General features: G+C 38.2%; 24 protein-coding genes and 6 long non-coding RNA genes across 38 annotated transcripts in view; 16 read left to right on the forward strand and 14 right to left on the reverse strand.

The window, feature by feature from the left end:
- The first annotated feature begins 100,999 nt into the window (after positions 1–100,999).
- On the forward strand, positions 101,000–105,347 carry LOC141646592 (protein DETOXIFICATION 42). 2 transcript variants are annotated; one of them, XM_074454464.1, is made up of 13 exons: positions 101,000–101,475; positions 102,150–102,271; positions 102,459–102,659; positions 102,746–102,930; positions 103,027–103,162; positions 103,237–103,333; positions 103,435–103,535; positions 103,625–103,788; positions 103,908–103,979; positions 104,233–104,349; positions 104,476–104,571; positions 104,755–104,876; positions 105,087–105,347. In XM_074454464.1, the coding sequence occupies exons 1-13, from the start codon at positions 101,399–101,401 to the stop codon at positions 105,127–105,129; spliced, it is 1,533 nt and encodes a 510-aa protein (XP_074310565.1). In that variant the 5' UTR covers positions 101,000–101,398; the 3' UTR covers positions 105,130–105,347. The 2 variants fall into 2 exon arrangements, with proteins under 2 accessions (XP_074310565.1, XP_074310566.1); XM_074454465.1 differs by lacking the exon at positions 101,000–101,475 and adding an exon at positions 101,827–102,001 and having other exon boundaries at positions 102,073–102,271.
- A 1,105-nt stretch (positions 105,348–106,452) lies between these two features.
- LOC141646580 (putative pentatricopeptide repeat-containing protein At1g26500) lies at positions 106,453–111,427 on the forward strand. Of its 2 annotated transcripts, XR_012545578.1 has the most exons (4): positions 106,485–106,678; positions 107,643–109,307; positions 109,720–109,946; positions 110,838–111,427. XR_012545578.1 is itself a non-coding variant. In XM_074454454.1 (2 exons), exon 2 carries the CDS (start codon positions 107,654–107,656, stop codon positions 109,169–109,171), a length of 1,518 nt encoding a protein of 505 aa, XP_074310555.1. In that variant the 5' UTR covers positions 106,453–106,678; positions 107,643–107,653; the 3' UTR covers positions 109,172–109,591. The 2 variants fall into 2 exon arrangements, 1 of the variants encoding a protein (XP_074310555.1); XM_074454454.1 differs by lacking the exons at positions 109,720–109,946; positions 110,838–111,427 and having other exon boundaries at positions 106,453–106,678; positions 107,643–109,591.
- LOC141646581 (uncharacterized) lies at positions 109,497–111,156 on the reverse strand. Its single transcript, XR_012545579.1, has 3 exons — positions 111,026–111,156; positions 110,079–110,870; positions 109,497–109,752 (listed from the first exon to the last, which is right to left on the reverse strand). It is a non-coding gene; the product is annotated as an uncharacterized LOC141646581 (long non-coding RNA).
- Positions 111,428–114,243: 2,816 nt separating the features above from the next.
- Positions 114,244–117,806, reverse strand: LOC141646593 (zinc finger CCCH domain-containing protein 24). 2 transcript variants are annotated; one of them, XM_074454468.1, is made up of 3 exons: positions 117,135–117,806; positions 114,648–116,667; positions 114,244–114,443 (listed from the first exon to the last, which is right to left on the reverse strand). In XM_074454468.1, exon 2 carries the CDS (start codon positions 116,589–116,591, stop codon positions 114,651–114,653), a length of 1,941 nt encoding a protein of 646 aa, XP_074310569.1. In that variant the 5' UTR covers positions 116,592–116,667; positions 117,135–117,806; the 3' UTR covers positions 114,244–114,443; positions 114,648–114,650. The 2 variants fall into 2 exon arrangements, with proteins under 2 accessions (XP_074310569.1, XP_074310567.1); XM_074454466.1 differs by having other exon boundaries at positions 114,244–116,667.
- Positions 117,807–120,259: 2,453 nt separating this feature from the next.
- On the reverse strand, positions 120,260–126,043 carry LOC141646594 (uncharacterized). The gene is made up of 3 exons (XM_074454469.1): positions 125,887–126,043; positions 124,069–124,851; positions 120,260–120,747 (listed from the first exon to the last, which is right to left on the reverse strand). The coding sequence occupies exons 1-3, from the start codon at positions 125,904–125,906 to the stop codon at positions 120,438–120,440; spliced, it is 1,113 nt and encodes a 370-aa protein (XP_074310570.1). The 5' UTR covers positions 125,907–126,043; the 3' UTR covers positions 120,260–120,437.
- A 1,096-nt stretch (positions 126,044–127,139) lies between these two features.
- LOC141646595 (chaperonin-like RbcX protein 2, chloroplastic) lies at positions 127,140–130,481 on the forward strand. The gene is made up of 5 exons (XM_074454470.1): positions 127,140–128,035; positions 129,058–129,149; positions 129,593–129,650; positions 129,993–130,058; positions 130,154–130,481. The coding sequence occupies exons 1-5, from the start codon at positions 127,739–127,741 to the stop codon at positions 130,274–130,276; spliced, it is 636 nt and encodes a 211-aa protein (XP_074310571.1). The 5' UTR covers positions 127,140–127,738; the 3' UTR covers positions 130,277–130,481.
- A 519-nt stretch (positions 130,482–131,000) lies between these two features.
- Positions 131,001–131,983, forward strand: LOC141646596 (uncharacterized). Its single transcript, XR_012545583.1, has 2 exons — positions 131,001–131,306; positions 131,405–131,983. It is a non-coding gene; the product is annotated as an uncharacterized LOC141646596 (long non-coding RNA).
- Positions 131,984–136,578: 4,595 nt separating this feature from the next.
- On the reverse strand, positions 136,579–141,829 carry LOC141646582 (translocation protein SEC62). The gene is made up of 5 exons (XM_074454455.1): positions 141,597–141,829; positions 139,235–139,549; positions 138,086–138,287; positions 137,223–137,451; positions 136,579–137,024 (listed from the first exon to the last, which is right to left on the reverse strand). Exons 1-5 carry the CDS (start codon positions 141,681–141,683, stop codon positions 136,784–136,786), a joined length of 1,074 nt encoding a protein of 357 aa, XP_074310556.1. The 5' UTR covers positions 141,684–141,829; the 3' UTR covers positions 136,579–136,783.
- Positions 141,830–143,576: 1,747 nt separating this feature from the next.
- On the forward strand, positions 143,577–144,349 carry LOC141646584 (uncharacterized). Its single transcript, XR_012545581.1, has 2 exons — positions 143,577–143,920; positions 143,997–144,349. It is a non-coding gene; the product is annotated as an uncharacterized LOC141646584 (long non-coding RNA).
- On the reverse strand, positions 144,272–147,675 carry LOC141646583 (uncharacterized). Its single transcript, XM_074454457.1, has 5 exons — positions 146,999–147,675; positions 145,658–145,972; positions 145,403–145,570; positions 144,982–145,200; positions 144,272–144,840 (listed from the first exon to the last, which is right to left on the reverse strand). Exons 1-5 carry the CDS (start codon positions 147,413–147,415, stop codon positions 144,427–144,429), a joined length of 1,533 nt encoding a protein of 510 aa, XP_074310558.1. The 5' UTR covers positions 147,416–147,675; the 3' UTR covers positions 144,272–144,426.
- A 4,886-nt stretch (positions 147,676–152,561) lies between these two features.
- Positions 152,562–157,877, reverse strand: LOC141646585 (sulfite reductase 1 [ferredoxin], chloroplastic-like). The gene is made up of 8 exons (XM_074454458.1): positions 157,530–157,877; positions 155,963–156,745; positions 155,458–155,754; positions 155,127–155,324; positions 153,923–154,057; positions 153,672–153,788; positions 153,381–153,539; positions 152,562–152,991 (listed from the first exon to the last, which is right to left on the reverse strand). Exons 1-8 carry the CDS (start codon positions 157,695–157,697, stop codon positions 152,782–152,784), a joined length of 2,067 nt encoding a protein of 688 aa, XP_074310559.1. The 5' UTR covers positions 157,698–157,877; the 3' UTR covers positions 152,562–152,781.
- Positions 157,878–159,205: 1,328 nt separating this feature from the next.
- Positions 159,206–164,486, reverse strand: LOC141646586 (protein OBERON 4-like). Of its 2 annotated transcripts, none has more exons than XM_074454460.1 (3): positions 164,332–164,486; positions 160,777–164,179; positions 159,206–160,040 (listed from the first exon to the last, which is right to left on the reverse strand). In XM_074454460.1, the coding sequence occupies exons 2-3, from the start codon at positions 164,177–164,179 to the stop codon at positions 159,463–159,465; spliced, it is 3,981 nt and encodes a 1,326-aa protein (XP_074310561.1). In that variant the 5' UTR covers positions 164,332–164,486; the 3' UTR covers positions 159,206–159,462. The 2 variants fall into 2 exon arrangements, with proteins under 2 accessions (XP_074310561.1, XP_074310560.1); XM_074454459.1 differs by having other exon boundaries at positions 164,316–164,474.
- A 6,063-nt stretch (positions 164,487–170,549) lies between these two features.
- LOC141646506 (uncharacterized) lies at positions 170,550–172,769 on the forward strand. The gene has a single exon (XM_074454377.1). The coding sequence runs from the start codon at positions 170,550–170,552 to the stop codon at positions 172,767–172,769; it is 2,220 nt and encodes a 739-aa protein (XP_074310478.1).
- Positions 172,770–174,980: 2,211 nt separating this feature from the next.
- On the forward strand, positions 174,981–182,081 carry LOC141646587 (DNA (cytosine-5)-methyltransferase CMT3-like). The gene is made up of 19 exons (XM_074454461.1): positions 174,981–175,453; positions 176,550–176,575; positions 176,694–176,793; positions 178,127–178,234; positions 178,337–178,456; positions 178,574–178,673; positions 178,758–178,954; positions 179,048–179,113; positions 179,206–179,466; positions 179,579–179,637; positions 179,720–179,786; positions 179,878–180,207; positions 180,296–180,364; positions 180,461–180,547; positions 180,669–180,756; positions 180,830–180,936; positions 181,023–181,127; positions 181,252–181,295; positions 181,384–182,081. Exons 1-19 carry the CDS (start codon positions 175,091–175,093, stop codon positions 181,730–181,732), a joined length of 2,646 nt encoding a protein of 881 aa, XP_074310562.1. The 5' UTR covers positions 174,981–175,090; the 3' UTR covers positions 181,733–182,081.
- A 257-nt stretch (positions 182,082–182,338) lies between these two features.
- LOC141646588 (phenylacetaldehyde reductase-like) lies at positions 182,339–184,778 on the reverse strand. Its single transcript, XM_074454462.1, has 6 exons — positions 184,464–184,778; positions 183,915–184,084; positions 183,626–183,820; positions 183,238–183,400; positions 182,933–183,119; positions 182,339–182,820 (listed from the first exon to the last, which is right to left on the reverse strand). Exons 1-6 carry the CDS (start codon positions 184,588–184,590, stop codon positions 182,655–182,657), a joined length of 1,008 nt encoding a protein of 335 aa, XP_074310563.1. The 5' UTR covers positions 184,591–184,778; the 3' UTR covers positions 182,339–182,654.
- A 752-nt stretch (positions 184,779–185,530) lies between these two features.
- LOC141646589 (uncharacterized) lies at positions 185,531–187,207 on the reverse strand. The gene is made up of 3 exons (XR_012545582.1): positions 187,100–187,207; positions 185,805–185,941; positions 185,531–185,632 (listed from the first exon to the last, which is right to left on the reverse strand). It is a non-coding gene; the product is annotated as an uncharacterized LOC141646589 (long non-coding RNA).
- Positions 187,208–188,360: 1,153 nt separating this feature from the next.
- Positions 188,361–190,905, forward strand: LOC141646591 (protein TRAUCO). The gene is made up of 2 exons (XM_074454463.1): positions 188,361–189,680; positions 190,416–190,905. The coding sequence occupies exons 1-2, from the start codon at positions 188,666–188,668 to the stop codon at positions 190,679–190,681; spliced, it is 1,281 nt and encodes a 426-aa protein (XP_074310564.1). The 5' UTR covers positions 188,361–188,665; the 3' UTR covers positions 190,682–190,905.
- Positions 190,906–193,835: 2,930 nt separating this feature from the next.
- Positions 193,836–195,874, forward strand: LOC141645804 (F-box protein At3g07870-like). Its single transcript, XM_074453996.1, has one exon. The coding sequence runs from the start codon at positions 193,982–193,984 to the stop codon at positions 195,092–195,094; it is 1,113 nt and encodes a 370-aa protein (XP_074310097.1). The 5' UTR covers positions 193,836–193,981; the 3' UTR covers positions 195,095–195,874.
- Positions 195,875–197,238: 1,364 nt separating this feature from the next.
- On the forward strand, positions 197,239–199,011 carry LOC141646597 (large ribosomal subunit protein uL2-like). The gene is made up of 2 exons (XM_074454471.1): positions 197,239–197,745; positions 198,571–199,011. The coding sequence occupies exons 1-2, from the start codon at positions 197,306–197,308 to the stop codon at positions 198,902–198,904; spliced, it is 774 nt and encodes a 257-aa protein (XP_074310572.1). The 5' UTR covers positions 197,239–197,305; the 3' UTR covers positions 198,905–199,011.
- A 1,740-nt stretch (positions 199,012–200,751) lies between these two features.
- Positions 200,752–204,272, forward strand: LOC141646598 (uncharacterized). Its single transcript, XR_012545584.1, has 2 exons — positions 200,752–201,201; positions 203,763–204,272. It is a non-coding gene; the product is annotated as an uncharacterized LOC141646598 (long non-coding RNA).
- Positions 204,273–211,849: 7,577 nt separating this feature from the next.
- LOC141646599 (zinc finger CCCH domain-containing protein 53-like) lies at positions 211,850–216,347 on the forward strand. Of its 3 annotated transcripts, none has more exons than XM_074454472.1 (9): positions 211,850–212,930; positions 213,514–213,681; positions 213,792–213,971; positions 214,405–214,496; positions 214,633–214,854; positions 214,943–215,081; positions 215,352–215,531; positions 215,612–215,678; positions 215,890–216,347. In XM_074454472.1, the coding sequence occupies exons 1-8, from the start codon at positions 212,086–212,088 to the stop codon at positions 215,643–215,645; spliced, it is 1,860 nt and encodes a 619-aa protein (XP_074310573.1). In that variant the 5' UTR covers positions 211,850–212,085; the 3' UTR covers positions 215,646–215,678; positions 215,890–216,347. The 3 variants fall into 3 exon arrangements, with proteins under 3 accessions (XP_074310573.1, XP_074310574.1, XP_074310575.1); XM_074454473.1 differs by having other exon boundaries at positions 211,940–212,930; positions 214,952–215,081; XM_074454474.1 differs by having other exon boundaries at positions 211,974–212,930; positions 214,970–215,081.
- Positions 216,348–223,176: 6,829 nt separating this feature from the next.
- Positions 223,177–224,385, forward strand: LOC141646601 (uncharacterized). The gene is made up of 2 exons (XR_012545585.1): positions 223,177–223,649; positions 223,983–224,385. It is a non-coding gene; the product is annotated as an uncharacterized LOC141646601 (long non-coding RNA).
- A 124-nt stretch (positions 224,386–224,509) lies between these two features.
- LOC141646602 (pentatricopeptide repeat-containing protein At1g74630) lies at positions 224,510–227,291 on the forward strand. The gene is made up of 2 exons (XM_074454475.1): positions 224,510–226,637; positions 227,199–227,291. Exon 1 carries the CDS (start codon positions 224,671–224,673, stop codon positions 226,603–226,605), a length of 1,935 nt encoding a protein of 644 aa, XP_074310576.1. The 5' UTR covers positions 224,510–224,670; the 3' UTR covers positions 226,606–226,637; positions 227,199–227,291.
- On the reverse strand, positions 226,953–229,060 carry LOC141646604 (glucan endo-1,3-beta-glucosidase-like). The gene is made up of 2 exons (XM_074454480.1): positions 228,934–229,060; positions 226,953–228,104 (listed from the first exon to the last, which is right to left on the reverse strand). The coding sequence occupies exons 1-2, from the start codon at positions 229,031–229,033 to the stop codon at positions 227,107–227,109; spliced, it is 1,098 nt and encodes a 365-aa protein (XP_074310581.1). The 5' UTR covers positions 229,034–229,060; the 3' UTR covers positions 226,953–227,106.
- Positions 229,061–230,521: 1,461 nt separating this feature from the next.
- On the reverse strand, positions 230,522–232,709 carry LOC141646605 (glucan endo-1,3-beta-glucosidase-like). The gene is made up of 2 exons (XM_074454481.1): positions 232,411–232,709; positions 230,522–231,657 (listed from the first exon to the last, which is right to left on the reverse strand). Exons 1-2 carry the CDS (start codon positions 232,553–232,555, stop codon positions 230,714–230,716), a joined length of 1,089 nt encoding a protein of 362 aa, XP_074310582.1. The 5' UTR covers positions 232,556–232,709; the 3' UTR covers positions 230,522–230,713.
- Positions 232,710–233,592: 883 nt separating this feature from the next.
- Positions 233,593–238,576, reverse strand: LOC141646603 (glucan endo-1,3-beta-glucosidase-like). Of its 3 annotated transcripts, none has more exons than XM_074454478.1 (2): positions 238,334–238,499; positions 233,593–234,662 (listed from the first exon to the last, which is right to left on the reverse strand). In XM_074454478.1, exons 1-2 carry the CDS (start codon positions 238,425–238,427, stop codon positions 233,710–233,712), a joined length of 1,047 nt encoding a protein of 348 aa, XP_074310579.1. In that variant the 5' UTR covers positions 238,428–238,499; the 3' UTR covers positions 233,593–233,709. The 3 variants fall into 3 exon arrangements, with proteins under 3 accessions (XP_074310579.1, XP_074310580.1, XP_074310577.1); XM_074454479.1 differs by lacking the exon at positions 238,334–238,499 and adding an exon at positions 235,294–235,522; XM_074454476.1 differs by lacking the exon at positions 233,593–234,662 and adding an exon at positions 236,265–237,455 and having other exon boundaries at positions 238,334–238,576.
- A 6,971-nt stretch (positions 238,577–245,547) lies between these two features.
- On the reverse strand, positions 245,548–248,255 carry LOC141646606 (glucan endo-1,3-beta-glucosidase-like). The gene is made up of 2 exons (XM_074454482.1): positions 247,989–248,255; positions 245,548–246,750 (listed from the first exon to the last, which is right to left on the reverse strand). Exons 1-2 carry the CDS (start codon positions 248,080–248,082, stop codon positions 245,741–245,743), a joined length of 1,104 nt encoding a protein of 367 aa, XP_074310583.1. The 5' UTR covers positions 248,083–248,255; the 3' UTR covers positions 245,548–245,740.
- A 13,780-nt stretch (positions 248,256–262,035) lies between these two features.
- On the reverse strand, positions 262,036–263,531 carry LOC141646507 (glucan endo-1,3-beta-glucosidase-like). Its single transcript, XM_074454378.1, has 2 exons — positions 263,450–263,531; positions 262,036–263,012 (listed from the first exon to the last, which is right to left on the reverse strand). The coding sequence occupies exons 1-2, from the start codon at positions 263,529–263,531 to the stop codon at positions 262,036–262,038; spliced, it is 1,059 nt and encodes a 352-aa protein (XP_074310479.1).
- A 6,098-nt stretch (positions 263,532–269,629) lies between these two features.
- On the forward strand, positions 269,630–277,512 carry LOC141646612 (lysine histidine transporter 1-like). Its single transcript, XM_074454489.1, has 8 exons — positions 269,630–270,012; positions 274,073–274,236; positions 274,598–274,993; positions 275,529–275,922; positions 276,212–276,317; positions 276,403–276,494; positions 277,064–277,132; positions 277,229–277,512. Exons 1-8 carry the CDS (start codon positions 269,965–269,967, stop codon positions 277,325–277,327), a joined length of 1,368 nt encoding a protein of 455 aa, XP_074310590.1. The 5' UTR covers positions 269,630–269,964; the 3' UTR covers positions 277,328–277,512.
- A 7,238-nt stretch (positions 277,513–284,750) lies between these two features.
- Positions 284,751–285,004, forward strand: part of LOC141646607 (hexokinase-3-like) — a 5,839-nt gene continuing 5,585 nt past the window's right edge. Inside the window, exon 1 of the mRNA XM_074454483.1 lies at positions 284,751–285,004. This exon is cut by the window's right edge and continues 621 nt beyond it. The gene's annotated coding sequence lies outside the window, so the exon portion shown is untranslated.

Below are 285,004 nucleotides of genomic sequence, written 5' to 3' on the forward strand. Positions count from 1 at the left end.
TGATTTTTAATTGCTAAACCCGAACTACTTTTAACCGTGCTCAATTTCTAACTAGCTTTGACCTGCTTATGATTTCGTTGTCAAGAGTTTAATATTATATTTTCAGGAATTTGACTTCCTTTTTAATTTAGAAATGAAACCTTTATTTCTATTTTGACCCTTGCAAAAGAAAATTTGAGTGAATTGCCTTTTCTTTTGATTTTGACGTTGATCGGATGTTAGAACTCGTTATTTGAAACGTTTAATAACTTGTTCTACGCTTGTCGGCGAATGATTTTTGCTTTAAATTTGTCTTTGACTTGGAAAGTTAGCGTTCTTGTGTGCACGACAAGAGCAATTTCGTTCCATGGATGAGACTTATACTTTTGAAAACTCTTCATTTATGTTTTTGAAAGTATTTTGATTTTCGATTTATACAAATGATTTGCTTTTGACCATATCTTCGATTTGGAATGTGATGTTCTTGAATGCGCGCGACGAGCATTTTCGTTCCTTTGATGAGAATTTGGTTATGTCGGAAAATTTTATTTGGGATCTTTGAAAGGATTTCGATTCTTACGATAAGTAACGTTTTGATGTTTTGTTTACCGATTTCAAAATTTCGGTTTTATTTTTATATCACTTTCCCTTTCTATTTTCAAGTTTCGAGGACGAAACTTTTTAAAAGTTGGGGTGATTGTAACACCCGCGAATTTTCCATTTTGGCAAATATAATTTAATTAACCGTTCTATTGTCTTATTTATATTTTAATTATTTAATTTAATTAATTTCATTATTAAACATGATTTTTTATAAATATTATATTTTTAAAGCTTAAGTTATACAAAATAAATATTTTGGTCGGACAATAATAATAATAATAATAATAATATTTCCCGTCTTGAGTTGTAGTGGGCTTGAGACGTCATTTCTAGTAGAAACCGACTCAATTTGAGTTGTTGGGCTTGTTACAACTTATGGGCCTTTTCTCCTTCTCTTTTATTTTCATAAAACCCTCACCTAACACCTCACAACTTCATCTCCCTCATTATTTTTCTGAAATTCTCCTCTCAACACACCATTAACACTCATCTCCCTCTCAACCCTAAAAACTTCATATCTTGCTCAATTCTTATCCAAACTAAGTGATTTTCGCGTCTATCTCTTCCTCTCATCGCCCTCCTTCTTTCTAGGTAAGAAAAGATCCGACTTTCCTCCATTATTGGGGCTGTCGAGCCAATTTCTCTATGGTACCCTTTTTCTAGTTTTGATTCTTAGTCTTATTTTGTGTTTTCTTATGTTTAGGAGAAAGTTTAGTTGACCCGGAAGTGGATTCTTGCTTGTGAGACGATTACAATAGAGATTAAGAGCTAAAAGGTAACGATGTTGGGTTACTCGACTTTATGTCAAAATTGTGTGATTTGTGTAGTATTAGACTCATATGATTGTTAAATTTGGTGTCTTTCATGACTTATGATGAATTGTTGTCGATTAGAATGCTTGTATGACATTTCTCACATGTTTGATGGCAAGTTCCATGCTTTATTGTCTTTGATCCGTATTGGTTGAATTTCATGCTCAAATATGTTGTTTTTCCGAGTTAGAATCATGCTAGGATACGTAAACAATTGATGGGAAACGATTTTTGTTGGTTTCAAATGGTTTAGAAGTGTTTTGCATTGAATCCGCGTATTTGTAGTCCCAGTAGGGTGACCGTGGCCCGGTCTCTTGACCGGTACTGGGAGATTCTGTAAGTTTTGGACATATTTTAGTAAGCTGTAGTCCCAGTAGGGTGACCGGTGGCCGGTCTCTTGACCATTTGGGAGTACACCGAGGATTTTAGGTGATTTTGAGTTTGTGTATTCCCAGTAGGGGTGACCGGCAGTAGGGTGACAGGTGGGAGTACATGAAGGTTTTATGTGTTTTTGGAAATTTGTTGTATTCAGTAGGGTGTGCAGCAAGTCGGGTGACCGGCTGGGAGTGCACTAAAGGTTTTTTCTGAGTTTTTGAAATTTGGCTGTAGTCCCAGCCGGGTGACCGGCGGCCGGTCTACTGACCGGCTGGGAGCGCACTGTAAGTTTTATTAAACTTCTTATTTTGGCATGTTGTCCCAGCCGGTGGCCCGGCGGCCGGTACCCCTCCCGGCTGGGAGTCCCCTGTGTGTTCCTTTTCACTTGTAACCTCTAATGATCAATGGTTTATGCATGTATCTTCTTCCTTATCGGTAATTGGTTAATTTAAAACTTATTGACGTTATAATCATGCAACTATTGTTACTCGTATTTGTGACCGGAGTGTGACGGTTTACATTGTGTGACTACTCGACATTCCTCATTTATTTGCCCTCGGACATTGGGTCACGATTAGGTGCCATTGTTTCCGAGTTGGGCTATCTTCCTTCCGCCTCTTCGGACCTTGGGGTACGGCTAGGTACCATTGTTCCGATTTGGGGTTACTCGACCTTGGGGCACGGCTAGGTGTCATGGATCGAGTCTTGGATACGATTTGGGATTGTATGTCGAATCGGGTGTCGTCCATCCCGAGAGTCTGGCCAGATTTAGACTAGGACCGTATTATGATCGTCGTCCTACCGGGAGGTTGGAGTCTAGGGGTTTGTCTTGTTTTGAGTCAATCCTTTGTAAATGTCTTGCTTGTTACGGTCATTGGTGTGTTCTTATATACGAGAGTGCACGTCTTCTATGATTGTTTGTGAGAGTCTTGGTCCTATCGGATACTAGTGGTGAGATGCAAGCCCCTAGTTGCGATATGATCGCCGGGATTGATGTTCCCATCCGTTCTTATGGTGAGATGTAAGCCATAAGTATGAATGTGACATTAGTAGCCACGTCCTGTGCTATGGTTGTTAAGAGGTTTTCAAAGGAATGGCTATTGGTTTCCATCCATGTATTTCCTATTCAATTGATCCGTTGTTTACCTTCTTCATATGATTCGGTGCCTAATCTCATATCCATGTTTTGGGTTACCTTGAATGCATGTCTAATATAATGTACCATGCCTATCTCATTAAGAATGCAATATGCCTATCTCGTTATGACTATCGTTACATTCCCTTGTCCATATTATTCAAGTATGATGCATGATCAATATGTTTAATTAAGTTCTTGCTTATGTGCATTTTGACATATTGTGGTGGGAGAACCCGAGTTACTCCCCACCGATTGTGGCGTTCATGTTTACATGGATGACAGGTTTGTGATGCAGATTATGGGGAAGACGTGTGAGCTAGCGAGAACGTTGACCCTTGGACCTTAGTTATAGGTTGTTTAGACTCACCTATCGTTAGACCTGTGTTTATTCGTGGGATATCTTTTCCCCAACGCACTTGTTTTAAATTGTAAAACTTAATTATCTTTCTTTTCATTTTTGTTTGATCGCTTATGGTGGATTTCGCACTTCAAGCTTTTAAAAAGGTTTTAAAAACCTCGTATTTTCCGCTTTTATTTTGATGCCCTATCGAGGGGTGTCACACTCAAACTTTGCGTGGCCGCTTTATCTGACCCGAGTAACTTTCTATATGATTTCCGGAGAATTTTATTCCGGGACCTCGGAATCCCGAAAAACCGTGTATTATACACTTGAATTTCGTAGCCGTTCGAGGAAGGTCGAGGAACTGTTTCATTTTTTCTCTGTTTTTGTTTTTCATTCACGCGTCCGAGCTCATTTCAGGAATCAACCTGTTCGATTTCAGAAATCAACCTGTTCAATTTCAGCCTCAAATAACGAGCTTTAACACATTTTTCAAGATAATCCGAGTTTCGGCGAATGCTGGTTTGTGGCACACAGGCACCCCCAAATGTATTCCGTTGGTGCTCAAACTTTGCATGGCCGCTTTATCCTGACCCGAGGAACTTTCTATGTGATTTCCGGAGAATTTTATTCCGGGACCCCGGAATCCCGAAAAACCGTGTATTATACACTTCAATTTGTAGTTCGGAAGGTCGTGCGGAACTGTTTCTTTTTCTCCCTGTTTTTCAATCACGCGTCCGAGCTCATTTCAGGAATCAACCTGTTCGATTTCAGGAATCAACCTGTTCAATTTCAGCCTCAAATAATGAGCTTTAACACATTTTTCACGATAATCCGAGTTTCGGCGAATGCTGGTTTTTGGCACACATGCACCCCCAAATATCTTCCGTTGCTGCTCAAACTTTGCGTGGCCGCATTATCTGACCCGAGGAACTTTCTATGTTATTTCCGGAGACTTTTATTCCGGGACCCCGGAATCCTGAAAAACCGTGTATTACACTTCAATTTCAGCCGTTCGGAAGGTCGTACCGGAACCTGTTTCTTTTTCTCCCTATTTTTCAATCACGCGTCCGAGCTCATTTTAGGAATCAACATGTTCGATTTCAAGGATCAACCTGTTCGATTTCGGCCTCAAATAACGAGGTTTAACACATTTTTCACGATAATCTGAGTTTCGGCGAATGCTGGTTTGTGGCACACCGGCACCCCCAAATGTCTTCCGTTGGTGCTCAAACTTTGCGTGACTGCTTTATCTGCCCTGAGGAACTTTCTATGTGATTTCCGGAGAATTTTGTTCCGGGCCCTGGAATCCCGACAAACCGTGTATTATACACTTCAATTTCAGCCGTTCGGAAGGTCGTACCGGAACCTGTTTCTTTTTCTCCCTGTTTTTCAATCACGCGTCTGAGCTCATTTCAGGAATCAACCTGTTCGATTTCAGGAATCAACCTGTTCGATTTCAGCCTCAAATAACGAGCTTTAACAAATTTTCACGATAATCCGAGTTTCAGCGAATGCTGATTTGTGGCACACCGGCACCCCCAAATGTCTTCCGTTGGTGCTCAAACTTTACGTGACCGCTTTATCTGACCCGAGGAACTTTCTATGTGATTTCCGGAGAATTTTATTCCGGGACCCCGGAATCCCGAAAAACCGTGTATTATACACTTCAATTTCAGCCGTTCGGAAGGTAAACTAGGAACTGTTTCTTTTTCTCCCTGTTTTTCAATCACGCGTCTGAGCTCATTTCAAGAATCAACTGTTCGATATCAGGAATCAACTTTGTTCGATTTCAGCCTCAAATAACGAGCTTTAACACATTTTTCACGATAATCGAGTTTAGTGAATCTTGATTTGTGGCACACAGGCACCCCCAAATGTATTACGTTCTTTGCTCAAACTTTGCGTGGCCGCATTATCGACCCGAGGAACTTTCTATGTTATTTCCGGAGACTTTTATTAGGGACCGGAATCTGAAAAACCGTGTATTACACTTCAATTTCACCGTTCGGAAGGTCGTCAGGAACTGTTTCTTTTTCTCCTATTTTTCAATCACGCGTCCGAGCTCATTTCAGGAATCAACCTGTTCGATTTCAGGAATCAACTTTGTTCGATTTCGGCCTCAAATAACGAGGTTTAACACATTTTCACGATAATCGAGTTTGGCGAATCTTTGGTTTGTGGCACACCGGCACCCTCAAATGTCTTCCGTTGGTGCTCAAACTTTGCGTGACCGCTTTATCTGCCCCGAGGAACTTTCTATGTGATTTCCGAAGAATTTTATTCCGGGACCCCGGAATCCCGAAAAAACGTGTATTATACACTTCTTTTCACCGTTCGGAAGGTCGTCACGGAACGTGTTTCTTTTACGCCCTGTTTTTCAATCACGCGTCCGAGCTCATTTCAGGAATCAACCTGTTCGATTTCAGGAATCAACCTATTCGATTTGAGCCTCAAATAACGAGCTTTAACACATTTTTCACGATAATTCGAGTTTCGGCGAATCTTTGGTTTGTGGCACACCGGCACCCCTAAATGTCTTCCGTTGGTGCTCAAACTTTGCGTGGCCGCTTTATCCGACCCGAGGACCTTTCTATGTGATTTCCGGAGAATTTTATTCGGGACCGGAATCCCGAAAACCGTGTATTATACACTTCAATTTCAGCCGTTCGGAAGGTCGTGCGGAACTGTTTCTTTTTCTCCTGTTTTTCAATCACGCGTCCGAGCTCATTTTAGGAATCAACTTGTTCAATTTCAGCCTCAAATAACGAGCTTTAACACATTTTTCACGATAATCCGAGTTTCGGCGAATCTTTGGTTTGTGTCACAGGCACCCCCAAATGTCTTCCGTTGGTGCACAAACTTTGCGTGGCCGCTTTATCTGAACCGAGGAACTTTCTATGTTATTTCCGGAGACTTTTATGCCGGGACCCCGGAATCCCGAAAAACCGTGTATTATACACTTCAATTTGGTACCGTTCGGAAGGTAAATGCAGGAACTGTTTCTTTTTCTCCTTATTTTTCAATCACGCGTCCGAACTCATTTCGGGAATCAACCTGTTCGATTTCAGGAATCAACTTTGTTCGATTTCGTCCTCAAATAACGAGCTTTAACACTTTTTTCACGATAATCCGAGTTTCGGCGAATGCTGGTTTGTGGCACACCGACACCCCCAAATGTCTTCCGTTGGTGCTCAAACTTTGCGTGGCCGCTTTATCTGCCCCGAGGAACTTTCTATGTGATTTCCGGAGAATTTTATTCCGGGACTCCGGAATCCCGAAAAATCGTGCATTATACACTTCAATTTGGCCGTTCGGAAGGTCGTACCGAAACCTGTTTCTTTTTCGCCTTGTTTTTCAATCACGCGTCCGAGCTCATTTCAGGAATCAACCTGTTCAATTTCAGTCCCAAATAACGAGCTTTAACACATTTTTCACGATAATCCGAGTTTCGGCGAATGCTGGTTTGTGGCACACCGGCACCCCCAAATGTCATCCGTTGGTGCTCAAACTTTGCGTGGCCGCTTTATCTGACCAGAGGATTTTTCTATGTGATTTCCGGAGAATTTTGTTCCGGGACCCTGGAATTCCGAAAAACCGTGTATTATATACTTTAATTTCAGCCGTTCGGAAGGTCGTACCGGAACCTGTTTCTTTTTCTCCCAGTTTTTCAATCACGCGTCCGAGCTCATTTCAGGAATCAACCTGTTCAATTTCAGGAATCAACCTGTTCAATTTCAGCCTCAAATAACGAGCTTTAACACATTTTTCACGATAATCCGAGTTTCGGCGAATGCTGATTTGTGGCACACCGGCACCCCCAAATGTCTTCCGTTGGTGCTCAAACTCTGCGTGGCCGCATTATCTGACCCGAGGACCTTTCTATGTGATTTCCGGAGAATTTTATTCCGGGACCACGGAATCCTGAAAAACCGTGTATTATACACTTCAATTTGGTAGTTCGGAAGGTCGACACAGGAACCTGTTTCTTTTTCTCCCTGTTTTTCAATCACGCGTCGGAGCTCATTTTAGGAATCAACCTGTTCGATTTCAGGAATCAACCTGTTCAATTTCAGCCTCAAATAACGAGCTTTAACACATTTTTCACGATAATCCGAGTTTCGGCGAATGCTGGTTTGTGGCACACAGGCACCCCCAAATGTCTCCCGTTGGTGCTCAAACTTTGCGTGGCCGCTTTATCTGACACGAGGAACTTTCTATGTGATTTCCGGAGAATTTTATTCCGGGACCCCGAAATCCCGAAAAACCGTGTATTGTACACTTCAATTTCAGCCGTTCGGAAGGTCGTACAGAACCTGTTTCTTTTTCTCCTTTTTTCAATCACGCGTCCGAGCTCATTTCAGGAATCAACTGTTCGATTTCAGGAATCAACTTTGTTCAATTTCGGCCTCAAATAACGAGCTTTAACACATTTTTCACGATAATCCGAGTTTCGGCGAATGCTGGTTTGTGGCACACCGGCACCCCCAAATGTCATCCGTTGGTGCTCAAACTTTGCGTGCCGCTTTATCTGACCCGAGGAAATTTCTATGTGATTTCCGGAGAATTTTGTTCCGGGACCCTGGAATCCCGAAAAACCGTGTATTATACACTTCAATTTCGGTAGTTCGGAAGGTCGTCAGGAACTGTTTCTTTTCTCTCCTGTTTTTCAATCACGCGTCCGAGCTCATTTCAGGAATCAACTTGTTCGATTTCAGGAATCAACCTGTTCGATTTCGGCCTCAAATAACGAGCTTTAACACATTTTTCACGATAATCCGAGTTTCGGCGAATCCTGGTTTGTGGCACACCGGCACCCCCAAATGTCTTCCGTTGGTGCTCAAACTTTGCGTGACCGCTTTATACGCCCGAGGAACTTTCTATGTGATTTCGAAGAATTTTATTCCGGGACCGGAATCCCGAAAAACCGTGTATTATACACTTCAATTTGTAGTTCGAAGGTCGTACCGAAACGTGTTTCTTTTACGCCCTGTTTTTCAATCACGCGTCCGAGCTCATTTCAGGAATCAACCTGTTCGATTTCAGGAATCAACCTATTCGATTTCAGCCTCAAATAACGAGCTTTAACACATTTTTCACGATAATTCGAGTTTCGGCGAATGCTGGTTTGTGGCACACCGGCACCCCTAAATGTCTTCCGTTGGTGCTCAAACTTTGCGTGGCCGCTTTATCTGAGCCGAGGACCTTTCTATGTGATTTCCGGAGAATTTTATTCCGGAATCCCGAAAAACCGTGTATTATACACTTCAATTTGACCGTTCGGAAGGTCGTCAGGAACCTGTTTCTTTTTCTCCTGTTTTTTCAATCACGCGTCCGAGCTCATTTTAGGAATCAACCTGTTCAATTTCAGCCTCAAATAACGAGTTTTAACACATTTTTCACGATAATCCGAGTTTCGGCGAATGCTGGTTTGTGTCACACAGGCACCCCTAAATGTCTTCCGTTGGTGCACAAACTTTGCGTGGCCGCTTTATCTGAACCGAGGAACTTTCTATGTTATTTCCGGAGACTTTTATGCCGGGACCCCGGAATCCCGAAAAACCGTGTATTATACACTTCAATTTCACGTTCGGAAGGTAAAATCGGAACTGTTTCTTTTTCTCCTTATTTTTCAATCACGCGTCCGAACTCATTTCAGGAATCAACCTGTTCGATTTCAGGAATCAACCTGTTCGATTTCGCCCTCAAATAACGAGCTTTAACACTTTTTTCACGATAATCCGAGTTTCGGCGAATGCTGGTTTGTGGCACACCGACACCCCCAAATGTCTTCCGTTGGTGCTCAAACTTTGCGTGGCCGCTTTATCTGCCCCGAGGAACTTTCTATGTGATTTCCGGAGAATTTTATTCCGGGACTCCGGAATCCCGAAAAATCGTGCATTATACACTTCAATTTCAGCCGTTCAGAAGGTCGTACCGAAACCTGTTTCTTTTTCGCCTTGTTTTTCAATCACGCGTCCGAGCTCATTTCAGGAATCAACCTGTTCAATTTCAGTCCCAAATAACGAGCTTTAACACATTTTTCACGATAATCCGAGTTTCGGCGAATGCTGGTTTGTGGCACACCGGCACCCCCAAATGTCATCCGTTGGTGCTCAAACTTTGCGTGGCCGCTTATCTCGACCGGAGGATTTTTCTATGTGATTTCCGGAGAATTTTGTTCGGGACCCCGGAATTCAGAAAAACCGTGTATATATATTTACTTTAATTTCAGCCGTTCGGAAGGTCGTACCGGAACCTGTTTCTTTTTCTCCCAGTTTTTCAATCACGCGTCCGAGCTCATTTCAGGAATCAACCTGTTCAATTTCAGGAATCAACCTGTTCAATTTCAGCCTCAAATAACGAGCTTTAACACATTTTTCACGATAATCCGAGTTTGGCGAATCTTTGATTTGTGGCACACCGGCACCCCCAAATGTCTTCCGTTGGTGCTCAAACTCTGCGTGGCCGCATTATCTGACCCGAGGAACTTTCTATGTGATTTCCGGAGAATGTTATTCCGGGACCACGGAATCCTGAAAAACCGTGTATTATACACTTCAATTTCGGCCGTTCGGAAGGTCGTAACCGGAACTGTTTTTTTTCTCCTGTTTTTCAATCACGCGTCGGAGCTCATTTTAGGAATCAACCTGTTCAATTTCAGCCTCAAATAACGAGCTTTAACACATTTTTCACGATAATCCGAGTTTCGGCGAATGCTGGTTTGTGGCACACCGGCACCCCCAAATGTCTCCCGTTGGTGCTCAAACTTTGCGTGGCCGCTTTATCTGACACGAGGAACTTTCTATGTGATTTCCGGAGAATTTTATTCCGGGACCCCGAAATCCCGAAAAACCGTGTATTATACACTTCAATTTCAGCCGTTCGGAAGGTCGTACCGGAACCTGTTTCTTTTTCTCCCTTTTTTTCAATCACGCGTCCGAGCTCATTTCAGGAATCAACTTGTTCGATTTCAGGAATCAACCTGTTCAATTTCGGCCTCAAATAACGAGCTTTAACACATTTTTCACGATAATCCGAGTTTCGGCGAATGCTGGTTTGTGGCACACCGGCACCCCCAAATGTCATCCGTTGGTGCTCAAACTTTGCGTGCCGCTTTATCTGACCCGAGGAAATTTCTATGTGATTTCCGGAGAATTTTGTTCCGGGACCCTGGAATCCCGAAAAACCGTGTATTATACACTTCAATTTTGTAGTTCGGAAGGTCGACGAACGGAACTGTTTCTTTTTCTCCCTGTTTTTCAATCACGCGTCCGAGCTCATTTCAGGAATCAACTTGTTCGATTTCAGGAATCAACCTGTTCGATTTCGGCCTCAAATAACGAGCTTTAACACATTTTTCACGATAATCCGAGTTTCGGCGAATCCTGGTTTGTGGCACACCGGCACCCCCAAATGTCTTCCGTTGGTGCTCAAACTTTGCGTGACCGCTTTATCTGCCCCGAGGAACTTTCTATGTGATTTCCGAAGAATTTTATTCCGGGACCCCGGAATCCCGAAAAACCGTGTATTATACACTTCAATTTCAGCCGTTCAGAAGGTCGTACCGGAACGTGTTTCTTTTACGCCCTGTTTTTCAATCACGCGTCCGAGCTCATTTCAGGAATCAACCTGTTCGATTTCAGGAATCAACCTATTCGATTTCAGCCTCAAATAACGAGCTTTAACACATTTTTCACGATAATTCGAGTTTCGGCAAATGCTGGTTTGTGGCACACCGGCACCCCTAAATGTCTTCCGTTGGTGCTCAAACTTTGCGTGGCCGCTTTATCTGAGCCGAGGACCTTTCTATGTGATTTCCGGAGAATTTTATTCCGGGACCCCGGAATCCCGAAAAACCGTGTATTATACACTTCAATTTCAGCCGTTCGGAAGGTCGACGGAACTGTTTCTTTTTCTCCTGTTTTTCAATCACGCGTCCGAGCTCATTTTAGGAATCAACCTGTTCAATTTCAGCCTCAAATAACGAGCTTTAACACATTTTTCACGATAATCCGAGTTTCGGCGAATGCTGGTTTGTGTCACACAGGCACCCCCAAATGTCTTCCGTTGGTGCACAAACTTTGCGTGGCCGCTTTATCTGAACCGAGGAACTTTCTATGTTATTTCCGGAGACTTTTATGCCGGGACCCCGGAATCCCGAAAAACCGTGTATTATACACTTCAATTTTGGTAGTTCGGAAGGTCGTGCAGGAACTCGTTTCTTTTTCTCCTTATTTTTCAATCACGCGTCCGAACTCATTTCAGGAATCAACCTGTTCGATTTCAGGAATCAACCTGTTCGATTTCGCCCTCAAATAACGAGCTTTAACACTTTTTTCACGATAATCCGAGTTTCGGCGAATGCTGGTTTGTGGCACACCGACACCCCCAAATGTCTTCCGTTGGTGCTCAAACTTTGCGTGGCCGCTTTATCTGCCCCGAGGAACTTTCTATGTGATTTCCGGAGAATTTTATTCCGGGACTCCGGAATCCCGAAAAATCGTGCATTATACACTTCAATTTCAGCCGTTCAGAAGGTCGTACCGAAACCTGTTTCTTTTTCGCCTTGTTTTTCAATCACGCGTCCGAGCTCATTTCAGGAATCAACCTGTTCAATTTCAGTCCCAAATAACGAGCTTTAACACATTTTTCACGATAATCCGAGTTTCGGCGAATGCTGGTTTGTGGCACACCGGCACCCCCAAATGTCATCCGTTGGTGCTCAAACTTTGCGTGGCCGCTTTATCTGACCAGAGGATTTTTCTATGTGATTTCCGGAGAATTTTGTTCCGGGACCCTGGAATTCCGAAAAACCGTGTATTATACACTTCAATTTCGGCCGTTCGGAAGGTAAATCTAGGAACTGTTTCTTTTTCTCCCAGTTTTTCAATCACGCGTCCGAGCTCATTTCAGGAATCAACCTGTTCAATTTCAGGAATCAACCTGTTCAATTTCAGCCTCAAATAACGAGCTTTAACACATTTTTCACGATAATCCGAGTTTCGGCGAATGCTGGTTTGTGGCACACCGGCACCCCCAAATGTCTTCCGTTGGTGCTCAAACTCTGCGTGGCCGCATTATCTGACCCGAGGACCTTTCTATGTGATTTCCGGAGAATTTTATTAGGGACCACGGAATCTGAAAAACCGTGTATTATACACTTCAATTCAAACCGTTCGGAAGGTCGTCACAGGAACTGTTTCATTTTCTCCTGTTTTTCAATCACGCGTCGGAGCTCATTTTAGGAATCAACCTGTTTAATTTCAGCCTCAAATAACGAGCTTTAACACATTTTTCACGATAATCCGAGTTTCGGCGAATGCTGGTTTGTGGCACACAGGCACCCCCCAAATGTCTCCGTTGGTGCTCAAACTTTGCGTGGCCGCTTTATCCGACACGAGGAACTTTCTATGTGATTTCCGGAGAATTTTATTCCGGGACCCCGAAATCCCGAAAAACCGTGTATTGTACACTTCAATTTGACCGTTCGGAAGGACGTACGTAACTGTTTCTTTTTCTCCTTTTTTTCAATCACGCGTCCGAGCTCATTTCGGGAATCAATCTTCGATTTGGGAATCAACCTGTTCAATTTCGGCCTCAAATAACGAGCTTTAACACATTTTTCACGATAATCCGAGTTTCGGCGAATTTGGTTTTGGCACACCGGCACCCCAAATGTCATCCGTTGGTGCTCAAACTTTGCGTGGCCGCTTTATCGACCCGAGGAACTTTCTATGTGATTTAGGAGAATTTTGTTCCGGGACCACGGAATCCCGAAAAATCGTGTATTATACACTTCAATTTCGGTAGTTCGGAAGGTCGTACCGGAACCTGTTTCTTTTTCTCCCTGTTTTTCAATCACGCGTCCGAGCTCATTTCAGGAATCAACTTGTTCGATTTCAGGAATCAACCTGTTCGATTTCGGCCTCAAATAACGAGCTTTAACACATTTTTCACGATAATCCGAATTTGGCGAATCTGGTTTGTGGCACACCGGCACCCCCAAATGTCTTCCGTTGGTGCTCAAACTTTGCGTGACCGCTTTATCTGCCCCGAGGAACTTTCTATGTGATTTCCGAAGAATTTTATTCCGGGACCCCGGAATCCCGAAAAACCGTGTATTATACACTTCAATTTCAGCCGTTCAGAAGGTCGTACCGGAACGTGTTTCTTTTACGCCCTGTTTTTCAATCACGCGTCCGAGCTCATTTCAGGAATCAACCTGTTCGATTTCAGGAATCAACCTATTCGATTTCAGCCTCAAATAACGAGCTTTAACACATTTTTCACGATAATTCGAGTTTCGGCGAATGCTGGTTTGTGGCACACCGGCACCCCTAAATGTCTTCCGTTGGTGCTCAAACTTTGCGTGGCCGCTTTATCTGACCCGAGGACCTTTCTATGTGATTTCCGGAGAATTTTATTCCGGGACCCCGGAATCCCGAAAAACCGTGTATTATACACTTCAATTTCAGCCGTTCGGAAGGTCGACGGAACTGTTTCTTTTTCTCCTGTTTTTCAATCACGCGTCCGAGCTCATTTTAGGAATCAACCTGTTCAATTTCAGCCTCAAATAACGAGCTTTAACACATTTTTCACGATAATCCGAGTTTCGGCGAATGCTGGTTTGTGTCACACAGGCACCCCCAAATGTCTTCCGTTGGTGCTCAAACTTTGCGTGGCCGCTTTATCTGAACCGAGGAACTTTCTATGTTATTTCCGGAGACTTTTATGCCGGGACCCCGGAATCCCGAAAAACCGTGTATTATACACTTCAATTTCTGCCGTTCGGAAGGTCGTACCGGAACCTGTTTCTTTTTCTCCTTATTTTTCAATCACGCGTCCGAACTCATTTCAGGAATCAACCTGTTCGATTTCAGGAATCAACCTGTTCGATTTCGCCCTCAAATAACGAGCTTTAACACTTTTTTCACGATAATCCGAGTTTGGCGAATCTTTGGTTTGTGGCACACCGACACCCCCAAATGTCTTCCGTTGGTGCTCAAACTTTGCGTGGCCGCTTTATCTGCCCCGAGGAACTTTCTATGTGATTTCCGGAGAATTTTATTCCGGGACTCCGGAATCCCGAAAAATCGTGCATTATACACTTCAATTTCAGCCGTTCAGAAGGTCGTACCGAAACCTGTTTCTTTTTCGCCTTGTTTTTCAATCACGCGTCCGAGCTCATTTCAGGAATCAACTTTGTTCGATTTCAGTCCCAAATAACGAGCTTTAACACATTTTTCACGATAATCCGAGTTTCGCGAATCTTTGGTTTGTGGCACTCCGGCACCCCCAAATGTCATCCGTTGGTGCTCAAACTTTGCGTGGCCGCTTTATCGACAGAGGATTTTTCTATGTGATTTCCGGAGAATTTTGTTAGGGACCCGGAATTCGAAAAACCGTGTATTATATACTTTAATTTCACCGTTCGGAAGGTCGTCAGGAACTCGTTTCTTTTTCTCCCAGTTTTTCAATCACGCGTCCGAGCTCATTTCGGGAATCAACCTGTTCGATTTCAGGAATCAACCTGTTCAATTTCAGCCTCAAATAACGAGCTTTAACACATTTTTCACGATAATCCGAGTTTCGGCGAATGCTGGTTTGTGGCACACCGGCACCCCCAAATGTCTTCCGTTGGTGCTCAAACTCTGCGTGGCCGCATTATCTGACCCGAGGAACTTTCTATGTGATTTCCGGAGAATTTTATTCCGGGACCACGGAATCCTGAAAAACCGTGTATTATACACTTCAATTTCAGCCGTTCGGAAGGTCGTACCGGAACCTGTTTCTTTTTCTCCCTGTTTTTCAATCACGCGTCGGAGCTCATTTTAGGAATCAACCTGTTTAATTTCAGCCTCAAATAACGAGCTTTAACACATTTTTCACGATAATCCGAGTTTCGGCGAATGCTGGTTTGTGGCACACAGGCACCCCCAAATGTCTCCCGTTGGTGCTCAAACTTTGCGTGGCCGCTTTATCTGACACGAGGAACTTTCTATGTGATTTCCGGAGAATTTTATTCCGGGACCCCGAAATCCCGAAAAACCGTGTATTGTACACTTCAATTTCAGCCGTTCGGAAGGTCGTACCAGAACCTGTTTCTTTTTCTCCCTTTTTTTCAATCACGCGTCCGAGCTCATTTCAGGAATCAATCTGTTCGATTTCAGGAATCAACCTGTTCAATTTCGGCCTCAAATAACGAGCTTTAACACATTTTTCACGATAATCCGAGTTTCGGCGAATGCTGGTTTGTGGCACACCGGCACCCCCAAATGTCATCCGTTGGTGCTCAAACTTTGCGTGCCGCTTTATCTGACCCGAGGAAATTTCTATGTGATTTCCGGAGAATTTTGTTCCGGGACCCTGGAATCCCGAAAAATCGTGTATTATACACTTCAATTTCAGCCGTTCGGAAGGTCGTACCGGAACCTGTTTCTTTTTCTCCCTGTTTTTCAATCACGCGTCCGAGCTCATTTCAGGAATCAACTTGTTCGATTTCAGGAATCAACCTGTTCGATTTCGGCCTCAAATAACGAGCTTTAACACATTTTTCACGATAATCCGAATTTCGGCGAATCCTGGTTTGTGGCACACCGGCACCCCCAAATGTCTTCCGTTGGTGCTCAAACTTTGCGTGACCGCTTTATCTGCCCCGAGGAACTTTCTATGTGATTTCCGAAAAATTTTATTCCGGGACCCCGGAATCCCGAAAAACCGTGTATTATACACTTCAATTTCAGCCGTTCAGAAGGTCGTACCGGAACGTGTTTCTTTTACGCCCTGTTTTTCAATCACGCGTCCGAGCTCATTTCAGGAATCAACCTGTTCGATTTCAGGAATCAACCTATTCGATTTCAGCCTCAAATAACGAGCTTTAACACATTTTTCACGATAATTCGAGTTTCGGCGAATGCTGGTTTGTGGCACACCGGCACCCCTAAATGTCTTCCGTTGGTGCTCAAACTTTGCGTGGCCGCTTTATCTGAGCCGAGGACCTTTCTATGTGATTTCCGGAGAATTTTATTCCGGGACCCCGGAATCCCGAAAAACCGTGTATTATACACTTCAATTTCAGCCGTTCGGAAGGTCGTACCGGAACCTGTTTCTTTTTCTCCCTGTTTTTCAATCACGCGTCCGAGCTCATTTTAGGAATCAACCTGTTCAATTTCAGCCTCAAATAACGAGCTTTAACACATTTTTCACGATAATCCGAGTTTCGGCGAATGCTGGTTTGTGTCACACAGGCACCCCCAAATGTCTTCCGTTGGTGCACAAACTTTGCGTGGCCGCTTTATCTGAACCGAGGAACTTTCTATGTTATTTCCGGAGACTTTTATGCCGGGACCCCGGAATCCCGAAAAACCGTGTATTATACACTTCAATTTCAGCCGTTCGGAAGGTCGTACCGGAACCTGTTTCTTTTTCTCCTTATTTTTCAATCACGCGTCCGAACTCATTTCAGGAATCAACCTGTTCGATTTCAGGAATCAACCTGTTCGATTTCGCCCTCAAATAACGAGCTTTAACACTTTTTTCACGATAATCCGAGTTTCGGCGAATGCTGGTTTGTGGCACACCGACACCCCCAAATGTCTTCCGTTGGTGCTCAAACTTTGCGTGGCCGCTTTATCTGCCCCGAGGAACTTTCTATGTGATTTCCGGAGAATTTTATTAGGGACTCAGGAATCCCGAAAAATCGTGCATTATACACTTCAATTTCGGCCGTTCGGAAGGTCGTATCGAAACCTGTTCTTTTTCGCCTTGTTTTTCAATCACGCGTCCGAGCTCATTTCAGGAATCAACCTGTTCAATTTCAGTCCCAAATAACGAGCTTTAACACATTTTTCACGATAATCCGAGTTTCGGCGAATGCTGGTTTGTGGCACTCCGGCACCCCCAAATGTCATCCGTTGGTGCTCAAACTTTGCGTGGCCGCTTTATCTGACCAGAGGATTTGTCTATGTGATTTCCGGAGAATTTTGTTAGGGACCCCGGAATTCGAAAAACCGTGTATTATATACTTTAATTTCAGCCGTTCGGAAGGTCGTACCGGAACCTGTTTCTTTTTCTCCCAGTTTTTCAATCACGCGTCCGAGCTCATTTCAGGAATCAACCTGTTCAATTTCAGGAATCAACCTGTTCAATTTCAGCCTCAAATAACGAGCTTTAACACATTTTTCACGATAATCCGAGTTTCGGCGAATGCTGATTTGTGGCACACCGGCACCCCCAAATGTCTTCCGTTGGTGCTCAAACTCTGCGTGGCCGCATTATCTGACCCGAGGAACTTTCTATGTGATTTCCGGAGAATTTTATTCCGGGACCACGGAATCCTGAAAAACCGTGTATTATACACTTCAATTTCAGCCGTTCGGAAGGTAAAAGGAACTGTTTCTTTTTTTCTCCTGTTTTTCAATCACGCGTCGGAGCTCATTTTAGGAATCAACTTTGTTTAATTTCAGCCTCAAATAACGAGCTTTAACACATTTTTCACGATAATCCGAGTTTCGGCGAATGCTGGTTTGTGGCACACAGGCACCCCCAAATGTCTCCCGTTGGTGCTCAAACTTTGCGTGGCCGCTTTATCTGACACGAGGAACTTTCTATGTGATTTCCGGAGAATTTTATTCCGGGACCCCGAAATCCCGAAAAACCGTGTATTGTACACTTCAATTTCAGCCGTTCGGAAGGTCGTACCAGAACCTGTTTCTTTTTCTCCCTTTTTTTCAATCACGCGTCCGAGCTCATTTCAGGAATCAATCTGTTCGATTTCAGGAATCAACCTGTTCAATTTCGGCCTCAAATAACGAGCTTTAACACATTTTTCACGATAATCCGAGTTTCGGCGAATCTTTGGTTCAGGGCACACCGGCACCCCAAATGTCATCCGTTGGTGCTCAAACTTTGCGTGGCCGCTTTATCGACCCGAGGAACTTTCTATGTGATTTTCGGAGAATTTTGTTAGGGACCCGGAATCCCGAAAAATCGTGTATTATACACTTCAATTTGGTAGTTCGGAAGGTCGTAGGAACTGTTTCTTTTTCTCCTGTTTTTCAATCACGCGTCCGAGCTCATTTCAGGAATCAACTTGTTCGATTTCAGGAATCAACCTGTTCGATTTCGGCCTCAAATAACGAGCTTTAACACATTTTTCACGATAATCCGAGTTTCGGCGAATCCTGGTTTGTGGCACACCGGCACCCCCAAATGTCTTCCGTTGGTGCTCAAACTTTGCGTGACCGCTTTATCTGACCCGAGGAACTTTCTATGTGATTTCCGAAGAATTTTTTTCGGGACCCCGGAATCCCGAAAAACCGTGTATTATACACTTCAATTTCAGCCGTTCGGAAGGTCGTACCGGAACGTGTTTCTTTTTCGCCCTGTTTTTCAATCACGCGTCCGAGCTCATTTCAGAAATCAACCTGTTCGATTTCAGGAATCAACCTATTCGATTTCAGCCTCAAATAACGAGCTTTAACACATTTTTCACGATAATTCGAGTTTCGGCGAATGCTGGTTTGTGGCACACCGGCACCCCTAAATGTCTTCCGTTGGTGCTCAAACTTTGCGTGGCCGCTTTATCTGAGCCGAGGACCTTTCTATGTGATTTCCGGAGAATTTTATTCCGGAATCCCGAAAAACCGTGTATTATACACTTCAATTTCAGCCGTTCGGAAGGTCGTACCGGAACCTGTTTCTTTTTCTCCCTGTTTTTCAATCACGCGTCCGAGCTCATTTTAGGAATCAACCTGTTCAATTTCAGCCTCAAATAACGAGCTTTAACACATTTTTCACGATAATCCGAGTTTCGGCGAATGCTGGTTTGTGTCACACAGGCACCCCCAAATGTCTTCCGTTGGTGCACAAACTTTGCGTGGCCGCTTTATCTGAACCGAGGAACTTTCTATGTTATTTCCGGAGACTTTTATGCCGGGACCCCGGAATCCCGAAAAACCGTGTATTATACACTTCAATTTCAGCCGTTCGGAAGGTCGTACCGGAACCTGTTTCTTTTTCTCCTTATTTTTCAATCACGCGTCCGAACTCATTTCAGGAATCAACCTGTTCGATTTCAGGAATCAACCTGTTCGATTTCGCCCTCAAATAACGAGCTTTAACACTTTTTTCACGATAATCCGAGTTTGGCGAATCTTTGGTTTGTGGCACACCGACACCCCCAAATGTCTTCCGTTGGTGCTCAAACTTTGCGTGGCCGCTTTATCTGCCCCGAGGAACTTTCTATGTGATTTCCGGAGAATTTTATTCCGGGACTCCGGAATCCCGAAAAATCGTGCATTATACACTTCAATTTCAGCCGTTCGGAAGGTCGTCATGCGAAACTGTTTCTTTTTCGCCTTGTTTTTCAATCACGCGTCCGAGCTCATTTCAGGAATCAACCTGTTCAATTTGAGCCCCAAATAACGAGCTTTAACACATTTTTCACGATAATCCGAGTTTCGGCGAATCTTTGGTTTCAGGCACACCGGCACCCCCAAATGTCATCCGTTGGTGCTCAAACTTTGCGTGGCCGCTTTATCTGACCAGAGGATTTTTCTATGTGATTTCCGGAGAATTTTGTTCCGGGACCCTGGAATTCCGAAAAACCGTGTATTATATACTTTAATTTCAGCCGTTCGGAAGGTCGTACCGGAACCTGTTTCTTTTTCTCCCAGTTTTTCAATCACGCGTCCGAGCTCATTTCAGGAATCAACCTGTTCAATTTCAGGAATCAACCTGTTCAATTTCAGCCTCAAATAACGAGTTTTAACACATTTTTCACGATAATCCGAGTTTCGGCGAATGCTGATTTGTGGCACACCGGCACCCCCAAATGTCTTCCGTTGGTGCTCAAACTCTGCGTGGCCGCATTATCTGACCCGAGGAACTTTCTATGTGATTTCCGGAGAATTTTATTCCGGGACCACGGAATCCTGAAAAACCGTGTATTATACACTTCAATTTCAGCCGTTCGGAAGGTCGTACCGGAACCTGTTTCTTTTTCTCCCTGTTTTTCAATCACGCGTCGGAGCTCATTTTAGGAATCAACCTGTTCGATTTCAGGAATCAACCTGTTCAATTTCAACCTCAAATAACGAGCTTTAACACATTTTTCACGAAAATCCGAGTTTCGGCGAATGCTGGTTTGTGGCACACAGGCACCCCCAAATGTCTCCCGTTGGTGCTCAAACTTTGCGTGGCCGCTTTATCTGACACGAGGAACTTTCTATGTGATTTCCGGAGAATTTTATTCCGGGACCCCGGAATCCCGAAAAACCGTGTATTATACACTTCAATTTCAGCCGTTCGGAAGGTCGTACCAGAACCTGTTTCTTTTTCTCCCTTTTTTTCAATCACGCGTCCGAGCTCATTTCAGGAATCAATCTGTTCGATTTCAGGAACCAACCTGTTCAATTTCGGCCTCAAATAACGAGCTTTAACACATTTTTCACGATAATCCGAGTTTCGGCGAATGCTGGTTTGTGGCACACCGGCACCCACAAATGTCATCCGTTGGTGCTCAAACTTTGCGTGGCCGCTTTATCTGACCCGAGGAAATTTCTATGTGATTTCCGGAGAATTTTGTTCCGGGACCCTGGAATCCCGAAAAACCGTGTATTATACACTTCAATTCGGTAGTTCGGAAGGTCGATGGAACTGTTTCTTTTTCTCCCTGTTTTTCAATCACGCGTCCGAGCTTATTTCAGGAATTAATATGTTCGATTTCAGGAATCAATTTGTTCGATTTCAGCCTCAAATAACGAGCTTTAACACATTTTTCACGATAATCCGAGTTTCGGCGAATGCTGGTTTGTGGCACACCGGCACCCCCAAATGTCTTCCGTTGGTGCTCAAACTTTGCGTGTCCGCTTTATGTGACCCGAGGACCTTTCTATATGATTTCCGGAGAATTTTATTCCGGTACCCCGGAATCCCGAAAAACCGTGTATTATACACTTCAATTTCAGCCGTTCGGAAGGTCGTACCGGAACCTGTTTCTTTTTCTCCCTTTTTTCAATCACGCGTCCGAGCTCATTTTAGGAATCAACCTGTTCGATTTCAGGAATCAACCTGTTCAATTTCAGCCTCAAATAACGAGTTTTATTACATTTTTCACGATAATCCGAGTTTCGGCGAATGCTGGTTTGTGGCACACAGGCACCCCCAAATGTCTTCCGTCGCTGCTCAAACTATGCGTGGCCGCATTATCTGACCCGAGGAACTTTCTATGTTATTTCCGGAGACTTTTATTCCGGGACCATGGAATCCCGAAAAACCGTGTATTATACACTTCAATTTCAGCCGTTCGGAAGGTCGTACCGGAACCTGTTTCTTTTTCTCCCTATTTTTCAATCACGCGTCCGAGTTCATTTCAGGAATCAACCTGTTCGATTTCAGGAATCAACCTGTTCGATTTCGGCCTCAAATAACGAGCTTTAACACATTTTTCACGATAATCCGAGTTTCGGCGAATGCTGGTTTGTGGCACACCGGCACCCCCAAATGTCTTCCGTTGGTGCTCAAACTCTGCGTGGCCGCATTATCTGACCCGAGGACCTTTCTATGTGATTTTCGGAGAATTTTATTCCGGGATCCCGGAATCCTGAAAAACCGTGTATTATACACTTCAATTTCAGCCGTTCGGAAGGTCGTACCGGAACCTGTTTCTTTTTCTCCCTGTTTTTCAATCACGTGTCGGAGCTCATTTTAGGAATCAACCTGTTCGATTTCAGGAATCAACCTGTTCAAGTTCAGCCTCAAATAACGAGCTTTAACACATTTTTCACGATAATCCGAGTTTCGGCGAATGCTGGTTTGTGGCACACCGGCACCCCCAAATGTCTCCGTTGGTGCTCAAACTTTGCGTGGCCGCTTTATCTGACCCGAGGAACTTTCTATGTGATTTCCGGAGAATTTTGTTCCGGGACCCCGGAATCCCGAAAAACCGTGTATTATACACTTCAATTTCGGTAGTTCGGAAGGTAAATCGGAACCTGTTTCTTTTTCTCCCTTTTTTTCAATCACGCGTCCGAGCTCATTTCAGGAATTAATATGTTCGATTTCAGGAATCAACCTGTTCGATTTCAGCCTCAAATAACGAGCTTTAACACATTTTTCACGATAATCCGAGTTTCGGCGAATGCTGGTTTGTGGCACACAGGCACTCCAAAATGTCTTCCGTTGGTGCTCAAACTTTGCGTGGCCGCTTTATCTGACCCGAGGAACTATCTATGTTATTTCCGGAGACTTTTATTCCGGGACCCCGGAATCCCGAAAAACCGTGTATTATACACTTCAATTTCAGCCGTTCGGAAGGTCGAACCGGAACTGTTTCTTTTTCTACCTATTGTTCAATCACGCGTCCGAGCTCATTTCAGGAATCAACCTGTTCGATTTCAGGAATCAACCTGTTCGATTTCGGCCTCAAATAACGAGCTTTAACACATTTTTCACGATAATCCGAGTTTCGGCGAATGCTGGTTTGTGGCACACCGGCACCCCCAAATGTCTTCCGTTGGTGCTCAAACTTTGCGTGGCCGCTTTATCTGCCCCGAGAAACTTTCTATGTGATTTCCGGAGAATTTTATTCCGAGACTCCGGAATCCCGAAAAACCCTGCATTATACACTTCAATTTCAGCCGTTCAGAAGGTCGTACTGAAACCTGTTTCTTTTTCGCCCTGTTTTTCAATCACGCGTCCGAGCTCATTTCAGGAATCAATCTGTCTTTGATTTGGGAAGTAAGCGTTCTTGTGTGCACGACAAGAGCAATTTCGTTCCATGAATAAGACTTATACTTTTGAAAACTCTTCATTAATGTTTTTGAAAGTATTTTGATTCTCGATTTATACAAATGATTTGCTTTTGACCATATCTTTGATTTGGGATGTGATGTTCTTGAATGCGCAACGAGAGCACTTCTGTTCCTTTGATGAGAATCTGGTTCTGTCGGAAAATTTTATTTGAATCTTTTGAAAGAATTTTAATTCTTACAATGAGTAACCTTTTAATGTTTGGTTGCCGATTTCAAAAAGTCCAGTTTTACTTTTTATAACCTTTCATTTCTACTTTCAAGTTTCGAGGACGAAACTTTTTAAAAGGTGGGGTGATTGTAACACCCGCGAATTTCCCATTTTTAGCATTTATAATTTAATTAACCGTTCTATTGTTTTATTTATATTTTAAAGTATTTAATTTAATTAATTTAATTAATTTCGTTTTAAACATAAATTTTATAAAAGTTACATTTTTACAAGCTTGTTTATATAAAAATAAATATATTAAGTCGGAGAGTAATAATAGTGAGAATAATAATAATAATATTTTCGTCTTAAGTTATAGACACATTTCCGTCTAGCAAAGATCGTCGCTTTTCTCTTATAAAGCTATTTCAATTCAGACCAACCCGATTCCGACAACACATCACTCTCACCCACCCTCTTACACTCTACTTTTAAATAATTCTTTTATTATTATTATTATTATTATTATTATTATTATTATTATTATTATTATTATTATTATTGTTATTATTATTGTTATTGTTATTGTTATTGTTATTGTTATTGTTATTGTTATTGTTATTGTTATTGTTATTGTTATTGTTATTGTTATTGTTATTGTTATTGTTATTGTTATTGTTATTGTTATTGTTATTGTTATTGTTATTGTTATTGTTATTGTTATTGTTATTGTTATTGTTATTGTTATTGTTATTGTTATTGTTATTGTTATTGTTATTGTTATTGTTATTGTTATTGTTATTGTTATTGTTATTGTTATTGTTATTGTTATTGTTATTGTTATTGTACTGCCCCGTCACTTTCCCATTCATCCCCCTTTTCTTCTTTTGTGTATAACTTACAGCAACAACAAACAAAAGAGGCCAAATCCGCCATTTTTGCCGAGCCTCAAACCCCATTTTCTCTTCCGTTTCTCAACCAAATTCGATAAATTTTGCACCAATAGCTTCCTCTTCTCGCCCTCCTTCTTTGTATGTAAGAAAGAGCCAAACTTTCGTCCTATTTCAGAACGACCGTCTTACAAGGGATTCGGATTTTGGTCTAATTTCTTCCATTTTTGGGTTTAAGGTCATCCTTGGGCGATTCCTCGGTCGTTTAGGAGAGCAAAAAGGTAACGGTGATAGGTTACTCGACAAAATGTCGAAATTCCATCTTATATGTCGATTTATGTGCTCTTGTTGATAAAGTTTGATCCTTTTATGTTTTTCTCATTTGTTTGATAATTTCCGTCTCAAAATAATGTTTGAACTAGGTTGTTTTTATGTGCTCTTCATTTAGTCTAGTTTGGAACCATGAATGTGTTTTTTTTCGAGTGCTGAAATTGAGTAGTCTTAGGATGGTATTGTGCAGTATATTAGGACTGTTTTTGAGTCCGCTTTGCAGGTACTTTGGGACATTTTTGGGACTGTTAAAATGTGTTGAGCAGTCGTTTTAGGATTTGTTTTAATTGGGACAGTTTTGCTGTGTTTTTCGGGGCCGTTTTTAGTCGGAAAGTGGATTGTTCTTGAGTCACTTTGTGCAGGTCGTTCATGGTTGTTCATGGACTGTTTTGGGATGCCTTACTCGGAGTTTTGGGACTGTTTTAACGCGATGGAGTAAGCTATTTGGGTGCTGTTATGGGCCTGCTGTAAGACGGAATCTGCAGTGTCCTTAGGTGCGATACGGTCTGTTCTTGGGCAGCTGTGAGGGATAGCTTTGTGTAAGTTGTCGGGACTGTTTATAGGTTGTTCTGGAGGCGTTTTTGCAGGGCATTCGAGATTGTTTTTAGTCGTGAAAATGGTACCTCGTTGGGACCGGTTTTGGTGCTTAAAAATGCAGGTTGTGAGACGATTACATGTTGAGTTTAGGGGACTAGTTGTTTGCATTTCTGGGACTGTTATGGCGCATCTTAAGTAGCTGTATTGGTCGATACATATATACTATTTCAGGACTGTTTTGAGTCAACTTTGCAGGCACTTCGGGACAGTTTTGGGGACGGGTTGTATGCGTGTCTAGGACTGTTTTAGGACAAGAATAGGGCGTGTTTGGGCACAAATCTGTGCTGTTTGGGACTGCTCTCAGACGAGAAAAAATAGCGTTGTAGGTGCTGTGCACGGTTGCTTTAGCAACCTATTTTGACGATGTTTGCAACCTGAGCAGAAGCTAGCAGTGGCCTGGGCAGTGGCCTGGCCATGGCCTGCCTGGCCTAGGCAGTGGTCTGTCTGGCCTAGGCAGTGGCTAAGGCTGGGCGGTTGTGGCCCTAGTCACGTGTAGAGGTATGGCCATGGTTGAGCCGTGGCCTAGCCTCGTGTTGCGTGCCTTATCGAGTCGGTTTATATTCGTGTTTGATTTATTTAATTCCCGTCTCATGCTCTATATAACTTAGCTCGTTAAATATCGTTCGTTCATATATTTTTCTCACATTAATCATAAATGTGAAATTTATTATTTATTCAAGTCAAAACTTGATGAAATGCCTTACTTACCTATAATATGAATTTTTAATCCGTTCATTCTCATTTATTTATCGTATCTCAAATGTGAGTGAATTATTCTACTTATCTAATTAAATTGAGTCATTTATAATTGGATGCTTGTTTTGCTTATTATAAATGGTTCATCTCCGTTTGTTTACATTTTTATTCAAGTGACAAATATTGAAGAAATGGGTTACTTATTCATATTCATGATTATGATTTGGCATGAAATGTCTCACTTGGATTATCATCGGTTCATTACATGTAGTAGTCTCTTTCCAAGTTGATTCGTATCGCTTGGTTGAGTCGTATTCGTTTGATAATACCTTTATGTTATACCGTATTGCTTGACTTATCTTTACGCCTCTTTCGGACTGTCCTGCCGATTGTGGGTTTAGCTCATATCTTCCGCCTCTTTCGAACTGTCCTGCCAATTGTGGGTTCTCGATTTCTGATCTGTCTTCGAGTCTTGGATGCGGACCGTTCTGCCGCATGTCGAATCGGGAACTCATCTTTGTCCCGAGAGTCGGCGATTTAGACTAGGACCGAGTCTTGGGAGTACCATTGTCGTCCTACCAGGGGAATTATACATTTATATATGAGTAGTAAAGGTCTTGCTTGGTTATAGATATTGGTATTTGTCTTTCTTGTGTTGTTTGTCTTGGTCCTATCGGATACTAGGGTGAGCTGTAAGCCCTCTAGTTGCGATATGATCGTCGGGATTGATGTTCCCATCCGTTCTTATGGTGAGATGCAAGCCATAAGTATGAATGTGACATTAGTAGCCACGTCCCGTACAATGTTTGCTAAGAGGTTTTCCAAATGATGGCTACAGTTTCTATTCTTGTAATTTGCATTGATTGATCCCTACTTAACTGTTTCACATGAATAATGCGTCCCCATTATGCTAATATTGATCTATCATTTTCCATCGCATTTAATTGGCATGTTTAAATATATAAACTTGATGTTCATATCTTTTGTACGTATATTACATGATTCATCTAATTGAGTTCTTTGTTGTGTTCATTTTGACATTTTGTGGCTGGGAGAACCTTGAGTTACTCCCCACTGACTGTGGCGTTCATGTTTACATGAATGACAGGTATTAGTTGGTGCATCTATGGGGTGAAGACATGTGTGAGCTAGCGAGCACCTTGGCCTTGTAGTCGGTTTATTAGGATTACTTAGACTCACCTTTTTATTGTATTGTCATTCGAGGGATATATTTTCCCTCACCTTGACTATCACGTTTGTATAATTTTAAATCTTTTTTTCCGCATTATTTATTTATGTTTTAGATTTTAATGAACCAGCGCTTTAAATTTTAAAAGTTTCAAAAATCTCCTACTTTCCGCTTAAATTTATAAGTTATGTATTCCGCGTTATCGCGGGGTGTCACAGTTGGTATCAGAGCCTATGTTGCTCCCGACGCACACACGTGCACCCCAAATTTAAATGTGAACTTGACCTTGAATAATGAATGAGAGATGGGTAGAAATAAGGACCTAAATTGGTAGTCTCTTTGTGTATGTTTCGTGGCAGGTTCTAACATGTTTGTTGATTGTCACTTATTTTTGTACCCTTGGATCAATGACCGTGAGCTTACCCGCATTGAGATCAAGACTTGGTGCCTGTTGCCGAAGATTGAAGATTTGTTCAAGCTTTGAAGAATGCTTTTTTTCTTCCTCGAAGATGTTCCTTATTCTTTGTGTATCTGGCCTTATTCTTTACCTCTTGGTGCCTATCCTTCTTCTAAACTCTCTTTTCTTCTTCCTTGGAAGTTACTCTTGTACTCTCTCAACTTGTCCTTTGTTCCTTGCTTATCCTCCCTTAACGCCTTTTTTATAGTTCTCTTTCTTTTGTGAGATATTAATTTTGGTTGGATAATTTGGCCTTGTGGAGTTTGTTTGTGGTTGACCTGTAACCCTTGGTTTTGAGAGGCCGTGATGTTAGAAAGACTAGGTAGTGTGATGTGACATGCTTAGTAATTCTTATACCTAGTTCCTTGATAAAGTGAGTATAGTTGATTGGTGGATTCATTGTGTTATGTGTGAGTTGCCTATGGTACTTAGGTTATAAAACTTGGCCTTGTTGTTATTACTTGGAAATTTGAGTTGAGCTCGAGGTTAGCATAGTCGGTATACTTTGTGAGTGTTGCGATGGTTACATATTAACCTTGTTAGGTGAGAGTTGCAGCTAGTTTTGAAATCTCATTTGGGTATCCACTTTGTGGTAATGAGGATTAGTCACCAGTGTTCTTGAGACGTGATTATAAGTTGAGATCGATATACGTTGAGTTGAGATGAGTTAGATGTTTTGGGTGGTTGTGTCGTGATTTGGAGATTGTCACCATCTATGCTTTAGGTTTCGAGAGTATATCAAGATATCTTTGGGATGATAGATTGTGCAAAAGAACTTTTGAATTTGGATTTTTGATTGATGGTTTACCATTTTGAGAAACTCATAGTTGACACTAGCTGGATATGGGTATTGCGTTGTTAGGAGCTTTGACCTTGACCTCGTGGAGGTGGTTAATAGATGTGTGAGGATTTGGAGTGGTGAAAACACACTTATTGTGAAGTACCTTGTTTCATGGAATGACTTAGGATGAAGTAACATAAGTATTTTGAGGAAATCCTTTAGGGTGTTGTGGTTATAAGTTTTGTTGTTAGGAAGTTTTTGGAACCTTTTAGGATGATGTTCTTGTTTGAGATTTGAGTACTTAGCGTTTCCTTATTGTCTAATCTCCTTTCTTCTTGGACCATAAGCGTTACCGTTCATACCCCTTTTCCTCGCTTCATCATGCTCCTCCCTTAAATTTGATGTTAGTGACCTATAAAAACTCTATCTTTTACATCCTTGTAGATTTGACTTCAACTCTTACCCTAGGAAGTTCATCATAGCTCTTTTGTTAGTTAAGTTTGGATCCTCTTAGCATACTTTGTTTTTATGATATCTAAGTTCTTTTTATTTCGTACAATTCCTAAACATTTCAAGCTACCAGTTTTGATTCGGTGTTAAAAGCTTATGTTCTTTTGCAAAACCTTACCTATTTTAAAGATTTGGAAATGAAAATCTGATTTAGATCCCTACTTGCTCTTTGAATATAAACTTAATTATCATGATTTTAATTGCTAAACCCGAGGTTTCTTTAAATTTTATCCAATTTCTGTTAACTTTGATCTATTTATGATTTCTTTGTCAAAGTTTAATATTACAATTTTAAATTTGACTCCTTTTGAGTTTAAAAGTGGAACCTTTATTTCTATTTTGGCTTTTGCAAAAGAAAAGTTGAATGAATTACCTTTTCCTTTTGGTTTTAACGTTGATAGGACGTTAGAACTCGTTATTGGAGTCGTTGATAACTTGTTCTACGCTTGTCGGCGAATGATTTTTGTTTTAAATCTGTCTTTGATTTGGGAAGTTAGCGTTCTTGTGTGCACGACAAGAGCAATTTCGTTCCATGAATAAGACTTATACTTTTGAAAACTCTTCATTAATGTTTTTGAAAGTATTTTGATTCTCGATTTATACAAATGATTTGCTTTTGACCATATCTTTGATTTGGGATGTGATGTTCTTGAATGCGCAACGAGAGCACTTCTGTTCCTTTGATGAGAATCTGGTTCTGTCGGAAAATTTTATTTGAATCTTTTGAAAGAATTTTAATTCTTACAATGAGTAACCTTTTAATGTTTGGTTGCCGATTTCAAAAAGTCCAGTTTTACTTTTTATAACCTTTCATTTCTACTTTCAAGTTTCGAGGACGAAACTTTTTAAAAGGTGGGGTGATTGTAACACCCGCGAATTTCCCATTTTAGCATTTATAATTTAATTAACCGTTCTATTGTTTTATTTATATTTTAAAGTATTTAATTTAATTAATTTAATTAATTTCGTTTTAAACATAAATTTTATAAAAGTTACATTTTTACAAGCTTGTTTATATAAAAATAAATATATTAAGTCGGAGAGTAATAATAGTGAGAATAATAATAATAATATTTTCGTCTTAAGTTATAGACACATTTCCGTCTAGCAAAGATCGTCGCTTTTCTCTTATAAAGCTATTTCAATTCAGACCAACCCGATTCCGACAACACATCACTCTCACCCACCCTCTTACACTCTACTTTTAAATAATTCTTTTATTATTATTATTATTATTATTATTATTATTATTATTATTATTATTATTATTATTATTATTATTATTATTATTATTATTATTATTATTATTATTATTATTATTATTATTATTATTATTATTATTATTATTATTATTATTATTATTATTATTATTATTATTATTATTATTATTATTATTATTATTATTATTATTATTATTATTATTATTATTATTATTATTATTATTATTATTATTATTATTATTATTATTATTATTATTATTATTATTATTATTATTATTATTATTATTATTATTATTATTATTATTATTATTATTATTATTGTACTACCCCGTCACTTTCCCATTCATCCCCCTTTTCTTCTTTTGTGTATAACTTACAGCAACAACAAACAAAAGAGACAAATCCGCCATTTTTGCCGAGCCTCAAACCCCATTTTCTCTTCCGTTTCTCAACCAAATTCGATAAATTTTTCACCAATAGCTTCCTCTTCTCGCCCTCCTTCTTTGTATGTAATAAAGAGCCAAACTTTCGTCCTATTTCAGAACGGCCGTCTTACAAGGGATTCGGATTTTGGTCTAATTTCTTCCATTTTTGGGTTTAAGGTCATCCTTGGGCGATTCCTCGGTCGTTTAGGAGAGCAAAAAGGTAACGGTGATAGGTTACTCGACAAAATGTCGAAATTCCATCTTATATGTCGATTTATGTGCTCTTGTTGATAAAGTTTGATCCTTTTATGTTTTTCTCATTTGTTTGATAATTTCCGTCTCAAAATAATGTTTGAACTAGGTTGTTTTTATGTGCTCTTCATTTAGTCTAGTTTGGAACCATGAATGTGTTTTTTTTCGAGTGCTGAAATTGAGTAGTCTTAGGATGGTATTGTGCAGTATATTAGGACTGTTTTTGAGTCCGCTTTGCAGGTACTTTGGGACATTTTTGGGACTGTTAAAATGTGTTGAGCAGGCTGTTTTTGGACTGTTTTATTTGGGACAGTTTTGCTGTGTTTTTCGGGGCCGTTTTTAGTCGGAAAGTGGATTGTTCTTGAGTCACTTTGTGCAGGTCGTTCATGGTTGTTCATGGACTATTTTGGGATGCCTTACTCGGAGTTTTGGGACTGTTTTAACGCGATGGAGTAAGCTATTTGGGTGCTGTTATGGGCCTGCTGTAAGACGGAATCTGCAGTGTCCTTAGGTGCGATACGGTCTGTTCTTGGGCAGCTGTGAGGGATAGCTTTGTGTAAGTTGTCGGAATTTGTTTTTAGGTTGTTGGAGGCGTTTTGCGGGGCATTCGAGATTGTTTTTAGTCGTGAAAATGGTACCTCGTTGGGACCGTTTTTGGTGCTTAAAAATGCAGGTTGTGAGACGATTACATGTTGAGTTTAGGGGACTAGTTGTTTGCATTTCTGGGACTGTTATGGCGCATCTTAAGTAGCTGTATTGGTCGATACATATATACTATTTCAGGACTGTTTTGAGTCAACTTTGCAGGCACTTCGGGACAGTTTTGGGGACGGGTTGTATGCGTGTCTAGGACTGTTTTAAGACAAGAATAGGGCGTGTTTGGGTACTGTTTTTGGGCACAAATCTGTGCTGTTTGGGACTGCTCTCAGACGAGAAAAAATAGCGTTGTAGGTGCTGTGCACGGTTGCTTTAGCAACCTATTTTGACGATGTTTGCAACCTGAGCAGAAGCTAGCAGTGGCCTGGGCAGTGGCCTGGCCATGGCCTGCCTGGCCTAGGCAGTGGTGTGTCTGGCCTATGCAGTGGCTAAGGCTGGGCGGTTGTGGCCCTAGTCACGGGTAGAGGTATGGCCATGGTTGAGCCGTGGCCTAGCCTCGTGTTGCGTGCCTTATCGAGTCGGTTTATATTCGTGTTTGATTTATTTAATTCCCGTCTCATGCTCTATATAACTTAGCTCGTTAAATATCGTCCGTTCATATATTTTTCTCACATTAATCATAAATGTGAAATTTATTATTTATTCAAGTCAAAACTTGATGAAACGCCTTACTTACCTATAATATGAATTTTTAATCCGTTCATTCTCATTTATTTATCGTATCTCAAATGTGAGTGAATTATTCTACTTATCTAATTAAATTGAGTCATTTATAATTGGATGCTTGTTTTGCTTATTATAAATGGTTCATCTCCGTTTGTTTACATTTTTATTCAAGTGACAAATATTGAAGAAATGGGTTACTTATTCATATTCATGATTATGATTTGGCATGAAATGTCTCACTTGGATTATCATCGGTTCATTACATGTAGTAGTCTCTTTCCAAGTTGATTCGTATCGCTTGGTTGAGTCGTATTCGTTTGATAATGCCTTTATGCTATACCGTATTGCTTGACTTATCTTTACGCCTCTTTCGGATCGTCTCCGCCGATTGTGGGTTTAGCTCATATCTTCCGCCTCTCTCGGACTGTCCTGCCGATTGTGGGTTCTCGATTTCCGATCTGTCTTCGAGTCTTGGATGCGGACCGTTCTGCCGCATGTCGAATCGGGAACTGTACTGTCCCGAGAGTCAGGCCAGATTTAGACTAGGACTGAGTCTTGGGAGTACCATTGTCGTCCTACCAGGGGAATTATACATTTATATATGAGTAGTAAAGGTCTTGCTTGGTTATAGATATTGGTATTTGTCTTTCTTGTGTTGTTTGTCTTGGTCCTATCGGATACTAGGGGTGAGCTATAAGCCCTCTAGTTGCGATATGATTGTCGGGATTGATGTTCCCATCCGTTCTTATGTTGAGATGCAAGCCATAAGTATGAATGTGACATTAGTAGCCACGTCCCGTACAATGTTTGCTAAGAGGTTTTCCAAATGATGGCTACAGTTTCTATTCTTGTAATTTGCATTGATTGATCCCTACTTAACTGTTTCACATGAATAATGCGTCCCCATTATGCTAATATTGATCTATCATTTTCCATCGCATTTAATTGGCATGTTTAAATATATAAACTTGATGTTCATATCTTTTGTACGTATATTACATGATTCATCTAATTGAGTTCTTTGTTGTGTTCATTTTGACATTTTGTGGCTGGGAGAACCTTGAGTTACTCCCCACTGACTGTGGCGTTCATGTTTACATGAATGACAGGTATTAGTTGGTGCATCTATGGGGTGAAGACATGTGTGAGCTAGCGAGCACCTTGGCCTTGTAGTCGGTTTATTAGGATTACTTAGACTCACCTTTTTATTGTATTGTCATTCGAGGGATATATTTTCCCTCACCTTGACTATCACGTTTGTATAATTTTAAATCTTTTTTTCCGCATTAGTTATTTATGTTTTAAATTTAAATGAACCAGCGCTTTAAATTTTAAAAGTATTAAAAATCTCCTACTTTCCGTTAAATTTATAAGTTATGTATTCCGCGTTATCGCGGGGTGTCACATGATTTGTGGCACACCGGCACCCCCAAATGTCTTCCGTTGGTGCTCAAACTTTGCGTGGCCGCTTTATTTGACCCGAGGACCTTTCTATGTGATTTCCGGAGAATTTTATTCCGGGACCCCGGAATCCCGAAAAACCGTGTATTATACACTTCAATTTCAGCCGTTCGGAAGGTCGTACCGGAACCTGTTTCTTTTTCTCCCTCTTTTCAATCACGCGTCCGAGCTCGTTTTAGGAATCAACCTGTTCGATTTCAGGAATCAACCTGTTCAATTTCAGCCTCAAATAACGAGCTTAAACACATTTTTCACGATAATTCGAGTTTCGGCGAATGCTGGTTTGTGGCACACAGGCACCCCCAAATATCTTCTGTTGGTGCTCAAACTTTGCGTGGCCGCTTTATCTGACCCGAGGAACTTTCTATGTGATTTCCTGAGAATTTTATTCCGGGACTCCGGAATCCCGAAAAACCGTGCATTATACACTTCAATTTCAGCCGTTCAGAAGGTCGCATCAAACTGTTTCTTTTTTCGCCTGTTTTTCAATCACGCGTCCGAGCTCATTTCAGGAATCAACCTGTTCGATTTCAGGAATCAACCTGTTCGATTTCAGCCTCAAATAACGAGCTTTAACACATTTTTCACGATAATCTGAGTTTCGGCGAATGCTGGTTTGTGGCACACCGGCACCCCCAAATGTCTTCCGTTGGTGCTCAAACTTTGCGTGACCGCTTTATTTGCCCTGAGGAACTTTCTATGTGATTTCCGGAAAATTTTATTCCGGGACCCCGGAATCCCGAAAAACCGTGTATTATACACTTCAATTTCAGCCGTTCAGAAGGTCGTACCGGAACCTGTTTCTTTTTCGCCCTGTTTTTCAATCACTAGTCCGGGCTCATTTCAGGAATCAACCTGTTCAATTTCAGCCTCAAATAACGAGCTTTAACACATTTTTCACGATAATCCGAGTTTCGGCGAATGCTGGTTTGTGGCACACCGGCACCCCCAAATGTCTTCCGTTGGTCCTCAAACTTTGCGTGGCCGCTTTATCTGACCCGAGGACCTTTCTATGTGATTTCCGGAGAATTTTATTCCGGGACCCCGGAATCTCGAAAAACCGTGTATTATACACTTCAATTTCAGCCGTTCGGAAGGTCGTAGGAACCCGTTTCTTTTTCTCCCGTTTTTCAATCACGCGTCCGAGCTCATTTCAGGAATCAACTGTTCGATTTCAGGAATCAACCTGTTCGATTTCACCTCAAATAACGAGCTTTAACACATTTTTCACGATAACACGAGTTTCGGCGAATCTTTGGTTTGTGGCACACCGGCACCCCAAATGTCTTCCGTTGGTGCTCAAACTTTGCGTGACCGCTTTATCTGACCCGAGGAACTTTCTATGTGATTTCGGAAAATTTTATTAGGGACCGGAATCCCGAAAAACCGTGTATTATACACTTCAATTTCAATCGTTCGGAAGGTCGCACTGGGAACTGTTTCTTTTTCGCCTGTTTTTCAATCACTAGTCCGGGCTCATTTCAGAATCAACTGTTCAATTTCACCTCAAATAACGAGCTTTAACACATTTTTCACGATAATCCGAGTTTCGGCGAATGCTGGTTTGTGGCACACCGGCACCCCCAATTTTCTTCCGTTGGTCCTCAAACATTGCGTGGCCGCTTTATCTGACCCGAGTACCTCTCTATGTGATTTCCGGAGAATTTTATTCCGGGACCCCGGAATCCCGAAAAACCGTGTATTATACACTTCAATTTCAGCCGTTCGGAAGGTCGTACCGGAACCTGTTTCTTTTTCTCCATGTTTTTCAATCACGCGTCTGAGCTCATTTCAGGAATCAACCTGTTCGATATCAGGAATCAACCTGTTCGATTTCAGCCTCAAATAACGAGCTTTAACACATTTTTCACGATAATCCGAGTTTCAGCAAATGCTGATTTGTGGCACACCGGAACCCCAAATGTCTTCCGTTGGTGCTCAAACTTTGCGTGGCCGCTTTATCTGACCCGAGGAACTTTCTATATGATTTCCGGAGAATTTTATTCCGGGACCTCGGAATCCCGAAAAACCGTGTATTATACACTTCAATTTAAGCCGTTCGGAAGGTCGTATCGGAACCTGTTTCTTTTTCTCCCTGTTTTTCAATCACGCGTCCGAGCTCATTTCAGGAATCAACCTGTTCGATTTCAGGAATCAACCTGTTCAATTTCAGCCTCAAATAACGAGCTTTAACACATTTTTCACGATAATCCGAGTTTCGACGAATGCTGGTTTGTGGCACACAGGTACCCCCAAATGTCTTCCGTTGGTGCTCAACCTTTGCATGGCCGCTTTATCTGACCCGAGGAACTTTCTATGTTATTTCCGGAGACTTTTACTCCGGGACCCCGAAATCCCGAAAAACCGTGTTTCTGTTTCAGCCGTTCGGAAGGTCATACCGGAACCTGTTTCTTTTTCTCCCTATTTTTCAATCACGCGTCCGAGCTTATTTCAGGAATCAACCTGTTCGATTTCAGGAATCAACCAGTTCGATTTCGGCCTCAAATAACGAGCTTTAACACATTTTTCACGATAATCCCAGTTTCAGCGAATGCTTATTTGTGGCACATCGGCACCCCCAAATGTCTTCCGTTGGTGCTCAAACTTTGCGTGGCCGCTTTATCTGACCCGAGGAACTTTCTATATGATTTCCGTAGAATTTTATTCCGGGATCTCGGAATCCTGAAAAACCGTGTATTATACACTTCAATGTAAGCCGTTCGGAAGGTCGTACCGGAACCTGTTTCTTTTTCTCCCTGTTTTTCAATCACGCGTTCGAGCTCATTTCAGGAATCAACCTGTTCGATTTCAGGAATCAACCTGTTCAATTTCAGCCTCAAATAACGAGCTTTAACACATTTTTCACGATAATCCGAGTTTCGGCGAATGCTGGTTTGTGGCACACAGGCACCCCCAAATGTCTTCCGTTGGTGCTCAAACTTTGCATGGCCGCTTTATCTGACCCGAGGAACTTTCTATGTTATTTCCGGAGACTTTTACTCCGGGACCCCGAAATCCCGAAAAACCGTGTTTCTGTTTCAGCCGTTCAGAAGGTCATACCGGAACCTGTTTCTTTTTCTCCCTATTTTTCAATCACGCGTCCGAGCTCATTTCAGGAATCAACCTGTTCGATTTCAGGAATCAACCTGTTCGATTTCGGCCTCAAATAACGAGCTTTAACACATTTTTCACGATAATCCGAGTTTCGGCGAATGCTGGTTTGTGGCACACCGGCACTCCCAAATGTCTTCCGTTGGTGCTCAAACTTTGCGTGACCGCTTTATCTGCCCTGAGGAACTTTCTATGTGATTTCCGGAGAATTTTATTCCGGGACCCGGAATCCCGAAAAACCGTGTATTATACACTTCAATTTCAGCCGTTCAGAAGGTCGTACCGGAACCTGTTTCTTTTTCGCCCTGTTTTTCAATCACGCGTCCGAGCTCATTTCAGGAATCAACCTGTTCGATTTCAGGAATCAACCTGTTCGATTTCGGCCTCAAATAACGAGCTTTAACACATTTTTCACGATAATCTAAGTTTCGACGAATGCTGGTTTGTGGCACACCGGCACCCCCAAATGTCTTCCGTTGGTGCTCAAACTTTGCGTGGCCGTTTTATCTGACCCGAGGAACTTTCTATGTTATTTCCGGAGACTTTTATTCCGGGACCCCGGAATCCCGAAAAACCGTGTATTATACACTTCAATTTCAGCCGTTCGGAAGGTCGTACCGGAACCTGTTTCTTTTTCTCCCTATTTTTCAATCACGCGTCCGAGCTCATTTCAGGAAGCAACCTGTTCGATTTCAGGAATCAACCTGTTCGATTTCGGCCTCAAATAACGAGCTTTAACACATTTTTCACGATAATCCGAGTTTCGGCGAATGCTGGTTTGTGGCACACCGGCACCCCCAAATGTCTTCCGTTGGTGCTCAAACTTTGCGTGGCCGCTTTATCTGCCCCGAGAAACTTTCTATGTGATTTCCGGAGAATTTTATTCCGGGACTCCGGAATCCCGAAAAACCGTGCATTATACACTTCAATTTCAGCCGTTCAGAAGGTCGTACCGAAACTTGTTTCTTTTTCGCCCTGTTTTTCAATCACGCGTCCGAGCTCATTTCAGGAATTAACCTGTTCAATTTCAGCCTCAAATAACGAGCTTTAACACATTTTTCACGATAATCCGAGTTTCGGCGAATCTTTGGTTTCAGGCACACCGCACCCCCAAATGTCATCCGTTGGTGCTCAAACTTTGCGTGGCGGCTTTATCTGACCCGAGGAACTTTCTATGTGATTTCCGGAGAATTTTGTTCCGGGACCCTGGAATCCCGAAAAACCGTGTATTTATACACTTCAATTTCAGTCGTTCGGAAGGTCGTACCGGAACCTGTTTCTTTTTTCCCTGTTTTTCAATCACGCGTCCGAGCTCATTTCAGGAATCAACCTGTTCAATTTGAGCCTCAAATAACGAGCTTTAACACACTTTTCACGATAATCCGAGTTTTGGCGAATCTTTGGTTTTGGCACACCGGCACCCTCAAATGTCATCCGTTGGTGCTCAAAATTTGCGTGGCCGCTTTATCTGACCCGAGGAACTTTCTATGTAATTTCCGGAGAATTTTGTTCCGGGACCCTGGAATCCCGAAAAACCGTGTATTTATACACTTCAATTTGATCGTTCGGAAGGTCGTAAACAGGAACCCGTTTCTTTTTCTCCTGTTTTTCAATCACGCGTCCGAGCTCATTTCAGGAATCAACCTGTTCAATTTCAGCCTTAAATAACGAGCTTTAACACATTTTTCACGATAATCCGAGTTTCGGCGAATCTTTGGTTTTCAGGGCACACCAAGCACCCCCAAATGTCTTCCGTTGGTGCTCAAAATCTGCGTGGCCGCATTATCTGACCCGAGGACCTTTCTATGTGATTTCCGGAGAATTTTATTCCGGGACCCCGGAATCCCGAAAAACCGTGTATTATACACTTCAATTTGCCGTTGGAAGGTCGTCACGGAACCTGTTTCTTTTTCTCCTTTTTTTCAATCACGCGTCCGAGCTCATTTTAGGAATCAACCTGTTCGATTTCAGGAATCAACCTGTTCAATTTAAGCCTCAAATAACGAGCTTTAACACATTTTTCACGATAATCCGAGTTTCGGCGAATCTTTGGTTTGTGGCACCACAGGCACCCCCAAATGTCTTCCGTTGGTGCTCAAACTTTGCGTGGCCGTTTTATCGACCGAGGAACTTTCTATGTTATTTCCGGAGACTTTTATTAGGGACCCCGGAATCCCGAAAAACCGTGTATTATACACTTCAATTTCAGCCGTTCGGAAGGTCGTACCGGAACCTGTTTCTTTTTCTCCCTATTTTTCAATCACGCGTCCGAGCTCATTTCAGGAAGCAACCTGTTCGATTTCAGGAATCAACCTGTTCGATTTCGGCCTCAAATAACGAGCTTTAACACATTTTTCACGATAATCCGAGTTTCGGCGAATGCTGGTTTGTGGCACACCGGCACCCCCAAATGTCTTCCGTTGGTGCTCAAACTTTGCGTGGCCGCTTTATCTGCCCCGAGAAACTTTCTATGTGATTTCCGGAGAATTTTATTAGGGACTCAGGAATCCCGAAAAACCGTGCATTATACACTTCAATTTCAGCCGTTCAGAAGGTCGTACCGAAACCTGTTTGTTTTTCGCCCTGTTTTTCAATCACGCGTCCGAGCTCATTTCAGGAATCAACCTGTTCAATTTCAGCCTTAAATAACGAGCTTTAACACATTTTTCACGATAATCCGAGTTTCGGCGAATGCTGGTTTGTGGCACACCGGCACCCCCAAATGTCTTCCGTTGGTGCTCAAAATCTGCGTGGCCGCATTATCTGACCCGAGGAACTTTCTATGTGATTTCCGGAGAATTTTGTTCCGGGACCCCGGAATCCGGAAAAACCGTGTATTATACACTTCAATTTCAGCCGTTCGGAAGGTCGTACCGGAACCTGTTTCTTTTTCTCCCTGTTTTTCAATCACGCATCCGAGCTCATTTCAGGAATCAACCTGTTCGATTTCAGGAATCAACCTGTTCAATTTCAGCCTCAAATAACGAGCTTTAACACATTTTTCACGATAATCCGAGTTTCGGCGAATGCTGGTTTGTGGCACACAGGCACCCCCAAATGTCTTCCGTTGGTGCTCAAACTTTGCGTGGCCGTTTTATCTGACCCGAGGAACTTTCTATGTTATTTCCGGAGACTTTTATTCCGGGACCCCGAAATCCCGAAAAACCGTGTATTATACACTTCAATTTCAGCCGTTCGGAAGGTCGTACCGGAACCTGTTTCTTTTTCTCCCTATTTTTCAATCACGCGTCCGAGCTCATTTCAGGAAGCAACCTGTTCGATTTCAGGAATCAACCTGTTCGATTTCGGCCTCAAATAACGAGCTTTAACACATTTTTCACGATAATCCGAGTTTCGGCGAATGCTGGTTTGTGGCACACCGGCACCCCCAAATGTCTTCCGTTGGTGCTCAAACTTTGCGTGGCCGCTTTATCTGCCCCGAGAAACTTTCTATGTGATTTCCGGAGAATTTTATTCCGGGACTCCGGAATCCCGAAAAACCGTGCATTATACACTTCAATTTCAGCCGTTCAGAAGGTCGTACCGAAACCTGTTTGTTTTTCGCCCTGTTTTTCAATCACGCGTCCGAGCTCATTTCAGGAATCAACCTGTTCAATTTCAGCCTCAAATAACGAGCTTTAACACATTTTTCACGATAATCCGAGTTTCGGCGAATGCGTGTTTGTGGTACACCGGCACCCCCAAATGTCATCCGTTGGTGCTCAAACTTTGCGTGGCCGCTTTATCTGACCCGAGGAACTTTCTATGTGATTTCCGGAGAATTTTTTTCCGGGACCCTGGAATCCCGAAAAACCGTGTATTTATACACTTCATTTTCAGCCGTTCGGAAGGTCGTACCGGAACCTGTTCCTTTTTCTCCCTGTTTTTCAATCACGCATCCGAGCTCATTTCAGGAATCAACCTGTTCGATTTCAAGAATCAACCTGTTCAATTTCAGCCTCAAATAACGAGCTTTAACACATTTTTCACGATAATCCGAGTTTCGGCGAATGCTGGTTTGTGGCACACAGGCACCCCCAAATGTCTTCCGTTGGTGCTCAAACTTTGCGTGGCCGTTTTATCTGACCCGAGGAACTTTCTACGTTATTTCCGGTGACTTTTATTCCGGGACCCCGGAATCTCGAAAAACCGTGTATTATACACTTCAATTTCAGTCGTTCGGAAGGTCGTACCGAAACCTGTTTCTTTTTCTCCCTATTTTTCAATCACGCGTCCGAGCTCATTTCAGGAATCAACCTGTTCGATTTCAGGAATAAACCTGTTCGATTTCAACCTCAAATAACTAGCTTTAACACATTTTTCACGATAATCCGAGTTTCGGCGAATGCTGGTTTGTGGCACACAGGCACCCCCAAATGTCATCCCTTGGTGCTCAAACTTTGCGTGGCCGCTTTATCTGACTCGAGGACCTTTCTATGTGATTTCCGGAGAATTTTATTCCGGGGCCCCGGAATCCTGAAAAACCGTGTATTATGCACTTCAATTTTCAAGTTCGGAAGGTAAATCGGAACCTGTTTCTTTTTCTCCCTGTTTTTCAATCATGCGTCCGAGCTCATTTTAGGAATCAACCTGTTCGATTTCAGAAATCAATCTGTTCAATTTCAGCCTCAAATAACGAGTTTTAACACATTTTTCACGATAATCCGAGTTTCGTCGAATGCTGGTTTGTGGCACACAGGCACCCCCAAATGTCTTCCGTTGGTGCTCAAACTTTGCGTGGCCGCTTTATCTGACCCGAGGGACTTTCTACGTTATTTCCGTAGACTTTTATTCCGGGACCCCGGAATCCCGAAAAACCGTGTATTATACACTTCAATTTCAGCCGTTCGGAAGTTCGTACCGGAACCTGTTTCTTTTTCTCCCTATTTTTCAATCACGCGTCCGAGCTCATTTCAGGAATCAACCTGTTCGATTTCAGGAATCAACCTGTTCGATTTCGGCCTCAAATAACGAGTTTTAACACATTTTTCACGATAATCCGAGTTTCGGCGAATGCTGGTTTGTGGCACACAGGCACCCCCAAATGTCATCCGTTGGTGCTCAAACTTTGCGTGGCCGCTTTATCTGACCCGAGGAACTTTCTATGTGATTTCCGGAGAATTTTGTTCCGGGACCCTGGAATCCCGAAAAACCGTGTATTTATACACTTCATTTTCAGCCGTTCGGAAGGTCGTACCGGAACCTGTTCCTTTTTCTCCCTGTTTTTCAATCACGCTTCCGAGCTCATTTCAGGAATCAACCTGTTCGATTTCAGGAATCAACCTGTTCAATTTCAGCCTCAAATAACGAGCTTTAACACATTTTTCACGATAATCCGAGTTTCGGCGAATGCTGGTTTGTGGCACACCGGCACCCCCAAATGTCTTCCGTTGGTGCTCAAACTTTGCATGGCCGCTTTATCTGACCCGAGGAACTTTCTATGTTATTTCCGGAGACTTTTCCTCCGGGACCCCGAAATCCCGAAAAACCGTGTTTCTGTTTCAGCGGTTCGGAAGGTCATACCGGAACCTGTTTCTTTTTCTCCCTATTTTTCAATCACGCGTCCGAGCTCATTTCAGGAATCAACCTGTTCGATTTCAGGAATCAACCTGTTCGATTTCGGCCTCAAATAACGAGCTTTAACACATTTTTCACGATAATCCGAGTTTCGGCGAATGCTGGTTTGTGGCACACCGGCACTCCCAAATGTCTTCCGTTGGTGCTCAAACTTTGCGTGACCGCTTTATCTGACCCGAGGAACTTTCTATGTGATTTCCGGAGAATTTTATTCCGGAAGGAATCCCGAAAAACCGTGTATTATATAAACACTTCAATTTCAACCGTTCGTAAGGTCGCATCGAAACTCGTTTGTTTTTCGCCCTGTTTTTCAATCACGCGTCCGAGCTCATTTCAGGAATCAACCTGTTCAATTTCAGCCTCAAATAACGAGCTTTAACACATTTTTCACGATAATCCGAGTTTTGCGAATCTTTGGTTTTGGCACACAGCACCCCCAAATGTCATCCGTTGGTGCTCAAACTTTGCGTGGCCGCTTTATCTGAACCGAGGAACTTTCTATGTGATTTCCGGAGAATTTTGTTCCGGGACCCTGGAATCCCGAAAAACCGTGTATTTATACACTTCATTTTCAGCCGTTCGGAAGGTCGTACCGGAACCTGTTCCTTTTTCTCCCTGTTTTTCAATCACGCTTCCGAGCTCATTTCAGGAATCAACCTGTTCGATTTCAGGAATCAACCTGTTCAATTTCAGCCTCAAATAACGAGCTTTAACACATTTTTCACGATAATCCGAGTTTCGGCGAATGCTGGTTTGTGGTACACCGGCACCCCCAAATGTCATCCGTTGGTGCTCAAACTTTGCGTGGCCGCTTTATCTGACCCGAGGAACTTTCTATGTGATTTCCGGAGAATTTTGTTCCGGGACCCCGGAATCCCGAAAAACCGTGTATTTATACACTTCATTTTCACCGTTCGGAAGGTCGTTACCGGAACCTGTTCCTTTTTCTCCCTGTTTTTCAATCACGCTTCCGAGCTCATTTCAGGAATCAACCTGTTCGATTTCAGGAATCAACCTGTTCAATTTCAGCCTCAAATAACGAGCTTTAACACACTTTTCACGATAATCCGAGTTTTGCGAATGCTGGTTTGTGGCACACCGGCACCCCCAAATGTCTTCCGTTGGTGCTCAAACTTTGCGTGGCCGCTTTATGTGACCCGAGGACCTTTCTATGTGATTTCCGGAGAATTTTATTCCAGGACCCCGGAATCCCGAAAAACCGTGTATTATACACTTCAATTTCAGCCGTTCGGAAGGTCGATCGAGGAACTGTTTCTTTTTCTCCTGTTTTTCAATCACGCGTCCGAGCTCATTTTAGGAATCAACCTGTTCGATTTCAGGAATCAATCTGTTCAATTTCAGCCTCAAATAACGAGCTTTAACACATTTTTCACGATAATCCGAGTTTCGGCGAATGCTAGTTTGTGGCACACCGGCACCCCCAAATGTCTTCCGTTGGTGCTCAAACTTTGCGTGGCCGCTTTATCTGAACCGAGGAACTTTCTATGTTATTTCCGGAGACTTTTATTCCGGGACCATGGAATCCCGAAAAACCGTGTATTATACACTTCAATTTCGGCCGTTCGGAAGGTCGTACGGAACTGTTTCTTTTTCTCCCTATTGTTCAATCACGCATCCGAGCTCATTTCAGGAATCAACCTGTTCGATTTCAGGAATCAACCTGTTCGATTTCGGCCTCAAATAACGAGCTTTAACATATTTTTCACGATAATCCGAGTTTCGACGAATGCTGGTTTGTGGCACACCATCACCCCCAAATGTCTTCCGTTGGTGCTCAAACTTTGCGTGGCCGCTTTATCTGCCCCGAGAAACTTTCTATGTGATTTCTGGAGAATTTTATTCGGGACTCAGGAATCCCGAAAAACCGTGCATTATACACTTCAATTTGACCGTTCGTAAGGTCGTACTCGAAACTTTGTTTGTTTTTCGCCCTGTTTTTCAATCACGCGTCCGAGCTCATTTCAGGAATCAACCTGTTCAATTTCAGCCTCAAATAACGAGCTTTAACACATTTTTCACGATAATCCGAGTTTCGGCGAATGCTGGTTTGTGGTACACCGGCACCCCCAAATGTCATCCGTTGGTGCTCAAACTTTGCGTGGCCGCTTTATCTGACCCGAGGAACTTTCTATGTGATTTCCGGAGAATTTTGTTCCGGGACCCTGGAATCCCGAAAAACCGTGTATTATATACACTTCATTTTCACTGTTCGGAAGGTCGTCGACGGAACTGTTCCTTTTTCTCCCTGTTTTTCAATCACGCTTCCGAGCTCATTTCAGGAATCAACCTGTTCGATTTCAGGAATCAACCTGTTCAATTTCAGCCTCAAATAACGAGCTTTAACACATTTTTCACGATAATCCGAGTTTCGGCGAATGCTGGTTTGTGGCACACCGGCACCCCCAAATGTCTTCCGTTGGTGCTCAAACTTTGCGTGGCCGCTTTATGTGACCCGAGGACCTTTCTATGTGATTTCCGGAGAATTTTATTCCAGGACCCCGGAATCCCGAAAAACCGTGTATTATACACTTCAATTTCAGCCGTTCGGAAGGTCGTACCGGAACCTGTTTCTTTTTCTCCCTGTTTTTCAATCACGCGTCCGAGCTCATTTTAGGAATCAACCTGTTCGATTTCAGGAATCAATCTGTTCAATTTCAGCCTCAAATAACGAGCTTTAACACATTTTTCACGATAATCCGAGTTTCGGCGAATGCTAGTTTGTGGCACACAGGCACCCCCAAATGTCTTCCGTTGGTGCTCAAACTTTGCGTGGCCGCTTTATCTGAACCGAGGAACTTTCTATGTTATTTCCGGAGACTTTTATTCCGGGACCCCGGAATCCCGAAAAACCGTGTATTATACACTTCAATTTCAGCCGTTCGGAAGGTCGTACCGGAACCTGTTTCTTTTTCTCCCTATTGTTCAATCACGCATCCGAGCTCATTTCAGGAATCAACCTGTTCGATTTCAGGAATCAACCTGTTCGATTTCGGCCTCAAATAACGAGCTTTAACATATTTTTCACGATAATCCGAGTTTCGACGAATGCTGGTTTGTGGCACACCATCACCCCCAAATGTCTTCCGTTGGTGCTCAAACTTTGCGTGGCCGCTTTATCTGCCCCGAGAAACTTTCTATGTGATTTCCGGAGAATTTTATTCGGGACTCGAATCCCGAAAAACCGTGCATTATACACTTCAATTTCAGCCGTTCAGAAGGTCGTACCGAAACCTGTTTGTTTTTCGCCCTGTTTTTCAATCACGCGTCCGAGCTCATTTCAGGAATCAACCTGTTCAATTTCAGCCTCAAATAACGAGCTTTAACACATTTTTCACGATAATCCGAGTTTCGGCGAATGCTGGTTTGTGGTACACCGGCACCCCCAAATGTCATCCGTTGGTGCTCAAACTTTGCGTGGCCGCTTTATCTGACCCGAGGAACTTTCTATGTGATTTCCGGAGAATTTTGTTCCGGGACCCTGGAATCCCGAAAAACCGTGTATTTATACACTTCATTTTCAGCCGTTCGGAAGGTCGTACCGGAACCTGTTCCTTTTTCTCCCTGTTTTTCAATCACGCTTCCGAGCTCATTTCAGGAATCAACCTGTTCGATTTCAGGAATCAACCTGTTCAATTTCAGCCTCAAATAACGAGCTTTAACACATTTTTCACGATAATCCGAGTTTCGGCGAATCTTTGGGCACACCAAGCACCCCCAAATGTCTTCCGTTGGTGCTCAAACTTTGCGTGGCCGCTTTATGTGACCCGAGGACCTTTCTATGTGATTTCCGGAGAATTTTATTCCAGGACCCCGGAATCCCGAAAAACCGTGTATTATACACTTCAATTTCAGCCGTTCGGAAGGTAAATCGGAACCTGTTTCTTTTTCTCCCTGTTTTTCAATCACGCGTCCGAGCTCATTTTAGGAATCAACCTGTTCGATTTCAGGAATCAATCTGTTCAATTTCAGCCTCAAATAACGAGCTTTAACACATTTTTCACGATAATCCGAGTTTCGGCGAATGCTAGTTTGTGGCACACCGGCACCCCCAAATGTCTTCCGTTGGTGCTCAAACTTTGCGTGGCCGCTTTATCTGACCCGAGGAACTTTCTATGTTATTTCCGGAGACTTTTATTCCGGGACCCCGGAATCCTGAAAAACCGTGTATTATACACTTCAATTTCGGCCGTTCGGAAGGTAAATCGGAACTGTTTCTTTTTCTCCCTATTGTTCAATCACGCATCCGAGCTCATTTCAGGAATCAACCTGTTCGATTTCAGGAATCAACCTGTTCGATTTCGGCCTCAAATAACGAGCTTTAACATATTTTTCACGATAATCCGAGTTTCGACGAATGCTGGTTTGTGGCACACCATCACCCCCAAATGTCTTCCGTTGGTGCTCAAACTTTGCGTGGCCGCTTTATCTGCCCCGAGAAACTTTCTATGTGATTTCCGGAGAATTTTATTCCGGGACTCCGGAATCCCGAAAAACCGTGCATTATACACTTCAATTTCAGCCGTTCAGAAGGTCGTACCGAAACCTTTTTCTTTTTCGCCCTGTTTTTCAATCACGCGTCCGAGCTCATTTCAGGAATCAACCTGTTCAATTTCAGCCTCAAATAACGAGCTTTAACACATTTTTCACGATAATCCGAGTTTCGGCGAATGCTGGTTTGTGGCACACAGGCACCCCCAAATGTCTTCCGTTGGTGCTCAAACTTTGCGTGGCCGCTTTATCTAACCCGAGGAACTTTCTATGTTATTTCCGGAGACTTTTATTCCGGGACCCCGGAATCTCGAAAAACCGTGTATTATACACTTCAATTTCAGTCGTTCGGAAGGTCGTACCGAAACCTGTTTCTTTTTCTCCCTATTTTTCAATCACGCGTCCGAGCTCATTTCAGGAATCAACCTGTTCGATTTCAGGAATCAACCTGTTCGATTTCAACCTCAAATAACGAGCTTTAACACATTTTTCACGATAATCCGAGTTTCGGCGAATGCTGGTTTGTGGCACACAGGCACCCCCAAATGTCATCCCTTGGTGCTCAAACTTTGCGTGGCCGCTTTATCTGACGCGAGGACCTTTCTATGTGATTTCCGGAGAATTTTATTCCGGGGCCCCGGAATCCTGAAAAACCGTGTATTATGCACTTCAATTTCAGCCGTTCGGAAGGTCGTACCGGAACCTGTTTCTTTTTCTCCCTGTTTTTCAATCATGCGTCCGAGCTCATTTTAGGAATCAACCTGTTCGATTTCAGAAATAAACCTGTTCAATTTCAGCCTCAAATAACGAGCTTTAACACATTTTTCACGATAATCCGAGTTTCGGCGAATCTTTGGTTTCAGGCACACAGCACCCCCAAATGTCTTCCGTTGGTGCTCAAACTTTGCGTGGCCGCTTTATCGACCCGAGGGACTATCTACGTTATTTCCGTAGACTTTTATTCGGGACCGGAATCCCGAAAAACCGTGTATTATACACTTCAATTTACCGTTCGGAAGTTAAACCGGAACTGTTTCTTTTTCTCCCTATTTTTCAATCACGCGTCCGAGCTCATTTCAGGAATCAACCTGTTCGATTTCAGGAATCAACCTGTTCGATTTCGTCCTCAAATAACGAGCATTAACACATTTTTCACGATAATCCGAGTTTCGACGAATGCTGGTTTGTGGCACACCGGCACTCCCAAATGTCTTCCGTTGGTGCTCAAACTTTGCGTGGCCGCTTTATCTGCCCCGAGAAACTTTCTATGTGGTTTCCGGAGAATTTTATTCCGGGACTCCGGAATCCCGAAAAACCGTGCATTATACACTTCAATTTCAGCCGTTCAGAAGGTCGTACCGAAACCTGTTTTTTTTTCGCCCTGTTTTTCAATCACGCGTCCGAGCTCATTTCAGGAATCAACCTGTTCAATTTCAGCCTCAAATAACGAGCTTTAACACATTTTTCATGATAATCCGAGTTTCGGCGAATGCTGGTTTGCGGCACACCGGCACCCCCAAATGTCATCCGTTGGTGCTCAAACTTTGCGTGGCCGCTTTATCTGACCCGAGAACTTTCTATGTGATTTCCGTAGAATTTTGTTCCGGGACCCTGGAATCCCGAAAAACCGTGTATTATACACTTCAATTTCAGCCGTTCGGAAGGTCGTGACAGGAACTGTTTCTTTTTTCTCCTGTTTTTCAATCACGCGTCCGAGCTCATTTCAGGAATCAACCTGTTCGGTTTCAGGAATCAACCTGTTCAATTTCAGCCTCAAATAACGAGCTTTAACACATTTTTCACGATAATCCGAGTTTCGACGAATGCTGGTTTGTGGCACACAGGCACCCCCAAATGTCTTCCTTTGGTGCTCAAACTTTGCGTGGCCGCTTTATCTGACCCGAGGAACTTTCTATGTTATTTCCGGAGACTTTTATTAGGGACCGGAATCTCAAAACCGTGTATTATACACTTCAATTTCAGTCGTTCGGAAGGTCGTACCGAAACCTGTTTCTTTTTCTCCCTATTTTTCAATCACGCGTCCGAGCTCATTTCAGGAATCAGCCTGTTCGATTTCAGCCTCAAATAACGAGCTTTAACACATTTTTCACGATAATCCGAGTTTCGGCGAATGCTGGTTTGTGGCACACAGGCACCCCCAAATGTCATCCCTTGGTGCTCAAACCTTGCGTGGCCGCTTTATCTGACTCGAGGACCTTTCTATGTGATTTCCGGAGAATTTTATTATGGGGCCCCGGAATCCTGAAAAACCGTGTATTATTATACTTCAATTTCAGCCGTTCGGAAGGTCGTACCGGAACCTGTTTCTTTTTCTCCCTGTTTTTCAATCACGCGTCCGAGCTCATTTTAGGAATCAACCTGTTCGATTTCAGGAATCAACCTGTTCAATTTCAGCCTCAAATAACGAGCTTTAACACATTTTTCACGATAATCCGAGTTTCGGCGAATCTTTGGTTTCAGGGCACACCGGCACCCCCAAATGTCATCCGTTGGTGCTCAAACTTTGCGAGGCCGCTTTATCTGACCTGAGGAACTTTCTATGTGATTTCCGGAGAATTTTGTTCCAGGACCCCGGAATCCCGAAAAACCGTGTATTATACACTTCAATTTCAACCGTTCGGAAGGTCGACTCGGAACTGTTTCTTTTTCTCCTGTTTTTCAATCACGCGTCCGAGCTCATTTCAGGAATCAACCTGTTCGATTTCAGAAATCAACTGTTCGATTTGACCTCGAATAACGAGCTTTAACACATTTTTCACGATAATCCGAATTTGGCGAATCTTTGGTTTGTCAGGCACACCGGCACCCTCAAATGTCTTTCGTTGGTGCTCAAACTTTGCGTGGCCGCTTTATCTGACCCGAGGAACTTTATATGTGATTTCCGGAGAATTTTATTCCGGAACCCCGTAATCCCGAAAAACCGTGTATTATACACTTCAATTTCAGCCGTTCGGAAGGTCGTACCGGAACCTATTTCTTTTTCTCCTTGTTTTTCAATCACGCGTCCGAGCTCATTTCAGGAATCAACCTGTTCGATTTCGGGATCAACTTTGTTCGATTTGACCTCAAATAACGAGCTTTAACACATTTTTCACGATAATCCGAGTTTCGGCGAATGCTGATTTGTGGCACACAGGCACCCCCAAATGTCTTCCGTTGATGCTCAAACTTTGTGTGGCCGCTTTATCTGACCCGAGGAACTTTCTATGTGATTTCCGGAGAATTTTATTCCGGGACCCCGGAATCCCGAAAAACCGTGTATTATACACTTCAATTTCAACCGTTCGGAAGGTCGTACCGGAACCTGTTTCTTTTTCTCCCTATTTTTCAATCACGCGTCCGAGCTCATTTCAGGAATCAACCTGTTCGATTTCAGGAATCAACCTGTTCGATTTCGGCCTCAAATAACGAGCTTTAACACATTTTTCACAATAATCCAGTTTCAAATGAATCTTTGGTTTTGCACACCGGCACCCCCAAATGTCTTCCGTTGGTGCTCAAACTTTGCGTGGCCGCTTTATCTGAACCGAGGACCTTTCTATGTGATTTCCGGAGAATTTTAATCCGGGACCCCGGAATCCAGAAAAACCGTGTATTATACACTTCAATTTCAGCCGTTCGGAAGGTCGTGCGTAACTGTTTCTTTTTCTCCTGTTTTTCAATCATGCGTCCGAGCTCATTTCAGGAATCAACCTGTTCGGTTTCAGGAATCAACTGTTCAATTTCAAACCTCAAATAACGAGCTTTAACACATTTTTCACGATAATCCGAGTTTCGACGAATGCTGGTTTGTGGCACACAGGCACCCCCAAATGTCTTCCTTTGGTGCTCAAACATTGCGTGGCCGCTTTATCTGACCCGAGGACCTTTCTATGTGATTTCCGGAGAATTTTATTCCGGGACCCCGGAATCCCGAAAAACCGTGTATTATACACTTCAATTTCAGCCGTTCGGAAGGTCGTACCGGAACCTGTTTTTTTTTTCTCCCTGTTTTTCAATCACGCGTCTGAGCTCATTTCAGGAATCAACCTGTTCGATTTCAGGAATCAACCTGTTCAATTTCAGCCTCAAATAACGAGCTTTAACACATTTTTCACGATAATCCGAGTTTCGGCGAATGCTATTTTGTGGCACACCGGCACCCCCAAATGTCATCCGTTGGTGCTCAAACTTTGCGAGGCTGCTTTATCTGACCTAAGGAACTTTCTATGTGATTTCCGGAGAATTTTGTTCCGGGACCCCGGAATCCCGAAAAACCGTGTATTATACACTTCAATTTCAGCCGTTCGGAAGGTCGTACCGGACCCTGTTTCTTTTTCTCCCTGTTTTTCAATCACGCGTCTGAGCTCATTTCAGGAATTAACCTGTTCGATTTCAGAAATCAACCTGTTCAATTTCAGCCTCAAATAACGAGCTTTAACACATTTTTCACGATAATCCGAGTTTCGGCGAATGCTGGTTTGTGGCACACCGGCACCCCCAAATGTCTTCCGTTGGTGCTCAAACTTTGCGTGGCCGCTTTATCTGACCCGAGGACCTTTCTATGTGATTTCCGGAGAATTTTATTCCGGACTCGGAATCCAGAAAAACCGTGTATTATACACTTCAATTTCACCTGTTCGGAAGGTCGTCAGGGACTGTTTTTTTTTTTTTTCTCCCTGTTTTTCAATCACGCGTCTGAGCTCATTTCAGGAATCAACCTGTTCGATTTCAGGAATCAACCTGTTCGATTTCAGCCTCAAATAACGAGCTTTAACACATTTTTCACGATAATCCGAGTTTCGGCGAATGCTAGTTTGTGGCACACCGGCACCCCCAAATGTCATCCGTTGGTGCTCAAACTTTGCGAGGCCGCTTTATCTGACCTAAGGAACTTTCTATGTGATTTCCGGAGAATTTTGTTCCGGGACCTCGGAATCCCGAAAAACCGTGTATTATACACTTCAATTTTAACCGTTCGGAAGGTCGTACCGGAACCTGTTTCTTTTTCTCCCTGTTTTTCAATCACGCATCTGAGCTCATTTTAGGAATCAACCTGTTCGATTTCAGAAATCAACCTGTTCGATTTCAGCCTCGAATAACGAGCTTTAACACATTTTTCACGATAATCCGAGTTTCGGCGAATGCTGGTTTGTGGCACACAGGCACCCTAAAATGTCTTTCGTTTGTGCTCAAACTTTGCGTGGCCGCTTTATCTGACCCGAGGAACTTTATATGTGATTTCCGGAGAATTTTATTCCGGAACCCCGGAATCCCCAAAAACCGTGTATTATACATTTCAATTTCAGCCGTTCGGAAGGTCGTACCGGAACCTATTTCTTTTTTTCCTTGTTTTTCAATCACGCGTCCGAGCTCATTTCAGGAATTAACCTGTTCGATTTCAGGGATCAACCTGTTCGATTTCAGCTTCAAATAACGAGCTTTAACACATTTTTCACGATAATCCGAGTTTCGGCGAATGCTGATTTGTGTCACACAGGCACCCCCAAATGTCTTCCGTTGGTGCTCAAACTTTGTGTGGCCGCTTTATCTGACCCGAGGAACTTTCTATGTGATTTCCGGAGAATTTTATTCCGGGACCCGGGAATCCCGAAAAACCGTGTATTATACACTTCAATTTCAGCCGTTCGGAAGGTCGTACCGGAACCTGTTTCTTTTTCTCCCTATTTTTCAATCACGCGTCCGAGCTCATTTCAGGAATCAACCTGTTCGATTTCGGCCTCAAATAACGAGCTTTAACACATTTTTCACAATAATCCGAGTTTCAGCGAATCTTTGGTTTTCAGGCACACCAAGCACCCCCAAATGTCTTCCGTTGGTGCTCAAACTTTGCGTGGCCGCTTTATCTGAACCGAGGACCTTTCTATGTGATTTCCGGAGAATTTTATTCGGGACCCCGGAATCGTAAAAACCGTGTATTATACACTTCAATTTCGGTAGTTCGGAAGGTCGTACTTAACTGTTTCTTTTTCTCCTGTTTTTCAATCACGCGTCCGAGCTCATTTCAGGAATCAACCTGTTCGATTTCAGGAATCATCCTGTTCGATTTCAGCCTCAAATAACGAGCTTTAACACATTTTTCACGATAATCCGAGTTTCGGCGAATGCTGGTTTGTGGCACACCGGCACCCCCAAATGTCTTCCGTTGGTGCTCAAACTTTGCGTGGCCGCTTTATCTGACCCGATGACCTTTCTATGTGATTTCCGGAGAATTTTATTCCGGGACCTCGGAATCCCGAAAAACCGTGTATTATACACACTTCAATTTCAAATAGTTCGGAAGGTCGATCGGAACCTCGTTTTTTTTTCTCCCTGTTTTTCAATCACGCGTCTGCGCTCATTTCAGGAATCAACCTGTTCGATTTCAGGAATCAATCTGTTCGATTTCAGCCTCAAATGACGCGCTTTAACACATTTTTCACGATAATCCGAGTTTTAGCGAATGCTGATTTGTGGCACACGGCACCCCCAAATGTCTTCCGTTGGTGCTCAAACTTTGCGTGGCCGCTTTATCTGACCCGAGGAACTTTCTATGTGATTTCCAGAGAATTTTATTTCGGGACCCCGGAATCCCGAAAAACCGTGTATTATACACTTCAATTTCAACCGTTCGGAAGGTCTTTCCGGAACCTGTTTCTTTTTCTCCCTGTTTTTCAATCACGCGTCTGAGCTCATTTCAGGAATCAACCTGTTCGATTTCAGAAATCAACTGTTCGATTTCAGCCTCGAATAACGAGCTTTAACACATTTTTCACGATAATCCGAGTTTCGGCGAATGCTGTTTTGTGGCACACCGGCACCCTAAAATGTCTTTCGTTGGTGCTCAAACTTTGCGTGGCCGCTTTATCTGACCCGAGGAACTTTATATGTGATTTCCGGAGAATTTTATTCCGGAACCCCGGAATCCCGAAAAACCGTGTATTATACACTTCAATTTCAGCCGTTCGGAAGGTCGTATCGGAACCTATTTCTTTTTTTCCTTGTTTTTCAATCACGCGTCCGAGCTCATTTCAGGAATCAACCTGTTCGATTTCTGGGATCAACTTGTTCGATTTCAGCCTCAAATAACGAGCTTTAACACATTTTTCACGATAATCCGAGTTTCGGCGAATGCTGATTTGTGTCACACAGGCACCCCCAAATGTCTTCCGTTGGTGCTCAAACTTTGTGTGGCCGCTTTATCTGACTCGAGGAACTTTCTATGTGATTTCCGGAGAATTTTATTCCGGGACCCCGGAATCCCGAAAAACCGTGTATTATACACTTCAATTTCAGCCGTTCGGAAGGTCGTACCGGAACCTGTTTCTTTTTCTCCCTATTTTTCAATCACGCGTCCGAGCTCATTTCAGGAATCAACATGTTCGATTTCGGCCTCAAATAACGAGCTTTAACACATTTTTCACAATAATCCGAGTTTCAGCCGAATCTTTGGTTTTTGGCACACCAAGCACCCCCAAATGTCTTCCGTTGGTGCTCAAACTTTGCGTGGCCGCTTTATCTGACCCGGGGACCTTTCTATGTGATTTCCGGAGAATTTTCCGGGACCCCGGAATCCCGAAAAACCGTGTATTATACACTTCAATTTCAGCCGTTCGGAAGGTCGTACCGGAACCTGTTTTTTTTTCTCCCTGTTTTTCAATCACGCGTCTGAGCTTATTTCAGAATCAACCTTTGTTCGATTTCAGGAATCAACTGTTCGATTTCAGCCTCAAATAACGAGCTTTAACACATTTTTCACGATAATCCGAGTTTTAGCGAATGCTGATTTGTGGCACACGGCACCCCCAAATGTCTTCCGTTGGTGCTCAAACTTTGCGTGGCCGCTTTATCTGACCCGAGGAACTTTCTATGTGATTTCCGGAGAATTTTATTCCGGGACCCCGGAATCCCGAAAAACCGTGTATTATATACACTTCAATTTTAGCCGTTCGGAAAGTCGTACCGGAACCTGTTTCTTTTTCTCCCTATTTTTCAATCACGCGTCCGAGCTCATTTCAGGAATCAACCTGTTCGATTTCAGGAATCAACCTGTTCGATTTCGGCCTCAAATAACGAGCTTTAACACATTTTTCACAATAATCCGAGTTTCAGCGAATGCTGGTTTGTGGCACACCGGCACCCCCAAATGTCTTCCGTTGGTGCTCAAACTTTGCGTGGCCGCTTTATCTGAACCGAGGACCTTTCTATGTGATTTCCGGAGAATTTTATTCCAGGACCCCGGAATCCAGAAAAACCATGTATTATACACTTCAATTTGACCTAGTTCGGAAGGTCGTACTTAACTGTTTCTTTTTCTCCTTGTTTTTCAATCACGCGTCCGAGCTCATTTCAGGAATCAACCTGTTCGATTTCAGGAATCATCCTGTTCGATTTCAGCCTCAAATAACGAGCTTTAACACATTTTTCACGATAATCCGAGTTTCGGCGAATGCTGGTTTGTGGCACACCGGCACCCCCAAATGTCTTCCGTTGGTGCTCAAACTTTGCGTGGCCGCTTTATCTGACCCGAGGACCTTTCTATGTGATTTCCGGAGAATTTTATTCCGGGACCCCGGAATCCCGAAAAACCGTGTATTATACACTTCAATTTCAGCCGTTCGGAAGGTCATACCGGAACCTGTTTTTTTTTTCTCCCTGTTTTTCAATCACGCGTCTGAGCTCATTTCACGAATCAACCTGTTCGATTTCAGGAATCAATCTGTTCGATTTCAGCATCAAATGACGCGCTTTAACACATTTTTCACGATAATCCGAGTTTTAGCGAATGCTGATTTGTGGCACACGGCACCCCCAAATGTCTTCCGTTGGTGCTCAAACTTTGCGTGGCCGCTTTATCTGACCCGAGAAATTTTCTATGTGATTTCCGGAGAATTTTATTTCGGGACCCCGGAATCCCGAAAAACCGTGTATTATACACTTCAATTTCAGCCGTTCGGAAGGTCGTACCGGAACCTGTTTTTTTTTTTCTCCCTGTTTTTCAATCACGCGTCTGAGCTCATTTCAGGAATCAACCTGTTCGATTTCAGGAATCAATCTGTTCGATTTCAGCCTCAAATAATGCGCTTTAACACATTTTTCACGATAATCCGAGTTTTAACGAATGCTGGTTTGTGGCACACCGGCATCCTAAAATGTCTTTCGTTGGTGCTCAAACTTTGCGTGGCCGCTTTATCTGACCCGAGGAACTTTATATGTGATTTCCGAAGAATTTTATTCCGGAACCCCGGAGTCCCGAAAAACCGTGTATTATACACTTCAATTTCAGCCGTTCGGAAGGTCGTACCGGAACCTATTTCTTTTTTTCCTTGTTTTTCAATCACGCGTCCGAGCTCATTTCAGGAATCAACCTGTTCGATTTCAGGGATAAACTTGTTCGATTTCAGCCTCAAATAACGAGCTTTAACACATTTTTCACGTTAATTCGAGTTTCGGCGAATGCTGATTTGTGTCACACTGTCACCCCCAAATGTCTTCCGTTGGTGATCAAACTTTGTGTGGCCGCTTTATCTGACCCGAGGAACTTTCTATGTGATTTCCGGAGAATTTTATTCCGGGACCCGGGAATCCCGAAAAACCGTGTATTATACACTTCAATTTCAGCCGTTCGGAAGGTCGTACCGGAACCTGTTTATTTTTCTCCCTATTTTTCAATCACGCGTCCGAGCTCATTTCAGGAATCAACCTGTTCGATTTCGGCCTCAAATAACGAGCTTTAACACATTTTTCACAATAATCCGAGTTTCAAATGAATGAATCTTTGTTTTGGCACACAAGCACCCCCAAATGTCTTCCGTTGGTGCTCAAACTTTGCGTGGCCGCTTTATCTGAACCGAGGACCTGTCTATGTGATTTCCGGAGAATTTTATTCCGGGACCCCGGAATCCAGAAAAACCGTGTATTATACACTTCAATTTCAGTCGTTCGGAAGGTCGTACCAGAACCTGTTTCTTTTTCTCCCTGTTTTTCAATCACGCGTCCGAGCTCATTTCAGGAATCAACTGTGGGGTAATATCCGTATAAGACCCTTTAAATTTAAGGATTATAACGTAAATTTAACATGTGAAATATGGTCATAAACGAAATACAATAGAAAAACGATAAAGATTAAGAATCAACCTCGGGTCCTTTGATGTGCGGCGTAAAGAACAGAAATCAACAGAGATTTCCTCCTAATCGTTGCACCCAAGACCGTCTGAGACTATGCCCTTGTGCTAGAAATGCTCTCTAATTGACTTGCAATATCGAGAGAGCTATTGTGAGGTTATTCGATGTGAGATCGAGGTTTTTCAGAGAAAAATGCTCTTCAAAACCCTAATTTTCATGTAAAAATGAATGCTTAGGTCAAAAGGAGAGGGAGCCTCTCCTTTTGTTGCCTCGGTCCGCGGGTCTCATGGAGGAGGGAGTGGGATTTCCACTTTCTCCTCATTATTAACTCGTGGTCCGATCAATTCCGCTAAAAATGTATATGACGGGTTTTATTATAAACTGTCATCGGTTATCGGTTATTAATACATCGACTAATAACACGGATTAGTCTAAATATTAATACATGTCCGACAAAGACAATATTGTATAATTAATTCAATATACATTAATTAAATATAATCGTTTATATTTAATTTACGAATTAACTGTTTAATTCGCCTTAGCCCATATTATTTAATCCGTATTAAATAATTGTATCAACATCGCGTTTGACTAATTACTAGTCAATAACTCCGACTAACTGGTTAGTCATAATTGGCATCAACATGACTGTATTTTCATACTGTCATATCTCTCAAACGTATCTTATAGGTGTGACTTTTAGGGACCAGTTGATCACCGCCATCTGTATGACAATAACGTCAAACTTATCTAGCAAGCCAACCGTTATTGATAAACGTGGATCAACTGATTATGATACAAAAGTATACCCTTTGATCCTTTTAGAGATTTATAAGTCCTTGCACAAACTGTAAAGGACACCAGCCCCAACAAGCTCCCACTTGTCCGTACAAGTGTATGTGCAATGACGTTATCCGCACTAACTGGAGGACACAGCTCCAACAAACTCCCACTTGTCCGTACAAGTGTATGTGCGATAACCGATTCTCATATTCATTTAAATTTTCTCCCACTCAATGTAAAACAATTTGCAGATCCGGATCCGCAAAGGTCGTATTTTACAATCGATCTGTATCTAGAGTGGTTTCCCCGACTAGAGAGTAACTTAACTGATAAAACGAATCTGCATTCGAGCATGGCCATGCATTTCAGTTACAGCTCCTCGAGTGGCCCTGAGAAATATCGAGTACCTGATAAAGGCTGAATATTTCCTTCAACTCGAACTCCTTCCGATCTAAGCACAGCATGAAATGACCAGAAACAATCTACTTGGCCCCCTGTTACGGATGACCGTGAGAAAGAAACCAAAGTCACCCAAAATCTGTCGTAGTCTCAAGAGACAGTCGATAGTCAAAAGAATCGACTCTTAGGATCACCATGGAGGTCCTATCCACGACCGGGCACCGAATGTTGTAAAACATTTAGGACTCCACGTTGATGTCACAATTGTGTCCTACGAGATATCCGTATAAATCGCCTCTGTGATTGGTCAGTCAACCTGTTGACTTATGGCTCGTTGAACCCACCATCAACCAACGTCACAAAATAATTACCTTGAGTTATCAGCTCACGTGGGTAATTAAGGACCATAAAATATAATGTTTGTTCAGTTCACTTTGTGGTGTTCAAAATTTGTCGTACAAATCCACATGAAAAACAAAATATATAAAATATCAAAACGATGATGTCGTATAGAGTACAAAGGAGAATGAATCTAATCCATAAAAGAGTACTACAACTTAGGAACACGTTTAATTCCCATGGAATTAACATGCCCTTCATGCTTATCTTGTCGTAATGGTTTAGTGAGAGGATCTGCTATGTTATCATCTGTAGCAATCTTTTCTATCACTACTTCCTTTTGCTCCACGTAATCTCGGATTAGATGAGCTTTCCGTTGTACATGTCTAGACTTGTTGCTAGACTTTGGCTCCTTAGCTTGGAAGATGGCACCTCTATTGTCGCAATAGATGGTGATCGGGTCATTCGAACTAGGCACTACAGATAGTCCATGTAAGAATTGACGCATCCATATCGCTTCCTTTGTAGCTTCAGACGCGGCATAGTACTCGGACTCAGTCGTAGAATCTGTTGTAACAGTTTGTTTGGAACTCTTCCGGTGATGCAGCGCCATTAAGAGTAAAACGAATCCGCATCGAGATTTCGAGTCATCACGATCCGTTTGGAAGCTAGCATCTGCACAGAGGTTGCGCATAGCTTTTGTTCGCCTCCATAAGTCAATGCCCAATCTTTAGTCCTCCGTAGGTACTTAAGAATGTTCTTGATAGCCATCCAATGTGATTCACCGGATCTTTGTTGGAATCGACTTGTCATACTCAATGCATATGCCACGTCCGGACGTGTGCATATCATGGCATACATGATTGATCCTATAGCCGAGGCATAAGGAATCCGTGTCATGCGCTCTTTCTCTTCCGGTGTCTCTGGTGACTGAGACTTGCTCAAATGCACCCCTGGAGCCATAGGAAGAAACCCCTTCTTGGAGTTAGTCATGCTGAATCTCTCTAGGACTTTGTCTATGTAAGACTCCTGGCTGAGAGATAACATCCGTCGTGATCTATCTCGATAGATACGGATGCCTAGAATTCTTTGTCCCTCTCCCAGATCTTTCATCTAGAAATGGTTTTTCAACCATACTTTCACCGAAGTTAAGAGAGGTATGTCATTCCCAATCAGGAGTATGTCATCGACATACAATATTAGGAAGACAATCTTGCTCCCACTCGACTTGATATAAAGACATGGTTCCTCGACCGATCGAGTAAATCCATTTTCTTTAATCACTTGGTCGAAGCGATGATTCCAACTCCGAGATGCTTGCTTAAGTCCATAAATGGAACGCTTAAGCTTGCACACTTTCTTAGGATTTTGTGGATCGATGAAACCTTCGGGTTGTACCATGTACAACTCTTCCTCCAAAAAACCGTTTAAGAAGGCGGTTTTCACATCCATTTGCCAAATTTCATAGTCATGAAAAGCGGCAATCGCTAAGATAATCCGAATGGAACGCAACATGACTACGGGTGCAAAAATTTCATCGTAGTGCAAACCTGGCACTTGGGTGAAACCTTTAGCAACTAGTCGTGCTTTATAGATATCTTGTTGACCTTCCACAGAATGTTTTATCTTGTAAAGCCATTTGCATTGAAGGGGACGAACCTTAGCAGGTAAGTCAACGAGATCCCATACGTTGTTCTCATACATAGAGTCCATCTCGGATTGCATGGCCTCAAGCCATAGCTTTGAGTCAGAACTAGTCATAGCACCTTTATAGGTTGCGGGTTCACTACTCGTTAAGAGTAGAACGTCATCTATGTCATGTTCCTCGACCATACCAATGTATCTGTCCGGAGGAATAGAGACTCTTCCCGACCTCCTAGGTTCCTCAGGAATATTAACCGCAGCTGGGATTGAAGGAATTTGTTCCTCCAATGGTTGCTCGGTATTTGGTTCTGGAATCTCCGACAGGTCGAAGGTTCTATCACTCTTTGCATTCTCGAGAAATTCCTTCTCTAAGAATGTCGCACTAGCCGCAACAAAAACACGTTGTTCGGTTGGCGAATAGAAGTAATGACCAAGTGTTCCTTTAGGATAACCTATAAAGTATGTCTTGACCGATCGCGGGCCGAGCTTATCCTCGTGTCTCCACTTGACATAAGCCTCGCAGCCCCAAACCCGTATAAAGGGCAAGTTAGGGACCGTTCCCTTCCATAGTTCATATGGAGTCTTGTCAACAGCTTTAGACGGACTTCGGTTAAGTATTAGAGCGGCTGACAAAAGAGCATAACCCCACAATGAGTCGGGCAACACGGTGTGACTCATCATGGATCGAACCATATCAAGTAGTGTTCGATTTCTCCGTTCGGACACACCATTCAATTGAGGTGTTCAGGTGGAGTTACCCGTAGGGCAATCCCACGATCCTTTAGGTGTTGATCAAACTCATGAGAAAGATACTCGCCACCACGATCCGAACGCAGTGTTTTAATCTTTCTACCCAATAGGTTCATGTACCCTATTGGTATTCCTTGAATTTCTCAAAGGATTCACTTTTGTGCTTCATTAAGTAGACATAGCCATATCTACTTAAATCGTCCGTGAAAGTGATGAAATACCTATAGCCTTCTCGTGCGGTGATTGACATAGGACCACATACATCCGTGTGTATGAGCCCTAATAGGTCAGCAGTGCGCATTCCAACACCTTTGAAGGAAATTCGAGTCATCTTACCGATGAGACATGATTCACACGTGCCAAATGATTGAAAATCAAAGGCCGAGATAGCTCCATTCTTTATGAGCTGTTTTACGCGTTTCTCATTAATGTGTCCCATACGGCAGTGCCATAGATACGTTTGATCTTTGTCACCAACCTTTAACTTTTTATTCATTACGTGTAATATTTCGGTGGTCTGATCTAAAACATAAATTCCGTTCATGGAAACTGCCTTGCCATAAATCATATCGTGTAAAGAGAAAATGCAAGTATTGTTCTCTATTACAAATGAAAAACCAAGTTTGTCAAGTGCGTAAACCGAAATAATGTTTTTCGAAAGATGGTACATAATAGCAGTTATATAAAAATAACTCAAATCCGCTAGGAAGCTGGATCACGTATGTTCCCCTTGAGACGGCAGCCACTCGTGCTCCATTCCCAACACGCAGGTCCACCTCACCCTTTACGAGGGGTTCGATGTTTCGGAGCCCCTGCGCATGATTACACAGATGAGAACCACAACCAGTATCAAGTACCCAAGTTCCGTAACTTGCGTGGTTAATCTCAATCATATGAATAAAAGTAGAAGGAGAAGACATACCAACAGGTTTAACACGACCTGCCTTTAACTCCTCATGATAAACAGGACATGTACGCCTCCAATGCCCAGTCTTGTGGCAATGATGGCATTCCATGTTTTCATTCTTGCTCTTTGTCGCGCCTGATGAGGTGCTCGACTCACCAGGCCCACTCTTACCTGAACCCGACTTCTTAAACTTCGGTTTGCCTACTGCTAGGCCTGGCTGAACTTTGCCCTTACCCTTGCCCTTGTTTGACACAACGAGAACATCTTGTTTCATGCTCCCACTGAACTTCATGTCCTTCTCGGTCTGTACGAGAAGGAGTGCGATTCATGGGGACTTTTATTCAAATCATTCATATAGTAATTCGCTCTAAATTGCGAAAAACCATCGTGGAGTGAATGAAGCATGCGGTCAATCACGATGTTCTCGCTGATTTTACAATCAAGCGTCTCCAGTTTCTCGACATTCTCAATCATCCTGAGAATGTGTGGGCTAACCGGTTGGCCTTTCGAGTCTCGCATCAAAGAAGCGAGTGGTATGCTCATAGGTCACGATTCTCGGTGCTTTCGAGAATTCCTTGGTGAGCGTGGTGAAAATCTTGTTTGCACCTTGGGCTATGAAGCGTTTCTGCAAATTGGGTTCCATTGCAAAAATGAGTACGTTTTTAATCGCACCCGCTTCCAAGGCGAAATCGTTATACTTGTCGATCTCGTTAATTCCGGCCCGTGGGACCGGGTTTGACGGCATGGGCTCAGCAGAAATCTGAGCTTCCGTCGCCAGCAGCGGCAGCATTCCGTAATCTTTGCCTCCCGGTCCGCGAAGTTTGATCCATCATTCTTGATCGCGTTGATCGATTCATCCGATTCATGAAGATCCGAAGCCGGGACTCACGGTCCAATGTGGCACTTGGCATTGGGTCGTTCAAGTGACAGACCATATTGTTATTTGCGGTTTAAGTGAACGTGATCTACACTTTGAAAAAGAAAGAAAACACAAAACGAAATAAGCAACTCATCGAGGTGATTTAAGTCTATTAAAATTTATTTTAATCGTGTAGACTCATTGCACTTGTATAATTGATCTCCCTCAAGAATAATACAAGTGATCCCAAGACTCAATTTCCGTAAATTGATAAGCCAACTGTTTAGCTAGTTCTTCCGTAAAAACTCTTGGTCGATAGATTTCCGTAAATCCTATCTATAGTCCACCATGATTACAGGATCGTACGAGTGACCATAGTGTTGAGATAAAATAAGTCAATCGGTTCCAACTTACCCGACGTAGAATGGGTCATATTATGCCTACCGACGAAGAAGGGATTCATTGGAGTTTGACCTATAAAGACCGTTCTCAATTTTTGTTTATACGAGGAAGATCCCATCAACTAAGTTTCAATTCATTTTAAGTGAACGAATAACTAGCAACTGCGTGAATGAATTAATTTAGATGATGGCTTAAATCGTGTGACATGAGAATGTCAAAGAAAACTAACTCGTGACCTCTATATGTGTCAGTTTTCATGCAATTATTAGGTGGTTTGGTTTTTAGGCGGAATATGATGCATACTATCGTTACGATAAAATAAATAAATGAATGCGATACGTAAATAAAAATTCCTAGTGTGGCCTATCCTAGTAAAAAGAACATAATACAACTTTGGAATCCACCGTTGGACCCGAAAAGCTTGTCTTGATGTTCCATCTTTGTCCATGTAGCGGGAGTGAGCATCCGGTCTCCTTCTTTAGTCTTCTCAAAATTACAATTAAAATTTACAAAATATAAACCTATTTACATTCTAAATAAAAAACTGTAATTAAAAGAAATAAAAGGAGATACGAGATCTCAAAATACAACCAAGACCGTGTTCCATCATTACGGTAACACGTTCTACTAAGGCCACACTAAGTTACAACCGTTTGCAAAAATAAATAAATACGTAATTAAAAGCATTCAAATTAAACAAGAACGATAAATAAAATGCATCAACTAAAATAAATTTATTCGTGACATAATTCCGTAATTATGTTAAATTATCCAAACCACCTTTTAACGATTAAAATTTATGTGATGAAACTGCTTCTATCAGTTTAATTTTAATCTATTACAATCCGTTACTTTAAATACGCTTTAAAATAACTCAATGGTACGTGTGTGAACCGTTTCACAATCATAGCGAGTGTACAATATCCGTATAAAGTACATATTAAGGCCAAAAGAAAATTTAAAACAAAAAGAATAAATTTTCAAAGCTGCCAGAACAAAAATCCCTCGATCCAGGGACACAAGTTCTCGATCGAGGAAGAAAAGTGCTCGATCGAATGAAGCTGCCATTCGATCGAGGGGTTTGCCAATCAGAAGGTGCTCGATCGACTAAACACGAGGTCGATCGAGGACCTTTATCAGCAAAACTGTTCGATCGAGTACGAGGAGGTCTCGATCGAGCAGTCAGGGTTTTAAAAGTGGTCGATCGAGTACAGCAAGGACTCGATCGAGTAAAAACAAGACAGAATAGCACTCGATCGAGTAGAAATACGGTCGATCGAATGCAAACATGGCTGAAAACTGTAAAACCTTCGTGAAAACGATTTGATATAACAAAACAATTTCAAATTTGATCAAAACCGCATCAAAACAATTCTACAATTGTCAAAATTTAACATATTGCTATAATCTCCGTATAAAATAACAATATGCAAAATACCAAATTGAAAACAGAAACAAAACAGCCGTGTAAAACATGTGACGGCACGGTTTTCAAGACAAAAAAAATTAGCCGTGTAAAAAAAACAAATTACCAGCCGTGTAGATTTTGTACAATAACAAGATCGTTTCAAATCGATTTATGAAAAATCACAATGAAAATTTACGTGGCCTCGCTCTGATACCACTTGTGGGGTAATATCCGTATAAGACCCTTTAAATTTAAGGATTATAACGTAAATTTAACATGTGAAATATGGTCATAAACGAAATACAATAGAAAAACGATAAAGATTAAGAATCAACCTCGGGTCCTTTGATGTGCGGCGTAAAGAACAAAAATCAACAGAGATTTCCTTCTAATCGTTGCACCCATGACCGTCTGAGACTATGCCCTTGTGCTAGAAATGCTCTCTAATTGACTTGCAATATCGAGAGAGCTATTGTGAGGTTATTCGATGTGAGATCGAGGTTTTTCAGAGAAAAATGCTCTTCAAAACCCTAATTTTCATGTAAAAATGAATGCTTAGGTCAAAAGGAGAGGGAGCCTCTCCTTTTGTTGCCTCGGTCCGCGGGTCTCATGGAGGAGGGAGTGGTATTTCCACTTTCTCCTCATTATTAACTCGTGGTCCGATCAATTCCGCTAAAAATGTATATGACGGGTTTTATTATAAACTGTCATCGGTTATCGGTTATTAATACATCGACTAATAACACGGATTAGTCTAAATATTAATACATGTCCGACAAAGACAATATTGTATAATTAATTCAATATACATTAATTAAATATAATCGTTTATATTTAATTTACGAATTAACTGTTTAATTCGCCTTAGCCCATATTATTTAATCCGTATTAAATAATTGTATCAACATCGCGTTTGACTAATTACTAGTCAATAACTCCGACTAACTGGTTAGTCATAATTGGCATCAACATGACTGTATTTTCATACTGTCATATCTCTCAAACGTATCTTATAGGTGTGACTTTTAGGGACCAGTTGATCACCGCCATCTGTATGACAATAACGTCAAACTTATCTAGCAAGCCAACCGTTATTGATAAACGTGGATCAACTGATTATGATACAAAAGTATACCCTTTGATCCTTTTAGAGATTTATAAGTCCTTGCACAAACTGTAAAGGACACCAGCCCCAACATCAACCTGTTCGATTTCAGGAATCATCCTGTTCGATTTCAGCCTCAAATAACGAGCTTTAACACATTTTTCACGATAATCCGAGTTTCGGCGAATGCTGGTTTGTGGCACACCGGCACCCCCAAATGTCTTCCGTTGGTGCTCAAACTTTGCGTGGCCGCTTTATCTGACCCGAGGAATTTTCTATGTTATTTCCGGAGACTTTCATTCCGGGACCCCGAAATCCCGAAAAACCGTGTATTATACACTTCAATTTTAGTCGTTCGGAAGGTCGTACCGGAACCTGTTTCTTTTTCTCCCTATTTTTCAATCACGCGTCCGAGCTCATTTCAGGAATCAACCTGTTCGATTTCAGTAATCAACCTGTTCGATTTCGGCCTCAAATAACGAGCTTTAACACATTTTTCACGATAATCCGAGTTTCGGCGAATGCTGGTTTGTGGCACACCGGCACCCCCAAATGTCTTCCGTTGGTACTCAAACTTTGCGTGACCGCTTTATCTGCCCTGAGAAACTTTCTATGTGATTTCCGGAGAATTTTATTCCGGGACCCCGAAATACCGAAAAACCGTGTATTATACACTTCAATTTCAGCCGTTCCGAAGGTCGTACAGGAACCTGTTTCTTTTTCGCCCTGTTTTTCAATCACGCGTCCGAGCTCATTTCAGGAATCAACCTGTTCGATTTCAGCCTCAAATAACGAGCTTTAACACATTTTTCACGATAATCCGAGTTTCGGCGAATGCTGGTTTGTGGCACACCGGCACCCCCAAATGTCTTCCATTGGTGCTTAAACTTTGCGTGGCCGCTTTATCTGACCCGAGGAGCTTTCTATGTGATTTCCGGAGAATTTTATTCCGGGACCCCGGAATCCCGAAAAACCGTGTATTATACACTTCAATTTCAGCCGTTCGGAAGGTCGTACCAGAACCTGTTTTTCAATCACGCGTCCGAGCTCATTTCAGGAATCAACCTGTTCGATTTCAGGAATCATCCTGTTCGATTTCAGCCTCAAATAACGAGCATTAACACATTTTTCACGATAATCCGAGTTTCGGCGAATGCTGGTTTGTGGCACACAGGCACCCCCAAATGTCTTCCGTTGGTGCTCAAACTTTGCGTGGCCGCTTCATCTGACCCGAGAAACTTTCTATATGATTTCCGGAGAATTTTATTCCGGGACTCCGGAATCCCGAAAAACCGTGTATTATACACTTCAATTTCAAATTAGTTCGGAAGGTAAATCAGGAACCTGTTTCTTTTTCTCCCTGTTTTTCAATCACGCGTCCGAGCTCATTTCAGGAATCAACCTGTTCGATTTCAGGAATCAACCTTTTCAATTTCAGCCTCAAATAACGAGCTTTAACACATTTTTCACGATAATCCGAGTTTCGGCGAATGCTGGTTTGTGGCACACCGGCACCCCAAATGTCTTCCGTTGGTGCTCAAACTTTGCGTGGCCGCATTATCTCACCCGAGGAACTTTCTATGTGATTTCCGGAGACTTTTATTCCGGGACCCCGAATCCCGAAAAACGTGTATTATACACTTCAATTTCACCGTTCGGAAGGTCGATCGGAACCTTTCTTTTTCTCCCTATTTTTCAATCACGCGTCCGAGCTCATTTCAGGAATCAACCTGTTCAATTTCAGCCTCAAATAACGAGCTTTAACACATTTTTCACGATAATCCGAGTTTCGGCGAATGCTGGTTTGTGGCACACAGGCACCCCCAAATGTCTTCCGTTGGTGCTCAAACTTTGAATGGCCGCTTTATCTGACCCGAGGAACTTTCTATGTTATTTCCGGAGACTTTTATTCCGGGACCCCGGAATCCCGAAAAACAGTGTATTATACACTTCAATTTCAGCCGTTCGGAAGGTCGTACCGGAACCTGTTTCTTTTTCTCCCTATTTTTCAATCACGAGTCCGAGCTCATTTCAGAAATCAACCTGTTCGATTTCAGGAATCAACCTGTTCGATTTCAGCCTCAAATAACGAGATTTAACACATTTTTCACGATAATCCGAGTTTCGGCGAATGCTGGTTTGTGGCACACCGGCACCCCCAAATGTCTTCCGTTGGTGCTCAAACTTTGCGTGGCCGCATTATCTGACCCGAGGAACTTTCTATGTTATTTCCGGAGACTTTTATTCGGAACCCGAATCCCAGAAAAACCGTGTATTATACACTTCAATTTCGGCCGTTCGGAAGGTCGTACTTAACCTGTTTCTTTTTCTCCCTATTTTTCAATCACGCGCCCGAGCTCATTTTAGGAATCAACCTGTTCGATTTCAGGAATCAACCTGGTTCAATTTTTCACCTCAAATAACGAGATTTAACACATTTTTCACGATAATCCGAGTTTCGGCGAATGCTGGTTTGTGGCACACAGGCACCCCCAAATGTCTTTCGTTGTTGCTCAAACTTTGCGTGGCAGCTTTATCTGACCCGTGGAACTTTCTATGTTATTTCCGGAGACTTTTATTCGGGACCGGAATCCCAAAAACCGTGTATTATACACTTCAATTTCAAATTGTTCGGAAGGTCGTGACTAGGAACTGTTTCTTTTTCTCCCTATTTTTCAATCACGCGTCCGAGCTCATTTTCAGAATCAACTGTTCGATTTCAGGAATCAACCTGTTCGATTTCAGGAATCAACCTGTTCGATTTTGGCCTCAAATAAAGAGCTTTAACACATTTTTCACGATAATCCGAGTTTCGGCGAATGCTGGTTTGTGGCACCCCGACACCCCCAAATGTCTTCCGTTGGTACTCAAACTTTGCGTGACCGCTTTATCTGCCCTCAGGAACTTTCTATGTGATTTCCGGAGAATTTTATTCCGGGACCCCGGAATACCGAAAAACCGTGTGTTATACACTTCAATTTCAGCCGTTCAGAAGGTCGTACCGGAACCTGTTTCTTTTTCGCCCTGTTTTTCAATCACGCGTCCGAGCATATTTCAGGAATCAACCTGTTCGATTTCAGGTATCAACCTGTTCGATTTCAGCCTCAAATAACGAGCTTTAACACATTTTTCACGATAATACGAGTTTCGCGAATCTTTGGTTTTGGCACACCGGCACCCCCAAATGTCTTCCGTTGGTGCTAAAACTTTGCGTGGCCGCTTTATCTGACCCGAGGAGCTTTCTATGTGATTTCCGGAGAATTTTATTCCGGGACCCCGGAATCCCGAAAAACCGTGTATTATACACTTCAATTTCAGCCGTTCGGAAGGTCGTACCAGAACCTGTTTTTCAATCACGCGTCCGAGCTCATTTCAGGAATCAACCTGTTCGATTTCAGGAATCAACCTTTTCAATTTCAGCCTCAAATAACGAGCTTTAACACATTTTTCACGATAATCCGAGTTTCGGCGAATGCTGGTTTGTGGCACACAAGCACCCCCAAATGTCTTCCGTTGGTGCTCAAACTTTGCGTGGCCGCATTATCTGACCCGAGTAACTTTCTATGTTATTTCCGGAGACTTTTATTCCGGAACTCCGGAATCCCGAAAAACCGTGCATTATACACTTCAATTTCAGCCGTTCACAAGGTCGTACCGAAACCTGTTTCTTTTTCACCCTGTTTTTCAATCACGCGTCCGAGCTCATTTCAGGAATCAACCTGTTCAATTTCAGCCTCAAATAACGAGCTTTAACACATTTTTCACGATAATCCGAGTTTCGGCGAATGCTGGTTTGTGGCACACAAGCACCCCCAAATGTCTTCCGTTGGTGCTCAAACTTTGCGTGGCCACATTATCTGACCCGAGGAACTTTCTATGTTATTTCCGGAGACTTTTATTCCGGGACCCAGGAATCCCGAAAAACCGTGTATTATACACTTCAATTTCAGCCGTTCGGAAGGTCGTACCAGAACCTGTTTCTTTTTCTCCCTATTTTTCAATCACGCGCCCGAGCTCATTTTAGGAATCAACCTGTTCGATTTCAGGAATCAACCTGATCAATTTCAGCCTCAAATAACGAGATTTAACACATTTTTCACGATAATCCGAGTTTCGGCGAATGCTGGTTTGTGGCACACAGGCACCCCCAAATGTCTTCCGTTGCTGCTCAAACTTTGCGTGGCAGCTTTATCTGACCCGTGGAACTTTCTACGTTATTTCCGGAGACTTTTATTCCGGGACCCCGGAATCCCAAAAAACCGTGTATTATACACTTCAATTTCAGCCGTTCGGAAGGTCGTACCGGAACCTGTTTCTTTTTCTCTCTATTTTTCAATCACGCGTCCGAGCTCATTTCAGGAATCAACCTGTTCGATTTCAGGAATCAACCTGTTCGATTTCAGGAATCAACCTGTTCGATTTTGGCCTCAAATAACGAGCTTTAACACATTTTTCACGATAATCCGAGTTTCGGCGAATCCTTGGTTTGTGGCACCCCGACACCCCAAATGTCTTCCGTTGGTGCTCAAACTTTGCGTGACCGCTTTATCTCGCCCTCGGGAACTTTCTATGTGATTTCCGGAGAATTTTATTAGGGACCGGAATACCAAAAAACCGTGTATTATACACTTCAATTGTAGTTTCAAACTGCTCGTAAGGTCGCACGGAACTGTTTCTTTTTCGCCCTGTTTTTCAATCACGCGTCCGAGCTCATTTCAGGAATCAACCTGTTCGATTTCAGGAATCAACCTGTTCGATTTCAGCCTCAAATAACGAGCTTTAACACATTTTTCACGATAATACGAGTTTCGGCGAATGCTGGTTTGTGGCACACCGGCACCCTCAAATGGCTTCCGTTGGTGCTAAAACTTTGCGTGGCCGCTTTATCTGACCCGAGGAGCTTTCTATGTGATTTCCGGAGAATTTTATTCCGGGACCCCGGAATCCCGAAAAACCGTGTATTATACACTTCAATTTCAGCCGTTCGGAAGGTCGTACCAGAACCTGTTTTTCAATCACGCGTCCGAGCTCATTTCAGGAATCAACCTGTTCGATTTCAGGAATCAACCTGTTCGATTTCAGCCTCAAATAAAGAGCTTTAACACATTTTTCACGATAATCCGAGTTTCGGCGAATGCTGGTTTGTGGCACACAAGCACCCCCAAATGTCTTCCGTTGGTGCTCAAACTTTGCGTGGCCGCATTATCTGACCCGAGTAACTTTCTATGTTATTTCCGGAGACTTTTATTCCGGGACTCCGGAATCCCGAAAAACCGTGCATTATACACTTCAATTTCAGCCGTTCACAAGGTCGCATCAAAACTGTTTCTTTTTCACCCTGTTTTTCAATCACGCGTCCGAGCTCATTTCAGGAATCAACCTGTTCAATTTAAGCCTCAAATAACGAGCTTTAACACATTTTTCACGATAATCCGAGTTTGGCGAATCTTTGGTTTTGGCACACAGGCACCCCCAAATGTCTTCCGTTGGTGCTCAAACTTTGCGTGGCCGCTTTATCTGACCCGAGGAACTTTCTATGTTATTTCCGGAGACTTTTATTCCGGGACCCCGGAATCCCGAAAAACAGTGTATTATACACTTCAATTTCAGCCGTTCGGAAGGTCGTACCGGAACCTGTTTCTTTTTCTCCCTATTTTTCAATCACGAGTCCGAGCTCATTTCAGAAATCAACCTGTTCAATTTGACCTCAAATAACGAGCTTTAACACATTTTTCACGATAATCCGAGTTTCGGCGAATCTTTGGTTTCAGGCACACAGGCACCCCCAAATGTCTTCCGTTGGTGCTCAAACTTTGAATGGCCGCTTATATCGACCCGAGGAACTTTCTATGTTATTTTAGGAGACTTTTATTAGGGACCCGGAATCCCAAAAAAAGCAGTGTATTATACACTTCAATTTTGCCGTTCGGAAGGTCGTACCGGAACCTGTTTCTTTTTCTCCCTATTTTTCAATCACGAGTCCGAGCTCATTTCAGAAATCAACCTGTTCGATTTCAGGAATCAACCTGTTCGATTTCAGCCTCAAATAACGAGATTTAACACATTTTTCACGATAATTCGAGTTTCGGCGAATGCTGGTTTGTGGCACACAGGCACCCCCAAATGTCTTCCGTTGGTGCTCAAACTTTGCGTGGCCGCATTATCTGACCCGAGGAACTTTCTATGTTATTTCCGGAGACTTTTATTCCGGAACCCCGGAATCCCGAAAAACCGTGTATTATACACTTCAATTTCAGCCGTTCGGAAGGTCGTACCAGAACCTGTTTCTTTTTCTCCCTATTTTTCAATCACGCGCCCGAGCTCATTTTAGGAATCAACCTGTTCGATTTCAGGAATCAACCTGGTTCAATTTCAGCCTCAAATAACGAGATTTAACACATTTTTCACGATAATCCGAGTTTCGGCGAATGCTGGTTTGTGGCACACAGGCACCCCCAAATGTCTTCCGTTGTTGCTCAAACTTTGCGTGGCAGCTTTATCTGACCCGTGGAACTTTCTATGTTATTTCCGGAGACTTTTATTCCGGGACCCCGGAATCCCAAAAAACCGTGTATTATACACTTCAATTTCAGCCGTTCGGAAGGTCGTACCGGAACCTGTTTCTTTTTCTCCCTATTTTTCAATCACGCGTCCGAGCTCATTTCAGGAATCAACCTGTTCGATTTCAGGAATCAACCTGTTCGATTTCAGGAATCAACCTGTTCGATTTTGGCCTCAAATAAAGAGCTTTAACACATTTTTCACGATAATCCGAGTTTCGGCGAATGCTGGTTTGTGGCACCCCGACACCCCCAAATGTCTTCCGTTGGTACTCAAACTTTGCGTGACCGCTTTATCTGCCCTCAGGAACTTTCTATGTGATTTCCGGAGAATTTTATTCCGGGACCCCGGAATACCGAAAAACCGTGTGTTATACACTTCAATTTCACTGCGTTCGTAAGGTCGCACGGAACTGTTTCTTTTTCGCCCTGTTTTTCAATCACGCGTCCGAGCATATTTCAGGAATCAACCTGTTCGATTTCAGGTATCAACCTGTTCGATTTCAGCCTCAAATAACGAGCTTTAACACATTTTTCACGATAATACGAGTTTCGGCGAATGCTGGTTTGTGGCACACCGGCACCCCCAAATGTCTTCCGTTGGTGCTAAAACTTTGCGTGGCCGCTTTATCTGACCCGAGGAGCTTTCTATGTGATTTCCGGAGAATTTTATTCGGGACCGGAATCCCGAAAAACCGTGTATTATACACTTCAATTTCAGCCGTTCGGAAGGTCGTACCAGAACCTGTTTTTCAATCACGCGTCCGAGCTCATTTCAGGAATCAACCTGTTCGATTTCAGGAATCAACCTTTTCAATTTCAGCCTCAAATAACGAGCTTTAACACATTTTTCACGATAATCCGAGTTTCGCGAATCTTTGGTTTCAGGCACACAAGCACCCCCAAATGTCTTCCGTTGGTGCTCAAACTTTGCGTGGCCGCATTATCTGACCCGAGTAACTTTCTATGTTATTTCCGGAGACTTTTATTAGGAACTCCTAATCCCGAAAAACCGTGCATTATACACTTCAATTTGCCGTTCACAAGGTCGCATCAAACCTGTTTCTTTTTCACCCTGTTTTTCAATCACGCGTCCGAGCTCATTTCAGGAATCAACCTGTTCAATTTCAGCCTCAAATAACGAGCTTTAACACATTTTTCACGATAATCCGAGTTTCGGCGAATGCTGGTTTGTGGCACACAAGCACCCCCAAATGTCTTCCGTTGGTGCTCAAACTTTGCGTGGCCACATTATCTGACCCGAGGAACTTTCTATGTTATTTCCGGAGACTTTTATTCGGGACCGTGAATCCCGAAAAACCGTGTATTATACACTTCAATTTCAAATTGTTCGGAAGGTCGTTAACCTGTTTCTTTTTCTCCCTATTTTTCAATCACGCGCCCGAGCTCATTTTAGGAATCAACCTGTTCGATTTCAGGAATCAACCTGATCAATTTCAGCCTCAAATAACGAGATTTAACACATTTTTCACGATAATCCGAGTTTCGGCGAATGCTGGTTTGTGGCACACAGGCACCCCCAAATGTCTTCCGTTGCTGCTCAAACTTTGCGTGGCAGCTTTATCTGACCCGTGGAACTTTCTACGTTATTTCCGGAGACTTTTATTCCGGGACCCCGGAATCCCAAAAAACCGTGTATTATACACTTCAATTTCAGCCGTTCGGAAGGTCGTACCGGAACCTGTTTCTTTTTCTCTCTATTTTTCAATCACGCGTCCGAGCTCATTTCAGGAATCAACCTGTTCGATTTCAGGAATCAACCTGTTCGATTTCAGGAATCAACCTGTTCGATTTTGGCCTCAAATAACGAGCTTTAACACATTTTTCACGATAATCCGAGTTTCGGCGAATGCTGGTTTGTGGCACCCCGACACCCCCAAATGTCTTCCGTTGGTACTCAAACTTTGCGTGACCGCTTTATCTGCCCTCAGGAACTTTCTATGTGATTTCCGGAGAATTTTATTCCGGGACCCCGGAATACCGAAAAACCGTGTATTATACACTTCAATTTCAATTTAGTTCGGAAGGTCGACTAGGAACCTGTTTCTTTTTCGCCCTTTTTCAATCACGCGTCCGAGCTCATTTCAGAATCAACCTGTTCGATTTCAGGAATCAACTTGTTCGATTTCACCTCAAATAACGAGCTTTAACACATTTTTCACGATAATACGAGTTTCGGCGAATGCTGGTTTGTGGCACACCGGCACCCTCAAATGGCTTCCGTTGGTGCTAAAACTTTGCGTGGCCGCTTTATCTGACCCGAGGAGCTTTCTATGTGATTTCCGGAGAATTTTATTCCGGGACCCCGGAATCCCGAAAAACCGTGTATTATACACTTCAATTTCAGCCGTTCGGAAGGTCGTACCAGAACCTGTTTTTCAATCACGCGTCCGAGCTCATTTCAGGAATCAACCTGTTCGATTTCAGGAATCAACCTTTTCAATTTCAGCCTCAAATAAAGAGCTTTAACACATTTTTCACGATAATCCGAGTTTCGGCGAATGCTGGTTTGTGGCACACAAGCACCCCCAAATGTCTTCCGTTGGTGCTCAAACTTTGCGTGGCCGCATTATCTGACCCGAGTAACTTTCTATGTTATTTCCGGAGACTTTTATTCCGGGACTCCGGAATCCCGAAAAACCGTGCATTATACACTTCAATTTCAGCCGTTCACAAGGTCGTACCGAAACCTGTTTCTTTTTCACCCTGTTTTTCAATCACGCGTCCGAGCTCATTTCAGGAATCAACCTGTTCAATTTAAGCCTCAAATAACGAGCTTTAACACATTTTTCACGATAATCCGAGTTTCGGCGAATGCTGGTTTGTGGCACACAAGCACCCCCAAATGTCTTCCGTTGGTGCTCAAACTTTGCGTGGCCGCATTATCTGACCCGAGGAACTTTCTATGTTATTTCCGGAGACTTTTATTCCGGGACCCCCGAATCCCGAAAAACCGTGTATTATACACTTCAATTTCAGCCGTTCGGAAGGTCGTACCGGAACCTGTTTCTTTTTCTCCCTATTTTTCAATCACGCGTCCGAGCTCATTTCAGGAATCAACCTGTTCAATTTCAGCCTCAAATAACGAGCTTTAACACATTTTTCACGATAATCCGAGTTTCGGCGAATGCTGGTTTGTGGCACACAGGCACCCCCAAATGTCTTCCGTTGGTGCTCAAACTTTGAATGGCCGCTTTATCTGACCCGAGGAACTTTCTATGTTATTTCCGGAGACTTTTATTCGGGACCGGAATCCCAAAAAAAAGTGTATTATACACTTCAATTTCAGCCGTTCGGAAGGTCGTACCGGAACCTGTTTCTTTTTCTCCCTATTTTTCAATCACGAGTCCGAGCTCATTTCAGAAATCAACCTGTTCGATTTCAGGAATCAACCTGTTCGATTTCAGCCTCAAATAACGAGATTTAACACATTTTTCACGATAATTCGAGTTTCGGCGAATGCTGGTTTGTGGCACACAGGCACCCCCAAATGTCTTCCGTTGGTGCTCAAACTTTGCGTGGCCGCATTATCTGACCCGAGGAACTTTCTATGTTATTTCCGGAGACTTTTATTCGGAACCCCGGAATCCCGAAAAACCGTGTATTATACACTTCAATTTCAGCCGTTCGGAAGGTCGTACCAGAACCTGTTTCTTTTTCTCCCTATTTTTCAATCACGCGCCCGAGCTCATTTTAGGAATCAACCTGTTCGATTTCAGGAATCAACCTGGTTCAATTTCAGCCTCAAATAACGAGATTTAACACATTTTTCACGATAATCCGAGTTTCGGCGAATGCTGGTTTGTGGCACACAGGCACCCCCAAATGTCTTCCGTTGTTGCTCAAACTTTGCGTGGCAGCTTTATCTGACCCGTGGAACTTTCTATGTTATTTCCGGAGACTTTTATTCCGGGACCCCGGAATCCCAAAAAACCGTGTATTATACACTTCAATTTCAGCCGTTCGGAAGGTCGTACCGGAACCTGTTTCTTTTTCTCCCTATTTTTCAATCACGCGTCCGAGCTCATTTCAGGAATCAACCTGTTCGATTTCAGGAATCAACCTGTTCGATTTCAGGAATCAACCTGTTCGATTTTGGCCTCAAATAAAGAGCTTTAACACATTTTTCACGATAATCCGAGTTTCGGCGAATGCTGGTTTGTGGCACCCCGACACCCCCAAATGTCTTCCGTTGGTACTCAAACTTTGCGTGACCGCTTTATCTGCCCTCAGGAACTTTCTATGTGATTTCCGGAGAATTTTATTCCGGAATACCGAAAAACCGTGTATTATATACACTTCAATTTCACCGTTCGAAGGTCGTCATCGGAACTGTTTCTTTTTCGCCCTGTTTTTCAATCACGCGTCCGAGCATATTTCAGGAATCAACCTGTTCGATTTCAGGTATCAACCTGTTCGATTTCAGCCTCAAATAACGAGCTTTAACACATTTTTCACGATAATACGAGTTTCGCGAATCTTTGGTTTGTGGCACACCGGCACCCCCAAATGTCTTCCGTTGGTGCTAAAACTTTGCGTGGCCGCTTTATCTGACCCGAGGAGCTTTCTATGTGATTTCCGGAGAATTTTATTCCGGGACCCCGGAATCCCGAAAAACCGTGTATTATACACTTCAATTTCAGCCGTTCGGAAGGTCGTACCAGAACCTGTTTTTCAATCACGCGTCCGAGCTCATTTCAGGAATCAACCTGTTCGATTTCAGGAATCAACCTTTTCAATTTCAGCCTCAAATAACGAGCTTTAACACATTTTTCACGATAATCCGAGTTTGGCGAATCTTTGGTTTGTCAGGCACACAAGCACCCCCAAATGTCTTCCGTTGGTGCTCAAACTTTGCGTGGCCGCATTATCTGACCCGAGTAACTTTCTATGTTATTTTTAGGAGACTTTTATTAGGAACTCAAGAATCCCGAAAAACCGTGCATTATACACTTCAATTTCAGCCGTTCACAAGGTCGTACCGAAACCTGTTTCTTTTTCACCCTGTTTTTCAATCACGCGTCCGAGCTCATTTCAGGAATCAACCTGTTCAATTTCAGCCTCAAATAACGAGCTTTAACACATTTTTCACGATAATCCGAGTTTCGGCGAATGCTGGTTTGTGGCACACCGGCACCCCAAATGTCTTCCGTTGGTGCTCAAACTTTGCGTGGCCACATTATCTGACCCGAGGAACTTTCTATGTTATTTCCGGAGACTTTTATTCCGGGACCCAGGAATCCCGAAAAACCGTGTATTATACACTTCAATTTCAGCCGTTCGGAAGGTCGTACCATAACCTGTTTCTTTTTCTCCCTATTTTTCAATCACGCGCCCGAGCTCATTTTAGGAATCAACTGTTCGATTTCGGGAATCAACCTGATCAATTTCAGCCTCAAATAACGAGATTTAACACATTTTTCACGATAATCCGAGTTTCGGCGAATGCTGGTTTGTGGCACACAGGCACCCCCAAATGTCTTCCGTTGCTGCTCAAACTTTGCGTGGCAGCTTTATCTGACCCGTGGAACTTTCTACGTTATTTCCGGAGACTTTTATTCGGGACCGGAATCCCAAAAAACCGTGTATTATACACTTCAATTTCAGCCGTTCGGAAGGTCGTACCGGACCCTGTTTCTTTTTCTCTCTATTTTTCAATCACGCGTCCGAGCTCATTTCAGGAATCAACCTGTTCGATTTCAGGAATCAACCTGTTCGATTTCAGGAATCAACCTGTTCGATTTCGGCCTCAAATAACGAGCTTTAACACATTTTTCACGATAATCCGAGTTTCGGCGAATGCTGGTTTGTGGCACACCGGCACCCCCAAATGTCTTCCGTTGGTACTCAAACTTTGCGTGACCGCTTTATCTGCCCTCGGGAACTTTCTATGTGATTTCGGAGAATTTTATTCGGGACCCCGAATACCGAAAAAAACCGTGTATTATACACTTCAATTTCACCGTTCGAAGGTCGCACGGAACCTGTTTCTTTTTCGCCCTGTTTTTCAATCACGCGTCCGAGCTCATTTCAGGAATCAACCTGTTCGATTTCAGGAATCAACCTGTTCGATTTCAGCCTCAAATAACGAGCTTTAACACATTTTTCACGATAATACGAGTTTCGGCGAATGCTGGTTTGTGGCACACCGGCACCCTCAAATGGCTTCCGTTGGTGCTAAAACTTTGCGTGGCCGCTTTATCTGACTCGAGGAGCTTTCTATGTGATTTCCGGAGAATTTTATTCCGGGACCCCGGAATCCCGAAAAACCGTGTATTATACACTTCAATTTCAGCCGTTCGGAAGGTCGTACCAGAACCTGTTTTTCAATCACGCGTCCGAGCTCATTTCAGGAATCAACCTGTTCGATTTCAGGAATCAACCTTTTCAATTTCAGCCTCAAATAAAGAGCTTTAACACATTTTTCACGATAATCCGAGTTTCGGCGAATGCTGGTTTGTGGCACACAAGCACCCCCAAATGTCTTCCGTTGGTGCTCAAACTTTGCGTGGCCGCATTATCTGACCCGAGTAACTTTCTATGTTATTTCCGGAGACTTTTATTCCGGGACTCCGGAATCCCGAAAAACCGTGCATTATAACACTTCAATTTCAGCCGTTCACAAGGTCGTACCGAAACCTGTTTCTTTTTCACCCTGTTTTTCAATCACGCGTCCGAGCTCATTTCAGGAATCAACCTGTTCAATTTAAGCCTCAAATAACGAGCTTTAACACATTTTTCACGATAATCCGAGTTTCGGCGAATGCTGGTTTGTGGCACACAAGCACCCCCAAATGTCTTCCGTTGGTGCTCAAACTTTGCGTGGCCGCATTATCTGACCCGAGGAACTTTCTATGTTATTTCCGGAGACTTTTATTCCGGGACCCAGGAATCCCGAAAAACCGTGTATTATACACTTCAATTTCAGCCGTTCGGAAGGTCGTACCAGAACCTGTTTCTTTTTCTCCCTATTTTTCAATCACGCGCCCGAGCTCATTTTAGGAATCAACCTGTTCGATTTCAGGAATCAACCTGTTCAATTTCAGCCTCAAATAACGAGATTTAACACATTTTTCACGATAATCCGAGTTTCGGCGAATGCTGGTTTGTGGCACACAGGCACCCCCAAATGTCTTCCGTTGCTGCTCAAACTTTGCGTGGCAGCTTTATCTGACCCGTGGAACTTTCTAAGTTATTTCCGGAGACTTTTATTCCGGGATCCCGGAATCCCAAAAAACCGTGTATTATACACTTCAATTTCAGCCGTTCGGAAGGTCGTACCGGAACCTGTTTCTTTTTCTCCCTATTTTTCAATCACGAGTCCGAGCTCATTTCAGGAATCAACCTGTTCGATTTCGGCCTCAAATAACGAGCTTTAACACATTATTCACGATAATCCGAGTTTCGCCGAATGCTGGTTTGTAGCACACCGGCACCTCCAAATATCTTCCGTTGGTGCTCAAACTTTGCGTGGCCGCTTTATCTGCCCCGAGAAACTTTCTATGTGATTTCTGGAGAATTTTATTCCGGGACTCCGGAATCCCGAAAAACCGTGCATTATACACTTCAATTTCAGCCGTTCAGAAGGTCGTACCGAAACCTATTTCTTTTTCACCCTGTTTTTCAATAACGTGTCCGAGCTCATTTCAGGAATCAACCTGTTCAATTTCAGCCTCAAATAACGAGCTTTAACACATTTTTCACGATAATCCGAGTTTCGGCGAATCTTTGGTTTCAGGCACACCGGCACCCCAAATGTCTTCCGTTGGTGCTCAAACTTTGCGTGACCGCTTTATCTCGCCCTCGGGAACTTTCTATGTGATTTCCGGAGAATTTTATTCCGGGACCCCGGAATACCGAAAAACCGTGTATTATACACTTCAATTTCAGCCGTTCAGAAGGTCGTACCGGAACCTGTTTCTTTTTCGCCTTGTTTTTCAATCACGCATCCGACCTCATTTCAGGAATCAACCTGTTCGATTTCAGGAATCAACCTGTTCGATTTCAGCCTCAAATAACGAGCTTTAACACATTTTTCACGATAATACGAGTTTCGGCGAATGCTGGTTTGTGGCACACCGGCACCCCCAAATGTCTTCCGTTGGTGCTAAAACTTTGCGTGGCCGCTTCATCTGACCCGAGGAGCTTTTTATGTGATTTCCGGAGAATTTTATTCTGGGACCCCGGAATCCCGAAAAACCGTGTATTATACACTTCAATTTCAGCCGTTCGGAAGGTCGTACCGGAACCTGTTTCTTTTTCTCCCTATTTTTCAATCACGAGTCCGAGCTCATTTCAGGAATCAACCTGTTCGATTTCGGCCTCAAATAACGAGCTTTAACACATTTTTCACGATAATCCGAGTTTCGCCGAATGCTGGTTTGTAGCACACAGGCACCTCCAAATATCTTCCGTTGGTGCTCAAACTTTGCGTGGCCGCTTTATCTGCCCCGAGAAACTTTCTATGTGATTTCTGGAGAATTTTATTCCGGGACTCCGGAATCCCGAAAAACCGTGATACACTTCAATTTCAGCCGTTCAGAAGGTCGTACCGAAACCTATTTCTTTTTCACCCTGTTTTTCAATCACGTGTCCGAGCTCATTTCAGGAATCAACCTGTTCAATTTCAGCCTCAAATAACGAGCTTTAACACATTTTTCACGATAATCCGAGTTTCGGCGAATGCTGGTTTGTGGCACACCGGCACCCCCAAATGTCTTCCGTTGGTGCTCAAACTTTGCGTGGCCGCTTTATCTGACCCGAGGAACTTTCTATGTTATTTCCGGAGACTTTTACTCCGGGACCCCGGAATCCCGAAAAACCGTGTATTATACACTTCAATTTCAGCCGTTCGGAAGGTCGTACCGGAACCTGTTTCTTTTTCTCCATGTTTTTCAATCACGCGTCCGAGCTCATTTTAGGAATCAACCTGTTCGATTTCAGGAATCAACCTGCTAAATTTCAGCCTCAAATAACGAGCTTTAACACATTTTTCACGATAATCCGAGTTTCGGCGAATGCTGGTTTGCGGCACACCGGCACCCCCAAATGTCATCCGTTGGTGCTCAAACTTTGCTTGGCCGCTTTATCTGACCCAAGGTACTTTCTATGTGATTTCCGGAGAATTTTGTTCCGGGCCCCTGGAATATCGAAAAACCGTGTATTTATACACTTCAATTTCAGCCGTTCAGAAGGTCGTACCGGAACCTGTTTCTTTTTCTCCCTGTTTTTCAATCACGCGTCCGAGCTCATTTCAGGAATCAACCTGTTCGATTTCAGGAATCAACCTGTTCAATTTCAGCCTCAAATAACGAGCTTTAACACATTTTTCACGATAATCCGAGTTTTTGAATCTTTGGTTTGTGGCACACTGCAGGCACCCCAAATGTCTTCCGTTGGTGCTCAAACTTTGGGTGGCCGCATTATCTGACCCGAGGAACTTTCTATGTTATTTCCGGAGACTTTTATTCGGAACCTGAATCCCGAAAAACCGTGTATTATACACTTCAATTTTATCCGTTCGGAAGGTCGTAGTAACCTGTTTCATTTTCTCCCTATTTTTCAATCACGCGTCCGAGCTCATTTTAGGAATCAACCTGTTCGATTTCAGGAATCAACCTGTTCAATTTCAGCCTCAAATAACGAGATTTAACACATTTTTCACGATAATCCGAGTTTCGGCGAATGCTGGTTTGTGGCACACAGGCACTCCCAAATGTCTTCCGTTGGTGCTCAAACTTTGCGTGGCCGCTTTATCTGACCCGAGGAACTTTCTATGTTATTTCCGGAGACTTTTATTCGGGACCGGAATCCGAAAAAACAGTGTATTATACACTTCAATTTCAGCCGTTCGGAAGGTCGTACCGGAACCTGTTTCTTTTTCTCCCTATTTTTCAATCACGAGTCCGACCTCATTTCAGAAATCAACCTGTTCGATTTCAGGAATCAACCTGTTCGATTTCAGCCTCAAATAACGAGATTTAACACATTTTTCACGATAATCCGAGTTTCGGCGAATGCTGGTTTGTGGCACACAGGCACCCCCAAATGTCTTCCGTTGGTGCTCAAACTTTGCGTGGCCGCATTATCTGACCCGAGGAACTTTCTATGTTATTTCCGGAGACTTTTATTCCGGAACCCCGGAATCCCGAAAAACCGTGTATTATACACTTCAATTTAAGCCGTTGGGAAGGTCGTACCAGAACCTGTTTCTTTTTCTCCCTATTTTTCAATCACGCGCCCGAGCTCATTTTAGGAATCAACCTGTTCGATTTCAGGAATCAACTGTTCAATTTCAGCCTCAAATAACGAGATTTAACACATTTTTCACGATAATCCGAGTTTCGGCGAATGCTGGTTTGTGGCACACAGGCACCCCCAAATGTCTTCCGTTGGTGCTCAAACTTTGCGTGGCAGCTTTATCTGACCCGTGGAACTTTCTATGTTATTTCCGGAGACTTTTATTAGGGACCCCGGAATCCCAAAAACCGTGTATTATACACTTCAATTTCAGCCGTTCGGAAGGTCGTACCGGAACCTGTTTCTTTTTCTCCCTATTTTTCAATCACGAGTCCGAGCTCATTTCAGGAATCAACCTATTCGATTTCGGCCTCAAATAACGAGCTTTAACACATTTTTCACGATAATTCGAGTTTCGGCGAATGCTGGTTTGAAGCACACCGGCACCTCCAAATATCTTCCGTTGGTGCTCAAACTTTGCGTGGCCGCTTTATCTGCCCTGAGGAACTTTATATGTGATTTCCGGAGAATTTTATTCCGGGACCCCGGAATCCCGAAAAACCGTGTATTATACACTTCAATTTCAGCCGTTCGGAAGGTAAAATGGGAACCTGTTTCTTTTTCTCCATGTTTTTCAATCACGCGTCCGAGCTCATTTTAGGAATCAACCTGTTCGATTTCAGGAATCAACCTGTTCGATTTCAGCCTCAAATAACGAGCTTTAACACATTTTTCACGATAATCCGAGTTTCGGCGAATGCTGGTTTGAAGCACACCGGCACCTCCAAATATCTTCCGTTGGTGCTCAAACTTTGCGTGGCCGCTTTATCTGCCCCGAGAAACTTTCTATGTGATTTCTGGAGAATTTTATTCCGGTACTCGGAATCCCAAAAACCGTGCATTATACACTTCAATTTCGGCCCGTTCGGAAGGTAAATGCAGGAACTGTTTCTTTTTCTCCATGTTTTTCAATCACGCGTCCGAGCTCATTTCAGAAATCAACCTGTTCGATTTCAGGAATCAACCTGTTCGATTTCAGCCTCAAATAACGAGCTTTAACACATTTTTCACGATAATCCGAGTTTCGGCGAATGCTGGTTTGAAGCACACCGGCACCTCCAAATATCTTCCGTTGGTGCTCAAACTTTGCGTGGCCGCTTTATCTGCCCCGAGAAACTTTCTATGTGATTTCTGGAGAATTTTATTCCGGTACTCCGGAATCCCGAAAAACCGTGCATTATACACTTCAATTTCAGCCGTTCGGAAGGTCGTACCGGAACCTGTTTCTTTTTCTCCCTATTTTTCAATCACGAGTCCGAGCTCATTTCAGAAATCAACCTGTTCGATTTCAGGAATCAACCTGTTCGATTTCAGCCTCAAATAACGAGCTTTAACACATTTTTCACGATAATCCGAGTTTCGGCGAATGCTGGTTTGAAGCACACCGGCACCTCCAAATATCTTCCGTTGGTGCTCAAACTTTGCGTGGCCGCTTTATCTGCCCCGTGAAACTTTCTATGTGATTTCTGGAGAATTTTATTCGGTACTCGGAATCCGAAAAACCGTGCATTATACACTTCAATTTCAGCCGTTCGGAAGGTCATACCGGAACCTGTTTTTTTTTCTCCATGTTTTTCAATCACGCGTCCGAGCTCATTTTAGGAATCAACCTGTTCGATTTCAGTAATCAACCTGTTAAATTTCAGCCTCAAATAACGAGCTTTAACACATTTTTCACGATAATCCGAGTTTCGGCGAATCTTTGGTTTCAGGGCACACCGGCACCCCCAAATGTCATCCGTTGGTGCTCAAACTTTGCGTGGCCGCTTTATCTGACACGAGGAACTTTCTATGTGATTTCCGGAGAATTTTGTTCCGGGACCCTAGAATCCTGAAAAACCGTGTATACACTTCAATTTCAAACGTTCGGAAGGTCGTACCGGAACCTGTTTCTTTTTCTCCCTGTTTTTCAATCACGCGTCCGAGCTCATTTTAGGAATCAACCTGTTCGATTTCAGGAATGAACCTGTTCAATTTCAAACCTCAAATAACGAGATTTAACACATTTTTCACGATAATCCGAGTTTCGGCGAATCTTGGTTTGTGGCACACCGGCACTCCCAAATGTCTTCCGTTGGTGCTCAAACTTTGCGTGGCCGCTTTTTTTTCGACCCGAGGAACATTCTATGTTATTTCCGTAGACTTTTATTAGGGACCGGAATCCCGAAAAACAGTGTATTATACACTTCAATTTCAGCCGTTCGGAAAGTCGTACCGGAACCTGTTTCTTTTTCTCCCTATTTTTCAATCACGAGTCCGAGCTCATTTTAGGAATCAACCTGTTCGATTTCAGCCTCAAATAACGAGATTTAACACATTTTTCACGATAATCCGAGTTTCGGCGAATGCTGGTTTGTGGCACACCGCACCCCAAATGTCTTCCGTTGGTGCTCAAACTTTGCGTGGCCGCTTTATCTCGACCCGAGGAACTTTCTATGTTATTTCCGGAGACTTTTATTCGGGACCGGAATCCCGAAAAACCGTGCATTATACACTTCAATTTCAGCCGTTCGGAAGGTCGTACCGGAACCTGTTTCTTTTTCTCCATGTTTTTCAATCACGCGTCCGAGCTCATTTCAGAAATCAACCTGTTCGATTTCAGGAATCAACCTGTTCGATTTCAGCCTCAAATAACGAGCTTTAACACATTTTTCACGATAATCCGAGTTTCGGCGAATGCTGGTTTGAAGCACACCGGCACCTCCAAATATCTTCCGTTGGTGCTCAAACTTTGCGTGGCCGCTTTATCCGCCCCCGAGAAACTTTCTATGTGATTTTGGAGAATTTTATTCCGGTACTCCGGAATCCCGAAAAACCGTGCATTATACACTTCAATTTCAGCCGTTCGGAAGGTCGTACCGGAACCTGTTTCTTTTTCTCCCTATTTTTCAATCACGAGTCCGAGCTCATTTCAGAAATCAACCTGTTCGATTTCAGGAATCAACCTGTTCGATTTCAGCCTCAAATAACGAGCTTTAACACAGTTTTCACGATAATCCGAGTTTCGGCGAATGCTGGTTTGAAGCACACCGGCACCTCCAAATATCTTCCGTTGGTGCTCAAACTTTGCGTGGCCGCTTTATCTGCCCCGAGAAACTTTCTATGTGATTTCTGGAGAATTTTATTCCGGTACTCCGGAATCCCGAAAAACCGTGCATTATACACTTCAATTTCAGCCGTTCGGAAGGTCGTACCGGAACCTGTTTTTTTTTCTCCATGTTTTTCAATCACGCGTCCGAGCTCATTTTAGGAATCAACCTGTTCGATTTCAGTAATCAACCTGTTAAATTTCAGCCTCAAATAACGAGCTTTAACACATTTTTCACGATAATCCGAGTTTCGGCGAATGCTGGTTTGTGGCACACCGGCACCCCCAAATGCCATCCGTTGGTGCTCAAACTTTGCGTGGCCGCTTTATCTGACACGAGGAACTTTCTATGTGATTTCTGGAGAATTTTGTTCCGGGACCCTAGAATCCTGAAAAACCGTGTATACACTTCAATTTCAAACGTTCGGAAGGTCGTACCGGAACCTGTTTCTTTTTCTCCCTGTTTTTCAATCACGCGTCCGAGCTCATTTTAGGAATCAACCTGTTGGATTTCAGGAATGAACCTGTTCAATTTCAGCCTCAAATAACGAGATTTAACACATTTTTCACGATAATCCGAGTTTCGGCGAATGCTGGTTTGTGGCACACAGGCACTCCCAAATGTCTTCCGTTGGTGCTCAAACTTTGCGTGGCCGCTTTTTCTGACCCGAGGAACATTCTATGTTATTTCCGTAGACTTTTATTCCGGGACCCCGGAATCCCGAAAAACAGTGTATTATACACTTCAATTTCAGCCGTTCGGAAAGTCGTACCGGAACCTGTTTCTTTTTCTCCCTATTTTTCAATCACGAGTCCGAGCTCATTTTAGGAATCAACCTGTTCGATTTCAGCCTCAAATAACGAGATTTAACACATTTTTCACGATAATCCGAGTTTCGGCGAATGCTGGTTTGTGGCACACCGGCACCCCCAAATGTCTTCCGTTGGTGCTCAAACTTTGCGTGGCCGCTTTATCTGACCCGAGGAACTTTCTATGTTATTTCCGTAGACTTTTATTCCGGGACCCCGGAATCCCGAAAAACCGTGTATTATACACTTCAATTTCAGCCGTTCGGAAGGTCGTACCGGAACCTGTTTCTTTTTCTCCATGTTTTTCAATCACGCGTCCGAGCTCATTTTAGGAATCAACCTGTTCGATTTGAGGAATCAACCTGCTAAATTTCAGCCTCAAATAACGAGCTTTAACACATTTTTCACGATAATCCGAGTTTCGGCGAATTCTGGTTTGTGGCACACCGGCACCCCCAAATGTCATCCGTTGGTGCTCAAACTTTGCGTGGCCGCTTTATCTGACCCGAGGTACTTTCTATGTAATTTCCGGAGAATTTTGTTTCGGGCCCCTGGAATATCGAATAACCGTGTATTTATACACTTCAATTTCAGCCGTTCGGAAGGTCGTACCGGAACCTGTTTCTTTTTCTCCCTGTTTTTCAATCACGCGTCCGAGCTCATTTCAGGAATCAACCTGTTCGATTTCAGGAATCAACCTGTTCAATTTCAGCCTCAAATAACGAGATTTAACACATTTTTCACGATAATCCGAGTTTCGGCGAATGCTGGTTTGTGGCACACATGCACTCCCAAATGTCTTCCGTTGGTGCTCAAACTTTGCATGGCCGCATTATCTGACCCGAGGAACTTTCTATGTTATTTCCGGAGACTTTTATTCCGGAACCCCGGAATCCCGAAAAACCGTGTATTATACACTTCAATTTCAGCCGTTCGGAAGGTCGTACCAGAATCTGTTTCTTTTTCTCCCTATTTTTCAATCACGCGTCCGAGCTCATTTTAGGAATCAACCTGTTCGATTTCAGGAATTAACCTGTTCAATTTCAGCCTCAAATAACGAGATTTAACACATTTTTCACGATAATCCGAGTTTCGGCGAATGCTGGTTTGTGGCACACAGGCACTCCCAAATGTCTTCCGTTGGTGCTCAAACTTTGCGTGGCCGCTTTATCTGACCCGAGGAACTTTTTATGTTATTTCCGGAGACTTTTATTCCGGGACCCCGGAATCCCGAAAAACTGTGTATTATACACTTCAATTTGTACTGTTCGGAAGGTCGCAGGAACTGTTTCTTTTTCTCCCTATTTTTCAATCACGAGTCCGAGCTCATTTCAGAAATCAACCTGTTCGATTTCAGGAATCAACCTGTTCGATTTCAGCCTCAAATAACGAGCTTTAACACATTTTTCACGATAATCCGAGTTTCGGCGAATACTGGTTTGAAGCACACCGGCACCTCCAAATATCTTCCGTTGGTGCTCAAACTTTGCGTGGCCGCTTTATCTGCCCCGTGAAACTTTCTATGTGATTTCTGGAGAATTTTATTCCGGTACTCCGGAATCCCGAAAAACCGTGCATTATACACTTCAATTTCAGCCGTTCGGAAGGTCGTACCGGAACCTGTTTCTTTTTCTCCATGTTTTTCAATCACGCGTCCGAGCTCATTTTAGGAATCAACCTGTTCGATTTCAGGAATCAACCTGTTCAATTTCAGCTTCAAATAACGAGCTTTAACTCATTTTTCACGATAATCCGAGTTTCGGCGAATGCTGGTTTGTGGCACACCGGCACCCCCAAATGTCATCCGTTGGTGCTCAAACTTTGCGTGGCCGCTTTATCTGACCCGAGGACTTTTCTATGTGATTTCCGGAGAAATTTATTCTGGGACCCCGGAATCCTGAAAAACCGTGTATTATACACTTCAATTTCAGCCGTTCGGAAGGTCGTACCGGAACCTGTTTCTTTTTCTCCCTATTTTTCAATCACGCGTCCGAGCTCATTTTAGGAATCAACCTGTTCGATTTCAGGAATCAACCTGTTCAATTTCAGCCTCAAATAACGAGATTTAACACATTTTTCACGATAATCCGAGTTTCGGCGAATGCTGGTTTGTGGCACACAGGCACCCCCACATGTCTTCCGTTGGTGCTCAAACTTTGCGTGGCCGCTTTATCTGACCCGATGAAATTTCTAGGTTATTTCCGGAGACTTTTATTCCGGGACCCCGGAATCCCGAAAAACCGTGTATTATAACTTCAATTTCAGCCGTTCGGAAGGTAAATCGGAACTGTTTCTTTTTCTCCCTATTTTTCAATCACGCGTCCGAGCTCATTTCAGGAATCAACCTGTTCGATTTCAGGAATCAACCTGTTCGATTTCGGCCTCAAATAACGAGCTTTAACACATTTTTCACGATAATCCGAGTTTCGGCGAATGCTGGTTTGTGGCACACCGGCACCCCCAAATGTCTTCCGTTGGTGCTCAAACTTTGCGTGGCCGCTTTATCTCGCCCGAGAAACTTTCTATGTGATTTCGGAGAATTTTATTAGGGACTCAGGAATCCCGAAAAACCGTGCATTATACACTTCAATTTCAGCCGTTCAGAAGGTCGTACCGAAACCTGTTTCTTTTTCGCCCTGTTTTTCAATCACGCGTCCGAGCTCATTTCAGGAATCAACCTGTTCAATTTCAGCCTCAAATAACGAGCTTTAACACACTTTTCACGATAATCCGAGTTTCGGCGAATCTTTGGTTTGTACACCAAGCACCCCAAATGTCATCCGTTGGTGCTCAAACTTTGTGTGGCCGCTTTATCTGACCCGAGGAACATTTTATGTGATTTCCGGAGAATTTTGTTCCGGGACCCTGGAATCCCGAAAAACCGTGTATTACACTTCAATTTCAGCCGTTCGGAAGGTCGTACCGGAACCTGTTTCTTTTTCTCCCTGTTTTTCAATCACGCGTCCGAGCTCATTTTAGGAATCAACCTGTTCGATTTCAGGAATCAACCTGTTCAACTTCAGCCTCAAATAACGAGCTTTAACACATTTTTCACGATAATCCGAGTTTCGGCGAATGCTGGTTTGTGGCACACCGGCACCCCCAAATGTCATCCGTTGGTGCTCAAACTTTGCGTGGCCGCTTTATCTGACCCAAGGACCTTTCTATGTGATTTCCGGAGAATTTTATTCCGGGACCCCGTAATCCTGAAAAACCGTGTATTATACACTTCAATTTCAGCCGTTCGGAAGGTCGTACCGGAACCTGTTTCTTTTTCTCCCTATTTTTCAATCACGCGTCCGAGCTCATTTTAGGAATCAACCTGTTCGATTTCAGGAATCAACCTGTTCAATTTCAGCCTCAAATAACGAGCTTTAACACATTTTTCACGATAATCCGAGTTTCGGCGAATGCTGGTTTGTGGCACACCGGCACTCCCAAATGTCTTCCGTTGGTGCTCAAACTTTGCGTGGCCGCTTTATCTGACCCGAGGAACTTTCTATGTTATTTCCGGAGACTTTTGTTCCGGGACCCCGGAATCCCGAAAAACCGTGTATTACACTTCAATTTCAGCCGTTCGGAAGGTAAATCGGAACTGTTTCTTTTTCTCCCTATTTTTCAATCACGAGTCCGAGCTCATTTCAGAAATCAACCTGTTCGATTTCAGGAATCAACCTGTTCGATTTCAGCCTCAAATAACGAGCTTTAACACATTTTTCACGATAATCCGAGTTTCGGCGAATGCTGGTTTGAAGCACACCGGCACCTCCAAATATCTTCCGTTGGTGCTCAAACTTTGCGTGGCCGCTTATATCGCCCGAGAAACTTTCTATGTGATTTGGAGAATTTTATTCGGTACTCAGGAATCAAAACCGTGCATTATACACTTCAATTTCGGTAGTTCGGAAGGTCGTCTAGGAACCTGTTTCTTTTTCTCCCTATTTTTCAATCACGAGCCCGAGCTCATTTCAGAAATCAACCTGTTCGATTTCAAGAATCAACCTGTTCGATTTCAGCCTCAAATAACGAGCTTTAACACATTTTTCACGATAATCCGAGTTTGGCGAATCTTTGGTTTGAAGCACACCAAGCACTTCCAAATATCTTCCGTTGGTGCTCAAACTTTGCGTGGCCGCTTATCTCGCCCGAGAAACTTTCTATATGATTTACGGAGAATTTTATTCGGTACTCGGAATCCCAGAAAAACCGTGCATTATACACTTCAATTTGATAGTTCGGAAGGTAAACAGGAACCTGTTCCTTTTTCTCCCTATTTTTCAATCACGCGTCGAAGCTCATTTGAGAAATCAACCTGTTCGATTTGGGAATCAACTTTGTTCGATTTCGGCCTCAAATAACGAGCTTTAACACATTTTTCACGATAATCCGAGTTTCGGCGAATGCTGGTTTGAAGCACACCGGCACCTTTAAATATCTTCCGTTGGTGCTCAAAATTTGCGTGGCCGCTTTATCTGCCCCGAGAAACTTTCTATGTGATTTCTGGAGAATTTTATTCCGGTACTCGGAATCCGAAAAACCGTGCATTATACACTTCAATTTCGGCCGTTCGGAAGGTCGTAGCGGAACCTGTTTCTTTTTCTCCATGTTTTTCAATCACGCGTCCGAGCTCATTTTAGGAATCAACCTGTTCGATTTCAGGAATCAACCTGTTCAATTTCAGCCTCAAATAACGAGCTTTAACTCATTTTTCACGATAATCCGAGTTTCGGCGAATCTTTGGTTTGGCACACCGGCACCCCAAATGTCATCCGTTGGTGCTCAAACTTTGCGTGGCCGCTTTATCGACCGAGGACTTTTCTATGTGATTTCCGGAGAAATTTATTCGGGACCCGGAATCTGAAAAACCGTGTATTATACACTTCAATTTCGGTAGTTCGGAAGGTAAATCGGAACCTGTTTCTTTTTCTCCCTATTTTTCAATCACGCGTCCGAGCTCATTTTAGGAATCAACCTGTTCGATTTCAGGAATCAACCTGTTCAATTTCAGCCTCAAATAACGAGATTTAACACATTTTTCACGATAATCCGAGTTTCGGCGAATGCTGGTTTGTGGCACACCGGCACCCCCAAATGTCTTCCGTTGGTGCTCAAACTTTGCGTGGCCGCTTTATCTGACCCGAGGAACTTTCTAGGTTATTTCCGGAGACTTTTATTCCGGGACCCCGGAATCCCGAAAAACCGTGTATTATAACTTCAATTTCAGCCGTTCGGAAGGTCGTACCGGAACCTGTTTCTTTTTCTCCCTATTTTTCAATCACGCGTCCGAGCTCATTTCAGGAATCAACCTGTTCGATTTCAGGAATCAACCTGTTCGATTTCGGCCTCAAATAACGAGCTTTAACACATTTTTCACGATAATCCGAGTTTCGGCGAATGCTGGTTTGTGGCACACCGGCACCCCAAAATGTCTTCCGTTGGTGCTAAAACTTTGCGTGGCCGCTTTATCTGCCCCGAGGAACTTTCTATGTGATTTCCGGAGAATTTTATTCCGGGACTCCGGAATCCCGAAAAACCGTGCATTATACACTTCAATTTCAGCCGTTCAGAAGGTCGTACCGAAACCTGTTTCTTTTTCGCCCTGTTTTTCAATCACGCGTCCGAGCTCATTTCAGGAATCAACCTGTTCAATTTCAGCCTCAAATAAAGAGCTTTAACACACTTTTCACGATAATCCGAGTTTCGGCGAATGCTGGTTTGTGGCACACCGGCACCCCCAAATGTCATCCGTTGGTGCTCAAACTTTGTGTGGCCGCTTTATCTGACCCGAGGAACTTTTTATGTGATTTCCGGAGAATTTTGTTCCGGGACCCTCGAATCCCGAAAAACCGTGTATTACACTTCAATTTCAGCCGTTCGGAAGGTCGTACCGGAACCTGTTTCTTTTTCTCCCTGTTTTTCAATCACGCGTCCGAGCTCATTTTAGGAATCAACCTGTTCGATTTCAGGAATCAACCTGTTCAACTTCAGCCTCAAATAACGAGCTTTAACACATTTTTCACGATAATCCGAGTTTCGGCGAATCTTTGGTTTGTGGCACACGGCACCCCAAATGTCATCCGTTGGTGCTCAAACTTTGCGTGGCCGCTTTATCTGACCCAAGGACCTTTCTATGTGATTTCCGGAGAATTTTATTCCGGGACCCCGTAATCCTGAAAAACCGTGTATTATACACTTCAATTTCAGCCGTTCGGAAGGTCGTACCGGAACCTGTTTCTTTTTCTCCCTATTTTTCAATCACGCGTCCGAGCTCATTTTAGGAATCAACCTGTTCGATTTCAGGAATCAACCTGTTCAATTTCAGCCTCAAATAACGAGATTTAACACATTTTTTACGATAATCCGAGTTTCGGCGAATGCTGGTTTGTGGCACACAGGCACTCCCAAATGTCTTCCGTTGGTGCTCAAACTTTGCGTGGCCGCTTTATCTGACCCGAGGAACTTTCTATGTTATTTCCGGAAACTTTTATTTAGGGACCGGAATCCAAAAAGCAGTGTATTATACACTTCAATTTTGACCGTTCGGAAGGTCGACGGAACCTGTTTCTTTTTCTCCCTATTTTTCAATCACGCGTCCGAGCTCATTTCGGAAATCAACCTGTTCGATTTCAGGAATCAACTGTTCGATTTCAGCCTAAATAACGAGCTTTAACACATTTTTCACGATAATCCGAGTTTGGCGAATCTTTGGTTTGAAGCACACCAAGCACTTCCAAATATCTTCCGTTGGTGCTCAAACTTTGCGTGGCCGCTTTATCTGACCCGAGGAACTTTCTATGTGATTTCCGGAGAATTTTATTCCGGTACTCCGGAATCCCGAAAAACCGTGTATTATACACTTCAATTTCAGCCGTTCGGAAAGGTCGTACCGGAACCTGTTTATTTTTCTCCCTGTTTTTCAATCACGCGTCCGAGCTCATTTTTAAATCAACCTGTTCGATTTCAGGAATCAACCTGTTCGATTTCAGCCTCAAATAACGAGCTTTAACACATTTTTCACGATAATCCAAGTTTCGGCGAATGCTGGTTTGAAGCAAACCGGCACCTTTAAATATCTTCCGTTGGTGCTCAAAATTTGCGTGGCCGCTTTATCTGCCCCGAGAAACTTTCTATGTGATTTCTGGAGAATTTTATTCCGGTACTCCGGAATCCCGAAAAACCGTGCATTATACACTTCAATTTCAGCCGTTCGGAAGGTCGTACCGGAACCTGTTTCTTTTTCTCCATGTTTTTCAATCACGCGTCCGAGCTCATTTTAGGAATCAACCTGTTCGATTTCAGGAATCAACCTGTTCAATTTCAGCCTCAAATAACGAGCTTTAACTCATTTTTCACGATAATCCGAGTTTCGGCGAATCTTTGGTTTTGGCACACCGGCACCCCAAATGTCATCCGTTGGTGCTCAAACTTTGCGTGGCCGCTTATATCGACCCGAGGACTTTTCTATGTGATTTCCGGAGAAATTTATTCGGGACCCGGAATCTCAAAACCGTGTATTATACACTTCAATTTCAATTAGTTCGGAAGGTCGACAGGAACTGTTTCTTTTTCTCCCTATTTTTCAATCACGCGTCCGAGCTCATTTCAGGAATCAACCTGTTCGATTTCAGGAATCAACTTGTTCGATTTCAGCCTCAAATAACGAGATTTAACACATTTTTCACGATAATCCGAGTTTCGGCGAATGCTGGTTTGTGGCACACCGGCACCCCAAATGTCTTCCGTTGGTGCTCAAACTTTGCGTGGCCGCTTTATCTGACCCGAGGAACTTTCTATGTTATTTCCGGAGACTTTTATTCGGGACCGGAATCCGAAAAGCAGTGTATTATACACTTCAATTTTACTGTTCGGAAGGTAAATGCAGGAACCTGTTTCTTTTTCTCCCTATTTTTCAATCACGCGTCCGAGCTCATTTCAGGAATCAACCTGTTCGATTTCAGGAATCAACCTGTTCGATTTCGGCCTCAAATAACGAGCTTTAACACATTTTTCACGATAATCCGAGTTTTGGCGAATCTTTGGTTTCAGGCACACCGGCACCCCCAAATGTCATCCGTTGGTGCTCAAACTTTGCATGGCCGCTTTATCTGACCCGAGGAACTTTCTAGGTTATTTCCGGAGACTTTTATTCGGGACCGGAATCCCGAAAAACCGTGTATTATAACTTCAATTTCAGCCGTTCGGAAGGTCGTACCGGAACCTGTTTCTTTTTCTCCCTATTTTTCAATCACGCGTCCGAGCTCATTTCAGGAATCAACCTGTTCGATTTCAGGAATCAACCTGTTCGATTTCGGCCTCAAATAACGAGCTTTAATACATTTTTCACGATAATCCGAGTTTCGGCGAATCTTTGGTTTTCAGGCACACCGGCACCCCCAAATGTCTTCCGTTGGTGCTAAAACTTTGCGTGGCCGCTTTATCTGCCCCGAGGAACTTTCTATGTGATTTCCGGAGAATTTTATTCAGGGACTCCGGAATCCCGAAAAACCGTGCATTATACACTTCAATTTGGCCGTTCGTAAGGTCATCAAACTGTTTCTTTTTTTCGCTGTTTTTCAATCACGCGTCCGAGCTCATTTCAGGAATCAACCTGTTCAATTTCAGCCTCAAATAACGAGCTTTAACACACTTTTCACGATAATCCGAGTTTTGCGAATCTTTGGTTTTCAGGCACACCGGCACCCCCAAATGTCATCCGTTGGTGCTCAAACTTTGTGTGGCCGCTTTATCTGACCCGAGGAACTTTTTATGTGATTTCCGGAGAATTTTGTTCCGGGACCCTCGAATCCCGAAAAACCGTGTATTATACACTTCAATTTCAGCCGTTCGGAAGGTCGCAGGAAACTGTTTCTTTTTCTCCTGTTTTTCAATCACGCGTCCGAGCTCATTTTAGGAATCAACCTGTTCGATTTCAGGAATCAACCTGTTCAACTTCAGCCTCAAATAACGAGCTTTAACACATTTTTCACGATAATCCGAGTTTCGGCGAATCTTGGTTTGTGGCACACCAGCACCCCCAAATGTCATCCGTTGGTGCTCAAACTTTGCGTGGCCGCTTATCTCGACCCAAGGACCTTTCTATGTGATTTCGGAGAATTTTATTCGGGACCCCGTAATCTGAAAAACCGTGTATTATACACTTCAATTTCGGCCGTTCGGAAGGTCGTGACGGAACTGTTTCTTTTCTCCCTATTTTTCAATCACGCGTCCGAGCTCATTTTAGGAATCAACCTGTTCGATTTCAGGAATCAACTTGTTCGATTTCAGCCTCAAATAACGAGATTTAACACATTTTTAACGATAATCCGAGTTTGGCGAATCTTTGGTTTGTGGCACACAGGCACTCCCAAATGTCTTCCGTTGGTGCTCAAACTTTGCGTGGCCGCTTTATCTGACCCGAGGAACTTTCTATGTTATTTCCGGAAACTTTTATTAGGGACCTTGAATCCCGAAAAAAAAGCGAGTGTATTATACACTTCAATTTCACCGTTCGGAAGGTAAATCAGGAAACTGTTTCTTTTTCTCCCTATTTTTCAATCACGAGTCCGAGCTCATTTCAGAAATCAACCTGTTCGATTTCAGGAATCAACTTTGTTCGATTTGACCTCAAATAACGAGCTTTAACACATTTTTCACGATAATCCGAGTTTTGAATCTTGGTTTGAAGCACACCAAGCACTTCCAAATATCTTCCGTTGGTGCTCAAACTTTGCGTGGCCGCTTTATCTGCCCGAGGAACTTTCTATGTGATTTCCGGAGAATTTTATTCCGGGACCCCGAATCCCGAAAAACCGTGTATTATACACTTCAATTTGAGTAGTTCGGAAGGTAAATCAGGAACCTGTTTCTTTTTCTCCATGTTTTTCAATCACGCGTCCGAGCTCATTTTAGGAATCAACCTGTTCGATTTCAGGAATCAACCTGTTCAATTTCAGCCTCAAATAACGAGCTTTAACACATTTTTCACGATAATCCGAGTTTCGGCGAATGCTGGTTTGTGGCACACCGGCACCCCCAAATGTCATCCGTTGGTGCTCAAACTTTGCGTGGCCGCTTTATCTGACCCGAGGACTTTTCTATGTGATTTCCGGAGAAATTTATTCTGGGACCCCGGAATCCTGAAAAACCGTGTATTATACACTTCAATTTCAGCCGTTCGGAAGGTCGTACCGGAACCTGTTTCTTTTTCTCCCTATTTTTCAATCACGCGTCCGAGCTCATTTTAGGAATCAACCTGTTCGATTTCAGGAATCAACCTGTTCAATTTCAGCCTCAAATAACGAGATTTAACACATTTTTCACGATAATCCGAGTTTCGGCGAATGCTGGTTTGTGGCACACCGGCACCCCCAAATGTCTTCCGTTGGTGCTCAAACTTTGCGTGGCCGCTTTATCTGACCCGAGGAACTTTCTATGTTATTTCCGGAGAATTTTGTTCCGGGACCGGAATCCGAAAAACTTGATGTATTATACACTTCAATTTTTAGTAGTTCGGAAGGTCGATCAGGAACCTGTTTCTTTTTCTCCTATTTTTCAATCACGCGTCCGAGCTCATTTCAGGAATCAACCTGTTCGATTTCAGGAATCAACCTGTTCGATTTCGGCCTCAAATAATGAGCTTTAACACATTTTTCACGATAATCCGAGTTTCGGCGAATCTTTGGTTCAGGCACACCGGCACCCCCAAATGTCATCCGTTGGTGCTCAAACTTTGCATGGCCGCTTTATCTGACCCGAGGAACTTTCTAGGTTATTTCCGGAGACTTTTATTCGGGACCCTAATCCCGAAAAACCGTGTATTATAACTTCAATTTGGTAGTTCGGAAGGTCGACAGGAACTGTTTCTTTTTCTCCCTATTTTTCAATCACGCGTCCGAGCTCATTTCAGGAATCAACCTGTTCGATTTCAGGAATCAACCTGTTCGATTTCGGCCTCAAATAACGAGCTTTAATACATTTTTCACGATAATCCGAGTTTCGGCGAATGCTGGTTTGTGGCACACCGGCACCCCCAAATGTCTTCCGTTGGTGCTAAAACTTTGCGTGGCCGCTTTATCTCGCCCGAGGAACTTTCTATGTGATTTCCGGAGAATTTTATTAGGGACTTAGAATCCCGAAAAACCGTGCATTATACACTTCAATTTCGGTACCGTTCGGAAGGTCGCATCGAAACCTGTTTCTTTTTCGCCCTGTTTTTCAATCACGCGTCCGAGCTCATTTCAGGAATCAACCTGTTCAATTTCAGCCTCAAATAACGAGCTTTAACACATTTTTCACGATAATCCGAGTTTGGCGAATCTTTGGCTCAGGCACACCGGCACCCCAAATGTCATCCGTTGGTGCTCAAACTTTGCGTGGCCGCTTTATCGACCCGAGGAACTTTTTATGTGATTTCCGGAGAATTTTGTTCGGGACCCTGGAATCCCGAAAAACCGTGTATTATACACTTCAATTTGACCGTTCGGAAGGTAAATCAGGAACCTGTTTCTTTTTCTCCCTATTTTTCAATCACGCGTCCGAGCTCATTTCAGAAATCAACCTGTTCGATTTCAGGAATCAACCTGTTCGATTTCAGCCTCAAATAACGAGCTTTAACACATTTTTCACGATAATCCAAGTTTCGGCGAATGCTGGTTTGAAGCACACCGGCACCTTTAAATATCTTCCGTTGGTGCTCAAAATTTGCGTGGCCGCTTTATCTGCCCCGAGAAACTTTCTATGTGATTTCTGGAGAATTTTATTCCGGTACTCCGGAATCCCGAAAAACCGTGCATTATACACTTCAATTTCAGCCGTTCGGAAGGTCGTACCGGAACCTGTTTCTTTTTCTCCATGTTTTTCAATCACGCGTCCGAGCTCATTTTAGGAATCAACCTGTTCGATTTCAGGAATCAACCTGTTCAATTTCAGCCTCAAATAACGAGCTTTAACTCATTTTTCACGATAATCCGAGTTTCGGCGAATGCTGGTTTGTGGCACACCGGCACCCCCAAATGTCATCCGTTGGTGCTCAAACTTTGCGTGGCCGCTTTATCTGACCCGAGGACTTTTCTATGTGATTTCCGGAGAAATTTATTCTGGGACCCCGGAATCCTGAAAAACCGTGTATTATACACTTCAATTTTCAAGTTCGGAAGGTCGTACCGGAACTGTTTCTTTTTCTCCCTATTTTTCAATCACGCGTCCGAGCTCATTTTAGGAATCAACCTGTTCGATTTCAGGAATCAACCTGTTCAATTTCAGCCTCAAATAACGAGATTTAACACATTTTTCACGATAATCCGAGTTTCGGCGAATGCTGGTTTGTGGCACACAGGCACCCCCAAATGTCTTCCGTTGGTGCTCAAACTTTGCGTGGCCGCTTTTATCGACCCGAGGAACTTTCTATGTTATTTCCGGAGACTTTTATTCCGGGACTTTAATCCCGAAAAACATGTATTATACACTTCAATTTTCCGTTCGGAAGGTAAATCTAGGAACCTGTTTCTTTTTCTCCCTATTTTTCAATCACGCGTCCGAGCTCATTTCAGGAATCAACCTGTTCGATTTCAGGAATCAACCTGTTCGATTTCGGCCTCAAATAACGAGCTTTAACACATTTTTCACGATAATCCGAGTTTCGGCGAATGCTGGTTTGTGGCACACCGGCACCCCCAAATGTCATCCGTTGGTGCTCAAACTTTGCGTGGCCGCTTTATCTGACCCAAGGACCTTTCTATGTGATTTCCGGAGAATTTTATTCCGGGACCCCGTAATCCTGAAAAAACGTGTATTATACACTTCAATTTGAGTCGTTCGGGAGGTCGTACCGGACCCTGTTTCTTTTTCTTCCGTTTTTCAATCGCGCGTCCGAGTACATTTCAGGAATTAACCTATTCGATTTCAGCCTCAATCAACGAGCATTAATACATTTTTTGCGATTATCCGAGGTTCGACGAATGCTGGTTTATGGCATACCGGCACCCCAAAATGTCTTCCGTTGGTACTCAAATTTTGCGTGGCCGCTTTATCTGACCCGAGGAACTTTCTATGTGATTTTCGGAGAATTTTGTTCCGGGACCCTGGTAGGTGATGGTGAGGCGAGGATGTGAGCACGGTGGTTGTAGCTGTGGTGGCAGATTTGTGTAGAGCCTGATTGTACGGCTGGTATTGGTGCTCGATTCCGAGGTGAGTGGTGGTGATTGGTACTAGGTTGCTACTTGGTGAATTAGGCGAGAAGGCAGAGAATGGACCATGGTGGTTTCATTTCGCGCTCGGGTTTTGGCGTCGGGTTCGCTGCATCAAAACGGGGGAGCAGCATGACGGTGCTCAAAATGGTATGAAGGAGCATAGGTGGTCTGCTCGTGGTGGTTTCGGGGTTGCTCGGTGGCGGCGGCTTGGCATCTCGGTGGCTAAAATGGTCATATATGAAGGTTGAGGGAAATATGAGAGCATAATTAATTAATAATAAGGGTTTTTGGGTCATTTCATGTCATTTTTGGCCGGAAAGTGTAAGTTGGTACTGATAATAGATCGGAGTTAATATTCTGGTACTGTTTACAAATTAATTTTTATGTTGGTACCATTTATAAAAAAAAGGTCCTTATATTGGTATTATTTATCAATTTACACTACTTTAATACAATTAGATAATTAACTAATATGATAGCAACACTCATGTGAGCAGTAAAAGCAACCATAATAGCAATGAGAGTAGTGAAAGTCATACTAGCAGCAACGGGAGTAATGAAATTAACAATAGTAAATGCGGGAGTAGTGAAAGAAAAAATAATGACGGCGGGAGAAGTGAAAGTAATAGTAGTCACAACACATATAATGAAAGTAGCTGTAGAAACAACGGAGAGCATATGAAAAATTAGCCAACAATTCGATTTTAGAAAAATATTAATTTATTTAAATATATGAGTTTGATAAAACTAACGGGTTAACCGTAAAAAATGGCATCAGTAGTTAAAGAAACAACAGTAACTGAATGAGTAGTGAACGTAATAATATTATCAGGGGATGTAGTGAAAGTAATAATTTTAACAGCGGGAGTGACGAACGTGTCTCATAATTTGTTGATTAATTTTACTTCTCATCATAATTTAAATATATAAATTGTAAATATATATGTGTTAACCATATTTAGCGAATCATATTTCATAAAGAAATATAATTTAAATGGTAAATAAAGGTAGCCCGAGCGTAGCCGAGCATCAAACCTAGTTTGTATAATAGTTGAGGCGTTTTATGAGTTACGACTCAGATTTAAAATCGACTACCATATTACTTTATACGGGTAATTGAGAAAGACACCCAACAACGTTACGTACCTTTCCTAACTGACTAAACAAATTCCATACATTTAATTCATTCACTATTTTCTTCTTTTCGCAACGACCTATAAACTTGTACTAGCTACATTCTAGTATTGGGAAGTTGAAATGCAAGGTCATTATTCATTATTCATTAAGTACTCAATGACAGTGATATTAACCAAACTTTAACCTCATAAATTTCCTAATAATATATGGTGTATGTATGTTTCTGTATAGTGTAATGTAACCACTAACCTGATTTTCAATAGTTTTAATTCTCATCTCAATTGTATTAAGGCAAGGAACCTAACTTTTCCTTCTTTCAATTATTCTTTGATTCTTGTTTTTGAGTAAAGTTTGGCACTTGTTTTTTTTTCCCTTTCTTATGAAACAAAAATACCCAATTCAATGATTTATCATAAACATAACTGCGAATGTCATAGTAGTTGTTTCGAGTGATCAGATATATACAGTATGTATCATATATGAGGTCATAAGTCCAACTACGTGTTGTTGCGTTAGTAAGCGGATTTTAAACTCTACTTTTTAGCATATATTCCTTCGTTCTCCTTTTCCAGTCAATTGTTTATGTTTTCCTTTTTAAGTGTTTTAGTAGTAATTTCTTTCTGTTTCTTTTGCAAGGTTACTTTTTTACTTTTTGCATTTTGAACATATATTTGTCTCTTTTTTTATTAAAATGTGTCAAAAGCAAACGTAAAAAATCGATCAGGAGGAGGAAATACTTGAATGGACCAAAACAAAAGTTCTCTCCACGTATACTTCATTCGGTTGATGATGGTCTTTTGTAGGTGGGACTTGGGAGTATGTGGATTATATTAGTGAAAAAGATTAAAAGTTGAGCAAATTTAATTAGTGGTCTTGCATGAAGGATGTGAGTATCATACAAGACTCGCAACAGTTACAAGTAACATCCCCAAAAACAAGAAATCCAAAAGGATACATATATTAAATAGTGTATAATAAAACAAGAAGAAAAGAAAAACAAGGAAAGTTCAAGTTATAGTAGTATTAAGGAGCATGGCAGAAGAAGATGGGTTCTGCTTCTCACCCACTAAGAGAAAAATTCCTCTTTTCATCTTCTTCAAAAATGTCAGGTATCATCATCTCTTCATCTTTTTTTTCTTTTCTAGTGTGAAGTATCTGTCTTTAGATGCAAACGCAATTTTCATCTTCGGTCATTCAGAAACAGCATCTTTGTAACCCCTTTATATTACCCTGCGGCAGCTATTGAGGCACTGGGATAATGTTGTTATTGTGTCTCTATTTTAGTCTTCAATCATGGAGTGTACATCATGAATTTGTCAAGGCCTAAGATGTGATCATGCATGTTAAAACTATCTATGTTGGTTGTTTTTGCATGTTATATGATTAGCCTTATGATTTTGTTTGTTTCCATGGCCTTATTTTGTTGTATAAATTGTGGTAGAAGTAACACATGCATGGTTGATGAGGATGAAGATGCTAGTGGACCCCTAATTTGTTTTTGCATGGAAACTTATCTGAGATGGTCTTATGCTCTTATATTTATGATACAATCAGTTACTAAACAAGTAATTGGGTTGATTTCATACATGAGATCGTCTCATATACGATCGAGTTACTAGAATACTACTTCTTGGAGTATTATTTTCCAGGGAAAAGTTGCTAGTTTTTTGGGATTAAGGCTCTGATGTTGTTGGAAAAGTTACTAGTTATTATTTATGGACTGAAGCTCAATTTTTGGCGGTGTTGTCTTGGCTCATTTAATGGTATGATAATTATTAATTAGGTGTATGTTCAAGCTGGATGAGCTTGGTGTGGAAATAGCTCAAATTGCATTTCCAGCTGCATTAGCTTTGACTGCAGACCCCATTGCTTCTTTGGTTGACACAGCATTCATCGGTCGAATAGGTAACTTTGCTATTTCCATCTGAATCCCCTTTTCTCATCAATCTATTTTTAAGACCTCCTTAGAGCGTAGTGTACTCCGTGCATGGGTAAGCTTCAAAGGATTCTGAGTTATGTGTTCAATTTGGAGCTTTGAAAACGGTTGTTGATTTTTAATAGTCACTGATCATGGTTCATGTTATATTCACAGGGCCGATTGAACTTGCAGCTGTGGGGGTTTCCATAGCTCTGTTCAACCAAGTATCTCGGATTGCTATATTTCCCCTCGTGAGTGTCACAACTTCTTTTGTGGCAGAGGAAGATGCAGTGGCTGAAATGAGCTCCGAAGGTGTAATGCTTGAATCCACCTTAAGTAATGATAGTGAAGCCAAGGAACTAATACTCCAATCAAGTATGTCATATCTGCATACATATGTACCATCATCTTGTCTATTTCCTAAACGAGTCTCAACATCGGACCATGTGTTCTCCTCTCAGATTGTACCGAGAGTTTTTCAAAGTCCACAAACTCAAGCAGCTTAAGTGAGAATTCCACGCCTCAAAGAAGACATATACCATCTGCTTCATCAGCATTGGTTATTGGTGCCATTCTCGGTCTAATCCAAGCAATTTTCTTGATTTCCTTGGCAAAACCGTTATTGAACTTCATGGGAGTGAAAAGTGTACGTCTTTTGTTTTTCAGAGGGACTTCCTAATTCTATATTTCGATAAAATCCCAACATGGCTATTTACCCTTCTTACAACTAATTTATGAGCAGGACTCTCCTATGCTACAGCCAGCCAAAAGATACTTGACGTTAAGGTCACTGGGTGCCCCGGCTGTTCTTCTCTCTTTAGCAATGCAAGGAGTTTTTCGTGGTTTTAAGGACACTAAAACTCCTCTGTATGCCACTGGTAAGTCTTTTATCATACCCAAAGTAAATGTTTTCTGCACTGACTAATCCTGACATAAACTCATTGATATTCAGTGGCAGGAGATGTTACTAACATTATCCTCGACCCAATTTTTATGTTTGTGTTCCGATGGGGTGTTAGTGGTGCAGCAATCGCCCACGTTATATCTCAGTAAGTTCACATGTCTGTTCTTGTAGCTTTGCATTTTGCTTGTTTTATAGCCGCATGCAGTCGTAAAACATTTATATGATAAATTGAGTTTATGAATGCAGGTACCTAATTTCAATCATATTGTTCTGGAGACTAATTCACCTAGTAGACCTAATACCCCCAACCCTCAAACACCTGCAATTTAGTCGGTTTCTTCAAAACGGTAAGAAATCTTCTTTATTTAGTCGATAATATGTACTATAATATGTACTGTGCTCGGTAAAAAATGATGCCATGGGTCTATTGAAACAGGTTTTCTTCTGCTGATGAGGGTCATAGCGGTGACATTCTGTGTGACCTTGTCTGCTTCTATGGCAGCACGCTTAGGTCCCACACCGATGGCTGCCTTTCAGATCTGTTTGCAAGTTTGGTTGGCAACCTCTCTTCTTGCTGATGGCCTAGCTGTTGCAGGACAGGTCTCGACTTCCATCCATTCTACATTTTTCTTTTATTGGAGAACAAATCGCCTATTGTATCTTATTATAGGCTTAGCAATTTCTTGGTATAACCTTTGTAAATTTCTCCTACTTTGTAGGCCATACTTGCAAATGCATTTGCAAAGAATGATTTTGAGAGAGCGACATCCACCGCCTCCAGAGTATTGCAGGCATGTTTATCATTTCACCCTCATTTAATAAGTTTCATGTAAAACCATCCTACAGTAACTGTAAGACGAGGTTTTTCGTCTCTTTGGTGTGAGTTTTCAATCTGAGAACTTTGAAGCTCGCACCCTAGTCTGAACCTTTGAAACCTCACCCTTTCTGACTGTAAGTTGTAGTAAAAGGTTTTCCTGCAAAGTATTATTTCACCTGCTTGTCAGAAATGTTATCAGCTGATTGATTCATGCACTACATTTTCAGCTAGGCTTCGCACTCGGGTTGTTCCTGTCATTCATGTTAGGGACTGGACTGAACTTTGCAGCAAAGTTATTTACTACAGACGTCAATGTCTTGCGCCTAATTAGCATAGGCGTTCCGGTACTAATTACTTCACCAGGGTTCAACTTTTTGTTCCATTCTCTTTTTCAAAAAAAAAAAAAGAGTGTGTTCTGTTCATGTTTAATACTCTATTTGTTAACAAAGAAACTGTTTTTCTGTCTACAGTTTGTGGCTCTTACTCAACCCATCAACGCTTTGGCATTTGTTTTCGATGGCATCAACTTTGGCGCCTCAGATTTTGCTTATTCAGCTCTCTCCATGGTATTAAAACTTCCATTATGTCTTTTTGTCAAATCCATGAAGGTTATAGGCTCACCGCTGCAATTTGAATCTGTGTTTATGAAGACCAAGTTTTCAATCGAGATTTAATGCCATGGTTACTTGGTTAGATCAATGGTCCCGGAGTGTCCCATTTGAATAATTTTCACATTATGCAATTTGCAGGTTATGGTGGCTGTCGTGAGTATCTTGTGCCTGTTTCTTCTTTCATCCTTTTACGGATTTATTGGAATTTGGATGGCTCTAACTATTTACATGAGTCTCCGTGCATTCGCTGGCTTTTGGAGGTAAATCAAAGTTCCATTTCAATTCTCGTATAAGATTGTATGCCTATAACAGAGAAAAAACCGTCCTACATTCAGACTAATAATATAACAGATTAACATTTCAAAAAAAAAAAAAAAATATAACAGATTAACAGCTAACTTTGTACCATAATCTAATAGTTGAGGCAGTTCCGAGTTTTGGTAATGACTAATGAGGTTGTTTTGGTGCAGGATTGGGACAGGAACAGGCCCTTGGAGCTTCCTTCGAAAATGAGTCGTCGCATTTGCCTGCTTAGTACACTTAGCTATAAACCTCAAGAAGGGGTTGTAAAGGAGTAGAATCACAATTACTACTAGTACTTTGTCAAGGATTACAGACTTTGTTACTTGATTCTTGATGGTTGTACTAATTTTACACCTCAAAATACTCGTTGGCCCTGTTTTTTTTTTTTTTTTACTTAATTTTAGCTCATTTCAGTTCAGTTCAGTTCAGTTTCATTCAATTTAGTTCAGTTCACTTCAACTTCATTAAGTGCAGTGCAGTTCAGACATTTAAGTCCAAAAGAACATAGCCGTTATCAACAAATATAAACAACTTATTGATATAAGTGATAACGTTAAATTAAACGTTATATAAATATATAACCCAAATTACCAATGATTGACCTAGAAAACTCACTATTGGTCAAATAGTATGTCTTTCTTAAGATCACTTAATGTCGGTTTCAAAAACATCTCTCTAATGCTAATAAATCCTCATTACTAACCGAGTATGAGGTTTGTCTTTGGATCCAGTTCACGTTCATAAGTCACAACTCACAACCCATCTTAAATTAGAATCGATATGGGATAAATTGATACGAATTTTACTCGAGAGAATAAAACTCGTATGAGTGCAGCGGAAACAAAGAAAGAACAAACAAGATCCGCACGTACTAGGTACGACCCGATCTGATTTGTAAGGATATTTGTTTCGATTTATGTAAATAAATCGAACCAATGGGATATTTGCTATTGTTAGACCTATAACAATAATAATGGGGATAGGCAATGTTAAACTACACCGATAGTCTAACAAAGAGATTAACGCTCTACACCGATAGAGTTAATCGGGTTTTTCACAAGACGACGCTTGAGATCAACCTTTCGAAATTGTAGACACAACTTCTATGTTTTACTTGAAAATACTCAAATAAAAACAATGGTTTTGTTAGGAATCTTAACTTGATTGATAAAACTTCTGAATGAATAAAATTGCCAACAACAAAGACTATAAATAGCCTCTAAAGACCAACGTCTTTGGACCACTCCAAAAGACAACTAATGATAGACTTAATAGCTAATTAAGACCATTAATCTTGGACAAATTAAGGCCCTCTAAATGCAGAATTAAAACTACAAATGAATGGTAATAAACACCCAACTAAATGAGGCATTAATACTCTTTTATTGACTCAAAAGAAATTTGTATCTTGAAGGCCTTGGAATAACTACTCCTTTAGACGGATCCAATGCATGACAATAAGCAAACGAAACGAGCCTTCGACTTTAATCGCATCATAAATAGTTTTTGCCACATACTAGGATGTTCTAACTTTGCAAACTTCAAACTCGATCAACTCACTTATTAGCTACGAAATATAATACCGACACGAAATCCAAACCCAATCCAATATCAATCGGAACTAAAAACCCAAAACAACCAAAAACTCCTCCACCAGTCTCTTCTCTCTCTCTATATATACGTCCGCTACAATGAATTGTGCTCCAACCAACACAGTGGCCGCCATGCTGTGATCTCATACGCCACCCCATTATAAAAGGTATTATGATGATTCAGCCATTTTACTCTCCCTGTCTCGATCATTTGTTTACTTTGATTAGAATTTCCCTCCCAATACATATAAAAGGTAAACGAATGACTGAGACGGAAAAAGATACATGCTTTGTTAGTTCAATTGCTGGAACAAGTGATGAAGACTATCTTTGTTTGCTTATTACAAATACAATCGTATGATTTTCAATGTTTTATGCATAATTATACTTGGTATTTGCTGTGGAAGTTGCCTTAGCCTTAGCAGTTTACCTCTGTCGCCCGCTTTGTGATGGCAGTATTTCAGTCGTTATATATTTCCATGTATAAAGATTATTAAATATTGCTGTCCACTGTTCGTCCATTGTTTTACTTTGATGTTCAAAGGATGTCTTTTTGCCACTATATGAGCTACTCCCTCCGTCTCAATCATTTATTTACCTTTTATGTTCATTGGAAAGGGTATTTTAATTAAGGGTAAACAAATGATTGGGACGGAGGGAGTATTTTATTGTACTGGAACCCGGAGCTGCCTTGAAAACCCCGTAACATGATATCATACTCCTTTTTTTATTGTCTCGTTGATTTTGTTTGATGTGTAGTCTTGTTGGTGTATTGATATCTTTGGTTGATGCTTTGCAAGGAGTGTCTCTAATTATTGAATAGCAGAACGCTTGAATATACTTCGTATACCTTATGATTATGTTAGTTTTCCTCTTAAAATTCTTCACATTATTGTTCACTGAACATTTTTTTGTCTGTTTAGCCCTCCTGAACTTACAATAATCGGCAAAGATACGAACTTTCTTCAATATTTGGATTTTGGATATACTTTTCTGCTTTTTCTTGTATCTACCCCTCTCTCTTTGATGCGGTTTTTGTAGTTACTATATTGTAGCATGAGAAGTCGTAGTCTGTGTTTAACTCTTTTCGTCTTTAAAAAACTACCTTGTATTTTCTTTCTAATTGTGCAGGTGAGAATGAGATGAATTCCAGAAGAATAATTTCAAGGCCACTAACCAACCTTTTCACACGCTCGCAAATTGTGAAATCATTTTGCACAGCACTCAATCTTGCATCACATGACCCGCCTAGCCCGGTAGAACCAGCCCATCTTCTCCGTGTTTGCACAATCCTTTACCAACAACAGAATGCTCCCATTGCAAAGCTTGAAACCCACCTTCTCAAAACAGAATTCAGCTACAACCGTGAATTTTTCCTACAGGTCTGCAACAAGTTCCCATATTCATGGCGACCTGTGTACCACTTTTACAAATTTACCTTGAACCAACCAGGGTTCACCCACACTCCTGTCACCTTAAACAAGATGCTTGATGTGATTTGTAAGGCAAGGAATATTGACCTCCTTTGGCAAGTGTTACTCGAAATGACTGAGCAAAAAGTTGCAAACGACAAGACTTTTAGGATTGCTCTCAAAGCATTGGCTGCTGCTAGGGAACTGAAGAAATGCGTGGAGTATTTTCACTTGATGAATTCTCATGGGTATAGTTATAGTTTGGATACTTTGAATAAAGTCGTTGAGACACTTTGTAGAGAGAAGCTTGTTGATGAGGCTAAACATATTGTGATGAAGTTGAAGGGTTGGATTAAGCCGGATGGGGTTACTTATGGGCATTTAATTTGTGGGTTTTGTGATGTTGGAGAGATGATCGAGGCTTCAAAGATATGGAATTTGATGACGGATGAAGGCTTTGAAGCTGATGTAAATGTTATAAATACGATGATGGAGAGGTTTTTTAAAGATAATCAGTTTAGTCAAGGATTGAGACTCTTTCAAACAATGAGGGTGAAGAGGATGGAGGAATTGGGGCTTACCACGTATAACATTGTGATTGGATGGATGTGCAAAAGGGGTAAGCTTACTCAGGCTCAAGTCGTGTTTGAGGAAATGCAAAAGAGAGGGATTCAAGCAGATAATACAACCTTGGCATCTATAATATATGGACTTGTGTGCAAGAACCAATTACGAGAGGCATATTTGATGGTTAAAAATATTGACAAACCAGACATAAGTGTATATCATGCCTTGATTAAGGGTCTTCTGAAATTAAGGAAGGTAAGGGACGCCACGGAAGTATTTCGGGAGATGATAAGAAAAGGCTGTGAACCTATTATGCATACCTATATAATGTTGTTGCAAGGACATATGGGGAAGAGGGGAAGGAAGGGAAACGATCCTCTTGTCAATTTTGACTCAATATTTGTCGGAGGTATGGTTAAAGCTGGAAAATCTCTTGAAGCCACTAAATATTCAGAGAGAGCACTGAAAAGAGGGCTTGAGGTCCCAAGGTTTGACTATAACAAATTTTTGCAGTTACACTCGAATGAGGAAGGTGTTGTGATGTTTGAAGAAGTTGGGAAGAAATTGAGGGAAGTTGGGTTATTTGACTTGGCCGATATATTTGTTCGATATGGGGAGAAAATGGCTACTAGGGATAGAAGAAGAAGTAGAGATGCACCGGAAGAGCTACCAATGGCATGATGCCGTGCTTATTCTGTTTAAGCACATCCATCTGCTTTGCTGCTTGGTTTGCTGTTAAATCCCGACACTGCTGCGTAAAATCCTTGCATTCTTTTACATCTCATGAAGCCATCAGTCACCCTTTTAACGTTTTGAGGTACCGTGTTGACTATCCATATGTACTATTTTATTTAAAGCAGGTACAGCAGAGAAACATGGAGCGGGTTTCGAAGTGTAGTCAACTAATTACTAATGTTTGGTCTGTTTGCCTACTGCAAAAATTTGTTCTCATCGGCATAATAATATGTGCTTTGTCATGCAAATTACTGGCTTATTAATCCATACATAACTGCAGAACTTGGATGTAACTTACTTCTCAAAATATTGTACATTACACACATATTTGGCATATGAAATGTTGGCTATTTTGAATTTTTGATACATATGAAATTTGAGGTATTTTGAATTTTAATACTCCAGAGTAGTTTTTGTATGAAATATAATCTCCGTCTTTTAGCCATTTTGATGAGGACCTCTATTTGGGATTGGTGTTGATATCTGTGGAACAGGTCCTTCTCTTAACTTTCGGTGCCATGGACTCTCTGGGATCAAGAAAAAGAGGAAGATACAGAGCTTCGAGAAGTTAGTCTTGCTTTTCAGTGCTCCATATCATGATATGTTTGGACGTGGGCGTGCGGGCATGCGCACGTATGCAGCGCGTGTCTGTGTGTATATTCTCAGATTCGACCCGAAGTCCTCGTCATAGGTGGGACACGGGAGCCTAAAAGCCACTAAGGTAATAATGTGATGATTTTAAATCTGCTCTGATGGTCCACTTTTAAGTTGGTGGTGACTGGTGTCACAGTGACTAGAAACATGTAGACGAAAATTTTAGAAAAGGATAGAAAACTGAGGAATAAAACATTACCTTCAGAAGTTGCTCCACCAAACAATGGAAGTTGGAGGGTTAACAAAACCAGAACCAACAACTTGAGGATGATGTTACGGAGCTTGTGCGTAGGTTTCATTCTGGTTTTTTATCGTAGGATGGGATTGTTCTTGACTCGCATTGATATGACTATATAAGGCATTGAGCAAGGGTTGTGGCTCATTAAAATACTAGCGTTTTTAACGTAACTAACAAGCTTGAACAAGTCTTTAGAAACTTCAAATCTTTGACTGAAGACTTGAAGAAAAGTGATTGATGGTCTGATGGATGAAGGAAAATGAAACGTTCTGTTTTTGGTTTCAAAAAAAAGGAGACATTCTTCATTTCTTTGTATACAATGTGTTGAGTGTTGTCTATCTTTTTTCTCGATTTGACAATCTCCTTTCAACAATCTAAGGAGAAAAACTTGGAGTGGAGGGCTCGGGAGCTGACTGAACTAATGTTCGCTCCTTTGCCAACTGCATACATGGAAGAAATTTTTGTTGTCATCTGCACAAGAGTGTTTACCTGTTCACTGTTTTCATGTAGATTACTAGCTTATTATTCAACACATAACTGCAGAATTACTTCTCTGTATATTGTTCATTACACATATATAATCTTTAATCTTTGTGATACATATGAACCTTGAGCTATTTTTATACTCCAGAGTAGTTTTTGTATGAAATCTAATCTCTGTCTTTTAGCCATGTTGACTAGGACTTATATTTGGCATTGGTGTTGATATTCGTGGATCAGGTCCTGCTCTTAACTTCCGGTGCCATGTACTCTCTGGGATCAAGAAAAAGAGGAAGAAACAGACATTAGCCTGTGTGCGCACGAGCGCATTTGACCCCAAGTCCTCGTCATAGGTGGGACTCGGAAGCCAAGAAGCCACTAAGGTAATAATGTAGTAATGATGGAAGAAAAAAAGGAAAAAACATCACCTTGAGAAGTTGCTCCTGCAAACAATGGAAGTTGGAGGGCTAACAAAACCAAAACCAGCAAGTTGAGGATGATGTTATGGAGCTCGTGCGCAGGCTTCATTCTGTTTTTTGGTCATAGAATGGGATTGTTCTTACGAGTCATACGACTATATAAGGATATGAGCAAGGGTTATGCCTCATTAAAATAACTAGTGTTTTTGACATAACTAACAAGCTTGAACAATTCTTTTACAAATTTCAAACCTTTGACTAAAGACTTGAAGAAGAGTGATTGATGAATGAAAATGAATGCAACATCTACACGTTGTAACTAAGGAAAACGAAACATTTTGTTTTTTTGGTTAAAAAAATCATGACATTCTTCATTTCTTTGTATATAATGTGTGTTGACTGTTGACCATCTCTTTTCTCAATTTGACATTCTTCTCCTTTCAACAATCTCATTCTCATCTCATACCGAAAATTTTAATTTAGTTTCTTTGGGTGTTTTACCAAAAAAAAAATATTGGTTGTGTTACTATTATATCAGATGATGCTGGATTTATCGTTTTTAACTCGTATTGTTTTCCTCCGTGGTACCCTAATTTTCTTTAAATTCTCGGTGTCGGAGGGAGCATAGTCTGTTTTCAGTGGCCTACAATAGTTGTTCTGTAACTCTTTGAGAGCATTGTAAAATCCAAGTAGCACATCAAAGGTGGTTGACTGGTTGGGCCAACTACTAACAAATCAATCATACATCATGTAGTACTCGTACTCCCACCTGTTAGGGGACCGTTACGTTACCTTTCGTTACAGACAAATAGTTTATATCATTCAGATTTCATTCATTTAAGGAGACCTCAGTTGCATCGTTTTTGTCAGTTGGATTCATCTTAGGGGACTTCAAACATGTGGTGCTTGTTTGTTGAGGGAAAGTTGTCTTACAAAACATGTCCTATGGAAAGGTAAGTTACTCCGTATTTGTTAAGACGGACTTAAAAGAAATACGTAAATTATTTACTAGGACAGATAGAATATAAATAGGAGTTTTTATTTGGATTTCTAATAGCTAATAAAATGTGAAAATGGGATAAAGGATCTACTCTCGAGATATAGCGAAAAGATGGTTGGTATATGCATAAAAGAGCAAGAATTGAAATGGGTTTTTAAATGTCAAAATATTGAGATCATATAATGGAAACCTTCAAGCTTAATCAACCGCATGATATAGACCTAGCTTCCTTGTTATAGGCAGAATGTTTCATCATAACAATAAACCACTTGAATATAATAGTTGGTCTCCTCTAAGACGGTTATATCCGTTTTAAGTATAAAACGGTTCAAATACTACTCTATAGTTTATACAGATATAGTTGATAAAATTAAAGTTTATCATTTTCTAGACCTTCTGCTTTTTGTTTCATCAATCTATTTGACCCGTTTAAAACGTAGATAGTCGTCTTAAACATGAATTTGCGTGAATCCAATTAGAGTAAACTATAGCTTTCATTACACTAAAATAACGAATAATGAACTAACCCCACCATATTAAATAACTATAATTCCCCACCATAACAAAAGCCACCAAAATTCAATGACATATTTATATAATAATAATTATTTCATCCATCAAAATCGCATCCAAAAGTTGATGGATCAGTTCCCCATTAATAAATAAATAAATAATTTTTTTTAATTAATTAATAATGTAAATGAAGGTTCCACTGGATGAGCATAATGAGTTAAAGATGATTATCTTAAGGCGTGGATGAAGCATGCATTATCAGTTTCATTACAAAGTGAGTAATAAAGTAATAAGCATATAATATGCTCCACTCCTTAAAAGAAGCCAACCATATTTGGCTTATGTGTCCTATGCCGTCTAAGTTTTCTCAAAAGACATGATATGTCCAAACACCATTACCTTAATCACAAATTCTCATTGAAGACTGACACTATCCGTCACAAGCTAAAGACGGATAGTGTCCCTCTCACAAAATATAAATGGATAGTGCAAGTGGGGGAAATGGATACCCCCACTTGCCCTCCCACTTGCATTTTGTGAGAGGACCACTATTCGTCTTCAGCTTGTGACGGATAGTGGCCGTCTTCAATGAGACGGACTGTACCTTAATAAGCCTATAAGATATTATGATGGCTTTCATGTTTTTATGCTACCTATATTCATTTTCCACTCAAATCCAAACTAAATCGTATGGTGCATAAAAAAAACGCACCTCTCTAATCCTAACTTTTATCATTGCAAAAGTTTTAGATGTGTGTAAATACAATCATGTTAAAATTTGTAGGAGTAGCTTTATTGTTCACATATCGCCTATTTAGACTTGACAAATCAGGTCATTTCGGATTAGGTCCCTTTGAGTCATTTCATGTCAAAATTTTACCCCAACCAAGTCATTCTGGTTCTATCAGACCCCTTCGAACATGTCACTTCGAGTCTATCGGGTCGAGTTCAGGTCACACTTTTCTGGTCATTTAGAGTCTCGAGTCAGCCTTATCGAGTCGAGTCATGAAGACAAAGGTAAGAAGAGTCCTAAGAAAAAAAATCGAAAAGTATAAGGGCCTAGAATCTAGATCACGATGCCTATCGGCGTGGCCCATCGAAAGCTATATGGTCATTTTCTTTCCATCCTCTCTTGTCTTGAAAGTTCAAACCATCATCTACCATTGAAGTCCACATCTAACACTACAATGCTTTCATGAATCATGACAATTGAAGAAACTAGAGAAAGCAACAAAAAAAAAAAGCAAGAAAATTGAATCTAATACCAAACACATCCAAAACCAAAAGATAAACTAAAAAATAAAATGAGCATAAATTCCACAAATCAAAATTCTACATTTCTACTCCAACAAGGACCATATTGTCCGTTTGTGATAATGTTCCATCGACCAATCACTTTCCATATACCCTACAATAATTCACATATGCAGAAAAACGTCGTCGTTGCATCAACCTACATTGCTCCGTTTTCCACACACTGTCCAAATTTCATTAAAGCTCGTAATGTTACCGGGTTTAAATCCCGTCAGCATCATACAATACTACTCTTTAACTTAATTTACCGAAAAAGTAATGACCTTAAAAATCATGCAATCAAATTGAACTAGTTAATCGTTCACAAGACCGTATTAAATGAAAGACGGGTCCAAAAATATATCCCCAGCATTCTAATGTTCATACTTAAAAGGGTATTAGGGGTTGCTTAAGCGATCCGTTTCAACAAGTCGGTACACACTAAAATAAAATGAAGCCATGAAGGCAATGGATTTTCAGTTCTTCAAATACCTCAAAAGTACAAATTGAAATGATACTAAACATTAAATGCAAAAAAATTAGCAAAAAAGAATTGCCTAGCTGTGTAAAGATGCTTGCAATCTTCCAAGCTAGGTTCCCCTTATCCTATCTTTTTGGCTTCTGTAAAGATAACAAAATATTAATAATAAATAATCAAATAATATTGGGATGTAAAAAAAAAATTGATGAAGACTTTTATTCTCCATCTCCCTCCTACTGTTGTTACCGTCTCGGAAATCTGATCACTAAGCTGTAATATCATCTTGAAAACTTGCATTTTCATCAAATTACTGAACAACTAGTTGGAAGATCCACAAGCTGAACCTGTTAATTAGAATTTGAGGCATCTCCACAGTGGTTTGAACCCGAGACTGCATTATTCCAATCATCTTTATTTTCGGAAGGTGGATCCTTCACCAGTGACTGCACCCAAGAAAGATCAGGCTCCTCGCTGTTGTGTCCCATGGTATTTGACCGCTTTAACCGATTTAACTCATCTCCGTTAGCTGACCAATCAGGTTGTCCATTGGTTGACTCCCACATAGACCACGGCCCCCCAGGAGAACCTGACATCCCACCACTTTCTGGAATCAGATCCCGGGGTAGACTAGAACTCAGATCACGTGCACTCAAACTACGCATGTGGTTCTCACGTAGAGCGAGTGCAGCCAGCCTGGCGTTCAGCGGAGATTGTGGGTCCATTCCTCGAGGTGACATCATACCAGGCGAAGACGGACCGAATGGAGCCTGCATCAACGGATGGTCCACAGATTTGGGTGAGAAAACCTTGGTATTTATAGGTGACAGCATGCGTTGTTGCATCTGGAAATGATTCATCACGGCCGACTTGTGAGACGGTGAAAACATAGATGCAGTCCCTCCAAGAGGGTCAGAATACCGAGGTGACGACATCTCAGAGGCAAAAAGCTCATCTAAGTTTGCCGACCCAAGATTCTGCGACCTAGCAAAGGGTGAATTGAACATGAAATCCTCTGCAGCATGGATGTCCCTAGCATTCAGAGAAGATCTCAGGCGGCTAGCTTGGATATTGTTGGCCTGAATATTGCTTCCTGGAAGATGCAAGGTTGGAATGTTTTGTTGTTGCCAACCGGAGGATGAATGGGCCATCCCGTTCCCAGAAGGCGACATTGGAGGTGTGAATGGGTTAGGTGACATGGCAGATGGTGCTGATGGAGATCCTGGGAACATGTTGAGGGCGGCTGCCATGTCCATAACAGCAGCAGCAGAAGCCATAGCCCTAGGAGACGGGACAGCAGACCCTGTGGACACATACAAAGGCCTAAGCTCCTCAGGTCTATGTGCAAAGAAGCAAACCCGACGATTACAAGACGTGCCATCCTTGCATAACCTGGTCCGGTATTGTGCCGGGTGCAACCAACACTCAAACACGCCGTGAGCATACTCACACATATCCGCCCGCCTGCATGAACCCTTGCGGAACTCAGGGCAAGGGACACAGCTGTAATGATACTTCCGTGGGTCCCGTCTCCGAGCATTTTCCCCAGGGTGTACGAAAGGGCACTCGGTCCAGTCATGGGAGTAAGCCCGTGAACAAGGCCGGACTTTGAATGAGTACATCCGAAATTCATCAGTCGAGTACACACTGTTCTTTATATCAGGAAGGGATGGATCAAAGGGATATTCCTTCTTTTCAGACACAGCAGGTCCACCATTGGTGTCATTAGTCTCCAAGTCCGAAGGCTTGCCTTCTGAATGATTCGGGATAGTCAATGGAGTAAGCTTCAACCCATTAGCCAACACTCTCAAATCTTTCTGTTCATCCGAATGATCATCATAACAAAGCATATCTTCGAGTTTCACTCGACATTCTTGTTGATTTGGAGCGACATTAATCACATCAAAAGGCCGTCTCCCTTTTGCATCACAAAGATTAACATCAGCACCATTCGCAACAAGTAACTTAACTGCATCAACAGATCCACCAGAAGCAGCACAATGAAGGGCAGTACTCTTATCAGCACCGAAACAGCTATTTACATTCGCCTTTGATAGCGAAAGTATAACTTTCATCACATCCAAACTTCCATACATGGCCGCGACCATTAACGGTGTCCTATACTCCAAAACCATACCCTTACCACTAACCTGACGGCCATACCATAAGCCAACCTCATTAACTGCATCAGGGTTTAGCTCAATGTATTCTTTAAACCCTTCCACATCATTATCAGCCACAAACTCAAGCACACGAGAAAACGACACCTTGGTTTCACTAGGATCCTCCATTTTACATCCAACAATGAAAAACCGAAACTCGCTTCGTTTTTATGCAATACACAAGGTTCAGTTACCAATAATCAATCTGTATAATACAGGAAAACCAATCCTATAATCAGACTTATATCTCTGAGATTCAAATCAAAGATCATCAATATATACCATGTTGGTCAAAGGTATAGCACAATAAGAAACAACATAATATGCTACTGCATGTAATCAAAACCAAGCAGAAATAATCTACTTCCCTAAAAAAAGTTAAATAATACAGAAAAGGAAGTAAATTTATATATGAAAGAATCCAAGATTTTTATTACATGATTAAAATATTTACACCATTTCTTGTTTAAGAACCGATTAAAATAGCGGTTAAATAAAAGAAGGTTGTGACTTGTGAGAGGTCTTAAGTTAAGACTGTCTTAAGCAAGACGGACTGAAATATATATTAACATATGAGAAGAAAGCAGACATTAATCAACTAAAAACAAGAAAAATCACAAAAGATACACAATAAAACTGATCATTTAATTAACAAAGTTCAGAAATGCTCACCGATTTCTGCAGATGAACATGGGTTGAAGAAGAAACTTAGTATACATCTTCTGTGTTATTAAAAACACCAATAAATATCAAGAAATTAGGCATAAAAGAACACCCAAAGTTTACAGCTTTTTTATTACCTAATAAAAATGACCCACTTCAAAAAATCAATAAAAAATCAGAAATCAGCAGAAATAATTCAATGAACAGCCGAAGTTTACAACCTTCTTGGTAATGGACCAAAACCCACTTCAGAAATCAGCAAAAAAATGCAAAAAAAAAAAACACCCAAAGTTTACAACTTTCTTGATACCAATAAAAATGGACCAAAACCCACTTCAGAAAATCAATAAAAAAAAATCAAAAATCAACAGAAAAACTGCGAAAAACACCCAAAGTTTACAACTTTTTGATGACCCAACAAAAATGGACCAAAACCCACTTCAGAAAACCTCATATTAATCACCATTTCACCTTCTTTTTACATTAATTAAACACTAAATAACTTATTAATAGTGTAGTTTTAAGAGTAAAGATTAGATATTAATGAACACATTAATCAGTAATACTATTAATATTATTATTATTTTTTATTTATATTAGTGATAATATTATGTATGCAAGTTTGAGAGTGAAGATGAAATGGTGCAGAGATCAGAAAGAGAAGTTGAAAGATCTAATGTTGAGAGAGTGGGGTTAAAGATATAGAGAGAGGGGGAACAGGGAAACCGGGAGAAACGGTAAGTGGTAATGGGGTAAGTGATTGTCGGACAAAGGGTTTGGTGACCGGATGAATCGGTTAACGGTTTTTAATTGGAAAAAATGTGGACTTCAGTGTGATATTTTAAGTGGATTGAATTTTATCCTTTGGTGTCCGAATGAAGTGAAGAAGAATTGAGTCCTCATATTGGGCCTAGAATCTAGAATTTTCACAATTTTTAGTCAATTTTGGTCATTTTTTAATCAATTAACTCAATTTGTTAGACTTTAGCTTTTGCTAATGAAATTGTGTGGTTTGTTTGAAATAAAATGAAAATTGAAAAAGATAGATGAATTATTAAAGTGGGTTGGTTTTAAATAACTCCTCTTATGTTGAATAGTTCGTTTTGAGTTTGCTGTTAATTTAAGGTTAATGTTGATTATTCTGTTAGTTTTTAAATGATATGTTGCCTGCTCTTTGAGTAACAGACAAACGTATCTCGAACACAAGTGTGCATAAATGGAAGTTGAAAGAACATGCATTGTTAAAGTGGGTTGGTTTTGAATGTCATGGTAGACCTGTTTTGAATGTTGTATAGTGTATTTTGAGTTGACTCTTATTTAAGTTTAACGGTTACTCTGTATTAATTAACTATATTTTAGATGATAGGTTATCTCTTCTTTCTATTGGCATACGAAAATATCTTGAATATAAACGTGCATTCATGATTGGCAGCTTCTAACCAAGCACATCTATCGGTTTTTCGTCCTCTTTGTCATGCCAATTTATATGACCAATCTAGTAACTCTGTTCGATTCGGAATATTCTTTATGATTGTAGACTTGTCGAATCTAAAGGTCTCCTAGTCCAATGTTTAAGATGAGAAAACTTCAAGACTTGAGCAAAAACCTGCAGACAATCAGAGAACATGTTAACATGGAGGATGATGCGAGAGAGCACTCACTCCAAGGCCTCCATAATAGCCAAAGCTTCCGCTTGTTCAGCATTCTCAGCGCTTCCTTTAGTACAAAATTCAGACACAACATCATTATCAGACATGATACATCCACCAAACCCACCAGCAAGCTCCTTAGACCACGCAGCATCCACATAGATATGAGAATGAGAACAACTTAGAGAACTCTGAATTAAAGGGAAGGATACTCCTTTCCTAAGGTTAGTCAAGTCTTTTTCCAAAGGTGTTTGGAAAGCTACAGTCCCCGATTTCCAATCTTCAGCAGAAAGAACCAAGTTAAGGGAATCTTGATATAATAAGATAACACCAATAGGGGAGCACTCAGTATTTTCAAAGACCTTTCTACACCTTATCACCCAAGTAGTCCAAATACAAAAAGGAAAGACAAGCCTTTTGTTTATTATTAGCCTTAAACATAACAGAAAGCCAAAAATAAATATTGTTGTCAGTTTAATACTCCGTATGTATTATTCAACATTAGTCCTTATGTTTTATCGGTTTTTTGGGAGGCTTCTCGCTTTTGCTAATAGATAAGTAAATATTTTTTCTTAAATGGTTATTTTTTTTCACATTTTAAAGAAAATGAAAGCCAAAAATAAAATAAAATAAATATCTAAGACATGTTTGTTTTAAATGTCTGTTCAAGTTAGTAACTCATTCTGAATTGGTTTTTTAATGTCGATTGTTTAGATAGCTTTTAGATGATACGTTATCTGCTATTTCTAGTAAAAGATAAAAGTATCTTGTACAAAAGCGTGCATAATTGATTAACAACTTCTAACCAACCACAACTGTTCAGTTTATCTCTTCATCATTGCGACAATTTTTATAATCAATTTAGTAACTCTTTTGGATTTGCGGTATTCTTTATGGTTGTGGAGCTCAAAAGTCTCTTAAGGACCTTAACCCCTAATAATCTAATATTAATCGGTCTTCCACAATTAAGTTTAAATAATGGGGAAATTAGGACCTAATTCTGTAAAAAAAAAAAAAAATTAATTTATGATATTGAACCATTTGAGTTATAAATTGAACGTACATGGAGCATTCTCTCCGTTCTATCAATTTCACTACATTATTCGTAATCCCTCCAATATTTGGTCAAAACTCAAATTTAGTGAAAATTGAGGTGATACTGTGAATCTGTGATATAGATAAGAATGCTATGAGCGTGTAATAATTATACTTTTTTTTTTTTTTACAGTTGCCAGAAAAAAAGGATCTAATGGAGGGAGTAACTTAAATGAAAACATAATAATTGTGATTTTGGCAAACTTTGATGGATTTTTCTTACCTTTCTAAAAAGGGTTCTAAAAATAAGTTTCATAAAAGTGTTTTTTTTTTTTTGCAATGAAGTTCCATGAAAGTAATACATGGACAAAAGGCATAAATTACAGCCTTATTTATTTAGAAACGAAGAGTCTGATCACAAAAAAACTAATGTCTAATTTGCAAAATCCATGCACAAAAGGTTGCTCAAATATACCAGTACAGAACAAAGGAGTCCGAAAGAGGCCGGATTGCAAATTAAAAGTCCCAAGAAAATCTAATACATGGACAAAAGGTTGCTCAATTCTATCGGTACAGGAAACAATTCTATAGAAACCAGAAACCTCAAAAAAAAATTAACACAACAGATTCATCGTCCTTTGGCGAGGGCCTCAGCGAGCTCTTCCTGTGACGAGGCAAAGAGCTCTATGTAACGGCTTCCGAGGGTTTTCCTGTCCTTTTCCATGGCAGCCTCGGAATCCTCAACACTAGCAAACTCGACGAATGCCTCACCAGTCGGCCTTCCGTTCGAATTGAATGTAATATGGATCGAATCTTCTGCTAACACAAATCCATTGAAGAACTCCGTCACATCCTCCTTTGTGGCTGAAAAGGGCAGCCCCCTCAATTTTAAGATTCCCGTATGTTTCACAGGCTCATTCACATCGTCTTCATTTGACCTGCAAAAATAGATTATCAGACATGATGACATTAAAAAGTACTGTGTAACTAATTTTACGTGTTAAAGCAGGGGAAAGGCTTTCAATCAGAAAATTATACTCATATAACTACCAATTTTCAGATTAATATTGTGAAAATATTGGTATCTTTAAAACTTGACATCATTTACGCACGCAATTCAAATGAGGCGAAAAAAAGGAATGGAGAATACTAACACCACTAAGACGGTTCTAAAGGATGATTCATGTCAGCCGACCCCAAATCATTTTGGGATTAAGGCTCTAATGTTGTTGGTGTAGAATAACACCACTAAGCAACAGAGGCAGCACAAAGGACTTAACTGTAGGTAAGTGGGAATACAACAGAATATCCATTTAACTTCTATTTAGTAAATTTAAATTGGGGAAAAGCCTTCAATAACAAAATTTATCAACTCAAAAAACATAAAAACTCGGAATTAATATGTGCACCAGTAACAAAACATCACTAGTACTACATCTTTTCACAATAGGGCGGCTCTAGTTTTCATTTTATCGTGTATCATTAGAAACTTTCAAGTCTATATACTTCTCAGGCAGGACAGATATTAACCAAATACTAGTACAGATTACCAATTGCTCAGTGTAACTACTAAGGATGTAAGACATACCAAACAAATTTTCAAGGGGGGTTATTCCACAGCATTTTTGATAGTCTCGTTGACATTTCTGTCGTCAAACTTCATTAGCTTTGACCTACAATCTTAGTTTGAAGAGGCGCATGGCGCGCCAAGGTGCCGGGGACAGAGGCAACGACACACATGGTGCGCGCCTTTAGGATGCGAGACACCCTATTTTAAGTAGCAAATTTGTATTTTCCAAAAACAATTGGGCAACAATACCCTATTTAGAAGTTTTTAAGTTGGCTAAGATGTAAATAAAGGAGTAAAAGTTAGGAATGATTGGGCAAAGACATGGCATAAAAAGATCAAAAAGGAAAAGACAGAAAAATGCGTACTAGTGAGTTTGTTAGGTGAGCCTTATCTAAAAGGCGCACCTAAAATACACCAAGGCGGTTTGACTAGTGTTTCATCCAAGGCGCGCCTTAGGTGCACTTTTTAAAACTAAGCCTACAATCATATACTCCCCACAAGTTTGAGTTACGTTACTTTTCTTTTGGGCACAAAAAATTAAAAGAGCAAAAGTAGAAGACTTGCACTCTTTTACCCTCCCTTTGACTAGTGGAATACACTAAGAGAACCTATCCCCCATCCCAACTCATCTTCTTTTCTATGTTCATCATCTTTCCTTCGGGACCTCTCATTACCATCATCTCCGATCCAACAAGCAACCACATAAACCGTCATTTGATCGCACGCTGAAGCGCGTAAGCCCAACCATCTTTTCACCATCTATGCTACCGATGGGTAGAGCTTTGTGTTAGATTTTTAGTGGTTAGTGGGTGGCTCGTGAGGTGGAGGGTACAATCTGCGATGACTTGAGGCAACTGTGAGATCGTGATTGGTGTGCTGTTGTAGAGTTTATGGTTGCTGAAGATGGGGAAAGAAGGAAGGGATTGATAGTCGCAATTGGTGGAATAGTGGAGGAAGAGGTCAGTTCGTGGGAGGTTCTGGACACGGGCGAGGTTGTTGCTGAGATTGGATGGTGCAATGGTGGAGGGAGAGTGAGGAGATGGGTATGTGGCTGAGAACAATGTGGGTCTTGAGGTGGACGGGAGATAGGGTTGGAATAGTATAAATAATGAAACATAACAAAGACAATTTGGTCATATTTCATGTAACAAAGTTGCCCAATAAGTCGGATTTGAGGGAGTATAAAGAATTTAGCAAAATTGTAAATTTGTTCTACTTTATTTGTCATAGTGAATTTCTTATTAATGTTGCTAGAGTATATTGAGAGAATATTTTAGCCAAAATTGACACCATTTGACCACCATAACCAAATACAACAACAACATTATTTCAATGCCTTGAGGAGTCCTGCAAATTGCGATGTAAAGGGGGTGGGAGGCAGGGGCGGATGCAAGATTTTCGGTTTTCGGTTAGGGTAGGCACTTTTTTTTTTTGTGTCTATAACTTTTCTTCTTTAATACGACCTTGCTACCACTTTTTATCGTCTACAACACACAACATTTTGATTGTTCTTTTTTTGCTTATATAGATTACTTCTTTTTGGCTAAAAGTATACTATTTGAAAGATTTTTTTTATTATCTATGCTAATTTTAGGCATTTGAGATTTTGAGGCAATAATTTGGATAGAAAATGTTATCTTTTAAAATTCAAAAGATAAAAATTCAAATTAAGTGATAGTAAAACAAAACCAGTGTCATTGAGTGTTAAATTGTTGATATAGCAAAAATAGGGTGAAGTAATAGAGTTTGTAAAAAGGATGCACAGGGGTTTGAACCTAGGTTGTTATGCAATGGTCCATGAAACATTGTATTTACCATTGCTCTACCATCATTTATGTGAGCATATTAGACATGAAAAATATTTGACTGTTTCTCCAGGGGTAGGCAAGTGCCTACCTTGGCCTACCCTCAGATCCGCCATTGGTGGGAGGTGCGCACCCTACTCCTTTGCTAGCAACACATAAAGGCTATTTCCAAATTCCTCCAAAAAAATTGCATCCAGAATTGCATTGAATAACTTATCCTACATCCAAGGTAAGATAGATAGCCAAATACTAGTACAATTTACTGATTGTTCACTGCAAGTGCGGTTAACTTCATAATATAAAGAACCGATACACCGAGGCTATTTTAAGATGACCCGAAATTCGTTGACAATTGCATCAGATGACCCCTTAAACTTCACATTAAAGAGAGGCATGATCAATTTAACGAGCTATTTTGCTTTCTTCAATAAAGTGAATAAACAAAGAAAAATGACTTTTTGCCTTCACTTACAGTGGAAAAGACGGCAAAAAGATACTCCTTCCGCACAAAAGAGTTCTTCCCATTTCTCAAATATATGTGAGGAGTATTTTATTGAAATGGGAAGAACTCTTTTGTGGGGAGGGAGTATGATTTTATAACAAAAAGACGATAAAATTTCAGTTGATAAGTTTAATAGTGGCAGTAAAGGTAATAACTCATGCAACCAAAAAGTTTGGTTGGAAAGTAAAGTGAGATTCCCTAGGAATAATGGCAACTGAACTCCAACATTTCTTTGATTATCTACCAATTAGATGCATGGATGCACACAAAATATGGGAAAGCCGTTTCAATGAATCTCATTCCCAATGTCTTATGATAACAAATCAAGCTGTGAAGCACAAGAAAAGAAAAGAGCATAACAAAGAAAGGATCAGAAATGCACCTTCCAGCGGCAATTGCTTCATCCATCTCTTCTTGCGGTGCAGGAAACAACTCAATGTAACGACTTCCAAGAGTCATTTTGTCCTTAACCATGGCAGATTTGGATTCCTCTGGACTAGCAAACTTCACAAAAGCATCCCCCGAAGGTCGACCGGCAGAATTATATGTGATATGAATGGCATCATCTGCAAGATCAAAATCCTTAAAAAAAGTCTTGATGTCCTGCTTCTTAGCAGAAAAGGGCAAGCCTCTCAATCGCAATATGCCCGTGTGTTCTAGCAAGTCCTTTCCATCATCATAAGACCTAGCCCTAGAACTTCTACGTGGGGACCCACTTTGACCATCTGAAACTTCATATGAAATTGCCTTATAATACTCATGCTTCTTGCTCCTGAAAACCTCTACATATCTACGACCAATATTTTGCTTATTTCTCTGGAGCGCAAAATCTACCTGCGTAGGATAGCTCAAAACACAAAAGGCTTCCCCAGAAAATCGGCCTCCTTTGTGAACCAAAAGAATGTCAACAATATCAAGACCACGAAAGAAGTCACTAATATCGGCCTCAGTACAGTCAAAGGGGAGACCACGAAGTCGGACAACAGGGAAAGGAGGAACCTGGCCAGCATGTCCCGAATACGGAGGTGGATTATACGTGTAGCTAGAAGCAGGTGAAGCACCGTAGGCACCATAGGCAGGTGAAGACCCATAATATGACGATGCATGGTCCGTTATCCTTTGTCTTTTTGGAGCCATTTCACGTCCATCGCCATAATCTCCATATCTATTCATTTTGCCAGAACCAATGTAAGTCTCATAACAGCCATTAAACCAGGGGCTAGGTCAAGTGAGATGCTGATATCACTAAACCATAGTGTAACTCAGGCTAAACAATTCATAGACACCTAAAATTCACTCCAAAACATACAAGCACTGACATTTAGAGCTTTGCTTGGATACAAAATAGGAGGGAGATGAAGGGGCAATGGAGTAGAGGAGTTTCGCTCTGACTCTTTCCTATGTTGGACGGATTCTAATTTGCCTCGGAGACGGGAAAAAGGATCCCTCCAAGTTAATTTGCAAACGAAACAAGATACTTCGTAATTGGTATCCTCCCTCTCTCCCCCTCCCTGTCCCTTCAAACCCCTTCATAGAGACAAGCCCCCTAGTGGAATACGAGTAATCTTCCCGCTCATTCTAAAGGTCTTGTCTTTTATACTAACATTTGTTTCCGGTAAGTAGTTATAAATCAGCCAATTGTGTAAATAACAGTTTAGAATCAAGTCATAAGAATGATTGCAATATATATAACTCCATTGCAGTCGCATCGACAATTCTATTTGATAGGGTGGGGGCATAAAGAAATCAAATTTAAGCTGAGAAACTGATCAATAACTGCAACATATACCACACCACAATCATACAAGTATACAACTAAACTGCACTCCTAAAACACGAAAACAAATAACCCTAACATCCCAAACCAAAGACCAAGAACAAAAAAACCAAGTACTCAAATCCTACCAAGCATATAATACCACCCAGAATCAAGCAAAGCTACATGCCAATACACCGAAACAAGAACCATTCCGCAAATTCAATCAGCAATAAACTAACCCTAAATCATTAACTTCATAACTTTTTCAAATGCGCAATTTTTCCCACATTTACCCAACAACAAAACCCAAGTTTTTATTCACTAAAATGGGTAAAAATCAATAAAGGAGAACACAAATAAACATCAAACAGGATAGAATTAAATGAGAAATGTGAACCAAAATGAATAAAGATTAAAAGTTTAAGAAGATTACGAAATTACCCTCCACGATTGTAGTACATAGTAGTGTTGTTGTTGTTGGAGCTTTCGTTGAAACCCTATTCTCTCTCTTACTCACTTTCTCTCTCTATAAATGTTGTGTTTCAGCTTCCAAAGTGTAAGTGTTTGTGTTTGTGTTTGTGTTTGTGTTTGTTTCTTTGTTCCTTGACTGTTCTTTTTTCAGTGGCTTCACCAGTTGGCCCATCTTCTAACTATTGGAGTGTTGGGCCAAAAAGGCCTGTTGGGCTCAAAGGACCTGTAAGAAAATTATTTTATAAAACCGTCTTACAATTTAGGTAGCACAAACACGTCACGGACATGTGACACGGCATCCAATGAAATTCAAGATACAGGACACAATATTTAAATTTAATAAAATTTATATTTTATAGTTATAAATAACGTACATTTTATATTTTGTAGATGTATTTCATATTAAATTTAAATAATTGTGGGTTAAATTTGATTTTGCTATTTAACTCATTATCATTTCCCATCCAAACTCATCTTCTATTCAATTTCTTTCATTCCTCACTATGGGTATCCGACACGTTTAGGCGTGTGTCCGATACGGAACGGTTGGTTAGGAGAAGTGTCCGTGCTACCTGACTTACGGCAAGAGAACATGTGTTAGACTTTAATTAATTAATTCGAAAATGAAGGTGATGGCTATTTTAAGGAACGTTTAATTGTTTAGTATGAGGTATTTATGAAAGGGAAATGAAAATTTTTCCTCACTAATTATTTTTCCCTACATTTTACCCGTTTTCAGTTTAATTGTACCTCTTATGTATTTCGATTGATTCCCCGGGTAATTCTAAAATCCAAATCCTTATCGTATTACCTCCCTTCACCATCCTAAACCACCTCCACTCACCACAAAGCCTCATCACCAAGGCGCCAACACTAGCATTACTAGATTGATCCTCTAAAGTAGGAAAGCACATGAACAAACAATCATCGAATTTAAGGAATTACGCCAACAATCATCGTAATTCAAGATACCTTGTACGAAAACAACATTATTTCACTACTTGTAATTCCTTATCAAATTATCGAAGTCTTTCATTCACCTGACTGTCGAAACTCGACTTGTTCGAACAACACGGATTGAGAACAGGTCGATTCATACTAAACAGCTAATTTGAGCAGATTTCACACAATTATTCTAATCGACAATTTCTAAATTACCACCGGACGATATAATATTCGGCATGTTATTTCATTGAAATACTCTCACGTATTCGACTTCTTGAGTATTATGGTAAAATCGAAGCAAAGTCAAGTATGATGAAGTAAAGTTAGGGAAGTGGTACAAGTTTGAAGTGGCCTTCAAGGAACAAACAACAGTTGGTTAACACGTTTAATGTACCCCAATTCCCCAATATTGTTACCTGCCTTTGAATCTAACACGTACCTAAATTTTGATCAAAGATTCAAACCCCACATTGTTGGAATCCTATTAACCGTCCAGGTGAAGAACCAAGAATATTCACTAAAATACAACTAACTAATTTTAAGCAATTTTGGACCTCATATTATTCTCTGGTCATCACTTTTATTTGATTTTTCCCACAAAAAAAAACCCAATTTCTCTCTTTACATTCAATTTAGTACAGAAATCGTCCATTATTCCATCACGTTTCTTCATTTCAAACCCCTATTTATCCCCCAATTTATGTAATTTTCTTTAATTTCAACATTTTTGAAAGCATACCAACTGTTTGTCAAAAGTCCTAAGTGAAGCAAAGTTGTTGATTTGTTGAGAATTTTAGGTTTTGGTCATCTGGGTAGTGTTATTTTGGGGAGAATTTAAGTGGGTAAATTTTAGTTTGTGGAATTTGTTTGAGAAAATATGGTGGGTGCTTTCTCTTTGTTAGGTTCCCCTGTTATTGATTCTCCAAATTCTTGCCCATGTTTGTGCTTAGATGCTATGAGTTCGTCTGGTATGAATCTTAAGGGTGGTAAGAAGAAATCGAGAAGGCGAAATGTTGGATCTTTGGAGCTTGGTAGCTCTTTTGTTGATCAAGGGAAGGAATTGTTGAGTGTTATGAATATGAGGTGCTCTAAAAAGCAACGTAAAGCTCGAAGCTTTGTGATTGTTAATGAACTTGGTGGACAGTATGAGGACACTTTTGAGGATGTCAAGACGGTAATTGTTTATCTTTTATATTCTTTGCGAAAGATAATTTAATCAGAGTTAATAAATGTTTGAGACCGATGGAGTTCAATTTTTTAGTAGTAGTACTTTTTGTTCAATTTCTTACTCCATTTAAGAATTCATGTTAGATTTATCCAATGTTGTTCTCGATTCCATGCAACCGATCGTGTTAATGTGTTAGCTGACCCGAAATCATTTTAGGACTAAGACTTTTTTGTTGTTTTGATGAAGGATTTTATAATATGTTGATTTGACATTGACCATTAAGTTACATGCATGTAACTCTGTTTACAGAATTTGCAGATCTGTGTGACTATTGATATTTAAAGGAAGATATTGGGCTCTTGTAACTTTAAGCAAGCTTCTGCCTTTTGTACTGAATGAGTTCTTCTGGTGTAGAACAACTATATGTCTATATTATCTGCTTCATTACCCAAAACGTTTATGTCTTCCGAAAGGTTTTAACTGTATTGGAAATTTGTTAAAATACATTTCATCTCCTACTTGAATCATCATATAGGACGTATAAATTTACGACATTCTTATTTATGCATATCGGCATATGCATGCCACCAACTGAACAACTTTTGTTCTTTCTTCAGCAAATTTTTCAAGAGAAGGTATCTTTTGAGTTTTAGAGTATTAAGTGTAGTGTATGGCTACAATTTTTCGAGGAAAAGCATGCATCCTCTTGTACATGGAAGTTATGAGAATGCTTGTTGCCTACTTTCGTATATAGGAGCTTCAGTCCATGTCATGAGTGCGTAGGCAATTTTTATCACCGTGGGAAACTGTGGATGGATTACGCCCATTGTATTCATTTTATGATCTTTCCTGTAAAATTCTCGTGCTTGAACTGTGGAAGTATACATTGGTGTATTTACTAGATAGTCACAAGGAACCACTGGGTAGAAAGTACCTCTTGCTATATTGTCCCATGTTGTTTGTCAACTGTAGTTATCTGCTTAAATATTCATGAAATGACTTAGTTCTCTGCTTAAATTTTGATGCAGCAAATGTTGAACTATTTTACATACAAAGCCGTGAGGACTGTTCTGAACCAGCTTTATGAAATGAACCCGCCGAAATATACATGGCTCTACAAGTTAGATCACTTCTTTACCACCTTTTAACATTTCATGTAAACATAATACCTCGATCCCATTTATATCGTCCTCATTAGACTTTGAAGGAGAATAGATATCTCACTACTGTACGGTGTTTGACCACCAAAGTCAAATGATGACAATATAAATGATATGAGAGGGGAACATGGCTAGCTTTGGACTTCAATTCAGTTGCAGACGTGTTCATAGTCGTTTTGGTAGTTCTATTGTTGAAATTGATTTTGCATTGAAAAACTTGTTTTGTCAAAATCCCGAGTGTTCATCTCAGTTCAGAGTTATCTGTTTGGAGAGTGCATGCTGAATTGAGTCCTTTGCTGGACGAATTTCCTGAATAGCTCTTAGCATTTCCAAATCCCTTCTTCATGGCTTATTTTCAAGAGTGTTGACATTAAGTTTGCGAATTTGAATTTCAATCATGCAGCTTTCTTGTAGCAAACAAACCAGGGGATGGGAAGCTCTTCCTCCGTAAGCTTGGGAAGGTAAGTTTATCAAATTTGTTCATCTTTCATTTTCAAAATTTGGTACAGTAACAACATTGCACAATGCCCAAAAGGTTCCTGCGTATGGCGAGGAAGAGGGTAAAAAAACACGGAATATTTCCGGATTACTCGTGGTTTTTGGAATTTTCATCATCCAACAACTAATGAATAATATAAAAAATACAAATGGACTAGTGAGTGACACATTTGCTTTATTTCATCATATCCCAAAGACAAAGAACTGGTCTTTTACTCCATTAACAATGGAAAAAACATTCCTGTCAAGCTAAGAGAAACGGGGGAAACGTGACTGCTGACACTATTATCTCCTATGATTGACAGGAGAAGCAAGACCTTGCGGAGAGAGTTATGGTAACACGCCTTAATTTGTATGGAAGATGGATTAAGGTTCGTAATTCATCTCTTCTCTGTTTCAATTGACTGATGTATAACAGTTAAATGTATAGCTAAAAATTCTCCTTTTTGGTGGAATTTCAATGTAGAAATGTAACCATGGTGAAATATATCAATTCATATCGGATGAGAACTTGGAGTTGATGCGTGAAAGGCTGTTGGAGACCATTGTTTGGCCATCGGATGATACCAACACCGAGAAGATTGGATAAATTTCACCAGATTACTATTTTCTGCTTATAATTCATCCTTGTTTTGAATGTTTTGGCACGGTACTGAATTCAGAGGACATAATGTATGTATATATAGTATCAGTTGTAGCTTTAGAACAAATTCTTTCCGATCCCCATCTTCTCAGATGTAATATCAAATTCCGAACACAAGATGTTGTATAATGTTACAGATTTGTCTGCAAAAGAGCAAGTTTTGAAGATTTTAAGATTAGAGTCCGAAAATCAATACCGACATTTCACAAATTTACAAACATTATTTAGCTCCGAAAATGAGATGCAGTCATGGATGAACTCATGAACTTTGTCACATCACAAGTCACAAAGTAAATTTTTAATTCTCAATAACATATACTCGTATCATATGATACTCCGTATTTAGTCATTTTTGGTAGTACGGTATATTTTAAGAGATATTCATGATATAATACGATGAGGTGCGATATATAAGAAAACAAGATAGTATAAGAAAAACCGAAAAAACAATAGTAATATGAAATGAAATTACTTTTGTTTGAAATTAGTAAATACATATAAATATGGCAATTTACTTTTTTTTTTTTTTTTGAAATAAATAAATGAAATGTGTGATAATAACAGAGTATTATGAAAACTATTGACAGCTACTAAGAATATCATAGAAGATAAGATATGCTTAGGCAAACCTAAACACGATATTATATATAAAAAAATATATGTGTCATACGTAGGGACAAATACCTAAATTAATCCCTTCAACACCGGCCATCATCATCTTCCCTCTCTACTTTCCTTTCTTTCTTCCTATTTTCTTCTTCTTCTATTATTATCATATCATAAACTTAATCCAAATTCAAGCGGGTAGGATTACCAGGGCGATAAAGCTCTATCTCATGAGTTTTAACACCGCTGCTGCATTCATTTATATGTGATATCGGGTTTTCATAATTTTTTTTAGGAAGAATTATCATTTGCTAGAATTACTACAAGACAACTATCTCCATTTCTCAACTTTGGCAAAAAAAAAAAAAAGGTACGTATTTATGTCTCCTATATATAATACTATAAGAAAACTCTTAATTGATCTCTCCGTCTTAATTATTTGTTTTCCTTTAATTGTATTGCTTTCAGTTTGTAATCAAGAACAATGGCACCGACAAGTAAAAGAAGAAGAAAAACGACGACGACAACAACAACGACAACTTCAAAATTAACAAGTAGTATTACAAGAAGAGTAACAAGGAGTATATACAAGAAACAACAAGTATTATTATTACTTAATAACCAAAAAACTTCATCAACAAAAAATGTTATTATTGAATCTTCTTCACCGGGCGTTGATCATGATTATCCTATGAACAATAACAAGAGCATTATTGATAATAATAATGATGGATGTTCGACTCCGAAATCGGAGAAATACAAGATACCGGAAATTGTTACATGTCCACCAGCACCAAAGAAGCCACGAGTTTCATCTTCTCCAAATAATTTCTTAGCTCAAAGAAGACGGCAAGTTACTTTCTTTGTTCATCCTGATTTAGACAACTTCTTTATGTTTGCCTCTAAAGATATCAAGGTTTAATTTTTTTTTTTTTTAAATTTAGTTTTTGATAGAATTTAGTACATAGTTTTTGGTTTTTTTAGTGTGTTTTTATCTTAAAAATGATTGTGAGTATTTTTTAAGTTAGATTAATTACTTATTCTAAGGTATCCTAGGGAAAATTTAGCAATTAGACTTAAATCGTACCAGGTCATAAATATCACCTCTCGTGACTTTACGAGCTAAGTTAGCTGATATCTGCGTGACTGCGCCTTCAATTAGTCTTGCTGAAGACGGGTCAGAGCAAGTGACGGGTAATGTCTCTCATAAAATGGATAGGGGACAAGGTAGGGGCACCTCATGTGCTTTCCTCTCTCCTTTATTTGGGTCATTTGTGAGAGAAAATTGTATCCGTCACTCTAAAGTAACGGATAATGAGATTTAGTGCTGCACCTTAAGTTATAGTGTGAAATGAACTTAATGAAGTGTTTTAGTTGAACCTTTTTGGGGTGAAGGGTTCTTAAGTCATTTTAGATTTTGAGAATGGTCAATAATAAATCAATAAGCAAAAAGCTTGTTGAAGGCAATGTAGATTGATAGTTTGAAATTGTAAATTTGGTTGGTTGGTTAGTCTTGTTAAATGTGGTCAAATCAAAGAAAGCAAAATGCTTTTCATTCATTTTTGGTGTACCGTCCAAATTACTACACTATATGCTTTTTTTGTGTGTAATAAAACATGGAGTATTTTTAGTAGCTTGAGTACTTGACTTGGTAATTGGTATAGTCCATACTCCATTGTGGTTGATTGATCAAAATCATAAGCACATATGTCACCATGTTACCGGTTATTCGGTTACTACGTACTAAATTTCCAAATTTCTATATGTAATGGACGGAATTTGAACCCATGTCATGAATATGAAGTGACGGAATATGAGTAGACATTTTTAATCTATACATACATGATGCATGCACACTTAGTTTTCTTTATACATTGCACACAAAAGTGAGAATAAAGGATTCAAGTTAAAGGGTGGTGAGCCAAGAAACACACCTCAAATCAAGCTTTAAGTCTACCTAATTGATCCCCACACGGGTTTTACTGACCCATATTGCCTAATCATAACATTCAGTGTTCTTGAACAAGTCTATTTTATTTTTCTAGTCATTGATTGATTGCTAGATTTGACCTACTATTTATATTAGTTTTAATAGGTTGAACTGTATACTCAGATACGATTCTAAAGAATGATTTATATCCGTCGATTTGGGCTATGATGTAGGAGTATATTAGTTTTAGTAAAATGATTCGATCTTAAACTGAATTTAGATGAACGAAACTGAACTAAAATTAGTCCAAAAGAACGGATAGAAGCGAAATGATTCGATGAATATGCTTTAGATAAGCTTTAGACAAAATAGACGGCTAAATAATTAAAGTGGTCATATAAAATAGTCATAATATCGTACGTGAATAATGACGTGACAAAATAAGCACTATTAAAGCATTTAATAATCACAAATTCTCATTGAAGACTTGACATATCCGTCACAAGCTGAAGACGGATACCATTTTACCTCACAAAGTACCCACTTTTTCTCTCTCTGCAACACTATTTATGTGGTCCCCTTTCTCCACTAACCCATTTTGTTACCATTTTATCTCACAAAATATCCGTCACAAATGGTAACCCGTCACAAGGGAGACCAATTGTTTAATAATAGAGAAGGGCTAAAGGGGTCATGAATCATGATTTTATGTATCACAAATTTTCATCTAAGACGGTTACTATTTGTCTTAAGCTTATATCAAATTTATATGGTAAGTTGTCTTGAAAATATTAAATTTTTTGTCTTTGTTACGAACATGTCTTAGTATTCGATTTGTCTTTAATCTGAGACGAATAGTGCACATCTTAAGTACGGAGACGATAATAATGGTTGGATTAATAAAATAGCAAGTGGTATATGATATGACTATGTGGTGCCAAAAGATAATGTAGACATCCATTAACAAGGAAGGAATCCAAAGAAAGAGATGACTCGTGTGGGTTTGGATGATTGTTCATCGTTTGTAGAGAATCCCCAAATATACCTCCCTCCCTTAAATCATTGTTTTTTTCAACTAGTCTTTCTTGAACTGAAACTGAGTAAATTTTAGCATAGTACGGTCATATGGTACAGTCATATAGAACGAGACCATTCTATAGTAAAAAAGTCACTATTTTATACTCCCTCCCATCCACTCCAAAGATAACATGAACCCATTTTTTGTGAGAGTAAAAGTGGGTCTATGTTACCTTTGGAGTGGATGGGAGGGAGTATTAAAATTTGACACTTTTAAATATTAAAAATGGTAATTTTTTAGCATAAAATGGTTCTACTTATTATAAAGTAATTATTTTTTATCCGCTACATCATACAACGATCGTTCACAATAACTGTTCTATCTCTATCGATCTACACTTTCTGTAGATATGGCTCTTTTCTGTAGATATGACCCTGTGCCGAATATAAAATGGAGGCCCCAAAACTCAAATTAAATTACCATTTATTTGCGCTCCTAAACAAAACTTATTGATCATCGTTCACCGACTCATAGTAATTGATACGAACCGAAAGGGAACTTTTTTTTTTTGAAAAAGGAAATGCTAAGATATATTTTAGGCATTTTTAAAATAAAAAAATTATAAAATAATACGATCTCACACCATAAAACGGTTCATTTTTATAAAATAACTATTCGTTTAATGCTAATAATGATTTGTTTTTACTCAATAAAATCGTCTCATAATATAAAACCGTTTAATACAATAATTACGGTAAAAAGTTGAAAGATAAAATTGTCACCAAAAAAACACAAAAATCAAAAAAGGTAAAAGTATCTTTAAAAATTCTGACTGATGTGTAATAGTTTACTACTATTGTGTAGTCTATAAACCAATCACATAATAACAATAAAAAAAATGGGGAAAGTGGGAAACAAAGAAGCAGAAGAGTAGATGTATTTATTCATGTAGCATACACCGAGTATAATATTTGATGTATGTAGGGATTGGGCTCAAAATTTTGAGGCCCTAATTTCCCTTGGGCCCCGATGCAAAGAGCTGAAATGCTCCTCCTCTTGGACGCCCATGCCCATGGGTATTAATTATTAAATAGTAAAACCAAAAACCATGAAAAAACCTTATATGAAACATTTTAAATGATTTTTTTTTTTTAATTTATTTGATCAAATCTTCATTTTCATGATGTTTCAATATCAAAATGATTATTTTTAATGTTGTATTTTAGATTTTTTTAACTTTGATGAAATTCAAACTCATTCCATCCAAAATTGAAACAAACACAAGGTATGAGGAATCAAGTTCCAAACCCATACCACCCGGGTATGATTCCTGATTCAAAACACATACCCACGCGCGAACCAAACGCGCCCTTAAAACTGTACTTCAATTTTTTTTGGTGTGGAGGTGGAATAGGTCAAAACCGAAACTGGAGAGATGGTCATAAACTCATATTAAGACCATGTTCAAGCAAGGTTAATTGCTAGGTCATGACTTTACTTAGTCATGCTAATGACTTAATTAAGCAAGATAACTGGTGACCAAAGGTGGTTAATTTGTGACCTTCTACAATAAAAGGTCAATTTGTGACCATTGTTGAACAAAATTGACTACCTTGGTGACCACCTATGTGTACAATTTTTAGTTTTATTTATTTATTTATTTATTTATTTATTTTTATTGGTTGAAGAATGCAAAAACAATAAAAAAAAGGGATTGAAAATGTTGTGAAGTGGAAAATGATTGGGTTAATGACCTAGGTCGTGACCGTCTGTTTGAAAGGGTGAAAGTAAGTCAAGATAAATAAAGTGAGATTAAAAGTAAAACCGAGTCGCGACCACTGCTTGAGGATGGTCTAACTCATAACGCCGCACCAGAATATACTCTATCACTCAAAATCGTACTTCAATTTTATTTTTTGGCAAGGAGGTAGCCAATAGGTGAAAGCTGAAAATGGATGTATAATTTTATTTTCTTGGAATGAGGTTTGATAAATTATGATACACAAATTCTTATTTGTGACGGAGGGTATCCGTCACAAACAAGAGACGGGTACCATATTGTCTCACAAAAAACCCATAGGGGGTGAGAGAAGGAGCACATGGGGTGGGTGCCCACCTTATCCCCTCTACCCATTTCCTCTCACAAAATACCCGTCGCAAGATCCGACCCGTCACAAGGGAGACCTACTGATTATGATATGAGCACTTGTAAGAGAATGCATCTGGATTCAAGTCTTTTTGGTTAAGTTGATGTATTCCTTTTTCAATACCAGTGATGTGATATCTTAATCTTATCAAATTCACTGTCTTATGTTGTGCTTTAGTAGCTTTCTAGTATTAAATGGTTTATCGTACAAAACTCATCAGAGCTTTTCTAGAATCCCAGGTTGTCCATTGACTTCGGTATTCGGACCAAATATATTAAATCGTCTTATTGGCCTCGTTGCATCTCGTATTTGAGTCGGAGTTTGTATGTTGGCTATGACAACCTCGACTTAGTCAAATACGTCATGCACGGCAATTTTGTAGGTTATAATGGCGTTCCAGGCCGTTCCATAGTCAAGAACTGGTTTCTATGGTTCCTATTTGGCAGAAGGTGTAGGACAACAGCGGAGATGATGCAAAGCGATCATGTGGATCCGTCATCAATCATACGCTCTGCATTTGTATACAATCCGGTACCATAGCGTAGCATTGTGTACAACAGATAGTAAACTTATTTTTGCATTTTGTACATCTTGGGAAGCCACTAATGTTTATGTATAACACCAAAGATCAGAATTCTGGATACCTTGTGTTCCTCCAACATGCTTTAAAATACAGTTCTACATCTCAATTCTCAAAAGGGGGAGGAAAATGCAATAAAATCGTAACCTCAAACCGCACGAGCAAAACATTATTATTCCGATTCATCCCTGTGATTTTGTTCACTGTCATCTTCACCCTCCTCTTGAATGTCCTCGACATCCACATTATCTGGAGGTGGTGGTACTTCAGAACTTGGTTCACTGCCACTTGCAGTGTCATTGTGGAAGTCGGTTGCATTTACTATGTCTGCTTGTTTCATCATTCCAGATAGAGCTAGTTTAGGAGACCACTCCAGGACATCGTCAATAATGTTGGAAACCCGTTTCTGATACCTGAGATTAACAAGTGCAGTCATTAAGTAAGGGATTAATAATCAAAAGAATCTCCGTTAGATCATACGGAGTAGAACACAATGATATCTATAGCTAGGACCTAGGAGTTTAAGACCAAAATGAGAGTTTCAAAAATTTCTTGATCAATAAGAGAACAATATGATAAAGAAAAAGGAAAACTATAGAAATAACACTAACCTGGCTCGAGCAGCCTCATCTGGAGCATGATGTCTCAAAAGTGATATGAAGACGACAGCCACTATAGTAAAGAAAAGCCTAGCAGTCCATTTTGGTGGTTCCTCTTCATCTTTCTTGGGCCAAAACCGGAATAACTCGCTCAATGTTGCCTCTTCTGCAAGAATGTTGGGGAAAATCCACACGCGCTTTCCAAGAAGTATCCATAGAGCACTAAACACTGTAGCTCTCACTGCAAATGTAACATGAAATACAACAGTTTGTTCAGAACTCCTATTGTTGATAAACAGAAGCACAATACACCTATGGGCTATGGTACTCCATATTAACATACAAGGGCAGCCATACTTCCTAGGGCTAAAACATTAAGCCGTCTAACATCAATTTCCCAAAAAGATTTTCAGGATACCTTAAATACAACATCTTGCTTTCAAAATTCAAACTCATCTGTGAGACAAAATACTGGAAAATCCCTATCTTACTATCATATGGAAGAACATGAACCAAAACTAAATACCAAAAACATACCACAGATAAAATGCTACCCATTAAAAAGGGAAACAGGAGGTTAAAGTAGGAAAATACATAAGATAGAAGACGGACACCATCAGACAAGTTAGCAACAACATAGTAGACAACTGCTGAAAAATTAACTCTAACAGAAGGGAGGTAGGCATTGCCAAATTTCAAGAAATAGCTAGCTGGTAATGCTGAAAAACTAAAAATTAGGCAAGGGAACACTGAAATCTTCAAGAAATAGCTTATCAATAATGGCAGGATGGAATTGAGAAACAAAGGCACCAACAGAACGACTGCATGTTGATGATATGCTTCTAAGAATACAAAATATGCCACAAAAAACATACATAGTAGAAGGCACATTATAAGTAGAAGAATCCCAGCGCACGAGTAGAGAACCACGAGCTTAGCCTTGTGTGGATATACGGGAAACAGGCAAATGGCTAGTGTTAAAACAGGCCAAGAGAATGAGAGAAGTGTCTGCCATAAAGGATGTCGCTTTACAAACGTCCACACAAAGAAAGCATCGTTGTCTGAAAATGTTTGAACCTGCAGCACAGTTAACAAGCAACAGATGAGCAAACAAAAAAGGAGTAACAAACTGTATTGTAGATTTCAACAATGTCATATTAACCAATACCTGTTTAAAAACATGCTTATAACTTGTATTGTTCAGTAAAACGCGTAAGACTAAAATCAACTCACCCTTTTTTTTAACTAGACTATCATAGTGAGCATCTATTTTTCACTAATTATTCCATTTCCAATAGAGCCCAGGACACACTATTTTTTGGTTCTATATTAGGATGGAATAAAGCAAAATGGCGCAGAGACTAGGTATGCTTCTTTCCATTTTAAAGTTACACTCATTCAACGCAATTTTTGACACAGATTTCATAAAGGGTGCCTCGAAATCAGTTTCATAGTGTTCTTAACATGGGACAAGGTTGCATATCATCCAACCCCCTAATCCCCTATTCTGCTAATTGTGAGGGTTCTCAAATCATTGAATAATGTCGCCGTGTATTAGTCACCTCGTTGAGGAAGCAAAAATAAAATCGCATTGCTTCACCACACAGCATCCCCCAATTTGGAGAGATAACCGGGCTAATCAAATTTCCTTGTTTTAGGCTGTTAAGTGTTAACTTTAGAATCAGTTGTAGTGAAATTTCAATCAAACACAGACATACATAAACTTTCGCCTTGTTTGGATGGAGGGATTTGGAGGAAAAGGAAGGGGAGGGGGAGGGCAGGATACAACATCCCTTGTTTGGATAACAAAAGAGGTAGGGGGGAAATGGAGGGGGAGTAATTTGGAGGGATCCATTTTCCCTCCAAGCCTAACGAAAATCCTTCCACCATAGGAAAGATTTGGTATCCACTTTCCCTCCCCTCCTTTTCCTCCACTTTTGCTATCCAAACACATCCTTTAAGTAGCAAATCTGGTTTTCTAGAAAGATCAATGCTTAACAAAAAGAAGATCAATCTTGACATACAGGATAGATCTCCAAGTGTGCCGGCCAAGTAGATAACTTCTTCTTTCCAGGTCTTAAAGTCTTTACGACACGGTCACAACGCACTATAAGGTTTTTCTTCAAAAGAGTATTGCCAATATCTTCTGGTTCCAGATTCTTGTCTAATCCCAATATATCGGAAACCTCAGAATGATTTCTCAAAAAACTAACAAAATCCTTCCCCCTAAAGTACTCAACGCGTGTTTCCTGTAGAACAGCCCATCTTGACTCCAAACCTTTATGATCCCTCACTTTCTCAGCAAATGATAGATACACATCCTTCTCTGCAGTTTGTTTCTGCAATACATCAGAACTCCAATAAGACTAACATATAAAACCATTGCGCACAGTAAGACTTTTTTTTATAACTAAGCTTTTCCATATAACAGTTACAAGTGGAAATATTACAAAATTAAACAATTCTTATGCAAGATATCTATCAAATACACAAGTTATACAAATTTCAACACTTTCTAAAGAAAATAGGGAAATCTCAATATAACAGGAAAAAATGTTTTCAATCCGAAAATAACGATTAAATACCCTTGATATCAAATGTAACTGTCAAATACAATCAATCAGGAAATCACAATTCAGTAGCTATCAAATACACAGGTTAACTGACTTTTATAAACACCTTCGATTGGAAATAGAGGACTTTCAAATAACAGGGAAAAAACACACAAGTGAATGGAAATTCGGAATGGAAATTCGGAAGAAGAGACTACAAGGGCCTTGGAGATTTTAACTACAAAGAAGAGAGTATAATCCTCTCATGAGATCGTGAATGGAAATTCGGAATCAACGTAGAACTGAAAGGTGATCTTTTCAACTACAAGGGCCTTGGAGATTTCAATCAAAATAAGTCAAAATCTACGGAAGACAAAGTACATCGTTTAAGATGTCAAGACTACATGCTGCATTTAATAGGGAAAAGTTGGAAACACATGACCATGCAGACCACTGCAGGTGGGAGGTAACTCAAGTAAAAGTCTCAGCAGCCGCACAATTAAGATCTACAGGCTAGTTATCTGTGGTGCCATAAAGTTGGTCATAAAAGAGCCACTTCCGTAGATAAAAGGAGTGCATATTCCACAAGATACCATGTGCCATGGTAATAGGTTGCCTCTACCGATATACCGTGGACACTAAGGGAGTGTTTGGACTTTGATAGGATTTCAGGAGCGAGCGGTATTAATGGGAGGGAAAGAGGAGGAGGGGAAGGAGTAAGAGAGGTTTCCCTCCAAATCCTTCAGGGATTAGAAGGGATTTCAAAACTTTCAAGAGTTTTCCATCCTCTACCCTCCAACCCTATTGGCTATCCAAACAAATAATTAGTGTCATCCCACTCACTTTCCCCTCAAAACCGTTCCATCCAAACAAGCCCTAAATTTCGCAGGGAGTACATATTTCCTAGGGGGTGGAAGAATTCTTTCTTCCCGTAAAAATAAGTCCTTCCTACATAAAACACAATTACATGACTAAGAAGCCTACAACTTCAGCGATAAAACGGACTTCCATTTGCAATAATACAGACATACTTGAATGTCTCAAATGGCATAAACCAAAGTTCAGACAGTACACAAGCATGTCACTTTGTCATGACCGAAAGTCCAAAACTTTCAGCAACCTTATCCATCTAAGTATTTAACAGATGCATGCAATACTTAATGCCTCCAAAAGGTTTATTATTTCGCCTACTAGCACAATCCAAATGTAATATTAAAAACTTTATTGCAGCACGACCTCACAAACCATTCAAGTTTCACATTCTTATGCATATGAACGACTAACTTGCCTCGACAACTCAGACATCACGCGACTAAACTACTCCACAGCATCATACACTCTTCCTTCCTCCCCTCATTACCAAAATTTGAACCCAAATTCAACCTCAAAAAATTTCAACAAAATTTCGGATCGTCGAAATACGAATGATTAACTTGCCTCCACACTCGACACTGCGCTAATAACCTACTCCATACCATCTACACTATTTTACTCCCCCATCACCAATAAAAAAGTCTCCTTTGAACCTAAATTCAACCTCGCAACATTTCAACAAAATCTCGCACCGTCGAAATACATCGACATTCACATTCAACATAACAATTTCACTCCTAAATCAATCAACACCAAACAACACACACTAATCACACATAATGATCAATTAAAACTCCTAAAAAGTTCGATCCGAAACACAAATCCTCCTACTTCACAAACAACACACAATCAAACACAAAAATGCACAATTTAACCGACGATGAAATATAAGATCTACTATCACTAAACCCTAATTAACTCCCAAATCTTTCAAAATCAACAAAAAGATAAAAATGCAAACCCTAGGAGGTGTATCGTTGCCGCCGCCACTGGTGGCTCCGCCGGCTGATCGCCGAGCTTTCTTCTTCTCGACGCCGGCTTTCTTCATTTCCGTTTTGTTGTTGTGTTTTCTCTCTCCTCAGAAATTACAGTGAGTTATTTCTGTTGGTGTTGGGGAAAAAAAACGTGTCACAGTTAACGTGCGATATTTTGTTTAGTTATTTTAGGACAAAATGTTTTTGTAAAAGGATGAATAATTAATTTAATTTTGTTGAGTGTTGTACTTGTAAACAACGACGTCATTTCATGTTGTTTTCTCATTTAATTTGCTGATGTGTTTGTATATAAGTGTGCTAGAGCTGATCATATGGCCCAGGCCCGCTAGCCCGACCCGGCCCAGCCCGTTTTTTTTTCCCGGGCTTGGGCCTCGATTTTAGGCCCGAAAAGCCCACGGCCCGAAGCCCATGGCCCAATTCAATATAATAGGGCCGGGTTTGGGCCACCTTTACGGCCCGAATTTTGGCCCGGCCCGGCCCGAACATATGCAAAATTTATAAATATGTATAATTTAAGAATGTTAATAAGCATTAAGTAAAATAATTAACCAATCAATTGTTGTATTGTAAATAAGCCGTAATAACTTGTTTACATGTATTAGTTTGATAAGGCTTAGTATTTTCCTTCACCAGTATTTATATGATAAAAAATGAGCTAATGATTTTGTATCATATTAGTGCCGATAAATTATTTACCATTATCGGCGTGCTAAGTCAATGTTTTTGAGCCTAAAGAAAAACAATTATCAAATCAATTACAAAATTACAACAACATACAAAGTGAAAGACCGCACTAAAATATATTATTACACTACTAAAAATTGTGCATTTAGTTTGTATAAGTCACCTCAAGCAATATCATAAAAGCTACATTAGGTTACTACTTCTTAATTGCAATACTCGAAATAAATCAGACAATTCTATACGAAATTTTTGATAACAAATACACAAAGTATTATAACTTCAAAAGGAGATTTCTAAACTTATTTTAAGAGAAAAAATATTTAGCCCGAATTGGCCCGAATCGGCCCGAAAGCCCGCTTAAGCCCGCATGGACCGGGTTTGGGCCGACAAAATAGGCCCGCACTTGTAGCCCGGCCCGGCCCGGTCCGACCCGCACACTTGGGCTTAATTTAATGCTTGGGCCCGGCCCAAACCCGGCCCGGCCCGGCCCAAACCCGGCCCGGCCCGGCCCATGATCACCTCTAAAGTGTGCCATGTGGATAAAATAACATTATTGGACACGATACGATACAGTCTGTTTGACTTTTCCCTCTTTGGGCCGATTCGGGGTTTCATAGCCATGACCCGGCCATGCCTGCCTTGTTGTTCGGTTGTCCCTATTAAAGACGATGACGAAGATGGAGAAGGAATTAAAGACGATGATGAAGATGGAGAAGGATCTATTCATGATGACAAATGCTTCATCAAAAGCTAACATGTCGGGATCCAAAGTAGATCGCTAGACATTGCGACCAAGACCTGGCGACTGATTTCAGTCGTCTATTTTAGTCGTCCAAGCAATTAATTCTTGTAGCGCATCCACTCATACATATAACATCAGCAGGGACGGAGCTAAACACAGGCCGATCAAGTCATGGTCGAAGCCAACTTTTTTGAAAAATATCACAATAGCTTTCTTGAAAAAAAGTAACTATGATTAGAAATATAGGTAAGAATGATGTTTTAGCCTCAGGTAGAATTTGAACATAACTTCGTAGAAGTCAGGTAAATAAAAAACGACATGAACTTTGGATTTATTAAAACCTTCCGATGCCATCTCGCTATGGGTCGATTTAGGGTCCGGAGCCAACTTTAACCTGCCACCGACCCAAAACCGACCTAACCCAAACCCGGCTCGTGGCCCGTTTCTTAATAGTGTCCCAACTCCCAACTACAAGAAATTGAAGCAACTCTAATCGGAATCATGGGATACAAACAAAACCGTTATCTACAAGGCCTACAGTAGATACCAAATTGAATGGGTGGTGAAAAACAAGCATTTCATTCATTATTCAGGAAATGCATCATCTTTGGTCTTTATCTCCTCAAACACCATTACCATTCCATACACTAAACTCCCATAATTACACTACTACTGATAACCTCATCTACTCATCTTTTCCGCCGATAATTAACAGAAGAAACTATCATCCATGGCGGGTTTCAGCAACGGAACAAGAACCAAACTTCAAGGTGGACCAAGAGAAGGCTAGGCAAGCTCTTAATGACTTAGACCTCCAACTTGAGTCTTTTTCAAAGAAGCAAATCAACCCACCTAAAATCAAAGGTTATCGTCTTTTATCTTCATCGATATCTCATTCATTAAGTTGCTTATCTAACATTATGTAATAATAAAATTGCAGCATCAAGTCTTCCCAACTTGAAGGTTCAAATGAGAGAAGAGCCACCGGAAATTACAGGATCGATGTTAGGATACTTGGGATTTATTCTATTTGTTTTCACTATTTTCTACAATATACTCTTCGCGACTGTCATAAAGCCTTACATTGATGGACCAGACGACATTGCTGTCGCTAATGTTGCCACGACTGAAGCTTCTGCTGAAAGATAATCTGTAGACTGTATACAAGCGAGACTGTAAGTAAGGGTTAGTAATCAATACCCGACATCTGTATACTGTATACAAGCGAGACTGTAATATTGAGGAATAAATGAGTTTATCAAAATGCAAGAACAACTCTTATGTGGAAAGAAACGGAGGGTATACCGTATACATATCTTCAACTGTTTCTCGTATCAGAAAAGACTCAACGAGGTTAATTTTTAACAAGCTTAAGATTTCTTAGGATCGTGCAGAGGGTACACATATCTTCTACTATTATGCCTCTCCAAATGTGAGACATTACCAATATCCTTAAAGGGAAGCCTGTTAAAAGCCGATACAGGCCTAATGCTGACGTCTTTGTATAATCTCTTCTCTTCGTTATAATCAACCGCCTTGTTCTGCATAGTCTTATATTCTGGACTCCTTTGTTTTACACGGCATGTTAATGGCCGTTTCTCTTTTGCTAGCTGCGCTCCAAGTGATATTGGTGTTGAATCTCTACTTGCTTTCGTCTTGTCTTCACAAGTTTCCTGATCCCGAACCTTTGATTTTTCCAGTTCCTCGAGAAGTTCCTGTACTTGTTTCTGCAGTTTATTCTCCTTGTTTTCGAAAGAAACTGCCTTTTGCTTCAATTCCTCCACCTAATTAATAGAAGTATTAGTCATTTACCGAGTTTTTCTGTTATATGCAAATTATTTAGGCATCTTATTGTTCATCAGCAGTAACTTTACCCGCTAACCAGAAACTTGCTCGAACAAATAAACACTATGTGAGAGACTCACCTCAGAATGAAGGGTTTGGATTTCTTGATCCGATTTTAATGCATTAGCTTGCCAGAAATCCCGAGATGACTGCAACTCTTCCATTTCCTCCCTAACCTGACCCAACATCTCTTGCATCTGAGACCATTGTTGCGTCTCAGCCTTGACCTGTTCCATTAGCCTCTTCACTATGGCTTTACACTGCCCTGAGCATACCTTAAGCTCACCGGATTTTGCCTCCTGTAGTGAACGCATACATATAGCACATAACAGGTAAGCTACATAATCAACTCAAATCCTAGAAGCGATACAACCAGTAGCGCATATTGAAGAAAAGATAGAATGGGTCGGATTTTAAAGCCTTCATCACGAGTCAACAGGGCCGAGCCCTCATAACAATAGGAATATCTGCCACTGGTTAAAAACGAAGAAATGAACATGCCTGTGATAACTGAGAGGATAGATCAGCGAGGTCAAATCGTCTGGAACTGGTTGCAGAACTTGGAACCGAGCAGTTTGAAGCTGACAACATGGAACCATACACTTCTTCCATTCTCTTCAACAACTTCCCCTTTGATAATCTTTCCATTTTCCTTCTCAACTTTTCCACCTGACATCATCCCACAATAATAACAAGGACTCAAAACCGGGCAACAAATGACAGCAAAACTAAAAATGATAACTAAGGATCTCTTACATCGGCTAGTTTGATTGAATGGCGTTTAGAACCACCATACGTCTTCATCTTCCTTGTGCATTCAGTTGAAAGGCTAGCTACTGACAAGTCCTCTACCTCTTCAACACAAACGTCGTTTTGATCAATTTCATTGTATTCCTCAAGTTGTTTCTGTAGCTCAGATGCTTGCTTGTCGAAATTACTGCAGTTTTGAAGCTCCGGGCTTTTTAACCCTGAGCTCCTCCTCTGCAATTCAACAAGCTTCTTAGACAATTCCTCAATTTCTTCCTCTATTACTGAACTTACATTCTCACCCTCACTGATTTTCTTCTTTCCCTGTACGCCACCAACCCGATCATCATTCAGTATATCTTACCAAACAGTAGAACATATATGAACACACTAAACCTGTTCACTCACTACAGATAAATTATGAGATAATAACAGCAAAACTGACCTGACTCGAAACTTAACCAAACACAAGTATTTGGAAACTGACATGGAATATGTATAGACTCAAAATCACCCTACTCGTATGTCAAGAAACCATTTCAACCAAAAACTTAAGCTGATTGTTGGAATCTTAAGATCAGTTTTATACTCTAACATCGTATACCCCGTTTGACAATTCTAATTAACAGTGGAATCAAACAAATAAATGGAACAACAACAACATCATAGCCTTAATCCCAAAATGATTTGGAGTCGGCTGACATGAATCATCCTTTCGAACCGTCCATGGGTGAACGCACGCCTCAAAATGCGAATAAAAAAGGGGAAGATGAAAAACAAAAAGGAAGAACGAAAATATAATGGAAAGTCAAGCTAAACTTAGGGGTTTTAAAATCGAATTTCGGCTTTCTTTTATAAAAACTTAAAATTTAAATCGAGAGAAAAGATTAAAACAATTTTTAAAAACCGAAATAGAACATTATGAACACTTTTTTAAAATAAAAAAATGGAACATTTTTTTTAAAAAATAATTTTGAAAAAATAATACTACTCAGTAAATAATTAACATTCTGACATTCGGAAAACAGCCGAAATGAGTAGAAGACAAATCTAATTAGCAAAACAATTAAAAAAAATACTAAAAAATGGATTTAAATACACAACAAGCAATACTACGTCTTACATCCTAATCATTTTTATTTTTTTGTAATTATAATCGAACGTAAATAAATGATTGGGACGGAGAAGTAACTAATTGAACACAACATGAAATTCAAACGAAAAGTTAAGATTAATCACCAAAAACAGGATTACGCAAACAAGATAAGGTCCAATTCTTTTGGAGGGAAACTTTCTAAATTAAAGCGAACTGAAATGAAATAAATTAAGTCGAAAAGAACAAGGTCTTACGAAAACAAGGGAGTGAACGGCGGACTTCAAACTCCGATGAAGCGAACTCCGTTCACTCTCTAATTTCTTAACAGCAACCTCTCTCTCCATCCTAAGTAAATAACACTCAGCTCTCAACATCTCCGCTTCAAATCTCCATTTACTACTCTTACTACTACTACTACTAGTAGTAATCTCTCTCTCCTCCACGTCATCACTGCTTGTGCTTTCTCTATCCTCCACGTCATCGTCCGCAAGAACAACCTTCTCTCTCCTCCGCGAGTTTAGAAGTACTACCGGAGGTACGCCGTACGCCGCCGTGGACGGCGGCACTCGTGGTGGTTTGCGGCGGTGGATGCGGCGGGGGAGTTGGAGTATTCGAGGCGTTGGTGGTGGTGGTGGGGTCCACTTTGGTCGTCTTATGTTATTATTCGACATTTTTGTATCTTTGCGGTTTGTGTGTTTCGAGTTTAGGAAGGAAGGGAGTTTTTGAAAGAAAAACTCGTAACGGTATAGTGAAGTGAGGGAGGTAGAGTTTGTGATACTCTTATTATTTAAATCGGAAATCGGAAATGAGATAACGTTATCCGATGGTATCGAGTTTGAATTGTTATAACGTTGGATATATTATGATTATATATTAAGATGTTGCATGAGAGTATCAGAGTATGAGACGGTTTTAGACTTGTAGTTGTCTTGAATTGAAGATGGTTTTTTAATTAATGTATATATAAGATTGTATAACCGTTTCATGCTAAATTATCGTAAAAATAAAATAAAAATTACACACATTTACCTCTCGGTAGACCATTATTGTGTATATCTCTATGATCAATTTGTTTAAGCAAAATATTTAATAAGTAGGTCGTATTTCGTAGAAAAGTCTAATAGAAAAGAATTCGCTGTATTTAAAATATACATTATATATTACGGAGTACTTTGTAATTGTAATGTAGAACAAAGTCAAACCTCCTAAAACAAAGAAATATTATTTTGAAACTTACAAGCTTAAACAAATTTGAAAATTTGTTGGACAATTTCTTATATATTGAAATATTTTATACTCCGTAGGTCTAAAAATAACATCGAGAGAATAACTCTTGCTAATGTTTGTTCTTTTAAAACTATGCACTTCTTATCTATTCATTCATTCATTCATTCATTCATAAAAACATTATTACTTTTGTGAAACAACTATACAACCGTTAGATCGACACTAGATTCAATCTGGATCATTCAAAAGAGAGGGAGGTCAGAGATCTCACTCTTACTCTTTCACCTCATTCACCAAACTATCATTATCCTGGTTATTACACAGCAGAAAGAAAAGGTTTCGTGGTTCCAACTCACTTATTCTCAGTATTATTTATTTCTTATATATTGAAATATTTTATACTCCGTAATTCTAAAAATAACATCGAGAGAATAACTTTTGATAATGTTTGTTCTTTTAAGACCATACACTTTTTAAAAGTCGGCATGCAATTAGGAATATACTTCATATAATAGTGTCATCATTCACCAAGTAGTACTAAGGTAATAAAATGACCGTTATATTGTTATGAGACGGTTTTATTCTATAACATGTACACTTCTGAGAGTGGAGGCAGGGATGGAGTAAAGAAAGAGGCGTGCAAGTGCAACCTCGAAGTGCAGAAAGAACAGAGATTTGAAAACGAAGCAATAAAATGTCATTTAATTTAGAAGTTTTATTAGGTTGAATAAGAAGCGCCTTGATGTTGGTTGTTTCTTGATTTTGGCGTACCATTATGCTTTTCTCAGATTCTTCTCCCACTTTTCCCAACCCTTTTCTCGATTCCTTGCTCAATTCTCCCCTTCCATTTTGAATTTCCTTACTGCTTTACTTCATTTTATTATTTTACTATACCTTTTATGAACATTGTTGGCTCAATAATAGTAATAATATATACACCATCTTGTATTAAAACAATAATGTTGAGTTGAGTAAGCTAAAAAGATTTTTAAAGTCGGGATGAGAACTTTTAAGGATCAATAACCAGTTTATTAACCAGATAGATGACTAAGACCATGACCATGTTCTTTTATACTCCGTACTTAATTTTAACTCATTTCAACTCTATTCAGTTCAGTTCAGTTCAATTCACTTCTTCTCGGCCAAAAAAACAGGGCCTAAGCTTTGACGTTCATGTGATATAAAGACATCACCTGCTTTTAATCTAGCATTACAACACACTATTTGAATGATTATATTTGTGAGAAAAAAAATTAATTCGAATGATTATATTCAATATCATACTATGAGTACTTGAGATATCTCCAAAAAAAAAAAAGCGTTTTAAGGACAAGGAACTTTAACACTCCTATTATTTTGAGTATTTAATTAATTCAATATTAGTTCAAATTTTTTAAATTTTTGTACAAAATCTAAGTACAACTTTACAAGCATAAAAAATGGGACGTCATGCACATTAATTTGTTTGGAACTAAGTCATTGTCCGTGCATGGAGCTGAGCTAATAATATCAATGGACCAGGTACTACCAAAAGTTTGTTACTCGACCTCAAAGGCTCAAATAGGATGGGGACCTAGTAATTTAATTAAATTCTTCATAAATGGTCTTTTGAGATAGATTTTTGATAATTTAGTTAGTAATATTTCTTTCGTCTTAATTATTTATTTACGAAGTTTTTCGTTATATTCATTGTAAGAGGTATTTTAATCAAAATAAACAATTCACCTAGTTTTGAAATCTTTAAGCTTCAAAATAATTTTTTTTTCCTTATGTTCAAAGAAAAACTCTCTAACCATTCGTCAACAAGAATATTGTTCTTTTATTAATAAAATTAGCATAATTTAACAAATTATTATGTGAAATCGCTCTACGTCAAAAGACCAAGTTGACATTAATCTAACACGAAAACAAATGCTTCTAATGTATGGAGACATGGAGTAACATTATGTTTATGCTGAAGAGATTTGAATTTAGGTTATTGTGAACATCTCATATTTTAATTGAAAGTTTCAAACATATATATCTTACTTATGCAAGCAATTGGTATGGTTAGTGCCTAGAAATCAATGTTTCCGCGAGTGACTTATTAAGGAGTATGTCACAAATTTATCTTAATAAATCATTCATTTAAACTTACTTGTTATTTAAATACATATAGTTGATCACTGTCTTCACTCTTCAGCCATTATAGAAATGCATTAAAAGGTACGTGCCGTGGAAGCATAATCAACATAAGTTAACATAAGTCATACTTCCCACTTTAAGTAATCATACTTTTATGTATTACTTCCTACTTTCGAGTTTCGAACCCTTAGATTAACAAGTAAATAAAGGGTTTATTTATTTAGTAGACCATAAATTGAATACCTGAAATCAATAATTTCTAAAACACGAAATAATGTTTTTTTTGTGTGTGCGCGTATATATATATCAATTTAGTCTAGATTCAAGTTGGGTATGTAGAACTGCTAAGTTAGGGTGGTAAAATCATTGCATTCTCAGGATTCGAACCCGAGACCTCTGATTAAGTTAGAACAAAATCTTACCAGTTAATCTAAGTGCTCATGAGTAAAATTCAAAATGTTGAAAAGGTATACTACTACTACGGAATATGACACCGACCTCAAAATTATACCCGACTCAAATTTGGACTAAAAATGAAAAATACTTGTATATAATAAATGGATAGAGAGCAAAAACCACATGCTTACAAAGTCTGACAAATGGCATTGTTCATTCAATTGCTCCAAAGCCTCTATTCGGTCTGTCACGCAGAATTGCAGATAATTTGCGTAAATTGAAGCTCCATATTTATTGGTCCTCACATTCTAATTCAAATAATTTGATATTTATTGTATTTATTGCCATATATTCTAAAGGAAACAATTATGAATATATCACAAAAAGCTGAAAGACTTTTTTAATGCCTTTGTCTATAAATGTACGTGTAATATACTAATTTGCACATGCATCTGCATCGTCGTAAGTAAGTAACCAACTAGCTAGCATTGTCCCATGCTATATGCCGTATGTAAATTTGAATAATGGTAGCATAAAATTAAATAACTTAATTAATTTATGACATAGTACACTATATACAATTTTTAAATTTCATTAAATATGTTGTAGCTATAGCTAATACAGATTCATAATTATAATATTCAAAATCATACTAGAATCTAGAGCAATTAGCTTATAATTATAATTTCTTTCGTCAATTTTTGATCTAGTATCCTTTAAATTATAATTATCTAAACTTTAACGACTCAAACAAAATAATAGGAGCAAAAACAAAATGAAGACTAGCAAAATGTTTATCCCATCATCCAAATATGTTATTTAATAACTGTTTTAATTTTAAAACGGATATGCTTACTTAAAAAGAGAACCAGCTCAAAATTTATAGGTCGACATGTTTTCATCGTTGCAGCATTGCACGCCCTTTTTACTCAACCAGTACAAATTTCTACCAATATTCAAGTAAGTTGTACTTCAGTTGAACATCATTAACTACAAGTTCCCATAAATCTTTGTTTTCTAAAATTGAGCAATAATTATTTACTTTTACTTGTTCAATGTTCAATAACATTATAGTAAGAAAACTTGAGTAAAATAATTAGTCAACTAAAGTTAATACATGTGGAATTATTTTACTCAGCTAAAATTAAACATTTAAGTACTATCATAATTGTATATACTAATACACAAATTCTCATTTCAAACTATGGTATCCTACTGGAAATACAACGGATAAAATGTGACTATTTTATGATAAAATATGAATATCTCTTGATAAAAAGTATTGACCAACTCATTGTTCAAAAGTGACAATTCTAATTATAACGGTTTATTATTAAAAGTCACTTTTTTTTTATCGCCGCGTCTTGAGGAAGACAGATCGATATTAATTAATGTATGTAAAGTTGGAATTTGAATTTTAGATGCTAAAATAAGACTCACATTGTACAGTACTATTATGATAATGCTACTGAAGATTTGTCGTATATAATGTTTGTTTGCAGAATGACTTTAGCTATGTAAAATGCCCAGAGATATGATTCCTCCTAACCTAATTAAAGACTTAATCTGTCTTCTAATGATTGTAATTTTGTAAAATGCTAAACATGTGTATACTTAACGTTTCAAATTTATTCCAACACGACAGTCATATCTGTATGACGGAGTGTTTAAGGCATAAAAACCGTTATGTTTCTATGCCTTAAACTATGGAAACAACATAAATCTTGCCCAGAATGCTCTATAGTAAGTTATGCTATGTATTGCTGTTAAAAAACAAAAAAAAATATGGTAACATCGTGTTTCTATGCCTTGTGGTACATAGTCGACCGTTGCATAAAACTTGTTGAGTTGTTTTTTTTTCAGTTTATGTAAAAAAATCCGCGGTTAGGGAATGCCTAAGCAAGTTACGTGGCCTGCAAGCAAACAAGGGTCGAGAAAAGCGGACCAATCTAAGAAACCCAGCCCAAATCAAAGGAATTAGAACCACACCGACCTGGGCCCAAGTCAATAATCGTTGCACAGATTTAACCCGACCCAAATCAACCTGATTTATTACCCTGGCAAAATTCGAGCAACGAAACCACCTTTCAGGAGACTGTATAATCTAAACTGTTTCGGCAGCTATATTGTAAACAGTCAAAACTGCTCTATAAGAACATACACAGCAATCTTAGTCTAAAACAAAACTAGAGTAAACAAGAAAGCAAAGGTCATGACTTCTAAATCAGTAACAGTAACAGCGCAAAGGAAGTGTCGGTAAAGAGGGCTGATCCTACGAACAAACTGATATTCATTCAGCGGTTTTGCCATTTTGCACACCAGCGATGTAATTGCGGATGATTTCCATAGCTAGTTGATGGGCGGTCTTGTCTTGTAGTTTGGCAAGTTTATCTACGGCTACGTATGTTTCTTCATCTGCAAACAACCCCAGACGAAATTTTCCAGGCGAATTTGGTATGCCTTCCCAATTGTCGACGAATCCTTGAAGTTTCTCAAAACCCTGCAAGATCATAAATGGATTTAAGTAGAATCATATGTTTCATTGAGGTTGCGCAATCGAAATATTTGCAAATTAGACTGGTCAGTCAAATCACATTTTTCACTGTGGGACTTTATAAAACATTGGTGTTTCTAACACACGTGGGTAAGATTGCGTAAATTAAAACCCGCAATCCCACCATTTTGCAGGATATGTACAAGTACCGGGTATGTTGTACTGTTGTAGAGATTCTTGTTTGAGACAGTCTCGTCTGTAAGCCGCCAACCCCAAACTTTATGTATTTTTCAATTAATTGTAGGGTAATGACTAATGAGATGGTTTCACATGCGACACAGACACATAGGTATCACGAACATGGTTGCTATTGTACTAGTCAGTTAAGCACTCACCATGCGATTACTGAAATCGCCAAAGGATTCCTTAGCATTCCGATTCCGTCTCCAGTAGTAAAATAAAGGCTCAAGCACTTTCTCTAGCTCTTGAATTTTGACTTTGTTCAAGAAGGTTTTTGCCAACGAAGACTGATTAGGTGTACCGCCCAGCCATATCTGCTCATCACACACACAGTACACTAAATTAAATACTCCGTAACATGATAAGTCGCATAAAAGCCAGTGAAAATAAATAAATTTGAAAGAATTTTTTTTTTTTCTCTTTACAATGTCGAACCATGGAAGTACCTGATAACTGTTGGGACCGTCACCAACTAGCCCAAGCTCCGCCATGTAGGGCCTTGCACATCCATTAGGACACCCAGTTATCCTTACGACAACAGATTCATTGTACTTGAGACCAACCTGAGATCAAACTGTTTAATAAGCTTTCACTTCCGCATTTGTAGTATTTCCAAATTAGTGCCCTACCTGACTACCATTATTTACTAGAGAGACGCCGATAAAAAATAAGTACTTCGTATGAAACTAAGGCGTACCTTCTCCAACACAGCTCTAACCCGTTTCAATATGTCGGGAATACCTCGCTCGGCTTCGGTTATTGCCAATGGACACATTGGTAATGCAGGGCATGCCATGGCAGTCACATTTAGAGGATCAACATATTTAGGTTCCTGAAATCAGACCCAAATGGGTTTAGTATCCGAGTTTATCTTCTGAGAAACGCTACACCAACAAAATTACCCCAATGCCTCAATGGCTCCGGTAGATTGCGAGGTGGGGAGGAGGGGGCTTGGTTGCATGCAGTAACAATGCCATTTTAAAATAAAGTTAAAAATGAGACGGAGTCCCACCAATAAAGTCAGTCTAAAATAAAACCTATATATAGGCGTTGATCCCGACAAGATATCATTATGTTTTGAGGGTGTTATTAAGAAGGACCCTACATGTAGGCGTTCCTTGACAAGGCTCATGGACTTGCATCAAAGGGGTATGGTTTTTTTATTATTATGAGTCCCTGTTTTTAGCACTAGGATTCGGACCTTGGAAGTCTGTACTGTTCCTTTTCTGTTTTGAAAGTCAATATTATGTCTGCACATTCAAGCATTTGCTGATCAATTTTCTTTTTTATATGAGCATTGTTTCAACGGTTTGACATTTTCGGTTGGTTTATCCGACACCCGTACTCGTGTCAGAGTAGCGTAAATTGGCATACATTCATTACCTTTGTCCCATCTTCTTTTCTCACTATGGACCTTTTACTTAAATTCTGTAGAATGACACATAAGTTTATATTTCCAATGGAGCCAAAGATTCATTACTCTTTGGTTCTGGATTATGATGGAATAAAGCAAAATGGCTCACTAAAGTGGCTGCGCTTCTTTCTCTTGTGAAGTAGTGGTCCTTCGATGCAGTTCTCGATGCAATTTTCATCTTGGGTCATTCGGAAACAGCCTCTTTGTGTTGCTAACACAAGGGTAAGGCTGCGTACATCCGACCCCCCCTTACCCCGCAATTTGCAGGAGCCATTGAGGCGCTGGGGTAATGATGTTGTTGTTGTTGTTGATAGGCGTTCCAAACTATTTATTGTAAGACCGTCTCAGACAGTCAGACATGACTTGGGGTGAACATCCATGAAAGCAGATATTAAACCCGTTTTCCTTGTCGCCGAGTCTTGACCAAGGTAATCTGTGAAAACTAGAGCAAGCATAATGTCCCAATAAGCATATATTAGTATCTTACCAGCAGACCACCCTGAGCAAGCATTGTGGTAATTTGGCGCTTCCATGAATGGCGGATGTCACAAAGGATGAGGTTTTGATTAGCAGTAATACGTACGTCTAAATTATACTTCTCAATTACTTCCCTCAATGTTTTCTTCATTTCTCCTTTTATACGACCGCTATCAACATGAAGGCCACAAAATAGATTTCCATCACCCTGTTGATAAAATGACCAAATGATAAATATGATTTTCCAGGAGCAATAAGATGAACATAAATGTGGATATCGATCAAGACGAAAAGAAGGAACCACAGTACAACAGATATCAATCAAGACGAGATATATATACCTGTTCATGCCACCCCAGGAAACTCTTGAACTCCCATTCAGGCAACTCGCGGAATGGCTCAAATTTCTTTCCATAGTACTGTTCAACAACACTTCTGAATTTTTCAATGCCCCATGAGCTAATTAAATACTTCATCCTGCTATATTTGCGGTCATCTCTACGCCCATTTTCTCTCTGAGTAACAACTATAGCTTTGATAGCATATAATATATCTTCCTTTGGTACATAACCTAATGGTTCGGCCAAACGAGGGAAAGTGCTCTCTAGTCTGTGTGTCCTTCCCATGCCACCTCCAACCTTATCAAAAAATTTAACGAAATCAGTAAAAGGTATAGCAGATAATTTGAGGCACAAATTCCTTCAGAGTGCTTTTGCTCGCAAAAACTTATAATGACTTGGAGATATTCAACGGACACCATACAGAAAATTTTTTGGGTCCGCCATTGGGAGAAGAAAACCATAGTACAACGTAGCATTTAAAATTATAGTGAATGTAGAAACTTACATATAGGTTGAAGCCTTGGGGCTCTCCATTGTCATCAGAGACTACGACGACACCAATGTCATTGGTGAGAATGTCAACTGAGTTATCTGTCGGAACTGTGACAGCAATCTTGAATTTCCTAGGTAAGAATTGGGTTCCGTAAATAGGCTCAGGAGAGTCCGGAAAATTAGTTCCAAGGGAATTATCATTTCGGGCTTTCACTACTTCAGGAGGTTCAGCTGTCATAAACCTCTCCCCATCAACCCACACATCATAGTAAAAACCCGACTGAGGTGTCAAAAGAGCCGCAATATTCTCAGCTGTCTCCTGGGCAAACAAATAGTCCTTTTGCGCGAGTGGAGCTGGCGGAGCAAGCACATTTCTATTGAGGTCCCCACAAGCACCAAGAGTCGAACCCATGTTTCTAATAATAGTGCCCATAACTGTCTTCATGTTCTGCTTAAGTACTCCATGGAGTTGAAACGTCTGTCTAGTGGTCAATCGAAGAGTTCCAATACCGAATTGATCAGCAAGGTCATCCATCACCAAGTAAAGCCTATTCGACACTTTCCCACTAGGGTTTTTAGTCCGAAGCATGAATGAGTAAGATTTAGCGCCCTTCACGTTTCTATCGTACTGTAAATAGCTCCCATGAAACTTGATCAATTGGGTAGCAGCTTCATTAATGTTTGGAGCATCATTCATCATCTCCTCTTGAAGAGGGTATCTTATGAAGTTACTATGCTCTTTGATTATTTCAACCTTACTACGCTTTGGTTCCACAGCAGTCTCGGGTTTTACAGGCTGTGTAGGTTATGAAATGATTACTAGCAACAACAAATCATAACTAGTAACTAAGCTGTTTGAAATCATCCAAAACTCTACATAATACATACTCCTCCCTCCGTCCCGGTTAATTATTGTCCTTTTGTTTTCGCACAAAGACCAAGGAAAGAAAAGGGGGCTAATTATAAGATGACGAGTGGACCAAATTGAGTGTGAAGGATCAAATTGCTCAACAAATGTAATCTTAAAATAGAAAGGACAACAATTGATTGACACCCTAAAATGGAATAGGACAATAAATGACCGGGACAGAGAGAGTATATGAAATTGTTAAGCTACAGATTCAAGTGTCTTTGTGTTGCTAACACAAGGGTAAGGCTACGCACATCCAACTCCCCCTCCCATAACCCGCATTTTGTGGGAGCCATTGAGGCACTCGAGTAATGTTGTTATTGTAACCATCCAACTTAACAGAAAGCATAAATCTTTGATTAGCAATTCCGTTCATTAAACCAACAACAACAACTACAAAGTTTTAGTCACGACATAATTTGGGCTCCACTAACATGAATCATCGTAACAGATCCATTATCCATAGTAAGGCAAAAACAGTGACAAACAGAGAATAAATTATGCAAAATTCCAATCCAAATTAACAAGTGACACAAAAGACTCAAAACTTTTCTCATTTTTCACACAATCTACATGAAATTCAAGCGTTTATTCAAATTATACAGGAGAAATTTTGAACAAACGTATGGAAATGACTGCAACACAGCAAATAAAAAGATTCAATCTTTACCGTAGAAACAGCTGTAATGATAGAAGAATTGGAAGAAATTGAAGAAACATTAACAGGGCGATGAACATTGAGCAGATTAGAAGAAGACTTTAACCCATTAAAGCTCTGAATTTGGAGCTTTGGATCACTAAAAATGGCGGTATTGGCAGCTCCAAACGACGTCGTCATAACCCTGATAGTGATCAAAGCGACAATTACTAACAGAAATTAACAGAAGAACAAAAACCCAGAAAACCCAGTTTGTGAAAATTGAAATACATCGAAGGAACGATAAGAAATGAGCTCCTCAAATTGTTTTATACTTCTGTTGTTGGAAATAAATGAGAGGAATAAATTCTAATTTTATCCAATTGGTCTCCTATAAAACGGTTTTACGCTAACACAAGCATGTAAATAATCCATGAACCCAAAAAAAATGTAAATAATCCAAATACACAAAGACGGTCTTAGGTCATGTTATTTCTGACTTAATTTTAGTTCATTTCAGTTCAACTCTATTTTATTTAGTTACTTCATTCAAGTTCTCATTTAGCTCAACTTATTTTTTTTTTCTACAAATTAACTCTTATTTTAAATTCATCCCGTTTAGTCAAGCGTCATTCAATTAAATACAATTCAACTTAGTTCCATTAAGATAAAATATGTATGACGTAAGGAATTACATAGACTACTGAATATCTGAGAGACAAAACGGAAGTGGTGACGTAACACGTAAGAATTTGTTTGAAAAATTGGATTTTGTTTTCAACTTCTGTTTTGCTATATTGGGAAAGTGAAAATGAACCTGGACTAAAATCAAAGGCCATCAATCCCCATCATATTGTCAAAACGGTCGTAACGTCATACGGAAATATATGAGAGCGGATTATCGGTTTTATTTTTATAATCTCTCTTGGGTCTCATTTCTTTACTTATTGAAACATTATTCAATTATTACGATTTATGAAATCTTTTATAAGATTAGGGATGATTTGAATACAATGAAACACAATTACACAACATCAACACAAAACTCGAAATCATACTGCCACTCAAAAAACAGCTTAGAAAGAATTAGAAAAATGTAAATTGTATTTCTAGTACTGTAGTAGTATTCGTCGTCTATCACAAATTTTTGTTTGAGACGGATCGGAAACGCAGCACATTCAGTAGGGACCAGAGAGCTAATGCTGGCTGCCTGGCTGTATGTGAAGTGTAAGGTCAACTTTGGTGTGTGGTGTGCGGTGTGCCCTCAATTGGAATCTTTCCAAGTACTTTTTTTAGCTTTAATTAGGTCATGCAAGATATATTAAAATCCGTGGAAAAGAACAATTGTCGTGTGCAATATCATTAACCTGAACGGTTAGATCAACTGGTAAATTCTCGAGTTTTATTTTGTAAGAATGTTGTGGTGTTAAAACCCGCACCTCTCGGTTTCCTTAGGCAATCTGAGAAAAAAAATTTAAAAAGAAAAGATGTCACAGACCTGAAACCGAGGAGAGGTGCGGGTTTTAACTGTGACCTTTTTCGACTCAATATACAGACCTGAAAAAATTCGGCTAGGAAGTCAGGTGTAACATGTTATCCATGTTTGACGATTCACTGAAAAAATTCCAAGCTTCAAGCATCAAACTTTACACTGCCGCTTGAAATCTTCAAATTCACGACTTTTTCCGACTCCATATACAGACCTGAAATCAAATTAACAAAACCACTAATACATAGTACATAAATACACAAAATCCAGATTAAAGTTATAGAATACAGATCCTTCAAATTGAAGAAGACATAAAAACATGGCTCTCGAGATCCCACCTACATTCACGGTTATCTGAGATCGATGAAGCCTTGGTAAACAATTACACATACAATTATACAACCCAATCTCGGTCTCAACACAAGAGCAAGACCACATCAAGACGAGACAGCTTTTCATTTAAATGTTCAGCTGTACTCAAGTACACAGATTTCTTCTTGTTGCTTCCATTTTGAGCAATAAATCCTTGATGTCCATCTCCATTCTGGTTTTCATATTGAAATATTCTCGGTGACTTCTTTCCAGCATTTGTAGTTCCTCCTGTTTCTGCCTCCGCCTCTCCTCCACCTCTGCCAACCGTAATTTTGCTATCCGGCTCGCATACTCTTCCTCAATTTTCTCGTTTTTCGCAATTACTATGCGTTGTAAACCTTCTGACTCTCTCCTAGCATCATCTGCTCGTTTCTGAAACATGTCAGCCTCAGCCTGCTTAACCTTGATAATGCTATCTAACTCATCCACAACAGGTTTCGAGGAATTCCAGGATGACCCAATCCCGCCAGCGGAACTGCCCTCTGCCATTGGAAGGCTGGCTGCGATGTTTTCTGGACGGGAGAATTCCTTCGGCAAAATAGGTTTTGACCAAATTGGTTCTTGACCGATTGCACGAACTCCATCTCCCGTAACTACCCTGCTCTTCTCAATGGATTGAGGTTGGAGTTGAACTTCCCTTCCTGACGATCCCATTCCATTTCCCAGCAACTTCGAATCACTCTCTGTAATATCAGACAAACCACTGTCAGCCGTACTAAATTTTTTTCCTAAAAAAAGACAGCTGAAGGGGATTTCTTTTACGGAATAAAATTTTACAACAAAACCATCCGGCAGTTTTGGCGCAGTTCTTAGTTCTATGAAGGAAGTGACTTCCTCCTCAGTCAAAGACTCCAAGCAATACTAATTTGACTGACAAAACAATCAAAGCATAGACAATGTTTAGATGGCTGTCACGTTTTTTACCCATTAAACCTAAGACATAAGAGAGCAGCAACTGGATATATGAGCAAGAATGAGACGGATGAGCTTTCGTTTTTTGACAGTACAGCAGATTATTTCTTACAAAAAGCTCGACTCTATTCTTTTTATTATGACAAAAAGTTCCCTTTTAACTTGGCATTCATCCACATTATCTTATATTCGTAATTCAGAAGGAGAATCAGATAAGTAGGAATTAAAAGTCCATAAGAAGTTCAATTTCTTGTTGCAGAATGCACGCAAAATTAGACGATGCACATTAGAAAGACAACGGCGCAATTGCAATTAAGTAATTAACCAGCATAGACCAGCCCACAACATCCATCATAGCAGTAACCGGACATTTTAAACAATAAAACAGAGTTCTTAAACCAGCAACAGACGTGAACACGTTAACATCTGGAATGAGATTAAAAAAACAATTAAGATTGAAACATGACAACATAATGTTAAAGAAAAACCTTTGCTGAGTGGACATACCATTTAGAAACCCGACAATTTGCTTACAGACATCCACGGCATTCGCCCCCAATTGCAATCTGAGAAACAACTGCTTCGCAACATCATGTAACATTTTTCCCCTCGCATCATTGCTACCACTAAATACCCTCCTAACATACTCAAGTTCCTTTTTCAGAGTCTCGGCTTTCCATTGGGGTGCACAAGATTTGAAAACATCCTTCACAAACCCAAACATTTCAGACGGGTGATCACAAGCAAGACAGTAAAACTGCATTTCAGTCGCACCTTGGGGCCCGGCACCACTACGACCATTTCTAATGTAAGACTTAAGCAACCCACAATCAGTATGGCACCAATGGTTGCAAACATCACATCCAACCCAACCACATGTGTTGGCTGCCGTGTCAAACTTTGAACATGCAAGGCACATGCAAGAGCTGCAGAAACCCGAATTCTGAGCGCAAAATCGACAGTCACATTCATCAACAGGTAATGCACTCTGGCAATTAATATTTCTGCACTTCAGATATAAATATATCTCAGCTAAATCACTAGCAGAAATGCTATCACCGCGCTGTATGAAATCTGGAATGCCAGTCTTTACAGCTACCAAAATCAGCAATTGTACACGATGTGATTTCAACAGTGTTTCCAGATTAAGATCGGATCTTTTCTTCAATACGTCCTGGAGTGCTCTTAACTTTTGTCTGTTCTCTTCTTTCAATATTATCTCACACACAGTGTCCTTCAGGAAAGTAAGCAAGCGCTCAGGCATTTCATCGACTTTCCGTGACATGGTTTGGATTGACTCAGAAAGAATTTGATATATAATTCGCTCCACTAGTTCCCTCTCACCGGCTATTCCCTGTTCCATCTCCCTTTGGCTAATACTTCGAAATAACCTGCTCACACTTTCTTCCCCAGTCAGTCGCTTTTTATCCTTCCCATACTCGGATCTATTATCGTAAGACCCGCCACTGTGTGCAGGAGACCTAAGATCGTCCTGATATCGTGATTTTCCCGAATGCTGTCTCTGGAAACTGACAGAACGATCCAATCCAGGTAGCACTCCTTGTTGTTGGACAGCTCGACCATTCAAGATGCCTAGTGATGCTTGTGAAAAATATATGGACCCATTACCATTGCCATTACCATTACCATTACCATTACCATTGGACCCATTACCATTTGATGCTAACTTCTGCTTAGCAGCGACTTCCTTTGGTAAAGCGTCATTAGCACTTAATGCCTGCCAATCAACACCTTGAAATAAAGGCCGACTTTTGACAGATTGCTCAAAGTCATAATCAACGGAATTGTGTGTGAGAGAACAGCTAGGATTGTGGATAAACTGAGATCCCGAAAAGGAAATAGAAGTGGTGAAACAATCTGAGCCAGTTCGAAGAGTCGTGCCAAATGACTGAACACTCCTTGCATGAGGAGGAGAGTTTGGAGCAGGAGGAGGAGCAGGAGGCGCAACACTGTTTGACGCAACAGGAACTGATGTATTGGACAGACCAAGGGAGAGATCTAAAGGTTCCAACTTCAGCTTATCGGTTTCTGCATTCGACCCACTGGCCTTGTTCCCGCACTCAACCTTGACTCCTGCCGAGCTAGAAAATAACTCAAACCCACGCGCACTAGTGCCTTCCATAGCATTGTCACGACATGCGATGAAGTTCCTTTCGACCAGTAAACTGTTTTCTCTAAGACAAGTGTCATCTGGAGAAGATACAACCACACACTTTCCTTTGTCTTTCACAACAGCAGCACACGATTTTGGGTCCTCCTGCGTTCCTTCAGCAATGTCTTTACTTGGCTCATCCAAACCAACTTTCAAGTCAAAACAATTATTCGACAACGAATTGTCCATCCCCTTTTGATTATATTGTTCTACTTTGGCATTAGTGTCAAAACTGAAGTTTGTAAAGCCAGAATGTTCAGACTGCTTCCCCTTCGAATTTTGAGCGTTCACCACTGCATTTTCAGTAGCTTTTGTTGCATCTTCTTTATTGTCATCACAAACTGAAGCCACAGCCTCATTTTGGCTGCTTGACAACTTCTCGACACCAACTTTCGCATCAACATTATTCCCTACTTCTGCCACACTAGGTTCCTTCCGGACCTCACTTAATCTCTCACTCGACAAATTCTCCTTCTTATCTAGCTGCTTATCAGAGGCAACTGAATTAGCTACACTGGACTCCACCCTTTCAGTAGTGTTACCTTCATGCAGCTTAATCCCGTCATCTCTGCGAAGTCGGAGGCTATTGCCATATTCAACATCAGAAGCATTTTCCAAATTCCTCTCAGAAATGGCCTGACTTCCAGCCAGCAAGCCTTGATGGGATTCCGATTGAAGCTCTCCTTCCTCCATCTCGCTTTCACTTGCAGCTCCAGGAGCACTCCCACCACTCTCAACACCCATACTATCATTCTTCTTGGTATCTTCTTTGGAGGGTTCGCCCACAGAATCCTTGGAACCTTTAGTCGATTCCCTAGACCATGTAGGCGATTTGACATCTTTCACTCCTTGTGGAGACCTCAAACTTTCTTTACTACTACTTACACCACCACTATCCATGTCGATCCCACCTCTGCTACTACTACTCCCACCACCACCACCACCACCGCCACCACTCCCACCCTTCTCAATGGGAGAGCTCTTAGCATCCTCATCAACATCCTTCTTACTCCTACCATCCAACCTCCTCCACGAAGATGAACCTCCGCCATCCTCCCTCCTCGACCAATGCCTCTCCGATCTAAACCCTTTCGGAAATTCCCTCCTTGAAACACAAAAGCTCTCAGACCGATGAACCCTCTCCCTTTCCCTATCTCTTTCCCTCTCTCTCTCCCTTTCCCTCTCTCTTTCTCTTTCCCTCTCCCTCTCCCTCTCCACCACAAGTCCACCTCGTGGCGAAGCTGAACCCACACCTCCCAAGTCTCGTTCCCTATATCGATCAAACCCCTTCCGCCTCTCGAAACCATCACTATCATGCTCCAACCGCTTCCTCACCCCACCAAACCCCTCCCTATCATCGAACCCCTCCGAAAAATCATGATCACCTCTCTTCCTCAACATCCTACCGCCTTCCCTATCATCAAACCCGTCTAAATCATACTCAACCCTCTTCCTCATCATACCACCACCACGGTCATCAAAACCACTACTCATACTCATACTCATACTCATACTATTATTATTATTATTTCCCCTCATACTCATCCCCCTTGACGACGAACCGTCTCGCTCATCCTCAACCGCCGGCGACGGCCGCTTCCGACCGTCTCCGCCCGGCGGTCCTTTCGAAAAAAACCGCCGATGATGCGATGACGACGAAAACGACGACGCTCGATCTCCATCCTTATCTCCTGCCGAATCCAAGTCATCATCATACGATCTTAACCTCTTCATCATCTAATTACATACAACAATCAAATACAATCCAGATCTCAATTTACACAAACCCTAACCCTAATTCCCCCAAAATTAAGCTAAAATCAGTAGAAATTATACAGAAAAAGTACATGCACAGTAAATTGGAATAAGTTACCGTTGAAGGTGTTTACCGAGGAGGAGCTATGGCGATGAGGTTGCGGAAGAGAGAGAAAGTAAATGAAGAGAGAGAAAATGAGGATATTTGGTAGAGTAAGTAAAAGAGGGGAAGCGAGTCAACGGAGCAAGAGATAGAAAGCCGTTAAAGTCTTCGATGTTAGTGGAGAGGAAGTTACGTTACTCGACGTGCATCATACGTCCAAAGTCGGAACAAATTATCGTGTAAGACGGTTTTATAAAAACAAGTTTATAAATGTAATTTTTCGTTTAAAGAGGTCTTGGACTCTCGGTAGTTAGTTTATTGTGTTTAGATTTTACTAAAGAAAGTCGCTAAATGATCGTGTTTATTTAACCAGTGAATCGGTAGTAGATGAAAATGTAAACACAATAAGTGTATTGTAATTTTCTCTCTTGGTAGAAGTGAATGACCGTGTCTACTTTTATAAATGTAATAGTTGGAAATAATCATTCAGTTCTACAAACTATCACTCATTTATTGGTTTGTTCGTTTAGTTTATTCATTTACACACTTTTTTATAATATATAGGAGAATTTAAATAACGTTTTCTAAATGATTCAAAATTGTTTTGATACTACGAGCATAAGTAAAAGGCTTTTCGTAATAATGATATATCTAGTCACGTTATCAAGCATTTTTGTATGTTATAAATGTTGGAAGTAATGCAAATTTTGATAAAGAATGTCTCAGATAGATTACATTTGTAGAAGCCTTCCATCGCTCGTAAGAGAATCTCTACACTCTCTCCACTACTTGCATGTTTATAGCCACTAACATCATGTTTGACCCATGTTTATGGGTAGTGGTTATGCCATTAACTTTGTGGTTATGATGTCCATTTCTACCACTATAAATAGAGAAGTGTAGTCATTTGAGAATAATACATCTTCCATATATCTCTACTACTTCTCTATGATAATTTTGAGCATACCATATGAGTTCCAACTCCTAATGGTTGAGTACACAACTTTTAGGAGTGTTGTGTGACCTTGGGGGACGACGCCTATATCGATTTGTACCGTAGTCGGGCGATTTCGTTTCTCATTGGTGGCCTCCATACCACGACACAACAATAAATATTCTCTAATTATATCTTCGCCCCTATAGTGATACTATATTTCCAACAATTGAGAAACGAAATTTTGTCACTATTATTGTTGTTGTATTCTCGTCATTGAGAATCATTTGATTGGAGAAAATATTTATGTTCGTCTAGAAGATTCAGCCCGTATGGAGTGAGACAGCACGTCGGTATTTTGGCCATAACTCGGTCTCTAGACCTTTGTTTGAGGCGTGTAATATGGCGTTGGAAAGCTAAGAAGAAGGGCTACAACTTTGTAGTTGAAGCCGGGAGCAGATTCTGTCATTTAGCTTCCTTAAAATAGGCAGCAATGTCATGGTAGTGTGCTGGAAAGTTTATGGAGATTCATAAAGAATGGTATTATCTATAATTTTATTGCTCAATTCATTCTTGTGATTAAGGTATGTTCCCGTGAATTTGCTTTACAAATATTTTTGATGTAAAATATGAAGGTTTTGTCAAATTATATATGCCTTAATCATTCATATGTTTAAGCTACTACTTTATTTGGTAAGACATGTCTATAATCTTGGTAAAATTATTTTTAATAATTGATTTCGAGATTATGTGAATGAAATTGTTCCAAGATTTTGAATGACAAAGTAGCTAGAATGATTGAGTGACCAAGATATTGTTATGTGTATAATATGTTTATCAAGCAAAATATTTCACACATTTGGATTGTTTTTTTTTTTTATTTTAGTTTTGATTATGAGATGAACTAAAATTGATATTTGAGTTATGAACCAAATGTGGGGGCTAAATATTTTGTTTTAAATTTATATAGTATCTTGGATATGTGTGACAAAAATTTGAAATGATTATTTGTCAAAGCTTCATAAAAGTAGATATAAAGAACATAATTTGTCAATGATTATATGATATCTAAAAGTTGAGACGATGAATGAATAAATAATGTGTATATTTTGTTTGAACAATTATGCTTGTCACTAATTTGTGGCGTGACAACATGTGGGGGAAGACGTTCAACTTATTTGATAAATTTATTCATCATGTTTAGAGTTGATATCTTATAATTTGTGAAGAGCATGTATCTCTTTGATTGTGGAGGTGTAGAGAAAATGATAGTCGCATGTTTTATACGTGACTAATTGAACCAAAATAAGAAGTATTAATTTGTTGGATAATGGCTATGAAATATAAATAATGGTTGCGTAAGGTTCAATTATTTATGTTACATTTTGCTTACACCACACTATATGAGATTATGATGATTGATTTTATGTTGGTAAGAAGTCAAATTCTTTTTGTAAAATATTGTGAATTTGCAAAGAGTAAATATAAGTGAAACAATCATCGAGATTCGTTGTTTTCTAATATAAGAATGATGATGTATATAGAGCTTTTAGTAAATAATATGATTTTGGGCGCAAAATCACAAAGACTACGTGTATGCTTTATTCTATGTCAATTTATTAGAAAGAGAAAATAATAAAGAAGATTATTTGTTCTTTTAAACGACATGAGAGTACGAGCTCTATATTTAATTAGAACACTGATGCTAATGAGTTATAAGAGAACATGTTTTGACTATTGTGAGAAGTCTAATATGTATAATTATAGTTGCTTCAATGTAGCTTATGCAACTAAGTACATTTTGTTTGTGTATTCATTACCAAAGTTATCATTCACATTTGGTGAAGTTCCTAAGGTGCAAGATTAAGAATTGAATTATGTTGGATATCTAGAAAGATATTGGATCGACTAAAAGGTAATGACGATCAACAAGGTGAGATCTATGGTGAGTACTATACATTTCCACCTTTAATGGTGATCTTGTTTTAAGTCTATTAGAGAAGACTATTATAAGCTTGTCTATTGTGTAAGCATATTATATTGCTCTTAATCTTGTTGCGTAATATGCAGGGTGATTGTGAAGCTATTATTAGCTACTACTTAATTGTGGGGGCATGGAGTTTTGCCTAATGTTTATCTTTAGCGTAATGCTAATATCAACTTAATAATGCTAAAATAATGTGTATAACGACTTGTAGATTTACACATTTTATGCAGATTTGGTTTGAGAAAGTTGATTGAGAATAATATGCTCACAAAATTATTATCTTTGTGAAATTTGAGTGAAGCATATTTAAGCTAATGGACTAAGAAAGAAAGAAGTCCTAGAATTGTCGAGGGGAATGGGGCAAAAGCCTATTAGTTGAGGAATTTGTGGTGGATACCGGAACTTGTTATGCAAGGGTGGTCTAACGAAGCCATAGATAACTCATACTTGTGTACACATCCCATTCCTATGACATGTACACTATTTTGGAAGGTTGAGCATATAGCTCTTAATGGTCTTATAGCCCAAAATTGGGTGGTCCTTGTGAGACGGACTTGATGAGATCACCGTAATGATGGAGGTTGAGATATTTCTCTTAATGAATCTATATCCCTTTATTTGGGTGGTCCTATTGAGAAGGACTTGATGGATTCACCGCAATGTTGAAAGGTTGAGCCTTAGAGCTTTTAATGAATCTATATCTCTCTATTTGGGTGGTCTTATTGAGAAGGATTTGATGGATTCACCGCTATGTTGAGAGGTTGAGCCTTAGAGCTCTTAATGATTCTATAGCTCATGCTTGAGTGGTTTATATGGAGATAGACTTGTTGGAATCACCTACGTGGGTGTGAAGGATTGGCCTCCTTCTATGAGAGATTAGGCTCTCTCTCTAGAGCACTCGTGAGAATCTCAAGGTTCATTTGGCCATAAATTTGTTGAATTGTATCGCGGAACTCGTCTGGAACTTAAGGTGAGATATGTGTTTGGAATTTACTCCGGAGTCTAGGAGTTCAAGATTCGTTCACTCTATAGGTGATGAAAGAATTGTTCCATTTCACTATGTGTTAATTCAAATCGAAAGATATTAATGCTTAAGTATCAATCCTTATTAATATGCTCAGAATTTTGTCTATCATTTGCATTAGTGGGGGATTGTTGGAAGTAATGCAAAGGCTAGCAATGTCGTCTAGATAGATTACATTGTAGAGAAGCCTTCCATTGCCTCGTAAGAGAATCTCTACACTCTCTCCACTACTTGCATGTTTACAGCCACTAACATCATGTTTGACCCATGTTTATGGGTAGTGGTTATGCCATTAACTTTGTGGTTATGATGTCCATTTCTACCACTATAAATAGAGAAGTGTAGTCATTTGAGAATAATACATCTTCCATATATCTCTACTACTTCTCTATGATAATTTTGAGCATACCATATGAGTTCTAACTCCTAATGGTTGAGTACACAACTTTTAGGAGTGTTGTGTGACCTTGGAGGACGACGCCTATATCGATTTGTACCGTAGTCGGGGCGATTTCGTTTCTCATTCAGTGGCCTCCATACCACGACACAACAATAAATATTCTCTAATTATATCTTCGCCCCTATAGTGATACTATATTTCCAACAATAAAAGGTATTCTTCCATCAAATAACTCAACATTTAAGTAGTGAATTAATTATTATTGATCTCTACTTCGTTGAGTACCACCACTTTTGAAGTTTCCTTTGTTATAAAATGCTCCTTTTTCCAAGTGACGAGCGACGATACACGTACCATCACTGAAGCAGTGAATTATGATTGATCTCAATTTGTAGAGCTTGGGCACCTTTGATCAGGATACCACTAGTTCCGGCACCAACCAGAACTATAGTCGATGTTGCCAAACAAGGGCAAGGTAATAGCTCCAGCTCAACCACTTGACACACTATCGAGAACCGGTTCTTGTACCTCCTGGACACCAAACAACAGTTACCAAGAAAATGTATTAAATCTAGCATAAGTTACGATTAAATCATATTCAACTTATTCTAGTAGCTTAACTGATTCTCATGTGTAACGCCTGGTAGTTGTGCCTTATAGTGTTATGCTTCAATATCTTCAGTCTTTACAAATTTATAAGAGGATGATAACTTTACGAATAAAATACGGAAATGAGAAGTTTATATCTTTATACTTTTATTTATCCGGCTCAAATAATATCCAAACGGGCCAACCTAGATGTTGGTGTGCTCTGAAACACAAATACGGAGGATCGTTCAATACACAACTACACAAAGCTTGCCAGTAGTAGCTTGGAATACGAACTAGGCACATACTTTTTAGCAGGGATTCCGAGATTTTATAGCAGTTGAATTCATGGAACTATAGGCAATTCACTTAGATGCGAGGTAGAAGAAAGGCGAGTTACTAATACTGGAATTAAATTGTAATAATTATTACGTGAGATGGTCTCACACTTTTTTCTTAAAAGCAATCAATAAAGCCTGATACAAGAAAACTTTTTCTAGGTAACACGAGAATCAACAATCTCTATTGTAGGTGCATACAGAGTGAAACTGAGTCATTCACCAAGTTGACCCCACCTCCACCCATTTTACCCACTCTAACTCTCAAAGACATAATCTCAGGCGGCTAATCGCTTTCACGGGGTTTTGAATTTGAGTTCCACAACTAACAATATCATGTGTTTAATCCGCTGATCCCATCCATATGGAAAAGTAGACTTGCTTGTTAGGGAGTTTAAAATCAGGGTAAAGCTCATGTAAAATCTTGAAATAATTTTAATTTCTGATTTGATAAATATTCGGGTTACATGTCAAGTTTGAATCATTAGTTTGGGTGTCGTTCAAATCAATTTGATCAAATCTATCTTTACACACCCAAAATTGAGTCCTATAGAATGTTTGTGCACTCCACCCTAATATTGTGGTTAAGATTTTTTCCGAAGAGGAAGTGAACCCAGTTTATCATTGCAGATAAAAAACACTAAAAAACGTTAGCGATTTTCAAATTACCGTAAAGAACGATCGTACGAAATAGAGTACAAAAAATAAGACTTTCCACAAGAATAACCGAGAAAGTAAGACCCCAAAAAAATAAACTCACATCATTAGAGCCGAAGTAAAGCTAAATACAATAATAACTAAAAAAGAAGCGTGCTTAAAATATTTAACATTAATTCTTTGAAAGTAAAGTAAAATACTTGTATGAATTAATTTTAATAAAACCGTTTATAATATTAAGAATCCTAAATAAAAATGAACTATTTGACAAGTCTGAAATTTGAGATGAGTTAATGAAGATATTAAAATGATTAGCTCGACATGCATAAAGCTTTTGATCGTGTATCCTGGAATTTTCTCATGTCAGCCTTGGATCTTTTTGGGTTTCCAATTTCTTGGCGTAATCTCATTTGGGAGTGCATCTCCACTGTGACATATAGTATCATGATTAACGACAAACCTTCAGTTTCTTTTCATCCTTCTTGTGGGTTACGACAAGGAGATCCTCTATCACCTTATTTATTTATCATGTGTATGGAAATTCTATCTCGACAACTTCAGGCAGCTGAGTCCCGACATCAATTATTTGGCATCAAGATTTCTCGGTATGCTCCGCCTCTATCACACTTGTTTTATGCTGATGATGCTTTTATCTGCTGTAAGGCAACGCCTGCTTCCTTTGAGTCTATTCGAGATATTTTCCATGATTTTGAAGCTGCCTCGGGTCAGATGATTAATCTTCAAAAGTCTTTTATTAAGTTTAGTCCAAATTCGCCAGCTGATTTCAAATCCCACATGACGTCTATTTTGCGTATGACTGCTGCTGATTCCTTTGGTACTTACTTGGGTGTTCCGGTGGACCTTCCTAAATGTAAGAAGAATGCTTTTCACGATCTCCTGGACAAGATTACTACACGTATTTCGTCTTGGGCATCTCTTCATTTGTCTCAACCTAGCAAGTTTGTTATCATTAACTCTATCTTGATTGGTTCTTTGGTCCATATTCTTGCTGCTGTTCCTCTACCTCTTTCTGTCTCTAAAAAGCTTGATTCCTTAATTGCGGCCTTCTGGTGGAGTAAGAACTCTTCTCAACGATCAATTCACTGGCTCTCTCAGCCACACTTACATACTCCAAAGGATACGGGAGGTCTTGGTATCAAATCCGTGACCGTTCTAAGTCAGGCTTATCTCTTGAAGAATTTTTGGCGCATCCATCATCGACCTACTGGTATTCTTGCCAAATATCTCACACCCAAATATCGAAAAGATTTCCCTATTCCTACTCAGAAGTCCAAGGTCTCACAGCCATCTTTTGTATGGCAAGGGCTTTGTAAAGTTGCTGCAACTTGCTCTGACGCTATGGCATGGAAAGTTGGCAATGGCAATATAATTAATCTTCGCACTAGTCAGTGGGTACAAGGGAAGAAACCAGGTGTTCGACAAGGTCAAAGTAGTCTTTCTCTTACACTTTCAGATTTGATTTATGAAAATGGCTCATGGAAAACATCTCTTATCTTTCGTGTTTTTGACATTTCCACTGCTACGACAATTTTGGCTATGGAACCACCTCTACTTGAAATTGATGATTACTTGTATTGGAAATACACTGAGGATGGCGCCTATACTATACAATCGGGCTACAAGTATCTTCTATCTAAACTTCTGCCTAAACCACCACTGTTATGTGTCTTCCCATGGAAATTGATTTGGTTAGTCCCATTCTCAAACAAATTCCCCCTTTTCTTTTGGCGCCTTGCCCATCACATCATCCCGACAAAGACTGTTCTAGCCCATAGAGGTTTTAGCCTTGATACTTCCTGCCCGTTCTGTCGATCGGGTCCAGAAACTCCTGAGCATTTGTTCCGTTCATGTGATGTAATTCAGCATGTCTGGAGGGCTTCATTGCTTGGGATTCGATCTATGGCTAACTCGAATGTCTCTTTTATTAAATGGATCGCTGATCATCTGTTGTATTTTCACCATTCTGCATCTACAGGGTTTGATGGTTTACTGTACTTCTTTTGCGTCTTGCGCTCCATTTGGCTCACTCGCAACTCCATTGTTTTTGAGAATGCTGCACTTGCGCCTGTACGCATACTTCGTCTAGCAGATACCTTGCACCGGTCCCACTTAAGTTTATCTTCTCTCTGTCATGAAAAATTTCAATCCCGACAAATTTCCACCCTGGAAGGTATGTATCCACCGATTTCGAATGCTACGGTCTCTTATGAGATCTCCATTTGCAGGAGTCCCTTTCAGGATGGATATGTGGCTTCAGTTGTATCTGAATCTTGTTTGCCTCAAATCTTCCACTTGCGTGCTTCCTCTTTCTTTGCGGCGTACTCTCACACGTTGCACCAGAATATGAAGACTCACGAGTTTTCTTTTACTGATATCGCTTTTCTTGTTTCATCACAAAAATTATGTTCCGTTCTGGCTTCTCAACAGCCAGTCCCAATAGATGCGCGTAATTCCCTGCGAGGAATTCGCACATTCCTTCGCTCACGACGTAACTGGTCGGTTAGTTTAGCTACTGGTTAGCTTCCTGTTGTATTTGTATTTGCACTGGACGATGCTGTTTTTCCTTTAATATCATGGTTTACATTTGTCGAAAAAAAAAAATATTAAAATGATTATGAGGTGGAATTTTTTTAGGACTTGTTTGGTTGACATAAGGGAATTAAAGTTCCCGGGAACTTCAAGTTCACATGAATTTCTAATTCATGTGAATTCCCAAAAAGTGTTTGGTTTGCATGTGGGAAGTTAATTCATGTGGGAAGTTCCAATGACCAAGGGGGGCTTGGTGAGTGACTTCCCACATAATGGAGGAAGTAGATTCATGTGGGAAGTTCTACTTCTCATGATTTTGGCAACCAAACAACATCATGGTTTTACACTTCCTAGGAAGTTTAAAATCCCATGATTTTAATGGGCAACCAAACAAGCTCTTATTTTATTTTATTTTTATTTTTTTTGAGTTTAGGTAAGAACTTGGGATTTTGGGAGTCTTGAAATTAAACAATATTGAATCTAAACCTAAAATAGAGTGGAGTTCAATCCCAATTTTCAATTTTGGATATTATTAGTCAAAGATGAAGTTATCATCTTCATTCCTTATAAACATTCTATGAAGATGATTGTTGTGTTTGATTGCATCACCAACTTTTATAGTCGGTACACAAGCTCTTCATCGCTTTTTACATGCTTATAATTGTCGACTTCTCCCACTTCTTGAGTTATCACAGCCCTCCCCCATTCGAAATAGGGGTGTCAATTTCACCAACATTCACTCAAAACCCGATTCACCCGATCCTATTAGTTGAATGAAAAGCTAACTTATATGAAAGATAGATAAAAAACCACCACCATCCAACACATGATATATTATTAATATTTTCCTTTTAAAAAACATATTATATAATATACTGTTAAGAAATAAAATATTTCCCTTTTTAATTATTATACGTTGGAATTAATATTTTGTGAGAATACATGCCAACAACTATAAACAAAATAATTATCTAACTTCGTTTGTTTGGTGAATGAAAAATCGTCGATTTTACATCTCTAAACATATTTATATATAATCACTCGACCCGAACCCGAACCATTGCCATCCATATAATAGACAACTTGTAACGTTGAATCAACGAACGGCGATAACTTCAACTAGCTTATCAATACGACCTCATTGGAATCTAATTCATGATATATAAAGTATAACACCTAACAAGATATCTATCTACGCAATTTTACCGGTAACTGTTATTGTAATGATCACTCTAGTTAACTAGCTAAGTAATTGATTCCATTAAATTTTGATAATTAATTTGAAAGAGTAGGTCTCCTGAGAGACGGTCTCCTGAGAGACGGTCTCTTAATAAGCTTTATTGAGAGACCATTATACAATTTTAAGAAAATGTGGTACTAAAGGCAATAAAATAGGTACAAATTATGATTAATGATAAAATGGGTACATTTATTATGTAAATAGGTACGGAATTACTATGTCACGATCAACAATAAAAAGGGTACGAAATACAAATAAAAGGGTACGAAAGATTGGTCTCTCAATAACTCAGTGAAAGACCGTCTCTCCTAAGTTTTAGTGAATTTGAAAAAATGAACAACAAATCCCCAGTTACTCGTTTAATACTTGCCATATATATACACAAAAAACAACGATAAGAGATTTCAAATACAACTCAATACTCCCATTCAAAACTTCCTCAACGAAATCGTCATTCTAACAACGTCCATTTCTCCTCGATTTGCAGAAACATACTCTGTAAAAAGTACCAAACGAAACACGAACAAATTCATATACATACCCATACAATTAATTGAGTCAATTATACAGTTTAAAGACACACGCAACACATATTACGATCCATATACGATTCAACAATCGCACTTAAACCAACCGTCTAACATCATTCATTTATTCTTACTATTCAGAAACACTCTATAAAAATAATTATCGAAACACTATCAATAAAAGTAGCACTCAATATTTAGTCAGCTAAAATATCTTAAAATACATAACAATAATAATTCAGGAGTCTCAGATTCAGAACTCATCCGATCAAAATAACAATTTGAATTTGAATTATGATTTTTTCCTATGATATGAATATATGATTTGACTAGAAAATATCCCAAATAATTCGTGAAAATACTTTCCCGCTTAGTTCAAAATACAAGATCCCATACTTCCCCCCATTATCCCCATCCCCATATAAATACTCCCGAAAATACCTTTTCCACTTCCATTCATTATCGCCGCCACTCTCTCTTCAAATTCCTCCCACACAAACTCTCAACTCTCCTGCTCTCATTCCATTCCGTTCCATTCCGTCTCGATGACGAAGCGAAAAACATCGAAAGCCGAATCCCCGTCCTCCTCAACCAAATCCACCCGATCCGCCAGTACTAAAAGAAGAAAGGTTGCTTCTTCCGCTGCTGCTAAAAATGTTGAGGATGTTATAGAGGATAGTACCCCGAGTTTTGATGCGGCAATGGAGGCGGAAGCGGATGAACTTATGATGGGAGTAGCAGAATCTGGTAATGCTAATGTGGTTAAGAAAGAAACTGAGCCGATTGTTGCGAGGAGGACTTCGAAAAAGAATGTTAAGAAAGAGGAGGAACTTGATTGTCGGTTTCTCGGAGATCCGCTCCCTCATGATGTTGCTAAAGCACGCTGGCCAGATCGGTATCCGGATAAGGTTGTTAATTTTTCCGTCTCAATTATTTGTTTATCGTCTTTTGTTTTGTTTAGTATGTATAATAGCTGTTCAATTTAATTGTATACTTGTTTTTCTCCGTCTCAGTCATTTGTTTATTGTCTTTTGTTTAGTATGTATAATAATACTTGTTCAATTTGATTGTATACGTGTTTTTCTCCGTCTCAGTTGTTTGTTTATTTGTTAGGTTTTATACTGTCTGTTTCAAAATTTGACTCGAAATGTTTGAAAAGCGTATACAATTTAAATGGAACTGAGGAAATTATCGATTTTCCTTTAATTTTTGGTCTTTATTTGTCAATGTAGGTTGAATTAGTGTAATTGGAAAGGTTAAATAATTGAATACTCAAAATTTGACACAAAATGTTTGAAAAGCGTAGACAATTAGATGGAACTGAGGAAATTATCGATTTTCCTTTAATTTTTGGTCTTTGTTTGTCAATGTAGGTTGAATTAGTGTAATTTGAAAGGTTAAATAATTGAATACTCAAAATTTGATTCAAAATGTTTGAAAAGCGTAGACAATTAAATAGAACTGAGGAAATTATCGATTTTCCTTTAATTTTTGGTCTTTATTTGTCAATGTAGGTTGAATTAGTGTAATTTGAAAGGTTAAATAATTGAATACTTAAAATTTGATTCAAAATGTTTGAAAAGCGTATACAATTAAATGCAACTCAGGATCAATTTGTCCCTAATTTTTGGTCTTTATTTGTCAATGTAGGTTGGATTAGCGTAATTTGAAAGGTTAAATAATTGAATACTCAAAATTTAACTCAAAATGTTTGAAAAGCGCATACAATCAGAAGGAACTGAGTCAAAATGTTTGAAAAGCGTATACAATTAGATGGAACTAAGGAAATTATGGATTTTCCTTTAATTTTTGGTCTTTAATTGTCAATGTAGGTTGAATTAGTGTAATTTGAAAGATTAAATAATTGAATACTTGACATTAAGCTGGGATTAATATTTAGAAATTTAGTATAGGAATCAAATGTTGGATTAATACTGGTTATTTTTGGATTCAATTTTTATTGCTATTGTATCCCGGCATTGATTTACACTGGTTTTTGTGCAGAATTCGCGGGGAAAGGACGTGAAAACGTAAGTACTTGTCCTAAACTAGTTACCTTTTTGCTTGTTTGATTTAATTTTGAAACTTGAATGTTTTAAAAATCTATGAAAAGTTTATTTTTCTGATATTTTAATGGATTTTTGGCAGTTCTGGTGGAGATGACGAGTATAAGCTAGCTAAACACCACTATTTAAAGGCTGAGGTTGATGACATCGTTTATGAGCTGAATGATGATGCTCATGTTATGGTAATGCTCGAATTTCACGATTAATTCTGAAAGTATTGTTCTTTCTTCATACAGTGTCATTGTTGACAGAGTTTGAGTACTGACTACTGGATGTATAGTTTATGTTGATGTCCTTTAGTTTTGCTAAGTGTTTATGCTAGAAGACTTCATATTTGGTAATTTAAGTCTGTTGGAAATGTTATGATATGTTTCCAACTTTATAAGTAGATCAATTACTTGGATTTGAAAACCTGATTTTGCATTAATGAATCTTTGTATAACTAGAGTGTTAATGGCATTTTATTTTGGTGTTGGTTAGATTTACATGATTTTGATTATTGCATTCTTAGGCTGGAAATTTCATGAATCTTTATATGTTTCCAACTTAATAATTAGGATTAATTAACCGGAATAATATGGAGGTCTTCTGAAAATAATCCCAACCATTTAATTTCAAATTAAACCCAACGATTAAGCTCTTTTTCTCATATTAGACTTGAAAAACGTGTTTATTATATTGATTTGCATATATTCTCACTTTATACGGACACTATCTGTCACTATCTGTCCAAAATTGTAGACGGATAGTGTCCCTCTCACAAAATGAGAGTGGATAGTGCAAGTGGATGAGAAATGGATACCCCTATGCCTCCCACTTGCATTTTATGAGAGGACCACTATCCATATACAGTTTTAGATGGATACTGTCTGTCTACAATGAAACAGATTAGTTGCATATATGCCACTCAAATGGTATCTACTTGACTGGTACAAGGTTAAATGGTAATATAGGGTTGGAGTATTTATAGGATGGCGCTGTCATGGTGGTCGTGGGGTGGATGTAGGTGGCGGGGACAGAACTTCAAGAGCTGACCAGCCCCACTACTGGGGAAGGCGGTCCTCTCCTACCGGCGGTGGTCTAAGATGGGGGTGGCAGGTTGGTTGACTGAGGATGAGGGTGTGTGTACTTATGGGTAAATATAGCTAAATGGTGCCTTACTAACAAGTAGACCAGTAACTCCAATTCGACAGCTTGTCTGCTTGATTTTACATATATGAATATCGCTATAACTAGGTCTTTTAATGATATTCTTGTCTTACTGTTGCACAGATTTATATGATTTTTATCATTGCGTTCTTTATGTTGGAAGTGCCATGATATGGTATCTACTTATTTAGTAGATAGATTTGATATCCTGACTTAATACTGGTGATCTTTGTACAACCAGAATTATTCAGGACATTTGCATTTTTGGTGTTGAATAGATCTTCATGATTTATGTAGCTCATTGAAACTAGTAGGACCGCGTCCTTGTATATCACCAACGTACTAATGTGTCATTTGATCTTGCAGTCTGAGGAAAGTACGGCACCATATATCTGTAAGATAGTCGAGCTATTTGAAGATGTCAATGGGGTGCCCTACTTTAGGGCACAATGGTATTACAGATCCAAGGACACAGTGAGTAAAATACCTGAAGCTTTCTTCACAACTGTTTACAGTGTATTGTATCCAGTTCTTTTTTATTAATTTTCTCGCTGCATTTGCCTTTGTGTTTGTCAGGTTATCAAAGACGCCTTTACTTTAAGGGAGGCAAAGCGCATTTTTCCTTCAGATATCCAAGATGATAATTCTTTAGGCTGTCTTCTGAAGAAGCTTAGAATAGTTAGGGTGAAGCCTAATGTAAGTCTTATTATCCTGCTTTATTTATTCTAATTTTTTTTGTTTTGTTTTTGTTTTGATGATATGCATATTTTATCTATCTAATATGCGTGTATTTTTGTTTTTGTAAAATCTCAGTTTGATATTGTTGCCAAACAGTCAGCAATCCCAGAGTGTGATTATTACTATGATATGAAATACTTGGTGCCATACTCTACTTTCATTGTACCGACAGAGGGTATGTTTCGAGCTTTACAATACTATACAATTGTTGATACTTCCCTTTTTATATAATAAAATGTGCTATATTGTATTTTTGCAGAAGTTGTTCCTTCACCAGCTGATTCGCATTCGTCTCTATCCAGCACCGATGAGACAAAAGTGCCAATTGAGGGAGGGAATCAAGTAGAGGAGGCACCACGTCCAGAGATGAGGCTGCTAGACCTCTATTGTGGATGTGGTGCAATGTCTACAGGGCTTTGCTTGGGTGCCAATATGCAAGGCATCAACCTTGTCACGGTGGGTCGCTACCCACTGAATATGTCAAAGTTAACTTAGGTTGTAATCTTTTTAATCCCACTATATATTAATTTTTACTTTTTGTCTTGATAGAAATGGGCAGTGGACATCAATAAGTATGCTTGTGAGAGTCTTAAACTCAATCATCCAGAGACTCAGGTATGTCTCACATGCTATCATTTGCTCGATGCGTTATTTTGATGTTGTAAGTTAAGAGTTCATTCGTTGCTCATATTATTCATCATAATCAGGTCAGGAATGAGACCGTAGACGATTTTTTGGCTCTAATGAAGGAGTGGGCTAAGCTTTGTGCAACTTATTCACTAATTGAGAGTAAAGATACTCATAAATTAGTGGATGCTATGGGAGTTGAGGATGGTGAAGATTCTGTGGAAGATGAAGCTGAAGACGAAGAAGATGACAATGAAGAGGGGGTGTTTGAGGTGGAGCATATTATTGGCATTTGTTATGGTGACCCCAAGGACAATAATAAACCTGGCCTACATTTCAAGGTATTTTTGAACCTGCTTAATCTTCTATTTCTTCTATTACCTTTAACAGTCCCACATGGTTGATATAATAATAGTGCTTATAGCTAAACTTTTGATTTAACCTAATATATAGGTGCACTGGAAGGGTTATGGCCCCGAGGATGATACCTGGGAACCTGTTGACGGGCTAGGGTATGGTGCCTCAACTTTTTGAGATTTACTATGCACAATCAACTTTTTCATTTCATTCTGATAAATTTATTTTTAAATACAGAAACTGCTGGAAGAGCATTGGAGAGTTCGTGAGAAAGGGATTTCAAGAGAGGCTAGTGCCTTTACCAGTATGTTGACATACCCTGCAATGGTTAATGTATCTTTATGATTTTCAAGTATCACTTTACAGTTCATTACATTTTTACTTTTTTGATGTAGGGTGATGTTGATGTGATTTGTGGAGGGCCACCGTGCCAAGGATTAAGCGGATTCAATCGGTTTAGGAATAGAGAGAATCCCCTTGAAGATCCCAAAAACAAGCAACTCCTAAGTTATATGGATGTGGTCGACTTTTTAAGGCCAAAGTATGTATTGATGGAGAATGTTGTTGATTTACTCAAGTTTGCGAGTGGGTTTTGTGGTCGATATGCCCTAGGAAAGATGGTAGATATGAACTATCAGGCACGCATTGGAATGATGGCAGCAGGTGCCTACGGTCTACCTCAATTTCGCATGCGTGTCTTCCTCTGGGGCGCTCGGCCTTCAGAGGTAATATTTAAGTTTATGTACTAAATCCCAATTTTTCTGTATGCAATGAGTACATTAATATTAACTCAGAAGAATGTTGTCTGAACAGAAATTGGCCCAGTACCCGTTGCCTACGCACAACGTTGTTGACAGAGGTGTCGTTCCAGTTGAATTTGATGTAAGCATGTGTATCAGTGCATCTATTCATACATGTTTTTGTTTATTTGAACAGTTACTAATTTAGGCAATTTGTTATTGGCTTGACTCATTTCAGATGAATCTCGTTGCGCATCCTGCTGGTAGCACTAACCATATGGAGGATAAGCTTTTCCTTGGTGATGCCATATCTGATCTCCCACCTGTAAGAATTTGTTCCTTTTTAGTATTCGGATGGCTTTCCCAGTTTATATTAGTTTAAATTGCGAGATTATCATTTTTGCCATCTCTGTATTTGTGACAACTATTTTTTGCTGGAATTGCAGGTTGCTAATAATGAGAGTCGTGATGTGATCCCTTATGGCAATGAACCAGACACTAACTTCCAACGTTTTATCAGGTTGACGAAAGATGGTAAGTTCATTCATATGAACTCTCGAGGACTAGTCATTTAATTGCTAAAAATTGAAACTGATTTTTTTTTTAGCCATGATAAGCGCTGGGACGGACATGATTACCACATTGTATGATCACCGCCCTTTACAGTTAAATATTGATGATTACCAAAGGGTTTGCAGGGTACCCAAGAAAAAGGTATGAGTATCTGTCAAGTGTCAATACTTGTTGTTCTTAATTATACCGAGTAACCTTGTAGTTTAAAGGAGATGCGTTTCTTTTAGGGAGCAAATTTCAGACACTTACCTGGTGTTCGTGTGCGGGCTGATAAGAAGGTTGAGTGGGACCCTGACGTACCAAGGGAGCTACTGCCTTCTGGCAAACCATTAGTAAGTTTCGGTTTCTTTTATTTTTGAGATTTTTAGACCATCTGCTGCCGAGATCTTCACTTAGTGGTTGAGTAGTTATTCGTGAATTTTCAACCTTTAAAACTTTGTTCCTTCATTTGAACAGGTCCCAGATTATGCCATGACCTTTGTTAGAGGAACCTCAAGCAAGTAAGTGATCCGTGTCTTCTCGACATCAATCTCTTAGTGTATTTTTCCCTTATATGCTTCCGACTCATAAAAGAACATTGCTGTTCAGGCCATTCGGAAGGCTTTGGTATGATGAAACGGTTCCAACCGTGGTGACAAGGGCGGAACCCCACAACCAAATTCTCTGTCATCCGCACCAAGACAGGGTGCTCACCATTCGGGAAAATGCAAGATTACAAGGGTTCCCAGACTATTATCAACTAAAGGGCCCTGTTAAGGAGAGGTACATTCAAGTCGGTAACGCTGTAGCAGTTCCAGTGGCACGTGCTTTGGGATATTCACTTGCCTTGGCTAGTCAAGGGTTAATCGACGATCAACCTCTCATGGTCCTCCCGGTTGGTTTCCCTGTCATACATCGAGAAGGAGAACAAGCGCCCACTGTCGAAGAAGCTGTTTGACCAATTTATCGTATTACCTAGTCCAAGGTCAACAAGATACAATTTCTTCTCCAGAGCAGTGGAGTGGATGGTCGACCAAGTAAAAAGTTGTCTGGTTTCACGTCTCCATGACAGAAAACATTTAACATAATCAATTGTGTTCGTCTTACACAAGCTCAAGTCGCAGAATCAATTTCGGTAACAAGATTGGATTGGAATGAAACAATTTTTTACATAATCAAAATTGTGTTTGTTGTACTTGTAGTATTTAACCGATTCTCATGTGGAACACTCGATAATTTTGTTATTAATGTTATACGAGTACTTCAATGTTTTTACGAGTTTATAGGAGGATTACAATTTTACGTTCTCCCACGCTGAACAATAGAAATTTCGAAGAATTTAGTTACAATTTCCAAACTTTTTTAGTTTACCTTATACTATTATTTGTTCGCCCCCATTGACATCTTTTGCCCTAAGTTAAAATCCTGGATCGGCCACTTGACAGTTGACACACACCATTCAATACACAAAGCTTACCAATGCTACAAAGACAGTAGTGGCTTTGAATAAATACTAGGCACAAATTTAGTAAAAAAATATATAGATACACACTGCACAACATTCTGACATTTTTATCAGTTGAAAATTTATCAACTTTGAACTGAAGACATTTCAGATATCAGAGTTTGTGATTAATTGTGAAAGCAGGTTATATTACTAGAATTAAATGATGCAGTTGGTCATTTATTATTTACTGTGTATACATTTAACTTCCAACAACATTCAGTAGGTCTTTTTTAAGGCGGTCTTAAAATGAAAACGGGTCAAATATGCTCTAAACTTACATATATGGGACAAATCTTTTGTTAGTCCCTAGACAACATTTTGTCTCAATTACTATATTTGACCCGTTTGAAGTTTAAGACGGATAGAAATATCATTATAGTTTCAATTCAGGTTTTTGATCAGTAATGAACTTCTTCTTCTTAAAGCAATCAACAGTGTCCTTTACAGCATCCCTCAACGGCGTATATTTGATTCCTAAGCTTTCAAATTTTTCCTGAGAAATCTTGCATAGTTGCGCAGGAGGGCGGTCATCACTGGGCCTGAAATTTAATTTACAGCGTTTAATATAAGCGTGACTGAGAAAGTTCTGAAACCAAAATCAGGGTCTCAAAAAATGACACTTCCATATGGACGAAAAGAAAGCAGACTTACTTAGTAGGGAGTTTAAGATCAGGGTAAAGCTCACGTAATATCTCGACAATTTCTGAATGATGAGCTATACTTTCTCCCATTAGATACCTTCCATGAGCAGAAGGGATCTCAAATGCTCGAATATGTGCTTCGGCCACATCTTTGACATGAACCCAATTGAAGGTTTCATTCAGGTAAGTTTCTGACCCTGAAAACACCTCATGAAACAGACCACTTCAGTCACGTCTTCAATCTGAACCGTAAATCTGTAACTGAATATTTAAAAATGCAATGCAACGAATTTAAGTGTGTTTTAAGTTTTGTACCATTGACTAAGGCATGGATATAGGTACAACTGCCACTGAGTGTGTTCTGCAACAAAGGGCCTATGCATATAGTTGGATTTATCGTAACCATGTCGATCCCATTCTCTTTGACAAACTTCCAGGCTGCTTGCTCGGCTAAGGTCTTTGACATCAGATACCACTTCTGTATGCAAAGCAAGCATCTAGCTCAGAAATTTAGATGGGGAAACTGTTTTTGAAGAATTTTTCATTATGAGTCCTCTAAAAATGTCTGTTTAAGTTTTAAATACAGAAGCGAGGCTGCATACATACAACCCTACTGCCCTGTTAAAGTCCGAATTCTAAGTAATTGGGTTAATAACTCAGAACAAAATAACTGTCAAAATGTGGTGATAGCAAGTGTACGAACCAATGGTGAAAATTTGCAAAATTCCGGGACAGACCACCATGTTTCATCAACCACCACTTCAGGAGTCTGAGGTCTGTCATTAAACACACAAGCACCTATTGAAGACGTAAAAACAACTCGCTTCACCGTGGGGTTTTTCACACAGGAGGCGAGGACATTCAGTGTTCCGTTCACTGCTGGAGCAATTATCTCCTCCTAATCAAGTTGCAGAAATTATGTTTATACTTCACTGTGATCATGAAAAGGAACTTAGAAGAAAGTGAAGGGATATATAAGGACAGTTAGCTACCTCAGGATTAGGAGCAGCAATCTTAACCGGGGAGGCGGAATGAAACACACCGATACATCCATCAATGGCAGCATCAAAAGAACCTTCTTCCGAGAGGCTTGCTTCAAAAAATTTGAGTCTGTCCTTTGCACCATCTAGCTCTAGCAGATGCGCAGTTTTTGAAGGATCGTCTGTACAGTAGAACAGAAAAAGCACGGTATGCCAGTATAAAAGCTTGTTTTTTTTTAATGGTTTCAACCATTGTCTCATGCACTTAAATTCCGAGGACAATATTGGTAAAGTAAATTAAGCTAGCAAATTCCTACCTACATGCACCAAATAGTTCGGTACAATGCAAAATTTACTATAAAAGAGGAGGCAAATAAAAATACAAACTACGACGTAAAACAAATGAATAGATAGAATAGAATAATGATTTAGCGCCACCAGTTTGTTAGTTTTGTATTCAGTATCGCCCTTTCACATGCAGTTCAAGTCATCTCATTACAGGTTTACATAAATAGCTGTACATAAACAAAAATATACGAATGGAAGAGAAGCGGTACATACCAAGACTTCGAACTGTGCCATGAACAATGTAGCCACGGTCGAGCAAGAGCTTGATTATCCAAGAAGCAATGTAACCATTAGCACCAGTCACACAGACCTTTTTGCCTTCTCCCCCTCCTTCCACCATTTGTGTATATTAACTTAATTTTCTTATTTAACGACTTAACGTTACGGCTTTTTATATAGGGAATAGCTGGCCAAGGAATAAGTGAGGGTGAAAAAATAGATGGAATTTAAGCATGAAATAAGAAAAGAAGGCATTAATTAGAGTAGAGAAGTTATGGGCTCAAACATAGCTAGATCTAGTAGACATATAATGTGATACATCATTTTTGTCCAAGTATAAACCAAACAAACTACTTTAGCTGCGCATTAAAGTTATTACCTATTATTACAACTCAACAAGTTGGTTGTAATTAAAGCTTTGATGTTAACTTCTGATCACAAGACTGGCATAAAGTACTCTGTAAGAGCATTGTTACTCCTTCATTAGTCATTTCCGTACGTTTGTTCAAAATTCCTCTCGTATAATTCGAACAAACGTATTGAAATGACTTGAAAGGGGAGAGGGTTAACATTCGTTGTATAGCTTCTTCACCCTTCTCCTCTCAAAATTCATTTTAATTATATAAATATCAAATAAATTAGCAGAAGCATGTGTCAAGTGTCAACTAGCCTAGTTGGTAAAGTTATGAGCGGTGGTAGTCATGACCTGGGTTCATATGAAATTAGATAACATTATTCATCCGTTTTTTCACAGGAAAATTAGTTTTACAGAGCTTCAACTAACATAATCAACTTCTTTCTCTATCAACAATCAAGTGTGGTCCAAAATACAGTAGACCATGATTTTCTTGTTTTTTATTCTTTTTTCGGTTAAGTGATACACCAAACACCATGCTTTGAACATTAATAGGCCATCAAAACTACTTTGATAATGATGTAAATTTGTCAAAATGAACAGGTTACTTAAAGGTGGAAGCAAAGCTTTAAAGATCGGTTAAATGATGGGAACACAGTAACATATATTGGTTCGTTCAGACCATGCATTTAAGATCGAGACTCACAAGCTGGCAAATCCTTTCTCCTTCAAGCTTCCTGTAGTCTCCTTGAAAGTTATATCAGCGGAATATTGTCTCCTTGGCACACAACGCTTGTCATCCGCACACCTGAAATAACTCGGAGGGTCAGAAAAGGACTTGATAGCTGCTCTATGCTTTTTACCGCCTTTTGAACTGATACAATGGGCATCTCTTCACATAGCTTTATACAGAATTATGCTTCCAGATAAAGTTGAACTACATCACCATAAGTTAGGAAAAAAGCTCTTTAAACACCAACCTTCCTGAAAAAAAGACGCAAAAGAAACAAGAAAAGAAAAGGAACTACACAGATTAATCTGTGGGACTGCATCAGCATGATGGAAAGGAGATGCTGTGTGGAAAAAGCCCTAGAAACGTAAACCTTCGGAAAATGACCTGAAAGAAAAGAAGTAACATTGATTAACCTGTGAATCTGTAGCAGCATCATGGGAGGGATATACTGTGCGGAAAACACTGGCACGGCTCTTCACGGCAGCATCAAAACAATCCTTATCAAAAAAATTAGCACCGAAGAACTTAAGCCACTCCTAAGCTCCATCAAAAGCACGCTAGTACTCTAATTTTTCAGGATTATCTGCGTAATGCTACTTTGTGCACTGTGCCAAATTAATAGTCCTACGTTTACTGAGGTACTAGAAACTACTAGTACCTCAAGCCAGTAACTCCGTGATAGTTAAGCAAGTAAAAGCTTAAGCAATCTCAAGCAAGTAACTCCATCATAACTAACCAAGTAAAAAGCTTGCAGCGTATGATACTCAAAATGAAATGGAACTTAAAAAGTGAAGACACAACCTTAAACACTCTGAATTAAACAGGACTGTTAGACACAGATGTAACAATTGCTTATGATGAGAAAATTTCTTAATGCTAAACAAGGACCTTAAGCTTGTGACCTCTCACAGCCCCTCTCCCACTTGTCCTCCCACTTACTCCTTGTGAGAGGTCACAAGCTTGTGACGGAATAGTGTCGTCACAAATGAGAATTTGTAATCAGGTTTAGTACTCCTACAAAAACATCTCCGTTATCTCAATTATTTGTTCCCCTGATTAAAATACCCCTCGTAATTAATTAAAAAATAAATAAACAAATGATTAAGACAAATAAAGCCTGAATATTTACCAGACTTACAAAGTTTCAGGTTAGTAATGGCCTAATCCATAGTAATCATGATCATGGATACTTGTGTAAGGCGGAAGTACTCCCTACATTATAAAACCGGTACTTTTGAATTTTTATAATTACTTTTACTCTAATATGGATCATGATTTTTGTGCAACTTATATCCGTTTTACACAATTTTGTGTACAACTTTACACAATTTTGTGTATAACCGCCTTACACTTCACTAATTGAACAACACAATTACTTGTGCAAAACCGTCTTACACAATAATCGAAAATTAGCAAGAACCCGCATAAAAACGACTATTTTGATCATAATTAATTAATTAATTATCCCCATAAGTAACCAAATTAAACCACTAAAGTGATAAAAAATAAATATAAAACCAATATAAAATTGGAATTAATTACCTCTTGAAGAATGAAATTGGGGATGAAAATTAGGGTTGTTGTGGAGGTAGAGATGGGAAATGGAGGTTTACTCTGAAGCTTCACAAATAGTTTGAAGTTTTTCCTGCCACAATTTGGCGGGTTTGATTGAGGATCTTATTAGTTGACTTGACACTTATGGGTACTTGAGTACACTTAAGTAGGTCTACTATTTAATCGGGTCGGGTTCAAACAAGGTCGGTTCGAGTGTGTTATTAACGGTCATTTAGTGTGTAAGTCATGTATGTTGTTTCTGGTCATTTGAGTTGGGTTATTTTAGGATGGTCTACTATCAAGTCAATGATTATAGAGATTTTATTAGTTGATTTGACTTTAAAAGTTAATGCCTCCATCTTAGTCATTTATTTACCTTTTTTTTTTTTCATTTTGGGTGTCATGTTCATTTGTTTGCATTTCTATATTGGAGTTTTTTTATGAGTGATTTGATCACCATACCCATAACGATGAGAAAAATGATTGTACGTAGATATACTACCTCACGCTCACTTAATGAGTTTTTGTGTATTTTTTGTTTTAGTTCTATAGAGTATAAATTACATTTTAGTTATATGAATATAACTTTTTGAGATTAATGTTTAAGTAAATAAATTCAAAAACTTTATAATAAAACTCAAAAAAATTATCTTAATGCTCAAAAACACTATACATCTGATGTATGTACTACATCAAATGTATAATCCACTTACTGCATAATGATCCACTTCATTCAATAACATCAACCACAACTGTCTTCTTCCATTTCCTTAATAATTGTATCAAGCCCAAAGGTAAACAAATGACTGAGGAGTAGTTGTTTCTAACGGGGACATTTTCCGGGTTGGATAAATTAGGGTTTAGCAAAATTCGAGCCAAGTCGGATTAATGTGGGTTTCTGTATGCATTAGGATGTTGTAATACATATAAATTTTAGGTATCGTGTTTGTCTTGCCCGGTGAGGTTAATCGGGTTGTTTTTCGTTAAAATCCCGGGCGAAACTCTCAAAGACTCAGGGTTCAAGTCTAGTAGTTAAAACCTGCTTAAAATAGTTTATATTCCGGATGTTACAATAGTATTAAGATTTGGTTTAACCAGTCAAATTACAAAAACTAGCAAGTGTTAACTTTTGATTATTTTGACCGGTCAAATAACCTTACCCAGTTATTTTGACCTTAATTTCGAACTTAATTTTAATTCACTTCCGATAAAATACTATAAATTTTATTTCACTTTCCATAAATTGTTCATAGTCTATTTTAATTCGAATTAGAGAGTTTCAATCCAAAAAAATCTGACTCAAAAAGTATAAAAATAGGAAGAAAACCCAATGAGAAATACGACATCCTCTTCCGCTTCTTTTATGTTTGTATTTCCCACTCTCTCCGTCTTTCCCTCCAAATTCCCAATTCCCAATTGAATTCAATACAAACCCTAATTTCATCCAATAATCCAATTAAATCCTCAAGTAATTCATCAATTTGCCCTCCCAATTATTCACACAAATCAAATCTCATTCCCAATTTCAAATTCCAAATTCCATATTCCAATTCAATGGAAACTCTCCAAGACGCGTACCATGACGACGACGACGCACACCAACCCGTATCACCTAACCTGATTTCAATCCCTACCTCAAACCCTAATCTACCAAAAAATGAATCCGACCCAATGTCAGTAGATTCGGCAGCATTGGTTTCAATTCCCGAACCTGAAATTGATCTGAAAGCGGATAGTTTAGGTTCGGAGATTGCGAAAAACGTGGAAGTTTTAGTTTCGGAGGATGTTTCAACTGATTCAATCTCTGAAGATATGAAGAAATCAGAAGAGGATGGAAAAACGACGTCGTATAGCCCGGATTTGATTGAGGAAAAATCCGTCACACCATCGTCTACTGGGGTTAAGAAGTCGTCGAAGAAGAAGAGTCGATACACTAGTGTATGGACGAAGCCGACGTCTAGAAAATGGAAGAAAAGGGCGAAGAATTTTAATGGGAGTAACAATAAATACAACAATTTCAACAATGGGAGCCATCAAACTCCGTTAACAATGGAGGGAAAGGTACTGCTTACGCCATTCCCGAGATTAGCTGAGAAAAACGAGGATTTCCCGGGTGCAAAAATCTGTCTTTCGAAGCTGAACAAGGCGGAAAAAGTCGAATTGAGTGAGGACAGATTGAGTGCTGGGAGCTGTAAGGGGTATAGGATGGTGAGGGCGATACGAGGGGTGAATGAAGGAGCGTGGTTTTTCGAGATAAAGGTAGTACATTTGGGAGAAACGGGTCATACTAGACTCGGGTGGGCGACTGAGAAAGGCGACTTGCAAGCGCCCGTGGGGTATGATGGGTGTAGTTATGGGTATAGGGATGTTGATGGGAGTAAGGTGCATAAGGCATTGAGGGAGAAGTATGGTGAAGAAGGGTATAAAGAAGGGGATGTTATCGGGTTTTATATTAGTTTACCGGAGGGGAGTAAGTTTGCGCCTAAGGGACCGCCTTTGGTGGTTTATAAGGGACAGAAGTATGTTTGTGCTGGTGATTATAAGGAGGAACCTCTCAAGTGTGTTCCTGGTGCGTTTGGTTTCGGTTTTTTGATTTCTTTTGTTGTGTTTTTTTTTGCCCCCTTGAATTTGTTTGTGGATTTTGTGCATTGTTTGTTTGTGTTATGGCTTTTTGTTACTGTTGTAGGAATTCAGAACAATGATCTCTTTGGCTTTGTAACTATACGATGAAGTATTGCAGAATGACTCACTAGTCACTAGTGCTTCATATATTGTGAAGTGACAATCTATAGATGATGCACTTTTTGACTTAGGGTGTGTTTGGATAGCAAAAGTGGAGGGAAAGGGAGGTAAGGGAGATGGAGGGAAGGGAAAGGGGGGGGGGGGGGATGGGGAGTAGGTGTTTGGATACAATTTCCCTCTAAATCTTGCCTATTGTGGAGAGATTTTGATTTGCCTTGGAGGAGAGAAAATGGATCCCTCCAAATCCCTCCCCCTCCATTTCTCTCCACCTTTATTTGCTATCCAAACAAGGGATTTTAAATCCCCTACTCTCCCTCCCTTTCTTTTCCCTCCAAATCTCTCAATCCAAACACACCCTTAATTTTCACCAATGGTCGTTCCTAAAAACAGCCTCTTTGTGTTTCCGACACAATGGTTAGGCTGCGTAAATACTACCCTTTTAACTGGGTAGCGGCCGTAGTTATTCTTTGAATAAAAAGGCAGCTGAGATATACTCTTTTTGGGTTTCAATTGCATATTGAGGTTGGTTTTTGTATTGATTGTATCTATTTTACTGGTGCAGGAAGTGAAATATCTTTCTTCAAAAACGGAATTTGTCAAGGAGTAGCATTCAAGGATCTTCTCGGTGGGTGCTACTATCCTGCAGCATCAATGTATACCCTTCCTAATCAACCAAATTGTGTGGTCAAGTTTAACTTTGGTCCTGAATTTGAATGTTACCCTGCTGACTTTGAATGCCGTCCTATTCCGATGCCCATGAATGAAGCTCCTTATCATGGATCTGACAATCTAGTTGAGAATGGCGTTGTAGATGAAAACAAACAATGAAATGGTTTCTTTGAGATGTTCTGTTTCTATTTAGACGATTCTTGAACCCTTGGATGCCTGCATTTTTGTTTATAGGAAAACGATTATTTCAGTCGCTCCCTTCTGTTACAGAGGAGGGCAACATACTAGGAAGAATCAGTACTTCAATACATTCATCATGAACTCAAATGGCTTTAGCTTATCCTCTTTTCAAATCAATACAGTCGTCTTATACTTACTGTTGAGTGACTTCATATTTGTTCATTTCTTTTCTGTTAACTGAGATTAATTTTTGGTTGCATCATAGTTCTTCCGATTATGAATATGTCATTTTAATAAGCTACTATATTCTTTCCAGTACTTTGCTATTTTGTTCCTCTTTTAAAATTGTGTGTGAAGGGAGCCACAAAAGCGGTTTTCAAGTATGACGAGATTCAAAACACAAGTATTGAGTACAACCGCGCAATGATTTTACCAGCTAGAGCTTTAACTGACATTAGAGATTGGTATATCTGTGTTCATCTGAAGCTTATGCCTGCAATGTACATACACAGTGTCAACTGATGGAACTTGTGCTCAGGTCAGTCAATCTCTTCTATTCTATCTACTGATTGATTATAGAAGTTATTGTTGTGTATCTCCCATGTCCCCTTATTATCTTCGGGTTTACTTTGTTATTATTAGGCATAGTATTACTATCATTATTATTGTGTGCTGTTTTTTGTGCAAGTCAATGTGTCATATACTCTTAGTTCTTTTGGGTTTGGCTTGGGTCAGTTTTGTCTGGTTTAAGTTCAACGCCTTCAAATGAGCGAGGATAGAGCAAAGTAGTTGTAAGAGAAGAAGCAAATAGCAGTTAAACCATCAAACATCTCGAACAACCAATATATATTACACCAACCCAAACGAGCCAATTGATAACGGATTGTTGAAATGGATTGTTGATTTGTTGACCTTAACAACTTCAAGAGATTTTTGTCGTATTGAATAGCTTTGTTTGGAGTAAAGACAGTCTTGGAGAACCTGAGATTAAGGAATAAGTCTAAACAGAAGTGGTGAAAAGGATCGGCCGATCATGTTGTATATGATGGAAGATGTAGAAAGTGAGCTGCTACCTCTTACTGAAGTAGTTCTGTGCAGTAAAATAAACTGTCAAATACAAAGTGCTTTGGATTTCAGCTTACAAAAAAAAAAATGAACAGTAAATGGTCGAAATTTAAATGTAGTTGCAATCAAATACAACATGACCGGTTAACTCAAGGCTCTCGCCTAAGACGTGGCGTAAGTGGATTGGTTACATAGTCTTGCAGTCTTGCCTCATTGATGGAAAACATATAAGGTTTGTTTCGGAATGACGTATAATGATAATTGTGTTGAGAATAGAATCGGATTGTTGCTCCATTGTACAAAAGTGCAATCAGTCTCTGATTCTAGTTTTTAGATTTTATTCGGTTCCAAAGCCAAAGAATAGCAAATCTTTAGCGCCTTTTTTTCCTCTTTTAACACCATTTTTTACATGCTAACAATTATTGTTAGAGTAGGGAAAAACCTGCAGATGTCAGTTAGCTTACTCGTTAAAGATATTGACGATTTGATGGTGGTGGTACTCATGACATTGTTTTGAACCAGTTAGCATACAAAATGCAATTGAAGCTCCCTTTATACCAAAAGAATAACAGAACAGCTTGAAATGTACCAAGGTCCAAGGAAATGCATCCGATTGGAAGCCGCCGTCCGAGACTTGATTTATATATGGACGTTGACATGTACAGACTACAGAGGTTCTGAAAGGTTTAAACAAGCCTTGTTCTTTTTCATGCTCATGCAGGACAACATGAATTTAGGAGCCTATAATACTTGAATCAAATGCTTGTAAAACTGTTTAACATTTTTTTTTTTTTTTGCCAAAACAGTACTTTCTCGGTCCCAATCATTTCTTTACTTTTTATAATTGAGACAGAAGGAATAATTTTTCATTCTTGTAAGGTCCTTGCTTATTTAGAAACTTACATTGAATGAATAAGAAAGATTTTCAAAGATTCATCATCTTAATGTGATGTACAATATCTCGAAGGATATTACAAATTACTTCGTCGATAACATATTTTTTTTTTCATTTTACTACAAAATATTTTGGGATTGAGGTTCTGATGTTGTTGTTGTTGTTGTTGTACTACAAAACATGCCAAGATCGACTATGTAATCAATACCATTACTTATTCTTGGTGGCGTGATATTATACGCTATCCAAAATATTGTGTAAACCCGAATATTGATCATTAACTATAATCACACATTTATCAATGTACTTAAATTTCTCAAAACAAGAAATCATGTATATATATTCATGCTTCAAGGAAAGAAAAAGAAACATTACCTTCCAAGGAAGAACAAAAGCTTTTTGGCCCAAAACTTCATGCTTAAAATATGCAATAAGACACACCTTATAATAATGTAATGCTTTACATTACGTGTAAATGTAATCAAGAGTTAATCAATCCATTCATTTTATGCTTTCTATCACTCTCAATGAATAGTCAATGATCCAAAGGTATCTAAACAAGATAAGTTACAATTTGTGTGACTTTCTTTGTTATCTTTCTCAAGTCAAGTAATGACTTATCACTCAATATCTTCCTAAGGAAACTTTCTATTTATCGTGAGATGTTGTACACTATAACATAACGTAATTTATTATACAAAATTAAAAATACAACAATCACATATAATTTTTTTTAAGTTTCTTATAAAGCGGTTTTACACCAAACATATTGGTTTAAAAAGAATTACAGTTTTAAAAAGCAATTAAAATCCAGTTTTCCACAATTATTAGTTGCATAGTTTATATATTTATACTGATATTGTATAATCCAGATCACAATATTAGTTTTAAAAAAAAATACTCTTAAAATCGATTAAAATCCTGTTTTACACAAATACTCGCATCTAGCAACTCTATCTTATATATCAAATATTTTGTGTTAGGCCTTCTTTGGCAAACGACATAAGTCGATTTATAATAGCGGATAATATTACAGAATATATTATTAGCCAATTTTAATATTACATAAATAATTATAATTATAATATAATTATTTGCAAAGTTTATATTGTCCCATTATCCCCTATCCATTGTGAATGTCCCCAAGTGTCAACACATTTGGATCTAGCACATTTAATGACATCACCCTCCCTAAATTAACTCAATAAACAAATCTTGTCCCTTCACTTTCAAACAAAGACAAAAAACATAACAAAAACCCCATTAAAATCCAAAACCAAAAATTCAATCCTTTCATTTCTTCATCTTCTTTCTCTTCAATGGAATTCAATAATCTACCAAAAGATATAATCTTTGACATATTTTCAAGAATTCCATTAAAACCCCTTTACAAATTACGAATTGTTTGTAAAAAATGGCAATTTCTTCTTGATTTATCCTCAGAATTTAAACAATTTTATCATCAAATTCACAAAATTAGTCCAATTTTGTTGTTTAAACAACAAAACAATGAAAACCCAACTACCCAATTATCTTCTTACTACATTGATGGCACTCAAACTCATCAATTTTCCACAAATTTCCCACAAAAATTAACTTCAATCCTTTCTTGCAATGGCATTCTTTGTTTAATCTCAGAATCGCAAGCTTTACTCTATGACCCAATTATCAAAAGATACTCAAACCTTCCAAATTCATCACATTTCAGCTCAACTTTCAGTTGGGCTTTCGGGTTTTCGTCGTTTCGAAACGAATTCAGACTAATTCATTTCTATACTATTGAAAAGTTTGATAATTTTCATTATTGTCTTGCTAAGGAAGTAATGTGTGAGATTATTAGTTACCCAAGTTCACATCTTGGATTAGTTTTTGAAAATGATTGGAAATTTCTTGGGAAATGTCCATTTAATGTATTGGGTAGGAAAGATTATGCTTTTGTTGATGGGAAATTTTATTGGTTAATTGGGGAAAAAAAGTTTAATCCAGATTGTATAAAAATTATGTCTTTTAATTTAGAAATTGAGATTTTTGGGATTGTTTGTTTTCCTAGAAGTTACTCAAATAGATCAGTTGAATGCTTAGATTTAGTTGAAATTAAGGGTAAATTGTGTTTAACTGATAGATTACCATGGGATTCAAGTATGAATGTTTGGATGATGATGAAAGAAGAAGAGGGTTTTTCAAATTATTGGGAAATGAAATATAAAATTGATCTTATGGGTGTTCTTCATCATGATGTTAGGATTTTAGGTTATTTGAGTGATAAGGTTAATGATTGTGAAAATGATGGTGAAATTTTGATGAAAATTGGGGAAGAAAGTTTTGGGTTGTATGAACTTGGAAGTCAATTGTTTAAGGAATTGGGTGATGGGATTGATAACATTCATGGATGGAATTTGCAGTTGATGATTGACAGGAAGGTTCTGTTATAAGACGGTCATATCTGTCTTAAGCTTGACGGGTATTTTAAGGTTTCATTTTTGGGGAACAAAGTTTTGGGTTGTATGAACTTGAATGTCAATTGTTAGAGAATTGGGTGATGGAATCTGCAATTGATGATTGAGAGGAAGCTTTAAGTTATAATATAAGTAGGTACACTCGAGTCTGTCTCTCTTCAGACGGTCATATCCGGATATTTTAAGGTTCCATCTTTGGGAACACAGTTTTGGGTTGTATGAACTTGAAAGTCAATTGTTTAGAGTATTGACATGGATGAAATTTGCAGTTGATGATTGACAGGAAGCTTCTGTAGTTCTGTTATAATAAAAGTAGGTACAGTCGGGTCGGTTTCTCTTCAGATGGTCATATCTGTCTTAAGCTAGAAAGGTATTTTAAGGTTCCATTTTTGGGGAACAAAGTTTTGGCATTCAATTGTTCAGAGAATTGGGTGATGGAAATAGCAACATTCATGGATTGAATCTGCAATTGATGATTGGCAGGAAGCTTCTGTTAGTAATATATAAGTGAAAGTCCTACTCGGCTTGAATCCGGACTAAATCGGATTGTATACACAAGAAAAGTATGTAGAGGTTATGTTAGTTGTTTTAAGGTTCCATTTTGGGAAAGGTTTTGTTTGTTTGCTGATAAAAAAAAATAATTTGAGACAAAAAAAAAGAAAATAAAGACTGTACCATGTTGTTGTAGGACCATTATATTGTACTGTAAACTGTACCATGTTTAAAATGTTGTTTTGAAGTTTATTTGCAGTTGAATTGGTTTTGTTTGTGCAAGGATACTTCCATTTGTTAAATTGTAATGGATGTTCGAAATTCAAAGGGCATTCGGCTAACAGGGAATTTTACGAGTGTAGTGATTGTAGTCGAAGTTGAACACTCTTTAGCATCTGAAAGCTCAAGATCAGTATATCGAAGTAGAAACCACCTCTGGTCGTCCTCCTCGAAATGGGTAATTGCAGAAAGCACAATTAACATTTACTGACTGTATGATCATGCATTGTGGTATTGTTCATCTGCATTAGACTTCTCTTAAGCGCTCAGAGTTCAGACAAACAGTGAACAAGTACTCCGTATTTTATTACTCTCGCCAAGCCAGTACAACGATCCATATTCAAATGAAGTTTCTTTAGCTGGCCAACTCTCCAAGTACTGATACTCTCGGCTCCTAATCGGGTTCAGTCAGCAATCGGGTTTACTGATACTCTCGGTTCCTAATCTGGCTGTGCATAACTGCATATCAACACTCACTTATGCGAATTATCTGCCTCAATCATCTTTCTTAGAACCAAACTCTATATCATTCAGTCGTGGTATTGGTCGCTAACCACAGACGCATCAATTATGACACGCGTAAAATTGCTAGCTTGGTTTGCTTGCATTGGCATATATACTCAAATCAGCTATATAGATCTAATACTACTTCCTATCGCTGTAAGTCTGTAACTGTAACCACTACAGGTCAGCCACATACCGCTGCATTAACAAAACATCAGCCTAGTATCGACTGAATATAATCCAGTCCCAATATTTCGACTTTTAAATAGTGAACTAGTTTAGATCCCGCGCAATGGATGCGCGGTATTTATAGAGTTTTTATTTTTAGAAAAAAAAAATTAACTATAAAACTAATCAAAAAAATTGAGTAATGTAATTGAAATGTGTATATTTTTAAACAAAATTAATGAAATTGTTTATAAATTTTTTATTAGCATATCTTTTAGGTACCATTCAGCATACAAAGAACGGATTTTTTATCACGAAAATCTTAGAGACAAATTTTAAATAAGGAATGTAATTATATCAAAATAGGAAAGTAAATAAGAGATTTTATCAAAATATAAAATATGTTAAAATGAAGGATCGAACTCGCGTCTCTGCAATAAATATGATACGCACAGATGCCATTGAGACACCAGGGGATCATTTGCTTTGAATACGCGTTAGTACTTTATTATACTAAACAAACAACAGATTATGTTTGGGCCGGCGATAATTATTGAGCCGGCCCTGCAAATACTTGATCTCCACGGTAGCCACAAAGCCCTAAACCCTAATCATCCTCCTCTTTAATACATAAATAAACAACGTATTCCGTATATATATAAAATCCCAAACAACCCTACCCTTCTCCTCTACATTACACAAAAAAAAAAAACACGACCACACCTCCTTTTATCAACCAAACTCATGGGACGCGTTATCAGGGCTCAACGTAAGGGAGCTGGCTCCGTATTCAAGTCCCACACGCACCACAGAAAGGGTCCTGCCAAGTTCCGAACATTGGATTTGGGCGAAAGGAAAGGCTACCTAAAAGGAGTGGTGACTGATATCATTCACGATCCCGGGAGGGGAGCCCCACTTGCTCGTATCACGTTTCGTGATCCGATTAGGTACAAGCTCCAAAAGGAACTTTTTGTGGCTGCTGAAGGTATGTATACGGGTCAGTATCTTTATTGTGGTAAGAATGCAAAATTGTCTGTTGGGAATGTGTTGCCCGTCGGACAGGCCCCTGAAGGTACCGTGATTTGTAATGTTGAGAGTCGTATTGGTGACCGAGGTGTCTTGGCTAGGGCTTCTGGTGACTATGCTGTTATTATTGGTCATAATCCTGATAATGCTACTACTAGGTACGTATGATTCTGCTTTATATTCAATATTTTTCAAGTATATAGGGTATTTATATATGAACTAACCATTAGTTTTGTGTAAAACCATTTACCATAATATATATATATACACTTCCTCCTCGTTTCAGTTGAACTATTTACGTTTTTTAAAATTCTTTTTACATATTTTGGAAAACGTAAATAATTCAATAGAACATCTGAACTATATTATAGTTGTGTTCATTTTATTACAACAATCTTATTGAGGTTTTGTGTTATACGAAATATGACGGCTTTTTCTTTGTTCAAAGAAACCAATTACGGAGTACGTAGGAATAAACAATATGTTAAGTATTGCGATCGGTTTGTTGATTGAAACTTTTTTGCCCACTTTAGATTACAATCTAGAATATCGGTTATGAAACTTAATTATCAAGATTAGGAGAAAATTGAATTTTTTCTGAAATGGTTTTTTCAAACCGATAAATATTTATTATTTTTAGGGTTTGAACCATGTTTCGATTTGGTTGTAATTTTTGTTATATTAGTGTCTATGAAAAGGAGGGATTAACTAATTTTAATACGGGTTTGTTTCACAATAGTATAATAATTATTATCATAACACGCAGTGGTGGAGCTGGGGGGGCTAGCAGAGGCGGTCGCCCCCCTGGCGGATGAAATTTTCGAAATTTTTAGTTAAATTTCCGAATTTTTTTCGAATGTGCCTTATGAAATTAGGCGTTCGCCCCCCTAAATTTTTCGCCCCCCTAAGTTCAAATCCTGGCTCCGCCACTGAATTAACACGGTCTTACATGAAATTAATACTATGTCTTTATGTACGTGAAGGATAAAGCTACCATCAGGAGCAAAGAAGGTGATATCAAGCGGGTGTCGAGCAATGATAGGACAGATAGCCGGAGGAGGGAGAACAGAGAAGCCGCTACTAAAGGCAGGAAGAGCATACCACAAGTTTAGAGTTAAGAGGAACTGTTGGCCTAAGGTTCGCGGTGTGGCCATGAACCCTGTTGACCATCCTCATGGTGGTGGTAACCACCAACATCCCGGTCACAGTACCACCATTAGTAGGCATGCTGTTCCCGGTCAAAAGGTTGGTCAGATTGGTGCTAAGCAAACTGGTAGGGGTGGCAAAAAGAAATTCTTCAAGACCGCTGTTTATTAGTTAATTCACCACTACTACACTTAATATGCTACATTATTATTGTTATCGTTCTCGTTCTCGTTATTTGTGGTTTAGCAGGAATAAATTGTGGTTGGAATCTAGAACTACTTATTTTGGTATTATTATTATTATTATTATTATTATTATTATTATTATTATTATTATGTGTTTATATTTTCTTGGAAGTCAATTGTTTAACAGGAAGGTTCTTTTATAAGACGGTCATATCTGTCTTAAGCTTGACGGGTATTTTAAGGTTTCATTTTTGGGGAACAAAGTTTTGGGTTGTATGAACTTGAATGTCAATTGATGATTGACAGGAAGCTTATATGTTATAATATAAGTAGGTACGTACAGTCGAGTCGGTCTCTCTTTAGACGGTCATATGCAAGACGGGTATTTTATGGTTCCATTTTTGAGGAACAAAGTTTTTGGTTTATGAAGTTGAAAGTCAACTGTTTAGAGTATTGACATGGATGAAATTTGCAGTTGATGATTGACAGGAAGCTTCTGTTGTAATATAAGTAGGTACAGTCGAGTTGGTCTCTCTTCAGACGGTTATATCTGTCTCAAGCGAGACGGTTATTTAAGGTTCCATTTTGGGGAACAGAGTTTTGGCAGTCAATTGTTCAGAGAATTGGAATCTGCAATTGATGATTGACAGGAAGCTTCTGTTATAATATAAGTAGAGGTGCTATTAGGCTCGAATCACGACTAAATCGGATTGTATACACAAGAAAAGTAAGTAGAGGTTATGTTAGTTGTTTTAAGGTTCCATTTTGGGAAAGGTTTTGTTTGTTTGCTGATAAAAGAAAATAATTTGAGACACAAAAAAGAAAATAGAGACTGTAGTACTGTACCATGTTTTGTAGGAACATTGTACTTTAGACTGTACCATGTTTCGTTTAAAATGGTATCAGAGTTAGTTTGTGTACTGATTTTAGTTTGAACAATTGGATTGAGAATCTGTCAGCAGAAGTTAAATTATTAAGTTTATTTGCAGTTGAATTGGTTTTGTTTTGTTTGTGCAAGGATACTTCATTCGTTGTTCGAATAAAAGGACATTCATTCGGCTAACAGGGAATTTTAAGAATTACAGAGTAAAACAATCGGAAAAGATATTTCACTCGAAGATAGTCTGACATCAAACTATCGGAACTTTAAAAAGGCGAGTTTAATGCAGAAAGGAGGCAGCTACAAGTAAAAAAGAATACACATAAGTTGTCAGCTTAACAAGATGCCAATCTTTCACTTGATTTGCCAGCTTAAACAGTTCCGGGCTCAAAATCCAGCTCGACTTCAGTTCAGGCACTGGTCTTACCTGTGGAAGGTACATAAGACCTTCTACGAGGCCTTATTGATCGGTTAATCTTGACCAGATTCCTGTTCAGTCAGCAATCGGGTTTACTCATACTCTCGGCTCCTAATCTGGCTGTGCATATCAACACTCAATTATGTGAATGATCTGCCTCAATCATCTTTCTTAGGACCAAACTCTACATCACTCTCTTTCCTGACTTAACACAAGCTGAAATTCGTTAAACCATGGCATTCAGTCGTGGTATTGGTCGCTAACCACAGACGCATCAATCACGACACAGTTAAAGAGCCAGCTTATTTTGCATTGTCATACTCAAACCAGCTATATAGATCTAATAATATTGCATTGACAACTGAAAATTCAGCTAAATATTGAAAATTGGATTTTTTGGGAAGATGCTAACGCTAAAGATGTAATGTACACTATCAATCATTAAATGATAGCATTATTTTAACAACTCGACTTTTAAAAAGTTTTATATTAACATAATGCTCGAACAATTTTAACACCACCCTGATAAAACGATCATAATTCCCTCATCAATAAAATGCCCATCCTAACCAATTGGGTTTGGTGCGAATGTGCGATGGTTGCCCACCTCATCCCTTAACCATAAGGTCGGGTATTTAATCCATGTCCATGGGAGGAAGCAAATTATTTGGCCAGCCGTTTATCTCTTCGTGAGAGTACCCGTGGCGAGCGATTTAAACCCTGTTGTATTAAAATACCCATCCTCCTCTCCTCTCCTCTCTTTCACTATTCTACTTTTCCTCTAATTACAAATTACAAACCCTAAGAAGACCCCCCAATTCAACTCAAATTCAATGTCAATTTCCAAAATTTCTCAGCATATTTGGGGATTAATTTTTCTACTATTAGGGTTCATATCATTTCTGGGTTTCCTTTATGCTGCTATAATTTCCAAGCTTCTTCCTCCTTCAGAAAATCCCATTATCTCTGCTATACAATCTGACAGGTATTCATTTCATTAATTCATGTTATATTAACTTTAATCATTCATTTAATTTAATTTAATTGTGCTTGATTAGCTTATAATTGTAATTTGTTCTTTGATTTGATTTGTATAATCGATTGTCATAAGCTTTGTTAGGTATTATCAGCGTTTATTTGTTTGTATTGTTACAATCGAAATTTCCAAACTGTGGAATCGTCGATTTGATACTGAGTAAGGGTAAGGCCGTGTACATTCGGAATTTCTAAGAATGTAGCTCTTGTTGTGTTGTTAGTCATTAAGTGCGAGGCTATGTTACTTTTACGCTTCACTTTGGTTGCATGTCATGTGCTGTGACACGCCTATATCTAGACACAACTCGATATTGAATGCTCTTATTAGACGGAAAATATAATTTATACGACAAAATAGTCGACACCTGAATGTGTTCACTGATGCTTTTAGGTCTTGAAACTGATAGGTAGGGATCGGCTTTGCTTACGGTGTTAGTTACACTTTGTTTGTAGTTCTGTTAAGTTAGTAGTTTGGATTTGCTTTAGAGCTACACTGTATGATGCAACTGAATTCAATGCTTCTGTATCCCTTGCGCGTAATTAACTCAGTGCAGCTTCAGGTTTTTTTTAGCTAAGCATTTCTTGTAAAGGCATTGTAGAAATTGCCTTTGCAAGTGATGTTCCTTGTTCAGCTTTCTTCACAGTTAGCGCGTTTTTCCTTTTCTGTAGCTAGAAAGAGGTTCCGGCTCAGAATTTTCACTTTAGTAGATAATATAAACTCTTGACAAACTCTCTGAGGTTCCGGCTCAGAATTTTCACTTTAGTTGCATGTTAAAATTCCTAATCCCAACACTGAGACAACATTTTAACACTTCATCTTAGATCAAATATAGCCGTATGCCCGTATCCACACTTGCAGAGTTGCAGCTGAATACCAGTGTTGTTTTGTGGTTCATCTGCTAGAAGCTGAGAATAGGCCCTTTCTGAAATTTAGGGAACCTGAATGATTTTATTGATGCTTTTAAGCTTTAAAATTGATAGGTAGGGAACATCATTGCTTACAGTTTTAGTTTTTTGGACTGATAGGTAGCGTCTAGCATTGTAAGCACATAAAAGTTTGTTTGAGCAGTAAATAAGAATTAACGTTATTGTCGTCGCCTGAATATTGTATAATGTAGTTCTGTTAAGTTCCTTGCATGGATGTAGCGATTATTTTTTTGGATTTGCTTTTGAGCTACACCCCTTGCGAGTAATTAACTGATGTAACTGACTTCAAAGCTCCTGTACCACTTGCGCGTAAGTAACTGAGTGCATCTTTGGTTTTTTTTGTTGTTAAGCGTTTCTTGGTTTTTGTACAATGACAGTATGGCATTGTAGAAATTGCCTTTGCAAGTGATGTTCATTGCTCGCTCAGCGTTCTTCTCAGTTAGCACTTTTTTCCTTACCTGAAGCTTGAAAGAGGTTCCTGTTTGTTCAAAGCAATTACGGAATGTAATAATAAGCAGGAATAGATATTAACTCTTGACAAACTCTCCGAGGTATCGTAGAATCACAAGGAGTCTCCCAAAAGTACCATGGGCTTGGAGGGTTTATACTTCATTACTTTGTAGTATACTCTATACACTGCTGGGATATCTTACTTCGACTCTTCACCTATAAGTTTGTCCGTGCCTTATCCCTGAAGCATCTAATAGGATATTCCATTACTGTTATTGTTTGGCATTTTTTCTTGAACTTCTCTGTATTTAACTTTCAAAGAATATACTCCCTCCTATTCTAAATAACTGTCCCATTTGCCATTTTCGTCTATTCACATAACTGTCCCATTTGCCATATTTGGACATGATTTTTTACTTTCCTACCCTTAGGTCTTTTCTTTATTTACCACCCCACCCACCCATAACCCATCATATTCAATACTTTTCATTATTTAACTCATATATTCTTACCCCTATACAATAATTTTTATTATTTTAACTATATTCCTTAATTTTCGTGCCATTGTCCAAATGGGGCACTTATTCGGAATAGGAGGGAGTACTTGCTAAAAAAAATTAGATATATTTTTATTTTGTAGATGTTTTTCCGTTCCCATGTTTCTAAAAGATTGAGTCTTGCCGGGTACAACACTTGGATACATGCCTATGTTCTGTACATAGATACCTACCCAAGTCCAACACTCGTTACTCGACATAGCTGCTTGGTCTGAGTAAATGTGCGTTTCCTATGGTTGGTTGTGATATAGTCAGTGCTAAACTATGTTACTCCGACTCTTCTAATTTCCTTGTGTACCCGTGTCCGAGACTCGACACTCGGACATGGGTATGACACTTGGACACCTCATTTTAGACCAAAATATGCATATTTTTCAAAAAACTAGCCGAGTCTGACACTTGGACACGCACCCGTGTCGGATACTTCTAGACGAGTCTGAGTAACATAGGTGCTAAATGCTAATGTTTTAACCGTGTAAGAATTGGTTTCTGTGAATTTGAACTAGTCACTAACCTTAGTATGTTTGTTAAATATAGTCTATATATAATTACAAATTCACATGTTGTTTCTTTCCAGATATTACTGCTTCTTAGTGCCACTATCGCTCCCAATCCTTGTCATTGCTGTTTACTTCCATTGGCTCAGCATGAAACTCTTCAAGCATGCATGATCCTTCCGGCTACCTCACATCAATGTCATTCAGTATCGTCTCATACTCTCACTATCTGAGGACCAAATCTGATAGGCTCTTGTTGGATCCAGACCTTCCTTTTCTTCGTGCTTGCCACAAACTTCTGACTGATCCATTGTTTTAACGAGATCCATTGATTTCGGCGGGATGGAAGGAAGCAGAACAGTAGAGGTCCTAACTCCTAATGCCTTGCCAGGTTAGACGATGTTTTTTCTTGTTTGCGCCATGTAATTTAGTTAGTACTTGAGCTAGGTGGGACAACAAAGGCGGTTAGCCCTCCCGACTGAGTTTTAACATTGCTGTATCCGTAAGAAACAACTTCTGTTATTAGCTGATGTAAGTGCACAGGGGATAGGTAACGAGATATTTACTGAGATGCGATTTACAATTCCGAATCATGAATTCATTGCTATGATCGGTCTTCTGCATGTGTTGTTAGTTTGAGAAATATTTTGGTACATGGAGATAGACGGTTCTGAAAGGTCGAGATGAGAGTCGTGGGACCATCTCGACTTGACGGAAGTGGTAATGTGAATTTAGTTGAGGGCAGTGATATATAACTAACATCATATGTACATTGAAAGTGATATAACTCCTGATACCTGAATACTATAGTACATTTTCACATGTTCCCCATCCCATTTTTATTGCACATCCCTCCTAATGTAATAGCATTATCGTCTCGAAAAGGTAATGTCCCCTCTAATAAAACACCACCCAGAATACTATTTAGTGGCTATACTCCTTAATGAGGTTCATTGATTAAGCCATCTAGTATTTACCATCAGTCGATCACCTTCATCAGATGCATCATGTAAAGCCGTGGTGGTCTTTGGTGGAGCGGTGGAGGCTTGGAGGGTTTTTTTTTTTGTTACCCAAGGGAACACCCGGATATCCTGCAACCCGGGGACCAGGTAAGTCATCAAGGTTGCCCTTGATGGCAGGTGGATACCGCAGCACTCCCGTGTAGGGAGTCGAACCCGGGACCTCTTAATTCATTGTCATTTTGCAATGGTGTGACCCGAGCTTGACAGCCCAAATATCCAAAATTTAACGGGATTGATCCACCGGTTTAGGTTAAGCTGACCCCCCTGACCCTGACCCAAATTGTCCTGAATAGTCAATAGTGTGACCTGAAACTTGACCCAATAGAGCCAAAGTGACCCGATAAAATCCAAAATGATTTAGTTAAGGCAAAATCTCGACCCAGAACGACCCGATCAAAATAATCTGATTTGGACTGAACCGGCCTAAAAAAAACCCGAAAATGACCTGACCCAAATGACCTATTTGAGAGGTATTTGTTGTATGTTGTTTGGAGCCAATCCATGTGAGTGAGTGGGCCAAGAAGAAGACAGTTGTGTAGTCAAAGCTAATTTGGGCCTTTATAGTAGGGCCCAAATACATTACTCATACAAGTCAATTAAGTAGGAATTGGCCCACACATGTGACCAATATCAGAAGACTATTTAGTAAATGCATCAATGTTGCATCAAATGTTGGTTCTTTTTTGGTGACCTCTAGTTTTTTTGTGTGTTTTATTTTGATTATTATTTTGATGTGAATGTGATGGGATTTAGGACAATTCACCAATTCCGACTTTTGATCATCATCATCTCTTTTGTTTAATTACTCTCGTATTCATCATATGTTTAAAGAAAATACCATGATAATTGAAAATGACTCAAAGAGGTCTGAATTCTTGCAAACCTGAAATGACCCAACTCGAGCTAGCCTACCTGACACCCGCACAAGACCGGGTTGCCTTGTTTACCATGTCTACACAAAACCTGAACAGCAAGTCTCCCTTCAGACGACTCATTTTCGTTTGAAGGTTTCAAACAGCCATATGTGATCCATTTACAGTTAAATGTGACCGGTTTTTTTTTACAAAAAGTTGCCTAAACAACAAAAACTAGTTACAACATTTTGTCGTTAAATGGTCATATTTTACTATAAGAATGATCACGTAAAGTCGTCTGAAATGAGAATCAGTGAAACCTGAAACATACCGTGGTTAAACTTTGGGTGAAATTCCTAGGAGATCCAGGTTCAAGTCTCCCCAAAATCAATCTTGTAAAATATTTATGGTCTGAGTCTATGTCTTATAAATTTCCAGACTATCACGTATACCCGAGAATTAATCCAGTACACATCGACTGCGAGTTCCCTTATCGTAGTCCGTCCAGTCAACATTGACCAAGCCACTCAGACACTTTCCCTCCAAATACAACAGTGGTGGGTTTCAATGTCCTCTCGTGTGCCATTTACTTATTGTTTATCTTTTCCATTTTTAATGGTTTTGTTATAAACCGTTAGATTGAAGTGTACCACATCATCCAACGGTAGTAATAAACTAATCAAGCACTTGGGTTATGGTCCATTTTAAATTTCTGGCAACGAAGTATTATTATTTTAAACTACGCTTAGCCTATGTTTGTCAGATTAATGCCTGTCTAGGCTACTGTAATATCTGCATACTCTGTGGTGTTTAATTACCAGTTACCACTCTTTTTTAATACAATAATAATAATCTCTAATCTCAATTCTCATAAAGTATTTATTTATATATCGATAATCGATGGTTATCCATTTACTGTATATGAATATTATAAATTTATAAGGTATGTTATGAAACGGTTTTATGATAAATTGAATTCCTGATTACTTGAGTAATTGTGCTCGAGTTATAAGAAACCGAGTAAATATGTGAAGGTGTTAAATTCAAGAAAAGGGTTTGGTCCTCTAAGTCTATGTTCTTTCTAACTTAATTTCAGTTCAGTTCACCCGAGTCTCATTTTGTTATATTTTACTGCCATAATAATACGGAGTACTTGCATTCTTACATGTTGCTTGTGACGGGATTAGCCCGTGAGGTGAGTGGGAAGCACATGGGGGGTGCCCCACCTTGTCCCCTCTCCCTTTTTATGAGAGATCACAAGCTTGTGACGAGATTAGCCCGTCACAAACAAGACTAGCTGCCGTCCGTAATACATAGGTGAGTAATGAATTATAATGAAATAGGTTTGGTGTTTGGCATACAGTTGCTTTTTACTTAATTAAGTTCTGAAAACAATTAATTGGAGGCCAGGAATTAATCCGAGAATACTAGAATACATAGTTGACTTGTCTGTTATTGATCAATGTTAATTAGTACCACGTACGTACATACTCATGATAATACTGCCCACGAGTTTAATCTATAGTTTAATGAGCAGGGACATTACAGTATATGTTATCTAATCCTAATTAAAATGTGATTATTATCAAACTCGGTGCGACTCCTTCTAAAGGTGAGGTATCTCGTGTCTTTGTTGTAATCATGAACCAGTTGAATTTAATAACCTCCGTTCATATAATAGCTTAGTTTACCTACAAGCTCAGATAAGCACATCCATATTTCTTATTCAGCAAAGTATTTGATCATAAACCAAGTGAGGTTAGTCTAGTGGTAGCCGGGTTAAACTTTGAAGCTTGCAGAAATACAGGAGTTGAGAGGTCCCGGGTTCGACTACCAGCTGGGGAGATGATCATTTGACCACTGCAGGTCTGCAGCCCCCGAAGGAGATGATTTACATGGTCCATGTGGTGGCGCGGGAATGCATGGACCCGGGGGGATTCAACCCCCTCGCCATCAAAAAAAAAAAAAAAAAGTATTTGATAGCGAAGTGCAAAGTATTTTAAACCAAAGTGGGCTTGAGTGTAGTGGAGTGCGGGAGTGCCTCAAAGCGTTGCAAATTGGCAACGAATTGAGAGGTCCCGGGTTCGACTCCCTACACGGGAGTGCTGCGGTTACCTGTCATCCTAAGGGATGTCTTACCTAGCACACGTGGTTTGCAAAATGAGTCATTTAGTTCCGACTTCCGACTTCCGACTCTTACAAAAGTATATACGATGTCCGATTATAACGATTGTACAAATCATATAAAAAAAACCTATAATGAATCATTAGAATAAGTGCTTAAATAAACAAATTGATGGGAATTATGAATACGTGCATGGTAAAATATGGAAAATAGTGGTAAATTAGTAGGCAGCCGTGCAACAAAGAGAGTACAATAATTGAGCAAAAGAAGGTAAAGTAGGGTAATGTACAAATTTACTTTGTTTAAACACAAATCTGAATAAATCTGCTCCCTTACCTTGACTCACTCCCACCCACTCACTCTTTTAACACACAACTTACTTTGTCCATTCCTTTCTTTTAAGGACACACCCATGCCCTACCTTCTATCTCACTCGTGCCCCGGCTGCTGCCTATTCCTGTTATTATAAAAAAAAGAAAAAATTGCCTAAATTATCGAGTACGACGGTTTTATGAGTAGACCTAGCAAATAGGTCAACTGGGTCGGGTCCTGATCGGTCATTTCTGATTTTGCTCATTTTCGGGTCAACTACTATTAAGTTATTTGTGAATAATAATATTTTGCAACGATAAACATACGGGTTGGGTTATTCGGATTCGTCAATTTGGGTTCACGTCAAATTCGAAAGTCGATCGCGTTATTCGGGTCGGGTCATTTGTTTGCCTTAATTAAGGCAAAATACTAACCCAAATCGTTTCGGGTAATTTCCTTACTGAATTTGGTTATCTTGGAACGATTTGGGTCAGTATTTTGCCTTAATTAAATTATTTCGGGAAATTTTAGATTTTTAGGTGTATGGGGTCATTTCGGATCATCACTTTAAGTCAGATCACTTAGGGTCTATTTGGTCGAGTCCGAATCACACTTTGTAGGTTTTAGGTTAACCTTATTGGGTCGATTCATTCGGACCGCGTCAGCTTTGCTAGATCTACTTATTATAATATATCAAAATCTTCTATATTTCCTGCTAATGATCTAGATTTTGCCTAGGGGTTTGCGTGGAATGTATGAAATAATTAGAGTGTAAATTTTGATTGAGTGATAATTACTAGAGAAGTTAATTACTAGGGTAATGAGTTCTTTGAAGGATATGTTTGCCATAGGAGTAATAATTACTGAAAAGATGTTTTACTCCCTTAATCATTACCCATGGGGGTAATGTATCACCCCTTCATGAGGGTAATAGATTCGGAAGGTAAATAACTATTCTCATACCAAACATGTAAAATCCACCTTACATATTACTCCCTTATTCATTCCCCCCTCCCTTTTTACCCCAAATCCAAGCAAGCCCTAAAGAGTAAAACTACGCCATGATTTTTTACCTACTACAATCTTCAACCTCCACCTTGGGTGTCCGTTTGATAAGACATTAAATTAGTGACATGATAGAGTATACTTAAAAATGCACAAGTTATTAAAATGAACATATCCGTTTTAAATTGTAAATGGATCAAATATACAAATAGATAGTAGATGAAAAAAGAAAATGCCTAATTTTGTAAGTATTTTTGTTTAAAATAAAGAAACTACTCCCTCCTATTCTGAGTGTTGGTTCCCTTTCTTTTGGGCACCAAAATTACGGAAATGAATTTGGACCACACAAAACACCCTACCCCACATGGAATTGAATTTAGACCACACAAAACTTACAAAAAAAGGAAAGAGGAACCAACACTCGACTAGCATGAAAATGAAAAGGGAAACCAACACTCAGACTAAGAGGGAATATATAAAATGTGTAAGTATTTTCTCTTTTCCGGTCATTTATTTGCCGAATAAGGAAACAGAAATAAGTCAATAATTAAATAACAAATAGACTAGATGGATGGAGAGGATCTAATTGTCAATCTTATCTTTAAATCAAAATTGCTATATCACGCCCCCTGTTTTACTTGTTACGCCCCCTACTTTTTCATTTATTCCTTTTTTGCCCTTGGACTTGAAAATTAATTAAACTAAAAATAAATATTGTTTTATAGTTATTGATTTTCGGAGACGGTTTTTTACATTAGTGTTGAATAATTGTTGTGTCGAGCCTATTAGGGTTGCGTTTTTGTCGTAAATATGCTGCGTTTTTTGGTAGTGACAATCGAAATAGTTTAGGGGAAAAAAAACAATAAACGACGGTGAGTGGGTAGTGTCATGTGAAGTACATGACGGAGCCAGGGCCTTGTCATGTGACTTACATGACGCTACCATGGCCATGTCATGTGGTCTGCACGACATTGCCTAAGCCATGTCGTGTATTTCACATGACGGAGCCTGGGCCGTGTCTTGTAACCCACATGACATAGAGGATGTTGGTTTTTTTTTTTTTTTTTATCGTGTATAATGTATTTGTTTTTTTAATCGGTTTTGTTATTTAAATACATTAAAATAATTTCTGTCGAGTGTTTTAAGAGGGACCGTCTACATTACTAAATTAATTATTATAAAAATAGTCGCCAAAATACATTTGCGTAAAACGATATTTATTTTTTTCTAAAACTAATTTGAAAGTCCAAGGGCAAAATAGGAATAAATGAAAAAATAGGGGGCGTAACAAGTAAAACAGGGGGCGTGATATATCAATTCTCTTATTAATTCAGCAGACAATATTTAATCCAGGGCGTGCCACGTCATTAATTTAACTTTTTTATTTTTTTTTTATTTTTTTTGGAAATACATGTTATGGTGGGAAATACTCATGTTATGGTAACCCGTTAGTGTGCAATGTATTTATTTATTCAGAATTTCGGCTATACCAACATGCGACAAATTCTGTCTTAGAAGAAATACTATGAAATAATTTTATACATTCCGAATAAATGAAATTAATGGCATATAAGCGGAATGAATTACAAATCGGAATAAATGAAACTTATTACAAATAAATGAATTACATAATTTTAAAAAAAAAATAATAATAAAATTTCATAATTACGGGATTGAATTACATATAATGCGAATAAATTACATGCATAATTTTTAAAAACTAGATAGTACGATATATTTTTTAAAAAAAAACATATCATTTGTTATTTCCTCTTAAACCATTGCACGTGAACAAATATTTGTAACAAGTTTAAACATTAATTATGTAGATCGCTCATTTAGACCAACTAGATAAGTATAATAGAAATGCAAAAAAAAAAACATCCAAAAACATTAATATCAGATCAAATACATATAGTTGTACACGGGTTTAAAACTAGTAATCTTAAAATAAAAATGTAAATAATTAACTCACAGATTTTAAAACTGAATAGATAATAAACAAATAAGCGAGACAATCCGTAACCAAGGAAAAGCAAAAGGCTTTTGGTTTTTTACTCTACCAAGGCTAAAGTTGCAGAGTTGCAGGTAGCATTACTGTCAAAAGTTAATTTTCCATTATACTTCCTCCATTCAACTCTTTACTTTATCATGTTTGTCAACGCGCATTTTAAACGATAAATATCGTTAGCTACATATTTGCAAAAATTATAAAAGTTAAATATTTTTAATGTACTCGTAAAGACGAATCAAACAAGATCCCACAAGAATGTATTTTCACTTATGTATTAAGAGAAAATTGAAATTGAATGTTTATTTATAAATAGTGTAGAAAATTAAAAGTAGTAGAGTGAAGTTGAATGGAGGAAGTATAAAACCTCCTATTGTATTTCTTTGTTACCTTCTGTATAAAACTCTTACTAGTAAAAAAAAAAAAATCTATATAAAAGAGGAAGACGAATAAAAAATAAACACAAATTTTCATTTGTGACGCGTTAAATACTACCTATGTGACTAATAAGACAAAAGCAAAATGCCTCCCACACGAATACTTGACCCATAGCAAGTGACGAATATAACTGTCAGAAGAAAGACTTGCTGGACAATAAAATTAAATCTTTTTATTTGTATCTGTGTATTAAAATTTACCGTTTTCACCTTAAAGAAACTTATCAGTAAGGGAAAAAAAATGTTTTACAAACTCTTTATATAAAAGTCTTATATAAAGTACGAGTATGTATTTTTATTTACCTTATCATAATTACCATTTTTATTGACCTTTATTATGACCCTATTAAACGAAAAACCATAACTAAAAAGACCCGTTTTGTAAACTTTTTATATACTCGTATAAAAAAGCATAAAAGCGCCTTACACAAAAACCCGTATTTTTATTTACCCAATACTTTAATAATTTACCATATCTATCTAACAAACTTACCCCATTATTAAGCATTTCACTTACCCCCAACCTCCATAAATTCAAAACCCACTTAATTTCCCTCATCTTTCTCCCTTATTCATCTTCCACACCTCTTCAAAAACCATCCATTTCCCCCCAAAAAACCTCCATTTTCCCACAAAAATGGAGTCATATGAAGCATCAAGAACAGTATTCACAAAAGTACAAACCCTAGATCCAGAAAATGCATCAAAAATCATGGGTTATATACTTTTACACCATGGTGAAAAAGATATGATACATTTAGCATATGGACCTGAAAATCTCATACTTTCCTTAGTTTCTAGAGCAAAAACTGAGTTAGGACTTTCATCAAACACTTCATCTGCATCATTAATTTCCCCAATTTCTAACCCTATTGCAATTTCTAGACCTAACCCTCTTAAAATCCCTCTTTCTATTCCTAGATTATCACCTTCTTCTCCTTCAATTTGGTCTCCTAATCATTTTTCCCCAAGCCCTAATCACCTTACTCATAACCCTAATTCAAGTCTTAATTACTTGGATGATGGGCATTTTCTTAATGACAACCCCAGTAAAAATGGTGAATTTACTGACCCAAATGATGATTCTATGGTTTACCCTACTTCAATTTGGGACAGTAATAATAATAATATTAATAGTAATAATAATGGTGAAAATAACCCTAATTTTTTACATAGAAGAAGTTCATCATTTAATGAAAGTTTATTATCATATTATGGTACTGATGAATCAACATGTGGGTTTGGGTTTAAACCATGTTTGTATTATGCTAGAGGTTTTTGTAAAAATGGAAGTTCTTGTAAGTTTGTTCATGGTGGTGTTCATGGTGGTGATGATAATTATGATGCTTTTGAGCAGTGTGAAGAAGAAATTTTTAGGTCTAAACTTGCTCATCAACATAGATTAGCTGCTGCTCAATTGATGGCTAATGGTGTTAATCTTCCTTATAACAAGTTGAATTTCCTCCATTCTGAAGCTCAAAGGTAGTTCTTTCTCTATTTTCCGGTTTTCTCCGGTTTTTTTTATGAGACGGTTTTATGATAAGCTTAATAATATAAGATTGTAGTATTATTCAATTGTTTTATGTTTTGCATTATTGGTAATTGTTCTCTAGTTTTGTATGAGACGGTCTTATGATAAGATTATGGTTTACATTTTGAGACACAGAGGTGACCCATTTCCTAATTTGTCGCTTTTATGAGACGGTTTTATGATAAGCTTATTAGTATAAGACTGTATTAGTATTATCCAAGTGTTTTATGTTTTGCATTATGGGTAATAGTTCTGGTATTTAGTATGAGACGGTTTTATGATAACATTATCGGGTTTTCATTATATGACTAATTGGATTTTCTGTACTCTAAATCTCAATGCTAGCTCCTTTTTTTTATTTCTTAATTATCTCGAGTATTATGACCGTGTTATCCAAGTGTTTTATGTGTTGCATTATGAGTAATAGTAGGAAAGTGATGTTCTTTATTCCATTTTTACAAACAATAATGGAATATTGTGATGATGTATGACATTGATGGGTTTAATGGAGACAATTATAATGACATTGTGTAGATCAGCGGCCGCATTGATGATGAGTGAAGATTTTCACAAGTTGAACCGTATAAGGATGGCAAGAAATGAGTTTGCTGGGATGGATTGTAACCCGGGTTCGAGACAGATTTACTTGACTTTTCCAGCTGATAGTTCTTTTAAAGAAGAAGATGTCTCTAATTACTTCAAGTATACTAAATTCTCTCCGAAATATTCCGTCGTTTTATGTTAATTTTGGTGAATTATGTTCATAATAATGTGATTGTTAAAATGGTATGTTTCTTTTTGTGTGATTATAGCAAATTCGGACCGGTTCAAGATGTTCGGATTCCTTATCAACAGAAGAGAATGTTTGGTTTCGTTACATTCGTCTTTCCTGAGACTGTGAAGATCATCTTAGCCAAAGGAAATCCTCACTTTGTTTGCGACTCTCGTGTTCTTGTCAAGCCTTACAAGGAAAAGGGCAAACTTCCCGACAAGTAATTTGCTTTCCTAACCTTAATCCTCGTTTAATTACGTCTATTAGCCTTCTATAATACGGTTTTAGGTTCATATGTTTTTAAACGGATTTCAACTACCTAGAATACGGCTCTGTAGATATAAAAAAGCTACTCCCTCATATTCACCATTTTCTTCCCTATTTCCTTATTTGGATTATTCGGGTTTTCTTCCCTATTTCCTTTTTTGGGTTGATTTGTGTGGTCCAAATTAAATTACATGTGGGGTAGTGTGTTTTGTGTGGTCCAAAATCGGTTTCTTATTCCTTGTGCAAAAAAGAAAAGGGGAAGAATATAGTGAATAGGAGGGAGTATTATCAAAATTCAAAATGATCCCTTTTACAATATTTAAAACCGACTTACACAAGTATTTGTGTAATTTATTATTCTTTTTTTTTTGTCGATTTAATTGTAGGAAACAACATTTGCATCAACTTGAGAGAGGAGATTTTTCTTGTTCTAGCCCATCTGGACATGACTGTAGGGAACCATATGATTTCCAGCCTGGTAAGTCCTATGTAATAATGGATAATGTCCATACAATTGCTAGCATTTTATTATTAATGTGCTCTAGTACATTGTCTATGATTAAATGATAAATGTCGAAATTATGTTAAAGGCGGCAATTTATTTTCCGAAATAGGCGGAAGAGTTATGTTCAGTACTCAAGAGATGTTATTGAGGAAGAAATTGGAGGAACAAGCTGATTTTCAGCATGCCCTTGAACTACAAGAAAGGAGGCTCATGAATTTGCAACTCTTTGACTTGAAGAATCACCAACACCACGGCTCCATCGGTTCTTCGACACCGTCTCCAAATTTGTCGAGCCAGGTGTCTAATGGGATCAGCCTGGATTTATCTGAAGGTTTGATTATTAATTTTTTTTTTTTTCGAGCTTTTCATTAATTTAGAAAATTTTGGAATTTTTTTTGATAATTAGATGTATGATTTAGAAAATAAAGAGAGCTCAAATGGGGCAGATGATGATCTAACAGCTGAGGGAGTCAATATTGGTCTGAATGACAGCAATGAAGATGTCCCTAAAAAGGAGGGTAATTCTCCCAACCGTGATGAAAACGATTTCTTTGAAAGGTATAAGATTTTGTATTTTTCACAAAATCCATTAGGTTGTCTATTTTTAGCGAATAATTTATTGTCATTATCGTGTGACACTTATGTCTCTAATTAAATGCTTACTCGTAAGTAGATTTTAAACAACATTACGGTAGTTGGGAAAATAGTAGCGGTTTTTCGAAATATTTGCGTAAATGCCTTTACGTTAAGTATGGAGCATTTGCATTCTCTCATACTATAATTATGTAAGTACTCGTACTAATTTGTTGGCATTCTCATGCAATGCAGTTTGGACCACGTCCTTCCCGAAAACTTATTTGCATCTCCAACAAAATCGTCTTCCGACATTGGACCAGTTTCCTTTTCTCCAGCAGAACCCGACAACAGCGCTTCATTGACCGAGTCACTACCAGCCACGTCGTCCCTTACCAAGACACCTCTTAAATCTTGTTTTTTCGAAACACCTAGGTCATTACTCCTCATAGTACCATCATTAGTAACGGCTTAACTTATAATGCCCTAAATCTGTGTCGAATTATTTGATTCAGGATTTCTAATGGCCATGGAGCTCTAGGAATGTAGCTTGTCACAGCATATGGGGATTCAGCTTGTTTGGTAAAAGATCTATCTATCCTCATCTTATTTAACAACCTACAAATATATAGTAAGTCTCGTGTAAGACGGTTTGGTTAACAAGATCGGTTTGGTTAATCAAATATGTCTGATTTGGAGTACCTGCATGTTGCATGGCAGAATGTCACGTGAAATACTGTACTATTCAACTGCTTCAGTGATCATGATTTATGTTTTTTTCTTACACATGCAGAAATTTTGACTACCAAATATCCAAGAAGAAAAGAGGAGATCCCCTAAAAAGCTGTACATTCAAAAATCTCAACAAATACTACAAAATATCAAAGTTAGGAAGGTTTTCTCAGAGATTATTAGCATCTTTATCATCCATCATCGACGAAATCATCGTCTTCGTCGTCCTCTTCATGAAAAAATACATATAAGTCTTCATATCTCTCTTTTTTATTTTATTTTTTCTTATAACAAGAATAGATATGCATACGTAGAGGTACAGATAGACAGAAAAGAGAGGTCTTCCCATGACTTTGTATCCTCTCTTTAGGTGTGTACTGGTACTTGGACCACACAAAAGGATAAGAACTCATTACTAGTGACTAGTATTTTACTATATGATCTACTAATTCAAAGAAAAAGGCTAAGTTTTTATTAAGCTTTATGAAATATATTAATGATATCGGTTATATTTTTCGACTTTTCCGCCTCATTTCCATTCATTACTTCATTTTATCATGTTTTTTTAGTGTAGTTACATACATTAGTCACATATGGACATGACAAAATTGACCCGACCCCGTCCAACCTGAAATGTTTATTACTGCATACCGACTCTTATCCCCAAATAAGATGAAAACAATTCACCCGGTAATGATCCGATTCGACTCGATTGACCCGTTTGCTAGGTCTCACGTTCTCGGTAAGTAAAACAGTTTTTCGGTGACCGAGTTTATGTTTTTACTTTTTACTGATCCATCTGTGTACTATGTGGAAAGAATGAGCATGTGTGTAACCACTATACTGATCTAAAGACCCAGAAAAGGTAAAGGAGTGATTCAAGTGGAGGAAAAAAGCTGTTTTACTTAAAAAAACTTTATTTTCTTTTCTTTATCTTTTACTGCTCTTTTTGTTAGCATATTATTATTCTAAATAGTGTCACCCTGTCAACCACTTCAATTAAGAGAACAAACAAAGAAGAATTTGCAGAAAGAATTATCGAAAAGTCGAGATTTTTAGTAAAAATTACTTATAAAATGTCGAAAAATATAGAGAAATATTATTAGGGTATGTTTATTTATAAAATAATAATAAAGGTGATGTCTTTTAGTATAGGGGAAACTTAGTGAAATTTGGGAGGTATCTTTTGTCTTATTTTGTGGTTTGTTTTAGGTGGAAATGAAGGGAGTAGGGCCATATTGTCACATGGGCACTTACATATTTTCATGAATAGTGTGTGTGTGTATTGTGTGTATTGCAGTGCATAAAAGGGTGTTAATCACTCACCACACTCCTTTCCCTTTCAAAAGTTTTAACCTCATTCATAATAATAGACTGTAGTACTCTTTCTCCCAATCAATACTTTAGTACTCCATTTGTACTCTCTACTATTTCGTTTTTATACGTTTGTTCAAAATTGGTTTCACGTAACTTGAACGAATGCATGGAATGACTCGAACATACGGAGTATATGATGTTGAATAGTAGTCATTATTTTAGTATATATATAGACAAGGTAAATGTAAAAAAAACTGTTGATGTACACATTCTCCCTATATTCTTTCGTTTTCATACGTTTGTTCAAAATTGGTCTCACTTATTTGAACGAATGCATGGAAGTAACATGAACGTTAAGGAGTATATGATGTCGAATAGTAGTCATTAGTTTAGTCTATATAAAGTTATAAACAATGTAAATATAAAAAAAATGTTGATGACTCCCTCTCATCTAGACCAAAGGTAACATGGACTCGCTTTTGGTCTTGATGGGAGGGAGTAATAGTCGTCGCAAATTGTTGTATGTGATTGTTTTATTGTGAGACCAATGTTAAATATGTGTTCAACAGTTGGTCTTTCTTTCTTGAGACTGGAAAATATGACCATTTTATATTTTTATGATAGGAATAACCATTCATAAACTCTTATTTATGAGAGAATGGTTACATTGTATCATATATGTTCACATTTCTCCGTCGCAAGCTTGTGATGCATCACAAATGAAAAATTGCGTTCAAAAAAATTGGGTTGGTGGTAACGTTTTTTCTAGCATGTGCTCTTAGGGCACGAGTTAAAGTAGCTTTTGAAGTTACTTTAACGCATGTCTTAAGGGCACATGTTAAAAAAACCGTTACAGTAAAACGTTTAAAAAGGAAGAGTATTAATAAAGTTTAGGGCTTTGGTGTTTCCTTGTTTTTTTGTTATTGTATATTTGTATAGGTAATGATGCACTTTCTTCCTTGTGTCATGGTGTTTTGTTGTTATTAGTGTTATTAAATTAATTACAAGTGGTTGGTATATAAATTCCAAATTTCAAAGTAATGCTCTTTTATTTTTGTGGGTGTAATTTAATATAGATATACCCCATGAAGCTCTTTAATCTATATCTGGGTATGATTCAAATACAGTTTTTATTAACATAATGTTGTTGGTTTTGACGACTAGTCACTTTCTTAAATGTGTTTTATCTGCCCCATGAACTTAAAGCTCTGTCTTTTTTTTTTCCATGCTCTTATTTCTAAGGGCAATTAATGATCTCTTACACTCTCAAGGTGCTTTCAAGATTATCACAAATTCTTATTTAAGCGGAAAGATCTGTGTTAAACTTAAAACGGGTCAAATAGAATGGATAAAACAAAAGCTGAATGCATATGTCCAATGTTTATGCAAGTGAAATGCTATTTGATCCGTTTTAATTTTAAAAGGATATGTCCGTCTAATGTCTTAGCAGAGACTAAAGTCCAATATTGTTGGCTTTTTACCCAAGATTGCTAGTAGGTAATTTTTATTGCATTTTGAGGTGATATTGACATACATTTCTCGATATGCTGTGTGAGCCGGCACCGTGACCGAAACCGAGATTTAATATTATGATAGGTTGATGTAATATTACAATTTCTTGGTTAAGACCGTCTTAAGTTAAGACTGTTGTGAGAAGTCTTAACTTAAGACGGTCTTAAGCAAGAAATTCTCGTGTTAATCGTGTTTAAATTACTATTGGTGGTTTGATTGTGAATTGTGAATGATAGAAGCTTGAGGATGGTGTTTATTGTGAGTTCATTGGATTCCTCTTTAAAGTGGGGATCTTAAAATCACTTTCATATCTACTTTTATGATTCTCAGTCCTTTGATATAATTCTCAACTCTTTGTAAAAGTCATGTAATTTGTATTTTGTAGTACATATTTTTTTCTTGTATGTGAAGCTTTTTCCTAGTCCACATTTCACAATCGCAAAGGTATTTGTCCTTCATCCCGTCAATCCGTCATCCATCTTCCCCGACCGTTTCCTGTTTATTGAGAGAATTATTCTTGATTAATTGTATCAACGTTGGACCCTATTCTTTTAGACCGGATTGAAGTTCACTTTAGGTCAATTTAGTTCTGTTCAGACAATTTGAGTTCTAAAGAGCAAGGTTGTTGCCTCGGCCCTCTATGTGATATGTTAAACACAAATTCTTGTTTGTGACGGTACATATCCGTCACTCTTGAGTGACGGATACCATTTTACCTCACAAAGTACCCACTTTCTCTCTCTCTGCAACACTATTCATGTGGTCCCCTTTCTCCACTAACCCATTTTGTTACCATTTTATCTCACAAAATATCCGCCACAAATGGTAACCCGTCACAAGGGAGACCAATTGTATATTAAAACGGTGGTTAAACTTTGTTCCGATATTAGCAGATCCAAGATGAGAATTTAACTCGCGGGTAACTTTAAGGTGGACAAGGATTAGACCTTGAAAAATTGACCCGACTCGTACTTGAATTTGACTCGAACACGAATTGACCTGATCCAATATGATCTGAATTAAATATTAAATTATTGTTGCACACTGATTATTATCCTTAAATAACTTGATAATAATTGACCCGAAACTCGCAAGCTTGAAATTGATCCAAGGCAAATTTGTTCAACTCGCCCTCCACCCGATTGACCTGTTTGCCAAGTCTATAGTAAATTAAAATCAGAAGCATATCCCAGAGAAAAGAAGATATGAAATGCAATGTATGGTCCAATGTTCCTGGTTTTCATGGCGGTCAATGCCGTGCCTTCAACCAGAGGACATTACTTACTTAACTAGTGAATAGTGACTAGTGATGAGCCATTAACTGCAAAGGCTGACATCCTTGGCTCTACTTCATTTCCTTCTCGCGGTCCCCTATGTTTTCTAAAGCTACCTCATTTTGGCGCTCTCTTGTTTCTTGTCCCGACACGAAAACCGATCACAAAAACTTACTTATATACTTCCTCTCATCCAGATCAAAGGTTACATTGACTTTTTACATTATTTATGGTTGTAGAGAATCTTTGGTATTATTTGTAATATACAAAAGAAAATATAGTCATGTGAGATCTTGTTTGATTTATCGTAATGTATGCTATAAGAATATCAACTTTTTATAATTTTTAATAATGTGTAACTAAAGATATACACGTAAAATGCGCTTCGACAAATGTGATAAAGTCAATGTAATCTTTGGTGTGGATGGGAGGGAGTAAGATCGTTGATAACAAGATTAATTCATTTGTTTTATGCCCGTAGGAACTTATACGATCACAAAAGTTTTTTTTTTTTTTTTTTTTTTTACTTATATTTAGTTTTACTCATTCTTAATTCATAATAACGAAAATAAAAGAAGACACTAACCTGTAGTTAGTCACAAATTCTTGTAGAAGACGAAAACATCTAGCTTAAACTTGAAAACGAGTTTAGTATAGTAGATGAGACAAAAGAAGAATGTCTAGGGACTAAGGCCTTGTTCTTTTGTACTTAAAGTCACTCTCTATAAGTTAAGTTCAGCAAAATTAAGTTAAGTTCAAAAAAGTTCAGCAAAATTAAGTTCAGAAAAGTTCAGCAAAATTAAGTTCAGCAAAATTCAGCAAAATTAAGTTCAGCAAACTTAAGTTCAGAAAAGTTAAGCAGAATAATAAGTTTCATAATATTGACGAGTTTTAAAAAATAGATACAATTTTTGTTCAAATCGGTTGTATAAACAATTCGAGATTAATTATTATTCTATATAAATTTTTCAAAAAAAAAAACATTTATTTAAAGCCGAATTCTTACCTATCCCCCGAAGGTATGTTAGAGCATTTTAATTACCGACATTCGTCATTAAGAATGAAAGTTGAAATGGCATTTGGTCAATTGAAAAAAACGTGGAAGGTGTTAAAAGTCATGCCTCAAATGTCACCTTGGTATCAAACGTCCATTATTGTTTCTAATTTCACACTTCATAATTTTATACGGATGCACACTCATGAGATACCTGTTATACAACATGAGAACGTTCTAGGGACAAAAGATTTAGGCATGTTTGATAAGAAGCGGAAAAAAGCTATGTACAAGGTGCAAAATAACATAGTCAAGAACATTTGGCGAGGCAATGGATTTGACGGAGTGAGCTCAAATGAAGATGAAGAAAGTGACGAGGAAGATGATAATATGGAACTAGATGATTAGAAAGAAAAAAAAAAGTAATGTGATTTACTTTTTATTTTTATGTATTAGACAATGTGTACGAAAATATTAACTTATATAAATAAAGTATTTTATAATCTTTATTTGTGTTTTTAGTTATATTTCTTTATTATTATTATTATTAAATATTATTATTATTATTATTATTATTATTATTATTATTTTTGAAGGGAATTATTATTATTATTATTATTATTATTATTATTAGTATTAAGTGAAATTAAATTAAGTTAATTTAAGTAAGATTATTTTAATTTAGAAAAGTTAAGCTATTATAAGTTCAGCAAAATTAAGTTAAAAAAAGTTCAGCAAAATTAAGTTCAGAAAAGTTCAGCAAAAATAAGTTAAGTTCAGCAAAAATAAGTTAAGTTTAGCAACTTTTAAGTCCAAAAGAACAGGGCCTAACAAAAGATTTGTCTTGTACAGTACCCCTCCGAATTAAAGTGTTTGCCCCATTTCATTAAAATACAAGACTCATATAATAAGGAAATGGGGCAAATACTTTAATTTGGAGAGAGTATATGCAATTAAGAGCATATTTAACTCATTTTCTTATAAGATGGATACTGCCGTTTGAAGAGAGACTTGCCGATACTCCGTAATATGGATCAAAGGTCCCTACAGCAGCTGGTTTTCAAATTTCAATCAATACCAATTGAAAAAAGAGGAGCCAACTTCACTTACAAAAGGCACTTATAAGTTGTAATCATAGGACGTAGCACGTAGAGCATAACAATAGTAATTAAAGTAGTAATCATGCATGCTTAAGTAATTTTGATAGGCTCATGCAATTATAGTATAATATATATTTGATCAATTATTATGATCACAACTTTGTTAATAATATTTTTTTTTCTCTTTGAAAAGTCATCGTATTATTATTATTATTTGGTCCCACTTTTCTTATTTTGTAATCATTTAATTCTACAATTTTCCCCCTATAATTAAGTGTGATTATGATGTAGGTGTTTGGTTTTCTAAAGTTAGTAGTAATGTTTCTAATCATGCTTTTTAGCTTTCACAATCTTAACTTTTTGGTTTCAAACTGTCTTGTAGATTTCAATTTCACAAATTCATATTTTAAACAGTCTTAACTAAAGATAAGAAAAATATCACCATTTCATAATAAAAAAATGATCATTCAATGTTAAAAAAAAAAGTTATAACTAAAACCCTCAAATCCTAACAATAAAATAATAATAATTTTTTATGATAAAATGGTTATATTGACTCTTATTAAGTTAAACTGAGTTTGAAACGAGACTTGCTATTTTCAATTTAGAGATTGAGAAGCCAATAGTTCATTTTATGAGCTCATAAAATGTTCAACTTTGGTAGTCTCACGTCTCAACTAATAAAAATATAAATTATATGCATTGTTTTATCATCTTTAGCAAAATATAGTGAACTAGCAATTTAAAATATAGTTTTATTTTCATATTAATATTTTCATATCTTATTTATGTGGCTTTTAAATAACATAAATTGCCTCCTATTAGAGGTCTCAAAACCAGGTTCAAACTTAATTTAAAATTGGTTGAATTGGAGCTTTGAGCCCATCATTGATACTCTTAAGCACAAACTACCCAACATCTGAGGGGCCCATTTAGAGTTCATTTAACATTTTAACCCCATATGCATGAATTGTTGCTTGAGTTATTTTGTCAGTATTCGTAGCCACAACATGCATTTCAAGGGTTGAGTTTGAATGGCACGGCCTTTCGTCTTTTTCCCAGAAGTAGTAGTCGCGTAGAGAGTTGTAATTCCATTATGTTTTCCAAGCTGATTTAGATCTTACTACAACTTACGAGTAGAATTTCAAATTGTTCTAGGAAACTGATCAACACAGCCGCGTATGCCACCAATTATTAAACCTCACATTAAATTACCACTTTCTTTATATACTCCTCTTTGTTAATGCAGTAGTGTAACTCATATCAAAACTTCGAGCGGAACGAGATCTGTTACGACGTGCTTAAACCAAGTGTTTTTGTTTATGTTCCTTTGCTGTCGATTTCTGAACGACCGGGGAATCACAGCGCTATCTATAAATGCAGGGATGATAACCATGATTCAATCAGTAATCTTCAAGAAACCAACTGTTATTGTGGGAAGGAGATGATAAAACTGCCCTATCGTTTTTTAGGATCCTTTGGAAAAGCTCCGGGATATGTTAACGGAGTTTTTATGGTGATGGATAACTTGGAGATCCTACCTATCTCCATTGCGCTTATTAAGTCTAAACTCAAGGAGTTTGAGGAGTTGGAGGAAAAAGAAGTCGAAGTTGGTCTCGAGGAGGTACTTCTCAACCATCCTTATTATTAGCTTGTCATTTCGAGTTCAACTAAATGATGCGCCCAACAGAAAATACCCCAACTCGAAATGACAAGCTAATAAGAATGACACGCTAATTAGTTGGTCTTTTCTGTTGGGCGCGTCATTTCATTGTTTTATTTTTCGGGCGACTCATTTTTAAAATAAGTACTACATACTAGTTACGGAGTATATGTTAGATTAATCTATTTCGTTATTTATAGTCACTGTTGGATTTCGATTTGGTTGAGATTTTCACCGTAAACTAGAGGGAATTTATATGTCGATTTTTTTTTTTTTTTTTTTTTTTTTTTGCAGGGGTTAGCTATTTTGAAATCATCCATGGAAACAGATACCGTGTTGACGAATGTGTTTTTTAGCAAGATCATCGCTTGATTCCCTCATTCGCCGCTTTTTAGAAGTAGGCGTTCTGGTTTCCGACTACTGCTACACTACATGTCGACGGTTTCCGTATTGTTATGTTATTTACTTAAACATTTTGAAGACCTGTTTTTTTTTTTTTTTTTTTCCCCTGATGTTTCTCATTTTACGGTCTAATTACTTCGCGAACTATGCTATTTTGTTATCATTTTCCATTAGATTCACCTTTTGTTAAGTGATTTCTTATTCGCCAAACACAAACTATTTAATTTTTGCTCTGAAATTATCGGAACTCCTATTCGATGACTTCAATTCCAAATACGAAACAAGCAAAACGATTAACGAGTGAGTTAATGTAGAAGTAGAGTTATTCTTGAATTGTCGTGTCCATTAGATCCGGTCCATCCAACTACAAAATAAGCGGAGACAGACATCACATTGTCATAAACTACAAAAGCCTAACCCGTTCCCCCTTCCAAACCTGTTATTCGGCTTGTTTGTGGGTAAACGTGTGAGACTAACTCATGTCCTGCCGAAGCCCGCATTTGATTTGAAACTAACAATAACAACCCATCAGTATAAAAAATACAGTGAACTGAAACAAGAACATTCCCGCCAAAATCAAATGAGTTACTATTACACTGAAAAACTTTGCAATTCTCTCTTACAAAATTGCAAAACCCTGAAACAAATCAAACAAATTCAATCGATTATTTGCAAATCTGGGTTCGAAACAGACCCTCTAATTTCCGGAAAATTCATCTTAAATTGCGCGATTTCAGTCCCAAATTCGGTAAGTTATGCTTTTAAATTTCTCTCATATCTTCAATTTCCTGATTCATTTATGTACAATGCCGTCATTCGAGGTTTTTCCGAGTCAGATACCCCCAAAGATGCGATCTTTACATTTATTGAAATGCGTAGAAAGTCGATTTTTCCTGATAGTTTTTCTTTCGCTTTTGCGAGTAAAAGCGCGGCTAATTTGAGGGATTTGAGAGTCGGGTTTCAGGTTCATTGTCAATCGTTGGTCTTTGGGTTTAATACCCATCTTTTTGTTGGGACTACATTGACTAGTATGTATGGGGAATGTGGGGTAATTGAGTATGCACGGAAGGTGTTTGATGAAATGTCTGTGAGAAATGTAGTCGCGTGGAATGCGTTATTGACGGCTTGTTTTCGATGTGGGGATTTGAGGTATGGGGAGGAAGTGTTTGATCAAATGCCGGTTTTGGATTCGACATCTTGGAATGTGATGTTGGTTAAGTATGTTAAGGCGGGTGAGATTAAGTTTGCGAAGGAGTTGTTTGAGAAGATTCCTGTTAAGGATGATGTGTCATGGAGCACTATGATTCATGGGTTTGTACAAAGTGGGAATTTTGAAGAGGCATTTACGTTTTTCCGGGAGATGAGGAAATTGTGTTTTGTTCCGAATGAGGCGAGCTTGACAAGTGTTTTATCTGCGTGTGCTCAAACTGGGGCGTTCGAGAGTAGTCGAATTTTGCACGGATTTTTGGAGAAGGGTGGGTTTTGTGGGATAGTTTCTGTGAGTAATGCGCTTCTTGATGCTTACGCAAAATGTGGAAACATTGGAATGGCTAAATTGGTGTTTAGTGCTTTGCGTGAGAAGACTTGCGTAGTTTCTTGGACCTCGATGATTGCCGGCCTTGCTATGCATGGATATGGTGAGGAAGCCATTAATCTTTTCGGTGAGTTGGAAAAATGCGGAATACTTCCCGATGAAGCCACATTTGTTTCTGTTCTTTATTCTTGTAGTCATGCAGGTCTTGTTCAACAAGGATGCGAGTATTTTCATAAGATGAAAGATGTTTATGGTTTAGAACCTTCTATTGAGCACTACGGATGCATGGTTGATCTCTATGGAAGAGCTGGTTTACTTCAGAAAGCATATGATTTTATATTACAATTGCATTTGAATGACTGCACGACTTTGTGGCGGATTCTTCTAGGTGCTTGCAGTATACATGGTAATATTGAAATGGCAGAGGAAGTAAAATCGAGGATTTCTGAATTTGAACCTCGAGATTTTGGAGATCATGTACTGTTATCAAATATTTATGCGACTAAAGGGAAATGGAAAGACGCAGCTGCTATGAGAAGATCGATGAGCAGTTTAGGGATCAAGAAAAAGCCTGGTTGGAGTATCATTGAGGTTGGCAAGACAATGTATACTTTTGTTGCTGGTGGTGAGCGGGATGAGATAAGTGAACTAGCTTATCAAAAGCTTAAGGAAATAATGCTTAGGATTAAGGTTGAAGGTGGTTATGTTCCACAGACGGACAATGTTTTATATGATGTGGGAGAGGAGGAAAAAGAGTATGCATTGTCTAGGCATAGTGAGAAGCTTGCGGTGGCATTTGGCATGCTTAGATTGTCCGAAGGAAGTGTCATAAGGGTTGTGAAGAATTTGAGGATTTGTAGCGATTGCCATACAGTAATGAAATTAGTCTCAAAAATCTATTCCTTGGAAATCGTAATCAGAGATAGAAGCCGATTCCACACTTTCAATGGCGGAGTATGTACATGTAGAGATTACTGGTGATTATTTGTTATCAAATGGAACGAATTGTGGAGGTGAGTGTCATTTCTGTTATCCATTATTGTATACTAATGTTCCTTAAGCAGTTGTCAGTTTATGTGCCAGCTATATTATCTGAAATACTGAAATATGTAGTCCGAACTGTTTAATTGGACATAATTCATGTGAAACAACATGTTAATTATTTTTATGGTTTCAGACTATCTTATCTTATGACTGTTTGGGATACTGAATGTAAATCAATATGTAGACCTGAACTTCGGTTCTGCAAGAATCAAGAATCAAGAATCTAACCTGAATCAAACCCATGACCACTTGATTACGGGATGAGAATCCTATTATTATTTACTCACACAAACCAACTTTATATTTCTTGTTCTCACTGAAAATAGATACAATATCTCTGAAAAGGGATCAAAGCTTTATTACATGAGATATCTTTTTTTTTGAGGGAAATATTACATGAGATATCTTACACAAGTAGTGAAGTAGTTTTACCTGTTTTTAATTAAAAAATCTTCCGTCTATATTTGAAGATTCTTGACTGTTTTCTAGGACCGAGTTAAAATTGAGGTTGTATTTTGGTTGTTTATTAGGAGTAAACAACCCAAAGTGCTGCTCAACACCAGCAGCCTTGAGATTTTCATCAAACATCGCGAACAGATATGTTTCAATTGCCTGTCCACGTTTCCTTGGGGTTCCTTGCTTCACATGGCTAATTAAATTCCTATAGTAAGTTTGCGCGTTACCAACTGTTGCTGCATTTCCACCAGCAGATGGCCATCCACTTTCTGATACAACAATTACCATCTGTGGGGCTCCTGCCCTTGCCAGAGCAGCATACACCGCATCAACCAGAGCATCAAACAGATTCTGATACTGTAACCCATTGTTGGAATCTGTAACTACAGTACCCGGGGCAGTAAAAAGGGCATAGTTCAGATTAATGCCCGGGGTACCTGTGAAGGAGAAATACGGGTATATATTAGCCAATAATGGTGATCCGTTATTTCTGAGGAAATTTATTATCGGATTCATGTAATTCGAATTGGCAAAAACGCCATTGGATGGTGGGAATGAGTCTGCAATGAAGCCTGAGTCAATTACTGTTGAAACTTTGATCTTTCCTGCCAGGTTAGCAGACTGTAGGGCCCTCAGAATGTTCTGCATTGCTGGAAGGACAGACCTTGCCTCAGAATCTGAGGGGTGAATCTCATTTCCTACTGCAATGTACCGAAAGTTGACGTTAGAAGCAAATGGTACGACATTGCTTTGCACCCAGCGGCTAGCAGCTGAAGCATCAGACCCGATTGAGTTGAGGTTGTTTCTAGGGACATCGAGGATGAGACCTATGCTTGATCCTCTAAGCGCCCGAAGGGCATTTTGGTCAGGGTCGTAAAGTCTCATCCTTGATATCCCTCTTGATTTGAATAGATTTATTACATCTTGCTGTGATGGCAAGTTATTCCCGTTCCTTCCATAACATACTCCGATTTGTGCCTCTGCATCACATCAGGCAAAATATTGTAAGTTAAACTCCTCTAATCTTTTCACTTTTTCTTGTATGTATTTTTTGTAAGGGTCTAGGATTTGAAATAATATTAATTTTTTCCTACAATTGAATTTAACAATCTCAATCATGCTCGTAGACATAGTTTCAGTTGGTTAAAGCACTAAATAATTACTCCGTAACTCGTTAGTTACTTGGTATTATGCCTTACTGTTTGTCACCCTGGTATAAATGGTGGCTAACTTGTTGTACATGGTTTGTAGGCTATTAGCCACGCCACTACACCTTAGGTTAACCAACACTGTATCGTTATCCCTAAAAAATAATCATATTGCATGATTTACTATCCATGAAGGAATTAAGTCTCTCAGGGAACCGTTTTTTGAAAGATTTGTATGTACTACTTTCTATCCATCCACTTTTTAAAGTCAAACTTATCAAATATGAAATATTTTCCTCGATTATATTTAGTCAAATTTTAAAAAATTAAATATAAAATTGACATAATTACGTTTATTATAACAAGAGGTTTAGGAAAATTATAATTTCGACACAAAAAAATAAGATACCAATGAAGCAAAAATGGGGTCGAGATGTCTTCTCGTAGTACATGAAAAGTCAAATGGTTAGTTTAGAATGGGAGGGAGGGAGTAAAATTTATGAACTTGAAATGTTCAGCCTTATAATTAGGGGAATACCCTGGCTTGAGCTGAAAATTATGTCTAGGCCCTAGGTAGTATGCTTAATGATAATACAACTATTAATACATGAACATCACTTGTGCTTTGATTGTAAAAAATATTTGGCTAAGTCAACCATACCTGTTATTTGAAGACTCTGCATTAGCAAAGCGCCAAGCAGCAACGTAGCAACAAAAGATGGTTTTGTTATCAATGCCATTAGGTAATAAGGGAAGGACATAAATACTCGTAGTAGTTTTTCTTGAATGTAGACATTTATACTTGAAAGCATTGCCTGTTTTTATAGAAAAAAACAGAAGGTTTAAACTTGCAAGTTTTAGAGTTGAAAAGTAAACATTACTGTTGAGGATTTCTTAATTGTTTTGAGGAACTGGCTGCTTGACTAAAAATTATACAATTATTGGCCTTTTTCTAATTGTAGACTTCTTAATTACGTAACTCTGACTTAGTTACACATAATGAAATGTAGTGTCACATCCTAATTTGAGTATTCTGTGTTGGATACGGGCATGCGAAATTATATGTCAGAATAAATTAACTGCTAAGTAGGTTATATCATGTCATTTTTTTTACGGAATCGAAATCCTTTGTTAGTTAGTTGTATACTTGTAAGGGATAAACAATTTTGCTGAAAGCATAGTAACTAGACCAATTTGCTAATATGCCTTGGTTTTAAGGGAGTCAGCTGAAGGGCCGACACGTTCTTTCTTAATCAAGACCATTGTTTGAATATGTAGGCCTGGTAATCTTGATTTTGGAAGTCTGAATTTGACCTGTTCTAATAGATGTATTACTATATTACTATGACCTTTCAGTGCTGGTTGTTAGGCTTTGGAGCACTTTGGAATTAGATCATTGGACAGTAGTTGGACACGGCCTGTTACACACAATATTATTAAGATCTATTACTTCAACACTTTACTTTGGTTGCTTGTTGCATGTTTGACACTCCGACTTTCTAACACTGACACGACACTTTAGCACTTCCTTTTAGCCAAATAACTCGAAATTTTTAAATAGCTGTGGTTGACACTTGACACTTGACACTTGACACCATGTTGCGTCCGACACTAGCAGCCGAGCCATACATGTTCGTTTCTTCAATTATTATTACTTTATAGATTCAATTGAAGTTGAGTTGGTCGTACTTAGGTTGCCGGGCTGGGGTGAAAAGCCCAAAATGCTGCTCAGTGGGGGCACCTGGTTTCAAACAAGTAGGCCTCAATTCCTTGCCCTGGTTTCAATGGAGTCCCAGTGTTATCCACAGTTACAGCATCTCCACCTGCTGAAGGCCAACCGCTCTCAGACACCACGATCACTGTGTTAGGTGCATCGGCCTTTGCTAGGGCCGCATACACTGAATCCACTAATGCGTCAAACAGGTTTTGGTTTAAAAAAAAAAAAGCTAATGTAATAGTCATGTGAAACCGCATGTTAATAATTTGTATGGTTTCATTCAGACCATCTAATCACAAGACAGTTTGGGGTACTGAATGTAAATCAATGGGTAGACCTCAACGTCGGTTTTGCATTGCAAGAATCAAGAATCTAACCTGAATCAAACCCATGGCCACTTGATTACAAGATGGGAATCCTTATTACTCTTTCCGTTTCAATCATTTGTTTACCTTTTTTTATTTATTGTGAGGGGTGTTTTAATCAAAGGTAAACAAATGATAGGGATGGAGGGAGTACTATTTAGTAATTACTCACACAAACCAACTTTTATATTTCTTATTCTCAGTGAAATTGATACAATATCTCTGAAAAGGGGCCAAAGCTTTATTACATGAGATATTTTAGATAAGTAGTGAAGTAGCTTTGCCTGTTTTTCTATTGAATCCTCTGTCTATATTCGAAGATTCTTGACTGTTATATATAGACCGATTTATATAACATTTTAGCTAAAATTAAGTTGATATTTTGGTTGTTTATTAGGAGTAAATATCCCAAAGTGTTGTTCAACACCGGCAGCCTTGAGATTTTCATCAAACATCGCGAACAGATATGTTTCAATTGCCTGTCCACGTTTCCTTGGGGTTCCTTGCTTCACATGGCTAATCAAATTCGTATAGTACGTTCCCGCGTTACCAGTTGTTGCTGCATTTCCACCAGCAGATGGCCACCCACTTTCTGATACAACAATCGCCATCTGTGGGGCTCCTGCCCTTGCAAGTGCAGCATACACCGCATCAACCAAAGCATCAAACAGATTCTGATACTGTAACCCATTGTTGGGATCTCTAACAACAGTACCCGGGGCAGTAAAAAGGGCATAGTTCAGATTAATGCCCGGGGTACCTGTGAAGGAGAAATACGGGTATATATTAACCAATAATGGTGATCCGTTATTTCTGAGGAAATTTATTATTGGATTCATGTAATTTGAATTGCCAAAAACGCCACTGGATGGTGGGAATGAGTTGGCAATGAAGCCTGAGTCAATTACTGTTGAAACTTTGATCTTTCCTGCCAGGTTAGCAGACTGTAGGGCCCTCAGAATGTTCTGCATTGCTGGAAGGACAGACCTTGCTTCAGAATCTGAAGGCTGAATCTCATTTCCTACTGCAATGTAGCGAAAGTTGACATTAGAAGCGTATGGTACCACATTGCTTTGCACCCACCGGCTTGCTGCTGAAGCATCAGATCCGATTGAGTTGAGGTTGTTTCTAGGGACATCGAGGATGAGACCTATGTTTGATCCTCTAAGCGCCTGAAGGGCTTTTTGGTCAGGGTCGTAAAGTCTCATCCTTGATATTCCTCTTGATTTGAACAAATTTATTACATCTTGCTCCGATGGCAAGTTGTTCCCGTTCCTTCCGTAACATGCTCCGATTTGTGCCTCTGCATTTTGCCAGTCAAAATATTGTAAGTTTCATTCCCTCTAATTTTCACCTTGTAGTATATGAATTTTTGTCTGGGCTTCAATCTAACACTCTAAACCATTCCCCTAGAGGTGGCTAGAACAATAAATATTAATAACTCATGGACCACTTGAGAACAATAGAGGTTGTAGGGCACCCGGTTAAGAAGTGGCTTATTTTGGTGTATGCTTATATGGGGTTTGTAGGTTTATTACCTACGCCTTGGTTAGCACTCTCAAGTCTCAACCATGCCCAGTTTTTTTAGTTTATTAAAACATTTGGAGTAACATTAATGAACTTCAAAATTTTCATCCTCGTAATTAGGGGAATACTATTTCCACGCGCATAAGACAGTTTCCCCGTGGTTAAATGCTGTTAACCCTGTGGATCTATGCCTGATGTCTAATTATGTAGCCATAAGATTCTATAAGCTTAAAATGCTAACTACTGAAGTTATGAGTATAACTGTATAAGATTTCAGCTGCCTCATACTATGAAGCGTGTTTCATGAAGTCATTGTTGTTTCTAAATTCTAATACGATGTCTGGGTTGAGCTGAAAATGATGTCTAGGCCGTATATAGCATGCTTAATGACGGTACAACATTTAATGTATGAAGCGGTTCTTTGTTTGTTAAATACCTCATTTATCGACAGTAATAAATGAGTATTTAACCAATCAAATGATCGTCTTACGCCGTAAGACGGTCTTATTATATAATTAGTGTACAATACCTGTTATCTGAAGAGACTGCAATAGCAAAGCACCAAGCAGTAAAGTAGCAACAAAAGGTGGTTTAGTCACCAATGCCATTCGGTAATAAGGGAAAATACTTGGGAGTAGTTTTTTTTTAATGTAGACACTTATACTTGAAAGCATAGCATGATTATATAGAAAAAACGTGAGGTTGAAACTTGCATATTTTAGAGCTGAAAAGTCTACACTCTACATGATTGTTTTGAAAAATTTGCTGCTTGACTTATTGCTTGACTTAGAATTCTAGAATTATTTATTTTCTACTTCTTGTCTTCTTAATTTTGTTACTCCGACTTAATTACATGTATATTTCAGTGTCGGATATTCCAAATTTATGAAAAATAATAATGCTTTTTGGCTTATAGTGCGGTGTATTGTCAGTTGTCACACCCTACTCTGAGAATTGAGCGTTGGACACGGGTGTGTGAAATTATATACAGTCTGAATAACATAGCTGTTAAGGGTTAAGTAGTAATATCGTTTCATTTTATGGAGTTAATATCGTTTGCTAGTTATGTATATACTACGGAGACACGATTTTTTTGTATGGTACAAACTACAAACAATTATGCTGAAAGCATATTGGTAGTAATTAAACTAATTTTTACTAATATGTCTTGGTCTTAAGGGAGTCAACTGACGGGACCAACACGTTCTTTCTTAATCAGACCATAGCTTGAATTTATAGGCCTGATAATCTTGATTTCGGAAGTCTTGACTCTAGTACTATGACTTTTCAGTCCTTTTTGTTAGGCTTTGGAGCACTATGAAAAATCCTTTGTTACTGTGGAATATGGACTAATTGCAGTCTTTATTTGATAACTTCTTGACTCTTAAGATAATTAAGGACTTGATGAGTAGACTCAATAGTCAATACCGATCCCATTAAACACGGTCTGTATGCCACACAAATGCACGCACACGCAATGCATTATTGAGATCTATGTTATTTCAACACTTTACTTTGGTTACGTACTTACGTGTCGCATGTCAGACACTCCGGCTTTCTAACACGACAAGACACCCCGACACTTCATTTTAGTCCAATAACATAACTTTTTTTTTTTTTTTAACAAAATAGCCGTGTTCGACATTCGACATAGTGTCACGTCAAACACTTGAAGCCAAGTCGATCTATATCGATGTAGCGTAGATTGAGATTCAGTATAACACCGGGAAAATAAGTCTTTAATTATGTATGCCGTATAGTTTTTATTGTTGTAATTTATAATACATTAAATGGTACATAATATAAGATTATTCTCTGGCTTATAGATTCAACTGAAGTTGAGTTGGCCATACTTGGGTTGCTGGGCTGGGGTGAAAATCCCAAAATGCTGCTCAGTGGGTGCACCTTGTTTGTTATCCTCATCAAACATCTCAAACAAGTAGGTCTCAAGCGCTTGCCCTGGTTTCAGGGGAGTCCCCTGCTTCACATGACCAATCAGGTTCTTATAGTAGGTCCCAGCGTTATCTACAGTCGCGGCATCTCCACCAGCTGATGGCCACCCGCTCTCAGACACCACTATCACAGTGTTAGGTGCACCGGCCTTTGCTAGGGCCGCATACACTGTATCCACTAATGCATCAAACAGATTTTGGTACTGTAGCCCATTGTTACTGTCAGTAACTACAGTCCCTGGGGCTGTAAATAATGCATAGTTTAAGCTGATGCTCTGCTCATTTCCTGTGTAGGAGAAGTAAGGGTAAACATTGAGTAGAAGAGGGAATCCGTTGCTAGTAAGGAAGTTGATTATTGGTGTCATGTATGATGTGTCACCGAACACGCCACTAGATGGGGGGAATGTGTTTGTTAATAATGACGAGTCTATGGCAGTAGAGACCTTAATTTGCCCCCCGGCATTGACTGAATTCAACGCATTAAGGATATTTTGCATTGCTGGTAAGACCTGAGGGGCCGCGGCATCTGATGGGTGAACTTCATTCCCTACTGCAATGTAGCGAATGAAGGACGCGTAGGGTACTACGTTTGTGTTTACCCATTGCATTGCTGATGAAGGATCCGAGCCCACAGATTGAAGGCTGTCGTTTGGAACACCTAGGATGATGTTTATGCCTGCACCTTGGAGCGCTTGAAGAGCAGCTTGATTCGGATCATAGAGTCTCATTGCTTTAATGCCATTGGATTTGTACAAGTTCACTGCATCTTGCTCGGAAGGTAAGTTGTCACCGCCGCCTTTCCCTCCATAGCATACTCCAATTTGTGCCTCTGCAAGACAATATCATATGATTAGGACAGCTTGTAATTGACCGTCTTTAAGAGGTCTTGAGTTTGAAAAAGAATTCACCGACGTCTCAACTCGTAGTCGGGAATTATGGTCCGTCAAAGTTTATTCGATAAAAAAGGTTTGAGCAACCATAACAACCCGCTACGATTTCAAAAAGCGGTGATTTTTTTTTTTTTTTTTTTCAAATTCAAGGTCTTGACTAGATAATTGGTTTGAAAAATAAAATTACCGTTTTCTGAACTCGTAACAGAGAATTATTGTCGGGTAAAGTTTTTTTTTGTGAAAAACGAGAGGTACACCTTAGGAGACAAAAAAGTTCAGGGGTACATGAGAGAATATCCCGTAAAATTTAAACTACCCCATTATTCGGATATACGGTTCCATTCATGATAATATTATGACCGCAAGTCCGTCAAACTGTGAAAAAGATTCTGGACTTCATATTTGTTTAATGTGAGACCAACTCATTTTTTTAACCTTTGCTAACTTAACATTAACTAACCAACTATTTTTCGCAATGGCCAGTCTTGTGATAATACTATCAGTAGACCTTAACATATGAGAATTGTGTTAAATATAGAGACAAAACGACAGTAAACGACTGAGATATACCTGTTGAATGCAGGGTAAGAAGTAACAGGGCCATGAACAGCAGCGGCATGATGGAGACCATGGGGCTTCTGCTAGGAATCGTCATTGCAAATTTGAGCTTGTAAGTTTCTATGACGTGTTTGATTGTTTGAAGTTCATATTCATTCCCGCTGTTCTTATATAGAGAGGTTAGTGAAGTAGTGAACCGTGTTCAGACAGTAGAGAAACTTCAAAGATTACCAACATTAGCTGCCTGGTCAATAATGCTATCTCTCCGGAATTTAATGAATTTTTCCACATTAATAGACAAGTTAAGCAACAAGCCAATGACTGTCACATTATTCAACAAATTGTGCCTAATTTATTTGGAACTAGTTAATGTTCATTGAAATAAGTCCACATTGTGATGCTGTGGAAAACTGGAATTTGCAGTTGTTTCTATACCAAGCGCGATTAACGTTAATTGAAAAGGAAATCCTCTAGAATAATCTAACTCAGCTGGATCTGATCATGAACTGTATTGCCTTCAAGTTGATGTTTTTACCCATGCACACCTTCATTATTAAAGATGAACTTGGGAATCATATCAAGGAAGGTTTTGTTATAGTTCGTTTTCTATTGAGCTGAAGATTTATTGTTTATTTAGTTTCGAGATATGATAAACTGCGTCTAATAGGCTCTTAAAACCCGTCATGATTTATCTACAACTCTACAAGAACTAGAGAATGTGGGTGTGATTTCTGTTTGAAAATTAAAGACCTATCAACTGTTTGAAAATTCCCATCCCGTGAATGTGGTACGTGCTAAATAGATGTTCGATCTTTGTTTTCTTTCTGTATATGGTTTCTTGTTTTGTGTTTGTATCTGTGTCTTGTGCAATTATGTATCTGGTTTTGCTCATCTTACTTAGTAACCCTCATTTTTTTAATGGCCATGTTAACTACGGCGAGACTTGTAAATAAGATTGAAATCGACATTTAAATATCATAATGTTACTTGCAAAACCCGTATCCATTCATAAACCCGTATCCATATATTACAACAGGAAACTTAGACCTGATTATTTGATTGGTACACATAGTATAATATCTATAACAATATGCTTAATATTTAGTAATTTTAATTTTCCCTTTAATTGGGAGACCAGTTGGGAGAGCAACTGATCTAAGAGTTGAAGTTGAGGCCGGGGTATTTGGGCGTCCCATTAGTATTAAAGATTCCGAAATGCTGCTCAGTGGCATCCCCAAGCTTCTTATTCTCATCAAACGCAGAAAACAAGAACACTAGGCTCGGCCCGGGATTCAGTGGAGTCCCAACCTTGGCATGACTGATCATGTTCCTGTAGTATGTCCCGGCGTTAGACACTGAAGCAGCGCTATCACCCCCGGCGTTACGCACTAAACCATGATCACCCCCGGCTGACGGCCACCCTGTCTCAGAGGTGATAACCTGGGTGTGAGGACCCCTCCCCGAGTTGTTGGGTGGACCCCCCTGGTTGTTGGGTGCATCCCGCTTAGCTAATGCTGCGTACACCGAATCCACCAGCGCATCATAAATATTTTGGTAATGTAGCCCGTTGTTAGGGTCAGTGACCACGGTTCCAGGAGACGTAAACAATGCATAGTCTAGAGAAACAGTTCCTTTATTGTCTATGTAAGTAAAGTAAGGGTAAACATTAAGCATCAAAGGTGAACCATTTTGTTTTAGGAAATTTACTATCGGGTCCATGAAGGGTAAATCGGCAAATTGACCGTTTGAAGGAGGGTAGGTGTTTGTTAATTCGCTCATGCCGATTGCTGTGGTGACCTTAATATGGCTTGTTAAGCTACCGAACGAGTTAAGGGCATTTAGGGTATTTGTCATGGCCGGTCCAACGTATTGTTTTATGTTTTGAGTAACCTCGTTCCCTACCGCGAGGAAGGAAATGCATTCTGCATACGGGACGACATTTTGTTTAACCCATTGGACTGCTGCTGAAGGGTTTTGAGCAAAGTTTTGGATCTGGTCATTTGGGACGTCTAGCAATAGAGTGACGCCTGAATTGCGTATTGCTTGGAGAGTCGCTGGATCCGGATAGTAGATTCTCATCCATCGTATGCCGTTGGATCGATAGAGATTCACCACTTGTTGCGGCGACGGTAAGTTATCTCCACTTTGTCCATAAGTTACTCCGATTTGTGCTTCTGCATTGATTTTTGGTATGTAGTTAGTACAAAGTCTTTAAAAAACTATACTAGTACAAGATTTAAGACAGTCTTAATTTAAGATGAGAAAATGTCAATATTTTATAATTACTATTTAATAATAAAATATTATAATTAAAATTATCACTTTCTAACAATAAGCTGGTGGTAACTTTTTATAAAAGAATGTTCACATTTTATTCATCTTAATTTCAAACGGATGCCACTTGTCTTGAGAATTTACCGCTATGTATATATATATACTCCGAATTAAGTTGCCTCGCTGAAGTGTTAGTCTAGGTAGCACCAAAACGGACACGGACACGGACACGTGATACGGCATCCCATGAAATTTAGGACACGGGACACGCTATTTAAATTTAATAAAAAAACATATTTTATGGTTATAAATAACGTATGATTTTATTTTGTAATGTATTTGATTCTAAATTTAATGTATTTAATACTAAATTTAGGTAACTGAAGGGAAAATTCGACCTTAACTATAACTAATTCTCATTTCTCACCCAAACCAATCTTCTAATCAATCTCTTTTGATAATTTATTCCTCGTCTAAACTATAACATTTTTAGGCGTGTGTTCGACGAGTGTCGGGTGTCCGGGTGTCCGACACGGTGTCGAACACGGGACAGCTAGTTAAGAGGAGTGTCCATGCTACCTAGGTGTTAGTACATGTTTGTTTCACCTAGAATTGTTGTTCTGTAATCTATAATGGCTGACGTTGCTGTCATGGGTACCTTTTCTCATGATTTAATCGCTAAGTTAAGTAAGTACGAGTAATTAAAAAGGTAACGACATTCGTTTCACTAATTAATATGCTTAATTAATACGAAATTAATGTAAAGAATCGACATAACCTGTTGGCACAAGACTAAACAATAGCAATGCCAGAAGTAGTAGTAGTGATAAGGTGCCATTTGCTTTCGAAACCTTACTATTTCCGGTAACCATGCCTAAATTCGGAAAAGGAAAATATTAATAAATATGAAAATATTTGTGAGTATTAAAAATACTTAATTTTATTGTGATAATTCTCTAGCCTTGAAAAATGCATTTATAGACGGATTTTTGGTGACTAATAATAGTGTGTTATTGTCTTATTGAAGTGGAAATTAAGAAACTTCAACTTCGAAGTGTCACATTATATGCGGCAATATACGGCAGTGTAGCGCCATTGACTCTTAGTCGACTCTGGCCTGGTCAATAGTTCTCATTTTTCATTTTTAGGTGTATCAGTCAATAATTAATATTTTTGTTAATAGTAAAACTTTACTTTGCAAAATATTCATGTACAAGTGATAGATTTGTGGTCTAGTATTATTATAGAGTCAAGCACCCGGTTCTCCTACACGGGTAACACAAATACTTGTGAAACGGATCACACACCTTATTAGTGGGTAAAAGTGGTAACTAAAATATCCTGTTTCACCATAAATTTGTGTAAACATAAATATTTGTGACGAATATAAGGATGATATGTTGATTTACCAAATAAAACAAATGTAGATTTTATGTAAAAAAAAAAAAGGCTTATTTTATTAATATATTAAATTAATCATGCAAAAAATTGGAAGTAAATAGCTGAATATTATCAAGGAAAAAAATTGATATTTTTAGGGGGAGAAAGTTCTTCCAGAGAATTAAAGATAGGAATACCCTACACGAAAAAGTCACTACAAAGATTGAGGCACATTTGTACAAAGATTACTCCAACTTGTCAGAAGCAGCCTTTTTAGTGCTACTATGCTAAACAAAATTGCTTGGTATAGTTGATTAATCAAATATTCACTGGACCATTGTCTAAATTCTCTAAAATATATCGTATTTCTTTTGGACTGAAACTGTCTAATTAAATTTAAATTTACTGAAAGAATATATTAAGTCTCTAATTGAAACTAGTATAAATCCCGCGCAAATGCGCGGTTTTTTAGATAGGGATATTAGAGAATGTAACAATTATCCTATTGGTATTTAATAGTGTAAATCCCGCACATAGTATATAGGAGGATTTATTCCAAATTTTATGCCTTCAAATTTTTATATTTCACCTAATTGTATTTTAATATGAGGAAAAAAAAACGTAGTATTTCAAACATTATATAATTATAATTTAGAATTTAATAAAAAAAGTCCTGCTTTAAGAAAAAAAATTATAGTTTAATGGGAAAATTTTATTTCTTTCCTTATATAAGTAGGTGGAGTTTGGAGGAAAATTTTTTGAGAATTTTTATTCTCTTAGAGTCTTAGTAGTAGGGGATGTACTGACCAGACGTGAACTGAAATTGCTGAAATTAAGTAAATATATGGATAACGAAGGCGTAAACATGCAAATACACGAGTCGCCTACACGGCTATCCACATTCATAGCATCATAATGATTGAGATTAAATAAACGACCGATAATTCTATAATCAAGATTTAGGATAATTCTTCCTAATGCTATGATTTTATTGGAAATATACCGTATTCCTCGGCACATGTTTGATCAATTAATTTTTTTTTTTTTTTGGGTGCTAAAGTGGGGCGAATGTCCTCCCGAAGGATAAAACGAAGAGCATTAGGTGGAGAATCTAAGTACGTGACCGAAGTACTGGAATTGATTCTTTGATTTGCGAGCCAATCACTAGCTCTATTTGCTTCTCGGTAGGAATGCTCGAGTCTGACTGTCCAAGAATTAGCGGCTATTAATTCCTTGCATCGCATTACTATAAATTTAAGGCCATTGCTCACCAATTGATCTTCCAAGACAAGCTTGATACACGGCTTATTGTCCATGTGAACGATAAGCTTGGGAATCCTCAACTCGCGTGCCCATTCTAATCCCTTAAGTAAGGCTAGGAGCTCTGCTTTCATGGAGGTGCAAAAACCAAAGGAAAAATAGAATGCATGGTGGAAATTACCCGTTTCATCCCGAAAAATACCGCCACCTCCTGTCATCCCTGGATTTTCCTTTGAAGCGTCATCCGTGTTTAATTGAAGCCACCCATGAGGCGGGGGGAGACAACGAACAAAAATTTCCTTGCTAGCTAAACCAACAGTGGGGACGAAGATGTCGAACTTATCAAACGCGAGCTTCGTCACTTTGAATTGCCTGATAAGGAATTCCCGAGGATTAGTTGGGTTATCATTTGCTCGGCCAAACACAATGTTGTTTCTCCACCGCCATATCCACCAACATGTGATAGTAAAATGAATCGGCCAATCGATGACGGAAATTGCAGCATCATTCCCGGCATTCTTGACTAGCCAATCCGAGTAAGAGACATTATAAAAAGGGGTATGAGAGGAGCGGATACCTAAAAGGCTCCAAATGTGTTTAGAAACAGGGCAAGATCGAAGAAGATGCTCCTCTGTTTCTTCATTGATCTCGCAGCGAGGACAAATTGAATCGTCACTAAGATTTCGACGAACTCAATTCACATTAACCATCAACCTATCATGGGCTGCAAGCCATAAGAACATTTTAACCTTTTGTTGGATGGGAAGGCGCCAAATAATCCTCCAAATGGGCGCTTCAGAATTATTGGTGAGGTCGTGTCCGCGGAGGAAGCCTAAAGCCGACTTGATCGAAAACTTCCTTAAATTGGTACCGTTCCATCACAGTGTATCTTCGAGTTCCGGGTCCGAAATAAGGGATATAGAAGTAATATTTTGTAGATTAATTTGAGGTATATTGTCTGAAAAAAGGTCCCACTTCCAGCCAGTTTGTTCGCTCCACATATCGGCTACAGTTGCTCCGAGTATATCGTCAGGAATGGGAGAGATGGCCACATCCGATACACAAGTCCCATCGACCCAAGGGTGGTCCCAGAAAAGAGTTCGTCTTCCGTTTCCCACCGTTGTGGCAGAGCCCATCACAATATTTTTCGATTGTGAGGTAATACCGGCCCATACATTAGACATGTTTCGCTTAGGTTTGAAAATATCTAGATCACATCGACCATGACAATACTTTGAGCGAATAACACATGTTTGATCAATTAATAATAACGCATACAACGGTCTTAAGAATTAAAGTTGAGGCCGTCGTATTTGGGCTGTCCATTAGGATTAAAGATCCCATAATGCTGCTCAGTAGCATCCCCTTGCTTCTGATTCTCATCAAACATGGAAAATATGTACACTTGGGTGGGACCAGGTTTTCGTGGAGTTCCGTATTTTGCATGATGGGTTATGCCTCTATAGTAGGTTCCGGCCTGACCCAGTGATGCGTTGTCACCTCCGGCAGAAGGCCATCCTGTCTCGGAGGTGATAACCGGGGTGTTGGGCGCACCCGCTTAGCTAAGGCTGAGTACTCGACTAGGGCATCATAAACATTTTGGTATTGTAACCCGTTGTTAGGGTCCGTGACCACGGGTCCAGGAGACGTAAATGATGCATAGTCTTGAGAAACCGTTCCCTTATTTTGTACAGAAGTAATGTACGGGTAAACATTAAGCATCAAAGGCGAACCGTTTTGTTTTAGGAAATTTACGATCGGGTCCATGAAGGGTAAATTGCCAAATTTACTATTTCCGGTAACCATGCCTAAATTCGGAAAAATTATTAATAAGTATGAAAATATTTGTGAGTTTATTAAAAAATACTTCAATTTATTGTGATAATTCTCTAGCTTTGAAAAATGCATTTATAGAGGGATTTTTGGTGACTAATAATGGATTGATTTTCGCTATTTATCCCATCCCTGGGTATGGGAAAGAAGGAAGTTTTTATACGCTGGCATCCTCCACCTCATGGATGGATTTTATTAAATACAGACGGGGCTTTTAAAAGCAACCCAGGACCGGCAGGAAGCGGAGGTATTTTCAGAGACGAGAAGGGTAATTTTATAGATGCTTATTTCTTCTCGAGTGGTTACTGACCATGAGAGCAGAGCTGTTAGCTTTGGTGTCCGGCCTGGAAAGAGCTAAGCTACTACATGTCGATAAGCTCCTAGTGCATATGGACAATTTACCGTGTATTCGACTTGTGACCGAAGAACAACTAGTGAGCAATAACCTTCGTGCTTTGGTCATCAAATGCAAAGCCCTTATATCTGATAGTAGATGGAAAGTTAAAATAAGCCACACCTATAGAGAAGCAAACAAAGCAACGGATTGGCTAGCAAATCAAGGCGTTACTTCATCTCTTGAAGTTAATGTTATCTTATCCTCCAGCGGAGTTACGTTCCAATTTGCGCGAAAATATTCTTGGGGTAACCACTCCCCGTGTAATAGCTATTTAATACCCAGAGTTTGCCCCTCATTTGCACCCAAAAAAAATAAAAATAAAATAAAAATAAACTAATAGTAGTGTGTTATTGTCTTGTTGAAGTAGAAATGTAAGAAACTTCAACTTCAAGTGTCACATTAAATGCGGCAATATGCGGCAGTGTAGCGCCATTGACTCGTACTCGAGTCTGACCCCGGTCAATGATTATCAGTCAATAATTATATTTCTATTAACAATAAACTTTACTTTGCAAAGTACCCAAACACTTGATAGATTTGTGGTCCATCATTATTATTACTCCCTCTCATTCAAACTAAAGGTTACATTTGACTTTTTGATACTATTCAGGATTGTAGAGAATCTTTGTTGTTATTAGTAACTAGGATAGATCTTGCGTGAATGCGCGGTATTTTAGATAGAAACATTAAAGAAAATAATAATAAAAATGATATTTAACTCAATTTGAAATTTAATTGTAAATTTATTTTAATTAATATTTTGTATTAATCGGTGGAAAAGGAAAGTTCATTATAATCCAGATGTAGATATAATATAATGAAAACTCAATAACAGATATGTTATAATAAAAGTCTAATTATAGCCAAATTAATTTAGGCGGAAAAATTCTGAGAACTCTTATTCTTTTAGTATAAGGGAGATGCAAGTTAAAAGAATATTATTCCCTTTTTTAAACGGTATAGAATTATATATTGTTTGAAATTAATTAGTATGGTCCAGTTGTAGATATGATATTATGATACCCATTTATATCTTAAGTCGAAATTAATCAAGATGACCCAGCTGTAGATATGATGTTATGAAGCCCATTTATAGCCTAATTCATTTAGGCGGGAAAACTTAAGAGATCTCTTATTCTTTTAGTTTAAGGGGGGATGGTTAATAGAAGATCGGATTATAAACGTTGACAATCCGCATTAGTGTTGAAAAATACTTAAGCAGATTAATGATTATAATTACAAAATTTAAGATATGTGTATGTGAAATGTCAAATTTTAATATACTATAAGTAAAAAATATGGCAACAACTAATTATAGTTAGAATATAATTTGGCATATTGTTTTATTTAAGGTGAAAGATTTTTTATGCTACATAATTTTCTATAGATTATTTCTATATAATAGCCAAATATAGAATTTCTTATTCCTTAGTAAAATATTTGAGCGGGAAAAAGTTTAGAATTCCTTATTCTTTTAGTTTAATGGGGATGTATAAGAGAAAACATAGTCATGCGAGATCTTGTTTAATTCATCGTCATGAATGCTATAAGAATATCAAGTTTTTATAATTTTTTATAATGTGTAACTAAAGATATTTACGTTGCAAAACGCGCCTTGGCAAGCGTAATAAATTCAAATGTAATCTTTGGTTTGGATGGGAGGGAGTAAGACGTTTTCTCTTATATTTCCTTGGTTTTATTGTCGAATTTTTTCAATTTAAAGTATAGATAAGCATATTAGAGAGTCAAGCACTCGGTTCCATAAATACTATCATACAACCAGTTGTATAATAACATTGTACAACCTCCTCACAATTGTTGAGCTCTTACACAAAGTTGTTGAGCTATTTTACAAGTTATTGAGGTATTTTGCGAAGTTATTGAGCTTAATAATTATTCTGTTAAACTCAATAACTTTGTACCATAGCTCGATAAGTTTGTTAATATAGCTCAACAACTTTATAACAACGCTCAGTTAAATTGACCAAGTTGTATATACAACCAGTTGTATTAACTGACTCGGTTCTCCTCTACAGGTAACACATACTTTTTAAACGGATCACATAGACACACACTTTATTAGTGGGTTAAAATGGTTATTAAAATATTCTGTATTACGATAAAATTGTGTAATATCGCCTTATATAAATATTCCTTCTTATTCACTAAGTTTTTTCACATTACTTTTTAGGTAGAATTTAGTGGTAGGGTAATATGTGGATGTAAATGAAACTATGGAAGAGAATGTGGGATTATTATCACAAAAAATAGACTAATAAGGAAAGTGGAAGTTCTTTGTGAATTTGTCGTTTTAGGAATAAGGAATTGTGAAAGATTTTAGAGAATATGATGGAGTATTTGTTAGAAGTACTACCTGGTTCCTCATTCAACTCCACTCTACCAATTTCATTTTTGTACGCTATTCATGATTGAGTATTCTTTTTTTCTTTTTTTTTCTTTTTTTAAAAAAAATGATTTGAGTATTCAATTTTAATTTTCTCTCGATACGTAACTGAAAAAATATTCACGTGCGATCTTGTTTGATTCCTTTTTAGGAGTACATTAATATATATTATATCTTTTATAATTTTTGCAAATACATAGCTAACGATATTTAGCGCGTAAAACACGTGTTAGCAAACGTGAAAAGGAAAAGTGGTAGAGTAGAGTTGAATGGAGGAAGTATTAAATAGTGACATTTTTTTCGTCTTGAATGAGAAATTGTATACCAAGTATTATCAGTAGGTCTCTCTCGTGACAATCACAATTTGCGACGAGCCAAATGTGACCACTTTATGATAAAATGTAACCATACATAAAAATGGATACTATTACAAAATGGTCACATCTCTCAAAAAATGATCACATTTAGCCCGTCGTAAACTTGTGACGAAATAGTACCCGTCAGACGAGAATTAGCGAAGTATTATTGGTAATTGAAGATAGGGATGCCCTACAAGAAGAAGTCAGTAAGTGACTACATAGATTGTGGCCCATTTGTACGTAAATTACTACTCCAACTTGCCAGAAGAAGCCGTTTAGTGCTATGCTAAACAAACTGCTTGATAGTTGATTAATCAATATTACTGTATTTTTTTCGGACTGAAACTTCCTGAATAGAGTTGAACAATACTGAACTGAGGTTAGTTGAAGTAGCTGAAATTAAGTAAGAAAGAATAACGAGAGCCTAAACATGCAAATATATGAGTTTGGAATAACATGACTGGTAACTTATATTCGAACAAAATTTGATAAAACTGAAATATGCTTAGTATTTAATAATAATTATGCCCTTTAGTTGGAAGAGCAACCGATCTAAGAGTTGAAGTTGAGGCCGGGATATTTAGGCGTCCCATCAACATTAAAGATTCCGAAATGCTGTTCAATGACATCCCCCGGCTTCTGATTCTCGTCAAATGCGGAAAACAAGAACACTAGGCTCGGCACGGGATTCAGTGGAGTCCCAACCTTGGCATGACTGATCATGTTCCTGTAGTATGTCCCGGCGTTAGACACTGAAGCGCCATCACCCCCGTCGTTACGCACTAAACCATGATCATGCCCAGCTGACGGCCACCCTGTCTCAGAGGTGATAACCTGGGTGTGAGGTGGACCCCCATGGTTGTTGGGTGGACCCCTCTGGTTGTTGGGTGCATCCAGCTTAGCTAATGCTGCGTACACCGAATCCACCAGCGCATCATAAACATTTTGGTAAGGTAGCCCGTTACGGTCAATGAACGCGGTTCCAGGAGACGTAAACAATGCATAGTCTAGATGAACATCTTTACTGTTTATGTAAGCAAAGTAAGGGTAAACATTAAGCATCAAAGGCAAACCATTTTGTTTTAGGAAATTTACTATCGGGTCCATGAAGGGTAAATCCCCAAATTCACCGGCTGAGGGCGGGTACGCGTTTATAACTTCACTCGTACCTATTGCTGTGGTGACCTTAATATGGCTTGTTAAGCTACCGAACGAGTTAAGGGCATTTAAGGCATTAGACAAGGCCGGTCCTACAAATTGTTTTAATTGTTGAGGAAGCTCGTTTCCTACCGCGAGGTAGGAAATGGAGGACGCATATGGCGCGACATTTTGTTGAACCCATTGGCCTGCCAATGACGGGTTTTGGGCAAAATTTTGGACCTGGTCATTTGGGACATCTAGTAATAGTTGTATCCCGGAACCATGTACCGCTTGGAGCATTGCTGGATCTGGATAATAGATTCTCATGAATCGTATTCCGTTGGATTTGTAAATATTCACCACTTGTTGCGGTGAAGGTAAATTGTTTCCGGAATTCCCATATGTTACTCCAATTTGTGCTTCTGTATTAAATTGTCGAGAAATTAGTACGACTGTACGAGTACAAAGTTATGACTTACATGATCAAGTGTAGTTGTTTTTACCTTTATTAAAAAATACTACTTCTTACAATATTGAATAAAAAAATGTAAATAAATGATTGAGATGATGAGAATTATATTTACCTGTTATGCCTAAGGTGAAAAACAACAAATATCACTAGTAATATCGTAACCATGGCTAAATATTGATGTTTATTTGTAATATTAATGTGGTACTATATATTTTGTGAGCTTATTTTATAAAATTTGAGTTATTTGATAATTCTCACAGTATAACTAAGCAACCCTTTATATAGAGACAAATAAGGATGTTATAAGGGCAAGAAAGTTCAACTATATGACATTAATAACTCATTAAATATTTTTTTTTAGGGAAACCCGAAGACATTACTATAATAATGGAATATCAAAAAGTACAGCATTGTTCGTAGAAGAAGGTAAAACTTCCATCAAAATAATCTACCAATATCAATGTGTCATTAAATACTAATTACATGAATTGGATTGTATGCATGTTATCCTTTTAGGAAAATGAGATGGCGTCACCGGATGGTACCCAAATTAGACGTCACCGGGTATATTAAAGTAAACACAAAATCTCATTGAAGACGGTACGTATCCGTTACCATTTCCTCTCACAAATGACCCAAATAGAGGAGAGATGGAAGCACATGGGAGTGCCCCCACCTTGTCCCCCTATCCGTTTTGTGAGTGACATTACCCGTCACTTGCTCCGACCCGTCTTCAGCAAGACTTGTTGTATAGTAAATTATATAGCTATTTTCATTTCCCACCTACAAGATTTAAATTTCAAACTAATTTGTAAAAAAGGGTAGTTTAGATACTTAAAACTACATAACTAATTATTGTTAATAGTAAATAAGTAAAAAACAATATTGATAATGTCATTTGTTAATAGTACACAAAATAAATGTCTGTAAGTGAAAAACACTTCTTTTTTAAACGATTATATTCATTTTATGAACTTAAAATGGGTTATAAGATAAACACAAAATCTCATTTCCTCTCACAAAATACCCATGAGAGGTAAGTGGGGAAATACATGGAGTGCCCCACCTTGTCCCCTTTCCCTTTTTGTGAGAGCGTCGCGTCAGTTATACAAGTCACTACGAGTACTCAATTACGCAAAAATTAATATGCTTAATTAATACGAAATTAATGTAAAGAATCGACATAACCTGTTGGCACAAGACTAAACAATAGCAATGCCAGAAGTAGTAGTAGTGATAAGGGGCCATTTGCTTTCGAAACCTTACTATTTCCGGTAACCATGCCTAAATTCGGGAAAAAATTATTATTAATTATGAAAATATTTGTGTGTTTATTACGAAATACTTAAATTTATTGTGATAATTCTCTAGCCTTGAAAAATGCATTTATAGAGGGATTTTTGGTGACTGATAATTATAGTGTGTTATTTTTATTTTTTTTTGAAGTGGAAATGTAAGAAACTTCCAACTTCCAAGTGTCACATTATATGCGGCTGTATGCGGCAGTGTAGCGCCATTGACTCTTAGTTGACTTGACCCCGGTCAATAGTTATTATTTTTTATTTTCACAAATTCTTATTTCAGACCGCTATATTCGTCTGAAATGGTCAGACGGATACCATTTTCTCTCACAAAAAACCCATTTAGGGTGTGAGTGGGAAAGCACATGGGGGTGTCCCACCATCCATGTGCTTCTCACTTGTGAGAGGTCTTAATGCGGTCTGAAATCAGGCGGTTTTAAGCAAGACAGACTGTTTTATTTTTAGGTGTATCAGTCATAATTAATATTTCTATTAATAGTATTCGTGTACAAGTGATAGATCACAAATACTATACTACAACCAGTTGTATAGTTGAATTGTACAACCGCCTCAAAGTTGTTGAACTCTTACACAAAATTGTTGAACTGTTTTACAAGTTATTGAGCTATTTTACGAAATTATTGAGCTTAATGATTATTCTGTTAAGCTCAATAACTTTGGACTATAACTCGATAATTTTGTTAATAAAACTCGACAACTTTATAATAAAGCTCAGTTATATTAAATAGGTTGTATACACAACCAGTTGTATAATACATTAACTGTAGATCACAAATACAGTTGTGATCTATTAGAGAGTCAAGCACCCGGTTCTCCTACACCGGTAACACAAATACTTGTGAAACGGATCGCACACCTTATTAATGGGTAAAAGTGATTACTAAAATATCCTGTTTCACCATAAATTTGTGTAAACATAAATATTTGTGACGAATATAAGGATGATATGTTGATTTACCAAATAAAACAAATGTAGATTTTATGTAAAAAAAAAGGCTTATTTTATTAATATATCAAATTAATTATGCGAAAAATTGGATGTAAATAGCTGAATATTATCAAGGAAAAAAATTGATATTTTTAAGGGGAGAAAGTTCTTCCAGAGAACTACAGTCCACACTTGTATAGTAGTTGTATTGGTATAGTATAGCTTAATGAGAAACGCAAATTGTTGTTTTAGAGGGCAATTTTTCGTATGAAGCTACAGACGAACATGTGTGAGTATTTTATGGTTAAATGTAACCACAATAGTACCGTTAATGTTATAGTTTATGATAACTTATTTTTCAATAGTGGTTACATTTGATTGAAAAATGATTACAAAATCACGTCTTGTTGCATCAGACCAAAATAGCTCGACTGAAGCAAAACTAGCTGAATCGAAGATATTTTAGTATTATATCAGATTAATTAGTTAGTAGTCATGGAGGACTATATTATACTATAAGTCCATGGAAAAATGTTGCATCCCTACCAAAGATTAGTGAGTTTCGACCGTTTTACAATTTGTCTATTTTATGATAAATTGTAAATATTTTCTGATAACAAGATACCACCAGTTTATTATTAGAAATCGACAATTTTAATTGAATATTTTTTATTATTAAATAGTCACTGTGATTATAAAATATTGACTTTAATTCGTTTTGAAATTTAGACCATCTGAAATTGAGAAATTGTATACCAATTACCAAGTATTAATGGTGGTAATTAAAGATAGGGATACCCTACAAGAAGAAGTCATTACAAAGTTTGTGGCCCATTTGTACAAAGATTACTCCAACTTGCCAGAAGCAGCCTTTTTAGTGCTACTATGCTAAACAAAATGGCTTGGTATAGTTGATTAATCAAATATTCACTGGACCATTGTCTAAATTCTCTAAAATATATCTTTTTTTTTTTTACTGAAACTGTCTGAATAAATTTAAACTTACTGAAAGAATTTATTAAGCCTCTAATTGAAATGTACTGAATAGACGTGAACTGAAGTAGCTGAAATTAAGTAAATATGGATAACGAAGGCCTAAACATGCAAATACACGAGTCGCCTACATGGTTATCCACATTCATAGCATCATAATGATCGAGATTAAATAAACACCGATAATTCTATAATCAAGATTTAGGATAATTCTTCCTAATGCTATGATTTTATTGGAAATATACCTTATTCCTCGGCACATGTTTATCAATTAATAATACACAAAATTTCATTATAAACGGCACATATTTATCTATAACTAAAGACATGTCAAATACAATACTACTTTTTTAATAGGACAAACAACAAGTGGGGTGGTGGGGGCAAAAAATATCACCACTTTCAAGCTATTTGACCCGTCTTTAGTTATAGCAAGACTAGCTGTTAGTAATAACGCATACGTACAGTCTTAAGAATTAAAGTTGAGGCCGTCGTATTTGGGCTGTTCATTAGGATTAAAGATCGCATAATGCTGCTTAGTGGCACTTGTATATTATGAGAGGGGCATTATCCATCTTCAACTTATGACGGATGTCGAATAGTGCCGTCTTCGATTAGAATTTGTGAATAATAATAGAGGAGCTTATTATGAGAGGGGCATTATTCATCTTCAACTTCTCACAATTTAAATAGTACGGAGTAGTAGTACGTAATCTTTTGCATGGCTCTCCGAATTCCCTTTGGTAGGGATCACTCTACACAAAATCTCATTATAGACGGCACATATCCGTCTATATCTAAAGACGGGTCAAATACAATATCACATCCCTAATTGGACAAACAACAAGTGGGTGGTGAGGGCCAAAAATGTCATCACCTTCAAGCTATTTGACCCGTCTTTAGTTATAGACGGATATATCCGTCTATAGCAAGACTAGCTGATCACTCTATTGTAGTTGCACAAAGTGACAGCAGCCTCTAGACCCTACAGAGTGTAAATAAAGACTAGACGAGCAATAGCCAATAGGTGACAAATTATTGACGATGCTCAAATCAAAATAAATCAATTATTAGTCTTACGTAAGAGGTGTTGCGTCAGTTATACAAGTCACTACGAGTACTTAATTACACAAAAATTGATATAAAAATGATACTTTACTATATATATTCGAGTAACATTCTCATATATAATTTATAAACGATCCGAATTTACTAAATATGTATTTCCCTAGATTATACGTGGTATTATAAAGCAGAGGAATATTAGAGACTACTCGGTCCCTTTGTCGATATCTTTCGTTAACTTCTTCTATTCATTGCAAGAGATATTTTAATTCTTTACTAAAAATAAATAAATGAGTGAGACGGGCCCGGGGACATAAATATGTTTTGGTATCACAAACCGTTGTTCCAATCCGTGATTACCGTGCCGGGGGACGTAAATAATGCATAGTTTAGGCCAACGTCTTTTTTATCATATATGTAGGAAAATTACGGGTAAAAAATGACCGTTAAGGGTGAACCATAATATTTTAGAAAATAAAATAGGGTCATCCATGAAGGGTAAATCGGTAAATTCACCTACTGAGGGTGGGTAAGAGTTTTTAATTAGGTTCATGCCGATTGTTGTGGTGACCTTAATTTGGTCATGAGCTAAGCTGTTCATATTGTTTAGGGCATTTTGGACATTCCACCTAGCGGGTATGGTCCAACATATTGTCGAATCCACTGGGGCACTTCGTTCCCTACCCCGATGTAGCGAATGACAGAAGCGTATGGGGCTATATTCTGTTGAACCCATCGAATAGCCACATATGGGTCTTGGGCTAAGTGGTGGGTACTATATTTAGACTTGTACTCAGGCCGGGTTAGGGCCGAGCCGTGCTGGCCAGGGACGGGCCAGGCTCTCCTGGTTAGACCCAAGCCAGGCCAGGGGAAAAGTCGTGCTTGGCCGGGGGAGGGTCGGGTTGGGATATGCTTGACCCGGGCTAGGGTCCAAGACAGGCTAAAGGCGGGCCGAGCTGGCGGACCTTATCAATTTATTTTTTTATTATTATTTTCTCTAAAACGGCGGGCCATGCCAGATCGGGCCAAGTTGCATAAAAATAACGGGCCAAAGCAAGTCGGGTCGGGCCGTGTCGGACCGGGTCAACCCGTGTTGATGGCCAGCTCTAAGTATATTACAATAACAGGAAACATAGACCTGATTATTTATTTGATTGATACAGTTAATATAATATCTATAACAATATGCTTAGTATTTAGTAATTTTGCCCTTTAGTTGAAGTTGAGGTCGTGGTATTTGGGCGTCCCATTAGTATTAAAGATTCCGAAATGCTTCTCAATGGCATCCCCATGCTTCTGATTCTCATCAAATGCGGAAAACAAGAACACTAGGCTCGACCTGGGCTTCAATGGAGTCCCATTAATTCTTGGCATGACCGATCATGTTCCTGTAGTAGCTCCCAGCTTGAGGCACTGATCCGCCGCTATCACCCCCGGCTGACGGCCATCCCGTCCCAGATACAATAACCCAGGTGATGATAGGTAAAGTAAGGGTAAACATTAAGCATCAAAGGTGAACCATTTTGTTTTAAGAAATTTACTATAGGGTTCATGAAGGGTAAATCGGTAAATTGACCGTTTGAAGGAGGGTAGGTAGTGTTTGTTACTTCGCTCATGCCGATTGCTGTAGTGACCTTAATATGGCTTGCTAGACTATTGAAGGACTTAAGGGCATTATGGGTATTTGTCATGGCCGGTCCGACATATTGTTTTGTGTTTTGAGGAACCTCGTTCCCTACCGCGAGGTAGTAAATGCATTTTGCATACGGGGCGACATTTTGTTGAACCCATTTTACTGCTAGTGATTGGTTTTGAGCGAAGTTTTGGATCTGGTTATTTGAGACGTCTAATAATAACTTGATGCCTGAACCACATATTGCTTTGAGAGTCGCTGGATCTGGAGAGTAGATTCTCATCCATCGTATGTCGTTGGATCGGTAGAGACTCACCACATGTTGCGGTGACGGTAAGTTGTTTCCTTTTTTTGTCCATAAGTTACTCCAATTTGTGCTTCTGCATGGCACAAATAAATAAATTAATTAATTAAATGCTAGCTAACAATATAACGTCACCGGGTGGTTTCAAAACTCAGTACCACAATCTTATACTCCCTTATATAAGGTACTGAGACTCGATATCATCCATCCGATAACATGCACTATCTTGTTTTTCTTATTTCTAGCAGTTAGTACCTGTGACTTGTAGGCTAAACAATCACAACACCATAAATACCGATAATGTGACATATCCCTTTGGAACGTTAGCCATTGCTAATAATAGTATGAAATTACGAGTTGTATTTTATATTTTATATTTGATAATTTATGGTAATTTGAAAGCTTATCGAACGGTCCTTTATATAGAGATGGCAACAAATTACACTAAATGTAGTGGGAATTACTAATATTATCATGCGAGAAATAATTACTAAGTGTTATTTTGGGCTAGAAATTTGTATTTTCCACAACAAAGTTTGATAATGTTCCATTACTACTTGTCTGCCATATTATTATTCCACTAATAAATAATCACTAATTGTACTAGGATTTTTCTAACGTGTGTCCTAAGAACACATATTAATAATCTATATGTGAAAATAATAACAAAAGATAATCTCACGATATATCTAACAATAAACTCATTTTTACCTTAATTACTGAGATTATCTTGTTTATATTTCCACATATAAGTTATTAATGTGTGTCCTTAGGATACACGTTAGAAAAACCCATTATACTGTATCTAATTAAGCATACTACATTGCCACTAAATAGAACATAAACTCACGTATAAATTATGCGTTATTTGTATATTAGGTTAATTTTCATAAGCAATATATCCCCTTACTACTAAGATGACGTTTCTTATGCGTTATTTGTATATTAGGGTTTTTTTTATCAAAAAAAAATATATATATATCCCCTTACTACTAAGAAAACAAAAATTCTTTTAATTTTTCCGCCTAAATAAAATTACCTCTTAAAAATAAGAATAATGAAATTAACAACATTAAACACGGGAGTAGTGAAAGAAAAAATAATGACGGCGGGAGTAATTAAAGTATTAACAGCAGTGACAACAAATGTAATAAAAGTAACAATAGGAACAATGGTGAAATTATGAAAAATTAACTAATAATTCGATTTAAAGAAAATATTTTTTTTATTTAAATATACGAATTTGATAAAATTAACGGGAAAATGGCGGGAATAGTCAAAGAAACTATAGAAACCGAAGAGTATTAAACGTGATAATATTAACAGAGTGTTGGTGATTTAAGAGTAATTACCGGTACATTTAGCGTAATTAAGATTGGTTCGTAGATGGTTAATTTCTAAATAATATAATGTGAGTTCGGGAAGTACGGAGTGTACACTCACATAATTATTTACGGAATTACGGTATAGTTTTCGGTTCGAATAACTATGACGGAGGTTGGTAGTAATTAAATTACTCGGGTTTTAATTAATTGAAACCGGAATTTCTGAAGAGTTGTGACTCTTCAGAAATACATCTCCCTATACACTCCTTTGTCATTATAAATAGACAAAGGGATGAGAAGGAAAAGTTACAGTGAAACAAAATCTTCTACTGCATCAAGGAACATATAACATTCTACAACAAAATACTTCTATATTATATCTCTGTATTCTGTGCCGAATACAGAGGGCAACCGTCTTATCTCAATAGAAAATTCGATACAACCCAGGCACTAAAGTAAGGGTCGAATTGTTCTATTAGGAAAGCATAGCGATTCGGTGCGGTTTTCATTATTGTCTTTTCAGTTCGTGTACAATTTCCTAACAATCTAATAGAACAATTTTGAAATATGTCAAGATGGTGAATGCTAAGGAAATGACAATGAATGATTCTTAAGAGTATTTTCGATTTGTGATATTGATCTATCAATCGGCATAGGAGAGTAGTGTGAGATGGTGTAAAAATCTGGAATTTGGTATAATCTGGTTTGCAAGGATTTTGTAAAATTGGATTGAGTTTAATTATGTGGTTTTATTCACATGGCCATATTGGTGCATTATCCATGCCTTTAATTTTTTATGATGATGGGATCAAGTTGTATGTTTGGTCGCTACTCGCAAGTATTTGATGATTTTGCAAAAGCGGTTGACGGCTAAACAATTTATGAGACTTTATCCAGATAAGTTGTCTGTTGTTTTAAGCACATGTAAATTTCTTGGTGAACTTAAATTTGTCCATGATGGTTTTTTGGCATTCAGTAACAATTTCTCTTGTTGATAACATACGAGGGTTCTTGTATGATTATTGTGCATATTTGATCACATATTTATGCTTATCAACATGGGTTAAATTAGTGAAATTAATCAGCACTATAACAAACAATTCATGTTATATTATAGTGTTGATCTTTGAAGTTTATTAACCATGATGATCAGGGACGAAGCTAGGTTAAAATTATGACCGGGGCCGATTTCCACTTTGTCACGTCTATACTCATGTATCATAAACTTCATTATTTTAGCAATTTCGATATATTTAAATTTAAGAAACATACAAGCAATTAATATATATTTTTATGTAACTATTAATTTTTACATTTGTTTTTTCAACAAACTTAATTACTCCATATTTTATATTTAGAGCGTTTTTTATCTATACAATGAAACAAATTCAAAACATAAGGTGAGACTAAAATCGTAGAATAATTACTAATGGTGTAAAATAATCATTGTTTACTAATAAGGACCAATCCCAGTAATAAAAAGGGTTCCATACTTTGTAAGGAAAAAAAAAAAACAAAAAAAGGAAATGCAAAACTGACATTTCCGTGAATCGAACAGGGGACTTCAGAGTAGTAGTCCAGGCTTGCATGAAGTTGTTTACCATTATGCTATTACAGACTATTGATTTTTTTATTACCAATTATTAATTATCCTTCAAAAGGTCACCCGGGCCATGGCCCATTCAGCCATAACCGAGCTTCGTCTCTGATGATGATCCATGTTGACCTTGTTAAGGTGTCATGTTTTAAATTTTATCATAAATTTTTTTTTTTTGCACCACTTCGTAATTTGCAGTTACTAGAGATTTTCAATCTCACAAATGATCATCATTTATGATAATTCTTTGATGTGAAGTACTTGGTTAATTTTAATCCATGCCTTTAATGCTAACATATATACGGAGTATTTGGTATTGCATGGTTATGCATTTAAGTGTAGTATGATGAATTGTACTAATGGCACTTGTTATAATAAAGTGTGTTTATTTTTTGCCTTTTTGTATCCGACGAGGATGTATTAGAGTATTAAAATGGTGTTGTACTGTGTTATTTTGCCTAGTTTACATTAATTAGCATAATATGAAATATCTCATTGTATACTTTAATAATTGTTCTTATGTTAATGTATTCTTGATCATATTAATTTGTTTAATATGATGAGCCAATAACATTGGGGATACCATGGTGACGTTTTCCCCAAATTGTTAAATCATGGAAGATGATTTGTGGTTATACATGTGTTATGAGGACTGAGTTTTAATGTACATGGTTGATGTCTTTGTTAACTTGCCTCTGTTGATAAAAATGATGATCACAATTATTGTTATTGTTAGTCTACGTAATGACTATATACGCTTTTTAAACATGTTACGAATTGTCTTGGATGCAAAATTTATATCTTGGGTTATTAGACAATTATTTTAGACATTGAGCATGTTTAATGAGTGGTTTAAATCTTAATATGGTGTAATATTAAGTGGTTGTCTTTTTATGTCTATTTATTATATGACATGGTTAAGAGATAATCTCTTTGTTTATTTTGCAATTCATATGGTGTTACACAATAGTTAAGTATTATTGATTTTATGAATTGTGTGTGTACTACAACAATAGTGGATGTATTATTGTGTGTATGGAGTAGGTATGAATAACTCTAATGACTGGCCTCCTTGGTATGATACATGGGAATGCATGCGGGTTGAGCGGTATCATATGTTTTGTTGCATAGCATAGTGTATTGGTTTTGGGTGGTGTCAAGCCTTGATTCTTGGTGACTTGATATACTCTAGGTTGGTCAAAGGAGTGGTTGAGAATCACCCATGAAAAACGACATAATTTATGTCAATCTTTTTCGGTTCATTATTGTTGTTAGTCCTTGTTATTTATTTAGGACAAGTTTAATGAGATGAATATTAGTGTCAATTTTGATCAAGAGTTGTTAATTAATCATGTAATATATCATATTGAGTATGTTTGTTTGATCAATTGTTCTAGAAATGATCACGGTTTTTGTTGCGGTTAATATGCAATAATTTTATGCTTACATGGATATTAGAGTGATTAATGTTTTATTTGTGATGTTTGATCATCAAATGTTTTTATAATCATGTTAAAATTGATTATGAATTATAATGTTCTTTGACTATGTTGTAGTCGAGTGACGTCTTTATTTTGATGGCCGGTAATATATTCATATGAATGTCTGTTTTGTTTTCACTATGCTTGTTTTCAAGTAATTACACTAGTACTGTTTCAGTCATTTTATTATATGGTATCATATAATGATTAAAATGAGTCATGTGGAGTCGGATGAATATATTATGTAAGCTCTCTTGAATGTATGCAATACACGGAAATATGGATATCGAGCGGTAACATATGGGTACACATATGTAGTTTGATATAAATCAAATATTGGTGTATTGGTTATTTTAGAGCGGTACTAAGGGTCGGTATTTGATTCTTCGGGTAGCTTGGTTTGTTCAAAAAGAGGTTAAAAACTCACTCTTGTAATGTCATAAATGTTCAAGTTGATAAATCTCACATTATGTATTAATGTGAGAGAAACTTGTAATAGAATATTTATGGATAATGTTGTTTTGATCAAAGGAGTTTTGATTATTTATTTAATAGTGTAGTATTATGATGTTTTTTATCAATGAATATTTGATCAGTTATTTAATAATGTTTTTAGTGTGCTAACTGTTTTGTAATGATTGTTTAACATGTTAATGTCATCGTGTTCTTCTATGAAGGACATGGGGGAGGTAATATGATCCTTAGTATTAGGATCAAAGGGTGAGAGTATGATTATTATTCTCAGTTAATATTCCCTGCCAAGGGTTGAGTATGACGGTTTGATCTAACAATAAAAGTGAATTGAAATCATGACTCGGGTTTCACAAGGGCTTAATTATTGCGGTTTGACAAGTTGAGTAAATATACTAGTATAGCTAGTACTCATCTTTGGCAAAGAATTAAGCAAGTGTGACAATGTATAAAGTAAACCATGAATTATGGTTTGTCCTATGTCATTTTTCCTTCGGTTTTAGAGGGATAGTATTTTGCAAATTAAAATAACAAATGTAGAAGGTGATTTTCTACTAGTGGTAGTGTATTTTACTTGGGAAAGTACCATGAGTATATGGATTTCCAAGATCGAATTTGCGTTATGAGTTTGACATTGGAGTTGGTATGCGTAGTGTTAGCATAGCCGATTAAGGCTAAGTAGCTAAGGAAACTAATTAATCTACGGTATTACTTAAAAGTATTAGACTAATTTCATCCATGTTTTTTTGATAGTAAATAACGGTGCACCGGGGTGTTTGCTATAACACGGTTTATGGACTATTGTAAATGGGGATGATCTTGGTTGTCTTTTGTGAGATCTCAGGTTTAGTTGATCACTTTGCATAAAGGGTCAATTAGGGACTTGGTTATCAAGTCGGTTGACGGGATGGGTCTAAAACTCGTATAAGATCCTTGGCGATAGGATACCCAATTCCCCTCTAATACAACGTTAGAGGCTGAATTCAATGTGGAAGGCCTATTGTTAAGAGATTGAAGCACACAATAATTTATATCCCGAGGTGTGTGCTTAGACTTGCATGTTGTAAGGTTGATCTTTTGAAAAAGTGTGTTTGCAAGGACATGATGAAAAGAATCAACCTATATGAACATGAAGTACAGCCGCTTCAAGGGAGTATGGGTTTGACTCCCGATATGTTCATGAATAGATATGGGACACTAGGCTTGTAATTAAGTGTCGGTTAATGTAATTTTAGAAGTAAAATAGTTTATGTGTGAGTTATCTTCATGTATTCAAAATGGGTAGAAAGGGTTCAATGCTTAGTCACACCCCGATACTCGAATATTTGAAATGTGTAATTTCACTATGTGAAAATTCAATCTTCGTGACATTTTCATTTATGCATAAATTGGTATGTTTGTTAGGTTATTTAAATTCTTGAATTACGCTTAAATGGGGGAGGAATGTTGGTGATTTAAGAGTAATTACCGGTACATTTAGCGTAATTAAGATTGGTTCGTAGATGGTTAATTTCTAAATAATATAATGTGAGTTCGGGAAGTACGGAGTGTACACTCACATAATTATTTACGGAATTACGGTATAGTTTTCGGTTCGAATAACTATGACGGAGGTTGGTAGTAATTAAATTACTCGGGTTTTAATTAATTGAAACCGGAATTTCTGAAGAGTTGTGACTCTTCAGAAATACATCTCCCTATACACTCCTTTGTCATTATAAATAGACAAAGGGATGAGAAGGAAAAGTTACAGTGAAACAAAATCTTCTACTGCATTAAGGAACATACAACATTCTACAACAAAATACTTCTATATTATATCTCTGTATTCTGTGCCGAATACAGAGGGCAACCGTCTTATCTCAATAGAAAATTCGATACAACCCAGGCACTAAAGTAAGGGTCGAATTGTTCTATTAGGAAAGCATAGCGATTCGGTGCGGTTTTCATTATTGTCTTTTCAGTTCGTGTACAATTTCCTAACACAGAGAATATCGTGAAAGTAATAATATTATAATTTATTGATAAATTTTATATCTCATGATCATAATTTCAAGATATAGCTTGCGCCATTATATTTCATAAAAAATAAAGTTTAAAGGGTGAATAGATGTAGCTCGGACGGAACCGGACACCAAACCAATTATATATAGAAATTACTCGCTTTTTTTTTTTTACATAAAAGTTTAAGAAATTTAAGGGTAGACCTTACTCAGTCCAAGGCCAGGGAAAATCACCACCAGGCACCGGCCTCTTTGAGGATTTAAAATGGTGTTTATAGAGCGCCTACCAACATAGTTATATTTTAACTCAATGAGAATCAAACTCCTGACTTCAAGGTCATGAGGTGAATTCTTTATCATTATTGGAGCCAACCTTATTGATAAATTACTAATAAGATATTTTTTTTTTTTGAAAGAAATTAAAGGATAAATTCATTAATAAATAGTCATACGACATCTACAACATTTGTTAAATTTGACCAAATATAACTCGACTAGAACCAAATAAAATAAAATCTCGTTCAAAGAAAGATCTATAAACTTGAATTGCTCCAAAGTACATCCTCTATCATAGTGCATCTTCACCATATGAGGAACGACCAAGGCGCTCTTATCTATATTTTCAATAGAACTAAAACCTAGAAAAACAAAGACTGAAATAACTCTGAAAATAGAGACGGACAAACGGATGTCACCAAAAGGAAGACTTTTATTGATTAATTTCATAAAGTTTCATGCTAAGAATTGATAAATAAAGCTATTTGAGGGACTTACCATCGGTTTCATAATAAGAAATATTAGAGACTACTCGATCCCTTTGTCTTATCATTTGTTAGCTTCTTTTATTCATTGTAAGAGATATTTAATTCATAGTTAAAAGAAAGCTCTCTTTCCAGACGCCTACTAGAGTAAAGTTTGTTCATTTAAGAACAAATCTTTTTTTGTAATGAGATAAATTTTATTTTTGAGTTTTGTCTTGACAACCCTAATGCTAAGAACCTCCATTACAATTGCTCTAAACAAATGAGTCAGACGAAATGAGTGAGATACTTAATCCTTAGTTAAAAGTAAATTAAACTGAGAAATGTTAGAGACTAAATGTTAAAACGAAAAAGGTCACTAGTACACTACTAAATCAAATCGTAGTCTATTTATATGTAACTGAATGTTATATATACTCTCTTATTTAATTCAGTTTATCGTTGTAAAAATAAAATAAAAAATTAAAAAAAATTAAAAAATTAAAAAATTAGGCAACCAACTAACTGGGTCTTAGCAGCCCATTAGACATTAGTACGATGCACTAATAAATAGAAGAAGACTACTATTCTTGTTGACTTGTAAGTCAAGTATATCAATATCAATAATTGATTGGATGATCAACTCCAACATAAAAATAAAAAATAAAACTATAGTTTTACGGTTTTACCCAAGTTTGACATCTTCTAACAATGTTGTTAATGTTATTTGTTTTAGTACACAAAAATAAATGTCCTGGGTAATAAACAAAAATCCTTGTCTAAAACGATCATATTCATTTTCAAAAACATATGATAGTATGTTCGTTTGTAGCGTTTTCGTATAGAAAAAACAATCTAAATATACTTCGTATATACTAGATTATACGAAATCTAATACGAGTAAAACAGAGGAATATTAGAGACTAGTCTAGTAGTATATTCGTTAACCTTTTCTTTATTATTATTGTAAAAGATTTTTTAATTTTCAATTAAATGTGAATAAATATTAATAAATGAGTGAGATGGAAAGAGTAATTAGAAAAACTTGATTTGTACAGAGTTTATATGAGATTCTTTTAAATTACACACTTCACACAACACACAACACACAACACACTTACAAACGGAAACTAAGGCATGCATGCATGCATGTTTTATGCTTATTACATTGATAATATACGAGTACGTACGTAGTAGATATGGCCTTTAGGGCTCGGCCTTGGGACTTAGCCTAATCGACAATAATTGTACTCGATCCCATTCACTAGATTAATTCATACCATTTGAATAAAATATATTTCTCACGTATATATTCAACTAAAGGTATGAATCCAGTAAATAAAAAGGTGTACTAATTACCGTCTATCTTATAATTAAGATGTGAAACTAATATCGTATTTAGCCTCTCCATTAGGCCCGAAAAGTCCAAAATGTTGTTCAGTAGCGTCCCCTTGCTTCTGATTCTCATCAAACATGGCAAACAAGTAAATATCCATTGGGCCGGGTACAAGAGGCGTACCGTATTTCGCATGGCTTATCACGTTATGGTAATACGTGTGGGCAGCCTTCCATGAACTAGAATCACCGCCGGCTGATGGCCACCCGGTCTCAGTCACAATCACCTTTATGTGATGATAACCCCGTTTAGCTAAGGCTGCGTACACGGAATCCACCATCGCGTCAAATATATTTTGGTACTGTAAACCGTTGTTCCAATCCGTGACGACCGTGCCAGGGGACGTAAATAATGCATAGTCTAGGCCAATGTCTTTTTTATCATATATGTAGGCAAAGTAAGGGTAAACGTTGACCGTTAAGGGTGAATCATTATTATTGAGAAAATCAAGTATCGGGTCAATGAAGGGTAAATCGGTAAATTCACCAGCTGAGGGCGGGTACGAGTTTTTAATTAGGTTCATGCCAATTGTTGTAGTCACCTTAACACGGTCAGCTAAACTGTTGATATTTTTTTTTTTGCAAGAGGGGTATAAATTGTTGACATTGTTAAGGGCATTTTGGATATTCCACATAGCGGGTCCAACATATTGTCGGATCCACTGGGGGACTTCGTTCCCTACAGAGATGTAGTGAACGATAGAACAATAAGGGCAAACGTTTCGTTGAACCCATCGGGTCGCTTGAGACGGGTCTTGGGCTAGGCCTTGGATGTCTTCATTAGGGACGTTTAGGAAGAGTTGTATGCCGGAACCTTTTAGGGCTTGGAGCGTTTGTTGATCCGGCCAGTAGATTCTCATTTTTGTTATACCGTTGTTCCTGAAGAGATTCACTACTTGTTGCGGTGACGGTAAATTGTCACCCAATTTTCCATAAGCTACTCCGATTTGTGCTTCTGCATAGAATCGTCACGACTACAAAGTGAGATCATCGCTTAAATATAAATTTTGTTAGTTATACAATCAACAATAAAAAGGAGTTACCAATATTAATAAAGAGAGATCGTATTTCCCAATTTTTAATAACTAATACGGAGTAATTAGTAAGAGATCGTATTTCCCAATTTTTTGTGATTTTATCCAATTTGAAGTAATGAATATTACACAATGTTTTAGACCTATATTGACATCGTAACTTCATGCATGCATGGATGCATGTTGCCATGTTGCCCGGCCCGCTGCATGCCACAAATAAATCAATATATAATTTGTGTATTGTGATGTCTCGCAACGACTTATACCAATATTAAAAAAGAGAGTTGGTTGTGAGCTGTTACAAGTACTTTTCCGTCACAAATGTTAATTATCTAATGTGGACAATCTACGTTAGTACCTGTGGGTTGTAGGCTAAATAATATTAGCAATACCATAAATATCGATAATGTGACATAACCCTTTCGAACCTTAGTCGCCATTGCTAAATTCATGTAAAATATCAAATTCATGTATATTTTTTTTGTTTGATAAAATTTGGTAATTTGATAGTTTATCAAGCGATCCTTTATATAGAGATGGTGCACTTAATTAGTGACAATTAATAATATAATATAATTAAGAAGTGTTAATTGGGCAAGAAACTTCAACTCCATGAGTTCGAATGTATTTTTTTCCACAATAAAGTTTTGATATTTAATGTTCCATTACTACTTGTCTGCCATATTATTCCACTAAATATATCACTAATTACACTATAAATAATAAATAATAATATTTAATTAAGCAAACCACATTGAAAATAGTGAGTTTTTGTTCTATCTAAGGGCAATGTTGTATATAACAATAACAACATAATTTGGGGTCGGTTAATACAAATTCGGATGATAATTCATGACAGCTGATCCGTTATTATGTTGAGTCTAAGGCTGTGTTAGAATATAAACTCATTTTTTTTTATAAGGATAGGAAACTAGGTCAATCGTAATCGACTCATAACATCCTCGCGGATGAGAGCGGTAATCGAAAGTCAAAAAACTTTCAGATTACCCAAATCATAAAAAATAAAGGGGAGCAAATGGTACAAAATAAAGAATATAAACTCATGTATTAATTTGTTTATTAAGGGTTCTTTAATTTGTTTATTTAGGTTACTCAATTCCCACGAGCAATCTATTAGTAATTATATTTAGGTTAATTTAATCCAAATTCAATTTGAACAAATAGGATCATATGTGTAATATCATCAAATATGAAACTTCTTATTTCTTAAGGACTTGCTTGGAATTGGAGTAATAATTAAGAAAGTAATAAAACTAAAATGAACTAAAAAATGGAGGGAAGGGATGGGGGTTGGAGATAGAAATGGATAAAAATTGGAAAATATAATGTAATAGTCCCTCCATTAAGGGAGTAATTATTACTCCCCTTCCCCCTCAAATAATGCATTACCTCTTTGTGTTGGTAATAATTCCTGTCTCACCTCCTCTTTCCAGCCTCCACAATCACCACTAAGCACCAATCTTCTTCCATTTCTTCTTATTTTAGCTCTCATTAGTCCCTTAATAATTACTCTCATTCTAAACAAGTCCTTAATAATAAAAGTTCCTTATAAAGAACTCCTTGTTTTGTAAATAATGAGTAAGGAGTTCCATATATACGAATAAAATTACCTATTTTAAAACATTAGTGTCCGTCTTAATATTAAAACAGGTTAATATCATCTCATTTAGCATTTAAGACAAATCTTTTTCTTTTCTCTAAAAATTCTGTTTTTGTCTTATTCGTATTATTTTATCCATTAAGATACACACCCAATTAAACAAGAATATGTCTTTTTAGAAACCGATTTCATATAAGGCATCTCTATTGGCCGATTGCTAATGTTATATAGAATAGAGCTGTTCATGGGTCGTCCCGTCCATTAAGGCCCATCCCGCCCTCTAAATAAGTGGGTACGGACAAGGCTTTTTAAGAAAACTATAAAGGCCTGGCCCACTAACCCATCCCAAACCCACTAACCCGCTTGTCCATGGGAAAAAATTAAATGTGAGCCAAGTCCATGTCTGACCCAAGCCCGTATTTGAACATCTATAGTAGAGTAAAAAGTATAGAAGAATTGGGCTTACATCACAATTAAGTAGGTGATGTAATTGGGCTTACATCAACATTGATTGGGTGATGTGAGCAAAAAACCCGGTTCGGTACCAATAGCTTCGTAAATGGATATAATACTGGGCCTGCTAATTCACAACAATGTTATTGGGCTTGGCCTCAACGGTCCTTCACCAACATTTGTTACCAAAAAATAGTAAGTTAAAAATATAAATAATATCTTTATTTTAATAACCTAATATTTTAAATTGATAACTTATATATTTAAATACATTAGTTCTCATTATAAGATATAAAAATTTAGAACTCAGTATATTAATGATTTTATTTGGGTTTTTCATCCACTAGGTCAATCTTATGCTATAGATCGGTCATATAAAAATAATATTTTATATTGATAACTTTATGTTTATCTACACTGGTTTTTAGAATAAGATATCAGGTTTTTTTTAATAAAACTAAGAGTTAAATATATTTATTAAGTATTATATTTGGGTTTTTCATTTTGTAAGCCTTCCAAAATTAGAAAATTGTCTTATAGAAGAGTTAGGCCCTATTCTTTCTCGCTTATTTTCAGTTCAGCTCAACTCTATTTAGTTCAATTCAGCTCAGTTCAGCTCAGCTCTATTCAGTTCAGTTCAGCTCAGCTCCATTCAGTTCAATTCAGTTAAGCTCAGTTCCATTCAGTTCAGTTCAGCTCAGCTCCATTTAGTTCAGCCCAGTTCAGTTCAGCTCTAAAAAGTCAGAAAAAATAGGGCCTTATTGTGTTTGTTTTATAAATTGATAAAGTCCTTAAATTTAAAAAGTTAGTCTATCGCTATGAAATATCTAATTTTAAGTCGGTTAATTGTTGATAGATTAATCCCCCTTTTTAATTTACTCCAAAATCCGCCATTACAATGTCATTTCCTTATTGATAGTAACATTGAAGAATATCTTTGAAAATACATAATTTGGGATATTTTTTTCCACACATTTGCAACACACTTTCTATGTGTTTACGTTGAATCAATGAAAACGAAATAACGATATTAACTAGTAAACGTTAAGTAGATCATTCGTACATAAAATTGTCCAAGTAATATGAAATTTAAAAAGTCAGTCGAATAATTTCATATAATTAGCATTATGCGTTTGTTGTTTAGTTATTGGACATCAAATCGTGCACGCCAATTACTGAAAGAGTAAGTCTTCTGAGAGACGGTCTCACAATAAGTTTATTGAAATACTGTCTATTTTACAACTTTAAGAAAAAATGATACTATAGGTAATAAAATAGTACAATCAACAATAAAAGGGTCACGAAAAACAAATAAATAGATACAAAAGATTGGCCTTTCAATAACTTAGAGAGAGACTGTCTCTCCCAAATTTTGGTGTTACTAAAATGCAGTTTAATCTAATATATAGGGTTATATTTTATGGTGTGAACATGTGGCTTTATGTATGTTTAGTAAGTTAAGCTGTCTTTGTCCCTAGTTTGAACTTCAATTTTGAACTTTAAATGATGATTAAATGATATTTCCTCCGTTTTTAAATGATGTACCCATTTATTAAATATATGAGTGGAGTATTTTAATAAAAATAGGTACATTATATGAGAATGGAGGAACTATAACATTTTTATATACGTGAGCCGAAATTCGGAAGCTAATTTAAAGCATCGATTACTAATACTTCTACATAATAATTTCATACTTCGTCCCAATAGTGGAGTTTAATAATGGTTAAAATTTGTTTAATTCCGACTATGACTTTTGAAACATCGAGTCTGTCACCCTGGTAAAAAGATGGTTGACCTGGTATATGGGAATTAATATATGAACTCGATAATTTTCTATTTTAAGGGTTTACCATTTTAGAAAATATAGTCAAAAGGTTAAAGATGTCTTAATCTAGTCATAAAATCTACATTGTAAATATATATATAAAAAAAAAGTATAGAAAATACTACACTCCAAGTTAACAAATTACAAAGTCCCAAGAAACAATAATAATAATAATATGTCCCATAAAATTATTTTACGTACTTGCTTTTAATATTACGTAAAATAATAAAAATAACCTATATGGAGTATTAGGAAGTGACAAATAGCAATGTTGAGAATTAGAGATGGATAGAAATCCCAAAACGTTAGGTAGTAAGACAAGTCAACTTGCTTAAGACGATAATATCCATTTTAATGATAACATATTACTATTTGCTGATAACAAGACAAACTTTTTCCTATTATCTAGACATCAACTACTCTTATCATATGAATATATGATATCAACCCGTTTCGCCATTAAAACAGATATTATCGTCTTAAACCAAAATTTGTGAACGGTCATTATTGCTCAATTACTATATTAATTTAGTCAAATATTCTAGGGTGATAGTCATGACATGATCTTAATATGATATGATTTCAAAAACACAAATTCTCCCTTATGACGGAGGGTATCCGTCACAAACTTGTGACGGGTACCATATTCTCTCACAAAAAACCCATAGGGGGTGAGAGAAGGAGCACATGGGGTGGGTGCCCACCTTGTCCCCTCTACCCATTTCCACTCACAAAATAACCGTCGCAAGATCCGACCCGTCACAAGAGAGACCTACTGAAAAAAAATGTGTCATGTACTGTATTAGATATTTTTAATTACGTTTGATTAGTGGCGGAGCAAGGCTTTGTCCTTTACTAGACGAAAAACGTTCAGAAAGGACGAGCGTCCCTACAACCATCTTGTCTCCATGCATGCAGTAGACTAATATAACTTCGTATTCTTATTGTACCATTCGTATTACTCAACACATCGGTAAGATTACACAATAAAATAATACTCCATACAAAAGAAAACTCGTATTACGGAGTATTTACATAGATGGAGCAAATTTTATTTTGTGTTCCGTGGCCGGATATAATAGATGATAGTAGAAAACTTTGATTCTTGTTTAATCTGATATTTCGTTTTAACCATTAGACTAAGACATATCTTCGTTCACATCAACCGTTTCATATACGTTGACTTATAATTCTTCTAGTTTTTCAGACATTCGATTAACAACTTGAGTTACATTGTAATTAAGGTGATGAATGATGATGATATCGTGACATACGAAGACAAAAGCGGAAAATAGTAGGCTTAATTGACCATGATATTAGTTATCAAGTACGTACCTCATCTTTTGACAAAAATATTAATATAATATTACAAGGATAAAAAATTAAAAATTAGTCTAAAATGTACGAATTTATTAGGAAGAAATTTTATCTCTCAATCAAATTATCGTTATTTGACTAAAGTACTCAGTTGATGTATACTACTCCGTCGTATATATTTTTATGGGTAATATATTAATGTGGTGATTTTGATACTGACAAGGTTCGAATCCAAATCATAAGTACCACGACTTATTCATTTACCAATTAAACTTGTTGACAAATTAAGAAAAATGTTTATTCATGATATGAGTTTGAACCTATCAGCAAAACATTGCTCCAAAAATAATGTAACTAATTAAACTCCTACTCGTAGTTAATTTAAGTGAAATTAAGTAGAAATAAGCTAAGCCAAATTGAAATTTTAAGAAATCAATTAGATAATGAGATTGTGCCATCAATAGCAATACAGACTCTCGATATCAACCTCTCACATATAACATGCATATAAACTTCCTTGAAATGATAGGTAAATTTAAAGGATAGGGTAATTTTTAGATTCATGTAGTTATCTCTTTTTTGAAGCAAACTGTTTAAAATAAGAAATTTGACTCAAAGTAGTCTAAGGGAATCATGCAATATATGTTACGTGTAGTATATATTTTACTAATCCACTACATACGTTGGATATTAACAACGGAGTCATCGTAGAAAGTTTTATCTTTAGCGGAAAAAGTTGTACTAAGGATAATGATTTGTGAATGCAAGATCGATTAAAATCAAGTCAGTGGTACTCATACAATCATACTATTAAGGCGAAAGTAGCTAATTTATTATGGAAAGTAAAACTTATATGAGACGGTTATAAATCATATTATAACCTACTTTTATATTTGTAAAGTTTATTTAATAACATTATCGAATTAAGTCATATAGATTATTGTCATATAACAATCTTAGGTGTAATCTATTAAAGATTCAAATAGCGGAGCCAATATTATCTTTTATCTAATAGTGATATTTATTTGTTTTAAACTTTTAATATTAGCTTATTTTGTTCGATATTTATCAATTTGTATTCTGTTAATTTTGACGTCTGTCTCAATTACGGTATGTCTTGCCAAATTGTTTTTTATTTAAAAAACGGTGAGTTGGCATAGAAAAAATGGGAACACAAGTTCATAGAATTTTCGTAGCACTTGGAATCTTATTAATTAGCTATCACAAATAAATTAAACTCCTTAAGTCAACGTTTTGTAGTCAACCTACGCCACCTCCACTTGTTTATAATTCCCACACTATCCTTCACATTAAGGGACGTACTACTCCTTATATAAACAAACATATTTCAACAAATCATAATCCATAAATTTACAATAAAGACAAATAATTGTCTGTTAATTAGCTGTTTTTTTCTACTAATTTTCTACTATTTTATTACATTATTTATTATATATCTCTTACGTAATACACCTTAATCAAGTACTTCAAGTTGGAATACATTCTATATATATGATCTATAGGTCTACAAATTACAAGTATCTTAGTTGCTTAGTTCCTTAATTTGGGAGATTCAAAGTGTTTATTAATCTCGATTCTTGATTCGACGTAATTTACTTACTTTCTTAATTACTTATTATCATCAAATTAAACTATGGTGGGTACTCATGATGAAGCTCCTTCTAATGGCCATCATCTTAATGTATGTTTTCTCTTCTTCTCTTGCTTTATTTTCAATTTTCTTATGTTTTTTTTTTCGTGTCGAAAATGTCTTAGTATCTGTTTATGTAAAAAGGGATTACTTGTGTAAGGCTGCATTACACAGATTTTACTACAAAAACTACAAATTACTTACTTTTCAACATATACTCATTTATATTTTTTTAGTCAACATGATAACTTACATGTTTTGTTGATTTTTCATACTCCATTTTTTAGGTTTCGTATTTTGTTATAAGTTCATTAGATATTTCATAATTTTCTTTAAAAAAAATAAAAATTTATGGATGTACTCAACTTTTGTCTTCATGTTCATTACTATAAGCCATGTTATTCGTGAACTAGTACCTTTGTTTAACACATGATCGTGCATTTTTTTTTTAATAATAATCTAATGACTAATTGCTTAAATTTCTTAGTAATCTCCTTATTGAATTGGTACAAAAAATTATCTCAAACTAGGTACTTCCTTCGTTTCAGTCACATTTAATTAAAATATCCGTCATTAAGAATATATTTAAAAGGTAAACAGATGATTGAGACGTATAGAGGATAAACTGAGTACTAACTAATCAAAAGGGGTATCATAGATTCATAGGGGAAGTTATAGTTCACCTTCTTTATTTATTACATATCTTTATCTTATTCATGAGGGAATGATGAAGACCTATGAATGAAATAAAGACGTTAGAGAATTAGCCACGCTATAACATTTTGGTCCACATGCAATATATTTACTTCTTACGGTATTAATTCGAACAATATTGCATAATTTAGGTTTTGCTCTTTTAATGACAAAAGAAAATTATATTTTCACTCCATTTGGTATAAGTTATTTTCATTGTTCGAGAAAGTATTTAATTTACATTGTGAAAGTTAAATTTATAGTGGAAGTATGAAAAATGACGTCCTTTAATTAGTTATCTCAAACGGTTTGAATATTCACCAACTTAATCTTTTATTTCTATATATATATAGGTTTTTTAATTAAGATAAACAATCGTTACCCACATATTTTTTTTTCTTATTAGTCAAGTACAATCTTCATGATCTCTAGCTAGCGACTAGTCGACTACCAGTTCAAGTACCGATTGCCATACGTACCAAGTAAAAATAAATATCTTAAATTTCAACAAAATCGACTTAATTTTCAAATTTATTTGTTATATATTCATTTCTATGATCGATAGATAAATTTAGTCGTTACTTAATAGCGTACTATAGATAAAACCCGTCTTAGTCATTCTTCTAATTGAATTTCCAACTAGTCATCAAAAATTTGCGAAGAATAAGTCAAGGTCAACTAATAAAACGTCACGTTCAAGATATATATACAAATCCTTTTCACATGAATTGAACAAAGAAAATAATATAACGGTCCAAAAATGGACGTTTAAGAACTTAGAATATTCAACCACTCGTACTATAGTGTACACCAATAAAAAGACACCATTTTTTCTTAATTTCTTTTTAAGATGTCTTTATCAAAAATTTCAAATTCACTTTTCTAGCAAAATCTCCAACCTTTTAGGCTTGTAAGTGAAGTTAATCTTACAACCATGCATGTCTATTTGTGCTATTTTAACTTTTTCGAGTTTGTTTTCGTCGGCCATGTAAACTTTTGGTGTCATATTTCTGGTAGAAATTTTATTTCCATACAAATCTGTAGACTTTTTATATTTATTGGAAATTATTTTCAAATTTATGTGTATGTGATGAAGATTATTCATTTGAAAATAAAACAAAATAATTTGAAAGCGGAACTGGTGACCGATACGCAGTGGCGGAGCCAGGATTTGAACTTGGGGGGCGAAAAATTTTAGGGGGGGCGAACGACTAATTTCATAAGGCACTCCAAAAAAATTTCGAAAAATTTAACTAAAAATTTCGAAAATTTCATCCGCCAGGGGGGCGACCGCCCCTGCTAACCCCCCTAGCTCCACCACTGCCGATACGGTTTAATTCGAACGTAGCTTGATACTCGTATGATATAAGTTAAGCAATACAAAAAATTACGGGGGTTATGTTTCATATATAAATTCAAATAATTAGCAATTTCGATATTTCATTTTGGATTCGCTTTCTAGTCGTCTTTGTCTTCGTCACCTCCGCAACCCTACCCATTGGTTAAATATTTTTGTCACCTCCACAACCCTACCCATTGATTAAATACTAGTATAGATCCCGCGCAAATGCGCGGTTTTTCAGATAAGAATATTAGAGAATTTAATAATTATACTCTTGATATTTAACTCCATTTGAAATTTAATTATAAAATTTACTATTAGTAATTTTGTATTAAGAGCTAGAAAATAGATTGTCCAACACTTTTACTCCGTATAAGATTTTCGGTTTTGCTAAGATTATTTTATTAACTCTGTTTTAAGAAAACATTGTTTTTAATTATATCATTCACTCCGTATAAGATTGTCGATTTTGCTAAAATTATTTTATTAACTGGAGGCGTTATTAAACAATTAAAAAAAAAGTAACCAAAATTTAAGTTTTCATATAGTAGGGAGCAAAGACAGATATTAAGTTAAAGTGTAAAAAAATATCATAAGCAAGTTTTTCTTTTTAGAAGTAATAACAATTTATGAATACTCTAAATTTGTAGTACGTTTGTATAAAAAGATAAAATAATAGAATTAATTAGAAAATGTTTCCTAAAAAAAAGTTCTTGGTCATAATGTTTAGTTTTAGAAATAATAATAGTAAAATATTTATATCACGTTGTGCGTATAATTAGTGCGTGCAATTTCATGTATGTAACAAAATAAGAATATCCCGTTAACATGTATATGCAATTTAAAAGAATATTATCCCCTTTTTTAAATGGTATAGAATATATTATATGAAATTAATTAGTATGGCCCAGTTGTAGATATGATGTTATAAAGCCCGCTTATAGCCTAATTCATTTAGGCGGGAAAACTTAAGAGTTCTCTTATTCTTTTAGTTTAAGGGGGATTCCTTAAAAGGATATATCTGATTTTTAGATTAAAACAAGTCAAATAACAGCTAATTTGTATTAACGGTATACATTTTTTTGCTTTTCCTAGATACTTGTATTTTGTTTTGTTTTATTTATCATAGTTAACCTTGTTTTTAAGTTTAACACAAATATATCCGTCATAAATAAGGATTGTCTCGTTTATTAATATGTATGGAAGGTTACGAGGTGATATCATGGGTTGTCTACTTGTCTTACTTGCACATAGAACATTAATGACAAGAGTATCAATAACGTGTTTATATGAGCTAGTTGCGCAAAATTAGATTTTTTTATAGAAATTTTTGGAGAAAAACAATAGAGGTAAACCATGTGAAATGATGTCTATATTATTGACGTTGACTTGAAAGTTGTAGTAATCCACCAATTAGATTTTGCAAAAGACGTGGTGGTGTGTTCAAAGTTGTCATGTACTCATGTGTATTGTATCAATCTTATACGTACCAAATTTGCCCTTTTTAATGCCGGCGTATCATATGCAATGAAATTGCTTTAGTTTTGTGTCAATATAAAATAAGGAATTAGATAAATATTCGTCTTAAGCTTAATACTGATAATGTTATTATTTTAAAAGAAGACTTACCGAATTACTATTGTTAATATAAGGTTGTTAACCACCACTACGTTTCAAGTTGTCACTTAGCTTCCATCTTTTTTTGTGGGGCGTCATTCGTTTTACTTTGAATTTGAGCTAGGTAGAATTACTATGACGGTAAAAGCCTCCCTCCTTAGTCTAAACATTGTTGCACTCTCAGGGTTCGAATCCGAGACATCTGATTAAATGAGTTAAAACATACAATCCCTTTCCAGTTGATCTAATAAGTGTTCATAGGTATTAGGTAATTAAAAGTTCCATCTATAATAATCATACTTTAATTCAGTTTAATTCAGGCAGTTTATGATAAACATGTTTATCATAAACTGCCTGAATTAAAGTAAAAACCTAAATTAATCAAATGAATCCAATTATAATATCATGTTTATTTCAAGTGAATTGTGATTAATTAGTTAACTTTGTTAATATAATCAGACGCAAACAGATGAGGATTTGAAAAGACAAAAAGAAATAGATGATTGGCTACCTATAACATCAGGAAGAAATGCAAAATGGTGGTATTCTGCTTTCCACAATGTCACTGCCATGGTTGGTGCTGGTGTTCTCGGCCTTCCTCTCGCCATGTCTCAACTTGGATGGTAAGTTTCTCGTTATGTCAGATAACCTTTACTATCATATAGGAGTAACACGAATCTATAACATGATAACATTATGTATTATCTGATGATATTGAGTTTCAACGCGCTCTTTCATAAATACAATATAGACCTACAAGAAATATTATTGTATATGTCCACATTGTGCATGCGAGAGGACCAATGTATAAAAATGTAATACGAACTAAGACCTTTGGAATAGATTTTATGTTTTAGTCGATATTATTAGTCGTAAATCATAATTGATGTTTAACCTAACTTGAAAATTAAATCTTATATATCAACAAATACTCACAAGAGTAACGACTGTTTTAAGCAAGACTAACTGTTTTAAATTGTGCAGGGGGCCTGGAGTGGCTATATTGGTACTATCATGGGTTATAACATTGTACACCCTATGGCAAATGGTGGAGATGCACGAAATGGTACCCGGAAAACGGTTTGATAGATACCACGAGCTCGGACAACATGCTTTCGGAGAAAAATTGGGGCTTTGGATTGTGGTTCCGCAACAACTTATCGTAGAAGTGGGTGTAGACATTGTTTATATGGTTACAGGTGGTAAATCGCTACATAAATTTCATGAAATCGTTTGTGCTAACAAAAAGTGTAAGAATGACAACATTAAGTTGACCTACTTCATCATGATTTTCGCCTCCGTTCACTTTGTTCTGTCTCACCTCCCTAATTTCAATTCCATCGCCGGTGTTTCATTGGCCGCTGCTGTTATGTCACTCAGGTACTTACATTTTTCAATACGTATGAGTCGTGTTGGTTCATTTACATACAGAGGCGGAACCAGGAATAAAATGTAACTAGGGCTAAATTGATAGATTTTTAAATCGTATAGGTTAAAAAAAATAAACTTGTGAGTTAACCCCCTTATATTAAAAGAATAAGAAATCTCCCAAATTTTCCCGCCTAAATGAATTTATTATAATTGGGCTTTCATTATATCATATGTGTAATTACGCATTTATTATATCATATCTGTAATTGGACTTTCATTATATTATATCTACAACTGGATTACATTGAACTTTTCCTTTTCCACCGATTAATGCAAAACACTAATAATAATAAATTTTACAATTAAATTTCAAATTGAGTTAAATATCAGTTGTATAATTGTTATTTTCTTTAATATTTCTATATAAAAAATCATGCGCGGATCTATACTAGTTACGTATTAGGATATTAAACCGTTAATTGTATCGAAATATGTGACCTAAGTCATTATGGGACTAATCTTTAATTGATTCTTAATTAAACAGCTACTCGACCATTGCGTGGGCAACGTCACTACACAAGGGTGTGCAACCAGACGTATCGTATGCATTAAAAGGCCACAACGGTGCAACAAAGACCTTGGATTTCTTCAATGCTCTAGGAACCGTGGCATTTGCTTATGCAGGGCACAATGTTGTACTAGAAATTCAAGCTACAATCCCTTCGACTCCAGAGAAGCCGTCTAAGGGACCTATGTGGAAGGGTGTGGTTGTCGCGTATATTGTCGTTGCTCTGTGTTACTTCCCTGTCTCACTTATTGGATACTGGGTCTTTGGCAACAACGTCGAAGATGATATCCTCATCTCCTTGAATAAACCTGCATGGTTGATTGCTATGGCTAACTTGTTCGTCGTTATCCATGTTATTGGAAGCTATCAGGTAATTTTCTTCATCTATGATTTCATTTATTCAGATATGAGCCAGGTCGGTTTTGCTAGGTCTAACAAGGAGTCAAGGACCATGTTGGCTCTTATCCTCCTTTTAAAGTTTAAGACCTGTTCTTTTAGACAGAAATTGTCTGAACTGAACTGAACTGAACTTAATAGAGCTGAACTGAACTGAACTGTAGGTTTAATTTGTGAAGAGAAGAACCGAACTAAACTGAATGAAACTGAACTGAACTTGATTTGTTTTTTTTGTTTTTTTTTTTGTTTTTTCCGTGTTTCAGATATACGCAATGCCCGTATTTGACATGATGGAAACCGTGTTAGTAAAGAAGTTGAAATTCAGGCCTACTTGGATACTCCGATTTATTAGTCGCAATATCTATGTTGGTGAGTATTTTACATGATTTATCGTTTCACCCATGCTATATATACAAATTCCAAAGTAATTAACCAATTTTCTATAATTACACAGCTTTTACAATGTTCATCGGCATCACCTTCCCCTTCTTCGGCGGCCTTCTCGGTTTCTTCGGTGGATTTGCATTTGCCCCTACGACATACTTTGTAAGCTCTATTTTAGAAAAATGCGATGGTATCACCTGGTGGTATTATACCGCCCTTAATTAACATTTTGTTTATCGAAGTTTACTAATAGGGATATTCTCTCGTGTACCCCTCAACTTCTTCATTTTCTATGATATACCCTCTTTTCATGCAAAAAAACTTTGACCGTCAATAACTCTTGGCTACAAGTTCAGAATACGTTAAACTTTTTTTTCAAATTGACTTTCTTTAAAAGGTCTTCCGTTTAAAAAAAAAAAATCACCGACGTTTCAACTCGTAGTCGGGAATTATGGTCGGTCAAAGTTTATTCGTTAAAACATGTTTGACCAACCATAACTACCGGCTACGTGTTTAAAAAGCGGTGATTTTTTTTTTCAAATTGAAGGCCTTGACGAGATAATTGGTTTGAAAAAAAAAATTACTATTTTCTGAACTCGTAACAGAGAATTATTGTCGGTCAAAGTTTTTTTGTGAAAAACGAGGGGTACACCATAGAAAACGAAAAAGTTCAGGGATACACGAGAGAATAACCCTTACTAATATGTTATTTACGTCGCTCGTCATTGCAGCTTCCTTGCATCATGTGGCTTTCAATCTATAAACCCAAAAGATTTGGGCTGTCTTGGACCGCCAATTGGGTATGTCACCATTCACCAACTAATTTCCGATTTTCGACATAAAAATTAAATTTGCTTGATTTAACTAATAACATGTTTGTTATGGGTGAATTTCAGATTTGTATCATACTCGGAGTTCTTATAATGGTGTTATCACCTATCGGAGCACTACGACAAATCATAATCTCCGCAAAAAAATATACATTTTATAGCTAGAAACCCTCTAAATTCGGTTTGAAGACGATGCATCATTCGAAATTTTGAGACATCAGGGATCGGGTTTATTTTGGCATTGTGTGTTTGTTTAAGATTGTGTATGATATTAGTAGTATTTTACAGGATATCCGTGTAAATGTTTGCTTTGTGAATCAAGTTAAAGATTGTTTTACGTATGACCCCAACAATCGACTTATTACAACTCGGAAAGGAAAACAAGTTAGCGTTATCAGGCCAGTACCGTTGTTTTACATGCAACTCAAATCGTCGACTCTGGATGTTGGGCATACATTTTGCTTGTAAAAGTTTTACCAAGTTCCGGTATTTCTTGTACACATTTCAATTACAAATTCTTATCTAAGACGGCCTTATACGAGTAGTTTGTAAAATGAGTTATTTGGTAAATAACTTTGTACTTTTATGTCGGGTTATGATGTTGGTATAAGCGGAACCAGTTTACACAATAATTTTGATAAAACAGTCTTACATGAGAATAACCATTTTTCATTGGCATACTTGCTAATACATGAGATCCTAAACTTGGGCTTTTTTCAGTTTAAATATATTGATTTTATGGACTGTTGGCCCAAATTTATTTATCCATGTGATGGGCTGTGGACCTTTGTATTTAGTGGACCAAAGTCATTGACTGATCCGTGCAATTGTTATAATTAAACCTCTCTTAGGACGGCAATATCCGTCTTAATATAAAAACATGATTATCTGGTCAACAACACCCATTTGGGTAGAATCAGACAAGGGTTTTATTATTCCATATACAGTCAACTCTTGTCTCGACTAAACGACGTGAACCGTTTTAATTTTAAGACGGATATACTTATCTTAGCCAGGAATTTGTAATTAGTATAATGAGTTAATGACAATGACATAAATAACATCTTTTAAACTAAATTTAAGATAAGAAAATACGTTTAAATGAATAAACTCATAAACAATAAAGCTCGTATTATTTAAAACAAATTTCATAAAATTTGTTATAAAAATTGGATTCTACACAGTTGTATTATAACTGATTGTATAATCCATAAATGGCAAACTTAATGCGAATAGCGGAATATACCCATTTTAATAAGAATTCTATAACTCCGTATACTTGTGTTTTGTACACCGATGTTGGTGTTTACTGTTTAGGCACAAGGCAAAGGGTAAAAATAGTACGTGAAAGAAGAATAACGTGGCATGCGGAAAATCGTAGAGGACAGAAAGATGTTAGCTATATTGAAATGGGTCCCCAAAGGCCAAAACCCATGGAATAAGGTTCTATGAACGAAGAGATTAAAAGGGAAAAGTAAACAAGGGTGGGTGCGGTGACGCGGTACCGTAATCACTAACGAATAGTATGAATATAACCGGCAAGTCTCGCTTATAACGGACATAATAATAGTATAATATAACGCCCGTCACAAGCTTATGACAAATTAAGTATTACTTGTACCAAAAAAAAAAAAAAAAAAAGTATTACTGATGTTGGTAGATAAGAGAAAACAGATGGTAATTTTCTAAGCATTTTGTTTTTATTTATGTATTCAACATAATATATTTGATCCGTCACAAGTTTATATATAACGGAAATGTTCGTTACAAATGAAAATTTGTGTAAATATCACACAAACACGGAGCCCCCACGTCTAGTACACATTTACACCCATATGACACTATGACACACTATCTCGTGTAATATATTATAGCAACGTGCACTATTATTTGGCTACCATTGATGCTTGTATAGTTGTGTACTTGTATAGTTGTATGGCCGGCTCTACTTTCATGGTTCTAATTTCTAAGTTGTTGCCGACTTTTTTATGGGACTATGGGAGCGATAACATCAAAGAGGGCCAAACTACCAAATTGGTAAATAAAGTGGAGATAGTTTGCCGGATTGGTAAAAAAAGTATCATTTGAGACAAATTGGTAAAAAAAGTGAAAGTTAATGACAAATTGGCCAAAAGTGCTACATATTGTTTTCATTTTCTTTTCTTCCAACTAAAGTGGACAAAATTACCCTCGTCCACGTAGCAAGTCCAACCCGAAATTTTGAAGTCAAACTCGCCTGACAAAAACTCAACTCGTAACCCAAAGTACGTAGTGATCCAACTCAACCCAAATTTGAGATAAACATTTCTTGCGACGTATTTAACATTTATCATAATTATATACATGACCTGAAAATGATACCAAAATAACTCGTATCTAGACCTAACAAACGGGTTAATCGGCTCGCGTAAGTTCGGGTGCGTTACAGTTTTGGATTAATTCAGGTCGGATCCTTTCGAGTTTCGGGTCTGTTTCGATGTGTTGGTCGGGTCATTTTCGGGTCAAACCGGGCGAATTATTTTGGATCCGGTCATTTTCGGGTCAATGTTCGGGCCGGACGGGTCAATTCGGATGTCACATTGAGGGTTTTAATTTGGGTCGGATCATTTCGAGTTTCGGATCTGTTTCGATATGTTGGTCGGGTCATTTTCCTGTCAAACGGGTCAGATTATTTTGGGTCCGGTCATTTTCGAGTCAATGTTCGGGTCGGACGGGTCAATTCGGGTTTTGAGTCACATAGAGGGTTTTAATTTGGGTCAATTTTGAGTCTCGGGTCATCTTTTTTGGTCTAGTCAATTAGGCAGGGCTGGTTTTACCGGATCTACTCGTATCCGAATGACACATAATCAACCTAATTTGAATAAAGAAATTAACCCGTTCTTAGTCCTCGTAAACTTATAAATTTATAATAATAACTCACTCGAACAAGTTTGAACCCAAATAATTAACCAATCTTGAAACATATATTACATCTGACTAATATGCAAACATAAAATGACTTATTTGTCAGCTTTCGGATTATTAATAATTAAGAGTATGGAAAGGGCAGTTTGGTCATATCAAATTATTAAGGTAGTAAATTAAATATGGTGAAATTTTTATGGTCAATTTGTCACATTCTTGCACTTTTTTTACCAATCCGGCACAAGTTACACTTTTTTTACCAATCTGGCGATTACCTCCCACTCTATTTACCAATTTGGTTGTTTGGCCCATCAAAGAGTAAGGGCCAAGGGGTTATTTGGTTTAAAATATTGAAATAGAATGAAATACTTCGTATAAATTTATACGAAGTATCATGAATGTATGGACGGTCGTTATGTGTTTTTTTCAGCCGAGCTTAACTTAATTCAATGGAAGTAAAGTAAGAGTTAGACCCAATTTTTTCTGGTTTAATGTCAGTCCAACTCAACTCTATTCAGTTTAGTTCAATTTTGTTCAGTTCAGCTTAATTCATTCCATCTCTTTATAAATTAACTCTTACTTCAGCTTTATCCAGTTCAGGTTAGCTTCTATCAGCCGAAAAGAACAGGGCTTAATTTGAATAGAACTGAACTAAGTAGAGTTGTATAGACTGCGCATACATTGCGCGACATTAAATCTAATCTTTGATTATTTGGTAAGTTTCAAAATTATTAGAATCTAGGATTAGGCAGTGGAAATCTAACATGGTTCACTCATTTATAAAGCTTCTAAAATCTAAAATGAAATTAAAACATTAGTAGTATTAGTGTATTAAGATGCAAGTGACCTAAAAGAAGTCAAATAAAGGTGTGGTTGTCTGGGTTTGACCCTGACAAAGTTAAGTTCTAAAGTTTGTTTTCGGTGCGCCTTATCAACACTTGCTATGGATCTTCTTCTAGAGTTTGTCCAACTTCCCTCTATAAAAAACATGTCCCGTTGGTTCAACAAAACCTATTGCTTGTGACGGACACTATTCATCACAAGCTCAAAATGGATAGTATATCTCTCACAATAAGTCACGTGGGAGGGCAAGTAGGGAGAAAATGGAGCATTTAATAGATAGTGCAACTTGTATATTGTGAGAGAAGCATTATCCGTCTTCAGCTTGTGACGGTTATATACAAGGATCACGGCATAAATCGATGAAGTTTTCGACTAAAGATGAATTATATATATAAATTTCGGTTAGTCTCCTGTATAAGATGGTTATATACAAGGATCACGGCATAAATAGTCACATAGTTGTTTTATGTTACTATGATGTGATGTTCTAACCCACGAGCGAATGTGTAGATCATTTGGAAAGATTTGTTATAGCTTAACCAGATGTCTTGGGTTCAATATCTAGGATTGCAACAGTGTTAACACTAGAGGTGGACTTTGGTGCGGGTCAGCCTGACCAATACTGGCCCGGTCCGCCCAACTAGGTCAATATTCCCTCAGGCCGCTAGCCCGCTCCCTTGGCCCGCCCAGCCCGTCCCTATACTCGAGCCGGTCCCAGGTTCCGTCAACCCCAGCCCACACTACCCAAACCCGCCCAACCCACCTGACCCGCCCCTTTCTACCCCCATTTTCCCAACCGGGCAGGTTCAGGGCCATCACTTACCAGCTCGGTCCGCCCTAGCCTGTACACCCTCAGCCCGTGGTGTGGGCTCGGGCTCCCTCCCCGCCAACCCAGCTCGCCTATAACCCGGCTCGGCCCGCACCGAACCGGCCCACAGTCCACCTCTAGTTAACACTCATGAGGGGCAATTTTATCGCCTCCCTAAAATGGTTTATCTCTCAGACTAAATCGAATGATATACAAAAAAAAAAAAACACTATGATGCTTTATATAAGAAAATATACGTTGCGTATGTAAACATACCCTAGACATGAAAACTATGATGTCCGGGTTTTCATGGCGGTATATTTTTGTCGCAATTCAGCTATTATAAGTTCAGTTCCTATAAATTTAGTTCAATTCAGTTCTTATAAGTTCAGTTCAGTTCAGTAGCTCTTAAAAGTTCAAAAGAACAGGGTCTAACTCATGTACTTAAAAAAAAAACGTTGTAAAACCGTCTCATATAAAAATTTAGTAATACGCCCATGGTGGTAACTAATAAGGGTCCATCATGTAACACGTTTTGGTCTATGAAGAAACGGTCTACTACATCAACAAGTAAAAATTAACAATTTATGAAAGCACAACATTTTCTTGTCCAACGGCCAAAACTCAACAACTAATCCAAGCGTCAAGGGTAGAATTAGTTAGAGAAAACATCGTTCTTCAATTCTGTCCCCTAATCAGCCATAAACAAAAATCAATGTTCTCCACTTTTAATACTAAGTCAAATAGACAATTAGTAAAAGCATGAAATAGTATGTATCAGAATTGTTTAAAGCACTATTCCATTAATATGAGACCAAATTCTAGTCAACTATAAAAAAATCCTATTTGACTTGTCTAGTCTTTACGAAAATACTATTCGAAAAAATGTAAGGGATATTCTCTCGTGTACCCCTCAATTTTTTCGTTTTCTAAGGTGTACTCCTCGTTTTTCACAAAAAAACTTTGACCGACAATAATTCTCTGTTACGAGTTCAGAAAATGGTAATTTTTTTTTCAAACAAATTATCTCGTCAAGGCCTTGAATTTAAAAAAAAAATTCACCGCGTTTTGAACTCGTAGCCGGTAGTTATGTTTGGTCAAACATTTGTTAACGAATAAACTTTGACCGACCATAATTCCCGGCTACGAGTTGAGACGTCGGTGAATTTTTTCTCAAACTGAAGACCTCTTAAAGACGGTCAATGTGGAAACAAAATTTATCGTATTCTGAACTTGTAGCCAAGAGTTATTGACGGTCAAAGTTTTTTCGCATGAAAAGAGGGGTATATCGTAGAAAATGAAAAAGTTAAGGGGTACACGAGAGAATATCCCAAAATGTAAAGAACTTGATGAATTAGAGTAAGTATTCATTAACATCACATATCTCTAGTTTAAATTTATACCGAGTTATACTTTTGTTTGTTTTGATAATAAATCATCCTGTACAATTACCCTTTGTTTTATTTAACAGTTGATCTTGTGTGGAGTAAATTAGTTGCTGTATTAAAAAGATGTATGGTATAGATGTCAACTATTTTAACTGGTTTAAATCTCGTTAGTATTATATTTATCCCGTGAGGTTGTGGCTCTTTTTATACAAAAAGAAAAATTGTAAGGTAATATATATGCTATTATTATAAATTGTACAACATTTCTATTGGAGTTTTGGTGTATTTGTAAGACACTTTGACATACTCAATTTGTCCTGTAATACTCCACTAAACCGAAACGTTATTCGGGTGGGGTATTCCCTTAAAGAGATTCATTGATAGACTTAAAACCTAACTAGTGCTAAAGGATTGGAAGTACTACTCATATCAACAAAGTGGACTTTCTTTAATTTTCTTGTTATCCATGCGAAAGAACTCCACAGTTAAACGTGCTTGGCTGAGAATAGTCTTAGGATGGGTGACCTCCTGGGAAGGTTTTCGGGATGCGCATGAGTGAGGGCGCTGGAAAGGACCTATGTTAATCTATGGGCCATGTACATAGCCTGATGAGTTATCGTAAGTGATCGCACCCGACCTTAAGTTTAGGTCGGGGTATTATATGTCCACATCTTAAAAAAACACGAGTCATTTAAAAGAATTAACTGTATGAGTTGTATTATTAAAAAATAGAGAAAAATTATAGGTCAATATTGAGGTAGTATTCTACTTATAAGAGTAGGAAAGGCCATCGATGTTATTTTGTTTTTCTTTTTTGATACAAAATTGATTTACTAGGGAGTACCAAAATTTGCCCTTTTGTCACCATGCCAACCTCGTTGATTTTTAAAAGAGAATATCGTCATCTTTCCATTGTTGGCTGATTATTTAAGCAAGGTTATGTGGGTAGGCAAGACTCATTCTTATCTTAGTCAACCGCACGGCCCTGTACTAATACTGAGCAATGCTATCAACCTTTTTCTAATATTAGAATTTTGAAGAGAAAGTTAAAAAAATAACCCAAATTAAAAGGTGGATAGTATTTCTAATTACTACAAGGGTTATAATCGCTAAAAAGGTGGTTCGAGCTAGTAGCTACTAGCTACCATTACCAAGTCTAGAGTCTTAGTTTTACATGTTTCGAGGCCAACTCTAAGTATGAGACTTTTTTTTTAAAGGGAGTATGAAACTGTTAATTAAATGTAATTTAACTCTTATTTCTTAAATAAATGTTCAAAAGTTTGAGTCCTAGCTCTTGCAAATGAAAAATAAAAAGAAAAAACTTGAAAGAAATACATCCGTTAAGTTGTCTTCACCATCCCAAAGCGGTTATTTCAACTGCGGTCTGCAATAGTATAAAAACCGATTCATATAGGCTTTTATATAAAACCGTTTTACGCGGGAGTTTGGTATTAGCAATAACTAACATTTATTTCCAGAGCAGTTAAATAAAACACCTATAGGGAATCAATTACTCGTACGAGTATTTTGTAACTGACAATAATTTAATTACATAATCAATGACAATTTAATCACAGTAATTATCCAAAGGGCAAAATGGTCATTTCCACAGTACTATAAATTCCGCAACTCGGTTTCGCTTTCCAACATTACTTCGCGCAACCACAAGTCTCCTCTTCGCTCTTCTTTTTCCCTCTCATTTAACACAACACAATCTACTGTCTCTTTCTTTCTCTCTGCAACATTTCGTCGAACATCTGGTGTGCACCGCCGTATATACGCCATAGAACCTTCTAATTTAAAAAACCAAGCACGACCCATTTCAGAACGCATCGTTTTTGTCGAACCTAGATTAACAACGACGTCGTTTGATGCTGTTTTTGTTCCTAAAACGAGAGA

This window comes from Silene latifolia, chromosome 3, assembly GCF_048544455.1.
Source record: "Silene latifolia isolate original U9 population chromosome 3, ASM4854445v1, whole genome shotgun sequence".
In the NCBI taxonomy this organism is placed as follows: Eukaryota; Viridiplantae; Streptophyta; class Magnoliopsida; order Caryophyllales; family Caryophyllaceae; genus Silene; species Silene latifolia.

What these genes read in the sequence shown, in the direction of transcription:
- LOC141646592 (XM_074454464.1), top strand. Translation starts at nt 101,399, where the DNA reads ATGGCAGAAGAAGATGGGTTCTGCTTCTCACCCACTAAGAGAAAAATT. An exon ending in ACTTCATGGGAGTGAAAAGT is followed by an intron (nt 102,931 to 103,026) that starts GTACGTCTTTTG and finishes ATTTATGAGCAG; the next exon opens with GACTCTCCTATGCTACAGCC. An exon ending in TAATTAGCATAGGCGTTCCG is followed by an intron (nt 104,350 to 104,475) that starts GTACTAATTACT and finishes TTCTGTCTACAG; the next exon opens with TTTGTGGCTCTTACTCAACC.
- LOC141646580 (XM_074454454.1), top strand. Translation starts at nt 107,654, where the DNA reads ATGAATTCCAGAAGAATAATTTCAAGGCCACTAACCAACCTTTTCACA.
- LOC141646605 (XM_074454481.1), bottom strand. Translation starts at nt 232,555, where the DNA reads ATGCTTTCAAGTATAAGTGTCTACATTAAAAAAAAACTACTCCCAAGT. An exon ending in GCAGTCTCTTCAGATAACAG is followed by an intron (nt 231,658 to 232,410) that starts GTATTGTACACT and finishes GGCAAAATGCAG; the next exon opens with AGGCACAAATCGGAGCATGT.
- LOC141646586 (XM_074454460.1), bottom strand. Translation starts at nt 164,179, where the DNA reads ATGATGAAGAGGTTAAGATCGTATGATGATGACTTGGATTCGGCAGGA. An exon ending in AATTGTCGGGTTTCTAAATG is followed by an intron (nt 160,041 to 160,776) that starts GTATGTCCACTC and finishes CTGATATTACAG; the next exon opens with AGAGTGATTCGAAGTTGCTG.
- LOC141646595 (XM_074454470.1), top strand. Translation starts at nt 127,739, where the DNA reads ATGGTGGGTGCTTTCTCTTTGTTAGGTTCCCCTGTTATTGATTCTCCA. An exon ending in AAATATACATGGCTCTACAA is followed by an intron (nt 129,150 to 129,592) that starts GTTAGATCACTT and finishes TCAATCATGCAG; the next exon opens with CTTTCTTGTAGCAAACAAAC. An exon ending in TGTATGGAAGATGGATTAAG is followed by an intron (nt 130,059 to 130,153) that starts GTTCGTAATTCA and finishes ATTTCAATGTAG; the next exon opens with AAATGTAACCATGGTGAAAT.
- LOC141646506 (XM_074454377.1), top strand. Translation starts at nt 170,550, where the DNA reads ATGCATAAAGCTTTTGATCGTGTATCCTGGAATTTTCTCATGTCAGCC.
- LOC141646588 (XM_074454462.1), bottom strand. Translation starts at nt 184,590, where the DNA reads ATGGTGGAAGGAGGGGGAGAAGGCAAAAAGGTCTGTGTGACTGGTGCT. An exon ending in TTGCTGCTCCTAATCCTGAG is followed by an intron (nt 183,821 to 183,914) that starts GTAGCTAACTGT and finishes CAACTTGATTAG; the next exon opens with GAGGAGATAATTGCTCCAGC. An exon ending in TATCCATGCCTTAGTCAATG is followed by an intron (nt 183,120 to 183,237) that starts GTACAAAACTTA and finishes AGGTGTTTTCAG; the next exon opens with GGTCAGAAACTTACCTGAAT.
- LOC141645804 (XM_074453996.1), top strand. Translation starts at nt 193,982, where the DNA reads ATGGAATTCAATAATCTACCAAAAGATATAATCTTTGACATATTTTCA.
- LOC141646507 (XM_074454378.1), bottom strand. Translation starts at nt 263,531, where the DNA reads ATGGCGACTAAGGTTCGAAAGGGTTATGTCACATTATCGATATTTATG. An exon ending in ATTTAGCCTACAACCCACAG is followed by an intron (nt 263,013 to 263,449) that starts GTACTAACGTAG and finishes GATTCTATGCAG; the next exon opens with AAGCACAAATCGGAGTAGCT.
- LOC141646594 (XM_074454469.1), bottom strand. Translation starts at nt 125,906, where the DNA reads ATGTACTACAATCGTGGAGG. An exon ending in ATGTACTACAATCGTGGAGG is followed by an intron (nt 124,852 to 125,886) that starts GTAATTTCGTAA and finishes CAAAATGAATAG; the next exon opens with ATATGGAGATTATGGCGATG. An exon ending in GAAGCAATTGCCGCTGGAAG is followed by an intron (nt 120,748 to 124,068) that starts GTGCATTTCTGA and finishes CTATTTTTGCAG; the next exon opens with GTCAAATGAAGACGATGTGA.
- LOC141646606 (XM_074454482.1), bottom strand. Translation starts at nt 248,082, where the DNA reads ATGGTTACCGGAAATAGTAAGGTTTCGAAAGCAAATGGCCCCTTATCA. An exon ending in GTTTAGTCTTGTGCCAACAG is followed by an intron (nt 246,751 to 247,988) that starts GTTATGTCGATT and finishes AATTTAATACAG; the next exon opens with AAGCACAAATTGGAGTAACA.
- LOC141646593 (XM_074454468.1), bottom strand. Translation starts at nt 116,591, where the DNA reads ATGGAGGATCCTAGTGAAACCAAGGTGTCGTTTTCTCGTGTGCTTGAG.
- LOC141646582 (XM_074454455.1), bottom strand. Translation starts at nt 141,683, where the DNA reads ATGAAGAAAGCCGGCGTCGAGAAGAAGAAAGCTCGGCGATCAGCCGGC. An exon ending in GCAACGATACACCTCCTAGG is followed by an intron (nt 139,550 to 141,596) that starts GTTTGCATTTTT and finishes GATGTATTGCAG; the next exon opens with AAACAAACTGCAGAGAAGGA. An exon ending in GATGAGGCTGCTCGAGCCAG is followed by an intron (nt 137,025 to 137,222) that starts GTTAGTGTTATT and finishes TGTTAATCTCAG; the next exon opens with GTATCAGAAACGGGTTTCCA.
- LOC141646585 (XM_074454458.1), bottom strand. Translation starts at nt 157,697, where the DNA reads ATGACGACGTCGTTTGGAGCTGCCAATACCGCCATTTTTAGTGATCCA. An exon ending in CCCAAGGCTTCAACCTATAT is followed by an intron (nt 155,755 to 155,962) that starts GTAAGTTTCTAC and finishes TTTTTTGATAAG; the next exon opens with GTTGGAGGTGGCATGGGAAG. An exon ending in GCGATTTCAGTAATCGCATG is followed by an intron (nt 152,992 to 153,380) that starts GTGAGTGCTTAA and finishes ATGATCTTGCAG; the next exon opens with GGTTTTGAGAAACTTCAAGG.
- LOC141646591 (XM_074454463.1), top strand. Translation starts at nt 188,666, where the DNA reads ATGGAAACTCTCCAAGACGCGTACCATGACGACGACGACGCACACCAA. An exon ending in ACCTCTCAAGTGTGTTCCTG is followed by an intron (nt 189,681 to 190,415) that starts GTGCGTTTGGTT and finishes TTACTGGTGCAG; the next exon opens with GAAGTGAAATATCTTTCTTC.
- LOC141646603 (XM_074454476.1), bottom strand. Translation starts at nt 238,427, where the DNA reads ATGGTTACCGGAAATAGTAAGGTTTCGAAAGCAAATGGCACCTTATCA. An exon ending in GTTTAGTCTTGTGCCAACAG is followed by an intron (nt 237,456 to 238,333) that starts GTTATGTCGATT and finishes AAATCAATGCAG; the next exon opens with AAGCACAAATCGGAGTAACT.
- LOC141646604 (XM_074454480.1), bottom strand. Translation starts at nt 229,033, where the DNA reads ATGTCCTTCCCTTATTACCTAATGGCATTGATAACAAAACCATCTTTT. An exon ending in GCAGAGTCTTCAAATAACAG is followed by an intron (nt 228,105 to 228,933) that starts GTATGGTTGACT and finishes GATGTGATGCAG; the next exon opens with AGGCACAAATCGGAGTATGT.
- LOC141646602 (XM_074454475.1), top strand. Translation starts at nt 224,671, where the DNA reads ATGAGTTACTATTACACTGAAAAACTTTGCAATTCTCTCTTACAAAAT.
- LOC141646612 (XM_074454489.1), top strand. Translation starts at nt 269,965, where the DNA reads ATGGTGGGTACTCATGATGAAGCTCCTTCTAATGGCCATCATCTTAAT. An exon ending in GCTGCTGTTATGTCACTCAG is followed by an intron (nt 274,994 to 275,528) that starts GTACTTACATTT and finishes TTAATTAAACAG; the next exon opens with CTACTCGACCATTGCGTGGG. An exon ending in TAGTCGCAATATCTATGTTG is followed by an intron (nt 276,318 to 276,402) that starts GTGAGTATTTTA and finishes ATAATTACACAG; the next exon opens with CTTTTACAATGTTCATCGGC.
- LOC141646597 (XM_074454471.1), top strand. Translation starts at nt 197,306, where the DNA reads ATGGGACGCGTTATCAGGGCTCAACGTAAGGGAGCTGGCTCCGTATTC. An exon ending in CCTGATAATGCTACTACTAG is followed by an intron (nt 197,746 to 198,570) that starts GTACGTATGATT and finishes ATGTACGTGAAG; the next exon opens with GATAAAGCTACCATCAGGAG.
- LOC141646599 (XM_074454472.1), top strand. Translation starts at nt 212,086, where the DNA reads ATGGAGTCATATGAAGCATCAAGAACAGTATTCACAAAAGTACAAACC. An exon ending in GATGTCTCTAATTACTTCAA is followed by an intron (nt 213,682 to 213,791) that starts GTATACTAAATT and finishes GTGTGATTATAG; the next exon opens with CAAATTCGGACCGGTTCAAG. An exon ending in ACCATATGATTTCCAGCCTG is followed by an intron (nt 214,497 to 214,632) that starts GTAAGTCCTATG and finishes TTTCCGAAATAG; the next exon opens with GCGGAAGAGTTATGTTCAGT.
- LOC141646587 (XM_074454461.1), top strand. Translation starts at nt 175,091, where the DNA reads ATGACGAAGCGAAAAACATCGAAAGCCGAATCCCCGTCCTCCTCAACC. An exon ending in AAGGCATCAACCTTGTCACG is followed by an intron (nt 178,955 to 179,047) that starts GTGGGTCGCTAC and finishes TTGTCTTGATAG; the next exon opens with AAATGGGCAGTGGACATCAA. An exon ending in GCAGGGTACCCAAGAAAAAG is followed by an intron (nt 180,937 to 181,022) that starts GTATGAGTATCT and finishes CGTTTCTTTTAG; the next exon opens with GGAGCAAATTTCAGACACTT.
- LOC141646583 (XM_074454457.1), bottom strand. Translation starts at nt 147,415, where the DNA reads ATGTCGAATAATAACATAAGACGACCAAAGTGGACCCCACCACCACCA. An exon ending in TATCCTCTCAGTTATCACAG is followed by an intron (nt 145,201 to 145,402) that starts GCATGTTCATTT and finishes CGTTCACTACAG; the next exon opens with GAGGCAAAATCCGGTGAGCT. An exon ending in TCCAAACCCTTCATTCTGAG is followed by an intron (nt 144,841 to 144,981) that starts GTGAGTCTCTCA and finishes TCTATTAATTAG; the next exon opens with GTGGAGGAATTGAAGCAAAA.